The sequence below is a fragment of the Megascapheus bottae genome, chromosome 12 (genome assembly GCF_031878675.1).
Source record: "Megascapheus bottae isolate mThoBot1 chromosome 12, mThoBot2.hap1, whole genome shotgun sequence".
Classification (NCBI taxonomy): Eukaryota; Metazoa; Chordata; class Mammalia; order Rodentia; family Geomyidae; genus Megascapheus; species Megascapheus bottae.
Genome location: NC_143520.1, coordinates 16,525,005 through 16,809,821, shown reverse-complemented (window position 1 = coordinate 16,809,821; position 284,817 = coordinate 16,525,005). Strand labels below are relative to the sequence as shown.

Below are 284,817 nucleotides of genomic sequence, written 5' to 3'. Positions count from 1 at the left end.
AAAAAGTTCAGAAAATTCTCCTTTAAGGGAGATATTCAACAACCCCTTTTATTTGACCATGAACCTTACATAGTCAATTACTTACATTAATTCATAACTGGTAACTGACACTAGTATCAGTATTTCAGTAATTAGTTGACATAAACAGGTCTGTACTATCTCTCTGGCCCTGTTTTCAAGTGTATTTCCTATAATTTATTTATTTATTTATTTTACTGTTGTTTTACAGAACCATGATTCTTTCTGACACAGAGCCTTTACCTGAGTTGCTATTTCTGGCTAAGATAAAATCTCCCTACCTCCTACCTTTTCTCTTCCCTCAGATGTTAGATAAACTATTATTTCTGTGGGGAAGCTTGCAGTGATCTTTCCAGTTTAGCCTTGTCCCTTGTGTCAAGTATACACATATATACATGCAAACCTTGTCTATTACCCTTGCTGCGCAGAAGGCTGATAATCTCAGATATTTTAACAATGTTTGCTTCCCATTATGTCTTAGTAGTTAGCCCTGCATGTTACACAGTGGACAATCAATAATACTCTTGCAGGAATAAAGGATAGCATCCTACTATCAGCCTCTGTGAAGCTGATACTAAAACTTTCCTAGAGATGAATGAAAGAATACTAGGGTAGAAATAACTTGCATGAATCCAAGAGAAAGCCTAAGCTTTCATCAAAATAATGAGCTGAGCAACATGAATTATATGACCCTTTCCTATTAAAAAAGAAAGTATAAGCTGGTGCTTATGGTTCATGTCTGCAATCCTAGCTACTCAGGAGGGTGAGATCTGAGAACTGAGGGTCAAAAAGCTAGCTAGCAAAGACCAATGTGAGACTCATCTCAAATTAACCAGCAAAAAGTCAGACTGGGAGGCATGCTCAAGTGGAAGAATGCTAGTCTAAGGAGAAATGACCAAGTTAGAGGCAAAATGCCCAGAGTTCAAATCTCAGAGCTGGCAAGAAAAGAGAAGAAAAAAGAACGAGAGAATAGGGGAGAAAGGGAAGAAGAAAAAAAGTGGGGTGGAACGAGAAGAGAAGAGAGGAAAAAGGAGAAGGGAGGGGGAGGAAGGAAGGAGAAAGGAAGAGAAAAAAGAAAGGGAAGAGATGGAGAAGGGGAAAGAGGGAAGGGAGAAGAGAGAAGGAGGAAAGAGGAAAGGGGGAAACGAGAAGAGGGAAATGGAAAAAGGGGAGAGATGGAGGAAAAGAGAAAGGGGAAGGAAGAAAGGAAGGAAAACATTGGTGGGCAAACACTATGAGCAAAGGTATCAATGCAGGACATAGAAAACAGTCCACATGAGTAAGTGGAACTGATAGCGTGCCATATTTGAGCGAAAAAGCTAAGGAGAAAACCCAGAACCTGATTTTAAGACCTGGTACCAGCGCAAAAACAGGGCACATGGATGAGGTGTGGCTGCACAGGACCTCCTGGAGTGGTGGGCCACTGCCCAGGATGCCTGAGCTCTGGCTGCTTTCACCACAGAATACTTAGGGGATTCTGTGTAAGACACTGAAATTACAGGGTACCTTTCAAAAGCAGGTGGCGATGTAGAATTAAGCTTTAAAATAAGTTATTCACAAATATGACTGTAAAATAGCAAGGAATTAAGGATAGTCCCATGATGACAATCCTCTAGGAAAGGATTAATTACAAATAACAGAATATCTTCCCTGAGATACATTCACCAGAGTGAGTTATTTTTTTCCCTCTCCCTTACTGAAAGCAGAGGCGGGCAGCTTGAGGTTTAAGCACGTCTGAGCTCCCAGTGATCCAGGTTCTTCCTGATCATCACTAAAAGTCAATTCATAGGGTCACGGATGGATCATCACTATACCACTTGTGTGAAAACACTTCCCAAGTATTCATTTGTGTCTTGTTACAAAAGCGCAATGATAAGGCATGGCTGGAGAAGGATGACGTGATGCGCAATTACAGGGCCTGAATGGCTGGGGAGCTAGAGAGAAGTTGTAGGAGTTCTGTATGAAGATGAATGCAATACTCGGGGATTATTTATGGTTCACTAATTAGCATCCCATTCAGCATCAGGCTACCAAGGCTCAGCCTCAGTACTGGAAGTGCCCTGTACTTGGCATGGACAGAAATTGAGCCCTGCCACACCTCACAGTGTAGGTCAGTGACGCTACAGAATTACACCATGTCTCGGCTTCCAACCAAGAGACAGAAGCCAACCTACAAATGAGATTCACACTGTCTCCCCACGTCCCTACACTCTACTTGCCCTTCCACAGTAGTCCTTATCTGTTTTGCCTTTTTCATCCTGAGTCCAAGGTCTGGAGATATTTCCTCCATGAGTTTCCCTCTCTACTGAGTAGAAAGAAAACCCCTGGTTCAAATGGGATTCAGTTTTACAGAGAAATATTAGATGCCCTTTCAGTTTGGTCTGTTGTGCAGCAGAAAAGTGGCAAAAGAAATGGCTCCAATTTCATTATGCAAGCAAGCAGATATTAAAAACAAAATTAACAATTATCCTAAGTTAACAGTGACAGAGAGAGAGAGACAAACACCTTTAGATTCTAAATCTAATATGAATAACAGACTTATCATAAATCCCAAATGACGTCACCAAAGGAGGGTTCTCTGAAGTGTCAGTGTTTTACATCTCAGTTAATTCCTACTAAGATGCCAATGCTGACCAATTCATCTCTGAAATAAAAAAAAAAAAAGTCCTTCTCAAGTGCTCGTGCACATTTGCCTTTAAAGCAGAGAACCCAAGAACCTCCTGGTCATGTTCATGTTGCATTCCATGCAACTCCTGTATCTCATTACAGATTTAAAAAATTAATTTTTCTACTATTAATACAGTCCAGAAGTAAAAAAGGTCATAAATAGATTCACTCATCAAGGAAATCTGGATGGGGAGGGGTGGAGGGCAAATTTCAGAAGTGTGAAAGGATGACAAAAAAGGAAAGTGCTATTCATAAGGGCCCAAGATACATCATACTTCCTGGCAATTATTGACACATGTGGTACCACAGACACACTTTTAGAAAAAACCAGTTTTCACGGATTTTCCAAGAACTCATTCCTTATTACATATTCTCTGAAATTTGAATGTAACTCACTATCAATGGTCCATGATGGTTTAATTGAAAGCATAGGAAACAGTGTTTCTAGTATTTTCATGTACCATCAATAAAAGATGCTACCCCTCATCTTTCTGGGACCCTTTGGGGATATCATTTGATAAACCTATAATCTTAATATCCCCATGTTCTAACAGGACTAGGAACAATATATCCATTCTCTAATTTTACTGTGGTTGATATTTCTCTCCAAATATTTATTTTATGTTAATATAAGAAAAAGTACACAGAGCACATTACAATGAAAGAAATACAGTCAACACTGTTAGGATCCAAAATGATAAAATTTAGGTACGTTTTTACAGAATATCTACTGAAATGTTCTCGTTCAACTGAGGAGGCTGGAGGGGGTCTACATTTCTTTGGGACCTCCAGCTGGTCACCAGTGTAGCCAGGCAGTGAACCTGCCTACATGTTCCTGTTCTTTCTACTTTGTTAATCCACTCCTACCTGGCTTTGAGCATCAGCTTCCATGTGATATCTTGTAAAAGCAAGAGATAGTTAAAATAAGATTATAAATACACATATGTGTCTCAAAGCTCCAAGCTTTTGGTTACTGGGGAAAGGAGTGAGTGTTCTGTGTGTGTGTGTGTGTGTGTGTGTGTGTGTGTGTGTGTTTCATTTTTCCACAGCATCTTGCAACCAAAACAAAAGTAAATAGTGAAATAGCCAGCAGAGGGAGTCTTGATTTTGCTATTGCAAAGGGAGATGAAACATTTTCTAAGTTAACCATTATAAAATTATCAACACTATGGAGTTTTCACCTGCCATAATAAGCTTGTAATGAAGTTGATTATTTTTTAGTTCTTAACTAGTTGAAGTTTTAAGATAAATTGTTTCCATATAATGTTTAATAAGGATATATGTGTATATGTATCAACCCTCTCTATCCTCTTTCTGTCTCCACACACACACACACACACACAAATACCCTTTTATATATACAAATCCACATGCACATACCCTTCTATAGCCACACACACACATGCATGCACACACAGTTCCCTTTCTCGACACACCATAGATTTCACTCACAATATACATGCATACAAACAAATATATACATACATATGTATATCAGGTCACTAGGAATTTTCCCTGAGACTCAAGCTCAATGGCTTGTTTGTTTGTTTGTTTGTTTTTAACCATTTGTGTGTGTGTGTGTGTGTGTGTGTGTGTGTGTGTGTGTGTGTTTTCTTTTTTGGCACTGAGGATCAAACCTAGGACATTGCACTTGCTAGGCAAGAACTTTGTCCCTGAGTTACATCCGAGCCCTCAAGCTCCACGTTTTTCCTGAGATTTAGGAAGATGAGATCAACTTTTCTCCTCAAATATTGCTCCAAGTGCCAAAGATAATTTGCTGTCAAAACTGTAAATAATATTCCCAATATTTTCTTAAATATAACTGAACATATACATGTAAGTATACATGTCTGGTGAGGTGGCAATAATTGCTTTCTTACAATGTTGGTTTTGCCAAGTCTAACTCCATTTTTTAAAGTTTCCCTTTTGGAACTGTCTTAAAAATAAGCACTTTAATGCCTTACAGCAGTGGAAATCTTTATCCTTTCTCAGGATTTAGCATCTGAAATTACCAAAAGGTCTTGTTCCTTCTTCTGCCAAAAAGAGATGATTATTTTTAAGATTTGGCTCAGAGGGCTTGGGGCATAGCCAATAGAGTCGCCCTGCAGACTGCCCGGAGCAAAAGTCTAAGACTATTCTTCAGCCAGCTATTTTTAATTCCCCTTCTCTGCCAAGCATGGACCATGCGTTGAAGTTTACAAAATATCATGAGGCTCAGCGTCTGGAAGTTTACTCCAGGTGTCTGCAGTGGCTTGGGAGTCTGGTGTCTGCTCTAAGATCAGATTAGTGACCTCTAGATGACTAGATCACCATTTATAAGTTGTAGGTTACTCATACAGTAAAATGGAGAAGACATCAACCTAAGTGTCATTCTTTATAATTATTAAATTTTGAAAGCAAAATAAGAAGTGTATGGTTAAATGTAACCACGTCACAGGTGAGTTACACCCTATGTCCTTGAGACTAGAATGAGCTTGCAGCAAGGAAGCTAAGAAGGAAAAAGTGCTAAAGGCAGATGGGCACAAGAGGTGAGAATTGCCCCAGTGGTAGAATACAGGTAAGCAGAGAAAAGATCACGGCCTGCCTCGCTGTAGAGGAGGGACACACAGCATGTGTGCCTGGGCCATCCTGAGCAGCAACCTCCTGTGTGATGAGGGCAGGTTCTAGATTTTTGCCCTGCCTCTGTCATTTATTACCAAGAGCTCTGGGGAAGAAACTTCACTGGTCCATGTCAATTTTCCTTATCCAAAATAGCTTTGGCCACCAACCTTGTAGGGTTCTTAAGAGGATACAGGAGAATGTGCAATCAGTGCCAAACAAGATTGTAACTGATTTGGTTTTTATTGGTCTATGTGGAGGGCACTGGTTGGTGTAAGTCACCCACAAAAGCAAGTTGAAGCTGGATAAAGGTAATGTAAAAAAGTGGGCACTGGTGGCTCACACTTGTAATCCTATGGACTAAGGAGGCCGAGTTATGAAAATACTAGTTCAAAGCCAGCCCTGATAGAAAAGTCCCAGGAGATTCATCTCTCCAATTAACCACTCAAAAACCAGACTTGAAACTGTAGCTCAAAATGGTAGAGCAGCAGCCTTGAGCAAAGAAGCTGGCTCAGGGACAGTGCTGAGGTCCTGACTTCAAGACCCATGATAGACAAATAAATAAATAAATAAGAATGAAAAGGCCCCAAGTGGGTGGCTATACTTGGGTTGAGATCTAAGCCTTAACCCCAAATCCATTAATATTTCATATATAATTTATATACAAAAGCCTGAAGGTAATTTTATATATCTTAGGAATATAAATGTAGTTTTATATGTTTTGATCTGTCACCTGTGGTTACATACAGACATTTCAACTTGTGGATTCATGCTAATTCTCAACAAGCTCACAATTTGCAAAGATTTTCAATTTAGTCTTTGTAGAATAGGGATGCTTACTCAGTGTCTGCTAACTCTGTTCCTCCTCTGTGGTGAGTGCTGGGGTCCAGGGAGGAGCAAAAGCATCACTGCCATCCAGCCAGCCAGCCTTTTGATATTACCTTTTGTCTAGTGAAACAATGTCATTATGCCAGGTAAAACTTACCTCTTCCAAGTACACAACATGGGCAATCTCAGTTACTCAGTTCATAGAGACTCAAAGTTAGCAAGACCCCTTTTTAGCAAAAGCTGGGCATAGTAGATCCTACATGTGAGGTAGGAGAAGAGTGGTCCAAGGACAACCAAAGCAGAAACTCAAATCCCTATATGAAAAAGAACTAAAGCAAAAATTACTGAGGCCTGGCTAAGTGGTAGAGTTAGTGTCTAGGTCATAAATTCAAACCCTGTACATCAATAGAAAGAGTGCACAAGGTAGGAATGTACCACAGGATAAAAACAAAGCAACCGAGAGTCTCCAAGCCTCTAAAACACACGATCTCTACTAAGGCACAATTCTTCAAATCTCACTGTATTCATGAAAACCTTCCTCTAAATGACAGATTTCCTTAGTAAAGACACAAGTAAACTTGATAAAAATGGAAAGAGAAGAAAATCAAAGTTTATATCTGGATAAACAGCAAGAACAGCACACATATCATTCTACAACCACCATCAAATCCAGCAAATCAGTCACCTAAACCTAGGCCACTACCTTCTAGACTTCCATTACTCCACTTCAATACCTAGCTATCTGGCACAAGTGACAGAATACATCTATTCCAAAGTCAATTGAGGACATTCATTTGGTGCCGGATTTCCTGATTGTCATCACAATAAAATCCAAGCACAAGTGTTCACTAGTGCCTGACATACCAAAGGCAGTTGTACTGGAACTGCTGGTAATCCTCAGATCCACTTTCCCTCTACTCTTCTCCATAAAGAATCCTAATTCTGGTGGGTTGGACATGTCCTGAGCTCCAGGTGTGAATTTCCTGTTGTCTCTGGTATTAGAGCTGGCCACAGTGCATGATGCTGGCTAGTACGTTGTAGGCGGTGGCATTTGGCTAGTCCAGAATGCCACCTTAAGTTAAAATTGGGCCAAACAAACCAGGTAGCCCATAGCTTCCCTCTTTCTGTGCGAAGACCCCAGATGGGCAACTGGAGTCTTGCACTTACCTTTCCATACAAGGAAAGAGGTGCACACTAGGACACATAAAACAGGAAGCAAGAAAGAAATTGGTTTTCTAAGGACACCATGAAACTGTTATATAAGCTCCGGACCAATTGTTCTTGCAAAGTGAAACAAAAATTAAACCTTATCCATCTTTGGCCCACTGTCCTTTGACTTCTCTGGTTATAAGAAATTAAATTCTGTCTACAACTGGCAAAGTAGTTTTGAGATTTAAAGTTTTATTTAGAGATCTTTTCTCTGAAAGTATTAACATCTGATTGCAAACTAAGCAAAAATGACAAGCTCTGAAAACTACATAGTGAAGAAATCTTAAAAAAAATAAAATCCCAAGATTTTTTAAGGCTAAATTTGAAAAGTCAAGGAGCATAAGATATACACCCACAATGCTAAGAAGGAATAAGTATAAAAGTAGTAACGCTAGGCACCAGTGGTTCATACCTGTGATACTAGCTACTCAGTAGGATGAAATCTGAAGATCCCAGTTGAAATCCAGCCTAGGTCAGAAAGACCATAAGACTCTTATCTCCAATTGATCAGCAAAATTCTAGAAGGTGAGCTGTGGCTCAAGTGGTACATTGCTGGCCTAAGGAACAGCTCCCAAAACCCTGAGTCCAAGCCTCACTACCCCCCTTTCTTTCTCTCTCTACCCACTTCCACACCACATACACACACACACACACACACACACACACACACACACTCTATCTAGGAGGAAAAATAATGCCACAGCATAGTAGTGGATTGTCAAATTATCAAGTAACAAATTACAAAAGCATGCCCTGTGATTCTGAATTAAGACACAATACAGAGACATGTGCAGAGGAAGATCTTAGATGATTTTAGGCTACAGCCACAGCCAAAGCTGAAATGAGAAAACAGACAGCACTTGGGGAAAGAACAAAGAGGCCACACAGCTCACCAGGGGAGATGAAGGACAGAAGATAAGTGTTAAATGAAACTTGGGAGTTCTAGAAAGGAAAACAGCAGGCTAGAGTGGAGGCTTCACAGGATGCTGGGCAAGCCAAGAGACACCAGGCCCTGAAGCACAGCATGTGATCTGTATTTTTTTTTCTGGTACAAAATCATTTTAGGAAATCCAAAGCAATGTGTAGACTGTATGAAGAAGAGAGTTATAGCATAAAATTAGTCTTACATGAATGGGGAATTATATTTCATTATATTGAACACTTTCAAGAGGACATGAATCTTGAAACAGCATAAAATTATCATTTCCCCATCTCTGAAGATAATTCATGATCTACAGCATGTCTCATAAATGCAGCAAGCATAAGGTGTGCAAAAGTAATTGGAAATATAGTTGGTAAAACACTGTCAATATGACAGAGGCATGTAACATGTCTTGTCCAAAGTCAGTATATGAACATCTGGCCTTTGAACCTTTTTATGCTTTTTACAAAAGAATATGAAATTTGTGTTGTAATTATATCATACTTTAGGGCGGCTGAGTCTTTTGCTAACTCTCTAAAATGTTTTTTTGATGTAGTTGTAAATTATCTTACACACACACGCGCGTGCACGCACACGCACACGTGAGCGCATGTACACATGGGCTATTACAATTGCTTTCTACATAAAATGTGTCTATACTAGAACATATAGGAGTTGGTGGAGGAGCAGAGGAAGATGAAAGGATTCACCTAAGCTAAATTCAGTCTTGAATGGTAATCACAGACACCATAAGGCAGTTTAATTAACATATTAATTTCAGGAGGTAACACGTATCTAGGAGAAACACACAAATCACAAGACCTCAATTCTATTTCTGGCTTTGCCACTGACCTTCTGGTTGACCTTGCATAAGGCATTCATCACCCAAGAGACTCAGTCTTCTCATTTACAAAAAGCAAACAAGAAAAAGAGAGTGAAAGAGAAAGAGAGAGAGAGAAAGAGAGAGAGAGCGACCTACTAACTAGAATAAAAAATATTATTTGGTACAAGATTCATTCAGAGAGTTGAGAAAGAAATATGAAAAATTACCATCAATGAAATGAAATACTAATAGAATTAAAGAAAGTATTGAAAAAACATCTCCCATTCTGCTTCACGGAGTCTACCACAATAACTTGTTCCTCAAAACTTATTTTTAAAAAAAAATCAAGTTCCAGAAGTCTCCCAAGAGAATCTTGGGATCATTTCTATCGGAAGCAGACACCCTGGCTGTGAAGAAAATCACTCCCCTGAGCTACTGAGAACTTGCAGATACTCTTAGCCTTTCACATGGTTAGGATTTTGGATGGAAAATTACATCCCAAGAGCTACTCATTCAAGAAGGAGCAAGCCTCATGCCAAGATTGTGGGGAAAGTACCTGCATTCTGAAAAGGTGAGAAATGGATAGCTCCAATTAAAAAGAAACATTCTAAAATACTTATATTTGTAATCTTATTTTAAATTATCACACATGCAAAAACTTCAAGTATGAAAGCATTTCATATTTTGAAATCAAAGAAAAAATCAAAATCAAAATAAAGAATGAGACAAAATAAAGGATAAAGGATCAAAATAAAGGGTCTCTACAATATGGAAACAAGAGCTTTATCTTGTGTGATTGTTGTTCTTAATGCACTATGTTATTTGCCTTCTCTTATTTTTGCTCTTTGGTTAGTCCTATATTGTTACTGTATATTACTTTGTTATCTGGTATATTATATATATGTTTATTTGTTTATTTGAAATAGGAAAGGGAAAACAAGATGACTGGGAGGGGCTGTGGACAAAAATCACGAGAAGGGGTATCAGTGTATGAGAAGTAATGCACCTACTATCTGGTGAATGTAACTGTAACCCCTTTAGACATTACCCCGACAATAAAAAAAAGTAAAAAAATAAAACTTAGTCATGATGTGGCCAAGGCAGATGAATGTATTTTACTTAGACAATTTCAGTCCCTGAAATAGAAGGATAGTAAAGAGTCTCAGACCAATTGAATAAATGGATCTTTAGTGGGTTAAAATGCAGGAGAAAGAAATATTATCAAGAAGTTCAACAAATCAGAATGTACTAAGTTATATAGACAGTGGAAAGGGAGAACAGGAATTAGCAGTGTAAATTTTGACTTTTATAATTATTATGATGAAAATCTGACAAGAGATGTATTAAGAAAGCAAGAAAGGTCACAAGGATCTCTCCAATTGCCAACTTGGATCTGACATCAGTGCTAATCACAGTTTTCCAGAGTCATCTTTTTCTTCTTACAAGTCAGCTCTAGAAACTGTTTTCTGGCCAAATTTTATTCATATGAATTTCATCTAGATGAAAACAATAAGTGCTCTTTTCAATTGTTTTATATGCTAAAAATTTTAATAGTTTAAATGTTTTACTATAACCAGAAAGCCATATAATGTACTATGTGATATACAGAATTTTAGATACAAATACAACTAAGAGCTGATTGACTCAAAATTGTCAGCTGTTCCCAGATGGATAAATTGTAAAAACTAAGTATTTAACTGACTGACCCAAGGTCCCTCAGCTAATAAATGGGAAAATTGCATGCTTTTCATTAAACCAAAGAAATCACATGATGATAAAAAAAAGTTTCTCGGTCAATCTACATGGCAAAACTAACTGGGCAAAGAATTCAAATGTAAGGACATGGATTTTAATATATGGTAGCATATTTGTTTCATATTTCCACTTAGAAAGCCTAGATTGTTATTAATGCATTTCTAAATCCAATTCAAAAGAAAGATCTACACTTAGCAAAATATTTAAATTAAGCTTTCTTAAAGTGAGAAAATGTTTTCAAGAAAGCACACATGTGAGCAACATTAACATGTAGTATATAAATAAATAGGTGAAGAGACTAGAAAATCAATTGAAAAGCTAAAAATTTAACAAAAGAGAGATATACCTTAAAATTTTTTAAATTTTAATTGCTCAATCTGTTAAGTTTCAAGAAAATAAAAAACATGACCTCTGAGTTAATGAACTGCAGTAAGAGTTAATATTTAACTAATAAAAGTTGGACACAGAAATCAGTATTAGAGCTTCCAGTGTCACCCACTACTGAGAAAGCATATTGCCAAGAACATGTTTCAGATCTTTCTCTAGGAAGTTCAAAGCAGTGCATCTTCTTCAGTGTCTTACATGATATATTTACAGAAGTGGTATACTGCTCCATTTTATGGGTATATTTAGCCTTAAAAGCAAGACATACAGTAATATTTGCAAAAAAACTAATGAATATTTGTGCCCAGGAGATCGATTACATTAATAATTAAACAGAAAGACTTTTCCTTTCCATAGAGAAATTTAATGGAAAATTTTCTTGAACAAATAGAAAGAAGCTCAATGGAAACAAGTAGAATCTTGAGGTTTATGAACTGGTATCACATGTTTAAACTGTAGAACAATTATATAGTCCTTTCACAGAAAAGAGATACAGGCATTATAAATTATACATGAACAACAACAAATAGTCCCTAAGTAAATATATAAACTAGTAGATCTAGTGAACTAAAGGTAAAGAGGGTCTAAGACAAAAGGCAAACTTCAGGACAATTTAAAAATCACAAGGCTCTGAAACTGAGAACAAACTTTTAACATAGAGAGTTAAAAAAATCCAGATGAAATATTTCTTCGCAGTTCAATTCTAATAATATGCCCATGAAATGTACAGTGTTAGTTTCATTGAACTCTGGTCTTTCTTAAGAATATGGAAATATTAAATACAGTATCAAACACACAGACACTTAAGGGAAAAGGGGCAACAGAAAAAACTTTAGAAAATCAAAAGAAGACACATACCCTTTTCTGCAGAACTATTGGCGTTATTGCAGGCAGAGTGACTCTCCTTGCACTCAAATTCATTCTGTTCTTGCTACAAGGATCTCCTCACATAGATCATGGGTGAAATGAAAGAAATCTTTAACAGTTGTTCCTTGGAAATCTCAAGGCTCAGTGCAAAAGGAACAAGTAGGGAAGTAATAAATGACACCCAGCTTCTGTGATTCCAATCTACCCAAAGCCCAATTAAGGATGGCTGTGGGACAGGACAGAGCAGCAACCAATCAACGCCCGGGAAAAACACTGCCTTTGTCCTTGGAAACACATTCTGATACTTTTGTTTATGGTATTTAAAGAGCCAGATTAACAGACATTCTAGCTCACTTATTTTTTTTTCCAAAACAGTGTAATTCAATGCCATCTTTGTTGATGAGACATTTATGTGTTCACTGAGAATTTCAACATATGGCAGATAGAAAACTGTTTTCCCTGGTCTACTTAGCGTATATAAATATGTAAATGAGCTGAATTTACTTGTGCTATTCATAAAATTAATGAATCTCTCAGTTGGAACATATTAAATTAGTCACCAAAAAATAACTCTAAAGTTAGAATTGACATAAAATACAAATTTACATATTATAATAGAATATTGTTAATATACTAATATATTTCCTGTACTAAGCAACTAAAATGTTTATATTGTGGATCTTCTAGCCACCCTAGGGATAAGACACTGTTAAATATTACCTGTTAAATGATATTCTAACAAACTAAACGATCATTTTAAAGGACACTAAACTATAATATGTGAATACTAAACACATATTTTTTAAATCATTAATGTATGTAATTAAGCACACTTCATTCAAAGAATGTAAAATAGCCCCTGGTGAAAGCTATTGTAGAACTTTTATTATTTTATAGTTTTCTTCATAATAGCTCAAAACTTTAATAATTTTGAAAGTGAAAATATTGATCACCGACAAGAAACTTTTCAATAAAATCTAAATAAATTAAAAACAAAACAGTATTATCATGTTAAAAATAATCCATTTTTACAGTTGTAAAATCCTTCTGTATTGACACCTACTCAGTGCTCCCCCACTACCACCCACTGAATAACCCACCCACCATCCTCAACACAAGAGAAACTTCATGATCTCTAAATAATCATGTGTTCCTTGGGGTAACCAGGCAAGATGTGAGAGCCTACAGTACCTGCAAGCCAGCGTCTATTCATTGTCCAGACTGCTACTTAACTGCCTTACACTGGAGTATTTATTTTATTTATTTACAGTGCCAGGGCTTTAACTTCTTTTGAGGGTGTGTTAATAATGCAGCTTGAACATGCACTCTTTGTGTTTAATCAGACAAGATGGAAGATTTTCTGCTACCCACAAACACTTCCACTTCATTGTCCACTTCACTGCCTTACACTGGAGTATTTTATTTTCTGACAGTGCTAATGCTTGAACTTAAGGCTTGATATCTTGCTTACTCTTTTTTTTTTTCTCAAAGCTGGTGCTCTACCACTTGAACTACACAGCCACTTCCACAGATTGTTATGGAATAGTATTACACACTGCAAGGTAACCTTGCTTAATTTGATGAAAAGCATAAACCTTTAAGTCATGCAAAACCACATCTGGATCAAGACATTCCAATTTAATGACTACAATATTCACTCCCACATTGTATACTATATCACTTGATAACATTATTACAAACTGGCGTCTTCTAACATACATGTGCATTTACTTGTTTCACTAAGTTACTTACACACACACACACACACACACACACACACACACACACACACATTTTGAGGTACTTAATATGTGTAAAGTAGCATACTATTTACCATAGGACATTCAAAGTTAATCATTTTTAGCAAAGGACCTGACATATGGCCACAAATAAAGAACTAGTCAAAGTAGTGTAAAGTAGGATAGTAGAAGGTACACTCTAAGTACCAGACAACCCCTGTTCCAAGACCATGTTTCAAGCATCTTCATCCACTCCACCCCAATGGAAGTTTTCTGCAGCTCTCCAAAACATGTTCTGTATCTTCTCCTCTACTTTTAACATTCATAAAGTCACCAGCCCTGCTCCCAATTAACCTTTGATGGCCAAGTTATAAAATATACCTTTTCTCAAAGTCTCCTTTTTTTAAGTATCCTTCAAAGAGTTAACTTTTTATATTCATTTTATATTAGGATTGAAGGATAGTGAGAGACTGAGTGAGGAAGAGAGACAGACAGACATATACTGGCAGGCAGACAAGACAAATATATTCCGCACTAAGTGGTAGGAATTTACTAGGCACTGGTGTCTACTGCTTGCAATCCTAGCTATTCAAGAGGTAGAGATCTGAAGTTTAAAATTGAAAACCAGCCCAGGTAGTAAAATCATGATTAACCTGCAAATTAACCAAATTACCAGCAAAGCTGCAAGACTCGTTCAAGACTCGTTATTGCCATAAAAAAAGACTATTTTCAAGATTTTATGTTTTCTTTTTTTATAACAATCATTCAAATAAGGTATTATTTAATTACATTTAACAGACTAAAACCTTATCTGTCCATTCTCCATAATCAGTTTACTATTTAATGTAAACTGGATTATTCAAACTTCACCTACTGGGACCTATGTGTTCACTTTCATTTTGAGTAGTGGTTGATTTAGGGCAGGGACGTTTAGCTTTTAACCATTACCCTCTCAACTTATGGCTTCACGGTAAGTACAGCAGGAGCTATAAGGTAGAAGAATAAGTCCTATGGAAAAGTTCTTTTTTTCATATATTTTCATATATTTTTATTGTAATTAATAGAAGGGTTACATTATATTCACCAGATAGAAGGTGCATTAATTCACATACATTGATACCCTTTCTCATGTCTTGGTCCCCATTTCCCTCTTCCCCACCCCCATCTCTCGTCTTGTTTTCCCCCCTTCCCTATCCAATTTCAAATAACCAAACACAAATATATCCAATATATCAGATAACAAAGTGAGATACTGTAACAAAGTTCTACACATATATTTTAACTAACCAATCTCACAAAACTCACATTGCTCAGTTTTTCTACCTGTTTCCACATATGGTGTCCCTGTGCTACTCATTTGTTGTGTATCCAGGATCATTATCTTCCATGCGGACTTAGATTAAAGTCCACCCCACCAGGAAGCCCTCCTCCTTCTTACAATAACATATCATTCTTTGTCACATATTCTTTTTTTGTGTGGGGGGGGGAGTTGGTTATGGGCTTGTGGGGCTTGAACTCTGGGACTGGACATCGTCACTGTGATCTTCAGCTCAAGACTAGTGCTCTACCACTTGAGCCACAGGCCCATGTCCAGTTTTCTGTTGGTTAATTGGAGATGAGTCTCACAGAATTTGAAGCCCAGGCTGTCTTTCAATAATAATTCTCAGATCTCAGCCTCCTGAGAAGCTAGGATTACAGATGTGAGCCACTGGTGTCTGGCTGTCCTGCATCCTTTTAGGACCTGCATTTTCATTCCTCAGGTATTCACTTGTAATTAATCATTTCACAGACTCTAGTTTTTCTTCCCCAAAGGATGAATACCCTTAAGGGTAAGACCCTAGCTCGTATTTCCTGTGCTACTCCTGGGACATCTAACAGAGTACTCTCTTCATATGATCAGCATTCTGTTCATGCACAATTAATGCGGAACAACTAGTCACTCTAGTTACAGTAGACAGGCCACTTTTCTCATCTTAACTATTGTTATTAGCCTATGATTTATTCTGAACAAAAGTACACAGTCTTCTGCACAAGAACATTCGGATATTCTTTTGCTATCTGACACAGTTCATTTACTGGTCACTAGTATGACTACTAAGTCAATGTGTGGTCTTGAGAACACTGGGTTCAGATAATTCTCACATTGTTGCAGCAATTGATATACAGTAATCTCTAAAGTGTAAATTCAGAGCCTCCAGTCCTACCAGCTCACAAAACAGAAACTGTCATTTTTTTTCATAGAAATTACTGTTAAGCCAAGTATTGACAGGCATTATCAGACTAGAGTTGGTATTGAAAAATGTGCCTAATTGTTTCATACCTGAAGTTGTATCAGGGGCCATTATCATCACTTACCATGGAACTACTGTCCAAAAAAAAAAAAAAAGACATACACATAACTTACTTAAAACTAGGTGCTAATTGGGCCAGGAGTTTGGCCTAGTGGTTAAAGTGCTTGCCTAGCATGCACGAAGACCCGGGTTCGATTCCTCGGTACCACATATATAGAAAAAGCCGGAAGTGGTGCTGAGGCTCAAGTGGTAGAGTTCTAGCCTTGAGAAAGTCCAAGGACAGTGCTCAGGCCCTGAGCTCAAGCCCAGGACTGGCAAAAAAAAAAAAAGAGAAAAAGAAAAAAAAACTAGGTGCTAAGCGTTAGAATTAAAATAAATAATGTGTTAAACTCTAAAGAGAAGGAAGGAACTTAATTTCATCATGAGAAGTAAGCCAGGTTCCCCAAATAGATCAAGGACTCAAGGAGAAAAGTGATTACAGGCTGAAAACAAATATACAAAGGTGATTTTGGAAAAACATAGAAAGAGAAGCAGATGACAAAAGTCATTTTAATCTCATACTTGAGAGCAGAAATATTTGGTGAGATAAGGGTTTTTTATCATAGTAGGGAAACTGATTGATGCCTTTATTTCTATTAGTGTTCAACAAAAACAAAAACAAAAAGCTGGAGAGCCATCATAACCTGGAGAAGAGTATAATAAAGAAATATAAATTACCTGAGTAGGAAAAAGACAAACTTTTAGAGACTTTAGGGAGTTTGAATCCACAATATTATATTCCTATAGGCAAGCTTATTACATACAGTGTAAGTAATAAAACTAATGGCCATACAAATAAAAGTTTCTTATTTATAACAACCTGAAAAATTTTTTTAATTTTTTATTGTAATTAGTAAAAGGGTTAAATGATATTTGCCAGATAGAAGGTGCATTAATTCACATGTCTTGGTACCCATTACCCTCCCCCCAACCCCCCACCCGTCTTGGTTTTCCCCCCTTCCCTATCAAATTTCAAATAACCAAATACAAATAAATTCAATATATCAGATAACAAAGTGAGATACTGTAACAATATGAGATAACCAAGGGACAGTAAAGGAGATGAGAGACAACATAGTACATTAAGGACAAGAATCATTCATTATGTGGCTTTTGTTTCACTATCCTGGAGGTCCTTTCAATTAGCTTCATGCTATATGGCCTTATGTATCAAGATTTTGCTCTATTACAGATCTCTGCTAGTAGACCCCAAGGTTTCTACTGATTATGATGAATGAGGGAAACCATTGAGCCTAAGTTCCTTTGAGTCTGGCTTACTTCACTTAATATGATCTTTTCTAAGTCTTTCCATTTCCTAACAAATGAGGTGATGTCATTCTTTCTGACAGCAGCATAGAATTCCATTGTGTACAAATACCACAACTTGTTGATCCACTCATCAACTGAGGGACATCTGGGTTGGTTCCATATCTTTGCTATGGTGAATAGTGCTGCAATGAACATTGTTGTGCTAGTGGATTTAGTATGTCCTTGTTTCTGGATGGTTGGGTAAATGCCAAGTAGTGGAATTGCTGGGTCAAATGGGAGTTCTATGTTTAGCCTTTTGAGGCACTGCCACACTGCTTTCCATAGTGGTTGAATGAGTTTGCACTCCCACCAACAGTGTAGTAGTGATCCCTCCTGGCCACATCCCCTCCAGCATCTGTTGTTATTCGTTTTCCTGATCCTGGCCATTCTAACTGGAGTGAGGTGGAATCTTAGAGTTGTTTTGATTTGCATTTCTTTTATGACAAGAGATGTTGAGCATTTCTTCATGTGTCTATAGGCCATTTTTGTTTCTTCTTCAGAGAAGACTCTCTTTAAGTCTTTGGCTCATTTTTTAATGGGACGGTTGTTACTTTGGAGATTAGTTTTGGAGTGATTCAATTTTTTGAGTTGTTGATATATTTTAGATATGAGGCCTTTGTCCGAACAACTTGAAATTTTTATTTAAGGCTTTTCCTAAGGTCAACAGTCTGAAGCATTTAAGAAATTAGAACAAAAGGACAAATATGGCTCTCTTCAGGTCGCAAAGCTCAAAATGACATAAACAAAAGAAGAGGATAAAAACAATGAAAGAGCCATTTAGCAAAATAGGAGGTATCTCATTCTTTTCTGCTGTGCTGGAATTAAAGATAGGTACTTTGAAGCACAGCATGGTTGGAGTTCTAGTCCTCAGGAGACATAGTGAGTTCCAGATAAGCCTGGGTTGGAGAATGAGAGCCTGTCTCCCCTCTCAAAATAAACAAATAAAAATATAAGTAACAAATGATGCCATGCTCAGTGGCTCACGCCTGTAATCCTAGATCTGAGGATTGAGGTTCAACCAGCTCTGCCACAAAAGGAACTAAGACTCTTATCTCCAATTAACCTCAAGAAAATGGGAAGTGGGGCTTGGCTAGAGGGTAGTTCAGTAGCCTTGAGCTGAAGAGCTCAAGGACAGTGCCCAGGCCAAGTTCAAGCCTCATGATCCACAAAGATTTTATTAACATTGATTTTTTATTAAAGAATTTATTAGCATTGATTTTTACATCATATTTCAAATGACATGTTTAACAAACAAGTGTTCAAGAAGGGAATCTCTATATACAACCACTGGCACTTAGTTTTTAGAACATAACCAAAATTAGGCTAAGGGTTTGTATATCATGGATACATATTAATTTATGAAATAAAACATTATATCTATTGAGTCATAGGTTTTTTTTATGTCTATGTAGTTGTGTTTATATTTCCAATACCATATCCATAGCATTGGGTATGCAAATATTGAGTCCTCGCTCTTGTATTCTTTGGATCTAATAGCCATATATTAAGGATACTATGCGCCTTCTTTTCCTTGGGTCTTGACTTGTCTCACTCAATATGATTCTCTCTCGATTCATCCACTTCCCTGTAAATGCCATTATTTTATCTTGTCTGTTGGCTATGTAGAATTGCACTGTGTATACACATACCACATTTTCTGTATCCATTCATCTGCAGTAGGACATCTGGATTGTTTCCATCGCCTGGCTATTGTGAATAGTGCAGAGATGAACATAGCTGAGCAGATATCCTTATCATATCTTGGGTTATGATGTTCAGGATAGATGCCCAGAAGTGGTATGGTGGGATCATAGGGAAGGTCTATTTTCAGTTCTTTAAGAAACCTCCACACTGCTTTCCAGAGTGGCTGAACAAGTTTACAATCCCACCAGCAGTGCAGTAGGGTTCCTTTTGCTCCACCACCCTGCCAGCAACTGTCTTTGTCTGAGTTCAAAATTTTGGCCATTCTTGTTGGGGTAAGGTGGTATCTTAGAGTTTTTATTTGCATTTCCTTTATGATAATGGATGATGAGCATTTTCTCATATGCTTTTCTGCCATTTAATCTCTTCTTTTGATAAGTCTCTCTTTAGTTGCCTTGCCCATTTAGTGAATGGTTTCTTGGGTCTGGGGGATTAGTTTCTTGAGTTCCCTGTATATACTGGATATTAAGCACTTGTCAGATGTATGATTAGTAAATATCTTTTCCCATTTGGTTGGCTGTCTCTCTACTTTTGTGGCTATGCTTTTATCTGTGCAGAAACTTTTTATTTTTAGGTAGTCCCATTTATCGAGTATCTCTCCAATTTGTTGTGACCCTGGGATTCTGTTCAGGATATTTTTGCCTGTGCCTATGAGTTCCAGTGTCTCTACTACTCTATCATGTAGCAGTTTCAAGGTTTCAGGTCTGACATTGAGTCCTTTTATCCATTTTGAGTTAATGCTTGTGCATGGCGAGAGGCTAGGGTCAATTTTTAGTTTCCTGCATGTGGCTGCCCAGTTTTGCCAATACCAATAATTGAATACACTGTCTTTGTTCCACTGTATATCTTTGGCTCCTTTATCAAATACAAGTTGACTGTAGGTATGTGAATTTATTTCTGGGTCTTCTATTCTTTTCCACTGATCATTTGGTCTGTTTTTGTGCCAATATCAAGTGGTTTTTGTTATTATGACTCTATAGTAGGGTTTCAATTCTGGTATTGTAATACCACCAGCATTGCTCTTTTTTCCTAGAACTGTTTTGGCTATTCTAGGTCTTTTCTTTTTCCATATGAATCTTTGGATTATATCTTCTATTTCAGAAAAGAATGTCTTTGGGATTTTGATGGGGATTGCATTGAATTTGTATATCAATTTTGACAATACAGCCATTTTCACTATGTTGGTTCTCCCTAGCCATAAGCATGGGATGTCTTTCCATTTCCTAGTGTCCTCTTTAATTTCTTTCGTTAGGCTTTTATAGTTTTCATTAAATAATTCCTTTACATCTTTGGTTAAGTTAATTCCTAAGTATTTTATTCTTTTGGGGACTATTGCAAATGGGATCATTTTCTTGATTTGGCCTTCTGTTTGTGTATTGTTGGTGTACAAGAAGGCTACTGACTTCTGACTTCTGTATCCTGCCACTTTGCTAAAGTGGTTTATTAATTCTAGAAGTTTGGGAGTGGAGTCTGTTGGGTCACTCAAGTAGAGGATCATGTCATCTGCGAATAAGGATAGTTTGATTTCTTCTTTCCATATGTGGATCCCTTTGATGTCCTTTTCTTGCCTTATTGCTCTGGCTAAGGGTTCCAGCACTATATTGAAGAGAAGTGGAGAGAGTGGGCATTCCTGCCTAGTCCCTGATTTTATGTTTCTTTGAAAGAGTCAACAAAATAGACAGACCCCTGGCAAGATTAATCTAAAGAAGGACAGGGGAGACTCAAATAAAGTAGATTAGAGACAACACGGGAACAATCACAACTGATATCCAAGAAATTCAGTCTATAATGAATAAGTAGTACCAGGGCCTATATTCAAAGAAACCGGAAAATCTAGTAGAAATGGATGATTTCTTAAATAAATATAGGTTACCCACACTGAACAATGAAGAGGTAAACAAATTGAACAAACCAATATCTTATAATGAAATTGTGGAAGCAATCAGGGAAATGCCAAGACGTTTAAAGATGAAGTAACACCTATACTCTTGAAACTCTTCTGAGAAATAGAAGCAGAAGGAGCAATATCAAACTCATTTTATGAAGCTAATATTACTCTCATTCCCAAACCAGGGAAAGACCCAATAAAAGAAAACTACAGACCTATCTCTCTTATGAACACAGACACAAAAATTCCTCAATAAAATATTAGCCAACAGAATCCAGAAACAAATTTAAAAAATCATACACTATGATCAAGTAGGCTTCATCCCACAGATGCAAGGCTGGTTTAACATTCGCAAATCAATCAATGTAATACATCACATCAATAGAGCTAAGGATAAGAATCATATGATAATTTCTATGGACGCGGAGAAGGCATTTGACAAACTACAACATCCATTCATGTTGAAAGCACTAGAAAAAATAGGAATAAGAGGTACATTCCTTAAAATAATTAAAGCCATATAAGAAAAATCTACAGCCAGAATTATACTAAATTGTGAAAGACTGGAACCATTAACATTGATTTTTACATCATATTTCAAATGTCATGTTTAACAAACAAGTATTCAAGAAGGGATTCTCTATATACAATCACCGGCATATTTAGATTTTAGAACATAATTAAAATTAAGCTGAGGGTTTGTATGTCATAGATACATATAAATCTATAAAATATAACATGTCTATAGAGTATATAACCTATCATATATTTTTATGTCTATGTAATCATGTTTTGTGTCTCCAAGACCATGTCCATGACCTTGGGTACCCAAATATTGAATCATCGCTCTTACACTGTTTGGATCTAATATCCACATATCAAGGAGACCATGTGCCCTTTGTTCCTTTGGTCTTCATTTATCTCATTCAACATGATTCATTCTAATTTCACCCACTTCCCAGTGAACACCATTATTTTATATTGTCTGGTAGCCATGTAGAATTCTGGGGTGTGTGTGTATGTGTGTGTGTGTGTGTGTGTGTGTGTGTGTGTGTGTGTGTGTGTATCACATTTTTTTGTATCCATTCATCTGCAGTAGGGCATCTAGGTTGTTTCTATCACTTGGTTATTGTGAATAGTGCAGAGATGAACATGACAGAGCAGGTGTCTTTATCATATCCTGGGTTATGATGTTCAGGATAGATGCGCAGAGTGGCATGGTGGGATCACAGGGAAGGTCTATTTTCAGGTTTCTTTTTATTGTAATGTATAGAGAGGTCACAGTTACATGAGCCAGACAGAAGGTAGATCACTTCTCACACAATGACATTCCCTCTCATGTTTTTGTCCCCATTTCCCTTTTCCCATCCATTCCCAGTCATCTTGTTTTCCTCCTTTCCTGTGTTAATTATCTTCTCTTCTCTTGCCCTTGTTTAATCCCATATTGTTACAGTATCTGACTTTGTTACCTGGTATATTGCTTATATGTTTATTTATTTTCAGTCCCCTAAGAAACCTCCAAGCTGTCTTCCAGAGTGGCTTAACTAGTTTACATTCCCACCAGCAGTACAGTAGGGTTCCTTTTTATCCACAACCCTGCCAGCATTTGTCATTGTCTGAGTTCAGAATATTGGCCATTCTAATTGGGGAAAGGTGGTATCTTAGGATTGTTTTTATTTTCATTTCCTTTATGACCATAGAGGATAAGCATTTTCTCATTTCTTTTTCTGTCATTTTAAGTTCTTTGGATAAGTCTCTCATTAGTTTCCTTGCCCATTCAGTGATCGGTTTGTTGGGTTTGGGGGGATTACTTTCTTGAGTTCCCTGTAGATACCGGATATTAAGCCTTTGTCTGATGTATTATTGGTAAATATCTTTTCCCAGTTGGTTGGCTGTCTTTCTACTTTAGTAGCTATGCTTTATACGTGTAGAAACTTTTTATTTTTATGTAGTCCCATTTTTCAAGTCTCTCTCCAATTTGTTGTGACCCTGGACTCTGTTGAGGACATTTTTGCCTATGCCTATGAGTTCCATTGCCTCTCCTACTCTAGCATGTAGCAGTTTCAAGGTTTCAGGTCTCATATTGAGGCCTTTGATCTATTTTGAGTTAATGCTTCTGCATGGTGATAGAGTGGGATCCATTTTTAGTTTTCTGCATGTTACTGACCAGTTTAGCCAGTGCCAATAATTGAATAGGCTGTGTTTGTTCCACTGTATATCCCTGGTTCCTTTGTCAAAAATAAGTTGATTATAGGTATGTTGTTCTATTTCTGGATCTTCTGTTCTGTTCTATTGATCTTCTGGTCTATTTTTGTGCCAATACCATGCTGTTTTTGTTATTATGGCTCTATAGTAAAGTTTGAAGTCTGATACTATGATACCACCTGCATTGCTCTTTTTGCCTAGAATTGTTTTGGCTATTCTAGGTCTTCTCTTGTTCCATATGAACCTTTGTATTACACCTTCTATTTCAGAAAAGAATGTCTTTGGGATTTTGATGGGGATTACATTGAATTTTATATCAAGTTTGGCAATATGGCCATTTTCACTATATTGGTTTTCCCTACCCATGAGCATGGGGTGTCTTTTCATTTCCTGGTATCCTCTTTAATTTCTTTCATTAGGCTTTTATAGTTTTCATTAAATAATTCCCTTACATCTTTTTAAGTTAACTCCTAAATATTTTATTCTTTTGGATGATATTGCAAATGGGATCGTTTTCTTGATTTTGCCTTCTGTTTGTGTATTGTTGGCATATAGAAAGGCTACTGACTTTTGCAGGTTGATTTTGTATCCTGCAGCTTTGCTAAAGTGGTTTATTAGTTCCCAGAGTTTGTGGGTGAAGTTTATTGGGTCAATCAAGTATAGGATCATGACATCTGCAAATAGGGATAGTTTAATTTCTTCTTTCTCTGTGTGGATCCTTTTGATGTCCTTCTCTTGCCTTATTGCTCTGGCTAATGGTTTCAGTACTATATTGAAGAGAAGTGGAGAGAGTGGGCATCCTTGTTTAGTTCTTCATTTTAAGGTGAATGGCTCCAGTCTTTCTCCATTTAGTATGATACTGGCTATATGTGATACTGCCATATATGGCTTTAATTATTTTGAGGAATGTATCTCCTATGACTATTTTTTCTAGTTCTTTCAACATGATAATATGTTGTATTTTGTCAAATGCCTTCTCAGTGTCCAGAGAAATAATTTAGTTCTTAACCTTAGCTCTGTTTATATGATGTATTACATGAATTGATTTGTGAATGTTAAGCCAGCCTTCCATCTGTGGGGTGAAGCTTACTCGATCGTAGTATATAATTTTAAAAATTTGTTTCTGGACTCTGTTGGTTAGTATTTTATTGAGGAGCATTGTATCTGTGTTCATTAGAGAGATAGGTCTATAGTTCTCTTTTTTTTTTTTTTGCTGGGTCTTTCCCTGGTACTTTTAAGAAAATTAGAATTTCTTAAGAATTTCCAGAAAGCCAGTAGGATCATATTGATTAAAACATAAAATTATAGTCAGAACTTGCAATTACAGGAATGTCAATAAAATGTGACAGGTAGAGAAGTAATTTAGAAAAGGGAGGGAATAGGTAGGAAGAGTCCAGGATAAAGATCCTTAGCAAATACTCCAAAAACCAATGTGCCATTTATAAAGACTTAAATACACAGGAATACAGAATCTAAGATAACACAGCAGCAGCAGCAGCAGCAGCAGCAAAAGAAGAAGAAGAAGAAGAAGAAGAAGAAGAAGAAGAAGAAGAAGAAGAAGAAGAAGAAGAAGAAGGAACTCTTCCCTCATTCCCTGAAATAAAAGCCTAAATAGCTGGATGCCAGTGAGACTTATTTTCATGGGGTTTGAAATCTGGGCCTGGGCACTGTCCCTGAGCTCTTCAGCTCAAGGCTACCACCCTACCCCTTGACCCATAGTCCTACTTCCAGTGATTAATTGGAGATAAGTGTCTCAGATTCTTTAAGTGCCCTGGCTCGCTTTGAACCACAGTCCTCAGATCTCAGCCTTCTGAGTAGCTAGGACTGCAGGTGTGAGCCACCATGCCCAGCTCCTTTTTTCTGGTCCTGTGCCTTGAACTCAGGGCCTAAGCACTGTCCTTGGGTTTTTTTCTCAAATCTGTGCTGTACTACCTGAGCCTCAGCATTACTTTGGGCTTTTTTCTATGTATGTGGTACAGAGGAATCAAAATTGGGTCTTCATGCATGCTAGGCAAGTACTCTACCGCTAGGCCAAAAATCCCTCCCTGCCTGTGAGACTCTTCTCTCCAATTAACTACCAAAAAACCAGAAGTGGCTCTGTGGCTCAAGGTGTAGAGTGCTAGATTTGAGCTGAGGAGCTCAGGAACGATGCCCAGGCTCAGAGCTCAAGCCCCATGGCTGACAAGTATATATACATTTATATGAGTTATATTATATATTATAATATATATTACATAATGTATATCCTAAATAAAAAGACAGTAAGAGAATATAAAACATTGGATGATAGTATATAGTAGTTTCATTGGCAACATAAGTGACAGTCCTTAGAGAAATCACAACGTTTGGCAAATGAAGCACAAAGCTAAAAGGTAACAAAAAGTTTGGAAGTAAAAATATTTGCTTGTTAAAAAACAAACACTTTATATGGGAGAACCACTAAAAACAGAAAATGGTATCTAGAGACAAGTAAAGGAGATCTGGAAAAATGTAAGTTTAATCCTCACAGAAGTAAACCATCACAATGGAATAGAATAGATATACAAGATGAAATATAAGTAGAAATTTGTAATAAAGACATTAAAATGTCATATAGTACTGCCAGAAAAACTTAATAAGGTACTTCCTACCAAAGCTAACACTAGAACTTTTTGGACACCAAGTCAAAATGGTTCTTGTGGCTTATGAGAACAAAGAAAAAACAAGTGTGGTGACATTCGCCTGTAATCCAAGCTTTTTAGAAAGCAGAGTCAAGAAGATCCTGAATTTGAGGGAGGGCAAATATAAGACAACTCTTTTGAGTTCAATGATGGGATATTACTCAAGCAAGAGTCCCAGAATTCAATTCCCAACACTGAGAGAGAAAGAAAAAAAAGAGCTACAGAAAGTGATTCAGTCTTGTTTAATATTAGTGCAAAGCAACATACAACAACAGGGTTCTGGGAACCCAGTGCCTTCTAGTAACTTAATTGAACAATGCTCATGCAATGCTTGAAGAAAGCAATCATGACTAAGGTTTGAAACATAGACAAAGTAATTAATTATAAAAATCAGTAAATAAATATGCAAAATTTTACAAACACATCTTACTGTACGGAAATCTTCTTGAAGAATTTACTAGACCATAAACTGTCTTCTTCAAAAAGGTGGCTAGAAAGCCAGAGGCAGTGACTCATGTCTGTAATCCTAGCTACTCAGGAGGCTGAGCTCTGAGGATCACTACTAAAAGCTAGCCCAGGCACTAAAATCCATGGGACACTTATCTCCAATTAACCACCAGAAAACCCAAAGGGGCACTGTGGCCTAAGGGTTAGGGTGGTAGCCTAGAGCTGAAGAGCTCAGGCACAGTGCCTAGGCCCGCAAGCCCTGAGTTCAAGTCCCACAAGTGACAAGAAAAGAGGGCTAGAATAAACACTGAATAAAGTAGCAGATCAGAATACACACTGAACTTAATTATGGTACTAAATTCAATCAAATATATGATTGTGTTTAGATAATAAAATGTGAATAATATAGGTTATGACAATATGGAAATAATAAAACTTTATAAAAATGATGAAGGCTGGAGGAGAAAAAGCACAGTAGAGGGTGCAGTCTTCTGTAACTAAACTCAAGTCTTAATTAAAACTGATGAATTGCAGGAGAATTGTAGATGATTTATTATTATAATTTTAAATTTAGACAATTATTTGTTCACTTAGTATTTATATTACTATAATGTGCTTCTAGGCAAATAAAGAGAAGAATAGAAGAGCATGAGCTTTTTATTGAGCCTCAGGAAGAAATAAAATTTCTCAGAAAAAATGAGATTAAAATGATTCCTACATTTATAACTATACTCATAACTATAATGGAAAAATAAACTTTTCTAATGAAAACAAAGCAAACACAAAAACCAAAATACCTTCTACTTCTTTTTCAAATTCTATACACTGAAAAATATAAAATAGCAATAACACAAGCAAATGTTCCAAAGTTGAATTTCCATGGTGTCCCTAAATGATAGTCAAACCATTGATAAAGTCTGAAAGTATAAAGAATACGTGAAAAATGGAGTGTGAATAAAGTCATAATACTTAATGTATACATATGTTCAAATAGAACTGGAAAATTAACAATGAGGATTGGATGGATGAGGAAGGAGATAACACACCTCTGAACAGATGTATTGTAAATATAAATGGGCATATTAAGTTGAAAACCCCTTGTTCAACTATTGAAGATAATATTTAAGAAAAGAGAAAAAGAGACTGAACAAGGAATAAAATATTATAATGGTAAATAGTGCAATTCCTAAAAAAACAGAAAAATTATTACCCAGGCACAGTGGCTCACGCCTGTAATCCTAGCTACTCAGAAGGCTAAGATCTGAGAATCAAGATTCAAAGCCAGCCTGGGCACAAAAGGATCTGAGATCTTATTTCCAATTAGCCTCTAGAAAAGGGGAAATGAAGCAGTTGCTCAAGGATATGGCAGTAGACTTGAGCTGAAGAGCTTAGGGACAATGCCCAGGCCAGGGGATAGGGTAGTGCTAAAGAGTTCAAGCACAGCGCCCAACCCAAGTTCAAGCCCCAAGATGCACAAAAAATAAAGAAAAGAAAAATTATTAACAATGAAATATTATAGAACACATTTATAAACTAAACACCATATTAAAATATTAAAGTCAAATTATAACACATTATAAATAGACCATTATTCAATCCTTGTAAAGCACAGATCACAGGGGATTTGTCTATAAGTATAAAAGCATAAATAGCCAGGCACAGTGACTCACACCTGAAGTGGCATTGTGGCCCAAGGGGTAGGGCAGTAGACTTGAGCTGAAGAGCTCAGGGACAATGCCCAGACCAAGAATTCAAATCCCACAATGGGCAAAAAAAAGCATAAACAAGCTAATGCCATGAAATAGATTAATTGCTACATAGTAAGTTACACGGTAAAATCAATGAATATACATTCTCTTTAAGAAACTGATTTATTCCATATATTTTAATTGTAATTAATAGAAGGGTTACATTATATTTGCCAGATAGAAGGTGCATTATTTCACATACATTGATATGCTTTCTCATGTCTTGGTCCCCATTTCCCTCCCCTCACCCCCACCCTCCATCTTATTTTCCTCCCTTCCCTATCCAATTTCAAATAACCAAATACAAATATATCCAATATATCAGATAACAAAGTGAGATACTGTAACAATATGAGATAACCAAGGGACAGTAAAAGAGATGAGAGATAACACTACATTAAGGACAACAATCACTCATTATATGGCTTTTGTTTCTATATCCTAGAGGTCCTTTCATTTAGGCTCATACTATATGGCCTTATGTATCTAGGTTTTGCTCTATTGCAAATCTCTGCTAGGAGAGCCCAAGGTTTCTACTGGTTATGACAAATGAGGGAAACCATTGAGCCTATGTTCCTTTGAGTCTGGCTTACTTCACTTAATATGATTTTTTTCTAAGTCTTTCCATTTCCTAACAAATGGGGCGATGTCATTCTTTCTGACAGCAGCATAGAATTCCATTGTGTACAAATACCACATCTTGTTGATCCACTCATCAACTGAGGGACATTTGGGTTGGTTCCATATCTTTGCTATGGTAAACAGTGCTGCAATGAACATCGTTGGACTAGTGGATTTAGTATGTCCTTGTTTCTGGACAATTGGGTAAATACCTAGTAGTGGAATTGCTGGGTCAAAATTGATTTTAAATGATTTTTAAAATGCTTTTTACCTTTTAGGTAAGAAGGTTTTTTTCCAACTTCTACATGATTATTAAGGAATTTTGAGTTATTTCTACCAAGTAGTGGAATTGCTGGGTCATAGGGGAGCTCTATGTTTAGTCTTTTGAGGAACTGCCATACTGCTTTCCATAGTGGTTGAACGAGTTTGCACTCCCACCAACAGTGTAGTATTGATCCCTCATGTCCACATCCCCTCCAGCATCTGTTGTTATTAGATTTCTTGATCCTGGCCATTCTAACTGGAGTGAGGTGGAATCTTAGACTTGTTTTGATTTGCATTTCTTTTATGATAAGAGATGTCAAGCATTTCTTCATGTGTCTATAAGACATTTTGTTTCTTCTTCAGAGAAGACTCTCTTTAAGTCTTTGGACCACCTTTTAAAAGAAACTGATTTTTAAGTTTCATTTCATTTACATGCCCCTCAATGGATGAATGGAATAAGAAAATATGGCATATGTACATAATAGAATTTTACTCACCCATTAGAAATATTGTGCCAATTCTAAAGAAATAGAAAGACATGCAAAATATTATGTTAAGTGAAAAAAATCAAGGCCAGAGGGACAAGAATGCATATTTTCCCTTATATATGAAATCTAGATTTATATACATTTATAAGTAAATATGTTGGGTGGTATGAAAATGTACACAAATGTATTAACTGAAAAATATTAACTGAAATATTAAGCTAATATCATTCAGTTAATATTAACTGATTCAAGGGAGAACTCAACCAGTGTAACTTCTTAGGAAATCAAGGTCAATGTTCAGCAAAATGAAATACCAGGAAGCAGGTACAGGGGGTGGGGGATGGGTAATGGGAGAGGAGAGGACAAAAGAAGAGAAGGAGAGAATGTAAAAAGTCCAATGTATATCCAGTAAAAATTACAAACAGTGAAAGAAGGAGTGGTTTGGGAGGGATTAGTAAAAATTTTGAAAGGGTGACATAGACAAAGACATGTATTCATACTGTTTCGTTAAATTGTACAGCTAATTGTTTGAATCTTAAAATTTAAATAAATAATAAATCCTCATTTTTTTAAATCCTTAAATCCTCCCCTATCTCTCATGGATCCTTAGTCTTAATTGCACCTAATTCTTCCAGTTATTCTGTGGCTTTTGCTGTGATTAACCTGAGATTTCAGTCCAGACTTGTTTTAAAGGACTGGGGACAGATGATTCATTATACAGTGGAATTGTTGTATCCAAACTAAAAATATGCCATAAAGGAATTACTGTAAAATATATGTTGTGTAAGTCTGAAATCTTTGGATGTGAATATTACTTCAAGTGGATTATGATTCTCTGCTTTGTAATTTTGTAATAAATTTTCAATATAGAAAAATCATTTTCAGAAAAAATACAGTGAAATGAAAATTTACTGATAAAATCTAGGGTCAGAAAGCTATTTTTAACTCTTTGATTATACAATTTTTGAAGGTGAAATTACAAAATATTTTTATAATTTTAGTGCGTAGTTACATAATAACAAGTTTAATGAAAATACTGTTATACTTATTACTGCTAAAAACAGTTCTTTTAAAAAGCCACAGATTTTCTTTGAAAGAAATATCACATTCTGGGCCGGGAGTTTGGCCTGGTGGTTAAAGTGCTTGCCTAGCATGCCTGAAGACCCGGGTTCGATTCCTCGGTACCACATACATAGAAAAAAGCCAGAAGTGGTGCTGAGGCTCAAGTGGTAGACCTCTAGCCTTGAGAAAGTCCAAGGACAGTGCTCCGGCCCTGAGCTCAAGCCCAGGACTGGCAAAAAAAAAAAGAAATATCACATTCTAAAATTGTAAAAATAAAAAAGGCCAAAAGGAAGCATTCTGAAAATAACACACACCTTCCCTCTCTCTCTCTCTCTCTCTCTCTCTCTCTCTCTCTCTCTCTCTCTCTCTCTCTCTCTCTCTCTCTCATATACACACAAACACACACACATCATTATAGTATCTTGCTTTTTTTTCTTTTTTATTATAATGTATAAAGGGGTTCAGTTATATTTGGCAGAGACTAGGTGCATTACTTCTCACACATTGATACTCCTTCTCTTGATTTTGTCCCCATTTCCCTCCTTCACCCCCTCCCAATCATCTTGTAACAACACTTCTTATATTGTAATGCATACCTTACGAACACATGTACTAAACAAGAATGAAGATTAATGCATCCTAAAGAAAATAACATTGCATTAAAACTGACAAAGACAAAATGAAGAAAATAGCACAGAAAAAAGTAGGAATTAGAAGGTAATAAATTAAAGCAGAATTAAATGAATTAGAGTCCAAAAAAATAGAGAATCAACAAAACAAGGAGTTGGTTCTTTGAAAAAATTAACAAAATTGACAGACGCTTTGCAAATCTTAACAAAAAGGAAGGGAGCATATCCAAATAAAGAAAATCATGGACAAGAATGGAAATATGACAAAAATTACCAAGATTCAGAGTATCAAATCCTTATGCCAACAACTTGGAGAACTTGGAAGAGATGGAAGAATTTCTAGCCAAAATTAACATAACCAAACTGAACCAAGAAGACCTAAACCAACTAAACAGACCAATTTCAAGTACTGAAATAGAAATGGCATTTAGAGACTTCCCATCCAAGAAAAGCCCAGGACCTGAAGGATTTACAACTAAATTTTAAAAGGCCTTCAAAGGAGAGCACACACCAATATTCCAAACTATTCAATGAAATTGAAAGAGAATGATTTTTCCCAAACTCATTCTAAGAAACGGACAGGGATTTATCACAGAAAGAAAACTATAGACGCATTTCTTTGATGAACATTGATGGGAAACTTCTCAACAAAATATTAGCCAATTGTCTTCAACAATTCATAAAAAAATTATACACCATGATCAAACAGGATTCATCACAGGGATCCAAAGCTGGTTCAATATGCACAAGTCAATTAATACAATTCACATAAACAGGTGCAAGGACAAAAATCACATGATTGTCTCAATAGATGCAGAAAAGGCATTTGACAAGATCCAACATCCCTTTATAATAAAAGCTCTGGAGAAAGTAGGAATCCATGGAACATTCCTCACTATAATAAAGGCGGTATTTGACAAACCTACACTAGCATTATACTTAATAGCGAAAAGCTAAAGCAATTTCCTCTAAAATCAGGAACTAGATAAGTAAGCCAGCTCTCTCCATTCCTCTTTAATATAGTATTAGAATTCCTAGCCAGAGCAGTTAGACAAGAAACAAACATAAAGAAGACTCAAATAGGGAAAGAAGAAGTAAAATGTTCCCTCTTTACAGATGACAGGATTCTGTTTGTAAAGAACTCTAGAGACTCCACTCCCAAATTGCTTGAGCTGATTCAAAACTTTGTCAAAGTAGTAGGATATAAAATTAACCCTCAAAAATCAACTGCTTTCCAGTATGCCAACAATGAGAGGAGCAAGGCAGAAATTAGGAAAGCAACTACTTTTGCAATAGCCTCAAAGAAAATAAAGTACTTAGGATTAACTAAGAATGTAAAGGACTTTTATGATGAAAACTTTAAAAACCTGAAAAAGGAAATTAAACAGAACTGCGGTAATGGAAAAACCTCCTATGCGATTGGATTTAAGGAATTAACATAGTGAAAATAGCAATCTTGTCAAGGGATATCTACAAATACAATGCAATACCCATCAATATCCCAATGTCATTCTTCAAGGAAATACAAGAAGCAATCCAAAAATTCATATGGAATAATAAAAGACCCCATATAGCAAAAGCAATCCTTACCAGAAAGAACAGCACTGGAGGAATATCAATACCAAACTTGAGATTCTATTACAGAGCTACAGTAATCAAACCAGCTTAGTACTAGCACAAGAACAGGCCTGAGGATCACTGGAATACAACTAGAGACCCAGAAATCAACTCACAGACCTATGGCCACCTAATCTTTGATAATGGAGCAAAAAAAAAAAAAAAGGATTGAGGAAAGACAGCTTCTGCAACAAATGGTGCTGGCAGAATTGGTTAAGCACCTTCAGAAAACTAAACTTGCATCCTTCTAAGTCACCCTGCACCAGAATTAATTCCAAATGGATCAAAGACATTGAGGTAAAACAGATACCTTAAAAAAACTTATCAAGAAGTAATAGGAGATACACCAGATTTACTTAGCAGAGATCAAAACTTTCTTAATAAAGACCCCGAAACACAACAAATTCATGGAAGTTTGGACAAATGGGACTGCATGAAACTGCAGAGCACCAGAATGGCAAAGGATGTAGCTAGGAACTTCAATAGAAAGCCCACATAGTGGGAAAAGAACTTCACTAGCCATGCAACAGACAAGTGCCTCATATCTAAAATTTACCTACAGCGGGAAAAATTGAATCTCTCAAAAAGGAATCTTCAAAGAAACAACAATCCCATCAAAAGATGGGCCAAAGACTTAAAGAGAGTCTTCTCTGGAGAAGAAACAAGAATGGCCTATAGACACATGACGAAATGGTCAACATCTCTGGTCATAAAAGAAATGCAAATCAAAACAACTTTGAGATTCCACCTCACTCCAGTTAGAATGGTCATGATCAAGAAATCTAATAACAGTAAATGCTGGCAGGGATGTGGCCAGCATTACACGCCCACCTACATTGTTGGTGGGGGTATAAACTCATTCAACCACTATGGAAAGCAGTATGGCAGCTCCTCAAAAAACTAAATACAGAACTTCCCTATGAGTCAGCAATTCCACTCCTTGGCATTTACCCAAATGTCCAGAACCAAGGACATACTAAAGCCACCAGCACAATAATGTTCACTGCAGCATTATTTACCATAGCAAAGATATGGAACCAACCAAGAGGCCTCTCAGTAGATGAATGGATCAAGAAGACGTGGTACATCAAGATGTTGTTACATTTATAAAGATCCTATATTGTCTTTAAGGAATAGGTCATTTCAATGCCTTTCAAGTTTCTAAGTAAAGCAAATATCCAATAATAGCCAAGATAAATAGTTAAGGAGAGGTCTGTCCATGCTTTATATAATTAATAAAAATTGTAGTGATCTAAAGTATTTCTGAATAGTTACTGACAAGTAAGCGTTGTGAAAAGTATGTATGTATAGATGATGACTTGTAACAAAAAAATTAAAAATATGTAAAAGGTTGAAAAATTATTATTAGACTCTTTGAGTAAACAAGTATTTTTTCACCAATCACTACATACCAAACTAGAGCCCAACATTAGAAAACCAAAAAGAAATCACTAAGCAACTAATTTATAAACATAGTAGAAAATAACTCAAAATTCCTTAATGATCATGTAGAAGTTGGAAAAAAAAAACCTTCTTACCTAAAAGGAAAAAGCATTTTAAAAATCATTTAAAATCAATTTTGACCCAGCAATTCCACTACTAGGTATTTACCCAATTGTCCAGAAACAAGGACATACTAAATCCACAAGCCCAACGATGTTCATTGCAGCACTGTTTACCATAGCAAAGATATGGAACCAACCCAAATGTCCCTCAGTTGATGAGTGGATCAACAAGATGTGGTATTTGTACACAATGGAATTCTATGCTGCTGTCAGAAAGAATGACATCGCCCCATTTGTTAGGAAATGGAAAGACTTAGAAAAAAATCATATTAAGTGAAGTAAGCCAGACTCAAAGGAACATAGGCTCAATGGTTTCCCTCATTTGTCATAACCAGTAGAAACCTTGGGCTCTCCTAGCAGAGATTTGCAATAGAGCAAAACCTAGATACATAAGGCCATATAGTATGAGCCTAAATGAAAGGACCTCTAGGATATAGAAACAAAAGCCATATAATGAGTGATTGTTGTCCTTAATGTACTGTTATCTCTCATCTCTTTTACTGTCCCTTGGTTATCTCATATTGTTACAGTATCTCACTTTGTTATCTGATATATTGGATATATTTGTATTTGGTTATTTGAAATCGGATAGGGAAGGGGGGAAAACAAGATGGAGGGTGGGGGGGGGAGGGAAATGGGGACCAAGACATGAGAAAGCATATCAATGTATGAGAATTAATGCACCTCCTATCTGGCAAATATAATGTAACCCTTCTATTAATTACAATAAAAAATATATGAACAAAATTTTACAGGGAAAACTTCAGCTATAACAAACAAAATACAGTTTATAGACTAATGCATCTTAGCACTAAAAAAATCATTTAAATATAACATAAGCATATAGTACTAACAACCAAAACATGAAATTCAAATGCATAGTAAATTGACAAAATGTCTATGCAACATATTTAAGCAATAAATATAATCAGAATATATAAAGTATGCAAACACCATTGTTTAAATGCAAATGAGTATACGAACCTCTTACTGGTAAGGCTGGGAGTTTGGCCTACTGGTGGAGTGCTTGCCTAACATGCATGAAGACCCAAGTTCCATTCCTCTGTACCACATGCATAGAAAAAAGCCAGAAGTGGTGCTGTTGCTCAAGTGGTAGAGCTCTGGCCTTGAGAAAGTCCAAGGACAGTGCTCAGGCCCTGAGTTAAAGCCCCAGGATTGGCAAATGAACAAACAAACAAACAATGTTACCTTACTGATTAAAACTGACAACATGGCTGATGTCTTAGTATTATAAATTATATATAACAAGCTTCTGTACATCTATCAAGAAACTGCTACTCTCATTATAAAAGTTATGTATCTCTTTACAAGGAAAACTCTAAGTTGACAAATGGATTTCTGCATCTTCAGTTTTATTAATGGACAAGAATGGAGAAGATAAAGTATTATCAAACAGATCTCAACTCTATTTATGCTATCAATCCTAAGTGACATCATATTTTTAAGCCATTTCCTATGTCAAAAAGTGAGATGGCATAAAGAATTGCTATTAAAATCACATAATGCTTTCAGCCACAATAAGTAGTATATTTGATTTTAAATTTTTACTCGTATTCTTGACAGGTAAAGATTGAAAGCCAAATATTTCCTAATATCTGACCATATTTCTGAGTTATTAATAAGTTATAAGAATTCATAAAACCTAAACTCTCAAAGAATCAATAACTTGATGTATGAAAGGAGCTACGCAAACATTTCTCAGAAGTACAAAGGTGCTATATTGGGCCTATATATATTTATAGGAAGAAATTCTCAAATCCTGTGGCCAGGATGAAAATGCAAATCAAAAAAACATTGACAGTCCATATTAATCTACTAGCAAGTCTTTGAACTTCAACAAATGCTGAGGAAGAGGGGAAAAAAAGGAACCCCATTACACTGCTGCTGGAAATGTAAATTAATGCAACCACTGTGGAAGGTAGTATGGAGATTCCTCCAAAAGCTGAAAATGGACCTAATCTATGATCTAACAATATTATCTGAAATATTATGTCCTGATTCAACAAAGGCATTTAGACACTACAACACTATTCACAGTAGCCAAGTGATTGAAATACCCTTACAACTGATAACAGATGAATGAATCAACAAAATAAGATGTATATGTACGTGAGTATACATATTTAAGCATATACATATATGCACATATATGCTTATGTGTGTATAAATATGCATGTATGCAAGTGCACATATATACATGTATATAAACAATGAACTTTTATTCATGCATTAGGATGAATAATATATCATTTTCAGGCATATGAATGTACCTAGAAATAATCATATTGAGTAAAGTAAGTCAGGCTAGACAGACAAAGGTTATATATTTTCTCTCCTTAATTATGTGGAAATTAAGCCTCAAATATAAATTATATACGAAAAGTTGGGCAGGGCCTTATGAATATATACCTGATCAAATTCAATTAAGCCTAGTGAATGCAGGATGGGTTTTGATAGTGTAATCTGAATAATCAACAGCTCAATAGAATGAATGTTAGGTGACTGAAATATGTTCTCTCTGAGGAAGGTGGGTGTAAGGAGAGTTGGGGCGAGACAAATTGAGAGAAGGATTGTGATAGTCGTACTAATCTATGCAAGTGACAATGAAGCCAGGAAATTTGAGGATATGGATAAAGAAGAGATAGAGGGAGAGTGATGAGGGGATTGGCTTGAATAAGATGTATTGTAAACATACAAAGCCTTTGTGCAACTATTTGAAGATAATAAAAATTACAATAAGCATGAGTGCATTGTGTCCATTCCCTCACATATACCACCATATTTTCTGAGCACAGGTTATTCACGAGGTAGTTTGATCTTACATCACATACACATGTGACACAGTTCCTGCATAATGTCATTTCTTTATAGTAGATTACATTAGAGATGTAATCTACTTTGGGAGCCTAAAGAGAAATACCACATGGAGTTTCAGGGACTGGAAAAACCATGGCAATGGAAGAGGTTATGGAACTGGTTCTAAAAAGAAAAGAACTAAGCTGGAAACAGGTGGCACATGCCTGAAATCCTAGCTACTCAGGAGACTGAGATTTGAAGATCATAATTCAAAGCCAACCCAGAAAGGAAAGTCTGTCAGACTCTTATCTACAGTTAAGCACCAGAAAACTAGAAATGGCTGTGCCACAAAGTGAGAGAGTGCTAGCACAAAGCAAAAAGAACTCAAGCATATCTCCCAAGTTCATACCCCAAGGGGGTGGGGGAAAGAGGGGAGGGAACTGAACTGGTATAAATGTGAGCAGTGAGAATTCTGGTTAAGGAAACAGTGTGGGACAGACCTAAGAAGCAAGAGTAATGTGTCTGAATTACACTGAAGAAATGTGTAAAATGATGAGATAAAAAGCTGGAAAGATTCACCAGAGTGAAGCTTTCAGATAACTTGAAAATTAATCAAAGAAATCTGGTATTAACTGAAGACATGAGGGATCCAATGCAGATTTAAAAAGAATATGGCAAGACCAGACCAGCTCTTCTGGTTGATGAGGTTGGTAACTATTCATTACCCGAACACACAAAACAATATTGTGGATGTTCTTTTATAGACCTCTATCTTACAACAAATTCTATGCACCACTTGGTTATTTAATATCTGTTTGCTCCCATTTGCTTATATACTTTGGTCCTTGTCTAGGTACTGACCTTTGTATTTTCCATGTAACATATTAGCACACAAGCTACAACATAGAGAGCTTTCAGAAATGAACCAGCGTTACCTTGAGGAAGATCAGAGTCATGTCCAATAACCTTCATGCTAAAAACAGCCTAGCCATCACATTAAGAGCCAGAAGTCTATATTTAGGCTAAAGTATCTTGATCAAAATGATAGGCTCAGAGGAGCAAGGCATCTGAAGGGAAAAAATAGCCACATCGTTCCCTGCCTCCTGGGGATTATAATTTCCATTTTATAACAGTACAATTGATGATCAAAGATGTTAGAGGTTAATTCACTCAAAACCACAGGTTGACATAATGCTTGGCAAAATTTGCACCCAGAAGGGGAAAACAGAAGAGAAAAAATAATGGAACACATAATGTTCTCTTAGCCAAATAAAAGACTGTAGGCTTGAGATTAAATGAGCCTACCACATACAAATCAGTAATGATTTTGTTTTCTTTTATTAAAAACCAATTTTAAACATATAATAGTGAAACTTCATAATCCCAACATGAGAAAAACTACAAAGCTTCCCAAGAGAAGCTTTTTAAAAAATCAAATACACAGGCATCACATGGATACTTCTTAATCCACCAAACTGGACACTGGCTAACAATGGGCTTGTAATTTCAAAGTCCTGAGTGTGGAGCAATTTTAAATCCAGATTTCTATGCCCAGCCAAATCACTGCACAAAAATGAGGGCAAGTAAAGATGGTCTTTAAAAATGGATTCTCACTAAGGAAGATCATTTGTTTTTCAGAACTATGAAATCGATTTATCTGGAATACTGCAGTCTTCCAAAATTTTGAAAGCAATGCCATTACAGTATTTATAATTAATACAGGAATAGCTTCTGGTCTAGAAATTGACACAATGGTAATGTTATATTACTTATGTCATCATCGTTCATACTGTACACTACCAAAATAGCAGTGTGGCTAATAAAGAGAAAGATGGAAGGAAGGGGTCAGTTAGGCAGTCAATTAGCTTAAACTGCAACAAAGAATTCAAGGCAAAATACTTCACTCATTTTTATTTCCCCCTATTCAGACCCTGCTAAAGTTTGAGAAAAGAATATGACATTTAGTATTGTCTCCTAAAGCAAATTTCCTATCTAGACATCCAGACCACTTCTAGAGAAAATTGAACAGACATAAAATTTTTCTTACAGCATTGAGACATAACTCATAGGGTGTGAGATTATTGCAGTTGATGGTAGAAGGCTAGGAACATCAGAAAGACTTTTCCAAGTTAATGCTTGTCATGGCAATTTCTGCATTTCTTTTGGATCTACCCATTCATTCCCATCTTTGAACATGAGAAAAATGGTAGTCACCCAAGCACACAAGCCCAATGAGAGGTTCACAATTCAACAATTGTTAATAGGTCAATTTACAAAACTATTGGTAACTACATCTAAACCTACAGCCTCCTCTTTCTCTCACATGCTAACTTTTCTTCAGTGTGTTACTTGAATGGTTCATTTAATAGTTTTATAAGAAAATGAACAACAAGGCCCAGCCAAGACTGTGCAAGAAATGCAGTTTGCCAATGTCCCTCATTTTAACAGCAGCATCCTTATGTTCTCCCGTTAGACTCTCCTGAGCAGATTGAGTAGAACTACTGAATTAAACAAGGGCCAAAGAATTTCTCTACTCAAATCCACAGACCATCTGGACTGCTAAGCTGTTTCTGCCAGTGGTCACAGCAGAAACTTGAAAAAAGCAAATGTGGACATCATTATAGACTTGTATGTAGGTGGCAAGAGAAAAAAGTATTCTTAAGTGTAATTGTGAGAAATTATGCAGTTTTTGACCTCAAGTTCAAATATTGATGAGGTGTGACTACAAGAAAATGATAGTGATTTAACAAGTATACCAGAACATTAAAAATGCAGCAAAAAAGTGAAATTCAGGGCCCGGGAGTTTGGCCTAGCGGTTAAAGTGCTTGCCTAGCATGCACAAAGACCCGGGTTCGATTCCTCGGTATCCCACATACACAACCAAGCCGGAAGTGGCAGAGACGAGACACAACCAAGCCGGAAGTGACAGAGAGGAGACTGCAACAAGCGACAGAGACCGAAAGCAAGCAAGCGGAGCCCAACCGAGTGGTGGCCGGAGCGAGCGGGGCCGGAGCGAGCGGGGCCGGAGTGAGCGGGGCCAGAAAGAGAGAGAGAGAAGGGGGCAAAAAAAAAAAAAAAAAAAAAAAAGTGAAATTCATCACAAGTGACTGTCTTAGAAGTTATTCAGATAGATTTCATCATGTGCATGGCATTTCACATTGCCTTTAATTCATCTATATTTTTATTTTCAGCCACAATTTTTTACTCAACAGTTTATTAACAAAGTAAAGGCTGTTATTTTCTGGAAAAAATAAGGAAGAGTTGCAAGCTATTTTTTGTAACATGATTCTGCAATCAACACAATAGTTCTGAATGCCCAGCATGCTGTAAGAAAGATTATTTTTAAGAAAAAAAGGTGACTTTGATTTTTTATCCATAAGATATCTTTATTAGAATTCCTAATTTGGAAAAAAACAATCATTCCAGAAATTTCTTTCAGCTGGCATTCAGTGAGTTGTAGTTTGGGTTGTTCACTCAATTACAAGTCAAAACTGATAGGGTTATTTTGTTCTATTGTGTTTCCAAAATCTAGAGACATTAGGCCAAATACTATGATACTAAATGTAAGGAACTCCAGGAAAAGGAAACAAAAGCCATATAATGAATGACTATTGTTCTTAATGTACTATGTTATCTCTTTTGCCATCCCTTGGTTATTTCATATTGTTACAATATTTCACCTTGTTATCTGATATATTTTATATGTGCTTAATTGGTTATTGGAAATTGGATAGGAAAGGGGGGAATCAAGATAAGCAGGGGCGGGGGGAGGGAAATGGGGACCATGTCATGAGAAAGAGTATCAATGTTTGTGAAGTTATGCACCTTTTATCTGGTGAATACAATGTAACCCTTCTATTAATCACAATAAAAAATTGTGAACAAAAAAAAGAAATAAAATCATAGTTTTTTAAAGGAGAAAAAAAAAACCTGATAGGGTGAGTTGTGTATATTACAGTGCACAGGGATCTCCTGTAGCCAGCAAATAAATTTAGACATATTTTACAGGTGGTAAAAAAGTAAGATAATTATACTACTGTTATTTATATGGGTTTATAGTTATTAGAGTTTTTTTTACAAAAAAGTGAATTACTAGGATGTATTTAGTTCAAATTACAAGTATGATACTTGGTACTTTGAAAAAATTCTAGATAAAATTCAGTTCCACAGAAAATGTCACAAAGTTTTAACCATCTTATATCCTTATTCTAACAATGTCCCTGTCTTACTTGTTTTTAACACTGTAACAAAGTACTATTCCCAGGCTCTGATGGCTTATGATTGTAATCCGAGCTACTTGGCAGTCTGACACTGGAAGAATCTTGTTCTGAAGCCAGCTTAGACAGGAGAGTTTATGAGACCCTATCTCAAAAATAACTAGCAAAGAACAGAGCAAGGTCACCTTGGTAGACTGTCACTCTCACAGGTATAAGGTCCTGAGTTCAAACCTTAGTAACCACAAAAGAGCACCACAGAACTGTGGTTTACAAACAACAAAAATTTTATCTGGTCTATTTCCTTACAAATGGGGTGATGTCACTCTTTCTAATGGGAGTATGCAATTCCATTGTGTACCCCATTTTCTTGATCCATTCATATATACTGAGAAGTTTCTGGGGTGGTTCCATATCTTAGCTGCAATGAGCAGGGTTGTGCTGGTAGTTTTAGTATGGCCTTGTAAAAAAGTATACTAAGTGAAGGAAGCCTGACCCAAACAAACATAGATTCCATAGTTTTCCTCATTTGTAATAATTAGTATATGTCTAAGATAGTCCTAGAAGAGGATCGCAATAGTGCCATAGCTTTGTATATATGACCATACAAGATGATGTTAAGAGAAATGAACTCTAAGTATAGCAGTTCCTCAAAAGACTAAACATATAGCTTCCCTGTGACCCAGCAATTCCACTACTTGGCATTTACCCAATCAGCCAGAAACAAGGACATACTAAAGCCACTAGCACAACTATGTTCATTGCAGCACTATTCACCATAGCAAAGATATGGAGCCAACCCAGATGCCCCTCAGTAGATGATTGGATCAACAAGATTCGGTATTTATACACAATGGAATTCTATGATGACATCAGAAAGAATGACATCATCCCATTTGTAAGGAAATGGAAAGACTTGGAAAAAATCTTATTACGTGAACTAAGCCAGACACAAAGGAACATAGGCCCAATGGTTTCCCTCATTTGTAATAATTACTACAAACCTAGGACTCTCCTAGCAGAGAATTGCAATAGCTCAAAACCTAGATACATAAGGCCATATAGGATGAGGCTAAATGAAAGGATCTCCAGGGTATGGAAACAAGAGCTTTACCTTGAGTGATTGATGTTCTTAATGTACTATGTTATTTTTCTACACTTTTGTGCCCTTTGGTTAATCTCATATTGTTACAGTATCTGACTTTGTTACCTTGTATATTGTATATATGTTTACTTGAAATAGGAAAAAGAAGGGGGGGAAACAAGATGACTGGGAGGGGTGGGGAGAGGGAAATGGGGACAAAAATACAAGAAGGGTTATCAGTGTGTGAGAGGTAATGCACCTTCTATCTGGCAAATATAACTGTTACCCCTCTATATATTACAATAAAAAATTAAATAAAAAAGAGAAATGAACTCTAAGATGCTGAAACAAGAGATTTTTCTTAGTTGTGGAAGTTTTTAATGCATCTTTTTTGTTTCATTTTTTTCTTATTTTCCCTTTTGTTTAATCATCTGTTTTCACTGTAGTTGAATTTTGTCTTGTATATACATTTATCTGAATTGGGAAAGGGAACAGAAACAAGAAAATAATAAAGAAAAGGAAAAGGGCAAATGAATGTAGCAGTAATACTCACAATACAATATGCTGGACATGAACTTTACAGCTTAGGGGGTAGGGACTGAGGGAGAGGAAATGTGGAAGAAAAACAAGGAAGAGATAACTATGTTTGACAAGAAATATACTCATTACCTTACATATGTAACCATAACCCCTCTATACATCACCTGGACAATAAAATTAAATTGAAAAAAGTTTATCTCTGTCTGGAAGTTGAAACTCCAAAATGAAGGTACTTCCCATTAAGTTCAGGTAAAAGCCCTAATCTTTTTGCTATCAACATTTTACTGTGTCTTCCTATGGCAAAATGAGATCTCACTAGACCCCCAAAGTCCCTTTGCAGGGACACTAATCCCATTGCTTAGAAATCCACCTTTAATCTTCTTTGAGCTATTTCCTCACAAAGGTTTTGCCTTGTATTTTCATCATATTGGAAGATGGAAAACAAGTAAACTTAGGAGAATGAATTTAATCCATAACATTCCTTTTAACAAGCAATTTTTATATTTCTTCTTGAGAATACCAGGGTGTACCATCATGCAATAATCTTAGATCCTCATTACTTTCTTCATATATTCCTAGCTTCCCCTAGTTTAGACCTCAGTTTAATCCCTAGGATCGACTCAGCTTTCCACTCTTTATCAAAATATATTAAGACCAGTCACTAATGGAAAGCCGTAAGATTTGTTATTCCTAGAAATGAATTAGTGGTTCTAGAATTACTGAGAAGTAACAGTATCACTTAAATCAATGTAAACCAGACATTGACAATTTTGTTTCAGAATACTCTTACTTGGATATATCAGTCCTCTTATAAACCACTAAGTAAATCACATGACCTTTTGCTTCAATCACATAAAGCAATTTCAAAAGTATACAAAAGTGCAAACAACACTCAATTACATTCTTCATTGTTTCAAGAGAAAGTATCAGCACCACAATTTTTATTTAAAATGCTCTACTATTATACTAGTCCTACTCTTCCAATCCATACTTGCAAAATTGTCAAGGATTATTTTGGAAACAAATAAATTGCATGTGTAATGACATTTCAACATTTGCTGTAATCATAAATCTATTATGTAATTTGTTAACACAGCAACATTATTTGGCCTAATGAGTATCTATCAACCACACAAAATTGCTTATCATTCTAATATCAGGCTGATTGGAAATAATAATGCAAAGAAATTTCTCTGTGTATCTAATGAGGGGTTCCTCTCAAACTCAGAACTTAGATAAATTGGTAGTTGAAAGTTCTGTTTCACCATAAATCATTTTGGCAAAATGAAAAGATTTAGCTAGAGATGAAGAAAGAACAGACAGAAATACCACATACCATTTGCTTCTATTATCACCATAGGCCCTCCTACCATAATTTGTTAAGAAGTTTTGACAAAATGTGTGAGAAAAATGGAAAAAAAACCTTTAACACCAAGAAAGGAAAACACTTCTCCTCTTGCATCTTCTCAACAATATTTAATTTAGAATAATACTTAGTTTAGAACCACAGGCCTAGTCCTTACTAGTCCCTAATTACTTACTAGTCCTTATTTCTTCAATACAGAAGGCTGGCCAGATATAGTGGTACAAGTCTACAGTCCCAATTTCTTGGGAGACTGAGGCAAGAGAACTGAAAATAGCTGAGTGTCATCACAAAATCCTGTCTCCCAAAATACATACATGAATAAAATAAATAAGCAAAAATAGGTCAAGGACAAAGGCTTCTCTGCTTATCTCTAACTAGATTCTAACACAGTGTTCTCTTATGTGTAATTCTCAGAGAAGAAACCAAGGTAGACCTAGTGTCTTCCAATACCAAGGGCTGTCAGTCTGAAAAGGCAGTTTAGCTCACTATTTTTCCTCAGTAATTCTCTGGAACTATTTCCTGAACCTACTTCTTTCTCCAGTGCAGTACCTGTTCAAGGGATCAACACCTTCAGCAAAGTGTGCCACAGATTGCATTCTAGGCTGTGATCTCAGTGCAATATTTGGGACCCAACCCTGAATAAGACATCTCTGACTCGGAGGCTATACCTATTAGGGACCACAGGCTGACCTCAAGCACATGGCTAGTATCAGCCAGTAGCCATATTATATTCATGTAGCCTTTTATTTTATGGACTCTGCAGTTCTCTGCGTGGCAACCTACTCATAATCAGAGACTAAAAGAAAAGGATTATCACCTGAGATACTATAGAAACACTAACTCTCCTCTCTTGGTTTACTTTGTATGGAACAGAGCATTGGATTATAGAAGATTTTCTTCTACATGTTATAAGAGGTCTTAATTTATAAGAGTTCTTCTAAATAGCCACTTCCATTACCATTGTTTCTCTGCTGTTCTGCTTCCTTCCGTGCATTTCAGCTCTTGGTGCTATTACCTCGTTGATCTGGTAGTCTCTATATTTTAAATTTTCTCCAAGGTAAGCCTTGGAGAAATTGTTTTTAAAATATGATTACAAAGCCTGGCATAGTGGCTCATGTCTATAATCCTAGCCACTCAGGAGGCTAAGATTTGAGGATCATGGTTCAAAGCCAGCCCGGGCACTAAAGTCTGTGAAACTCTTATTTGCAATTAACCACTAGAAAACAGAAAGTGACATTGTGGCTCAAGGGATAGGGTCACAGCCTTGAGCTGAAGAACTCAGGGACAACACCCAGGCCCAGAGTTATAGCCACATGACCAACTGACAAGTAGGTAAGAACAAATCCTAAGTTACAAAAGGGTGTAAATCATTTAAATTATATAGCAGTTTTTCTTATCAGAAGGCATAAATCTTAAAACCCCTAATGGATGCCTGAAACTGAAGGCAATATAAAATCATATGCATACCATTTTTCCTACCTGTGAAAGGTAATTTATATATAGACAAAATGCAATATTAATAACTAATAACGAAATAGAAGATTTATAAAATACACTATAAAACAAGTATACCAATGAAATATGGTTCCAAAATAACTTAATTATACTCTACTCTCTTCTTTTCTTTGTGTTAGACAGTGTAAGGTGATGCAAGGTCTATTAAAGTGAACAACATAGATAGGCATAACATGAGAAACAAGTTTGCTAAGTCACTAATGGGTCTGGTAGTCTATATAGCATGGATCCATTGAGCAGAGATTTAGTTAACATTTCTCTAGGTTAAGACATTGTGGGATTTTATAAGGCTCTATTGAATAACACACAACCTAAGGCAAATGGGCTGCCTATTTCTGAAATCTTCCACTTAGTATTTTGAAATTAAAGTTGAAGGTACTTAAGTGAAAAATCAAAAAGTAAAAGTTTGGGTAAATAAGTATTACTGTATAATGGTCTATATTTTAATATATAGTAAGAAATTGCTTGGACAAAAAGGCAAAGTAAATGTACCTACCATATATACATATATATATGCATAGCTGTTATTAGTTACATTATAAATGGCCTCTAAGAGAAGAACTATAAATACAGTGAGGTGAGTCCCCAATAAGCCTAATTACTTCTACACTATCGTGAAACTACTAACCAAAACACAGGGTTTCCTATCATAATTTTGTGGCCTCTTTTTGAAATATGAATGGGTAGCTATAGTAAGTTTCTCCTTCAGAGAAATAAAGGACTACAAGAAATCAATGGAGAAAATAAACAGAAACAATAAAGGGGATAGAAGAAAATTTCAATGAAACTATGAAAATTGGATAGGGAAGGGGGGAAAACAAGATGAGGAGTGGGGGACAGGGGGAGGGAAATGGGGACCAAGACATGAGAAAGGGTATCAATGTATGTGAAGTAATGCACCTTCTATCTGGCAAATATAATGTAACCCTTCTATTAATTACAATAAAAATATATGGAAAAAATCTCTTGAAAAAATTAGCAGAAATAATATTATGAAACTAAAAATTTTAAAGAATATCTAGAAATAAAAAAGAGTTTTCCTGGATATTAAATATATAATTACTGCCACAAAAAACTTTATCAAAGTAAAAACAAAAATTGAGACTATATAATCCACACATTAGAATGGGAAGACAAAATAAAAGATAAAATGAAGGAAATGATAAGGAAAATAGATTAATTCAAGACAATCTATATCTAAGACTCCAAAGAGAAGAAAAACAAGATTTTAAAAAAATACAAGGAAAGAAGAAAGATAAATGAAACTAGTATCCAGATTTAAAGTTGACCTGAACAGCAACTATATATGTCTATATCTTAAAAGTCCCACACAAAAACATAGAACTTCAGTGATACAGACATTCCTACGAGAGGAAAATGAGATTACAAAGAAGAAACTCTTAAAACATGTGAGTAAAAAATAATACGGAAGTATTTTCCAAAAGGTAAAATTAGTAGAATTCTATGTTCAGCAAATCTATAAATGACTTGTTAGTTTAACATAGAGAGGCATTCTTTGATTGGTAAAAACTCAAAATAATCATGTTTCATTCCCACAGAGAAATACACTAACATAAAAAAAGAAATTTTTTTTCTTTTTTCACATATTTTTTATTGTGATTAATAGAAAGGTTACATTATATATCCTTTCTCGTGTCTTGATCCCCATTTCCCTCCCTCCACCCCCAGCCCTCATCTTGTTTTCCCCCCTTCCCTATCCGATTTTGTAAGAACTAGGAAATAAAGAACCCAATACTGAAAAGAAAAAAAGAGCTCCCAGAGGCTGGGAGTTTGGCCTAGTGATAGAGTGTTTGTCTAACAAGCAAGACGACCCAGGTTCAATTTCTTGGTACCACATACATAGAAAACTGAAAGTGGTGCTGTGGTTCAAGTGGTAGAGCTCTTCAGGTCCTGAGTTCAAGGGCCTGGACTGGCAAAAAGAAAAAGAAAAAAGAAAAAAAAAAAGAGCTCCTAGTATATAGGCAAAGCCAAATCCCAAAGTAGGATTCTTCTGATGACAGTTCTCAGAACCTATTCTTTCTAAACAGGAACGGAACAGAAGTATAATGTAAGTTCCAGGAAGACAGCCTGGAATAGAAAGACACTAGGACTATCTCCATACTCTCTAAGTCCAAGACTGGGGTGTGGCCACTTCCTTGGGTGGCATGAAAAATGTCTGATTAGAGATTCAGTAAAATGGAGTGAATAAAATCACAAGTTATCTATTAACTTCAGAAAAACAGAAAGTTTACATATACTTACACACACATAAAAATTTAAAAATTAAAAATTAAAAAATATGTCTGGGTGCCAGTAACTCAAGCCTGTACATCTAAGCAACATACTTCAGAATGCCGCCTAGGCAAGAAAGACTCTGACTTTTACTTGAACACCAAAAAGCCAGAACTGGAGCTGTGGCTTGAGTGGTAAACTGTTAGCCTTGAACACAAAAGCTCAGCAACCAGCAACCAGCAGCCAGGCTCTGAATTGAAGCCCTAGTACTAGCCCCAAAATTATACATAGATGTAGATATAGATACAGATTTAGATAGACAGAGAGGGAGTTACATATATATATGTATATATATGGAGAGAATATTTTATATATGGAATATATAATACATATTATTTATATATTATTTATATGCATTCCATATATAGTATATGCATTCCATATATAGTATATGCAATGATGTATTATGATTGTGTATATATATATATATATATGAGCCATATATATATATATGTGTTTGTTACTTATGCACTTGTACTGATGGAATTATATTAATGAAATTGCCTTAGTTATATAACCACAACGTTAGTAGTGGAGGAAAGGAAAAGAAGTTACAAAAAATTAAAAAAAATGAGGCTGGGTGTGGTGCTTCACACCTGTAATCCTAGCTACTCTGGATGGTGAGATGTAAAGATCGTGGTTCAAAGCTAGCCCGGGCACTTAAGTCCATGAGAATCTTAACTCCAATTAATCATCAGAAAACCGGAAGTGGTATTGAGGCTCAAAGGGTAAAGCAGTAACCTTGAGCTGAAGAGCTTAGGGAGAGTGCCTAGGCCTAGAGCTCATACCTTATGACTGATTAAAAAAAAATTGAATCTACAACTGCTACAAGAGAAAGTCTGTAGCCAATCTAAAATCATGTTTATACTCTGCCTATAGAAAAATTATTTTTCTATGACTGATAAATTATTTTTCTATGTCTATAATAAATTGTTTTTCTATGACTATATATAATGGGGATGTGAATTGGGATCCCCATAGTGACTGGAGAACAGTCAGGAGAAAGGACATGGGACAAGAATATGGAGACATATGCCATGGTATCAAGTTTTAATTTTTATTCAATGTGTCAGTCTAGAAATACAGTGCATCCTGAACAATATCAACCCCACGGATATACAATGCAATGGAATTTGCTGATATGATATTGAGTAAAGTACTCTTAAAGAGAAAAAAATACCTATTAAACCATTGGCAGTATTTACCTTGGGAGAGAATTTCTTCCAGGGAATAGGAAGATGAAAACACTTCCTTTCATTTTTCATTCATCTTGCAGACCATTTTCAAGTATGGATTATTTTGAGGAAAAATCATTTTATGCATAGTCATGACTATTTTTTATTGAGTTTAAAATTTTTCAATTTAACTTTTATTGCACAGGTGATATACAGAGAAGGTCAAGTAGTGAGTACACTTCCTTTTATTTTATTTTATTTATTCTTTTTGAGGTACAATGTGCATTTTAATACATCTATATGCAGTGTGAATGGTCAGATCAGGGTAACCGACATCTGTTGTTTTTTGGGTTTGTTTTGATTTTTTTATTGTAATTAATAAAGGGGTTACATGATATTTGCCAGATAGAAGGTGCGTTAATTCACATACATTGATACCCTTTCACATGTCTTAGTCCCCATTACCCTCCCCCCACCCCCATCTTGTTTTTACCCCTTCCCTATACACTTCCTTTTAAACAGTGACACCCCTCCCTCATTTTCTCCCATGTCCTCCCTACTCCGCTTCCCCCAAGTTGTGAAGGTCATGTCCAACATAGTGCCTAGTTGTGAAGGTCATGTCCAACATAGTGCCTAGTGAGTGCCATTGTTCTATTGGTACCTTTGTCGCACCGTGTCTGTTCCTCTTCCCTTCCTCACATCAGATAAACTTATATATAAGATAAAGGGTGCGGGAATAAAAATAGTGACAACAGGAAATAAACCAAAGTGGGAAAAAGAAAGAAAAAAGAAATAACTGAAAACAGTTCAATAAAAGTCTGGTTTCTATTTATTGGACTTGGTTTTGATAAACATCTTTTTTATATGGTCATATGCACATAGCAATTAGACTATTTTGATCCTCTTAATAATATCCCAGACTTACTCTAGTTATTACAAATGAGGAACCTGGCATAACTACTTTTATACTTAACCTTCATGCTACCATTTAAAATAAATGGATTTGTTTTTTATATTATTACAAATTTATTTGTACTTTCCTGTTAAACATGTTAAGTGTTTGCTGACTTCCTCAAAAACTATTCCACTTTAGCATCTGAATCAAATGTAAAGGTAAGTACCTTATCTCAGGTTCCTTTCATGCTTGCTTTTTGTATTTTTTTCTTGTAAAACTATTTAATCAGGAACTTTTAAATAATGTTTATTATGTAACACATGTACATAACAGTTTCTGGTATGTTAATGGAAATAGCCAAAATTAAGGTCAGAAAAGAACAGCCAATTTCTTATAAGCAATATGCAGATAAATATTTTATCGTAAATATATTGTACATGTTTTAGCTCATCCACTAAATATTTGCTTCGAGTTATCAAATCATTAGGAAATTTATAAAGGACATACCTATGATTATTAACTACCATACTCTCCAATAACAACCAAAAATTAGTTTCTACCAGGATTTTACAATAATGAAAAATAGTTGTATTTCTTAAATGTCAGTCACACTAATAGGTCCTTTTGCATTGCATTCATCCGAATCCAGCTCAACTTTCATATTGAGAAAAAGGAAATTGTGTATTAGATAAAGAAAACAGGAAAACAAATCCAGATGATCAATACCTTGATGATTCTGTAATAAACTAAATATTTATAAATAATTTATTTATAATTTTTGTTATTTATTTATAAATGATATTTACATAGTCTCCAATAGACATTAAGAATTTTCAGTTCATATTTGGTTATTTGAAATTGGATAGAGAATGGGGGAAAACAAGATGGGGGTGGGGGTCGGGGGAGGGAAATGGGGACCAAGACATATGAAAGGGTATCAATGTATCGGAATTAATGCACCATCTATCTGGCAAATATCATGTAACCCTTCTATTAATTACAATAAAAAATATGAAAAAAGAATTTTCAGTTCAGAAAGTTCATATTCTGCCTTTAATAAACTTTTTATTTTTATTTTATTTTATTTTATTTGCCAGTCCTGGGCTTGAGCTCAGGGCCTGAGCACTGTCCTTGGACTTTCTCAAGGCTAGAGCTCTACCACTTGAGCCTCAGCACCACTTCTGGCTTTTTTCTATGTATGTGGTACCAAGGAATCGAACCTGGATCTTCATGCATGCTAGGCAAACACTCTACCAATAGGCCAAACTCCCCACCCAATTATTTTTATTTTTTTATTAAATAAATTTTTATTGTGATTAATACAAGGGTTACATTATATTCACCAGATAGAAGGTGCATAACTTCACAAACATTGATACCCTTTGTCATGACAAGGTCCCCATTTCCCTCCCACCCTCCCCCGCTTATCTTGATTTCCCCCCTTCCCTATCCAATTTCAAACAACCAATTAAGCATATATAAAATATACCAGATAACAAGGTGAAATATTGTAACAATATGAGATAACCAAGGGATGGTAAAAGACATGAGTGATAACATAGTACCTTAAGGACAACATTCATTCAATATATGGCTTTTGTTTCCTTATCCTGGAGGTCCTTACATTTAGTGTAATACTATTTGGCCTAATGTTTCTAGATTTTGTTCTATTGTAAATCTCTGCTAGGAGAGCCCAAGGTCTCTCCTGATTATGACAAATGAGGGAGGCTATTGGGCCTATGTTCCTTTGAGAATGGCTTACTTCACTTAATATGATTTTTTCTAAGCTTTTCCATTTCCTTACAAATGGGGCGATGTCATTCTTTCTGGTAGCAGCATAGAATTCTATTGTGTACAACTCCCACATCTTGTTGATCCACTCATCAACTGAGGGACATCTGGGTTGGTTCCATATCTTTGCTATGGTAAACAGGGCTGCAATGAACATTGTTGTGCTAGTGGATTTAGTATGCCTTTGTTTCTGGACTGTTGGGTAAATATCAAGTAGTGGAATTGCTGGGTCATAGGGGAGCTCTATGTTTAGCCTTCTGAGGAACTGCCATACTGCTTTCCATAGTGGTTGAACGAGTTTGCACTCCCACCAACAGTGTAGGAATGATCCCTCCTGGCCAAATCCCCTCCAGCATCTGTTGTTATTAGATTTCTTGAACATGGCCATTCTAACTGGAGTGAGGTGGAATCTTAGAGCTGTTTTGATTTGCATTTCTTTTATGACCAGAGATGTCAAGCATTTCTTCATGTGTCTATAGGACATTTTGTTTCTTCTTCACAGAAGACTCTCTTTAAGTCTTTGGCTCATCTTTTAATGGGATGGTTTTTACTTTGGAGATTAGTTTTGGAGTGTTTCAATTTTTTGAGCTGTTGATATATTTGAGATATGAGGCCTTTGTCCACTGTATGGATCATGAAGATCTTCTCCCACTCTGTAGGCTTCCTAATTAATTTATTAGCTATGTCCTTTGCCATACAAAAGCTCTGCATTTTAATGCAGTCCCACTTATCCAGACTTTCTCTGATTTGTTGTGTTTCTTGGTCCTTATTGAGAAAGTTTCGACCTGTGCCAAGGAGGCCTAGTGTGTCTCCTATTCCTTCTTGTAAAGTTTTTCAGCGTGTCAGCTTTTACCTCCAGGTCTTTGATCCATTTGGAGTTAATTCTCGTGCAGGGTGACAAAGAAAGATTCAACTTTAGTTTTCTGCAGGTGTTTAACCAGTTCTGCCAGCACCATTGTTGAAGAGTCTGGCTTTCTTCCATTCTATTTTTTTAGCTTCCTTGTCAAAATTAGGTGGCCATAGGTCTGTGCCAAGGATCTGGGCTCAGGATATGTGAGATATAATCTTATTTTCTGTAGTCTTGTGATCCAATGGTTGAAAAAAGCAGACATTAAAAACTCAGATGGCACAGATGTTACAGACACTGTGAAAACACATACAATAGCCACCATGAAGCCAAGAGGAGAATATGATCCCACTTTCCCTTAGGATACCAGGACATATCCTTTAGGAAAGGTGACAATTCATCCTGGGATAGCAAGTTATATCCCAGAGAGAAGGTAAGAAGCAGAGGTTAGGTGAGACAGCAAATGAAAAGAAAGTAGTCTGGAGTCAGTTCATGGAGGACTCTAAGCAATAGAGCTATGGCTCCACTGTATAGGCAGTAGGAAGCCATTCAAGAATTAATGAAAAAGAAATGTCATGCTAAGTTATAGGCCTGTTGAAAGAGTACTGTAATGGTAACTTAAAAAAGAAAATCTTATGATCTGGGAAAGTAGCTGATGACAGTTGACACTACTGCCACAGTGCAGAAATAGTATCATGAGCTTCATGGAAACAAGCTCAGAGGGAAATGTAAACAAGGCTATATTCTGTACTTGACCCTAAATATGAACTTCCAATTTCTAATATACTGTAGGTGTTCCACTCTATACAAGTTCAAGTCTCTTAATTCAAATTGTTAAATATTGCTAAAAAGAATATAGTGTGATATTTTTCAATTAAATACAAAACTGATATTAGTTATGTTACAGTAAAACTTTATTTCATCTTCCTATATTTAGGAACTTGATTTGTACTCCCAATGAAACCTGAGCAATTCTGAACCCTAATGTAAGAGGTTCTTACTCCTTTTCTTGTCATTAAATGCAATTTTTTTTAAAGCGGAGAATGGCCAAAAACAAACTCCTGAATAAAATGTTTCCCTGTAGTCTAAGTTTATCTTAGAATTCTAGGATTCTCACAAAGTTATGCTGTCCTTCATGAGGACTTGTGTACATTTAGTCTAGGAAGATAAAAATAGCCAAAGGGTTAGAATGGCTAGAGCAAGAAACTGATAAATACACACAGATATCATTTTTTATAATAAGTTGTTCTTCAACTTAGGACTTCTCAGCATCTTATTTGTATACTTCAAATCAGACTCAAAGAAACATGAAACTCTAAAATTACCTTGAACTTCCTCAGTGTAATTCTTTTTTATCCTTGACAACAGGGGGAATTGTCATAGTGCAAGTTCTGAGTAAAGAATTTTGATTCATTTGTTGTTAAAAAAAACCTTGATAAATCATATTCTTAGATATAGTCTTTAATTCTCCAAATCATTTACAAAACCTTCATTTATTTAATTTAACATTAAAGAATGGGAGTATTAGCTGGGAACAGGTGGCTCACAACTGTAATACTACATACTCAGAAGGCTGAGATCTGAGGATCACAGTTCAAAGTCAGGCCAGGCACCAAAGTTGGTAGTATTTAATGTCAAATATACTCTTTATAATTTTCAGAATAAGAAAAAAAAGAGAAGAGCTGGATAATGCAAAATAAAGAAGTAAAAAAGATTAATTTTATGTTTGGAAATAAGAATCTGGAGGTAAACTTGGAGAAACAATCTGTGCTCTAGTTTTAAGAACTGATGTCTGAGCTGGGAGTGTAGCCTAGTGGTAGAGTATTTGCCTAGCATGCACAAAACCCTGGGTTTGATTCCTCAGTACCACATATTCAGAAAAAGCTGGAAGTGGTGCTGTGACTCAAGTGGCAGTTTGCCTTGAGCAAAAAGAGGACAAGGACAATGCCCAGGCCCTGAGTTCAAGCCCCAGAAATTGTCAAAAAACAAAAAACAAACCTGATGTCTTAGCAAAAAAAAAAAAAAAAAAAAGATGCTACCAAGAAAAATGCAAAGAAGATCTTGTAAAATGAGCCAAGGAATATTTAGAAAAGGGGAGGAGATGTACTAGGAGGAGATGACTTGCACTAATAAATTTAACTACCAAGAAGGCATGAATCAAGCTGTTGTTTCTTTTCTTCATCACCACATAGAACACACTTGCCATTTACAAAGATTCTCTAGAACTTTCTCTTCCATTGTTAGATGATGAGAAAGCACCTACGCAAAGCCAACTAAAGAGAGACATTAAACCAATGAAGTCACAGACAACAAGAAGGAATTCAGAGAGTATTTTCCACATAGTAATCGATGAATACAGGGATTATTTCCAGGGTTCTAATTTAGGTTTTGTTTGTCATCAATCGAATTTTGAGTATTATTCCTTCCATAGGAGAATGTATTCAGCCTTCCCAACTTACAATTTTTGGGGTCATTGCCCATATACATTGATGGGTATTATATGTGTATCATTATTGTCCCCAATGTTGCTTACTATTGTTGAATGTTAAAACATAATTCACTGGAATAGAACTTTTTAAAATGGTTAAATAATACCCAATGATTAGGCTGGGTAGTCTTGAAATAAATTCTGTTTGAGATCCTCTTTCAGATTAGAAATGTTCTTTTAGACATGGAAAGAGTTCTTTAGGTGTCAGCATGGCTAGACTGAGAGCAGTCACTTATCTAGGGATTCTTTAGTTCTGCACCGTGTCATTGAAAGGACACAAGGCATCCATGGGTGGCTAGATTTGTCCTTGAGACCACAGTTGCTTCCCTCATATCTAATGCCTTGGTACATCTTTTGCCTGAAAAAGGTTCTTAATCAGAGAACCTATACATGGTTCCCCCAGCATGGAGTATTTTAGAATAGTCATTTAGGACTCAGGTCAGGAAGCTAAGGGTTGCCACACATAGCTTTCCAATAATCGGGAAATGAAAACTGCTAGGCTCTCAAATCTTCAGACCTGCAAGTATTACATCATCACTTCTACTGAATTTTATTGATCAAATAAATCAGGAGATTCTCAATGGGAGGTGTAGCATAGAATTCAAAGACAAATTTAACCCACCATAGCCCAATATGGGACCTGACCCCGATAGTGACCCTCCTTATTTGGTCTCCTATTTCATAGTAGAAACTGCAGAGATAAAGAAGAAGAATCTCGTCCAGAAAGTTCAATGTTACAAGAAGAATTTAAAAAGAAAGTTTTCCTATTCTGCTCAATTTAGGTCAAGTTGATTCATTCTTTTTGTAACAACAACAACAAAACAGCTGATATAGGCATATATGGGAAAGTGTTACATAAAAAGAATGCTATACTACAAAGAAAATATTTCTATATGCAGAAAGTATAGAAGAAAAGAAAGGAATGATGTAATATAGAGTCTCATTAATATGTATTTTCAGTTCCCAGAAAAAAACACTACAAAATAGTATTCCACTATAATCTGTAGGAGATATTGCCAATTGCAATTTCAGACTTAACCAGTCTTTTGGTATATCAGAATCTTAACTCTCACAACTAAAAAAAAAATTTGAAACTCAACCTAGAAGAGATGCTACCTAGAATATTTACACATAAAACTATGTGAAAACAAGAACCCAGAATTACATGCATGTCTAAAATACTTCTTGCATATATCTCCTAAGAAGTTCACTGTTCATTATACAGTAAATCAACTGTTTCAACCAATGCTATTGTTCTAATAATCTAAATGAAATTAATTCATACCTTAATCTAGAACAATTCTGCTAAAACAAGAGCTCCCTAGGCTCCAGTTATCAAAGAATGCCTTCTCTCTAGACAAAAGCATATTGAAACAGCGCCCCCCTGTGTCCTTTACTTTGATGGCACAATCATAGAACAATGACAAACCTCATAAACAATGAGAGTATTTTAATTCCAGGGGTAGCCCAGTTTAAAACCTCAGGAACAACTAACCAGTTTTAAGTTGTCATAAACAGTTAGAAAAGTGTTGTCCTTAGAAAATATTATATAACCACAAATACATATAAAGTATGTACATGTATAAGTAACACCTCCTACTATACCCGTGGGAGATTGTCCAATCCTTCCTCCAAAGGGGAAATGTTGTTCTTCAAAAACTTGCAATGAAATTATACTAGGGTTTCTGCAAAAGTGGTCCACAGGAAAGATGTATCAAAACAATAAGACTCTTCTTTCCGCAGCCTCTTAAATTTGTCTTAGACTATAGAGATAGATTCTCTTGAGTTGCAAACAAGGAACCTGCACTTCTTACCCAAAACTCTGAATATGATGTGACCACAGAGGTCTGAGAATTGATATTTTGTAGCATCCCATAGAAAACAACTTTTCTATGAAAGATGATTAGATTAATAAGAAAAGTACTAATTTATAACATGGAATTCAAGTCAGTCTCTAAGTACTACAGAATTATGTTTAATTCTATGTCTCAAAATAGTATTATCAGGCTGTTGCCTAGTGGTAAAGTGCCTGCCTAGCATGGATGAAGCCCTAGGTTCAATTCCTTGGTACCACATACACAGAAAAAGCCAGAAGTGGTGCTGTGGCTCAGATGTGGCACTTGCCTTGAGAAAACCCAAGGACAGTGCCCAGGCCCTGAGTTTAAGCCACAGGATTGGGGGAAAAAAGAAAAAGAAAACAGAAACAGTATTATCTGTACTCATTCATACATTTATTTTAATCATGTATATTTGACTGCCTTAATAGTGACCATGTACTACTCAGATCCAACACCAAATCTCTACTCTCTCTGCCAGTATCCTTGAGTCCACCAATAGGGAAAACAAGAGTTGTGAAAATGCATTTTTTCCACATGTTTCAAATAGTTGTTCTTTACACCATTGAGCAACATATTGTTTGGTTTTTTTGCCAGTCCTGGGATTGAGCTCAGGGCCTGAGCACTGTCCTTGGGCTTTTTCAAGGCTAGAGCTCTATCCCTTGAGCCTCAGCACCACTTCTGGCTTTTTTCTATGTATGTGGTACCAAGGAATCGAACCCAGGTCTTCGTGCATGCTAGGCAAGCACTCTACTACTAGGCCTAACTCCTGGCCCTAGAGCAACATTTTACTGGCTTAAAGCTCAATTAGCTTTCAGACAAGGATGTGTCCATGAAAATTAATACCCCAGAACACAGCTAATTTTTTTCATAGAGAATGTACCCATTCTTAAAATAATCCAGTTTTCCAGTATAATTCTGAAACTCATTCAAATTCCTATAAAATAAAAGTTAAAAATTTCTGACATCTCCCCAAACAATATTTTTTAGAAAAACTGTCAAACTCAGTGTTAGTGGCTCATGCCTATATTTCCATCAATTTGGGAGAATAAAACCTAGAAGATAAAGGTTCAAAGCCAGCTGAGGTAGAAAAGCCTGTGAAACTTCATCTCTAATTAACCAGCAAAACAATAGACTGGAGGCTAAAGTGATAAAGCAAGAAAGCTAAGCCATACCAAGACCTGGATTTCAAGCCCCAGTAATAGTACAAAAATTTTTAATAATAGCAATAATAATTTTTCATACCTCTTTACAGCAGTATACTAATACCAAAGGGAAAAGCACTATGAAGGTAGAGAAAGACTATAAAATAAATAGAATATAAAGTATGTTGTATGTATTTTATTTCTAATAGAATTCTACTTACCACTATTATGATAATTATTCATGACTAAAACTGAAATTTGAAAATTGGATTGAAATTTTATTTCTGCAAGCATTATCTGTATGATTTATTTCTTGATCAACTTTGACTACCTTGTTTTCCCATCTACAAAACTGTAGTAACACCAAGGTTTCTATATAGTACATTCACACATTAGGCAGAAAAAATGGCAATACATCTGAAAATTGTGTCATGACTAATATAAAAGCAAATATACATAGCTAATTAATCAGAGCAGAAGAAAAGAGGTCACAGTACTTTAAACTATACACAGACCCTCACAATATAGGTAGGATGTGTTCATTTATGCCAAAGGAACAAAAAATACTTTTAGAACCTAGTTTTGTATAATGTACAATAATTTTATATATCTACAAATAAACTCATAAAGTCTAGGCCAGTACTTGGCTACATCTGAAACTGTTCCAAACTCATCAGTCGGGTTATACATATTAGAAGGATTTCTCAGCAAGGTTTACCTCAAAAATTCTAATTGCTACACCATTCCTAGAAGGAGCCTAACCTCCTGTTTAAAAATCTTTCTTGTTCATCTTTGATTTTTTTTTATTTTAAAAGGAAGCAAAGGCCAAACATTGATAACTCATACTTTAAATCCTAGCTCCTAAGGAGGCTGAGAGCTGAAGAGCAATGTCAGCCCATCCAGACAAAGCTGAGAGACTTTTACTTCCAATTAACTAGAAAAGAAAAAAGGAAAGAAAAAGAGAAGGGAGGAAGGGAGGGAGGGAAAAGGAGGTGGAGGAGGACTAGGAGGAGTTGGGGGGGGGTGTGGGAGAGAAAAAGGCGAAGGAGAAGGACATGAAGATGTGGCTCATGGTAGAGTAGCAAGTCTTGGGTAAAATAACTAAAGAAGGGCACCATGAGGCCCTGAGTACAAGCTTCAGTACAGTAGCACACTAAAAAAGAAAAGATGCAAAGAAAGGAAGCAGAGAAGATCGAGACTTCTGCAAATTCCTGAATTTCTGCAGTCTGAGTTTATAGTCTGTCACTGCTATTTCCTAATGATATAATTTCAAACACTTAAAATTACCTCTCTTTGTACACTTGAATGAAGACAGTGCAAAACTGAAAGAGATAGCCATAACAATGAAATAATGAAATTGTATGAAACCCTTACCATGCCAAATTAAGGGTCAAATTTGAGCTTTAAATAGTTATGCAGTCAAATTTCTACAGGAATGTTTGCTAATTAATTTCTCTAACAATTATACATGAACTTATTCTTTCATGTAGAACATGAGAAAGATTTTACTGATCATAAGCAAAACATGCTCATTATCATTTAAAATGTCCATAATCATTTACAAAGAGAAGATGGACATCTATCAGACATTTTGGAAATAAATCATACTTGGTGTGAGTGTTAACAGACATTAGATTCATTCAGCAGTTTATAGAGGACCCTAGTATGTAACAGGCAGGACATTAGAAGCTAGAAACCATATTAATGTCAAATGCAAGGATGGCTTCTGCTGACCACATAAAGCTCACTCAATCAGAAACAGTGGTAAAATGAACAAACTATAAAAGAAATACAACTGACCTAATCAGGGAACCTAAAGCCATTCCAATGAGGGAAGGGATTTTTTTCCCTTGAAGCACCATAAACATGCTTTGAAACGATATACTTAAACACAGGAGAACAATGATGCAGGTAAACATTTCTTTCATGTAAAGTCCTGACCATTCCCTAGTTAAGAAAAATAAAATTACACTAAAAAAACTAAAAAGTTTTTATAAGTTTAGTGTGTTCCAAATGAAATGCTTGGAACAGTTTCACATAATTATACCTACCATCAGGAAGAATGATATTGCACCATTCATTAGGAAATGGAATGACTTGGAAAAAATTATATATTAAACACAGTAAGCCAGGCTCAAAAATGCATTACAACAACAACAACAACAAATAGCTACATTCTTAAAATACTAGTTGTTCATTTTTTTTTAAGTTGTGGTAATAGGAGTATAGTACCTGTGGGTGTACCAACTTTGTATTGTACTTTGGCAATGAACTCATATGGTGCAAAATGTATGAAGATATATTATACAAAATATCTGCACACATTTACACATAATGTACCTGTTATGATAGTAATTTTCTTCAGTGAAGAAATAATGTATAAATTATGATGTTTATATGTATAGTGAAATTTTAGTTTCACAAATATGGGTTAATCAAAGTTGTCAAGGGCAAACAGTAGGTTGTAGATTTATATACATACAATGTATTTCACATAAATATGAAAACTTATTACATAGCACTACCAGGCATTACCAGGTGTTACAAAGGTATAAAACCAGGACAGGAATATATATACATATATGTATATATATGCAAATGTTAAGTTAGTGTTCCCCTTATACTAGAAAGAAAGGAAAAAAAGCAAAACAAATCAAAGGAATGTTAAAAAGCAACCATGTGCATATTTTTTTTTCTAAAACGAAAAATACCTTCATCTTCATATGTTGGAAATTTTTTCATGGTTTGAAAAAATTATTCCTGCAAGCTCCTACATGAATAAAATTTTTAATGGGCTAATGAAAAGAAACCAGACTGGAAGGTCATAAACAGTATGGTACTATTTTTTATGCAATATTCACAATTGGCAAATCCATAGAGACCTAATGCAGATTAATGGCTGTCAGTGGCTGACATTGGGTGGAGATGGGAGTGACTGTTTAATAGGCACAGGGTTTTTTTTTATAAAGTGATGAAAATGTTTTGAAACTAGAGAAACGTTGATGGCATACCATTGTGAATGAGCTAAATGGCAGTGAACTGAACACTAACATGGCTAATTTTATATCCTGTGAAATTTCCCTCTTTAACAACAACAAAAATCCTTTTAAAACTTTAAGAACTTATTATACTTCAAGGAATAAAAGACAACTGACAGCTAGAGTAATCAGTGAGGCGACTCAAGCTAGTTATGAAAGAGATGATTTGGTCTGAAATACAGCAACAGTGAAGAAGTTATGAAAAGTGGAAAAATACCAGAGTTGTCTTCTCAAAGAGACTCAGTAAACCACTAACCAAGGGAAGAGAGGAAGAATGTGAAGCTGACAATAAGCTAAGATTTGTGATTTTCTGACATCGGTGGAGAATATTCCTTTCCCACTGAAGGGTAACAGATGAGAAAGAGCAAATTCCCCAGGAAAAGCATTAAGTTGGTTGACAAATACTGGATTTGATATGTCTATAGGTTGTATGAATGAAGATACTGAGTAGGTAGTGAACAATAAAACTTGAACCTCAAATGACAGTATCATAGCTGCGACTATACAGGCAGATGAGATCATCCAGTAAAATGAAAATAATTTTAAGGTGAAGCCTAAAAGAACACAAACACTAAAATCCTACAACAAAAACCTAGAAGGAAAAAAATTCAAGTGTTTTAGGAAGGAATGAGTAGTCAAACTGTCTCAAATTCCTGAGAACTCAAACTAAGGACTGAGAAGTAGGTCTTGAGGCATAAAGTTGTCTTCAGAAAATTCAGTGAGAGAAATGTCCTGTTGAGACATAAGAAAATGTAACAGAATATATTCTTCAATAGCTACTAGTCTCTATATTAATGACACAGGTACCAATATATGTCAGAGAAAGAACTTCATCTAGAGAGAAAATGAGAAGAGAAATATGATACACATTTCTAAACTCAGGGTTACAAAGAAATCTCACAGATCCACAAACTACACTATGGTTTCTCAAATCCATCCACCAGAATCACCTAAAATGGAAAAATGTAATGCCCCAATCCTAGCTATACTAGGGCACACAACTCCTCACTTTGCCACTGCTCAGCCTCACATATTCATCCCCACTCAGAAATACGGAAGTGTCTTTCCCTAGGAAGCTTCAAAATGCATAGCTGACAGAGAGCAAATACTCCTGAGCTACTATATGAAGTGTGAACATTTTTCCATTTCATTTTTCTTAAAAGTATATCTTTCACCTTCAGAATGTCACCATCATGAAACTTGGTGGATAAGTGAAAGATAGAGACTTTATGTCTCCTTTTCTTACTTCTCAGCTAGAATGGCATAACTTATGAAGTATTCTCAGTTGGGAAATTGACCCAAATTCTTTCAAATGTTTAGTCATTTTTTCTTAGAACCTCTCCCATATCTTTCCCAAGGTGCCGACATGGTTTTGTAAAGGAGCCCTTATGCTTTTGGGGACAAAGGCAGGTTCAGCCTCAATGAGGTCATTAAAACAAAACATCAAGTTCCCAGTGCCCTAAGATTCCAAGCCAATGACCTACAGACTGTTCCAGCTGATCTTAATTTTCTTGGCAGGGCACAGTCAGAGTACTGTAATGTAATGCAAAATGTCTCTAAAGAGAAACCAGATACTGGCCAGCGTCTTGCCAATACACAGTTAAATAATACCAAAGTAGCCCTTTCTTCTAAATACTGTGCTTCCTACCAGATGTCACCCTTCCCAAGAATGAAAGTAATCTTCCACTGTGAATGTGGGCCAACTGAAAGCTTTAGTAGACTCTGCCCCATAAAGCATGAGTGCTTTTTAAATGGCATTCATGTGCCATTTAAAAGCCTGAAAATGCTTGCAAGAAGACCAGAGACAAAGAATGGAATTTATTCTGAGCAAGGGTAATCTAAATTTAGAATGTGCTTATAGTGGTAACACAATAGACAAATGTTGATTCTGTCTAGGAGCTCCTTCAGTATTTGACAATACCAGGCACCCTTCCAGAACATAAACCAAATTTCACTTTCTAAGCTTCTTTGCAATTTTAGTGTCATTCATATTAAACTATGATTGTGTTCCTAGACAAACTTCTCTGTTCCTTCCCAATTTATATATTCAATCTTTAAAAAAATATATTCATTCATCAAAATTTTATTCAGGTGCTGTTAAGTGCTTGCCTTTGTTTACTAGCTAGATACTGATTAAAATATAACTTAACAAAATAAAGTTCCTGCCTTTATAGCTTGTGTTCCAGCGGGAAAAGGCAGAGCATAAGCACATGTATGTACAAATATACTAGATGGCAATTGCTAAAAGGAAGGTGGGTAACCATTAGAGTGTGGATTCAGAATGCCTGCCAAAGGCCCAAGTGTGAAAGCTTGGTCCCAACTCTGTCATGCCATTGGGAAAGGAAGAAACTCTCAGAAGTAGGACTTAGTGGAAGGAAGTTAGGTGCCTGGGAGAGTGTGCTTGAAGGATACTGAAATCCCAACACCTTCACCTCTATTGTTTCCCATACAATAGAAGGTAAAGAGCTATGCCCTACTTTGGTGCTCCCCCTCACCATATAGTGCCTTTCCACAGGTCCAAAACACATGGGGCAACATAACCATGGACTAAGTTCTCCTGAACTATGAGCTAAAATAACCTTCTGCTCTTTTAAGTTGAAGATCTCAGCCATTTTGTTATAGTAATAAAAGCTGACCTAATAGAGTAAAGAAGTAATACAGGATGTGTGAAGAAAGATAATGTTAACCTTTGGATTCTCATGTGAGCTAAAATCATCTTTAATTATGAACCAACTATAAACTAATAAGGATCTCCTATAGCAGAATAAAAGATCAAATCGATAACTATCCTAACTTGAAAAAGTCTTGGTACCTGATAAGAGTCATTCATGTTCTCGATTGCAGAATACTTCACCAACAAATCTTTTCCATGAATAACTTTCTCCTCTTTGAGTTAAATGTAATTTGGTCTAAGTAACATAATTTTAAAAAAACTCTGAGAAAATGTTTATTATATATATACCTTCTCCAAATCAAACACACTCATATAGCTTTGCATGATCCTTTTCTACCTTTTTTTTCTCCTAAATGTGTTTCTCATTGTATTAGGTATATTTGCATTAAAAAGTTTAAGGCTTCAGATTGAGTTCACCCAATTTGAGATGAATGTCAACAATATATTAAAAAAGTAAAGTCATCACTCTCAAATCAAACTAATCAGAAAATTGAACTTTACAAATTCATACCAGCATATTATTCAAGAAAAAAAACACTAGACACACTAATCACAATTTTAAAAGAAAAATTTCTTATATTGTAATGAAACCAAATAGTACACTTCTTAAAAAATCAGCCCACTATCTAGTATATGATTTTTTTAAGAAGCAAAGCTTATGAAAATATTTTATATTAAGAAGATCTTGACAGAACACCGACAGGTTCTCAGCAAGGTATGTTGTAGGACAGAGTGCATCTAGAAACCAGATCCCTTATGTCTATGTGAGTACCCTCCCCTTGGAACATCTTCATGTATGTTTAAGGGACATGTGTCTCCCCATTTCCATGTGATGTACTTTGGCATAAATCATTCATCAGTGCCATTAATACTTAATAATTAAAGCATCTTCTAGTATCTTCACTTTGGTCTGAGAGACAAAAGCCCATGTGATATTCCATTTAAAGTTCTTGAGTGAATTTTATGAATATACAGAAAACAAAGAAAGCACAGCATCTCACTGATCTATAGTGGCTTGCAATTATATATAAAAGTAATCCCTTGGTTATCTCATATTGTTACAGTATCTCACTTTGTTATCTGATATATTGCATATATTTGTATTTGGTTATTTGAAATTGGATAGGGAAGGGGGAAAAACAAAATGGGGGGGGGGAGGGAAACGGGGACCAAGACATGAGAAAGGGTATCAATATATGTGAATTAATGCACCTTCTATCTGGCAAATATAATGTAACCCTTCTATTAATTACAATAAAAATATATGAAAAAAAGTAATGCACAAAATCACAAATGTCTTCACTAGCTTTATTGCACATAGTCAAATTTTCTTGTGTTAATGAAAGCAAAATATTCCACTGGTAATACAGGAGCTGAACATGTAATTTTTCTTTTGAAGACAGAATATTTTATAGAAGTAGAAATATTTTAACTATTTAATGAAGACCATTGATTAGAAGAAATATATCAAAATAAATTGATTTAATAAACCTAGTTTCAATTTTAAATTTAGCTTCAGTAACTACTTACTTATCAATTATTTCAGCAAAAGATCCTAACAACATGAATCCAAGATTAACCACTTGATGCAAAAATAATTTTATGGGGGCCGGGAGTTTGGCCTAGTAGTACAGTGTTTGCCTAGCATGCACAAAGGCCTGTGCTGGAAAAAAAGCTGGAAGTGGTGCTGTGGCTCAAATAGTAGAGCTCTAGCCTTGAGAAAAGTCCAAGGACAGTGCTCAGGCCCTAAGTTCAAGCCCAATGACTGGCAAAAAAAAAAAATAATTCATGCCAAGTAAATAATAGAATTTATTTTGGCAAGCATAGTGGAAAAGGTAAACTGATGAAAGTGATGGGGGAAAAGAAAGGAAGGAAGGAGGGGCCGGGAGTTTGGCCTAGTGGTAGAGTGCTTGCCTAGCATGCACGAAGACCCAGGTTCGATTCCTCGGTACCACATACTTAGAAAAAAGCCAGAAGTGGTGCTGAGGCTCAAGTGGTAGAGCTCTAGCCTTGAGAAAATCCAAGGACAGTGCTCAGGCCCTGAGCTCAAGCCCAGGACTGGCAAAAAAAAAAAGAAAGGAAGGAAGGAAAACAGGCAGATAAATAAAAAACAGCAGAGAGACAAGCTACTTAGGTAAACTGGTCAAAAAGGCTATCTTGATGGGTTAATCTTAAACTGATGCCCAAAAAATAAGGAGAGAAGGATTAGCCATGTAAATAAAGAGCCAGGAAAGCATTTCTGAATACAGTCAAGCCAATGGCTTGAGGCAGAAAGAAGTTTGCTATGTTCACTTCGGTAGGACTGTGGCTTGAACATAATGAACAAAGAATAGAATGTAAATGAGGTTTAAGAAGTAAACTATGCCAAACCACATGCAGACTTGTAGGCCAAAATAAGAAATGCAGACTTTATTATAAAGTTATCAGTGAGATGATGTGATCTGTTATTCTACAAGTTTAGCTAATAATAAGTGATATGCCATATACGGTGTATAGCCCATGTTATATTAATGTGGAAACCAGATCATCTAAAGTTTCTTCGTGTATGACAAGTATGGCTTAAATTAGGATGTGGCAGCAGTTGACTAATTAACTGGACCAGAAAATTGTGTCCTTTGTTTTTGTCTTGAACAACCATATGATGGTTTCAGAATGAAGAAAATAGAATTTAGAGAACACAGTTGTTGTGACCATTCCACACCCTTGAAGCCAAACTCAAACTAATGCATATTATCTCTTAGACCTATGCCAGCATCAAATGTTTTCATTTGTATGGCAAAGTATCTTATCTTTGTAACAGCTGAGGATCAAGTTCAAAACCAGCCCAGACATATAAATCTGAGAACCTCTTATCTCCTGCTAACCAGCAAAAAGCTAGAAGCGACAGTGTGGCTTAAGATGTACAGCCCCATCCTTGTATGAAAAAAAAAAAACTGAGCAAGAGTTCAGGCCATGAGTTCAAATCCCAATGCCAGTACAAATTTTAAAAGTTTACATTTAATCTCACCTTTTCTGCTCTAAGTTTGACCTCCCATTCCAAACTCCCAGATGGATCATATTCTTACTAGGCAAACTTTGACTGTGATACAACCTTTTTAATTTAACTTGACACTGTTCTTGTTATCCTCATACAGACTGTTCTAGTGTTCCTAGCCCCACAGCACTTTAAATGCATTTTTTGTCAAATGAAATCTAGTAACGTTATGTGAAATTATTCATGGTGGCTGAGAAGAAACTTCCAGAGCCAGAGAGGCCAAAGATAACTTTGACTTGTCTATCTGTTGCTTGGGAGGTACTAGGCCTTCTACAGCCCTATCATTTATTTGGGGAACAAACAGAATAACCACCAATTTGTCAATCATCTTTTGGAATATAAGCATTTTATTAAGCATCTAAAACCTCCTGTTGGTGTTTATTTTCTCTGTGACTTTGAAATTTCAGTGTTTAGGGCAAAAAGAAGGAAAGAAGGTTTCTTTCCCTTTGTCAATTCTCCCATTTTTCTTGTAAATTAATTCTGAATCTTCCTGTTTATTTCTTATCCAGGCAAAGGCTTGTGGTCACTTCCTCAGGTCTTCTTTGAGTTGTCTTTTAACCTGTTAAGACTACAATTCTGAAGCCTAGATCTTCATCCACATACATACAGTCATGCACCTTGAATTCATTACTATTCCTCATAAGTAGTGTCTATAAAAAACTGTAAAAAATCTTTTCTAGTACAAGATCCACATTATATTGAACTAGGGATGACATCATTCTTCCTGCTCTGGATAGAACATAATATATTCCCATAGGGAGGACAAAGCAGAAGGTAGTCTTTCAAAAAGTAAACAATAAAACCTAAATTGAAGATAAAAATTAGACTGCAAATATTCTCTGCAAACTAACTAAGCTTCAAGCTGGAAATAAAAACTTAACAAATACAAGATCTGCTAGAGGATTTCATCTTTAAAACAGGGAGAGACTATTGTCCTCTGCTTAAAATGAAGATTAGCTTAGTATGAGCTGGAGAGGACCCTGAGTTGGTATCTCTGATTATCAAGGACTAAGGGACACAAATGTGTCTACACTTTGTCTGATCTAAAATGTACACTCATGACAATGCCTAACATTGACCATCATGGAAATGTGGCATCTATAAACACTACTGTCTAATAAATACACTCTATGGAAATCAAATGAATTGAGACAAAGGAATGGACACTGTTTACTTGACAGACTACCAAGTAAACCAATCAGTAAGTCAACATAGATCATACCTGAAAGCAATTGGTTTTAGTGCCTGCTTACCTTGTTTTTGTTTTATATCATCCCCTATTCCATGGCACTAAGCTATCTATTATTCTGTCCTGTCTTCTTATGCCATACCTTCTGAAACTGTAGCCCACACAGAACTTAGGTCCAGACACCCCCCCGACACACACACACTTGCTGAATGAGCAGGGATTCTCTCTTCCTTTTGCTATAATTGGGTGAGAGCAGGATACACTGAAATAATCTCTCTTTCTCTCTCCAGACACAAACTCCAATCAGTAGTTACTCAATAATGAATTACTAATAAGAGGAAGATTTAGAGACAGCCATTAGCAAGCAATAATGCAGAGAAATGACAGAGCATGAGGCGGATTTGCAAGGAAATTCAGAGAGTATTCAGTGTACTTATGGGAGGACAAATGAGAGAAAGGAGAAAATGGTTGCTTTGATTATTGCTGACCTTCTAGTTCTCCACTTCAGTATCTCATGAAATTGGTGATCTTTTGGCCTTCAAATACAAAAACAGTACCTTACAGGCTATAGTTAGTTCACTTGAGGTTCTATTTTCTCTAACAATCAATACATGGCTAAAACACCAACTAAAGTCCATGTGTAATTTCCCTACCTTTTCTCAACTAAATAACTTTGTTCACAGTTTTGCAAGATCAGATTAACTGAGTCTGAAAGTGGTAGGAAATAAAATAGCACAGATTTTGTACATGTGACATAGATAAAGACACACAGGAAGTCAAATTCCCCTGTCCTTTCTCAAAGGTCATCACTCAATGGGTTTTGCAAGACCACGTATTCTACGGAAGGTGTTTTAGTGATGACACTTCAAGAAACACTGCTCTACAGTTGATTTTCACAAAGCTACAGAGATGTGTATTTCCTTAAATGCTTCTCCAAAAAGGAGGGTATTCATCGAGTACTGGCATTAAAAAGTAATAAATTGCTTCTACCATTACAGATTTGTTTGAAATACTAATAGAAACAAGTACTGCTTCTTTTATTCTCTCTTCATATATATTTGTGTTTCATGACACATCAAATGAGATTTTGTAAAATAGCTTAGAGGGCTAGAATAAAATTTATGATGCTGTTTCCATCTGAGAATGAATTCAAGCTTCCGAAGAGCTAATTTGCAGACTTTTGAAACACAACCAGTTGTAATTTGAACATTTCATGTGCCATTCCAACAGAGAAAATTTGATTATAGATGAGTTTAGATGAAACCAAGAAATTGTTATTTTTGCAAGGGAATAATGGCATTTGGGTTATATTTTTTAAATGGGTTTCTCAGAAATGAATATAAAGCTAGGTAGAACTGCCATGACAGGATAACTGAAATTTATTCTGAACTATTGTGAAAAGGAAAATAAAAATTTAAGACTAGATAAAGTAAATGAGGTAAATCTTGATAATTGCTGTGTCTGGAGAAGTGAGAGTACAAGAAGTAGAGCTGTTCTCTATTTGTGTGCATATGAGAGAAATGAGCAAGTGACAGTTTAGTAAATGTAGCAGCCACACAAGAGTCATTTTGGGTTATTCTTACAGGTTCAGCACATAAAATTGGAATTTTAAATGTATCAGAAAGAACAGAGACCAATTTATCTCTTGAAAATCCCTGAAACAATAAAAGAAAGTAGAAAACTAATTTCTTAATTATTTTCAAATATACAATGAAAGCTTACTTCGGAAAAAAAAAAAACAGACTTGAAGTGGTATTAAAAAGGGTGAACTGGGCTGGGAATTTGGCCTAGTGGTAGAGTGCTTGACTAGCATGCATGAAGACCGGGGTTCGATTCCTTGGTACTACATACATAGAAAGAAAAAATAAATAAATAACCAGGCACAGTGACTCACACCTATAACCTTAGCTACTCAGGAGGCTGAGTATGATCTGAGGATCATGGTTCAAAGACAGTCAGGGAACAAAATTCAATGAGACTCATCTCCAATTAATCACCAGAAAACCAAAGTGGTGCTATGGTTCAAGAGTAGGCAATAGCTTTGAGCTGAAGAGCGTAGGGACAATGCCCAAACCCAGAGTTCAAGTCCCACAAATGACCAAAAAAAAAAGTGTCTGTGTGTGGGGGGGGGGAAATAAACTACATAGAGATAAGATATTCTCATTGTTTTTCTTTATTTAAAATGTAAGTATGGAAAAATCACTTCAAAATTTTTAAGTCTTAAAATGTGGGTGACATAGCCTGGCTTGTGTCTGTAATCCTAGCCACTCAAAAGGCTGAGATCTGAGAAGCAAGGCTTCAAGTCAGCTCAGGTAGGAAAGTCTGTGAGAATCTCCAACTAACCAACAGAAAACTGAAAGTGGCATTATAGCTATAAGGGTAGAGCACTAGCCTTGAGTGAAGGAAGTCAGGTACAGCACCCAGGCCCTGAGTTCAAGTCCAGGACCAAACACACACACACACACACACACACACACACACACACACACACACACACACACACACACACACACGTAGGTGACAGACTTCCTAGTATTCTCGGGAAACAAAATGCAATAGACGGTATACTGTATATAAAAGTTGGTTATTAATAACACAAATAAATACTAGTAAATAACCAGTTATTTGACAGATCTTTCATATCAACTTTCAGAAAGAAAAATGCGAAGACAAAATACAAAGAATTATGCTTCAAGAAGCAGTAGAAAACAAGAGAAAAGGTTTAGGATCTTAGAGAATATTAAGAAATGATATTTATCACCCATGCTATTCATGTTATGGATAGTTTTAACAATCCATGCTGATGTGTGCTTATTACTTATATTATTTTACAATCATTGTTTTCTGGGAAATTATGTCTTCCTAAAATGAAACTGTTGAATCTTTGAAAAACATAGATTTCTGGTGCTAATTGTGTTACTCTTAGCTGCCTACCATTTCCTAGGCCCAGTTACATATTTGTGAAAAACACATCCCTCCAAACTCAGAGTTTTTCATAAGTTTAATCTTCAAAATGCACCATGACTATATTCTACCCATTTACAAGTCACATAAACTGCCAGTGATTAACTCTTATCCCAATTTGTCTTCAGTAATAGGTGTTTAGGGCTTACTACTAAATTACATACCAAATTTAATCAGAAATTTTTAAAAGAGGTCAAATTCATAATGTAAGTTATCTTAATATATAGCAACACATATAACTGAATTGTTTCTATATTTATATATGCATAGATATATGTGTAGTATATAACTGATCATTGCTGAATTATCAATTTGCATGCTATTAGCAAACCCAAAGAAATTTTAGGGGTAGAGTTTGATGTATTGAGCATTTCAAAAATAGAGACAGATTTTTCATTCTGTCATTTTAAAGTAATAACACTGAAAGCCCATAACATTATATAGTTTGGGACTTTTACATACAAAACAAGCTAAAGCATTCCCTATTTGTGACTTAGAAGTACTTTACCAGTGGTGCACCATATAGGATCTCAAATTCTGTTATAGAGTGCCAAAAAGAGATTTCTGACTGAAATTTTCAATGCTTCTCCTTTGGAGACTCTCAGATTTTCTTGGCATTCATACATATATAAGAACAATGATTCACTTTTCCTTTGGGGAAGAAGGAATTTCTAAAATGTCTGAAATTGTGAAACAAATTAAAGACAATATAAAGCACAGAAACATCTTCATGTAATGATTCAAAAATAAGTTAACATTCAGTAGAAGAACGCAAGAAAATACTATCATTGACATCATCTCAACCCAAGCTAGAGAGAAATGGGCCAGAAATAGCATCATGTAAAAAGGATATGTGTGTCACAAAGACACTGAGCCTGGGGAAATCACTGACACCGTCAGATATTCTCAAAACCTCTCTCATTGCAAAGAACTGAGCATGTCCAAAGGAATCAAAATCAGTTCTGCTTGCAAAGTCTAGGTGTGGGAAAAGGATATTTAAGGCAAAAAGGAACCTTCCCTCTCTACAATTTTGAGATGTTCTCTTCACAGGGAATACTAGTCCAGCCCTTGGGCCTAGAAATAGATGGGCAGGAAGTGCCTTTGAAAGGCAGACAGTACTGTGGATTTGGCCCCTAGAATTCGAGCCAGAGCTAACTACTCAAAAAAAAAAGAGAAAGAAAGAAAGAAAGAAAGAAAGAAAGAAAGAAAGAAAGAAAGAAAGAAGGAAAAAAGAAAAGAAAAGAAAAAGCACAGCTGGCTATGTGAGTGCAGTAGTCTGAGCTTCCGAACATAGGACACTCAAAAGAGCAGGGCAACTACTGGACTCAATATCACTGTATCATCTTTTCTCTATTTTCTAATCTGCTAAGCCTAACTTGAAAAACATGTCCACTATGTCTTATTGTTTGACTCTCCTCCCCCACACAAAACACCTTAACTCTGAGACCTCACCATCTATCTTTCTTTCTCCTCACTGTACTAACCTGAACATACCAATACTTCTTTCCTCCTCATACTGGGGTTGGAACTTTGCTCAGCTTCACTGTTCAGCTGGTGCTCTCCTACTTGAACCATGCCTCTAATTATGACTCTTCCTTCTTTGCTAGCTATATTTTGGAGATGGAGTCTTACAGATGTTTCTACTCAGCTTAGTCATGAGTTAAGATCCTCCAGCTCTCATGTTCATTCCATGCCTAGGCCCCTATCTTTCTACTCTTCTTTTTCTGTTCAACTCCAACTCCAACCTCAACCTCAAATCAAAGTTCAGATTTGTTAAATGATGGGTTTTGTGTGAGTTATGAGTACCAAGGTGTACAATGCCTGGCCTGGTGAGGGAAATGTAACAATCCTTCCATTAGTGACTAAACTCCTCCAACTGAATATTATATCATCATCAGACATTTTGTTTCCTACTTTGGTCGTCAGGGACAACCTGAATCAACTTTTGTCACCAACATAGCACTAGGTCAAATCTATATCACCCCAGTATCCTGAACTGAAAGACAAACTCTGAAGGAAATTGGATATTCAAATAAGCCTTTTTGGTTTTTTGAGATCTGACTTCAAACTTATCCATGATAGTAGAACCTCCAGAAGAATCTCCTTTTTATCTATCCACAACCAAATTATAGTCAATTATATGTCAAATCCCCAATTCTCCAAAGAATGTACTTATATCCAATGTCGTACTCCAATTATTGTCCTATTTTATTGAGCATATATCTACTGCCAAGGGTATTTGCACAACTTCCAAATGTATAGGCCCACATCACTGAAGCAATTAAAGGTTAATAAAGGTATAGTGGGGGGCAGTGACTTCTGCCTTCTCCCCTCTCTGCTCCTTCCCTCACTATGAGAACATAGCTGCCTCCATTATTACCTCTACCGCCTAAGAACAAGTGCAGTTTGTCAAGTGAAGCTTTTCTTTGTTTTGCCAACTGGAAATAGATTACAAGATATGAATTCCTCTAGGATTCACAGATCTCTTATCTCAAAACATGCAATCATCATGTATTAACTTTGCATTGTTTACCTATTATTTTTAATTTGTCCTTGTCAATTTCAAACTAAAAGCTACATTTCAGAGGAGAAAAAAAAAGTCATTTTCAAAATTTTATCTTCTAACCAGGTACTGGTGGCTCATGCCTATTTGCTTAGCTACTTAGAAGACAGAAATCTAAAGATAGTGGTTCAAAGCCAGCCGTTCAGATAAGTCCGTGAGACTCCTATCTCCCTCATATTAATCCTCAAAAGCCAGAAGTAGAGCTGTGGCTCCAGTGGTAGAGCTTTGAGCAAAAAACTATGGGACAATGCCCCAGGATTGGCATATGTGCGTACATGTCTTCTAGTTGTAAAAAATCATAAGCCTTCTGTAGTCAGAGTTCTTGAAGTATGGAACTTTGTAAAATGAAGAGGATTTAAATCTGGCTCTAAATTCCATTCCATTTTGCCATTTCCTTCCTCATTGATTTGTCTTTGGCAAATGAGGTTGGTATTGTTGTAATGACTAAGATGAAAGAAGGTATTAAAGAAATAGCCAAACCCCATTTCACCTTCTCAAACACTGCCCACCGCCTTCCAATTAAAATTGGAACTTAGAATGGATAATCTACCATCCCATGTAGCTCTCCAACCCACCCAAGCACTACACTTTTGATCTATTCACTCTGGTAAATCAATAAACTAAGAAATGACTTTTATCCTCCCCTTACGCAGTTGAGAAAGCTGAGAACCTAAAAGACAACCAAAAGACATTCTGTAGGGAATAGATTATAGGGAATAATCTTTGTTAAATATTTTGTTTGTATTAAAAATAAACACACATACCTGTTTTTTCTTAGAATTTGACTTGGGAAACAAGCCTGCTGACAACACTGATGTAAATGGAGAACAGCATAACTCAGGAAAAGGATTTGGAATAGATGGCAGTTCCAGAACATCAAGATCTTTCTTTTTTCTCCTACACCAAGAGAACATAGAATGTAATTTACATAAAACAGAATGTAAAATGTAATTGCTGTCAAGGATGAAAAAGTGTTGCTAAAGCCCAACATGTACTATCCCATGACAGCGATGATATTATAGAAAGTGTGCAGAAGAGGTCTGCAATGCACTTTCTGTAGAGCAAAATACAATGTGCTAATTGATACACATACGTGTAATATTTCTTTCCTTTTTTGCCTTTAAAAATGCCACAAAGATTCTTCATTTTTCTGCCCACTGGTGAATTTTCCTGAAGCAGCAATATAGAGCATATGATTATTAGAGTAAAAATTATTCTAAGGACTGAAGAGGTTGCCACTGTTACATTTAGTGGACTGATCTATGGTATTTTCCTGAACACTTCTGAAAGTTATGATTTATTAATTATAGCTGTGATTTGTCTCACTTTGAATTTCATTCACAATGTTGCCCACACACAGTCTGTTGATTTTTCCAAGTTCTTATAGAAACTAAACTGCAAGGCAGTATTTCTGAAAAGGTGAGTTAGTTGATTTTGCTAGTATAAATGCCCTCTAGTCCACTGCAGAGGAATTTTAACTTCACCGTGGTCACAACATTTTCAAAATCTGAAAGGAAAAGGTATGGATATTAAAGCATATATATTTTTTATGTTATTTGGGTATTGTAGACATTTTCTTAAAGGCACTGGGCATTGGATGCTGTAGAGATTGGAAACTAAAGCCTTTTCTTTACTGTTGAACAGTAAAGACTGTTCAAATGTCAATCCATGCTTTGCTGTACTAGGGTCGCTGTTGAGACTATGTGGGAGATGAGCTCATTCTTGCTCTGATTTTTTTAATCTATATAATAAAAATACTGTTTATTTAAAAAACCCGAAAAGGTATAGGGCCATCAAAGCAGCAGCAACAGCAGCAGCAGCAGCACGGGGAAGTAAGTTTGGAGTTTGACCATCTATGCACAGGGATGGACAGAGACCCAAGACAGGGGAGATCTCAATGAAACGGTGACGCTATTTATAAGGCGCTGTGAGATCGCAATGTCCTGCCTTTGCTCTAGGAGCCAGCTCACAGGAGATTGTCTTCAAAGACTTTCACAAACTTGGCCCAGCTCTGGGCACAAGGCGCACCCCCCCCCCCCAACCCCCAGGACCGCCTCCTCACCTCCTAGCCAGCCTCCAACCCCAAACACTCCTCCGAGCCTTCCAGGGCTGCCTGCCTACCTGTCTGCGGCAGAGCCGGGGGTCCCGTCCGGAGAGGGCAGGATCGCCCGCGCGGGCAGCCACGCAGCGGGCGCCGGGTCCTGGGCGTCGCCCGTCCCCTGGACAGCTCCGCGCACCTGGGCGGCCAGCGGCGAGTCCTGGGCGGCCGCCCTGCCTGCGGCGCTCTGCCCATCTTGCAACGAAGTGGTCATGGTCGCCAACGCGGGGTCTCGGGCGTCATAGGCAACCTGGCGAAAGGAGAGAGGGTCGAAGGGGATCGGCAGGCGAGGAGCTAGGGGGCGGCTTGGGCAGCCCAAGCACCCTGCAGGTGCGGTGGCCTGTCCGTCTGCGCTCCTGCCCGGGGCGGCTAGGACGCGCCGCGCAGCGGTGTGCTAGGCGGCGGGGGAGGGGAGGGGACGGAGGAGGAGGGGGAGGAGGGTGCGGAGAGGGGAGGAGCGGCGGGTGGGAGGGGGCTGCGGGCGGGCAGGCGCTGCTCGGAGGGGGCGGGGAGGGCGCGCGAGGGGCGGGGAGGGCGCCTGGCCCGCCCAGCTCTTGGCCCCAGGCTCGCAGGGGCGCAGGAGTCGATTTCTGGTGGTTTTTGCTGGGGCTTCGGCTGTGGTCTCCTGGGCCCTGCACTCCTACCTCCCCAGGTGGGCGCAGGAAAGCCCGGCAGAGCCCGGATCTGGGCCCAGCGCCGCGGGAGACCGAAAGAGCGCCAGTGCTGGCCTAGCCAGCATGATCGCCGGCCATGGGGGATCTGAGCAAGGCTTACTCTTACACCCTTCAGTTCCTGCTGGGCCATCTCAGATCACCTTAGGCCTTTGCTGGGCCGCCATGACAGGCCCCACCATACCGGAGTGCCAGGGGGTCCGTGGGGCTATCCCCACCCAGCCCTTCTCCAAGTACCTCTTACCTACACTGGACTGCCCAGCGTGTGCTGAGTGAGCAATGGGAGCAGGGGGTCCTAACATGACGGACAATGACAGATTTGGAGAATTCTCAGTAGAGCACACGTAAACCTGAAAGTGTCTGGAGTTTGAAAGATGATTAATATTCGTTTAATGAGAGCAGTTTCCACTTGATGAATTCCTGTTCTACCATGTCCCATCCTCTCCAGTGCTTCGACCATGAGATATTTGCCTAATTTTAAACATTGGAAACGGGGGCCCAAAGCTCCTACTGCCTTGTTTAACATAACACTAGTAACATTGCAGTCAAGATCTCAATCCAGAAGCTTCCAGATCAAAATCCCAGATTGTTTGAAATAGTACCCGGAGTCCAGCCTCTGAGATGCTGCAGCCCTATTCTGAAAAGTAGGGAGATCGGGTTTCTGCTCTTACTGTAGTTATTGCAGTCCCCATGTATGCATTTCCAAGTATCTGACACATTCTTTGTCCTTTAGTCAAATTGGGTAACATCTGCCCCTGGCATCTGTTTCCTCAGGTTTTGTTAACCTTCCCAACCTCTGCCCTGGGAAAGGTAAACATTACCTCTCCATGAAGCCAGCAACTTTGTCCCCCACCAGAGTTACAAACCAATCACTGCTCAAAGCTAGGTGACCCTAGCTTCAAAGAGTTACTGGGTTAGGAAGAGTACCTGGGTTACTTCATGAAAGAAGAAAGACTTTGAGTCAAAGAATTTAAGCAATCCAACTTCTTCATTTGTCTAATGTTAAAATTAGGTCCAAACAAACAGCAGAAGTGGCCTGGGTCACAGGGAGGTTGTGATCTACAAGATGCTGTATATATGCGATGGACAAAACAAGCCAAGCCAATGGGTTTCTGAGGAATAAAACATGTATGTGTGCCTGTGGGTGTTTGGGGGGTGGGTATGAGTGAGGTACTGGGGCTTAAAAGCAGGACCTGGGAACTGTGACTTAGCTTTTCCTCTCAAGGCTGGTGCTGTGCTCCCAGAGTCACAACTCTACATTGGGATTTTTGTTGCTTAACTGGAGAAAAAAGTCTTAGGGAATTTCTTGCCTATTCTGGCTTTGGCCCAGAATCATATATCTCAGCCTCTGGAGTAGCTAGGATTATAGGTGTGACTCTTCAGCGCTTGGCTTACAGCTCACATTTTTTTTTTGAAGACTTGTGCCAGGCAAATTCCTCACTCAGTCCAATTCTACAAATTCTGGTCTAGATTCTTTCTATGTGTGGGTTTTAAAAGGCTCATGTAAAAGCATTGAAATATATGGAGATCATTCCAGTAAAATATAAATGATGCATATGTTTGCAGATAGGTTTGAGCTGAAGAAGCAAAGAAAAAATTAACTTTAGACATTATCATCTTAATTTTATTCAGAACTCTTTTGCAACCAGTTTTCCTCTCAAAACAATTAATAGCAGTTGGATATTCAATAGAAGAGCTAATCAATAACTGAAGTTTGTTTTCTCTACACTCCCAACAACTCTCTCTCTCTGATATATATACACAGATATATGTACTCTCTTCTCTCTCTTTTCTCTCTCCTCTCAGAGTCTCTCTTTCTTTCTCTCTGTCTCTCTGTCTCTGTCTCTCTCTCTCTCTTACACACACACATGCATGCACACACACACACGCATGCACACACACACACACACACACACACACACTCCTAAAGGCTTTATCTTTCTGCTAGAGAAAAGAATATATGAAATTATATACACACACATGTGTGGGTTCATGTATGTGTGTGAATAGGATCACTAGAAATATCTCCAGGCAGTGTATCCTGCTACACTTCCCAGGTAAATTTCTTAACCTGGGGGAAAACTGTCAATTGTGTCTTTTCTCTTCAGGCATTCTATATTTGGTAAGAACCCAGGAAGTATCCATTTGCAGGCCCACACTCCTGCTCCAATCCAGTGGGTAGAATGTGTGGTACCTGCGGTTACCATTACCAGGGAGCAACAGGTGGTTGAACATGAGAATCTAAATATTTTGTCTTCTAGATCAGCCTTAATTATTGAATGTATTCCCAAATGAATTTCAAGAAAATATGCCAAAAATTATAAGAATTAATTTTTTCCATCAGTTTTGGTGCTTGAACTCAGGGCCTGGGCACTGTCCCTGAGTTTTTTTGCTCAAGGCTAGCACTCGACCAATTTCTGGCATAGGTCTACCTCTAGTTTTCAAAAAGAGCCTCACAGACTTGCCTGTCTTGGCTGACTTCAAACTCTGAGCCTCAAATCTCAGCCTCCTTAGTAGCTAGGATTACAGGCATAAACCAACAACCACCAATTTCCAGCTTATAACTAAATACTTTGGTGCCAATCCTGAGGCTTGAACCCAGAACAAGGATGCTACCTGAGCTTTTTTTGCTCATGGCTAGACCTCTACCTTTTGAACTACAATTCCACTATTGGCTTTTTTGGTGACTAACTGGAAAGAGTCTCATGCACATTCCTGCTCAGGCTTGCTTCAAACCAAATTTGAACAACAAACATACTAGATTTATAAGAAATTACTGTAAATTAGATTATACAGTATAAAATGATTTTAAAAATACTTTCAAAGACCGGGGGTTTGGCCTAGTGGTAGAGTGCTTGCCTTGCATGCATGAAGATCTGGGTTCGATTCCTCAGTACCACATACATAGGGAAAAAAAAAGCCGGAAATGGTGCCGAGGCTCAAGTGGTAGAGCTCTAGCTTTGAGAAAGTCCAAGGACAGTGCTCAGGCCCTGAACTCAAGCCCAGGACTGGCAAAAACAAATACTTTCAGATCTAAACAGATATTTTTCTCTACCATGGAAGTTAATAAGGGATAACTTTAGATTCTTACTCTCCCACTCTCCATTTAACAGAGGATGCTAGAACAAGAAGTCTGATACGTTGGTGCCAAAAAGTTTGAAGTGTATGTCAATATTTTATAGTTTTCAAATTTCTTTTCTTAAATGTATGTATGTCTAAGGTTTTTTTTTTTTTTTTGGTTATTCATAGGATTTGAACTCTGGGTCTGGGTGTTGTCCCTGAGGTCTTCAGCTTAAGGCTATTGCCCTACCCTTGAGCCACAGTGCCACTTTCAGCTTTCTGCTGTTAATTGGAGAGAAGAATCATCTCACAGACATTAGTGCCAGAGCTGGCTTTGGACCACAGTCCTCAGATCTTAGCCTCCTGAGTAGCCAGGATTACAGGTGTGAGCTACCACACCCAGCTGTCTACCCCATCTTTGGATGTTATTGTTATTTCTTTTGATGGAATTGATCTTTTCTATTTACAGAATATGTTTCTATTCATATATTGCTGTTTAGTTTTGTTTTCCTTTTGCTTTTTTGTTTCCTTTGTTGGCCACTTTATTTATTGTATTTTGTTGTTGGGGTGATGTAGAGATGGGGTTACAGTTACATTCGTCAGGTAGTGAGTATATTAGATCTTGAACATTGATGCCCCTTCCCATGTTTTTCTCACACTTTCCCCCTCCAATCATCTTGTTTTTCATCTTCCCTACCCTATTTAAAATAAACAAATTGATGTCTATAAAATATACCAGGTACCAAAGTCTGGCTAGATTTCTTTTTCTGATATGTTATCATTATATCACCGTATAAACTATGTTGACCTTGAATTTGCAATCCTCCTGCCTCACTCTACAGAGAGCTGGGATTGCAGAGGTTACCAGAGGTTAATGGGAGACAGCACAAGGACATCAGGCTACTGTTCTTAGTAGTTTGTTTTTATTGTTCTTTAGTAATGCCATAGGTATTCTACATCTGCAAACCCAGACAGTTTTTGTTCTCTACCTCTACTCTGGATGGCACTTTATTTCCTTAATTCTGCTAGTTAGAGCCTACATTATAATATTGAATGGAATTAACCAGAACAGATACTTTGGTCTCTTGTTTGTAGTCTTAGGAAGACAATATTCAATGTTTCAGCCACGAGTATGATGTTAGCTGTTGGTTTTTCATAAATGTCCTTTATCAAATTGAGAAAGTTCACTTTTATTTTGGGTTGTGGAGCATTTTAATTGAAGATGTGGTGAATTTTGCAAGATGCCTTTTTTGCTACCTTTTATATTTTAAAGGTGTCTTTTGGCTTTAGAATTATTGACTGACATCACTTTCTTCCAGCACTTAATCATATCCTTCCACTGCTTCACTGTTTGTGTTGAGAAGTCTAATGTTAGTCTAACTCTCATTTGTTTTGAAAATGATGTCTCCTCTGCCAGGCTGCTTGTAAATTCTACTTTTTCTTGTATTTTAACAGTTTTACTGAGATTTAACTAGTGACGATTATTATTATTGTTATTACTCCTGCAGTTCATAAGTGTTCCTAAGCTGTGATGCAATATTTTCCTCAGTTTACAAGTTTTCAGTGTTCTCTTTTCTATAGTGCTTCTTTCCTCTCTCTCTCTCTCTCTCTCTCTCTCTCTCTCTCTCTCTCTCTCTCTCTCTCTCTCTCTCTCTCTCTCTCTCTCTTTGTGGGTCATGGGGTTTGAACTCTGGGTCTGGGCGCTGTCCCTGAGCAGTTCAGCTCAAAGCTACTGTCCTATCCCTGGAGCCACAGCGCCACTTCCTCCCTTTCTCTCTTTGTTCCCTAAATTATCCCTTTACCAATCACCTACGCCTTAGATCTTACCACTGTGCCTCCACCTCCTCAGGTGCAGTTTCTACATTTTTAATGCTTTTTTGTAGGTTCTATCTGGTCTCATTTTTCCAGTGGAATCTACAATATGAATAAACTTATTTATTGGTACACAATTTAGGTTATCCTATATTTAGTTTTTAAGGACGTGTTGACACTCTCAATTTTCAGTCTCAGGCTTTGAAATTATGAGCATTAAATAGAAAATGTCGATATATTAAAAGCTTGAAGCCATTGTAAGTTCTTTTCTAAAATTTGAAAGATTTTATGCGGGTTAAGTAGTCTCATTGGCCATTTTATTATTAATTAATTTTTTCCCTGCCTGTCTGACACCAATTTACCAAATAATTTTAAGAACTGTCTGGAGATGTAGGATGCTTATTGCTTCTGCCTGCTTCACAGAGATATAAATAGTCTGGAGTAAAAGCTAAACTCTAGTTTTATCTACTTGCTGTGGCCAACCTGTGCAGACCTTATTTTAAAATAATACAATCCCTTGAAGATCCTACTAATTATTTTCTACTAAGTATTCCTTCCTAATGAATAGTCATTTAAATAATCCTGGAACCAAGTAAAAATGAAACTTCTAGGAGCAATAATTGGGTTGACGGGCTATAAACTATCTGTACTTTTTCCATCTCCCTCCTAACATTCTCTCTGATTCATATAAAAATTAGAATGCTTAGAAGTTCCTAAAACTCCCAAGTGAGCTCCTTAATTCTTTGTTTCAGCAAGTTGGTAAGTAGCTTGCTTTTACTGCTCTTATTTTGTGGGACAAAGAAATCTGAGGTTCCAGAACTATCAATCTGACACTATATGAGGTACTCTCGACTAGAAAGCCTCTCTCTCTCTCTCTCTCTCTCTCTCTCTCTCTCTCTCTCTCTCTCTCTCTCTCTCTCTCTCTCTCTCTCTCTCTCTCAAGTTGAAAAGGAAAACCACAATAGTTCAATAGGGTATGAGCCTCCTCCAATTAGAAGCACAAGTTGTATAACTTGTGCTGAATACATACTGAATGACTCTCAGTACACCTGTGTATGCCTGATTTCACTAGATCAAAACTTTGCTTGCTCTTACACCTGTGAGTCCCAATGGCTGTCAGTGACATTAGTATGGAAGTGTGGAGTACAACCATTTGACCTTGCCACTTAATTCTTTGCAGTGGTTGAGTAGAGTTCCCTTCTCATTTTTATAACTTAAATATGAGATACAAATGGGTATCTCTTTTTCTTTCTTTCTTTCTTTCTTTCTTTCTTTCTTTCTTTCTTCTTCTTTCTTTCTTTCTTCCTTTTGGATTAGTCATGGGGCTTGAACTCTGGGCCTGGGCATTGTCCCTGAGCCCCTCAGCTCAAAGCTACTATCCTACCCCTTAAGCCACAGGGCCACTTTGGTTTTCTGGTGGTTAATTGAAGTGTTTCAGACGTTAGTGCTCGGGGTTGTCTTTGAACGGTGATCCTCAGATCTCAGCCTCTTGAGTAGCTAGGATTACAAGCATGAGCCACTGCACCTGATGGCATCTCTTATTTTACATAACAAGTCTCTGAGTCTAAGACTAGTCTGTAAAAGAATGTTTTTAAAGAACTAATGATTAGATATTTTGGCAGCCTTGGGTTTGAATTCAGGGCCTCCTTGGACTTTAGTTTGCTCAAGGCTAGCATTTTGCCACTTGAGCCACAATGCCACTTCCACCTTTTTCTATGGTTGTGGTACGTGGAATCAACCTAGGGCTTTGTGCAAGCTAGGCGAGCACTCTACCACTAGGCCAAGCTCCCACCCCAATTAGATATTTTTATTTATTTTATTTTTTATTCCAAAAATCTTTTGATATACACTGTAACATACTATTACAGATATTTTTAAAGGCAAAAAAGAACGTATAGTATAGTGGCAAGGTAAAATAGAAATGAATCCTCAAGGAACATTCAACAAGAATTGGACATCTCAGGCAACAAACAGCAGTTTTTAGGGTTCAGCCAGTACTCTACTGTTACCATGACTTGCCCTTGGGGCCTTGCAATCTGGCCTGGTTTTCTTGCTTACAGTTGGTAGTCTACTACTTGTGCCATGCCTCTATAGTTAATTGGCTTTTTTGCTAGTTAATTGGAGATTGAGCCACAGACTTGTTTCCCTCAACTGGCCTCAACTGCAATTCCCCAGATCTCAGATTCCTCAGTAGGCATGTAATGTCTTTATAACCATTTTAGAACCAGTATTTTACTCTTGTGTTAGATGTAAGGGCTCAGATAGTCTGTGTAAAGAAATGTTTATTATATTTCTTTTCCCCTACAGATTCTTTTGAATTCCTGTGCTAAGGATCCTAGATATTCACCCCCAAGGAAAACACAATACACATGCAAAGATATAATATTTTCCCATATGTGTTTTTGCTGTATTCTGTTCATAGCAAGAACACATCTCTAAATATTACATTCTATGGATGAATAATTTCCCAGCCTTTAGATTATTTTCCTTTCCTTATCCTCAACTTTGACCTTGACTTCTTCCATTGTATTATTCTATTTTTTTTATCCATCCAGCTTTCATAGCTTGAATTCAACAAATGTTTGAAACTATTTCCTTCCCTTTGTGATTCCATATGCAGCAAGTAAGACCAGTTGGGAAGGGTCCACTTGATATTTACATTTTCGGCAGAATTAAAGGTAATATTCTGGTTTCATATATCAGTTTCAAAGATGTCATAGTTACGATTCATGTCTGCAAAGTATCAATTCCAGTTCAAATTTCTGAGTGCAAAATACCAGACAAGTCTGGGCTGAGATGTTAGTTTTGGGACTGTTAGTTTTGGCCAGGATTATACGTTTCCTGTTCATTATACTTTATCTGAAAGTGCCTCCTTCACCATTGACATTGGATATGTCCAAATGAAGGGGCATTCTTCTGTCTCAGGTACTTGGACACAATTTTGCTAGCTATCTGCCAGTGCAATCAATCATAGCGTGCAGAAGTCTTTTTCAACCTTTTTTCTCTTCTGTAGAAGAGAAAAAAAGTTTAAAATAGATGGGAGGGGGAGTGTTGCCTAGTGTTAAAGTACTTACCTAGCATGCATGAAGTCCTGGATTCAACTTCTCCATACCACATACACAGAAAAAGCTGGAAATGGTGCTGTGGCTCAAGTGGCAGAGCACTAGCCTTGATAAAAAGTGTCCAAGGACAGTACCCAGACCTTGAGTTCAAGCCACATGGCTGGCAAAAAAAAAAAAAAGTTAGATTTTTTTTTTATTGTCACAAAGCTTGTAGAATGACTGTGGAATGTACCTTCCAGAATTCTAATATCCATGTCCTTCCCATTATATCACTGATTCATTGCACAAAGTAGTACCTAGCTCAAGATACCGGATAAATTTTCTTAGAAAAGGTATATTTTTGAGCAAGACTTTGTGCCTAGAAACAAAGTACACGATAATAACCAGCTTGAAGGAGCAAGATATTTATTGCATACAGTATTGAGGAAATAATTAACAGTAAAGTTCAACCTTAGTGTATCAGCTAGAAGTTATAGGATGATGTGCAATAAATCCAGGAAAGTTTGATAGAGCTTTAAACATTCAAGCGTTGGACAGGAGTAGGAACCTGCCTCTATATGAATTAGAAGCAAATTTTAAGATTTTAAAAGATGGCTTAAAACACGATTCCTACCATGATTTGAGATGATGATTCAAGTTAACACCACTCAACTGGAACAATGATACTAACTGAAGAGTGATGGAGTTGTGTGTGTGGTGTTGATGAAGATCTGGTAGCCGTAAGAAAGGAGAGATAAACACGGAAAGGAAGCATTAACAGAAATGGAAGAGTTCCACTGAAGTTCCACCAGGAAGTTTGGCTATTGGTATTGTGTACTAACCTTTCATTGCTGCCAAGACTATCCAGAGGTAGATGAGCAACAGGTAGTTGGAATATATACCTGTATTTGGAAGTCTCAGCTACTGAAACTTCCTTGGGATACTTCGGAAAAGAAACGTAACTGAAGTCTTGGACAAAGTGAAAATATGAAAAGTAAAGACTTGAACAAACTTCAGGCAGGAATATTTAGGAGCATAGCGAGGGAGAAGAAGACTCAAAGTAGACAGAGAAGGTGGAGTTGGAAAAATACATAATGAATACTTTCCTGAAGAGATTATAATGTACTCACTACCTGTAATCCCAGCCATTCAGGAGGTGAAGGCTTCCTGAATCTAACTGTAACCCCTCTGTACATTTCTATTTTACCTTACAACTATACTATACGTTCTTCTTTCTTCATCTTTAAAAATATCTGTACCAATATGTTATAGTGTATGTCAATAGAATTTTTGAATAAAAAATGCTTCTCAAGGCTACCGTTCTGCCATAACTTTTTCACTCTTTTCATACTACTACTTACAGAAAATAATAATAATAAAAAGAATGTCCAAACACAACAGAAAAAATTTAAGCATAAAAAGGCTGGAATCTGGAGAACAAAATATAACACAAGGCAAATCCTGGAACAGAAGAATACAGTAAATGAAATGAAAAGGCAAAAGATTTATACGGTCTGAAGAGAAACCAGAATATATAAACCAAGACATGTGAAAGGGTATCAATATATGTGAATTAATGCACCTTCTATTTGGCAAATATCATGTAACCCTTTTATTAATTACAATAAAAAAATAAAAAAATGAAATGAAAAGTGTGCTAAAGGGAATCAGTAACAGAACTAAACAGATAGAGGAGACAATCTATGAATTGAAAAACAGATACATTGAAAATACACAGTAAGAAGAGGGAAAAAAGTAGAAAAGACTGAGAATTAGATTCGTGGGATGATATGAAGAGAGTGAAAGAGTTATGGTGTTAGGGGCACATAGAAAGATGTTGATCAGAGAAAACAGTTTCCTTGAGACTGCAGTAAATTACATATAACAGCAAAATACAGAATGGAAATTATGTGCTCCCATAACAAGCTTGATAATTGCACAAGATTTAGCTAGTTAGCTAGATATATAACAATTCTATAATATATATGTACTTTCAAAGTACCATGTTGTACACAATAAAAAATACAGTATTTCCAATACTGGAATAATTAACCAATTAAATTAACTAATCAATTGAAAAGTAATAACAGAGAAGAATGTATCATTGCCATTTCCTGCATGCTGTATGGTTTTCTTCCTCAATTGTTGCCTTTTTGTTCTACCACTTGAGCCATGCATCCAAAGCTTTGTTATTTTCATTTTTTTTCCAGGTACAATCCTATGTTTTTGCCTGCAGCTGGCCTGAGACTATGATTCAATTGCTGTTTGTCTCCCACATACGTGTGTTACCAATGTACTCAAACATATGGCTTGTTGGCTTTTGTCTGCTTGTATTTTCCTTCTGGAACTTCCACAATTCTTCTAATGTTCTCCTTGATGATGTCCCATATGTCTCTTAGGCCTTCATGTTCCTCCACTCTTTTTCTAATGCTGTACCTCTTAATCAGTAATTTCAGATTACCTGTTACCGAGCATGCCAATTATCTTCTGTAGTTCATGAGGTCTGCAGTCAAGTTTTTTCTTCCATTATTTTAATTTTTAGCTCTGTAATTTTTGTTCACTTCTTGTTTTTGGTTCCTGTCTGTCCGTTAACACTCTCCATTTGCTCATGCTTGGTTTTCTTTCTGATTTTGTTTAGCTATCTGTCTTCTCTGGTGGTCCATGGAATGTCTTCAAATTCTTTGTTAGATAATACAACTACTTCTGCTTCTATCAAGTACTCTGAATATTTATTTTTTGTTATTTCATCAATCAAATGATTTAACATAAGCTTCAAATATTTTTTTGCCAGTCCTGGTGACTGAACTCAGGGCTTGAGCACTGTCCTTGGGTTTTCTTCAAGGCTAGTGCTCTGCCACTTGAGCCACAGAACCACTTTGGGCTTTTTTTCTGTGTATGTGGTACCGAGGAATCAAACCTGGGTCTTCTTGCATGCTAGACAAGCACTCTACCACTAGGCCAAACTCCCAGCCTGGCTTGCAATAGTTTAAATGGTAGGCTATCTACTGAACATCTTTCAGTTATCTAATGGCAGAATTGACTGTGAACAATTGAAGTGGTATTGTAATTCCAGCATCACTAGTCATTATTTTCATATAGGCCCCACAGTGCCACAGTGCCTCATCTTAGTTTTTACCACTGAAGGAGCCAAAGTATGTAGGGTACTGGCTTATTTCAACTTTCTTTACCATTTTCTGAAAGCAGACATCCTAGGTCTCCTATTTCTGATTATTCTAATCATCATGGTTCTTTAAACCATGTTGCTGGGAAACAAGCTGGAAAGAAAGATCAAAAGATTAATTATAAACCTTTAATTTGTGTGTGCGTGTGTGCACGTGTCTTACTTTTTTTAATATTTTTATTGTAATTAATAAAAGGGTTACATGATATTTGCCAGATAGATGGTGCATTAATTTACATACATTGATACCCTTTCACATGTCTTGATCCCCATTACCTCCACCTCACCCCCCACATCTTGGTTTTCCCCCCTTGCCTATCCAATTTCAAATAACCAAATACAAATAAATTCAATATATCAGATAACAAAGTGAGATACTGTAACAATATGAGATAACCAAGGGACAGCAAAAGAGATGAGAGATAACATAGTACATTAAGGACAAAAATCATTCATTATATGGCTTTTGTTTCAATATCCTGGAGGTCCTTTCAATTAGCTTCATACTATATGGCCTTACGTATCAAGGTTTTGCTCTATTGCAAATCTCTGCTAGGAGAGCACAAGGTATCTACTGATTATGACAAATGAGGGAAACCATTGAGCCTAAGTTCCTTTGAGTCTGGCTTACTTCACTTATATGATTTTTTTCTAAGTCTTTCCATTTCCTAACAAATGGGGTGATGTCATTCTTTCTGACAGCAGCACAGAATTCCATTGTGTACAAATACCACATCTTGTTGATCCACTCATCAACTGAGGGACATTTAGGTTGGTTCTATATCTTTGCTATGGTGAATAATGCTGCAATGAACATTGTTGTGCTAGTGGATGTAGTATGCCCTAGTTTCTGGATGGTTGGGTAAATGCCAAGTAGTGGAATTGCTGGGTCATAGGGGAGCTCTATGTTTAGCCTTTTGAGGAACTGCCATACTGCTTTCCATAGTGGTTGAATGAGTTTGCACTCCAACCAACAGTGCACTAGTGATCCCTCCTGGCCACATCCCCTCCAGCATCTGTTGTTATTAGTCTTCTTGATCCTGGCCATTCTAACTGGAGTGAGGTGGAATCTTAGCATTGTTTTGATTTGCATTTCTTTTGTGACCACAGATGTTGAGCATTTCTTCATGTGTCTATAGGCCATTTTTGTTTCTTCTTCAGAGAAGACTCTGCTTAAGTCTTTGGCCCATCTTTTAATGGGATGGTTGTTACTTTGGAGATTAGTTTTGGAGTGATTCAATTTTTTGAGCTGTTGATATATTTTAGATATGAGGCCTTTATCCATTGTATGGTTGGTGAAGATCTTCTCCCACTCTGTAGGCTTTCTAGTTAATTTGCTAGCTATGTCCTATGCCATACAGAAGCTCTGCAGTTTAATGCAGCCCAACTTATCCAGCCTTTCTCTGATTTGTTGTGATTCTTGGTCCTTATTAAGAAAGTTTTGACCTGTGCCAAGGAGGCCTAGTGTATCTCCTATTCCTTCTTGTAAAGTTTTCAGTGTGTCAACTTTTACCTCCAGGTCTTTGATCCATTTGGAGTTAATTCTAGTGCAGGGTGACAAAGAAGGATCCAACTTTAGTTTTGTGCAGGTGCTTAACCAGTTCTGCCAGCACAACTTGTTGAAGAGGCTATCTTTCTTCCATTCTATTTTTTTTGGCTCCCTTGTCAAAGATTAGGTGGCCATAGGTCTGTGGTTTAATATCTGGGTCCTCAGTTCTATTCCATTGCTCCTCAGGCCTGTTCTTGTGCCAGTACCAAGCTGTTTTGATAATTATAGCTCTGTAATAGAGTCTAAAGTTTGGTATTGAAATTCCTCCTGCGCTGTTCTTTCTGCTAAGAAGTGTTTTTGCTGTACGGGGTCTTTTATTATTCCATATGAAATTTTGGATTGCCTCTTCTATTTCTTTAAAGAATGACATTGGGATATTGATGGGTATTGCATTGAATTTGTAGATAGCCTTTGCGTGCCTTATTTTTGCATTTGAAACAGAGTCTTAACAGATTGATTACATCCTTCTCCAGTCATCCTGGCTAGATATTCTGGTGGCCCCACATACCTCTTCTTTTCATGTGTGCAAGTAAGTTCCCAGTGGTAAAGGTTCCCTTTTCAGAAATTTGTAATTTCTTTGTCCAGTGTCTATTGTCAGTACTGAAGATTCTCTGGCACTCCAAAATGTGATGAGCCATCTTCTGTTCTCAGACTCCTTCCTGTTAGAATCCACAGTGTGCTGGTGGCCTGTCAATGGTCCAAGTCAGTAAGAACCAGAAACCAGTTTCTCTGTCAGCCCCCCAATGTTGAGGCCTTGAATACACAATCCAGTTTCTCTTTTCTTCCTCAAGGAGAAGCAAGATACTGGACTTTTCCTTTAGAGCAAAAGCTTATATCTTATGGAGGGTATAGTATATATGAAATGAAATAAATTTTGTTCTTATGGTATTAACAGTAAGGGACATACAATTGATTTAAGTTTCCTGTCACTGAAATCAAATAACCTGAGATAATTATATACAATGATGTAGTTTATTTTGATCCACAGGCTGAAGGGGTTAGCTAAATGATATGAGGGCATGGATGATCAAAACTGCCTACCTATACTCAGGGAAAACAAAAAGGGGAAAAATAGAGTCAGAGCAGCTCAGTTCTCTTGGGGAGCCTGATCCAGTAACCCATGTCCTTCCCCTTCCCCTTGCACCCCACTTCCTACAGTTTCAATCATTTTCCAATAGCATTAATCTAATCACAAAGATTTTTACACACACATTAGAATTCAGAGAACAATCTCCAATTTAAGGAGATCCCAAAATAGTCACCCCCCAGAGAGAGAGAGAGAGAGAGAGAGAGAGAGAGAGAGAGAGAGAGAGAGAGAGAGAGAGAGAGCCTGAAAGGGGTTGTAATCAGCAGCATCAGGTACCAAAATCAAATACAGTGACAACAGGGGATAAACCATAGAGGGAAAAAAGTGAAGAAAAAAAATAAATAACTTCACATATTACATTGAAAACAACAGCCACAAAGAAAAACCTCTTGTTTCTTATCCATTTCTAACCTCAGAAATACTGAGTGATGTATGTGTAGTTTCAAGGCTATTTTACATGTCGAGGAAAGGCTCTGGAATATGAGGTTGGCAATTGACATATCTTTGCAATTGAATTTCTTTCTATTGTGTCATTTGGCCTTTGTCTGAAGAACAAATAGTAACATGGCAATTGAATTTCTCTTCAATTGAAAATTTCAAGAGCATCTGCCTTGATGAATGAAAATATATTTGTGTTTTTCAATGAGTTTCAGGTGCTCCAGGTGCATGCTCATGTACTTGTCCACAGGCAACCTTGGTCCGCAGGGGATAACAGCCCCCACACCCAAGGTGGAGCATTCCATTGTGGCCCCCAGGAGACCATAACCCATTTTTTTTCATGCTACAAAAATAGGTCTTTATTCTTAGGAAAATATAGTCAGAGCTAGCTTCCTTATGCTATACATAAAATATTAAAATCAGAGGCTGTACAGATAGTACAGAGTTTTTAAACTGATCTCCAAACAAGCACAAACCCACTACTTTGAAGGAAAAAAAATCAAAAACACCTAGTAATTTGAGGTTTTTGGCTAATGATAGTACTTCACACATCTAATCCAAATCAAAAGGCCTGCAGACACTTTTCAGTGAGATGAAAGGAATAAAATAAATATAAACCCTATGGACAAAGGTAAAAAAATTAAATAAACAGCTATTTTTTAATGAAAATTCTAGTCAGGTACAAGCTTTTGTTTCTCAATGCCAGACTTCTACATGTTTATCAGACTACTGCTAATATTAAAAACCTATCTTTGACCCAGAGTGTTAGTAATAATACTGATTTGTATTTGCAAAAAAAAAAAAAAAGTTGTTTTACCAACTGGATGCTTCTGGTCCAGAAAAATACTTTAGGTCCAATACCTTTCGAAGGCAGACTGTGGTGTTAATGTAATCAATGCCTTAAGAACTTTTAAAAAGTGACAGACCTCAAAAGTCCATCTACTCATTTGCCCAGTTAAAAATTATGAGCAAAGGTTTATAATCATCATCTTAGGTAATGGCATACCCCGTTGAGTGGAATGGTTACTGAAAAAACTACTACACCTTGTAGATCACCCAAGTCTATTTAAGTATTGTTTTATGAATTACTCATTAACTGTATACCCACTGGGGAGAAAAATTATAGTGGGTATTCTCGGGAAGTTGTAAGAATCTGAGCAATCACTTACTCTAGGGGTTAATTTCCCTTCAATGCAAGAAGTCCTTCTATTTCTCTCCATAAAGTAAAAATTGTTGTATTTTGTATTAATATGGCAATATTTTGCTGTTTTCTGATTAAGTGTTGGCATTACCCATTTTTTAAATATTTGCTTCCTTGTTAAGCCTTATGTGAGCCTATCCCAAATCCAGTCCCTATCACAACCTTCAATCCTGAGGGAAGGTCTCGCTGTTTCTCAGTAAACAGTCCTCACCTGTTGATGATTGAAGGAAAAAAAAAGAAAGCGAAAGGTAAGAGATAAGTAGAAATACCATAAATTTAGCCATTTTAGCTTCATATCTGGTACAATTTGCCTGTTAATATTAGGTGTACTTTATAGTACATTTAAAAAGTGTGATAAATGATGGTTAAATTTTATAAGATATATATTACATAGGTGTGTATATATTTCATTCTTTCATACCTTCCCCATATATTTGTATATTTTGAGGAGAAAACATGCTTGTGTAGTATACACCAATATGTATTTGCTTTGTTTTGACATTGTTCTGAAATAATACATTTATCATGCGATAAGTGATCCATTGATTCATTATTTACTTATTATCTGTGTGCTGTGTGTCAACACCAGAATATGATTAGATATCAGAGAACCCCTCTTTGAATAATCTTATAGAAAATATGGGGAATGGCCAAAAAAGCAAGTTGTTTCAGTGAACTTCTACAAAAGCATTTGCTGTGGTCTTCACATGTCATGTCTGTGCCCCTCTCAAGACTTATTGAAATCTTATTCCCATAACAATGGTGTTAGAAAGTGATGCATGTGGTTAATAATTAGGTCATAAGAGTGCAAATCTCAGGAATGGGATTTTTGTCCTTAAAAAGCCCCTTACTGCTACAAACAAGGTATTGTCTATGAATCATGATGTAGACCCTCACCAGATACTAAGTCATTCTGCTAGTTGATTTACCTCCCTAATAAGGTGAAATGAATTTTTGTTGTTTGTAGTCATGCACCATGAGGTAGTTTTTCTGTAACTGCCTGAACAAACTAATAAGAAAGTACTAAAGAGCTCTAGTCAGTAAAAGAATCTAGACTTAGTTTGAATCTAAACCAGAAAAGTCTTTTTAGAGAAGATTATCATGAAGCTAAAGACAGGATGAAAATTCATCAGGCAAATTACACAGGGTAAGATACTACAGAAAGAAGAGGATTTCATATGAACACCTGTACAGGTAGTTCAGTATGGGTAGAGCAGTGATTGTGCTGTACCAGAAGGATATTGTATGGAGGAAGGTGAGGATTAAAACTGGACAGGAGAGTAAGGACAGGATCTTGCAGTGTTAAATGCTCCACTTGGAAATTTTCATGACATTCTAAATAATAAGAGTAATTTTATGACACTTTACTAATGCTTCCTATGGGCTCTTCATTTTTGCAAACTTATCTCAGTTTTCACAACCACCATATGGTCTAGATTCTGTTATTACTCCCAGTATCATAGACATAAAACAAAGGCACAAGGAATAAAGAACCTTGCCAAAGTTGCATAGTTAGATGGGAACAGCTGGTCTCCTAAAAGCAATGGGAAATAGCATGATATAATGCTTGTTTTGCAAAAATCAATCTGGCTCAAGTATGAAGAAAGAATTTGAGAAGACATTGCAATCCAAGTGAAATAGGCTGGATGCCTGGATAAAGGGGAAAAAAAGAAATAATGATACTAAGGTTAAGACTTACTAAGGGGTAGAGAATTTCTGAAGCAAAAATGGGCTTTTCCAAACAGACCTTCCGTCCCTGGTTTTAGGGCAAAGATAACCAAATACATATGCTTCTCTGAAGAGTTCTTATAACATTACCTTAAATATGCAATGTGAAATAAAATTCTGAGAAATCATAAAAAGAAGATACATTGAGGAACAAATAGATAAGAGTGTCTACACAGCATGACTATCACTTAGAGGTTTACATAATAGAGCCTTCAAAATGGTATGTATTTCTCAGTAAGTTTACAGTTCTAGATCAGTCTTGACTGGTAAATAAGTAATGGTCACTGAAGTAGTTCCTTTAACAGATGTGTTGCATTTATGTAAGTCACTGATGAAATCAACCTATAACTTCCTTCCTTTTAAATACAGGAGATTTTTCTTTTTGGCATACATATTCATAAAGCTCAGAAATTAAACTAAATATAGAGATATTCATGAATAAATGCAATCTCATGTGTAAAATGTTAATACAAGTCAGATTAAAATAATATTTTATTGAAGTTTTGCGAATGATCCAAACTGGATAACAGAAAATAATATTTAAAATAGAGTGGATTAGAGACATACAGATACTTTATGAAAAAGAAAGTAAACTAATGATGTCCATCACCATTTCATACATGAATCTTTACGTTATATATCTTATATATTATCCATAAGGCTTTCCCTAATAATTAGATTATCCACATTTGGTGGGGTTTTGCTTTACTTTGTGTTTGTAAAATCTAAGTTCCTTTCCTATTTGGGAAGAATTTTGTTGTGTAAATATGTTGAGGCAAAGCCCTTACAAAGAAGTTGAAAGAATGCTCATTCCTTCCTGTCATCTCAAGAGCTTCAAGCCTCTTGGGCTAAATTCAGGACTGGCAAACAGGCTGACATGAAGGATCATTGACTTTGGGGACCTCGGAAATGTCAAGAGCAGAAAGTAAGGTGTTGATCTGGAGGTAACAGTTTGGTCAAGTAGTCAATGGCAGTGTGCATGCCAGTAACAGAGGCAGCAATGAGGATCCATTGATGTTTCTCCCAGTGACACTCCATCAGATCTAAGCTCATTCCTTAGAAGCTCTTTATTGGGGTGTCACTAAGAATAACACCAATGGATCCTCAAATGAACTTAGATACATAACCTGTTATTCAGGCTCAAATTCAATCCCATTTCTGAGCTTTAGCACTCATGTAGACTCTCTGAGATAACTGTCATCTATTCTTCCAATAACATCCTTTTCTGGTTAGTAGAAGCAAAATCCAAAGTCATCTATCAAGATACAGTGTACTCATAAATTGGTAGTGTTGAGTGTGTATGGTATACAACTACAAGTCAAGACTAAAGGAACAAAAGGGGCATGGTATCCTTAATATGTGGCTATTAGATCCAAACAGAAAGAGCGAGGACTCAATATTTGTGTACCCAATGCTATGGGCATGGCACTGGAAATATAAACACAACTACATAGACATAAAAACTTATGACTCTATACATATAATGTTTTATTATGTAGATTAATATGTATCTATGACATACAAACCCTCAGCATAATTTTAATTATGTTCTAAAATCTAAGTGCCAGTGATTGTATATGGCGATTCCCTTCTTGAATACTTGTTTGTTAAATACGTCATTTTAAACATGATGTAAAAATCAATGTTAATAAATTCAGGGAAGTGGATGAATCTAGAGGAAATCATGTTGAGTGAGACAAGTCAAAACCAAAGGAACAAAAGGCGCATAGTATCCTTAATATGTGGCTATTAGATCCAAACAGTACAAAAGAGAGGACTCAATCTTTGCATACCCAATGCTACGGACATATTATTGGAAATATAAATGTAACTACATAGATATAAAAACCTATGACTCTATAGACATAATGTTTTATTTCATAAATTACTATGTATCTATGATATACAAACCCTTAGCCTAATTTTGATTATGTTCTAAAAATTAAGTGCCAGTGATTGTATATAGAGATTCCCTATTGAATACTCATTTGTTAAACATGTCATTTGAAATATGAGGTAAAAATCAATGTTAATAAAGTCTTTAATAAAAAAGTCAGAAAAAATTCTTTAAAAAAATTTTTAAAAGAATAAAAATACAATTTTAGAGGCCCACAAAGTTATTTGCCATAGCCTTTTAAAGTACATCCAAACAAAAAAAATTAAAAGAATTTGTTTTTAAAAAAGAGGGGCCGGGTGGAAGTAAGCCAGACTCAAAGGAACTTAGGCTCAATGGTTTCCCTCATTTGGCATAATCAGTAGAAACCTTGGGCTCTACTAGCAGAGATCTGCAATAGAGCAAAATCTTGATACATAAGGCCATATAGTATGAAGCTAATTGAAAGGACCTCCAGGATATTGAAACAAAAGCCATATAACGAATGATTGTTGTCCTTAATGTACTATGTTGTCTCTCATCTCCTTGGCTGTCCCTTGGTTATCTCATATTGTTACAGTATCTCACTTTGTTATCTGATATATTGAATTTATTTGTATTTGGTTATTTGAAATTGGATAGGCAAGGGGGGAAAACCAAGACGGGTGGGGGTGTGGGGGGGAGGGTAATGGGTACCAAGACATGTGAAAGGGTATCAATGTATGTGAATTAATGCACCTTCTATCTGGCAAATATCATGTAACCCTTTTACTAATTACAATAAAAAAAAAAGAGGGGCCGGGAGTTTGGCCTATTGGCAGGGTGCTTGCCTAGCATACACAAAGGCCCAGGTTAAATTCCTCAGTACACATACATAGAAAAAAGCCAGTAGTTGCTGCTGAGGCTCAAGTGGTAGAGCTCTAGCCTTGAGAAAGTCCAAGGATAGTGCTCAGGCCCTGAGCTCAAGCCCAAGACTGGAAAAAATAAAATAAAATACATCCAAACATAGCCACATGATATAATTGGACACGGTTCCACTGTGGATGTATGTGGAAATCACAGATGTTTCACTGGTTGTGACCCTCTCCATGTGTATCCATATACATTATGGGCATTTTATAAGGATTATGCTGTAAATTAACTCCAGTATATCATTTTCAAAATAAGAACAGAATTTTCTAAATGTCATTTTCTCTTTATGTAGACATGTATACTGTTTAGAATTTAAATGATAACTTAGCACAATCAGATGAACTTCAAGTGAAATCAGATTTTCCCCATACTACCTTTGTGTTCTGCCTATTAAAATGTTGCATATTCTAAATGTTTGTTTACTAGTCTCACATAAATTTAGTAAAGGCAATAGGCTATTACATAATTTTGGTCTTTTGGGTTTTATAACACCCACAAAAGTTATTTAGATCTACTTATTTAGTTATATTCCAATATGTAATAAAAGCTCAATAAACAACAGATTATTGTGTTTTCTAAATATGGAATGCATTGAATCAAGGAATGATGGTAGCATCTGAGAAGCAAACACTTGCTAGAGATGACCTGCACACTGGCTCTTAGTTCCCAGCTGCCAGCTTTCTTGAACTAGCTTGGGTTTGTCTTTATAAGGAAGCCAAACACTTAAGGTGAATGATCTTGAAGCTATGTAGTCTTGCTTAGTAAGTATAAGAAGGATATAAATAAATTTTGCCTTACACAATATTTCTTACTGGGAAATTGTGGAAACAAAACTTGCACATAGAATCATGGTTATAAATGTGTTGTTAGAGGGATCATAAATGAATCCTAAATAATCTACAGAAATGTCTTGGGTAACATGGAAATAATAAACCTCTCTTGTGCTTTTAGAATTATTAATTTTGCGTCTTCTGAGTAATCACTGAGTAATATCATAAGGCCATTCTTCCAATCCAGTATCATGGTAGGAGAAATATTTAGTGTATGCATTGAATTCTTCAAGGCATAATGTTGATCTGTGTGCAAAGGCCTTCAGCTTCTATCTTTCTTTGTTTCATACCATGTTTCTTGACTTTTTAAAATATTTTTATTGTAATTAATAAAAGGGTTACATGATATTTGCCAGATAGGAGGTGCATTAATTCACATACATTGATACCCTTGCACATGTCTTGGTACCCATTACCCTCCCCCGCACCCACGACCCACCCCCGTCTTGGTTTTCCCCCCTTGCCTATCCAATTTCAAATAACCAAATACAAATAAATTCAATATATCAGATAACAAAGTGAGATACTGTAACAATATGAGATAACCAAGGGACAGCAAAAGAGATGAGAGATAACATAGTACATTAAGGACAAAAATCATTCGTTATATGGCTTTTGTTTCAATATCCTGGAGGTCCTTTCAATTAGCTTCATACTATATGGCCTTACGTATCAAGGTTTTGCTCTATTGCAAATCTCTGCTAGGAGAGCACAAGGTTTCTACTGACTATGACAAATGAGGGAAACCACTGAGTCTAAGTTCCTTTGAGTCTGGCTTACTTCACTTAATATGATTTTTTCTGTCTTTCCATTTCCTAACAAATGGGGCGATGTCGTTTTTTCTGACAGCAGCATAGAATTCCATTGTGTACAAATACCACATCTTGTTGATCCACTCATCAACTGAGGGACATCTAGGTTGGTTCCATATCTTTGCTATGGTGAATAATGCTGCAATGAACATTGTTGTGCTAGTGGATGTAGTATGCCCTAGTTTCTGGATGGTTGGGTAAATGCCAAGTAGTGGAATTGCTGGGTCATAGGGGAGTTCTATGTTTAGCCTTTTGAGGCACTGCCACACTGCTTTCCATAGTGGTTGAATGAGTTTGCACTCCAACCAACAGTGCACTAGTGCAGAAGGCTGGCCACATCCCCTCCAGCATCTGTTGTTATTAGTCTTCTTGATCCTGGCCATTCTAACTGGAGTGAGGTGGAATCTTAGCATTGTTTTGATTTGCATTTCTTTTATGACCACAGATGTTGAGCATTTCTTCATGTGTCTATACGCCATTTTTGCTTCTTCTTCAGAGAAGTCTCTCTTTAAGTCTTTGGCCCATCTTTTAATGGGATGGTTGTTACTTTGGAGATTAGTTTTGGAGTGATTCAATTTTTTGAACTGTTGATATATTTTAGATATGAGGCCTTTGTCTGTTGTATGGTTAGTGAAGATCTTCTCCCACTCTGTAGGCTTTCTAGTTAATTTGCTAGCTATGTCCTATGCCATACAAAAGCTCTGCAGTTTAATGCAGCCCCACTTATCCAGCCTTTCTCTGATTTGTTGTGATTCTTGGTCCTTATTAAGAAAGTTTTGACCTGTGCCAAGGAGGTCTAGTGTATCTCCTATTCCTTCTTGTAAAGTTTTCAGTGTGTCAACTTTTACCTCCAGGTCTTTGATCCATTTGGAGTTAATTCTAGTGCAGGGTGACAAAGAAGGATCCAACTTTAGTTTTGTGCAGGTGCTTAACCAGTTCTGCCAGCACAACTTGTTGAAGAGGCTATCTTTCTTCCATTCTATTTTTTTGGCTCCCTTGTCAAAGATTAGGTGGCCATAGGTCTGTGGTTTAATATCTGGGTCCTCAGTTCTATTCCATTGCTCCTCAGGCCTGTTCTTGTGCCAGTACCAAGCTGTTTTGATAATTATAGCTCTGTAATAGAGTCTAAAGTTTGGTATTGAAATTCCTCCTGCGCTGTTCTTTCTGCTAAGAAGTGTTTTTGCTGTACAGGGTCTTTTATTATTCCATATGAAATTTTGGATTGCCTCTTCTATTTCTTTAAAGAATGACATTGGGATATTGATGGGTATTGCATTGAATTTGTAGATAGCCCCTGCATGCCTTATTTTTGCATTTGAAACAGAGTCTTATCAGATTGATTACATCCTCCTCCAGTCATCCTGGCTAGATATTCTGGTGGCCCCACATACCTCTTCTTTTCATGTGTGCAAGTAAGTTCCCAGTGGTAAAGGTTCCCTTTTCAGAAATTTGTAATTTCTTTGTCCAGTGTCTATTGTCAGTACTGAAGATTCTCTGGCACTCCAAAATGTGATGAGCCATCTTCTGTTCTTTTAAGAAATATATTTTAAGATTATATGGGAAAACTGCATATTTAGATTTCTTCTCTCAATGCAGATTATTTTGAAAATAAGGATACATATATTTATATGAATATTGAAACCTATCAGCATTCTACAGTCAGTGTCTACAATGGGAAACTGAACGCTGAACTGTAAATCGCCTAAAATGACTTCATTGGGAAAAAAAACTCTTAGTAAGAAACAAAAGCCATATAATGAGTGATTGTTGTCTTTAATGTACTATATTATCTCTCATCTTTTTTGCTGTCCCTTGGTTACCTCATATTGTTATAATACTTCAGCTTGTTATCTGATAAATTTTATATGTGCTTAATTGGTTATTTGAAATTGAATAGGGAAGGGGGAAATCAAGATGAGTGGGGGAGGGGAGGGGGAGAGGGAAATGGGGACCATGTCATGAGAAAGGGTATCAATGTTTGTGAAGTAATTCACCTTCTATCTGGTGAATATAATGTAACCCTTCTATTAATTACAATAAAACTCTTAGTAAAATGTGTAGTGATTATGATTATAGAAATTTAAATACTTGGACTTAATTTTTATAAGAATATTATTGGCTGAGTGCCAGTGGTTCATGTTTGTAATTAGCTACTCAGGAGGCTGAGATCTGAAAATCCTGCCAGACCAGGCAAGAAAATCCATGAGATTCTTAATCTACAATAAACTACCAAAAAGCCACTAGTGACACAATGGCTCAAGAGGTAGAGCACTAGCTCTGAGCACAAAAGTTTTATTCAGAAACAATTCTCAGGCCCTGAGATCAAGCCACAGATCTGGCATACACACACACACACACACACACACACACACACACACACACACACACACACTCTCTCTCTCTCTCTCTCTCTCTCTCTCTCTCTCTCTCTCTCTCTCTCTCTCTCACACACACACATATTCTCTTATGAGAAACATTAAAGATGAAGTAAGAATTTCCTGTGGGCAGGGGGTTAGAGGGAGACTGGAAATGTCAGAATGTGGTGGGGATAAGGTGTATTTTCTGCCATACTTTGATGAGCACTGTTAAATGAAGGCCTAAACATTTGTACCTTACACCTTGAAAAAACATTACTGAAGCAGTCATTTATGACTGGCTGACATGTACTAACGTATCAACTAGAAAAATAGCTTTCTGCGGTGGAATGTATCAGATTCTGTTGTGTTACCTGGTATTTTCAAAGGCCAGAGAAGAAATCAAATTAAATATCTTGTCTTAAATTAGAAAAAGTAAAAGGTTGAATTAGTACATGTATATATTAAGCTGAAATATCTTTAAAGAAATGATCCACGTAAGGAAAAATGTATCTCTATTTGAATCACTTTAAAAAAGTATCAATAATACAAAATGAATCTATAATCTCTTTAGATTGTGGCTAAATCCTTTGCTAGTGATTCCCAACAGGACTGGAAGAAATAAGTACTGTTTTCTTAAGAGACTGAACTACATAAACTGATGAAGACTGTAAGTAAGTATTTTTTAAAGAGCAATCAATTTTTCCACAAGATGTGTATTTGTACTGAATAAATCTATAGTCACTTAAAGCATCCTCTCTGTGGGCAGCAGAGAATTTGAACAGAAGACAAAGATGATTAGATGTCAGAGACACTAAACCATGATCATTTCACTTTTTTGGGAAATTAAACAAAGATCTATTTAAGAACTGGAACTGTGTTAATATTACGTTCCTTCCTTCCTTCCTTCTCTTCTTCCTTCCATCCTTTTTTTTGTGCTGATATTGGATTTTGAACTCAGGCTGGGCACTGTCCATCAGCTTTTTAACTCAAGGTTGGTAGTCTACCACTAGAGTCATGTATCCACTTCCAATTCTTTGATGGTTTATTAGAGCTAAGTCTAACAGACTTCTCTGCTTGGACTGGCTTCAAAATGTGATCATCAGATTTGAGCCTCCTGATTAGATAAAATTACAAGAGTGAGCCATAGATATCCAGCTTAAATTTGACATGAAATATACTGCAAATTGAAGATAGTATTCCAGAAGTTTGTTATCAATTTGTTTTCTCACTAGGGTGATTAATTTCTGTATACATACCCACATATGTGTACAGATCCCACATAAACCAACTGTCAGTGAAAGCTAATGACAAATCCTTCAGATTATTGAGTTCTATTCATAGAGATGGGAAAGGATGATCTGCTTGCTTCTTTCATTTATTTTTTTTGTATTTGTGACACACCTTTCAAAAGAATGTAAGAGGAAAAGTTATACTGTATGTCTATATTCATTTTTTTGTGTATAAAATATTACAGCTTGACATAGACTCAATGGTTTCCCTCATTTGTCATAATCAGTAGAACCCTTAGGCTCCCCTAGCAGAGATTTACAATAGAACAAAACCTAGATATATAAGGCCATATAGTATGACACTAAATGAAAGGACCTCCAGGATATAGAAACAAAAGCCATATAATGAGTGATTGTTGTCCTTAATGTACTATGTTATCTCTCATTTCTTTTGCTGTCCCTTGGTTATCTCATATTGTTACATTATTTCACCTGGTTATCTGATATATTGTATATATGCATATTTGGTTATTTGAAGTTGGATAGAAAAGGGAGGAAAACTAGATCAGGAGTGGGACTGGGGGTAAGGAAAGGGGGACCAAACATGAGAAAGGGTATCAATGTATGTGAAGTAATGCACCTTCTGTCTGGCAAATATCATTTAACCCTTCTATTAATTACAATAAAAATATATGAAAAAAGTATTACAGCTTGAACGCAGGTTCTTGATACATGATAGCATGGTATTTTACCACTTGAGCCATGATTCTAACTCTGCTTTTGACTTATTTTAGAGACTGAGTCTACTTGAAGTTTTCTGCATAGGTTGGCCTTGAACCTTGATTTTCTATAAGTTAGCCTTCAAAGTAGCTTGGCTTACACTGAGCTGCTTATCTTGGCTTACATTGAGCTCTGTATTCCCATTTTAATAACATTTAATGTTACCACGTTCCAGTTTGTTGGTTTTGTTTAAACTATAGATGGTATAACCCTGCTGTACATATTATCTAGTGCTTTTCTAGTGCTATTTCTGCTTTTCTAGCTTTTAACTTTGCTATGCTTTTAAGCAGTTCACATTTATAATTAGTTCAGGGAGCAAAATGTTCCATGAATGTTTATCTTTTGTCTTTCATTGAACAACCAGTGTGTCCCTTCAGTTTCATTTATAATTAAAAATTCTTGCTACATGTACATTTTTCATTTTGATTTTTGTTTTGTGATGGATCCTTAGGAATGAGAGAACTGTACCAAACAGGATGAATATTAGTACATTTAAATACTGACAAATTGTTTTCTAAAAGAAATGCACCAATTTGTGCTTAACAATATCAAACAGAGCAGTTTTCTACAAAAGAAATGTTGCTTTATCATTTTTCAACATTTATTTTTTTTAATTCTACCCTCTCTTTTTTCACTGAGTGTATGAACTCTGCAAACAAGAAACTTTTAAGTTAGTTGGGAGGATTAAGGACTCATTTTATTCAGTAGCCATTGCTACATTCACTTGATGAAATGTTATGCAGGAATAAGTAAGGAAAACATGAATGCTCTGTAGTATTGTAAAACACTGAGGATTTTGTTCAGATGAAAAGGGAAACTTAAAGATTTGGCTTGTCCAGTTATGTTTCCAAACCCATGCCATCTGAGACGACTGTGCATACTCAGTCTTGTCCCATGCCAAATACTTTCTTACAACACAGTCTGTTTCCCAGAGTAATTCACATTTATTTTTCCAAGAAAACTGCTTGCCACCTAACTACTTCTAGCTACCCAACAAAGTTCAGAAGAAATGGACTGAATGAGAGGACCTTTCATTTTACTACAGAAGCATAAAAAGCTATCTGGAATCATTGTGAAACAATTTTGTACTTTTTTTTGGCCAGTCCTGGGGCCTGAACTCAGGGCTTGGGCACTCTCCTTGGACATTTTTTGCTCAAGGCTAGTGCTCTGCCACCTGAGCTACAGCACCACTTCTGGCTTTTTCTGAGTATGCGGTACTGAGGAATCGAACCCAGGGCTTAATGCATGCTAGGTGAGCACTCTACCACTAGGCTATGCTCCCGGCCCATTGTGAAACATTTTATCAGACTAGATTATGCATCAAATTCTCTTTAGGGAACTCATCTACCTATTCCTTTTGTTGTGAATCATATAATTTGGGGAATACTTTAAAAATAGGTACCAAACTCATGTATATACTTACAAAAAATGAACTTTGGCACTAGGTTGATTACAATTCCCAATTTCTACTTACTGTGAGATTTTACATATTACTTAAGCTTTGACAACTTACATGTTTATTCAATGGGAGTAAGAATAGTAATGGTAACTGGACTGATAGTAATAATAATAGTAGCATGTCTGTTGCTAAGGATTAAATTATCGCATCATGGTGGCAGGGGCCACCTAACAAAGCATGAAATAAATGATGCATTTTGCTGTTGCATGTGGGACATTTGACTTCCCTTTCTGCACAGGCACTAAAAGCCCAAGTCATCATTGCTGGCTGTTGATCATCACTTATCTTCCTTGTGTTACAGTTGCTTCATTCAAAATATAACACAGAAAATAAAGCTTTATCAAAGCTTCTGATGTTGCATAGAAAGTATGGAGCATTTTTTAAAGTATTATCTTGCTACTCTTCACAGTAGATTTATGAAGTTGCTACCAGTATTCAGAGGCAGTAACAGGTGCTAAGTGCTAGAATGAGAACTTGAAAGTCATCCTGCTTGTCAGAATATGTATAGTGAATCAGCTAAACATGGGCAATACCCATTATCATCTCAGATCATAAAAATAATGAACAATGGCCAGGAGCATGGCCTAGTGGTAGAGTGCTTGCCTAGCATGCACAAAGCCTTGGATTCAATGCCTTGGTACCACATATACAGAAAAAGCTGGAAGTGGTACTGTGCCTCAAGTGGTAGAGAGCTAGCCTTGAGAACAACCAAGGACAGTACTCAGGCCCTGAGTTCAAGCCCCAGGACTAGCAAAATAATAATAATAATGAACAATATTAAAAGCATCTCTACACTTCTCTGTGTTTTATGCGCATATCGACATATTTATTAACTTGGTTACATCTATTCCAAATTTCAAGGATAATAAGTACAAATTCTACTTCATAGTGGATAATAGCCCCTTATTCTTCATCTAGTGAAGAATAAGGAAACTAAGGAAGTCTTTCTCTTTTTTTGCCAGTATGGGGCTTGAACTCAGGGCCTGAGCACTGTCCTTGGACTTTTCTCAAGGCTGGGACTCTAACACTTGAGCCACATCACCACTTCCAGCTTTTTGCTATATATGTGGTACCGAGGAATTGAACAGGGGTCTTTGCACATGCTAGGCAAGCACTCTACTACTAGGCCCAACTCCCGGCCCCAAGAAGTCTTTCTTTGAATCACTCTTCCAATTCTTTACCTAAAGAAATTTGAACCTGAATTCCATCTATTTTTTCCTCATCAAAAATGAAACATGCACACACTTCTTTCTGGAATGTCTGCTAAAATTTGAGTCTTAGGTTAGCATCACAGGACTCCTTGCGCTTGCATTTCATGTCCATGAGGAAAATCTGTCCATGGGTTTGCATGATGATCAGCAACTGAGAAGAAAGGCCAAATGGAAGCAGAAAGCCAGCTGACTGCCCAGAGAAGGTAGGCTTGTTTCAATCACATCTCAGAATTTACAAGTGTAAAGAAAGGAAATGTGTGACAAATAGGTTCATGGTCAACTAGCAGGTTTTTTTTCCTAGGGCCTGCTTGGTCCTAGATGATTTTACAGCTATCAGTTATGAAAGAGTGAAACAAGTCATATTAGTTGCATCTTATAGATGAGGACACTGAGCCTAGGCAGGAGTGTGCTAGAATAACAGATATTAATAATCAACAAATAAAACAGAATTCTGATCTCCACATCTCCTACTCTTCTCTATGTCATACTGTCAATGAACCCATCAATCCCAGTTCCTCAACCTGTAAAATAAGCACAAATCTATTACTAGAATAATATAAAAGAAATTACCATAAATTGATAAACAAAAAGTAAGAATGTTGAAAGGGGTGCCAGTGATCAAGATGCACTATATTTGAAAGTTAAAGGTAAATTCTTTGTACAATTACTAAAAGATAATTACTGAAATTATTTTAAGAAGAGTAAATCAAGACGTGAGACATTTTGCATACCAATTCTTTGCCTTCTTTGCTTTTTCTATTCAAAAACTCATTTTTTGATTATACATTCTAGCTTTGCACAGCATCTGTCAGATGTCTTGTCTCTGTTATGAAGTATGAAGTGAAATAAAGTATAATGACTCATGATAAATTAATCTTATTTATATAAACAAATTTCCAGACTCAAAATATTCCTATAAGTAAACTGCGTTCCAAAAAAGACATTTAAATTACTGGTGATGGTAACCAGATCTGTGACCCATCCATACTGCTTTCAACATTGTTCTATTAAGAGTATGCACTGATTTTGCTTGAAGAACTTTATGAAGATGAGGACATTTTGACAATAGAATGTGTGACTGATGTACATTATATAGATTTTTCCCCCAAAATGCTGACTTGTCATTAGCCTGGATTGGCTCAGGAAGGTTCTGCCTAGAGGCAGGACTGTGGACTCATTAACCTTCCAGAGCTACAACTCTGCCAATCTCAATTCTCACCACAGTTTCAATCAGATATCAGCTGCCTCCAGTTTCATTCTTGTTGGCTCAGAGGGGCTGAATGCTCTTGCAATTTTCCATATCACAGGAGGAACAAAGCATCTTCAATATGTGTCTATTGCAGAGCATGAAGCAATGTGCATAGCTGCTCTTTCCTTACTGAAAATCTCAGCACAACATGTATCAATAGATAAGTGCCTCTGGAAAACTGGAAAGTACCATATGCCATATCTTGATTTATTTTTTATTACTTCTCTTTCACTACAGATGAATGCATAGCTGTGGCACTCTCAGGAGACCTAGGAGTTGACTTTGGTCCCAAGGATGCCTTCGCTACTTTTGCACTTTCCCTCACATTATTTCTCAAGGCTTGAGGGAATTTAAATGTGACTTACTTGGCAATGACAAGTCCCTCTCCCCTCGGAGCCGCCTGAATGAGATCATTTACACAAGTCACTTCATTATAGCTTGTTCTGTTTCTTCATAGAGAAAGAGAATCATTTAAATAGAATATAGTTTATGAGGAGGAATGGGATGTTTCTGCCCCTCCCCGCCTCTCTGGAAAATGTCTACTTAAGAAAAAATTGCCATTACTGAATTCATAGTACTAATGTGATGATTCATCAAAATGTATGTTTTGTGGAAAAGATAAAGTATTTATTTACATATTCTGATTCTTACTAACACAAATAACTTCTGAGTTGCGGAATTGAGAAGTTAAGTGACTTCAGGTCTCTTGGGATGTTGGTGACTTTATCAGGATAAACTAGAATCCAGATCCCTGGAGTCCTGGCCTAGTGTGACTCCAGACCCCACACATTCCTGAATAAAACTGACCTAGCAAAAGCAATAAAATTTCTTCTCTACTACACTAAACTATCACTAAAATATCATGAAATAGAATTTTTAAAGACCTAGAATTTGTAAGTACACATAATTACTATGTTATTTGCAGTTCTTTTCTTGTTTTTGTTTTGTTTGCGGTTCTTATAATGTCTATTCTTAATGAAACTATGGTTGCTTGTTCCCTGGTGGAAATCTACAAAAAGTAGAAACTGGCAATAACCAAACCAAGCTTAAAACCCATTGTAAACACAGATTTCAGAAACGGAACCAGTTATTTACCACCATAATAAAGGCCTGAATATGAGAAGGGGATGCCTAGCATTTACACAATGAGCAACATATGGATGTCTGGTAAAGTGCTTAACTGATTAAGACACACTTAATTGATTAATATGATATACATTAGAAGCAGAATGAGAACTATGGAGTTGATGCCTGAGTAAATGTTCTAGGTTTTTGTTCATTAGTTTGTGACCTTGGGAAACTGTGCCACAGTTTCCTCATCTGTAAGACAGGGGTAATAATAATGTTTATTATTAGTATATATTAGATGACATAATAATTAGAAGAACACGAGGAAAGGGAAAAGCTACTTTTGCTATCATGGCATAATAAGGATAGAATGAGAGGGAAACTAAGATAGATTCAATTTCTGCCCCTGTGGACAATAAAGTGCAAATGAGAAAATAGTCATTAAATACATTCTTGCATAAATAACCTAAACTGTAACTATGTTGTTTGCAAAGAAAAGATGTAATGAGTAATATAACAGATCTAAAGATCTTTATAAATATTCATAAGCATTTCTTCTGCCATTGCAACAAAGGCACAGCACACAATACTACTCCACATCCTGGATATTGAGTCTGAAACCTTTGTTATTTCTGAAGTAAATTATGCCCTTTCAAGAACATGGAAAATAGAAATTCATTTCAAGCCATGAAGTTGGGTAGGCATTCTTGGAATAATTCCCATTCTTCGAAGAAGTTTTTATAATCATTTGGAGTTTCAGGAAAGGATTCCTACTTATATCTGGCTACCCAAATTCATATTTACATTTTGGGAACAAATCTCTCTCATTCCCCAGGACCTTTGTCCTGATAACAAGTATGTCTGGGAAGAAACAAAAAGACCAACTTCCAGTGTTTATGGAAGATGGGCTTAGTTGTTACTCACATTATACAACAGATGGCATTGACAGACTGATGGTTAAGAGAAGAAAATCTACATCTCCTTTTGGCCAACCACCATTGTACAGCATCCTATCATAATTACATATTAATTCCTTCTAAACCCTCTCTCAGCCTTCTGGAACTAAACATATTTGGATAATATGCAAAAATATATTAATCCAATATAGGTATAACATTGTTCTACTTATATTTTTTTGTGTGTGTTTGAGTGAGTGTGTGCCTTTGTGTGTGCTAACCTAGTCCTTTTTTACTTTACCCATGGTTCAGATGGCACCTGGCATATTAACCAAGGGTCAGTTTCAGACCACAAGTCAATTTCAGACCACTTGTGATCACGCTCATAGCTAAAAACACAGGCATGTACTTTTATGAGCACTTCATTAATTAAAATGAACACTTGATGATTTTTTACTCAGGCTAGACTGAACCACAAACTTCCAAATCACTTACTAAGGAGCAACAGGAGTGAGCCATTGCACTCAGCTATAGTCAGTATTTTTTTTCCATATATTTTTATTGTAATTAATAGAAGGGTCACATGATATTTGCCAGATAGAAGGTGCATTAATTCACATACATTGATACCATTTCACATGTCTTGGTCCCCATTTCCCTCCCCCCTACCCCCACCCCTAATCTTGCTTTCCCCCCATCCCTATCCAATTTTAAATAACCAAATACAAATATATCCCATATATCAGGTAACAAAGTGAGATACTGTAACAATATGAGATAACCAAAGGACAGCAAAAGAGATGACAGATAACATAGTACCTTAAGGACAACAATCATTCATTATATGGCTTATGTTTCTATATCCTAGAGATCCTTTCATTTAGTGTCATACTATATGGCCTTACGTATCAAGGTTTTCCTCATTGCAAATCTCTGCTAGAAGAGCCCAAGGTTTCTACTGACTAGGACAAATGAGGGAAACCATTGAGCCTAAGTTCCTTTGAGTCTGGCTTACTTCACTTAATATGATTTTTTTCTAAGTCTTTCCATTTCCTAACAAATGGGACGATGTCGTTCTTTCTGACAGCAGCATAGAATTCCATTGTGTACAAATACCACATCTTGTTGATCCACTCATCAACTGAGGGGCATCTGGGTTGGTTCCATATATTTGCTATGGTAAATAGTGCTGCAATGAACAGTGTTGTGCTAGTGGATTTAGTATGTCCCATTCATAACTGAGGGAACAATAAAAACATTCCATTCGAGGGAAAAGCTGCAACATTATGTAGCAACATTACAGAAAATTCTCAAAGATGTCCTACACATAGAAAACCAACACAAATGTAATACAGAGAAAGACATGGCACCTAATACTCATAACATCTAAGTACCACAAAACCTATCAAGACACAGGCCCTAATGAAAGCTTGTAAAAATGGCAGAAACTAATAAATATTTCTCAATCCTGACTCTCAATATCAATGGACTTAACTCTCCAATTAAACGACATAGATTATCTAGTTGGATCAAAAAGCAAGATTCATCATTCTGCTGTATTCAAGAGACACATCTTACCCAAAAAAAGAAACCTTTTTTGAAAGTGAGAGGTTAGAATAAACTCTATCAAGCTAACGGCCCCCATAAACAGGCTGGTATAGTCAGTATTTCTAAAGAGAGCTTACAGGGAAGACAGATAATCTATTTGTCATCTAAACCTGTTAAAATGTAATTTGTTGTCACAGGCAATACCAAATTGAAAGCTTTGGTCAGTCTACTTTTTTAAAATGACTCAGATAATTATTAACAATAATAAGTCACATTTGATTAACGTAAGTCAAACTGCTATTACATAGTTAGTGGAATTCAAGTACAATACAAACATAGTTGTGCTGGTGCTTTGATTTTTGTGTGTGGTCTGGTTATATAGTCCAGGTTTGCCTGGAACTTGTGATGCTCCAAATTCAGCTTCCTAGTTTTGCAATTACAGATATGCAGCACCACTCTTGGGTTAAAAATAACCTTTATATACATGGAAATAAAGCATTACTTCTTTTATTTCAGTATTTGCTTTATTGAAAAAGTTAAAACTGAAGATACGTATCTCTGAGGTATGACTATACTCTAAACAGATGTAGATACAGATTTGTAATACATATTTAAAGAAAGGTAGGCTTGTTCTGAAGACAACTTCGCTAGACTCCTGAAGCATTTTCTTTAAAGAACACTAACAAAGAATCTTTTAGTAGTCAAAACTATAGCTTTGATTTCTTTTTTTTTTAATTTTCAAAATAAGAAAACAAAACTTTAGGGTTCTACAAATCAAGAGTATAGCAAAGGTGAGCCCAAATTCCCAGATTCTTTTTTTCTCATATATTTTTATTGTAATTAATGGAAGGGTTACATTATATTCACCAGATAGAAGGTACATTACTTCACAAATATTGATACCCTTTTAATATCATGGTCCCCATTTCCCTCCCCATCCCCCCACACATCTGATTTCCCCCCTACCCTCTCCTATTTCAAATAACCAATTAAGCATATATAAAATATATCAGATAAGAAGGTAAAATACTGTAAACAATATGAGACAACCAAGGGACAGTAAAAGAGATGAGAGATAACAGTGCGTTAAGGAAAACAATCACTCATTATATGGCTTTTGTTTCTTTATCCTAGAGGTCCTTACATTTAGCCTCATACTATATGGCCTTATTTATCTAGATTTTGTTCTATTGTGAATCTCTGCTAGGAGAACCCAAGGTTTCTACTGATTATGTCAGATGAGGGAAACCATTGAGCCTACGTTCCTTTGAGTCTGGCTTACTTTACTTAATATGATTTTTTCTAACTCTTTCCATTTCTTTACAAATGGGGCAATATCATTTTTTCTGACAGCAGCATAGAATTCCATTGTGTATAAATACCACATCTTGTTGATCCACTCATCAACTGGGGGGCATCTGTTTTGGTTCCATATCTTTGCTATGGTTAATAGTGCTGCAATGAACATTGTTGTGCTAGTGGATTTAGTATGTCCTTGTTTCTGGATGATTGGGTAAATGCCAAGTAGTGGAATTGCTGGGTTAGGGGAGCTCTATATTTACTCTTTTGAGAAACTGCCATACTGCTTTCCATAGTGGTTGAATGAGTTTGCACTCCAACAGTGTAGTAGTGATCCCTCCTGGCCACATCCCCTCCAGTATCTGTTGTTATTAGATTTCTTGATCCTGGCCATTCTAACTGGAGTGAGGTGGAATCTTAGGGTTGTTTTGATTTGCATTTCTTTTATAATAAGAGATGTTGAGCATTTCTTCATGTGTCTATAGGCCATTCTTATTTCTTCTTCAGAGAAGTCTCTCTTTAAGTCTTTGGCCCATCTTTTAATGGGATGGTTGTTACTTTGGAGATTAGTTTTGGAGTGTTTCAATTTTTTGAGCTGTTGATATATTTTAGATATGAGGCCTTTGTCTGTTGTATGGTTAGTGAAGATCTTCTCCCACTCTGTAGGCTTTCTAGTTAATTTGCTAGCTAAGTCCTATGCCATACAGAAGCTCTGCAGTTTAATGCAGCCCCACTTATCCAGCCTTTCTCTGATTTGTTGTGTTTCTTGGTCATTACTGAGAAAGTTTCAACCTGTGCCAAGGAGGCCTAGAGTATCGCCAATTTCTTCTTGTAAAGTTTTCAGTGTATTGGCTTTTACCTCAATGTCTTTGATCCATTTGGAGTTAATTCTCGTGCAGGGTGACAAAGAAGGATCCAACTTTAGTTTTCTGCAGGTACTTAACCAGTTCTTTCAGCACCACTTGTTGAAGAAGCTGTCTTTCTTCCATTCTATTTTTTTGGCTCCCTTATTGAAGATTAGGTGACCACGGTTCTGTGGGTTAATGTCTGGGTCCTCAGCTCTATTCCATTGCTCCTCAGGCCTATTCTTGTGCCAGTACCAAGCTGTTTCAGTCACTATAGCTCTATAATAGTCTAAAGTTTGGTATTGAAATTCCTCCTGCACTGTGCTAAGAAGAGTTTTTGCTATACGGGGTCTTTTATTATTCCATGTGAAATTTTGGATTGCCTCTTCTATTTCTTTAAAGAATGACATTGAGATATTGCTGAGTATTGCATTGAATTTGTAAATAGCCCTAGGAAAGATTGCCATTTTCAAGAAGTTGATTCTTCCAATCCAGGAGCATGTGAGGTTTTTCTGTTTCCTCAGTTCTGCTTTAATTTCCTTTTTCAGGGTTTTAAAGTTTTCATTAAAAAAAGCCCAAATTCCAAGGTTCTTAAAAATGATTTAGTTTATCTTTGACACTGTGCTGATTAACTTTTTTTAAACACATTTTTAGAAATCTCTTCTAAATGACAGAGATAGACAAAAGACTATCTTGTTTTCCTCTCTTATATTAATAAACATATTCTTTATGGTAGGTGAATAACAAAGTTGGGACTCATCTGGAAAACACCTGAACACTTGTCATAGAAGCCAGCAGAGGCTGGCTGTGGTTACACAGGGAAAGTTACACAGGGACTATTTAAAATAACCACAACGGGTTGGTACTTGAGGGCATTAAAAATAGGCAACCTTAAAAGACACTGCAGCTGAAGGACAAGATAAAAAGGAAATTAACATTGAAAAATATTTGTATAACTAAATTATTGCTATTAACTAAGTCTACCCATGAGCTTGGTTATTTTTATTGACTGCTGGCAATAGGATACCACATAAATATTTGAAATGTGTTGGCTGTAAAGTCTATTCTGAGTTGAAGAATGATTCGCATCCAAGCAGTGACAATTTACACTATGAAGCTTCTTTAATATTTTAAGCTGAATATCAGTTTTATATCATTTAATGGAACTTCACACACACACACATAGAAGGGGAAGAAAGTGAATCTGGAAACTACCTAGCAACTGTTAATACAAAAAAGTAGACAAATCCATTACTTGGGATGTTGACATAACTATGATTTGGACTGTCACTGTTTTGCACTTCATGCAATTCCTAGTAAGTATTAAGCACTGAAATATACCCAAGAAATTGAGATATTACTCAGCCTTAATTTAACACATTGAATAATGTAGTATTTTCTTATTTTAATTAAAGACTATTTACAATGCTGATCTCCAAATTTTCTGAGTTGGAAAGTATATCCCAGATTACAAACTTTGGCTTCATACTTTACTCCTTTTGGTTTTGCCTTTGTTTTTCCATCAAGAACACAAAGAGTTCATGACTCTGCCTCTCTTTTCTTTATGCTCTTGCAACATGATTGCCATGACTCTAGGCCAGATACCCATTGCTGTACTTGGATTTTAACACACTTAAAAAAATCCTACACTTCTGATTTCAGCTTTTGTCCAATTCCAGTGAAGAGTTTCAACTGATCCTTGTGTTATTTTGGTGATCACAAATTTCAAAAGCTTACAGTACAAATATTAAATTCATAGCCTATACTGTCTAAACATATGGTTTTTAAACTTTCATACATTATTCATTTTTTGCCAGTCGTGGGCCTTGAACTCAGGGCCTGAGCACTGTCCTTGGACTTTCTCAAGGCCAGAGCTCTACCACTTGAGCAACAGCTCAAAGCTTCTAGCTTTTTTCTATGTATATGGTACCAAGGAATCAAACCCAAGTCTTTGTGCTACCTAGACAAGTACTCTACCACTAGGCCAAACTCTCGGCCCCTAAATTATTCATTTTTACTTAACTAATTCATTTTAATAATGCATATCCCTGAATCTACTATATATCAGCAATAAGTTACTTATATCCTGGCTTCTCTAATTCACATTCTCCTTTCCTCTTCCTCCCAAGGAACCCATTTTCCTACAATGGTGTTTATTATGTCTCACCTGAAAAGCATTTGTAGTATTTTTTTTGTCACTACTAGGGCTTGAACTCAGGGCCTGGGCACTGTCTTTAACTTTATCAAGCCTGGCACTCTACCACCTGAGCCACAGTACTTCTGGCTTTTTCTCTGTATGTGATACCAAGGACTCAAATTTAGGCATGCTAGAAAAGCACTCTACCATTAGGCCAATCTCCTGGCCCCTGTCATACATTGTTGAGCACATAAATAATAAACCAATTAATTTCACCAGAAGGCCACCATACTATACTTTTCTTACTTTTATTCTGTCACTTGTGTTAATATGTTTTCCTTCACTTTTGGTTGTTCAGATTCATTAGTGGTGTTTCCTGTGACTATGGATTGATTACTTTTCTCTTTTGTATGATGTTATATTGGGCCAATATCCAAATATATAAATATCTACTTCTCAATTACATTGTTATTTTTCCTGAATTTTTTGCTATTGCTCAAGTGTCCACAGGCTACAACAAACAGTTTTGAACATATATTCTAGAAAAGTTAACTAGTTTCTCTTAGATGCAGGTAGAGAGTGAAATGGTTGTTTTCATCAATAGTCCTGATAAGAGTTGGATAACATTGAGGAAAGTTAGTAAAGGAACAATCAGGGCATAATGAAAAAATGTGATAAATGGCAATGAAGATAGACTTAACTAGTCTTCTGAATTTTTGACAATAGAATGAAATGCTCTAGCTTATAGTCTTGTTTTGCCTCTTCCAACAGGTAAAACTGAGCTATTCTTCATGTGTATTTTATAGTCATATTAACTTTCCCATCTAGTTACTACTGATATAATTTAGAGCATACTATATGAGTATATACTACAACTAATTTGATTCTACAATATCTTCTTATTCTCTTTTATTATGTCTAATAGTTTTAAAAATTGATCTCAATTTAATACACTTACATGTACAATGCATCTTGAGAAAAAGACCACAATACCTAAGATAGTTCTGAAGAGAGCAAAAAATGCTGACTTTCTTTCAAGATATACAAGTTTATTTCAAGCCTTCAATAATTAAGGCAGTGGAATATTAGTGACCAATGAAAAAGAAAATCAAGAGTCACAGCCAGACTTATTTAGGGATCATCAACTATGATGAAGGTGATGTTGTATCACAAAAAACAAAAAAGGGCAAGGCAATTTAATCTTAGAGCTGCAAAATCTGATGAGTAAAAAATGGATAACTATCTCACACCAAAGGGAAAAATTCAGCTTCACATATATTGAGAACTTGAGTTTAGGTAAGAAAACCTAAAACAATCAGAATATAAATATGAATATCCCTTTGTGACTTCAGAGAATTGTGTGCAACAAAACATCTTAACCATAAAGGAATATACTTTTTATTTTATATGAAATTACTTTAATTAAGCTTTGTTTAAAATTACACAAGAAACTGTAACCATGAAGAAAAACTCACAGTATATGAACTTCCAATGCTTCCATCCACAGAAGGCCAAATCACCATTCCCCTTTGCATCCTTTTTCAATAGCAGTGGGTAATAAAAGTAGGGCCTTACACTTCCAAGGCAAATGCATTACTACTACACATGCCTGCAGTCTTTTGTTGGGCTATTTCTGAGGTAAGGTGTGGCTTCCTTTATTCTTTTTATTGCAAACCCAATTGTCAAGATAATGACAGTAATGTATCCATGGGGAATAAGTCCTATGATTGAATCACCCCCCCTAATCAAAGTCTATATCCTTTTGTTTGGTTTGTTTTTTAGTCAAGGTCTCCCAAAGTAGCCCAAACTGGCTTGGATATTGTGATGTTTCTGCCTCCATCTCAGGTTAAAGACAAGGACCAGTTCTGATCTTTTAGTACTGTTACAATTAAATTTATCATATAAAACCAACAGCAACTGGTCTTGTCATCATGATTTTTTTCCCTTTAAAACAACTGCACATGTTCTCATGTCAAAGTAGATAATATAACCAGCTTGCAATTTGGTGACTGGGTAATCAGTTGAGACCACTTGCCAAGGTAGTTTTAATCTATGAGATTGTCAATGAAAAGAAAAAAGACTTTGACTTTTTGATTGATTGTTCAAGAACTTAATAATTAGAATAAGAAAGCAAAAAATGCCAGGTGCTGTGAATCACACCTGTAATTCCAGCTACTCAGGAGGCTGATATCTGAGGATCGTAACTTGGCACTAAAGTCCATGAGACTCTTATCTTCAATTAACCAGCAGAAAACCAGAAGTGGCACTGTGGCTGAAGAGGTAAGTTGGTGGCCTTGAGCTTAAGAGCTCAGGGACAACATTCAGGCCCAGAGTTCAAGTCCCATGACTGACCAAACAAAGAGAAAAAGAAAAGAAAGAAAAATATATAAGAAGCCACACATCTCTGTCTTCAAGTCTAACATCCGTCTGGGCCTGAGCCTTTTGCATGTAATGGATGATCAATACTCTCTTAAAAGTTAACTGACATATTTATTTTCCTCTTCTTCCTCTTCCATCTTGAAGAGGGTCAGAATTTTGAGTTCATGTGCTTAAAAGATGGAAACATAACTCCCTTCAAATTTTCTAACATTGAGATGCCTTGCTTGTTATCTCTAATGGACCCAAACATTTGTATCCAATGAAATGGGAATCTCCTTTTCCATTCATGTGTGGAAAATCAACTTTCCTTCCATTTCTACATGTACTGCATGTGCAGCTAGACCCTTTAAGAGTGACTCAACCATTTACTTACTGATGATTATGAGTAATTTTGAATATGAAGAACAGTATGCTAAAATATATTATGGTAGTAATATAGTATAGTGATCAACATACCCACCAGTTGAATTTTTTCAAATTGTAATTGTGACAGCACAGAAGATAATGAAAAAATCGGCACAGATGTCAAAATATCTTATGTATATTGTTTCCTATGGATTGAAGTTACTTAAAACCCAAAACATGTCACCCAAAGGCTTTCCCCCTATGAACTCTTCAAAGAACATATTTCCTGATTCTTTATATGAGAGGAATTATCTTGCAGTGAGGTCTGTTTTCCATGATGCCATTTTGATGTTTTTGATTTAGCCTCCACTCTTTTACTTCTTTTACAGATGTTGCTTCTTTCCACTTTTGGGAAACGTTCAATGAAATGATAGTGTTGATGGATTTAACAAAGTAAAGCAGGATGCCCAGTTAAATGTGAACCACAGATGAGAAAAAAATTAAAAATGTGTCCCAATATTTCATGGTTATACTTAAAGGACAAATTAATCATTTAATTTTAATTTTTTATCTTCCAGTACTGGGGCTTGAACTTGGGTTGCAGACATTCTCTCTTGTTTTATCAAAGTTGGCACTCTAATACTTGAGCCACTGCTCCATTTCTGTTTTATTTGGTTAATTGGACTTAAGATTTGTATGGACTTTGCCCAGGCTGGCTTCAAACCACAATTGTTATATGTCAGTTTCCTGAGTAGCTAGGATAACATGAATAAAATTCCAATACCTGGCTGAAAATTTAAATTTAACTGGATATCTTATATTTTTCCTGGAAATCTTATGTAACAGACAAGGCTGAAGTGCTTCTCAGGAGACTTCAAATGACTGGGGATGTCATGATTTTCCAAGTCTGAATACACAGGGAAAGGGAGAGAAAATATTTATGTTCACAAATAGGAAATTCTTTTATCAGGTATAGAGCTGGATGGTATTTATATTGGTTTTACTAAAGAGTCTGAGGACTTAAGGGAAAACAAAATATTTGTGAACTAAAACAAATTGAACAAATTTATAATGAGGTTAATATCATAGTTATAATTGAGGCTAATGCCATGCTTACATGAGCATAACAAGTATGCTTCACCTACTATCACATCAGCTCTCTACAACCAAATACGAAGTTATAGAGCAGGAGATGAGGGACTTCTGTTGATCCTGGATGAGCTGGCTCATGTTTGGGGATCAGCCTATGAGATGACCATGGCTACCTTCTTCTGTTTCTGCTTCTCCTTTTCATAGAAACTCAACTAATCCAGGAATGTCTCTCTCAGAGCAATACTTCAACACATTGAAAGCTAGTGGGAACATGTACATTAATAAGAGTTAAACAACTGAGTTCTCTGTTAATCTTCCACAAGGAAAGGATAGGAGGAAAAAGTTATTTGGGAATCGTTGCTTGTTTTGAAAACTAGGATTGCTTATACACATAGCATCATTTTCTTCTTCAGCAAAAGTAACTTTTGTGATTTGCAAATGAAACTCTCCTTTAGAATGAATCCATTCCAACAGCTGTATATCAATCACTGCATTGTTTCAGGGGTGGCAAAATGCTCATTAAAGAGGTTTTTAGGAATAAGCACGTGGTAGCATCTTTTCTTGCTATAAGCAATAAAAAAATCCATATAAAGACCGTGCGGTTATTAAACATGGACATTTTCAAGGAAGTGGTGACTTTGAGACAGGATTGAGACTGAAGATTCAGAACAAGGAAATGATTCTAATGTCCTTTGAAATCTAGCACCATTTTCTTCACCATTATTTGTTATGCTTACATATAGGAAAGATCACCAGCAATGCAATCCCATGTGGGATTCTGAGACTTACATGGGTTTCCCATCTTTATGAAGTAGCAATCTTTTCATGCATTTTTTTTTGCCAGTCCTGGGCTTGGGCTCAGAGCTTGAGCACTGTCCTTGGACTTTCTCAAGGCTAGCACAGTACCACTTGAGCCTCAGCATCACTTGTGGCTTTTTTCTATGTATGTGGTACCGAGGAATCAAACCTGGGTCTTTGTGCATGCTAGACAAGCACTCTACCACTAGGCCAAACTCCCAGCCCTCATGCAATTTTTTGTATACCTTTTTGGGTCCAATAATAAAAAAAAAATCAAGTTCAAGCCCTAAAGCACCCAATATGATCAAATAATATCAAAGAATGAAACTATAGTTCATCTTGACCTTAATTGTAACCTCTAATTTCAAGTCCCTTTAATCAAGTTAGTGTATTTATTTTCTTCACATCTAGAGTGCAGAAAATAAGCTGGCATTAGAAAAAATTTATATTAATTGAAATTTTTCATAGATTCAAGCATGATCAACATGAGGTCTCAGAAAAAAATGGTTTGATTTCAAGGAGTTGGCCACAGGAATGCTGTGGCTAGTATATGGTGGTCAAAGCTGGACTGGCAGGACAAGCAGGGATGAAAAGTGACAAACAGTGAGCGGCTCATCAGGAAAACAGGGGAGTATAAGTTCTGCTCTGTAACAGTATTAAATATCGGTTCATTGAAAAAATCATTCTAAGTACACTTAAAACTCATTTAATCATTATATTTGCCCATTGAGATAAGTATAGTTATTCTAACTTATCTGAAGAAAAAATGAGGCAGAGAGAAAATTTGTCCACCATCCCATACTTTACAATTTGCAGATCTGAGATTTGAACCCAAGCTTTTTTGGGCAGTACTGGGGTTTGAAGTCAGGGCTTTTCTGTTCTACCCATAAGCTATGGTCCAGCCTTCAACCTAAGTATTTGATTCCAGTTAGTAATGTGTATTTGAGAGAAAATAAGAGGATGGCTACATGAATATGGTAGATTTTTACGTGCAAAAACTACAACTCTTCTTTCTATATTAGGAAAAACTCACACACAAAAAGGTCCAATATATTGTTGAAATATATTGTGTGCAAATATATCTATTTAAGGACTCAGTAGAAATACTGTATACAAATACACCTATTTGAAGATTCAGTAAAAATAATATTAAAACAATCCTCTTTTTAATAAAGCATGATGCTAAGGACAAATGTCTTATGTGGGCTCCGTATCATTACTTTCCCTTGCTTAATCACTTGAAGATATGAAGGGTGAAAATGGAAGCTACTTGTTACACTGTTCTCAGATGGTTAGATACCACATGGATTAGAAAGGAATGTATGTATCAATGACTCATGTGATCAGTAAAACATTTAAACTATTTTAGTATACTACAATCTAATACATGACAAATATGATTTCAGATAGTACTTTCAAAAAATAAAATACTGCAAATAGTTGACTTCTCCTGTAACTCTCAATTGTCTTCCTTTCTTGGTCCTCACAGTTAATTACCAATGAATATGTAAAAATGCTCTTTTTACCACATACACAGCTATAATATATAGTAGGATGTAGCACAGAGGCTAGCACTCTACCACCTGAGCCACAGCATTACCATTGGCTTTTTGGAGAGTAGCTAGTTGGAGATAAGGAGTTTCACAGATTTTTCTTGTTCGGGCGGGGTTCAAACGTTGACTCTCAGATGTTTGCCTCCTGAGTAGCTAGGATCACAGGAATGATGCACATCACCCAGGAGACCATATTCAAAAAGTGAAGGGGGGAGGGAAAGATGATTGGGAGAGTGTGGGAGGAGGAAAATGGGGACAAAAACATGAGAAGGGGTATCAGTGTATGAGAAGTAATTCACTTACTACCTGACGAATGTAACTGTAACCCCTCTATACATCACCTCAACAATAAAAAAAAATTAAAGAAAAACCAAAAACAAAAATCAGTTGATTAAGTTGGGTACCAGTGACTCACACCTGTAATCCTAGCTATGCAGGAGGTTGAGATGATTTGAAGACAGCCTGGGCAGGAAAGTCCTTGAGATTCTTATCTCCAATTATTCTCCTTTCTCCTGCCCTCCCCCCAACAAAAGAAGTGGATCTATGGCTCGAATTGTACAACCCCAGCCTTGAGTAAAAAAGTAGTGGGACAGTGCCAAGTCTCTTCAAGTCCCAGGACTGGGACAAAAATAAATAAATAGCAATCACCCAATTTTGTGACATATCTTTTTACCTTTATAGTTCTTACAATGGGTAAATTTTGTATCATACAATATGTAAATTTATCATCTCTCTTTTATGACTGTTTCCTTTACATTTCAACTTTTCACATTCTGAAGTGAAGTCTGAAACAATGGAATATAGTCATCTAAATTTATTATTATATTTATAATATAATAATTTATAAAGAATCCAGTTTTCTTTCAAGTGGATAACCAAGTATACAAACACAATTTTTCAAAGCTTTTTTCATTTTTCCACTGGCTTACAATGTTTTTTTTTCCAGGCAAAACAGCATGGAGCATTTTACAATATCAGTGTCAGAAGTGATGAAAGCTTTTAGTAAATGTTTAGTTCCTGGGGTTTAGAATCAGAATGCTACACTAAAATGTACACCGAAGAGACATGTGATACCAGCACCAGGAGATAGAGGCAAGAGGATAGTGAGTGTGAGGCTAGAGCAAGACTTTGTCTTCAAGAAACAAAACAAAGCCAGGAATTTGGCCTAGTGGTAGAGTGCTTGCCTAGCATGCACAAAGATTCAGGTTCGATTCCTTGGTACCACATACATAGAAAAAGCCAGAAGTGGTGTTGTGGCTCAAATGGTAGAGCTTTAGCCTTGAGAAATCCCAAGGACAGTGCTCAGGAACTGAGTTCAAGCCTCAGGAATGGCAAAAGAAGAAGAAGAAGAAGGAGAAGAAGAAGAAGAAGGAGGAGGAGGAGGAGGAGGAGGAGGAGGAGGAGGAGGAGGAGGAGGAGGAGGAGGAGCAGCAGCAGCAAAACAAGACAAAAATGAACACTAAGTATTCCTGATACTACCATGTCTTAACTGGTTGATAGAAATGTGTTCAACATGTGAGAAATAAAACAATACTGAATGACACAAATTACACTTAAAAAGGACCCAAATATATAACTTGCTTTTATTAAACAGTATCAGCACACTTTTCAAAAAGGCAAATATTTCAATAGCTTTAGGGAAGACCAACTCCATGTCATAAAAATTTATGAAGTAGGCACAGGACATCAATAAGCTCTAGATTCCAGAATAGTTATAAGCCAATCAATTAGGCACTATTTTATTACCTTTGTTAGCTTTCAAAGTATATATTCTTATTTAGAATATTAGCATCTGTACTACGCAGTGACTATGATTTTACTTGAAAAACACCAGGATTTAGGAAACTTCAAATACTCTTTAAAGTTCTGCAAAATGGACACATCAACCTCCTCCTTCTCTTCATATCCAATGTGAACATAACTGTCATATCAACATGTTTGCAGAAATTTTTTAAGGCTTCTGGCACATAAAAAATGTAATATCGGTGTGACAATGTTATAATTATATACAGAAATATTTAAAACTTTTTGTGTACAATGTAAGCTATAAAGGTTAAAAAATCAAGGGTTCTATATCAATAAAGTACTCAAATTTTTTTCCTTTAGATTTGACATTCATTTGTAATAAAAGGATGTGCAATATAAGTCTCATATTAAGTGGCTCATCAAAATGAAAATAATTGAACTGAATATATTTATTTGATATTAATAGTTTTCTTGATCATTCTTCTTGATCAAACAGGCTTAAATATAACTTAAAACATTTGCAACTAAACTATAACACTGAGGCAGTGAATGCCAGACCTGTGTCTGCCCATTTATGTACTGTACAACTCTATAAATCTTCATTTAAGTTTTTTTAAGCAAACAGTATTATAGACATTGTGTCAATAGGAAAAATCAATAAAGCATAATTATTTCTCATTTGAAAAAGATGAATGTCATTTACACTGTATTTCCAAGTTCTACAGCAGCATCTTTAGCTCTTAAGACAAAAAAAAAGAGAGAGCCCCAAAACAGCATTATAAATTATAAATTCTAGTAACTCTTCTTTTGGCATTAAAATCCAAAGCAGAAATGCTTATACTTTAAGAGATAATATATTAGTGTAAATCTGAATATACATTTGTCAACATTCTCCATGGGAAGGAAATTGGTCTGTAACGTGTACGTGTCAAAGTGCAGTGTGACAGAGAAACATCTAAGAGCTTTCCTGGGCATCAGAGGATAGGGAACGGCTCAGTCCTGACCTTCCATTCACAGATATTGTGTTTGATGGAACAGTAACCTAGGGAAGAACAGACACATTTTACCTCAGTAGATTTAAATTGGGACAGCTGTCTACTTTTCAACAATTACCATGATTTAACTTCTGCTTTACTGTAAATGCTAACATCCAGTATTTATTATTTGATAATTTACAAATAATCAAGAATAAATGTTGTTCAACCTACCATAAAATGAGAAAAGAAAGCGTTGTTATTTCCACAACAAACCAGTTAAATAATCCATTAACACATCTTATTCTTCATAAAATTACCAAATCAACATAAAGGACAAGAGCACAAACAGACTGTAGGCCAAGCTGTTGAAGAACATTTTTAGTTAGATTAATTCTGCCTTCCAAAAAGTGCTTTGGAAAAAAAATATATTTAAAAGCAGCTTTCAGAAAGCAGTAAATTTTTAAAACAATTTCTGCATTAATGTTATAATTTCACTTGACATTCCCCTCTCAGTGACCCCTTTTTATTTTAAAGAAAACCTCAAAAGCAACAATGACCAAAAATGATGTTCAAGAGGGACTCTAAATAGTGCATCTGTACATTTTAATTATTAAACAAAAATGAAATAAAAATGTTTTAGGGAACAAAACTCTAAGAGCAAAGGAGGATACTCTTAGGAGAGGAACACAAAGACACAATACCTACATATGCCTCTGATCATATAAAATAATATTTATCTAAATGAATTCCAGGAAATGGATTTCTTTTCCCTCTGTGCTGTTTCCATTTCCTGTTCTGTCCTGTTCATTTATCGCTCTTTAATGGGGTAAAGGGGTGGTACAGAAATGGAGGGAAAAGGATAAACTACAATAGCAGTGGTCATCATTATATACTATATTGAAAATGAACTATATAGGGGCCGGGAGTTTGGCCTAGTGGTTGAGTGCTTGCCTAGCATGCACAAAGACCTGGGTTCTATTCCTCGGTACCACATACATAGAAAAAAGCCAGAAGTGGTGCTAAGGCCCAGTGGTAGAGCTCTAGCCTTGAGAAAGTCCAAGGACAGGGCTCAGGCCCTGAGCTCAAGCCCAGGACTGGCAAAAAAAAAAAAAGAAAAAAAAGAAAGAAAGAAAATGAACTATATAACTTTTGGGTGAGGGTGGGAGGAAAAACTGGGTGTCATAAACAAATGTATACCAGGCACTAGTACATACCTTACACATTACAGCTCACACCTGTAATCTTAGCCACTTAGGAGGTTGAGATCTGAGAATCGAGGTTCAAAACCAGCTTGGACATGAAAGTCTATGAGGCACTTATCTCCAATTAACCACCAGAAAACTGATGTGGTGCTGTGACTCAAGTGGTAGAGTGCTAGCCTTGAGCTGAAGTGCTCAGGAACACCTAGGCCCATTGTTCAAGTCCCATGACTGACAAAAAAATATATTCGTTACCTGACTTATGTATAACTGTAACCTCTCTGTAGGTTGTTTTAGGGAAAAGCTTTTGGATTATTATTGGACTGTTTTACATTTATAAACAAGCACTTTCGTAGTTTTACAAAATGAGAACTAAAGCACAAACTACCACAGAGTCTATGAGTGAAGCAAATTTGTGAGAAGAAAGAGGCAACTGGAAAGCACTAGGTTGGATATACTTTTCTTGTACTTCATTTCTGGTTTTGTAGTAAATAAAAATTTGGTCATCTATACCTGATTATGAGTTTTCATGTGAGCCTTATGAGATTAGGCAAGGGAGATGGCTGACATTACACACCTGACAAAAAATATCCAAGAAAGAAAGTTGCTCTCATAGGAAGAAGAATGTACCTGCTCTCTGTTTTGTATTCAGGTTCTCCATTTTCCAAGTATGGCAAAGGTAATGACTTTTCATTCTGATATTGGTTCTCAAGGGAAAGTATGTGTATAACTCATGCCAAAAATGTGATTCCTATAAATCTTTGTAAAACAAAAGTACTAAAAGCTGCCAAAATTTTTATGGCACCGTAGGTTGACAATAATGGTTAGTTAAAATCTTATTATCTTCGTCAAATAAAACTTTCCATATCAAACATATTTTTAAATATGAAGCTAGACTTATAAATGCTTTATTTGAAGATTACATAGTAGTTGAGTGTGGGTAGGGTATGGGAAAACCCTCCAGAAACATATTTTTAAAAGTCATGTGTGTTCATGAATACAATTACACTACAGCAATTACCTAAGTTGTTTTAAGGTGAATTAACCATTACAATAAACATTAATTGCATTGGTATAAGCTAGATCTGTAAGTCAAGTTGGTAAATGAAATTAAGTTGAAGGTTTAGGTACCAAAATGGAGTTAAAAACAAAGCCAATTTTGTGATATACAATCTAAACTGTCAAAATCACTGGGTATTTTATTAGGGAATATAATGTTGTCCTCTTTTGCTGTCCCTTGGTTATTTCATATTGTTACAATATTTCCTGGTTATCTGATATATTGTGTATATGCATATTTGTTTATTTGAAATAGGATAGGGAAGGGGGAAAACAAGGCCAAGCTGGAGGCTCAAGCAGTAGGAAACTAACTTAAATGGCTATGTGACTTTGAGATTTTGAGTTCAAACTTGTGCTGGTAAAGCACTGGCAAAACAAAACAAAACAAAACTTTATTTCTTATCCCCAGCATTGCTAATATCTTGGTCTATTTTGGTCCAGATCATTCTTTGGAAAAGAGCTGGCTTCCTTACATATTGTGGCATATTTAGTAACCTCCTGGCCTCTATCTAATGGACATAGTGGAAACAATTTAAGCAGATAAAAATATCTGCAAATGGGGGCTGGGAGTTTGGCCTGCCACGTTCAGCAGTATTTTGCCAATTTTATTGTAATAGAATGGTCTATTCTGTGAATAAGATTCTATTCACAGGGTTATATATATTTGGAGCTACTATAAATAGCAGTCCATGAACATTTTAATATGTAAATTCTGATACACAAAAGCACATTTTGTGTGTGTGCTTGTCCTGGGGCTTGAACACAGGGAGTAAGTTTTTTTGCTCAAAGCTGGTGCTCTACCCCTTGAATCACATATCCACTTCCAGCTTTGTAGTGGTTAATTAGAGACAAGAGTCACATAGAAGCCAGCATCGATGGCTCATGCCTGTAATTCTAGCTACTTAGGAGACTGAGATCTATGTGGATCACGGTTCAAAGCCAGCTGGGGCACAAAAATCCATGAGATTCTAATCTCTAATTAACCACCAAAAAACCGGAAGTCGTGTTATGGCTCTAGGGATAGGGTGGTAGCCTTGAGCTGCAGAGCTCAGAGAGAGCACCCAAGTTCAGAGTTCAAGTCCTATGACTACCAAAAAAAAAAAATTCAAAGCATGACACTCTATGGACTCGGGACTATCAATAGCTTCCTACTCCGTATACAAAAAATTATATACTCAATCTAATCTTAAATAACAAGTTTTAAATAGAATACCACTTGAGGAAAATCATGTAGGGCTTCCTTCTGTATTGATTCATATCAAGCTCACTCTGGAAGCAATGAGAATTTCAGTGAGGAAGACTGGCAAATCAGGTCTAATAACAATAGCAGGTATAGAGCTGCTGGTTCAAGTACACAATGTTCCTGTTCTATAAGGCCTTTCCAATTTAATGCACACTATTCTCTGAGTAGTTCATGGAAACTGACTAGTATTTTCAGTGCCATAGCACAACAGCATGGTAATCAAATTCTGTGAAGTGATTATTGTGGGGTGGATGTACCACTGCTTTTCAGACCCAGGACATGTATAAAGGAGAGTTTTGTTATGATCACTTTTACAGTCACTGTGTCTGTAAAATGTTTTGGTTTGTGTGTGCTTAAAATGACATGCCAAATTTGTTAACTGAGAAAACTTTAGATTGGTAGTGACTGGTTGGAAACTCATGCTTAATTTAAAAGCTGGAGATAGAAAAAAATTCAAAAAGCATTAATGAAAAAAGGAATATGAAGTATGCCCAATATGGGCATATTTACATCTTAAAAATGAAACCATGTCCAAGACTAGTCAAATATCAATTTCATAATTTAAAACTATACCAGATTTTTATGATGCCTGGAACCTAAATGTAGAGCCTGCAAGACTACACGATTCAAATCTAATCCACTGAATTGCTCCTCCCAATTTCCTTTGGCCCTGAATCCAGGCAATGTTTTACCTTGACTAAGTCTGTGCAGACAGTAGCACCAAAGTCTCCGGGAGAAGCATGCCTGTTACTCACTCCCATCAGCACAGGGAGGCCACTGGCTTGAGAAGTGCAGCTTGGAAAACGGTGATATATTTGGAAGGCCTAGGCATGTCTTTCCCCTTTTTTTCTACCTTGCAACCTTCTTACTTCTTCACAGATTTAATGTCTCTTGAACTCAATGTTTTGTTCAACAAGTTTCTTAACACTTCTTTAAATAGCTTCTCAAATGATTAGAGAAGGAATTCATGAGAGGACATTTCTAGGGAGTGAAATAATGAGTACATTTTCATTTTGTAACGTGGTGCTTTTTAATAGGACAAGAAGGAATAAGGGAGGAGTCTAAAGCACTACAACCTGGAAAAGGGGAAGTGTTAAAGCTGTTCAAAATCACCTCTCTGGAGTAACAACTGCTACATCATTGTGATGGGGCATCATTAGGACTTGAGATTCTATGTTAGGATTCATCATCATTCTCTATATTATTTTATACTTAAAAAAAAATCGAAGCTACAAAATTTTCCCTAAAGGCCCACGTATGATAGTAGTTACTTTGGTGACTGAAGGAACTATGACTAAAAAACCTCCAAATTCCTGATACCAAAACTCCATCATTTCTGTATTCCTAAGGAATTTTCAAAGGAATCCTTCTTATGGGATAGCATTTTATTTAAAAAAAAAATTAAGAGCACAGGGCACTTGCCATATATGGACTCATAGTAACTATATATACATATATATAGGAATATAGCTATACTGTTATGTAGTTATATATGTAATTATATACATATAACTATAGTTATACAGTTATAAAATACTGAACCAAAGTCATGCTCTGCATTGGGCCCATGTTGTAGAAAACAGACCTAACATTTTTAAGTATGGGTGGGACTCTGGACTTTTTCAGTTTGTATCTTCAAATTGACCCCTAACATAAAAGAATATCTTGTGGCAGGTTTCCTATTCAGATTTAAAAGCTGCAAAAAAAGTTCCCTAAGTGTTAGTTTGACAGCATCACAAATAAACCTACTGTCACCCATCTGATAATGGAAACTTACTCTTTTCAGCTTGGCAGCAGCCTCTCCAGAACGGATTGCAGTCAGCAAGCTCTGTCGGATTTGTTCTGGGTCAGAGCTTTGGAATGTTAAAGAACTTTGTCTCTTAAGGGTGAATGAAGGGCAGTCAGCTGGAGTTGATACTTGAGAATTAGGCTCACTGTATATAGAGTTATTTTGCTATTAAAAAAATGCAATATATCAATTTAAATTCCAAGAGAAGAGGCCATTTTTTCAAAAAAACATTTTTGTCATTAGTAATTCCTCAAGAATCACCATTTGGCACATTGGTGAATTAGACACAACTCTGCTATTTGCCAGTCATCATCTCTGTTGCTACAACCAAGTTGGAGGATAAGGGATTCTCCTTTTCTCTTAATTCAGGAAGAGAAATAGAACCTCTCCAACTCATGAATGCATTTTTATTGTACTTAAGTCAAATAAGTGATTTTTATGAATACACAGTTAGGTAGAAGAGCTAAATAAGTAAACAAAAATTTTACAAACTAAAGAATTACCAACTTGCATGGTTTCAAGACAGTAGGTTTGGAAATAACTTTAATGTATAGAGCAATCAAGTTCTGACATCTTCAAATTAATTCAACCCAATATATTTTCTAATAAAGGACTATATTAATTCTGCTACATACAATAGTTCAATGGGAGGTACCAAGAATTATTTATTCTTGATTTTTCTCATGAGGCTAAAAATTAACATGAAGAACTTATGAAATTTTTAAATTAGATCAGTGTAACATCTCTCTCTCCTCCCCTCCCCCCTTCTCTCTAGGTGTGTATTTATTTATGTACTAATACTAAAACTTGAACTGATGGCTTGAGTGCAGTCCCTTCAGCTTTCTCCACTCAAGGATGGTATCCTATCACTTGATCCACAGTTCCATGTGCCTTTTTGGTGTAATTGGAGATAAGAGTCTTAGGGATTTTGCTGTCTAGCAAATTTCAAATTTCAGCCTCCCGAGTGACTCGTACTGGACAAATTCAAGCAAATTTCTTAAAGATTATTTAATGACTGATCTACCTGACAAATGTTGTTATGTCAATCTTAAATGGGCTAAGAATGTAGCTAAGTGGTATAGTACTTGCCCAGCATGGGCAAATCCTATGATGAATGTCCAGTTCAATCCCAGAATTGTAAAAAAGAAAAAAAAAAAAAACAAGTCTTTTGCAAATTGCCCAATATCTATCTTTATTCAAAAAAAAGAGCTTACCAGAATTCAAGCATTGACTTAAAAACTGTGTCATCTAAATCAAGCTTCCATTATTTAGGAATGGTAATTCATTTTCAGAAAAACATTTAGCTTGGCTCTGGTGGCTCATGCTTGTATTCCTAGCAACTCAAGAATGATCTGAAGATCAAAACCAGCTCAGGCAAGAAAGTCTGTGAGATTCTTATCTACAACAAACTATTCAGAGAAAGCTAGAAGTGGTGCTGTGGCTTAAGTGGTAGAGCTCCAGCCATGAGTAAAATGAAGCTAAGGGACAGTGCCCAGGCATTGGGTTTAAGCTTCAGGGCCAGCAAAAGAAAAAAAAAGTAAGAAGGAAAGAAGAAAGGAGGGAGGGAGGGACAGAAGGAAGGAAAGAAATGCAGGCTTTATGGGGGGGAGCATTGTGCCTAGCATGTACAAAGTCCTGTGTACAATTCCTTGATACCACATACACAGAAAAGCAGAAATGGTGCTGTGGCTCAAATGGTACAGCACTAGTCTTGAGAAAGCCCAAGCATAATGCCCAGGTTCTGATGCAAGCCCACGGACTGACAGAAAGAAAGAAAGAAAGGAAGAAATAAATAAATAAATAAATTCAGGCTTTATTCCTAAGTAAAAAAAAATCCATCTTATATATCACTTCCCAATGCTCTATCAAAGTAATAAACATAAAAGTTGAAAATATGAAGAATAGGGGCCAGGAGTTTGGGTTAATGGTAGAGTGCTTGCCTAGCATGCACAAAGACCTGGGTTCAATTCCTCGGTACCACATACATAGAAAAAAGCCAGAAGTGGTGCTGAGGTTCAAGTGGCAGAGCTCTAGCCTGAGAAAGTCCAAGGATAGTGTCAGGCCCTGACCTCAAGCCCAGGACTGGCAAAAAAAAAAAAATGAAGAAATGTCGGGTGCAATAGCACATGCTGTAATCCTACCAGGAAGCTGAGATCTGAGGATCAAGGTTCAAAGCCAGCCCAGGCACAAAAAGACCTGAGACTCTTCTTTCATATATTTTTATTATAATTAATAAAAGGGTTACATTATATTCACCAGATAGAAAGTTTGTTACTTCACAAACACTGATACCCTTTCTCATGTCTTGGTCCCCAGACCCGAGACTCATTTCCAATTAACCTCTAGAAAATGGGAAGTGGGCATGGCTCAAGAGTAGGGAAGAAGCCTTGAGCTGAAGAGCTCAGGGCCAATGACCAGGAGTTTGGCAGTAGCTTTGTGCTGAAGAGCTCAGGGACAGCGCCCAGTCTGAATTCAAGCCCTATGACCCATAAAAAAAATATAGAAGGGTATTAACTTGGAAGCATGATTCATATTATCTTACTCTGGGAGTGGTGATAATGCAGACATATTTCTGAAACCATCAGGCCAATATGAACCTATTCTTCAAAAAATCAAAGTAGAAATATATACAAAGTATTTCTTTAAAAATTGCCTGTGGGTTTCATCCTCTCCTTTGATTATATTAATCTACACCTGGTAAAATACACCACTTGGCTGACAAAACACCAAATGCACAGTTTACTTTCTGCAGATTTGAGATAGTGGATGAATGGTGCTGTAGTCAGCATACACTTAATTGGAAAAATGATGCTAAAATGAACAGATTGGAAGATTGAGAAAATTATATTTTAATAATACAGGTTAGCTACATTTAAAAGTGGTAAACTTAGGTTGAATGTACATTATGGAAGATGCATGCCTGAAAAAAATAATGTTGAAGATCTAGTCTTTGATACCATTAACATATCCTGTGACTGAAACTGCTTATGAGATACTATAACAATGGAAGAAAAAAAGTAAACCAAAACAATCCAGATTTTAAGAACTATTGCTCATTTCTTTGTAATATAAACTCGTAGAGTTAAGCTACACTCAAGCATTTCAACATTCTCAGTATTTACATTTTAACCTGATTGTACTGTAAATCTAAATCTTTGCATTTTAAGAAAGGTAATAATTACCTTATCATTCCCATTAGGTTGTGGAATGTCTGTATTTATGGAAGTCTTCCTGTCTTCTCCATCAGTTGGAGACTGAGCAAACATCTTCTCCTTGGAGGTTTCAGGACGTGTCTTACTGAAAGACTGGGACCTTTTCACTACAGCCAGGGCAAATGGTGAAGGCGCGGAACTTGAGTATGGCCGTGGGGCACCAAAAGTTTTCAAAGTCTTCAGATTCAAAGATTGTGACTGACCAGCAGGAAGAGACACAGGTTTGGGAGCTATGGGAGGTGGAGAAGTTTCAGCAGGAAGCATCACTGGTTTAGGAGCTGTGGGAGGTGGAGAGCGACCTGCAGGCTTCTGGCTGCTGACATCACTATCTGTTTTTGTAAAATGGAGCTCTGGAGCAGAGGGAGTTGTTTTACGGCAGGCAGAAAGCATCAGTTCTGTTGGAGGCGGTTCATCCCTTTCCATCTCTTTACTTGTTAGTTCTTTGATGCTGGGGGTAGGAATAGGGACAGTATGCATACTCTTAGCAGCTGCAGAAGTGACATAATGACCGGATGCTCTCTTCTGCATTTGCAAGAAAAATGAACTTGGTTTGGCTTGGGGATTTGAAACCCGAGATTTAAACTTTGACTCCAATATATTGTTTATATCTTCCAAATTTGGTGCAAAAGCAGTTGTGCATGCATCTCTGGCTGTTCTAGGAGGTTTCAGAGGACTGGTTATGGCACTCTCTGGTGAGCTCACTGCTCTGTGTAATAGATTCTTTGTTCCCAAGTTAAGTTGTGGCTTGAGGTCCAGTGGAGGCTTCTTTGAGCCCTCGGGAACAACAAGGTCTTCTGTTTGCATGGAAGTTTCTTTCACATGCTCATAAGTGGGCTTTTGTCCAAAAGCATGTGTCTTTTGGTCATCTTTACATTCTACGGTTTCCAATTCCCAGTCTTTCAATATGTCCAGGGATTTGGGAGGCACAATTTTATAAGTAGTCATTCCAATTTTGGGTATATACTCTCTTGTAATTTCATTGGAAGGTTTCGGCTTGGGATTATAGTCTGGTCTATACAGTGGGAAATTCTTTGGGTGAGAAGCAGTTGAATTTTTATCACTTGCATCAGTAGGAGACAAAAGATGATCCCTCTCATGAGCATACACTGAATTTTTTATGGCAAGTCCATCTTCTGAATGTATTAGAGTGCTCTGACTCTTATAGCTTTTTGAGGTATCCAGAGAATCTTGTAGAGTTGGGAAACAGTGTTGAGTTGATTTGTTGGTATTTGAAGTTTGTATACTTTGATCATCTTTGAAGTCAGACAAATTATGATCTTCATGACTCTCATATAAATTGTTGCAGGAAGAGGCTGTCTGAATTGCTGCATCTTGCATTTTTGTCTTCTCTACAACAGGTTGACTCAGTGCTTGCTCTGGTACTGATGTTGCTGCTAGGTGATTTTCCTTGGAACTCTGAGTACTATTAATGGCTGTGTCTGGACCTATATTTTTTTCTCCACCTTCTACATTGACTTCTGTTCTTTTCACAGTGTTTGTCATATTATCTTCTAATTTATTGCAGTTAATGGTTTCATTTTGAAAAAAGATAAATGAAAGATGAATATTGTCACACTTATAGAAAAAGTAGAAAAACTCAAGATTTCAATTTCTGCTTTTCCCAACCCATTAATTGGATGATTGAATGCTACAGGTAATTTTCAACTCATTATTACTCATGTAGGACAGTACAGAACCCATTAAAGTAGTATTATAGCCTCATGTTGACATTAACAAGCCGTATTCAATTTTGCTCAGATTTTGTGTAAAAGGGTAAAATATGTGTTTTAAATTGCAAACAATTTGTACAACTCACTTAGGAGAGGGCACTGCCTAAATCAGATATAAAAGGCACCTATGTTTCTTGTAAGACTTCATATTTCCATTATTTTTGGTAAGTAAAAAATTTACAAACTCAGAAATAGTATTTCTCCCTTTCTTTTCTGTGTAGACTGTCTCTATAGTCCCTATTATATTTAGGTTTCATGCCTCCTAACACTAAAACTATCTCAGCAAATATTGTTGGTTTTAATGAGGGAAGACACCTGAATATATGAATTCGATTTAAAGTAAAAGCAATCTAAATGCATTGTTTTGTTAAATCGGTGACCTTGCTAAAGACCCTGTTGAGGACTTTTGTCTTCAGCCATGAGATGGGTGATTTTGTTTGTTTGGTTGTTTTTTGTTGTTGTTTGGGTTTTTGTTTTTGTCTTTTTTTGCCAGTCCTAGGTATGAGCTCAGGGCTGAGCACTGTTTTTGGACTTTCTCAAGGCTAGAGCTCTACTGCTTGAGCCTCAGCATCACTTCCAGCTTTTTTCTATGGATGTGGTACCAAAGAATTGAACCCGGGTCTTTGTACAGGCTAAGCAAGCACTCTACCACTAGGCCAAACTCCCAGCCCAGAAATGGGTGATTTTAAGTACAAGAAGACAATAATGTTGGTTTTGATTTTTTCCCAGTGGGAAAAAAAGACTATCTTATTCTTCCAGCGTCAGTGGCCAAACAAAGGAATACCCCTCTTCTTTATGACTTTTTCCTCTAAATGATTAATATTATTTTCCAATATCTGCATTAATAAAACGACACCTTCTTGTGAACAAGATGGCAAAGAAGTAAAATTTGAAAATGTATGAGTTACGGCCTTTTGTTTCTACAAGTCTTTAGTATGACAGACCAATATAAATTGGATTATTGGCATTCATAATCCATTTCCTTACTTGAATTACTTGAATTTTCTACAGTGAATTTAAAAGACCAATTCAATCCTGTGTATATATTTTAAATAATACTCTATTACTTAAATACTAAATACTCTAATACTCATTTGGTATTACGAGGATTTTATATGAAGTTTTTTCTTTGATTCAAAACTCTCCAAACTTTAAAATCCTGAAAAGGGAAATTAAAGCAGAACTGAGGAAATGGAAAAACCTCCCATTCTCCTGGATTGGAGGAATTAACATCATGAAAATGGAAATCTTGCCAAGGGCTATCTACAAATTCAATGCAATACTCAGCAATATCTCAATGTCATTCTTTAATGAAATAGAAGAGGCAATCCAAAATTTCATATGGAATAATAAAAGACCCTGTATAGCAAAAACAATTCTTAGCAGAAGGAACAGCGCAGGAGGAATTTCAATACCAAATTTTAGACTCTATTACAGAGATACAGTAACCAAAACAGCTTGGTACTTGCACAAGAACAGGCCTGAGGACTAATGGAATAGAACTGAAGACCCAGAAATCAACCCACAGACCTATGGCCACCTAATCTTTGATAAGGTAGCCAAAAAAATAGAATGGAAGAAAGATAATCTCTTCAACAAATGGTGCTGGCAAAACTGGTTAAGTACCTGCAGAAAACTAAAGTTGGATCCTTCTATGTCACCCTGCACCAGGATTACTTCCAAATGAAGCAAAGATCTCTAGGTAAAAGCAGATCCCCTAAAAACTTTACAAGAAAGAATAGGAGATACACTAGGTCTCCTTGGCACAGGTCAAAACTATCTTAATAAGGACCCAGAAACACAACAAATCAAAGAAAATTTGGATGTGGGACTGCATTAAACTGCAGAGCTTCTGTATGGCAAAGGACTTAGCTAGCAAACTAAATAGAAAGCCCACAGAGTAGAAGATCTTCACTAACCACACAACAGACAAAGGCCTCGTATCTAAAATATATCAACAGCTCAAAAAATTGAATCACTCTAAAACTAATCTCCAAAGAAACAACCATCCCATCAAAAGATGGGCCAACGGGAGTTTGGCCTAGTGGTAGAGTGCTTGCCTAGCATGCACGAAGACCTGGGTTCGATTCCTTGGTACCACATACATAGAAAAAAGCCAGAAGTGGTGCTGTGGCTCAAGTGGTAGAACCCTAGCCTTGAGAAAATCCAGGGACAGTGCTCAGGCCCTGAGCCCAAGCCCAGGACTGGCAAAAAAAAAAAAAAAAAAAAAAAAAAAAAAAAAAAGATGGGCCAAACACTTAAAGAGAGTCTTCTCTGGAGCAGAAACAAGAATGGCCTATAGACACATGAAGAAATGCTCAACATCTCTGGCCAAAAAAAAAAAAAAAACCCCCCCCAAAAAAAACCACGCAAATCAAAACAACGCTGAGATTCCACCTCACTCCAGTTAGAATGGCCATTATCAAGAACTCTAATAACAGATGCTGGCAGGGATATGGTCAAGAGGCATAACTACTACACTGTTGGTGAAAGTGTAAACTTGTTCCACCTATATGGAAAGCAGTATGGCAGTTCCTCAAAAGACTAAACAAAGAGCTCACCTATGACCCAGCAATTCCACTACTTGGCATTTATCCAATCGTCCAGAAACAAGGACATACTAAATCCACTAGCACAACTATGTTCATTGCAGCAGTATTTACCATAGTAAAGATATGGAACCAACCCAGATGTCCCTCAGTTGATGAGTGGATCAACAAGATGTGGTATTGATACACAATGGAATTCTATGTTCTGTCACCACATTTGTAAGGAATTAAAAAGACTTGGATAAAATCATATTAAATGAAGTAAGCCACACTCAAAGGAACATAGGCTCATTGGTTTTCCTCAGTTGTCATAATTAGTATAATCCTTGGACTCTTCTAGCAGAGATTTAAAATAATGCAAAACCTAGATACATAAGGCCATATAAGACGAGGCTAAATGAAAGGACCTCCAGGATTTAGAAATAAGAGTCATATAATGTGTGATTGTTGTTAATGTACTATGTTATTTCTCATCTCATCTGTTGTCCCTTGGTTATCTCATATAGTTATAGTATCTTACCTTGTTATCTGATGTATGATATATATGTTTATTTGTTTATTTTGAGATAGGATAGGAAAGGGAAGAAAACAAGATAAGGGGAAGGAGAGGGGGGACAGAAATGGGGACAAAAACATGAGAAAGGGTAGCAGTGTTTGTGAGGTAAATACACCTTCTATCTGGCCAATATAATGTAACCCTTCTATTAATTACAATAAAAAATTAGGCAACCAAACTATTACATTTCAGTTCTTCTATGGATCCAACATGGTTTGAAATAAAATGAGAAAAATCTTATGTAAAAAAAAAAACTGTCCAGCTGAAGAGTCAGAGGTGTTGAATATTTAGCTGCTAGTAGTGAAGTAGCAAAACAAATATAGTACAATTTAATAGAAATAAATAGGTGAAGTAGATGGAAAATGATATTCTACACAAAGACACAGGCCAATGGAGCGTACAGCATAAATTACATCATCAAGAAAAGAAGGTGCTGTCCTGATATGTTCATCAAAAGTACTAATCCGTGGTAATTATGGACACATAATCCGGCCAACAATTTAATCCCAAACATAGGAAGTTGACTGTGGAATAAAATAGTCTTGCAATAGTGAATTAGAGATAAAAGAGAAAAAGAAAATGGGTACCAATACATGTGAAAGGGTATCAATGTATGTGAATTAATGTACCTTCTATCTGGCAAATATCATGTATCCCTTTTACTAATTACAATTTAAAAAATGCAAAAAAAAAGAGAAAAAGAATGAGAAGGGAAAGGAAGGGGAAAAGATCACAAATAGATGTTCAGAGTATTCAACTTGAAGATCCAAAATTTCACTTCAATATCCTCAAGATTAAATAATGGCATTAGAATTAGTATAGAGGATAGCTAAGAGTAGCCTTTGGAGTGATATTTCAAGTCTTAGGTCCACAATTTACTATTTATAAGACTTAATATCTTTGTGGCTCAGACATCTGTAAAGTGGGACTAATAATAACAGATCCCATAACATTAAATAATGCAGCAGCCATTGAGTGAATATACAAGATTAAATGAATTAAGATGTGTAAAGAACACATCCTTTGCTACATCATACAGTGTATTAACAAAAATGTTGGTTTTTAGTATTTCTGTACTCACCAATCTCTTGGTTTGAGCTAAAGCCAGCTACAGGGTCTTCATTACTTGTATCATGTGCAGGATTATGTTGCTCTCTGGAAGAGATGATGTTGTGTTAATAGGGATACTATGCAAAGATAAACACATTATGAAAAAAACATGCAATGATTTCTAAAGACAGATTGGCCAAAATATCCTTTTCTATGTTAGCCAAATACTTGAAATTTAATAGCAAAAAAATCCCACGACAGAACTGAGAGGAAATGCTGCTAGGAAACATGAGCTTTCATACAGTTGACATATTACAAGAAAAGCTATGAGGAGCTTGGTAAAATAGGCTTTTCCAAAATAGCACCTTTTTTGTTATTACTGGCTATTTGTGTTTAAAGAAAATGGAAATTAAGAACACACTTCAGCGTTACATCTATCAAAATCAGCCAAATAAATCAAGATGTTGACTGACCTTACTGATTTGTCTTCTGATGACAGACCAGCTTAAGTTGGAGAAAATCTCATGCAAATTATGGTAAACCTCTGATGACAATGGTTTATTTTGCTTGGCTGATTTTATGTTTATTCATGGTGCTGTATGTCTCACCTAAGTGGACTAGAGAAAATTTCCATTCTTGGGTTCAAATGGAAAGTGCATTCTCTACATCATAAAGCTGGCTGGGAAACAATGGAGATTTAACTTCATTTTCTGATATGCAGATTTGTCTTTCTATGCCAGTCAGTAAAAATATTTTTGGTGCATTTGTTGAATACTGGAAACCAAATGTATCATTTAGTTTATGTATCAAATTCATCATATGCTAGGTAAAAAAAATAACTGTATAAACTAAAACTTTAACTACATTTTATGGGTTATGGAACACAGGGAAATAAGAACTCCTGAATTTGCTTTTTATGAACACAATTACATACAAATACATATTTCATAAATAAACACTTCTATAAGGATGAGAAGGGGATAGAATCTAAGCAAAAGTCCAACTATGTTGAAAATATCAGATCCACATAACAAAAAGAATAGTGTTAACTAAACTGCCAGCAACAGTTCTAGCATAAATTACTTACTGCCCATCTGTATTTCTAGATTCTTGAGCATTTTCCTTGGAGTTTTCGGAGGCCTGTCCACTACTGATGCCAAAGGCTGAGTTAGGCTCATTTTTCGACGTATTTACTGTAATAGTGGATGGGAAAGGAACAGTGGGTAACCTCAGGGAAGTATTTTCAGTCTGAGCTTCAGGCACTTCATTCAGTTCTTCCTTCTCATCTATCTCTTCAAGGCTATAATCAGAGCTTATTCCAGCTACAAGAAAATATAGATATAATTTAATTTACCTCACTCAGTTAACAGTTTTAGGGTATTTATTTGGTATCATATTTAGCTTCAGTTTTTAAAATTATGATTCCTAATAATAGTGAAATACTTTACCAATGGTAAACAAACATGTTTGCATACACCCAAGTTATTTCAGAACAACAGAATTATAAAAAAATAATGTGCTATTAATTTACATTTTATTCAGGAAATGTTACTGAATATTGTAAACTTCAAATGACTTAATTTAGAAATATAACATTCAATAAAATGGTTTTATAGTCAGGTAATTACAATGCAAATGAAGTAAAAAATAAGTGAACTTAAATATGTAATCTAAAAGGACATGAGATTTTTCATATCATCTACAATGACATCTAAAATCATTTAACTAAATGGTTATCAAAACTGCTTGAGCCTCTAGAAGAGTTTCTGATACAAATGCACTATTTGAAAGCTGTCAAAGCCAAATCTCTGAAGGGTGGGGTCAGCAATTTTTAAGGTTATTAAGTGGTTACAACATGTGGCCAGAGTTAATGTCTAATATCTAAATGCTTTATGTGTGTGTGTGCACGTGCACTGGTGCTAGGGCTTGAAATCAGGGCCTGGGTACTGCCCATAAATTTTGTGCTCAGGGCTAATGCTCTACCACTTGGCCACAGCTCAAGTTATTTGGAGATAAACATCTCATGGACTTTCTTGCCAAGGCTGGCTTTAAAACATGATCCTAGAATTACAGGCATGAGTCACTGGTACCTAGCCACAATTTACTTTTAATAAAACAAAAGAACAAGTATTAAAAAATGTGAATCATAATTCTAATGCAGTATTGATTTTTCATTTTTTTAAACAGGTTATTATTGCAATGCCCCCGCTGGCCTTAATCTTAATTTTCCTATTACAGCTCTCTAGGGCTGTGATCACAGGCGTTTTGCCCATCCATCTTGATTCTCATAAGCAGCTTCCTTTAACACTATTTTCCTGTATAGTATTGGAAAGCATACACAAGCAGATATACATATTTATGTTCCTTTTTAATTTTATTAATTTGTCTCCTATAAATGAAAACACCCAGTGTTTTGTTCTAGTTTTTTCTACATTTACTGTATCTTAAATATCATCCTGTATTAAAGAAGGCATGTGTATTTTCTTCTTTTTTTAAACAATTATATTAGTATTTGCTGAACAAAAATGCTCTCTGTATTTCTTTGTAGTACCAACAACAACAGCACTAAGTAAAGTAAGATACTGTAAGTAGTTAATATCCACACTTACTGTCAAGAAGTGCATATTTAAAAATTATTCAAAAATCAGTTCAAAATATAATTAGTGAAAAATTGTACACATCTCTTATTTTATCTGGAGATAGTACATACACATTTACTCAAAGACATAATTAAAATTATTTGAAATTTAAAAACAAAATCAATGAAAACAAATGTAAATGTCTAAATTTTCAAAAATGGTTTTCTAAAACTGTCATTTTTTGACCAATGAAAATTTTAAAGCTTAACATTTCATATTTTCAGACACTTTCTATATCTACTTTCTGGTGAACATCAAGATTGGGAAATGCCTGGCAAATACTATTTCTTTGCTAAAATATAATAAAGGAATCCTATTTGAATATATTACATTTTCTAGGTTTTTTATTCATTCAAGTGATGCTTACTGTGTCAGAATATTGTATTTGCTGATATAGTGTTCATTCAGCAATGGAAATTTACTGAGTTTTCTTTCAGTAAAATCCATCACTTTTGAAACATAGTTTTTTTTGGGGGGAGGGGGGAAGGGGGGGTCATGGTGCTTGAACTGGGCCTGGGCACTGTCCCTGAGACCTTCACCTCAAGGCTCACCCTACCCTTGAGCCAAGCCCTACTTCCCATTTTCTTTTTTTTCATATATTTTTATTGTAATTAAGAGAAATGTTACATTATATTCATCAGATAGAGGTGCATTACTTCACAAACATTGATACCCACTTCCCATTTTCTAGAGGTTAATTGGAGATAAGAGTCTCAGGTTCTTTTGTGCCCAGGCTGGCTTTGTACTTTGATCCTCAGATCTCAGCCTCCCGAGTGGCTAGGATTACAGGCGTGAGCCACCGAACCTGGCTGAAGCATAGTTTTTTTGAATTATGACAGGGTATGCAATTCTGTAACTACCTCCAACAACAAAACATAGAAAATTACATCCATCACATAAATCCTCCACATTTCTTTATAATCAATCTCTAGCTCAGCTTATCCCTTCTAGAAATGATTATCCCCAGTTTCATGTTTGCAAAAATGTCATGAATAAAAGCACACAATATCTAGACACTTGAGGCTGGCTTGCCATATGGGTCTCTGTTCATTTTTGTGGCTAAGCTGCAACAACATTTAGATAGCCAAAGACAGACATTTCAATTATTTCCCATTGGGGCAATTACAATTATCAACTCTGTAACATGATCACAGGATTTTATGGAAACTTAACCATGGAGGCTATACTGGAGTTTATACAGAATAAGAGTAACCAAAGTGTTGTTAAATAATTAATGTGTGCAGATATGTTTTCCTATATATTATAGATATTTATGAAAAATGATAAAGTTCAAACACATCCCTCATGAAAGTAGAAAGCCAAATTCAAGAGAAGGTAAAATCCTTCAGAAACATTAATTAATCTTACATCTTGTCATATTCATTGAGAGAGTTGGGAAAAATTGAAACCTCCCAATCTAGATAAAATTTCAAGTGAAGAGGAAGAATACTATTTTTATGAAATATTTTTTACAAAAAAAGGCTTATTTAACAAGTAACCAAATCTTAATATGCATAAACCAATGCCCAGGCAGGAAAGGTCCAACCACATACATGTTAAAGATGCCACTGCACCCTCAGGTGTTCCCGGACCCTCGGAGAGAGAGGTTTCATCGGTCAGTTTGGGCAGAGTGCACTGTTCATGACTGAGGAGCTCAGGGCCAAGGGAGGCTTCTGCCAAACAAAGAGACTCTGTAGAAATAGCACCTAGAAAAGTTAAAGCAAGCCGAGACCAAGAAGCATTTTGGAAGAAATTAGATTTGTTAGCTACTATTATCTGTGCAAGAAGCATGAAGGGAATGAGGGAGGGAGCTGGGATCGACAATGAGCATCAAGCAAAGTTTGACTAACCTATTTATCTTTTTCTAAAACCTCAGAATCCTTTCATTTTACTCAATATTTTAAGTATTAGCATCATTCAATAACTTTCCTTTTGGAGTAAATTGGTATCATTGATAACGTTTAGAGAAAAATCCCCATATATGCTAAATAAGAATTCTTATAGGAGTTAAAATTCCAAATTTTTAAAGGCCATATAAAATTCAAGATTCAAGGATAGGGATGGGGACAGGGATTACAGCTCAATGGTGAAATTGTTTGCCTAGTAGCTGAGAGACCCAGGGAGTTCATTCCCAGTCATATATAAACAAAACAAAACAAAGGTTCATTTGATTCTTAACTGTCTTGAGTTGTAAACGTAAATGTTAAAACTGATAGGAAAATAAAGTTGTATCAAATAATTTTCATACTTATTTAATCATCCTTACTTGCAAGTATTAGCTCTGATATAGTTTTCCATATCTCTAGTTTGTCACATTCGTTTAAGTCTAATATTAAGCAAAAGAAAAACCCTATTCTTCTAAAATATGTCAGTGGTACTGAAACACTGGACATGGTGTTATCCCAAATTATTTTTTATTAGAATTGTATTTGGGAAGAATACACATTGAGAGTTATAAAACAGAAGTGTTTTCATTGTAACACATTCTTATTATTAGAGTAGGATGCATTGTATATTAAACATACTTACACATAATATTCTTCTAAATACACCAAGCTACATTCCTAATTATGTTATGTTATTACTCATGGAAAGGAAAGTAATAAATATTAACCCGCCTTTTCCTAAAAATAGCAGGAGATCAAGTAGGGAAAACACCCAAAGTACAACTCCAAAACTGAGACTTTCCAATTTACCAGTTTTATCCTCTAATCTCTAGTTCAAGGGAAGGGGAAATAGAAAAAGATAATACATTTCTTGACAAATTTGGGAAATAAGAACAAACCACTAGTTATCTCTTTCATATACAGGACATGTTAGCCAGCTAAATTTCTCAATTGTCTTAGAAGTTTTATTCCCAATAATCATAGAATCTAGAGTAAGGAACTCATACCTGGGCTGTTCAGCACCTCAGGAGATTTTGATTCTAAAGCACCATCTGGGGAAACTTCATCCACTGACTTGAAGGCTAAGAGAAAGAAGCAAGGCAACTGATACACAAGTCACACTTGCATATGAAATACTTCTTAACACAGGTACCTTGTATGTAATTCTGAGAGATGAATCATATACAACCTTACTACATAGTCCTTTTGCCTCCAGCTGTGAAAGGACTAAGTTTCATTTAATTACCATTCTTACATGTAGCCAATTCTTATATGGCGGTATCTTTATGAGAAATTTTTACACTTTAAAACCTGCTCATTGCAAGGTAATGAAGCTGTTCAATTTTGTCATTTTATTATATATTTCAGATTTATTTTAAAAAAGCAGTTAAGTGAGAATAATCAGGACAATTTTCAAAAGACTACATGTCATTATTTAATATAAAGACATGAGCAATACAAATGTATCCAGTAGGACAAAATGAAATGCAAATATAATGGTAGTGGGAAAAGTCTCATTACCAGTCGTGTGGTCATTTTCATCACTGTAATGCAGGGTTATTTTGGAGGGTGGAGATGGTGCTCTCCGTTTCATCCTCTTCAAAGAGGAATTCCCTGTGGATGTGTGACTGAGCTGCAGTGAGCCGGTCCTCACTATGCTTGCTTCATGGGGATTCTGTAGGAAACAAAATGACCAAACAAAATCCCATGTTTAGAAATTAACTTATAGAAATTAGGGCTCCTCAGCATAGATTGAAACTTCCCAAATAAAGACACAGAATCACAACAAATCAAGGAAAGGCAGGATAAATAGGATCGCATCAAACTGAAGAGTTTCTGAATGTCAAAGGACATAGCTATCAATATAACAGAAAGCCCACAGAATGGAAGATTTTTTACTACTTATGCATCACACTAGCTATGCATATGAAAAATATACTTCAAGGTCAAAAAATTACCACCCCTCAACAATAAATTTGTAGTGAAACAACACCCAACTAATGAATGGGGGAAAGACTTAAGAGCCTTCTCAGAAGCAGTAAGAATGACCAATAAACACACAGCAAAATTTTCACCAGGGATGAAAATCAAAATGACTTTGAGATTTCACTTCACCCCAGTTGGAATGACCATTATCAAGAAAACTAACAATAACAAATGCTAACAAGAATATGGCCAAAAGGGAACTCTCCTACAATGTTGATGGGAATATAAACTTGTTTAACCACTCTGGAAAGCAAAATGGAGGGAAGTTCCTCAAAAGAATGAACATAGAGCTTCTCTATGACCCAGCAATTCCACTTATAGGAATTTATTCTATAGACCACAAAAAAGCCACACTAGAGCTACCGGCACAAGCATGTTTATTACAGCATTGTTTAGGAAAGACAAGATATGGAATCACCCAGATAGCTCAAAGTAGACATATGGATCAAGAAAATGTGGTATACATACACAATGGAATTCTACTCATCCATTAGGATGAATTATATTATACACATTTATAAGGAAATGTAAAGACCTGGAAAAATATCATAAGCAAAGCAAGCTATGCTCAAAGAAACATAGGTTGCATGGTGTACCCCATTTGAGATAGGTAGAAATGTGCCTATAAATTTACAAGTAAACACACTGGATGGTAAGAAAAAATGCACTGGGACATGAAAAATCATAGATCTTCAGACATTCACATAGTGAGACTAAATGATGATATTCTCTGGAGAGCATTACAGAGGCTCTGTAGCTATGTACATATGAGTGTACAAAAAATATTTAGTAAAATGAACTCCAAGAAATGGAAACAAGTGGGTGTTTTTCTTTATTGCTCTTTTTTCTTTTCCTTTTGTATTATTTTCCAGTTTATCAATCTTTCGGAAGGTAATGTGAAGGGAGCACAGAAAAAGTGGAACAAAGGTTAAACAACCTTTGTTGTTTAACTAGACACTATGTGGGTGGGGAAGAGAGGGAAAAGCTGGGAAAGAGGGAGTAAAGTGGTGACATTGTTCATAAAGAAAAGCACTCATTATCTGACTTATGTAACTGAATTCCTTTACATTACCTTTACAATAACAATGAAAGATAAATAAATTAACTTAGAACATTATCTAACAAAATGGAATACAAGAATGATTCATTTAAAAATTGTACAGCAAGTGTCACCAGGAACAGAATGCTGGGGCAGGAATGAAAAGAAATGTAAAATACATATGCTCCAGAAATACAGGCTAGGATGGAAGACTGGTATGCATTGGAGCTTCTAAGCAAAACAAACTTTCACAGAAAAACTGCAAGACATAATTTAACTTAAAGTAAGGGCTAAAAATGGGAAAACGTTTAGTTTATTAATAGCTGGTTTGATTAATCTATCTCCTTTTCAGTAACCAACATGTCAGAGAAGAACATTTTGAGAATCTTCATTTCTAGACAAAGGAGGTCTTTTGAGGTCACCATACACAAAGCTAGTCTCGCAGCAGGTGACTGTCACCAGAACCTAGGACAATCCTGCTCCAGCAGGCTGTCTGATGTCTCCTGGCCTATTGCCATACCATCTCTGCTCTTGTCGTTTACAATTAAGAGATTTGCACATAGTTTGTTTCTTCAGTTTTTTATTTCCTATTTGAGTCCCTCTAATTATCTTTCCTCAACCCTGGTTCCTATTCAAGTCAGCAGTGACCTTGACCAAAAATAGATCAGTGGTCACTTCCCAGAACTCTTTAGTTGGTCTATTAGCAGCACTAAACCCAGTTGATTGCCTTTCTAAAATGCTTTTTCTTACTTCCAGACAACTACACTCCTTACTTTCCACATAAGCTAAAAATACTTGGTTATCTTTGTATTTTGCTTTTCAACTCCTTACCAACACTAGTGTAACTTTGAGCTCACTTCTGAAACATATTCTCATTAGTACCTATGCTCACTCTCCTGGTAATCTCATCTCTCCTCTTGTTTTTAAGTAGTACTTCTATGGTGGTGAATTTAAATTATTGTATCTATGCTAGACTTTCTGACATTTACTTAATGTTTAAGACCACTTCAAGCTAGCATGTGTAAAACTGAGTTCTTGGCAATCTCATTTTCCCTTCAGCCTTCCACTTTACACCCTGTGTTAGCAAAAAGCATTAATCCTTTAAAAGGCATCTAGCAGCCAGTTGAAGGTGGTGGTGCACATCTATAACCTCACTGTTTAGGAGACTGAAGTGAATTCAAGACCAATGTGGGCTCTATAGCGAGATCTCTTTGTAAAGCTACATAAGAAAATTCAAAACCAAATAAATAAATACTAAATTTTTAAAAAACTTTAAAAATTTCAAAAATAAACACATGCACACAAAAATATCTAGCATCAGCCTGGCTTCTACTGCATTGCTTCCCTACCAGCCTTTCTCAAGACAGCAGCAAAAAGAACCCTGTTAAGATGGAATCACATTATGTTATTGTCCTTGTAACTGATGATGTAGCCCTGAGATCTTACTGACCACCTCCTTCTCTAAAGACAGAGTGGATTACTTCAGCCACACCTTCTGCCTGGAGATTCCCCACTTCAAGATGCTTAGCCTCATGTTCCCAAGCCAGGAATTTTCTCACTTCTGACAATTCAGTGTTTCACTCTTTTATTTCTCATATGTCACTTTTTCTTTTCTTTCTTCAATTCTTATATCTTTATTATCTTGAGGTAGTTGCACAGAGAATATAATTAAGTCGACATGTCAGTTTATGAGTACAATGAATCTTGATCAATGGCATCCCTTTTGTCATTCTGCCCATCTCTCACAACTCCAATCACACCTCTCCTCAATTTTCCTATCAATATCTTTTCAATGACAGCATTCTTGACTATCAACAGTTTCTATCTTCTTCCCAGTTCTATTTTTATGATGTCACCCAATGGCTTACTAATGTATTAAGGTTGGCTTGGTTACTTGTTTTTTTGTTTGTTCCATTAGAACTGATATAAAAGTAGGACTCTGTTCCTATTTTTTTTCACTGCTGTATTTCCAGAACAATGTTTGGCTTGTATGAGTGTCTCAATAATTATTCAGTCACTGAATGAAAAAAATTATCTATTGCCTTCTTCATTGGTAAAGCTACATATTGGCATACAGTGCTTGGGTCAGTCTCTTATTACAAGAGAACAAAACCACATTTAACAGACATGAACTATAAGACTGAGAGCATAGCCTAGTGGTAGAGTGCTCGCCTAGCATACATGAAGCCCTTGGTTCGATTCCTCAGTACCATATACATAGAAAAAAGCCAGAAGTGGTGCTGTGGCTCAAATGGCAGAGTGGTAGCCTTGAGCAAAAGGGTCCAAGGACAGTGCCTAGGCCCTGAGTTCAAGCTCCAGGACAGGCCAAAAGAAAAAGAATGTAAACTAATTCATAAGAAATGCTTGGCCTCTATGCTTGATACACATCAAGGAAAATTTGATGAGTTTACTGTTTCATAATGTTCTAATATTTCTACCAGTGGGAAAAACAGCTTTCTTTTATATTTGCGTAGTTGTTGTCACTGCCAATCATGTGAGGTATTAAAAAGGAAGGTAAATCACCTCATGAGGACAGAAGCATGGTCAGGTCTGCAATAGCAGGTGCCAGCCTACAAAAGTGTCTGGAACCATTTCTCTAAACAAAAAGGTAGTGCAAAGTAGCACTGGGTTTAAGTAGGCAGGAATCAACACATCAAACTTCTATGCTAGTTGGTAAAAACGACTTCAATACCATATACCCCTTACTGCCACTTTTTTCACCTGGTCAGACTTACAGAAGGAAAAGAGCTAAAACCTACACTTAAACCTAGTTTTTGATTCAGTGTTACTAAATATTATGATCACTCTCTAGGATGACATAAAGATACCACCTTAATGTACTTTTGAAAGAATTTGAAAAAGAACATCCTTCTTTTGGGCAGAGAAAGAAAGGGCTCACAAGCTGGAAGGTAGCATACTATGAAAGTATCAAACAAATGGGCTTTGGAGTTAACACCAATAGTTGAACCAGGAAGCATTCACTTCATGTCTCAGTAACCCTCAGTGTCCTCATCCGCGAAAGGTAACTATACACATGTCAGAAAGAGAATGGGATTCATGAATGAGAGCACATATGTAAAATGGAATGGTATTCAATATGTAGTTTGTGTACCAACATTTGTTGACATTACTGTTTATTTTGAAGTATGTGAAAGTGTTCTGACCAAAAATTATAGTTCCTGAGGTTAGTATGAAAATAAATGAAGTTATATACTTAAGTTTTTCTTCCCACTTTGATGACAGAGATACAGTCCTACTGGGATCACGCTCACCATAATCAATCCAACGGTTGCTCAATGTCCAGAGATTAGCACTTAGTCCACTGTATAAACCAACTTTACTACATCTAAAAAATGTCAATCTGTTAAATCACCATAGGTCACTTCATAGTGTCACAAAGGACTTAAATATTTAACACTGTGTCAAGCCTGCATGATGAGCACATATATGTGTATCGCAGTATTTGAAGTATTTCACATACAACTATCATGCATAGAAAAGTTATAACCTCAGGGACTATTAAGAAGACTACAACCCCTGACAATAAAAATGTAATAAGAAAGACTAAAAATGTCTAAAAGAACACAGACCTAGATTTTGCCATCAAGATACATTCCCTTTGGTAGAATTTCAAGTAAATTTTTATTTTAAAAGAGGCTGAAGAAAAAAAATAAAAAAGGTTGAAGTTAAGTTGTTTTTCAGTCTGGAGGCTTTTACAAAATGGGAAGGCAGGTTGTTGCTTACTAGGAGAAACTGTTTGGTTAATCATTAGACTTACTCAATTATTTACTTTAGTTAAAGCCCCTGATAAGTCTGTGTGGCGTTAGCAAACACTGCACTGTAACAGGAATGCACATCACTAAGCTTTATGGTCTGTGACAAGAGAAATACTATAAGGAAAAACATACTATCCTATAAAAGAACCAGAGTAGGTTGAAAATCTTCCAAGAGACATAATCTCTGAAAATGCTCAGATCAGAACTCACTAGTCTGAATGGAAATATATTCAGCTGAACAAAAAATATAATTACACAATCTTCAATCAATACATGTACTGAGAACTAGTTCTATACTAGTTATTAGATCACATATTAATCACTGTCAAATTATAATTTGTTAGTCATTGAAATCAATGCAACTTAGAGAGAAGTGTTTTATTAGGACCTTGTAGATTATTTGTAATGTGATTTGGTTTCACCTAGAAAGAGGTAAGGTTAGTGAATAGAACCTAAGCAGTTGCTTAAAGTTATTTTTAAAAAATCTAATTTCATTAGAGATTCCTTCCTTGAACAATTGTTTGTTAAACTTGTCATTTAAAATATGATGTAAACATAAGCCATATAATTTTAAAAAATCTAATTTCTTTTGTTAAAGATAGATTTACAATATCCAACTCCCCAACTGACCACTGTCAATAAATACTATGAAATAGTATTAAATAGTATTAAATAGCACTGGAATTATGGATGATAAGGCCATAACTAAAGGTAGGGTTTATTATGTGTAACGTGTGTGTGTGTGTGTGTGTGTGTGTGTGTGTGTGTGTGTGTGTGTGCGCTTGGCCTGAGGCTTGAACTCTGGGTCTGGGCTCTCTCCCTGAGCTTTTGCGCTCAAGGCTAGTGTTCTACTATGTAAGCCACAGCTCCATGTCTGGCTTTTTCTTAGTAGTTAATTGATGTAAACGTTTTACATATTTTTCTGCGTAGGTTATCTTTGAACTGCAATCTTCAGATCTCAGCCACCTGAGTAGCTAGGGTTATGTGAGCCCACTGCACCTAGTATGTTTAACAATTGAGAGAAGCATTCTGAAATAATGTATGTCATCTATTATCCTCCAGTTCAGAAGTTTATTATCTTGAGCACATTTTCATTAAACATTTGAATCTTTTGTCTTTGTAGTAATACTTATTTACTTGTACTTATTCTTTAGTGACAATCAGGAATTGAGGGAGAAAGATGTCACTCAATGTTTTATGCTGCTATTATAAATTTTAGGTTTCAAAAATCCTCAGACGAGGAATATACCTCACATGTGGTAACCACGAAGCCAAGATCCTCATAGCAAAGCTCTTTCATGTGTAAAACCCAATTAAAAAGATAACAAGATAAATAATTCTACACACTAGAACTGGAAGAGACTTTGGAAAATGTTGACTTATTTCTACAGAGAAGGAAACCAAGCCATGGAAAAAGATCAATGAAGATGGAAAAAATGAACAACAATAACAACAGCAAGAAAAAACATCAAAGACAAATGTGCTAGAACTACTGCAAATTCATGGAGAATATAAACCTGACTAGGCAGAAGCTGCCAAAGCATACTTGCTTTCACAGTCCTTCTCTTAGCAAAAGGGGAAAAATTACAACTTTTATCCCTGTTTTATACACTTGAAAAGCATGCTTCTCTTCTTGTGGTAAGCTATGCCATACTTTAAGGTAACAACCAGTTCTTATTACTGGTAATCCTTTGTTTTTCACATTTTTAACACCTAAAGATGAAGGCCTTGCCCAGTAGTAAGTTGTGTGTTTTAGATTTAGGGGGTAAAAAAGAACCAGAACAAAGCAGAGCTTAAGAAAAGATAAGGGATGGTGGAAATACGGTTAGTACTGATCCATTGTGATTAGGATAGAAGTGTTTCTAGAGACAGGTTAGACAGCTATGAAAATGCCTACCATTTAAGTGAGTTTGGGATCCATACCTGTGTGAAGAAGCAATGAAAAGAATAACCCAGGACCACTGCAATTCATATCAAAAAGAGAACCACAGATGTATTCCAGGCTTTTCCCTAAACACTTTTTAACGATGCCTCCAGGCAAGAAGCTGCTTCTTTCTACCTTGGTTTCTATAAACACGTGCTGAGTAGAGGAGAAAAACAAGACCTCTCACAGATCACACACACAACACAAAGGGAGACTTCATCCAATGGGATGAGCAAGTTGGCTCGGGAGCTCTCACACACTCTTGATTTTCAAAGCTTTGTTGGGAGCTTGTTCTTTTTCTTTACTTTTAAGTTGGGAACAAAACTGGTCAAAATCTGAACTTCTGATACACAAGGATTTTGAGTGGATTAAATGAATAATATTCTTAGAACACTGGAATATTAATTTCCAAATATGTACTCATCCACCAAAGCAAAAGTGAATCTCATGAGCACCACAATGATCAAGTATACATTATATCCAGAAAGGATTAAATATGGTACTGTGATAGAACATTTGTCTGCTGAATGAAACTAGTCATATTTTCTATATCTAACTGCAAATGTCATGGAACCAACTGTTCCTAAGCCATTCAGAATTATGCGTGTGGTTCACTCTGTATATAATAAATGAGACAGTATATATAAAATGTTATGAAATAACATGGATTTATAAAGAAAACTAAAAAGAGTTATATTTCTAAAAGATCATAGATACTTGATTACAACACAGGAGTAAAATCACTAGGCTTAAAATTTATTATGTAAAATACACCCTTACTGAACGACAATATGATATCTGTTTGTAAATGATAGAATGGAGGAAAATGATAAAATTGGGTAAAAGTAAATGGGAAACATTCCTAAAATTTAAGTGATCTATTGTAAAAGTAATACTTTTCACTTGCATAACATTACATGGCAAAAGTCTCAATTTCTCAATTTTTGAGTGTATGTCTATAGAAAATTGCAAAATATGATCCATTGAAATGTCCAGCAAAGTTGCTCTTCCTGTGTTTCCAGTCAGTCACAAGCCAACATACCAAAGTAATGGCAAAGCACATAGCAGCCAGGGTATTCACATTAGTAAAAGCAGAAAATCAAACCAAATATGACCAATGAAAAATTCTTCACTGGTTCTATGATTTTTCTGGCTTAAGATTGCTCAGAATTTATTAACGCTTTAATTCTCTTTCAACTGCTAAAACAGGCTTATAACTTTACAACTTGGAAGAGAGGTGGGGGAAGGTGGGAGAAAAACACAGAAAGGGGTAACGATGTAGTAATGTACTAACTACCTTACAAATGTAACTATAATCCTTCTATACATTACCCTGATAATATTTTTTAAAAAAACAGGGTTATAAATCTAATCTATATGTAAAACTGATATTCTTTCATTAAATGAGTTCAAATGCATCAGACACAGTACAGAACCTAGACTACTGTTAGAATCCCACAATTCCATATTACTTTTAAGTCAATGTTATTGTATTTCTGACTTCTGGTTTCAAAACTGTATATAATGATACAAATTTTATGTAGGAATACATGTAATACTGTTCCTATAAATAACATCATGAGCCAAGTACCATATATTTTGATGTACAAAAACAATTGAAACATACATACACATACACACATGCATACATGCATGCACACACACATATATATTCAGGAAAGAAATGCCAAACAAGTTCTAATTTGAATGTTTTCTTTTCCTAATGAATATAATCATAAAAGGTATTACATTCACCTTTGTAGAGGAAACGAAGGAGGATGGAAAATGTATGGAATATAGTACAGAAAACTTTAGGGACACAAAAAGGACACTGACTCATTGACAGTGAAATATATCAGCTGCAAATTCTATCATATATACATATATAAATATTCTGTGAACTCTTTTATTTAGAAGGAGAAAATGTTGGATGAGAAATATTCCAGTAAAAGTTAGAATATACTGTTTTGTTAATGATATTTAGTGAGTTCTCTTTGGAATCTAAAACATCAGTTGTCAACATTAGCTTAAAAATGCAACATTTAGTAATGAGAAGAATTTCAGTGTATGGTCAAAAATCTTAATTCCAAATGTCTTAATTTACTAATATTGAGAAATGTCCTACAAATATGAGATCAAATACTAACCATAGTCAGACAAAATTATAAAAGAGAAGTGTCAAAAAATTTCCATAAGATACAGAAAAACTGACTTTTCAGTCAGTTTGACTTACGGTTAACACAACAGTTGTTATTTAACATCAAAAAGAATAAAGTTGGGGGAGGGAAATGGGTACCAAGACATGTGAAAGGGTATCAATGTATGTGAATTAATGCACCTTCTATCTGGCAAATATCATGTAACCCTTTTACTAATTACAATAAAATAAAATAAAAAAAAGAATAAAGTTGCAAATCTTATATCACTTTGTCTGAATTCCTAATATGCATAATTGTAGCTCTATTTTCTGTCACTTAGCTCATACAAATATGGATTTTCTTTCATAATGTAAGTATTTCTGATATTTGTTCTTTTAACACAATATTGGGGAGGGCAGAATAATTAGAAAGTACTTGTGTTAAACAGCGCACTCTTGTGGTTAATTTTGCGGTTAATTTTGCATTAAAATTAAAAGAATAAAAGTTCATCAGAAAATCTTTTGCATGTTCATCAAATTGTTTACCAAAAATATTCATCATCAGAGAAAATTGAAATAGAGCTTAATTATGAGTGTTGTTCTTAATGTGCTATGTTTTCTTTTCTCCTCTGCTCTGTTGCTCTTTGGTGAATCTCATATTGTTACTGACTTTGCTACCTGGTATATTTTATATATATATATATATATGTGTGTGTGTGTGTGTGTGTGTGTGTGTGTGTGTGTATTTGAATTAGGAGGGGAAAAGACTAGGGGAGGGGTCGGAGGGACATAGGGACAAAAACATGAAAAGGGGTATCAATGTGGTGAATATAACTACAACCCCTCTACACATTAAAATAAAATTTAAAAATCACACTGTAATTATGTAATTGTATGCAGTCTTTAAAATGGCACAGCTCTTTTACAGTGATAAACAACAAAGAGTACATGCAGCACATAAACATCTGTGGAAAGAGGTTTTGTGAAGATTAGCTTGAAAACATTGTTTCTGGAAGTATATACCTCTATGCAGAAGAATTTGGTTTGTGGGAATAAGAAAGAAAATTAGTCTATCCATCTGATACATTGCATTAAATAAATATAATATAGTATATGAATATACTACCAATACAATAGTGTACATACACACTAAAAATAAAAAAGGTGCAAATGAACAAAAAAGGTTAAGAGAAAACTATATATGACTCTACACTGAAATCTTAAGTAAAGTCTTCATTACAGAAATAGGCTGATTTGGAATATAGGAATAAAGAGGGGGGTCTTTCTCTATTCTGACTGGCAAAAAGGGAGAATTCACATATGCAGGATAAAGTCTAATCTACTTAAGTATCCTGAAAATGGAGAATTAAGGGTTAAAATTATGAGAATTAAGAGTTAAAATTATAATCTGAAGAGGAACCTGAGACTCAAGAACTCATAGCTGACAAAAGTTACTGAACTTGGAAGTGATAATTAAGAAATATAAATGTGCCAGCTTGCCTCCCTGAGAGCATTCTGGAGACAAGTTAAACACTGGTTCTCTTCTTAACACTGCACCATGGATTTCTGTAGGATGATATCAGCAAAGAGAAAAGAGAAATCATGAAGAGAGACTAAATAAAGGACTGGTCTCTAGTTAGGTGTGAGAAGAAGAAGAAATAAACACCAAAGATAATCTTGAGCTTTAAGTACGGGAGGAGAAAGTTAATTAGCAAGGCTTAGTTACTCAATTTAAAAAATTATCTTATCATAAGTTAAAAGAATTTAATGATAAAATTGCCTTATTCATATATCAGATACTATGGTCAAATTCACCCAACTATTTTCTTTCTTAAAAGTATTAGTTTTGTTAGGAGGGGGAATAATATTCATTTATTATTGACTTCTACAACAAACATTTTTACAAAAATGAAAGTTCATCCTCTCCTTATTGGTCAGATGTGTTGTGCTCAGTGAAATCAAAGCTTGTCTTTGACAAAAGTGGAGTTTTGGAGATATCTTTGCCTGATATTCAGGAAGATGTCTTGATAAAGGGTTGGTTTTCACTATGCTGACTTCTATGTAATGATAGGTCAATACATAGCCCTGAGTTGAAACTACAATGAGAAGAATATTAAGAATGGAAACCATCCAACTAGTGTATTATAAAAATTTTAATGTTGAAATACCAAGTTAATGTAACAATAAGTCTGAAAGCTAGAAATCCAAAATAAAAGTTTCCACAGGGCCATGTTCTCATAAAGGAGAACAATGTCTTACCTTCCCTAATTTCTTCTGGTGGTGCCTGTATTGATTGTTAGGATGTGCAGAGAAAATCAAGCTGTGCCTTGGTCACCACAGAGCTCTGGATCTCCAATGCTTGATAATCATCTTCTTAGAAGGAAACTTATTAGATTTGAAGCCCTCATAAAAAAAACCAAGTGATCATATCTCTAAGCTTAACTATCCCTACAAAAGAGTATTTATAAGTAAGGCCCTATTTATATGTATTAGAAATGAAGATCTAGCCATCTCTCTTATAGATACATTGGTTAAATCATTATAGCAGAAAAGCATCAGCACATGAACTCTACACTCTTAAAGAGTGAAAGGAATACAGATAAGACTATGGATTTCAGTATCTTTAGTGTAGGAAATATACAAAGAAAGTAGTAGCAAGATAATTTTTTTAAAAATCGCCGGTAGGGTGGCTCATGACTGTAATTCTAGTTCCTTAGGAGGCTGAGATCTGAGGATCAAGGATCAAAGCCAGCCCGGGCACAAAAGAACCTGAGACTCTTATCTCCAATTAACTTCTAGAAAACGGGAAGTAGGGCTTTGCTCAAGGGTAGGGTGGTAGCCTTGAGCTGAAAAGGTCAGGGACAATGCCCAGGCTGAGTTCAAGTCCTACAACCCACACAAAAAAACTGAAAATGATTAAGTTCTGAGAACAGTAGTACTGAATGTTGGTGGCTCATGCCTAGTAATTCTATCTACTCAGGAGGCTGAGATCTGAGGATTGTGGTTTGAAGTCAGTCCTCACAGGAAGAAACTTCATAAAATACTAATATCCAGTTAACCAGCAAAAATGAGAAGTGGAGTGGCTCAAGTGCTAGTGTACCAATTTTCAGTGAGATATCTAAGAGACAGTTCCTAGACCCTGAGTTCAAGACCTAGTACTGGGATAGAAAAAATAAATAATTAAAATGAAAAGATCAAGGAATAGAACAAAATTAATGTCAAAGCATATCATCCATGGCTAAAAATTAAGGAAATAAATACTGTGATGCCCAGGATGTCATGAATTTGTGTGTGTGTGTGTGTGTGTGTGTGTGTGTGTGTGTGTGTGTGTAACATAACCACAGAATAATTATTAAAAATTCTGTAATGAATAAATAAGCAGTGATTCTTTAGCTTCTCTAGGGAGAAACAAATAATTCTGAGTCTTGCTGAACAACACATCAAAGAACTATCCAGATGTCCAGATCAAAAGAAAGAAATAATTAGAAAATTGCATAATGATGTGCAGCTTGCCAAAGGCAAAATCCAAAAAAAATTGCTTAACACAGAGGTACCAAGTTGTCATAGGGCTGAGGGTAAGAATCAAAAGAAATAGCTTTCAGTGAGATCACTGCAGTCCAACCCAAAATTGGAAGAGGGAGACTGTTAGAATGACAACCTAGACCTTTTCCAGAATCAAGTGAAAAGGAAGGTTACCACATGGACTGAATGAGGAAAGCTAAAAGATTTGCAAACAGAGACTAAGATTGTTTCCTCCTATACAAAGAGACACTTTGGTAGCTACTTGTAAGTATAATCATTTATAGTATTATTGTAATTAAAAATAGAAAATAATTCTGAAAATGCTATGTTATTTTCTATGAACTAATTTAAAGGGTCTATACCACAAAATAAAGTCTCTGGAACCTGACTTTGCCTCTGCTTTCTTTTTTTTTTTTTTTTTTTGCCAGTCCTGGGCTTGAGCTCAGGGCCTGAGCACTGTCCTTGGACTTTCTCAAGGTTATAGCTCTACCACTTGAGCCTTAGCACCACTTCCAGCTTTTTTCTATGTATGCGCTACCAAGGAATCGAACCCGGGTCTTCATGCATGCTAGGCAAGCACTTTAACCACTAGGCCAAACTCCCGGCCTGCCTCTGCTTTCTTTGTTTAGTTTCAGTCTGCTTCTTGCTCATGCCCGGGAATGCTATAGTCTGCATTTAGAATCTCTGACCCATGTAATGCACACCCACTTGAACTAATACTGAATTAAATTATTGATGCAGGGTCAAGACTACCCAACACCCAAGCAGATACCCCATAATACTTTGTAAGGAAAGGATTTCATCATTAGAAAATACAGTTCTCCCTTATGAGATACTCTGTGTGTGTGTGTGTGTGTGAGAGAGAGAAAGAGAGAGAGAGAGAGAGAGAGAGAGAGAGAGAGAGAGAGAGAGAGAGAGAGAGACAGAGAGAGAGAGAGAGAGAGAGAGAGAGAGAGAGAGAGGTTTAATTTAAGGCCTGGGTGCTGTCCCTGGGCTTTTCTGATTAAGGCTAAAGTTCAACCACTTGAGTCACAGTGCCACTTGTGGCTTTAGTGCAAATCTCATAGACTTTTCTGCATGGACTGCCTTTGAACCACAATCCTCGTATCTAAATCTCTTGATTAGCTAGGATTACAAGCATATGCTACCTGTTCATTTATGAATTATAGGCATATGCTACCTCAGTTCATTTATGAATTTATATCACAAACTGAATGTTCATGGCGTTAAAAATTAATAGCAATACAAAGACATTTAGTAGCTAGTTTTCTAAGCAACATCTAAGGTTACATTTTTTTAAAAAAATCCTTTTAACTTTTTGAGTAGTAGCCTTTATATTTGAAAAAGGCACTGAGATTTGAACTCCGGACAATGTCCATTCTAGATAGGCATTTTACCCCTTGAGCCATGCTTTCTAGCCCAGTACTACTTGTTAGTTTCCAGAAATGGCCTTATCTTTGAGGACCAAATGTGGATTGAAATCCACCTAGTGATGCCTCTCCTGAGATTACTGGTATTAAAGTAGAATATAAGTACACACACATATGATAATTAATATGATATTTAAAACTGTACTTTCTTTAAATAAAGAAATCACACTGATATATGTATGTGTGTGTTTGTATGTATAGATAGATGGATATGTATTCGGCAAGTGGGAAGAGTTGATTTACTTGAGCATTAAATTCAATAAACTTTCAAGAGGGAAATAAAACCTTCTGATTAAATATAAGAAAATCACATTGTGTCTCAAATTTTGCTCTCACTGTCCTCTCTGGTAGGAAGCAATAGAATAAATGAACTCATACTTTGTCATATTTACTTAAATCTCATGTGTATTTCACATGCATGAAAGCAAGAATGTGCAAATATTTTAGACAAGAAGACTAGTTCACAAGTAGCTCTCCCATGGAAAAACAATGTTGAGGGAATTTTGGGATTAAAGTGATGTAATAATAAAAAAATTTTGAGAGAATGATGACCTAAAACAATCCTTTACATAGGAGATTATACATGTAACCGAGTAATATCTTATCTCATAGTTCATTTTTTAAAACTTTTCAGAGAGAATCACAATCAATTCATGAAGACAGAAGCAATTAGAAACCCAGGAACACAGCACAAAGAAAGAATTATGTTGCCAATTTTTTAAAAATTATTTGATTAATTTTTTAAAAAATTCACCAGATAGTAGTTGCATTACTTCTCTACACTAATACCCCTTTCTCATGTTTTTGTCCCCATATTCCTCTCCTATACCTCTCAACCATCTTGTTTTTCTCCCTTCCCTTTCCTATTTCAAATACACAAATAAACATATATGCAATAAAGCAGGTAACAAAAAAATCCTTAAAAAACCCACCAAAAACCCAAAACCAAACCCACTGATGTTGTTCATCAGTTTTTCTTTGTATATTTTTTCTTGTACTGCTCTTATAGTATATTAAAGGTAAAAGCTAAGACACACCTCCTACTGTGGTGACAATGACATGTCTTTCTTCATTTGTAAAATAGACATCTGCAATGAGACTCTGGTCAGCTAATATAGTGCCTAACACTTTGATAATGGCTTAAGAAGAAATTTTTCCCCATATGTGAATCAGAGAGCAGATGGGAAAAAAGAATGAATGAATAAAGATACTTTTTGAGACTTGCAAAAAATTACTTGAGCACTAAGTATTTTTTCACTAATGTTGGCATCAAGCAGGAGCGCCTGGGTAGACTTTAGTAAATCAATATTGTCTATGGATCATTTATTTGCTTGAATCAGAAATCTACTGCAAACTGACATTATTCATCTGTGAATGGCAAAACTAGAAGGAATTTTGCACAGTCCCAGTCTTATAATGGCTACACCTTACTTCATCTAATAACTGTTACTAATTTACTTAGGAGCTTATGTGGAAAATGACAAGTTGGTGAAAGGGGAAAAAGAATCAGGGTCATCCTAAAAATACCGATTAAATTAATGTACCTTCTCCGTTTCATCAAAGCTTGTAGTTTTCATCATACATGAAGTTGGCCCCTCCTGGATATGTGCCAGGTCCTGGGGTGCACTCTGGGAGACTGGCATGGGAGGCAGTGGAGCTCGTCTCTTCTTGGGTGCATCAGATGGCAGGGTGTTTGAAACATAGGTTTTGGAAATGGTATTAGACCTCGTAAAAGATGGGCGGTGCTTATTTATGAGTGGTGTGGCTGGAGCACTGGCAGTCTAATGCAGAATTAAAAGGTAATGTCATTATGTGATTTTAAGATAAAACACAGCTACAATTTTTAAAAAATATTTGAAGTCAAAATACTATATTAAAATACTTACTTGCTCTCTCTTTTTCTTACTGCGCTGAAAAAAGCTGAAAAACCCTTTATTTTCTTTCTCCTTCATGATGTCTAAGTTTTGTGGCATTTGGCAGGACTCTGGAAAAGAAGAAATGCAAATTACTTTTGCTCACAGGATAGCTTATTCACTTATTTGGTATTATCCTTTCCCTTTAAAAATCTTATCTAATGATAGCATTTACTAGTCTGCAAAGAACTGTATATTTCTCACTCAATCCTCAGAGCAACCAGCTGTTATCATTTCTATTTCATAGCAGAGGGACCTGAAGCTTGAAAGGGACAAAATACCAGGTATCTGTCGTCCATATCAGTAATCTTAGTTACTCAGGAGCCTGAAATTTAAAGGACCACAGTTTGAGGCCAGCCAGGGCAGAAGAGTTTATAAATCCTATCTCCAAAGTAAGCAGCAAAAAGCCAGAGAGAGTGGAGGTGTGGCTCCAGTTGCAGAACATCAATCTAGGAAGCAACAAGATTTTTGAGTTCAAACTACAAGACTGACAGGTAGTGTAAACTAAAAGGGATTATAATGACCAATCCAGCACTGTTGAGCCCCCACATCCCAGTATGTTCCGCATTCCATTTTCCACTAAATGCTACTGCTGGAAAATGGTTGTTTTTCTGTTGGTTTCCAGAACATCAAAAGGGGCAACATTGATCAAGATACATGTATTCATAAACTACTTTGTTAAATGGCAACTTGTTTTCACAACAACTTTAAAATAAGTAAATAAATAATACAAAGCTATATATATATATACATATATATAATATGATGAATTAGAAACAAGTAGCCATGTGAGAGAAAAACTGTCCATGTCTGCTGCAGTCATAATTCACAGGAACAGGAAACATCTTGAGATGTTTAACGTGCTAAAAATAATTCCATATATGAAACCAGATCACTTAGGATTAATTATATTCGATTTAATACTAAAACAACCCAGTCTCATTCTTAGCCTGTGGGTCACACTAGATAATAGGTCCATGAGTTTAAGAAATGGTAAACAAAAAGGGGAAAAAAAAACACATACACTTTCATTTTGCCTTTCTGATGGCATACTATCTAGGTGGACAAAGAGTAAATCAGAAAAAGGTTGCTTTGAGAGATATATCTTAGCTAATAATTAATGAAAGGTTTGAAATAGACCACTACTCTTTTTCTCAACCCCTAATTAAGAGGCAGACAATAAATACAGACATTCACTTTTTTTAAATTTCATTTCCTTCCTTCCTCCCTTCCTCCCTCCTTCTCTTCCTCTCTCCCTCCTTTCTTCCTTCCCTCCCTCCCTCCCTCCCTTGCTTCCTTCCTTCCTTCCTTCCTCCCTTATCTCCCTTCCTTCCTTCTGTTCTTTCTTTTTTTCTTGACCCAATACAGCACCATCCAGCTCTAAATCCTGACCAGGACTCTAGATCTAAAGTAACCTATAGTCACTTCATCAGAATAAGAGAGAACAATAACATAGGAGTGATACATCAGCAAGATTCCTAATGAGAGAAGCCGTAAGACAATCAACAAGTTTAATCAAAATATAAATTGTACATTCAAAAATTGAAGAAAAGAAGGAATTTCCAAATACGATTTCTATAAAGGAATGCGACATTTTCATATGGGAATCACAATATAGTTTCAATGGCACTAAAGACAAAGCAATCCACGCCAAAACTTTAGCTAAAGAAGGAATGAACAGTAAATGCATTTTTACTTTATTTAAAACAATGTAGGATTACTGTAGCAAAGAAAAGCAGTTAGCACCAATACATGTATTAATGCAATATGCTTGCTTCAAAAACATATTAAAGACAAATCCACAGTTCACAAATTAAACTTAAATCTAATAATTTAAATATTAAATTAGTAGCATGAAGTTGCACAAGCTCAATAAAACTCAGACTACCCTGATTAGGGGCTACTTTGAAATTAGTTTTTTTTTTCCACACGCCCAATTTGTTTATTAGGCTATTCTTGTGAAGGATGAATCATAAATTTATTATCCTGGGGCTGATCTTTTTTTTCATTAGGGTTACCGTGTCAGAGGTAAAGAAGTGGAAGTAGTGGTATTATGAGCCCATTACTTTCTTCAGGAACCAGATGAACACAGGTTTGAATAATTTACAAGAAGATATAAATGCAATCAGTAGTAGAATTAAAATTAATATTTGTGTAAAGTATATTCATAAGACCCATAACTTTCCCTTTTATATTGGTACTTTATTTCAAGATATAATACCCTATCAATTAAATGGATACAATTGAATTTATTCAAAACAAGTGGAAGATTCATACAGCATCACCATGCAATAAATCGTATCAGCCCAGGATAATCTTTTTTCTTTTTAATTGTTTTCATTTTCATATATTAGCACAGTATAATCTTATAAGCACAGTATTTCAAACAATGGACTAAAGGCACCTAGTCAGCCTGTCTTCACTTACAGCAGTCACTTCAAGTGAGAGTTGGGTACAACACACACACAGTGGGAAACTTAAGCTTACTGTTAAATTTGTACCTTCCTGTTTCCAGAATATAAACGTGAGTCCATGCAAAGTTCTAACCCTTCAAATAATAGCCAATCCAATAAAAACAAAGAAATGAGGACATTGACAGCATTTGGGTTGAACTGGTAGATGAGATCCTGGTACTAACAAAAGAGCTTTCTTCAGTTTGCTATTCCACACTCTTATAGTTCTGTTCACATTTAATTCTCTAGAAAAAAACAATACTTCTATGGCTTGAAGGAATATTAGAAATCAGTGCAGTCAACAGCCTTAACAACAAGGCCAGAAATATTAAGAAATTTGCTTAGGGTCATGTTTGGTAGGGAGCAGGGAGGTTAGGAACAAGGCCAATTACAAGAAACAGAAATGTTGTTTCTGGAAGAAACCTAAGACTACCTTTTGCAATTTCTTTAGTAATAATATAGAGATAGAATGCAAGATCCATACAGATAAAGCCATTTTCCCCATCAGCTTGCCAAATTCGCTTGACAGCAGTGTGGGTATGAGAATTGACAAGCCAACTTTCTGATTCTTGGCCAGTATACACTTTAAGATCATAAGAAATTTTAACTGCTTTAATTATTCTGGTCTTTATGGTAGCCTTGGAATTCCAACAAACATACTAATATGTTTGTGGGGTGGTTTCTTGGAATTGAGAGTATCAGGACGTTTTTGGAAAGCTTAAAATAATAATGAAAGAGAATTCCAATAAAACATAATGCATAGTTTATTAAGGCTTTTTAAAGTATGTATTATTAGAGAAATCAATTACCTGAATCTATACATTTTAATGGAGAAATACATTCAGAGCTTATTTATTGGTGATTTTTTCATATACTTTTATTGTTATTAATAGAAGGGTTACATTATATTCACCAGATAGAAGGTGCAGTACTTCACAAACATTGATACCCTTTCCCATGTCTTGGTCCCCATTTCCTCCCCCCACCCCTGCCCCTCATTTTGTTTTCCCCTTCCCTATCTGATTTCAAATAACCAAATAAGCATATATACAATATATCAGATAACAATGTGAAATATTGTAACTATATGAGATACAGCAAAAGAGATGAGAGATAACATAGTACATTAAGGACAACAATCACTCAATATGGCTTTTGTTTCTATATCCCGGTGTTCCTTTCATTTAGTGTCATACTATATGGCCTTATGGATCTAGGTTTTGCTCTATTGTAAATCTCTGCTAGGAGAGCCCAAGGTTTCTACTGAGCACTTTTAAATGAAGTTTTATTCCAAGAAAGTAATGCACACACATTTAAAAACAAAAGAAGAAACATAAAAAGTCACTCATTGCCAGGAGACCCAAAGTTAAACACTATTAAATCTTTCACGTATTTCCTTTCAGAAATTCTAGTCAAAAGGTTTTTAATATTGTATTACATGTATACATGCTTTAAAAGCTAAGTTTAATGCACTCATTCCCGCATTATCATGAAATATTCACGAACAACTAAATGATGTCAAAAGTCCTCTGATTAATATATAGTTATTTCAGTGAGTAATTGTCCAGTGATAATTATCTGTGATCCCTCCACCTTAGCATTTGTACCAAATAAAGAACCAAGAAGAATCACTTATTTGGCCTACAGCTGTCTTGTTTATTACACACACACAAACACACACACACACACACACACACACATTGTTTTTGCTGTTGCTGAAACAAGGACTTGTGATATAGCCCTGGATGGACTTGAACTCATAATCTTCCCATCTCACCCCCTAGAATGATGAGATTACAAGTATATGCCCTTATGTCAAGCTCTAGGATGATATAATTTTCAACTATTTATTAAAATGAAATGATTTTTATTAAATTTACAAATCAAAGAAAAAAATCTACAAATATCTTTCTAAGTCAAGATCTCTTACAGAATGTTAGTGATGTTAAAACAATAGGTAAAATTAGAAGCTTGTTTTCAATTTGCTCCAGTTTATGTTATAAAGCTTTCTAATAATTTACATATCTTACCTTGTAAAGATGACTTACTGAAGGCAGAAACAGAAGTAGCTACAGCAAGAGGAAGTAAAAAAAGGGTAAATTGACTATAAAGATGATGCTTGTTCTTTTATAAAGAAACATCACTGAATTGAAAAGGATGAACTTGCATTACATAATGCCACTTGGATACAACCTGTGAACAGCTCTCCAGGAGCTGGCGGCGGGGGGGGGGGGGGGGGGGGGGGGAAGTCCTGGGCTTGAGCTCAGGGCCCGAGCACTGTCCTTGGACTTTCTCAAGGCTAGAGCTCTACCACTTGAGCCTCAGCACCACTTCCAGCTTTTTTCTTAGCATGTGGTACCGAGGAATCGAACCCGGGTCTTTATGCATGCTAGGCAAGCACTCTACCACTAGGCCAAACTCCTGGCCCTTCTTCATTAAACTTTTATTCTCCAGTAATAAAAAGACTCATATTGAATAGTAAAAACTCAATTCTGTTAAACATCATAGAAATGCACCTGAATTACATCCTAATTTTGTATAGCTTAATTTTTGGAATTAGACTCATACAATTTACAAGCCAATTTATTTAGGTAGGAAACTTGGCAGGAAACTCCTAAATTTGTATAATATGTATATAGCATGTAATATGTAAAAAAAAAACCTCATGCTTGATAACAGTATCAGTGAATGTACATTTTGTTTTTTGTTTAAACAATGCTGGGCATAATGGCACATGGTGTGTTCCAAGCTATTTAGGATGCCAAGACAGGAAGATCTCTTAAGTTCCAAAGCTGAACACCAGGTTAGATGACAATATAACAAGATCCCTCATATCCAAAAGAAAAGATCAATTACAGGTAGCAAAATATCAAATACTAATTCATGATAGATAAAAAAAAAACAAGTTTCCTTCCAGATTCAGTAACTAAAATCAAATTACAGTTCATATTTCCCTTGATTTATTTTTATCTACATTTACTTTTTCTTCATATTTTCAATAATATTTATGTGCTCTTATCTATGTATATCACTTGCTATTATGAATTTGAGAAAACCCATTTATAAATACAATGCACACACCTATACACATACCCACTCTATCAAATAGACAAAACATAAAATGTAACTCACCTTTGCTGACATCCATGGCATATAATTCTCTTAGTCCCAGGTCATTAAGAGATTTTGTCAGATCTAGGGGCTCCTGAGATTGATGGTCTTTCAACAGCAGTGTATGTAATGGATCAAACTCACATTTGTCACATATGATAGGAAGAAGTTCTTGAAGAGGTGCATGTGGTCCAACTCTCACTATGGTCTTCTGTGTTTTCTTAAAGTTGATCACTACCCTCACAGTTTTCTAGAAGAAGGATTAAAGCCACAGTTGCATCACTGTGCTGTGTAAGCTTCATATGAGCACTGATCAATTGCTTCATGAGTACCCTAGGGTGTCATGTATTCATTGAAACAAATTTTCTACAGTTATATCCACAGGCATGAGTCAAACTACAATCATATATACAGAAAATTTCTTAAATATTTGTTTCCTGAATTCACAACCATTGATATTCAAATAGTATGTAGATTTAAACTCCAAAATGAATTAAAAGCCTCATATTCAATACTTCCACTGCTTTTACTTTTTAAAAGTATTTGCTTTAAAATAAACAAACACACACAAAACTTGAATGTTTTGTCAAAGGCCTCAATGAATAAACAGCTATTTTGGAAAAATCACTAAGATTGTTTTATTCTATGATAAATGATAAATGATAAAGAGCTTAGCATTTTGTCATAGAAAAATCATCAAAATAGAAACATTAGCCATAGTATTACCAAACTGTTTTGATTAATTTAAATATAACATAAAAGTACTAAAGTTTCCTTATTTAAATATCAAATATTAATAATGCCAAAAATTACCAGGAAACTTTTACACATCTCATATTTTGATGTAATTGAATTAGATCCTGTATATAAGCAAAATATATCAAGAAAAGTTCACAGTTGCAGATTCTCAAAGACAATCATAAAACTAAGACTCCATGTATAATTAAGGGGATTATCTACATGTCACAGCGAAAGTAAAACTACTTCCATCTGCATAAATAGGGTGGATGTGCAATAAATACAAAGTCTGACAGAAGGAAACTCAGTGTCTTTATATTTAATATTCAATCATATGTAACAACAAATGTTGTACTACAAAATCCCCATCAATATTTTTATGGAGAGCTTCATAAGATGAAAAAAATGTGAGAATACATGTATCCAAGTCATACATGTGTGTGTGCTATCCACTTAATACACAAAATTTTATGTATTTTCCCGAGTGAAAAAACAATGGTGTTCACAATGAAAGAACAGTTCTTGAAAATCACAAACATGTACATCGTTGAGTGGTACAGTGGCCACTTATCAAATGGACAAAACCCAAAGTATTAGTTGAACTATCACATTTTTATTGGAAGAATCTAAACAATTCCTTCAAATTGCTTTTAAAGCATGAGCCTAAAATACTGTACTTACTTTGTTTTTCAAAACAATTTATTGCATCATATTTGGTACCTTATGTTTGACAACAAAAAAGAAATTACATATGTAAGTGCAAGAAAAACAAGCTGGTCTGTTAATGGGAAAAAAAAGTCTTGGACAAAATACTGCACATTCTTAATTGTTAGCATCAGATACAATTATATTGATCATTTGCTATGTAAAGTAGCTCCCCAATTTTAGTTGATACAAGACAAAATTGTCTAAGCAAAGATGATGATTATAGACAGAGAAAATTTGGCCAGAAAGTCCAACTTTAGTTCATGTACAATGAGCTGCAGGATCAAAAATAAACTTATAAAGTTAGTCATTAGAAATCAAAATCTATTATAGAATCCTTACCTCTGGTATTAGAGGTGTCGGTTTTTTCTTATCCAAATTTTTTGGCTTTAAAATGACCTTCTCTACCTCCAATATTCCTATCGGTGTGTTTGGCTTAAATTTAATGTGATTCTTGTCAGCTGACAGCAGATCAATTGTGTAGCTTGAAGGATTTAAGTGATACTGTGCACAGAGGAATATCAACAAGTCCATCATAGGTTTACTGAAAGACAAGAATAATAATGAAAACAAGGGATCATAAAAGAATCATATTAATTGCTAAACATACTGCCTTGAAACATTCTGCTGTCCTTATTTTTCATAGATAAAGCAAGACAAGGAAACCACATTTCTAAGAACAGCTTAAAGTTTAACTACAGGTGGCATAGGTGGTTCATGCCTCCAATCCTAGCTACTCAGGAGGTTGAAATCTGAGTATCACAGTTCTAACCCAGCAAGGTTGGTGGAAGGGTGTGTGTGGGGTGGGCAATGGAGACACTTTTATCTACAATTAACCACTAAAACCATGAAATGTAGTTGTGGCTTAAGTACCTTCTAGAATAAAGCCTCAGGACTGGCAAACATCATGCAAACACACACACACACACACACACACACACACACACACACACACACGCACACGCACTCCTGCTAATCATCATCATCATCTAATTACAAGATAATCAGCTATCTAGCTTTTTCAACTTCAATTGGTGAATGTAAATAATATCTATTTTATTTTTATTTCCAACACTGAACCCCCTTTTTCAAACAGGGTCTTTCCATGTTGTCAAAGAACTTGCTGTATGGAGGTAGAAACTGTGTACATCAGGCTGGCCTTGTACTCTTCATCCTCTTGCCTCAGCTGTCAAAGTGCTGGGATTACAAGTGTGCTCCACTGATTCTCCAGAGAATATGAGCCTAGCTACTGGCTTTTAGGAACTTGAGAAGGACACAAGACTAGAAAATGATGCTCATATTAAATGTTGTACACCTGTGTGCACACAGCATCTCATTCCATCCTTCCAAGTTCACCTTTTAATTTGTAGCCTCTGTGACAGAAGTCATCTCCCAGCTAGGTGGGAAAGGACAGGCTATGTGTGACTCGAAGATCCCATGTGTTCAACCTTGTCTCATCCTCATATTCTGTGGTTACTAGTTACTAAGTCATCCCAAGATTCATGCAGTAACAAAATGGTATATTTTGTTTTCTGCTTTCTGTTGTTGATATATATTTTTTTTGGTCACTCAGTACTGGGATTTCAATTTAGTGCCTCATATCCACTAGGCAAACACTCTACTATTTAAGCTAAACCCACTGCCCCCCCCCCCTTTTTTTACAGTTATTTTACAGATAGTATCTAGTTGTTTTTATCCAGCACCAGCTTTCCACGGTATTTACTCTTCCTTTCTCTGCCTTTCAAAGATTTAAGATAACATAAGTATGTCACTGAAGTGGTAGATGTCTTAATGATGCCTCACTTCTCTCCTCATTTACATCTGAGCAGTATCTTTTAGCACATACATCAGAAAGCTGATTTTTCTTGCTTTAAAAAAAAAGACTAAACCCGACATCCATTCATGTTGAAAGCAATAGGAAAAAAAGGAATAAGAGGTACATTCCTTAAAATAATTAAAGCCATATATGACAAACCTACAGCCAGTATTATACTAAATGGTGAAAGACTGGAACCATTTACCTTAAAATCAGGAATTAGACAGGGAGGCCCACTCTCTCTACTTCTCTTCAATATAGTGCTGGACTGCTTAGCCAGAGCAATAAGGCAAGAAAAGGACATCAAAGGGATCCACATAGGGAAAGAAGAAATTAAACCATCCCTATTCGCAGAGGACATGATCCTCTACTTGAGTGACCTGATAAGCTCTACTCCCAAACTCCTAGAATTAATAAACCACTTTAGCAAAGTGGCAGGATACAAAATTAACCTTCAGAAGTCAGTAGCCTTCTTGTATACCAACAATACACAAACAGAAGGCCAAATCAAGAAAATGATCCCATTCAACATAGACCCCAAAAGAATAAAATACTTAGGAATTAACTTAACCAAAGATGTAAAGGAATTATTTAATGAAAACTATAAAAGCCTAATGAAAGAAATTAAAGAGGACACTAGGAAATGGAAAGACATCCCATGCTCATGGCTAGGGAGAACAAACATAGTGAAAATGGATGGCTATACTGCCAAAATTGACATACAATTTCACTGCAATCCCCATGAAAATCCCAAAGAAATTCCTTACTGAAATAGAAGATACAATCCAAAGGCTCATATGGAACAAGAAAAGACCTAGAATAGCCAAAACAATTCTAGGCAAAAAGAGCAATGCTGGTGGTATTACAATACCAGACTTCAAACTCTACTATAGAGCCATAATAACAAAAACAGCATGGTATTGGCACAAAGATAGACCAGAAGATCAATGGAACAGAATAGAAGATCCAGAAATACAACCGTATACCTATAATCAACTTGTATCTGACAAAGGAGCCAAAGATACACAGTGGAACAAACACAGCCTATTCAATTATTGGTGCTGGCAAAACTGGGCAGCCACATGCTGAAAACTAAAAATTGACCCTAGCCTTTTGCCATGCACAAGCATTAACTCAGAGTGGATCAAAGACCTCAATGTCAGACCGGAAACTGTGAAACTGCTACATGACAGAGTAGGAGAGACACTGGAACTCATAGGCACAGGCAAAAGATTCCTGAACAGAATCCCAGGGTCACAACAGATTGGAGAGAGATTCGATAAATGGGACTACCTAAAAATAAAAAGTTTCTGCACAGATAAAAGCATAGCCACAAAAGTAGAGAGACAGCCAACCAACTGGGAAAAAAATATTTACCAATAATACATCTGACAAATGCTGAATATCCTGTATCTACAGGGAACTCAAGAAACTAAATCCACCCACATCTAACCCAACAAACCATTCACTAAATGGGCAAGGGAAATAAACAGAGAGTTATCAAAAGAAGAGATTAAAATGGCAGAAAAGCATATGAGAAAATGCTCATCATCCATGGTCATAAAGGAAATGCAAATAAAAACAACCCTAAGATACCACCTTATACCAACAAGAATGGCTAAGATTTTTTTTTTTTGCATTCTCATGCCATAAGTTTTTGTTTCTTCTGGGATACCTTTTTCTTCTAAGCAACTTCCTCTTCTGGTATAGGAACACTTTGCCCGTTTTCAGTAAGGATCATCTCAATGTGGCACAGGGAGCTCATGTATGGGTTGATCCTACCATGGGCTCTGTAAGTTCAGTGGTGCATCTTGGGTGCTTTGTTCAATGACCAGGTTGTCTACATCTAAACCCTTCTGTTCAGCATTACTCTCTGCATTCTTAAGCATGTGCAGCAGAAACTCAGCACTCTTTTTGGGCCACCGACCCTGTGTTCAACCCCACTGTTAGCATGGGCACACCTGCCAACTTCAAACACTGCTTCTTTAAAGTCTTTCAGATACTTTGTAGCTTTTTGGATATGCATACCCTTGATGGCCTGGGCTATTTCTCCGGTGTTCTTTTTTTTTTCATATATTTTTTATTGTAATTAATAGAAGGGTTACATGATATTTGCTAGACAGAAGGCGCATTAATTCACAGACATTGATACCCTTCCACCTGTCTTTGACCCCATTTCACTCCCCCCCACTCCCACCCCTCATCTTGTTTTCCCCCCTTCCCTATCCAAGTTCAAATAACCAAATACAAATATATCCAGTATATCAGGTAACAAAGTGAGATACTGTAACAATATGAGATAACCAAGGGACAGCAAAAGAGATGAGAGATAACATAGTACCTTAAGGACTACAATCATTCATTATATGGCTTTTGTTTCTATATCCTAGAGGTCCTTTCAATTAGCGTCATACTATATGGGCTTTTGTATCAAGGTTTTGCTCTATTGCAAATCTCTGCTAGAAGAGCCCAAGGTTTCTACTGATTATGACAAATGAGGGAAACCATTGAGCCTAAGTTCCTTTGAGTCTGGCTTACTTTACTGAATATGATCTTTTCTAAGTCTTTCTATTTCCTAACAAATGGGGTGATGTCATTCTTTCTGAAAGCAGCATAGAATTCCATTGTGTACAAATAACACATCTTGTTGATCCACTCATCAACTGAGGGACATCTAGGTTGGTTCCATATCTTTGCTATGGTAAATAGTGCTGCAATGAACATTGTTGTTGTGCTGGTGGATTTAGTATGTCCTTGTTTCTGGATAATTGGGTAAATGCCAAGTAGTGGAATTGCTGGGTCATAGGGGAGTTCTATGTTTAGTCTTTTGAGGAACTGCCATACTGCTTTCCATAGTGGTTGAATGAGTTTGCACTCCCACCAACAGTGCAGTAGTGATCCCTCCTGGCCATATCCCCTCCAGCATCTGTTGTTATTAGTTTTCTTGATCCTGGCCATTCTAACTGGAGTGAGGTGGAATCTTAGAGTTGTTTTGATTTGCATTTCTTTTATGACCAGAGATGTTGAGCATTTCTTCATGTGTCTATAGGCCATTCTCTTGAGAGAATACTCTCTTTAAGTCTTTGGCCCATCTTTTAATGGGATGGTTATTACTTTGGAGATTAGTTTTGGAGTGATTCAATTTTTTGAGCTGTTGATATATTTCAGATATGAGGCCTTTGTCCATTGTATGGTTCGTGAAAATCTTCTCCCACTCTGTAGGTTTCCTAATTAATTTACTAGTTGTGTCCTTTGAAGAATGGCTAAGATTTTAACTCAGACAATGACAGATGCTGGCGGGGTTGTGGAGAAAAAGGAAGCCTGCTGCACTGCTGGTGGCATTGTAAGCTAGTTCAGCCACTCTGACAAGCAGTGTGGAGGCTTCTTAAAGAACTAAAAATTGACCTTCCCTATGATCGCACCATACCACTTCTGGGCATCTACCCTGAACATCATAACATAGCTCAGCTATGTTCATTTCTTAACTATTCACAAAAGCCAGGTGATGGAAACAATCTAGATTCTCTACTGCAGATGAATGGATACAGAAAATGTGGTATATATATACAATGGAATTCTACATAGCCAACAGACAAGATAAAATAATGGCATTTGCAAGGAAGTGGATGAATCTAGAACAAATCATGTTGAGTGAAACAAGTCAAGACCAAAGTAACAAAAGGTGCATGATATCCTTAATATATGGCTATTAGATCCAAATAGTACAAGAGCAAGGACTCAATATTTGCATACCCAGTGCTACGGACATGGTACTGGAAATATAAAAACAACCACATAGTCATAAAAAGTTAGGTGTCTTTCGACATAATGTTTTTTTACATAGATTATTATGTATCTATGACATACATACAATCCCTCAGCCTAATTTTGATTATGTTACAAAATCTATGTGCCAGTGATTGTATATAGAGATTTCCTTTTTGAATACTTGTTTGTTAAACACGTCACTTGAAATATGATGTAAAAATCAATGTTAATAAATTCTTTAATAAAAAAAAGACTAAACCACTCAATTAAAAAAATAAAATATTGTGGGGCTCAGTGGCTCACACCTGTAATCCAAGCGACTCAGGAGGCTGAGATGTGAGGATCAAGATTCAAAGCCAGCCCTGGTAAGAGTATGAAAGGACCTGAGACTCTTTTTTTTCTCTTGAAATAATAAAGTATATTAACTTTCCTTTATTTACTTTTTTGATATTTTTTATTGTAGTTAATAAAAGGGTTACATGATATTTGCCAGACAGAAGGTGCATTAATTCACATACATTGATACCTTTTCACATGTCTTGATCCCCATTACCCTCCCCCCCCACCCTCCTTCTTGTTTTCCCCCTTCCCTATCCAATTTCAAATAACAAAATACAAATATATCCAATATATCAGACAACAAAGTGAGATGCTGTAACATGAGATAACCAAGGGACAGCAAAAGAGATGAGAGATAACATAGTACCTTAAGGACAACAATCATTCATTATATGGCTTTTGTTTCTATATCCTAGAGGTCCTTTCAATTAGCTTCATACTATATGGCCTTATGTATCAAGGTTTTGCTCTATTGCAAATCTCTACTAGTAGAGCCCAAGGTTTCTACTGATTATGACAAATGAGGGAAACCATTGAGCCTAAGTTCCTTTGAGTCTGGCTTACTTCACTGAGACTCTTATCTCTAATTAACCTCTAGAAAATGGGAAGTGGGCTTGGCTCAAGGGTAGGGTGTTAGCCTTGAGCTGAAGAGCTCAGGGACAACACCCAGGCCCAGGGGTAGTATGGTAGCCTTGAGCTGAAGAGCTCAAGGAGAGTCTAGGCCGAGTACAAGCCTCATGACCCACAAAAAAATAAAAATAAAAATAAAATATTATCTTTACTTTTTGGTCCTTATAGTTAATCTCATGTTGTTACTGTATCTGATTTTGTTACCTAGTAAATTGCATGTATTTTTTTTGTTTATTTGTAATAGGGAAGGGAGGGAAAACAAGATGATTGGGAAGGGGTGGAGGGAGGAAAACAGGGATAAAAACATGAGAAGGGGTATCAATGTGTGAGAAGTAATACATCTACTACCTGACTAATGTAACTGTAACTCCTCTCTGCATTATCTCAACAATAAAATTTTAAAAAAGAAATGAAAAAATAAAATGAAAAGTTATCTAGGCACCAGTGGGTCACTCAAGAGGCTGAGCTCTGAGGATCACGGTTCAAAGCCAGCATCGGCAAGAAAACTCTGTGAGACTCTTACCTCCAATAAATTACCATCCAAAGCCAGAAGTACAGCTGTGATTCAAGTGGTAAAGTGCTAGCCATGAACAAAAGAAACTCAGGGACAATTCCTCAATGTAATAAAGGCTGTGTATGAGAAACCCACTGCTAGTATTACACTTAATGGTGAAAATCTAAAGCCATTCCCTCTAAAATCAGGAATGAGACAAGGATGCCCACTCTCTCCACTACTCTTTAACATAGTACTAGAATTCCTACCCATGCAATAAGGCAAGAAGCAAGCATAAAGGGGATCCAAGTAGGGAATAAGGAAGTAAAACTTTCCCTCTTTGCAGATAACATGATTCTGTATTTAAAGAATCCCATAGATTCTACTCCCAAGCTCCTTGAGCTGATTCAAAACTTTGGAAGAGTAGCAGGCTATAAAATTAACCCTCAAAATTCAACTGCCTTCCTTTACGCCAACAGTGAGAGGAACGAGGCAATAATCAGGAAAGCAACTCTTTTCACAATAGCCTCAAAGAAAATAAAGTACCTAGGAATTAGCTTAACTAAGAATGTAAAGGACCTTTTTGTTGAGAACTTTAAAACCCTAAAAAAGGAAATTAAAGCAGAACTAAGGAAATGGAAAAACCTCCCATGCTCCTGCATTGGAAGAATCAACATTGTGAAAATGACAATCTTGCCAAGGGCTATCTACCAATTCAATGCAATACCCATCAATATCCCAATGTCATTCTTTAAAGAAATAGAAGAGCCAATCCAAAATTTCATATGGAATAATAAAAGACCCCGTATAGCAAAAACACTTCTTAGCAGAAAGAACAGCGCAGGAGGAACTTCAATTCCAAACTTTAGACTCTATTACAGAGCTATAATTATCAAAACAGCTTGGTACTGGCACAAGAACAGGCCTGAAGACCAATGGAATAGAACTAAGGACCCAGACATTAAACCACAGACCTATGGCCATCTAATCTTTGACAAGGGAGCCAAAAAAATAAAATGGAAGAAAGACAGCCTCTTCAACAAGTTGTGCTGGCAGAACTGGTTAAGCACCTGCACAAAACTAAAGTTGGATCCTTCTTTGTCACCCTGCACTAGAATTAACTCCAAATGGATCAAAGACCTGGAGGTAAAAGTTGACACACTGAAAACTTTACAAGAAGGAATAGGAGATACACTAGGTCTCCTTGGCCCAGGTCGAAACTTCCTTAATAAGGACCAAGAATCACAACAAATCAGAGAAAGGCTGGATAAGCGGGAGTGCATTAAACTGCAGAGCTTTTGTATGGCAAAGGACATAGCTAGTAAATTAATTAGGAAGCCTACAGAGTGGGAGAAGATCTTCACCAACCATACAACAGACAAAGGCCTCATATCTAAAATACATCAACAACTCAAAAAATTCAATCACTCCAAAACTAATCTCCAAAGTAACAACCATCCCATTAAAAAATGGGCCAAAGACTTAAAGAGAGTCTTCTCTGCAGAAGAAACAAAAATGGCCTATAGACACATGAAGAAATGCTCCACATCTCTGGTCATAAAAGAAATGCAAATTAAAACAACTCTAAGATTCCACCTCACTCCAATTAGAATGGCCAGGATCAGGAAAACGAATAATAACAGATGCTGGAGGGGATGTGGCCAGGAGGGATCACTACTACACTGTTGGTGGGAGTGTAAACTCGTTCAACCATTATGGAAAGCAGTATGGCAGTGCCTCAAAAGGCTAAACATAGAGCTCCCCTATGACCCAGCAATTCCACTACTTGGCATTTACCCAACCATCCAGAATCTAGGGCATACTAAATCCACTAGCACAACAATGTTCACTGCAGCATTATTCACCATAGCAAAGATATGGAACCAACCTAGATGTCCCTCAGTTGATGAGCGGATCAACAAGTTGTGGTATTTGTACACAATGGAATTCTATGCTGCTTTCAGAAAGAATGACATCATCCCATTTGTTAGGAAATAGAAAGACTTAGAAAAGATCATATTCGGTAAAGTAAGCCAGACTCAAAGGAACTTAGGCTCAATGGTTTCCCTCATTTGTCATAATCAGTAGAAACCTTGGGCTCTACTAGCAGAGATCTGCAATAGAGCAAAACCTTGGTACATAAGGACATATAGTATGAAGCTAATTGAAAGGACCTCCAGGATATTGAAACAAAAGCCATATAACGAATGATTGTTGTCCTTAATGTACTATGTTATCCCTCATCTCCTTTGCTGTCCCTTGGGTACCTCGTATTGTTACAGTATCTCACTTTGTTATCTGATATATTGAATTTATTTGTATTTGGTTATCTGAAACTTGATAGGGAAGGGGGGAAAACCAAGACAGGGGGTGGGGGGTGGGGGGGGAGGGTGATGGGCACCAAGACATGTGAAAGGGTATCAATGTATGTGAATTAATGCACCTTCTATCTGGCAAATATCATGTAACCCTTTTATTAATTACAATAAAAATATATATAAAAAAAGGAAACTCAGGGACAATGATTAGGCACTGAGTTTAAGCCTCTGGATTAGAAAAATACTACATATATATATATTACAGTAAATAAATAAAGCCATTCCTTAGAATGCTTCATTCCTCCAAATCCATTCCTCACATATTTGATGCAGATGCTTAGAAACTTTACATGCTTCTCTAGAGCTATATATGTCTACCCAAGTTCTAGCTTTGCACAGTACATTTTAAATTTCATCCAGCAACTGACATATAATAACTGATGAAAGTTTACATTTTGGTAGTTATATTTCCCTCTATAAGAGAAATCTGCTGCAAGCATACTAATTCTAGATTTGCAAATTTTGCCTTCCTCAGTAGTAAATAGAGAAGAACTAGATAATATCCAGGGAAATATAGTATAATAAAATACAAATGGAAAGACTGTGCCAATCAAATGGGCACCTGTCTGATGCTGTCTCTGTGTAAATGATGATGTACAGTGATCATATATCATCATCTCCCATGGAAACATAAAGTAAAAAGGAAGAAAAATAAAAAGGTTAGAGCTAAGAACTCAATATTTTTAATTTCTAAACACACAGACATTAAGAATCTCTACTAGAAATGTAAATTCATTATAATTTTGTCTTTTAGTTTCTTTTATCTCCATTTTTGAGCCACCATGTTTCATCTTTTTATATACAAACATATAAATATTTAAGGAAAAAGCCTATTTTATAAAAGAACAATTTATTCTTACTATAGCCATTTAATATGTCATTTTGTATTTCTGTCAAATACTATTTTTAATTTAATAAGTGGTAGTGGGTATGTATTCATTAAAATATTAAAATAGCTTATTACCCCAAGTTGGTTATCTGTACTACATACATGATATCAGATTTCATGGGGCAAGGTAGCACAGTGAATTTAACTTCATTGTGACCTTTGAACTTAACACTACCAAAAGGTCTTCTAGTAAAAAGACCTCTTTTAAAGTTAACTGAAAATTGAAAGTTCCTTATTGTATAATCCTAGGTTCAGTTCTATATGATAATTTGCAAATCCAATTTTGTACTAAAACTGCTTTTTTTTCTCAAGTAATTGCAACAGACCATAGGCACAAATATACCAGTATATGCACAATTTTGTGCACACATATGCACATCTGTACACACACACACACACATATGCACGTGTATACTTAATACTGCACATGAAAACAGCATTCCAGAACTCTAGGATAAGAACTGGTCTGTCAATGAGTGATGCTGGGGAAGTTGACTAGCTATCTGACAAAATTCAAAATTTATGTATCTACCTTTTTCTTTATATCAAATTAAACTATACATAGACCAGGTAACAAAGTTGTAATTCTGGGATAAGAGAAATAAAAGAAATGTATATTTTATCGAATGCTTTCTGCAGTCATTAAATAATGCCCTAGATCTGTGCTGCCCAATAGACTGAGCAAAATGAACTCATGAACTGGATTCTCTAACTGTAGTTTAAATTCACTCATATTCAACAAGTGGCTGCCTTACTATACAGAGAAGCTTCTGCACTTTTTTGTTTGTTTTTGTGCCAATACTGGGGCTTAAGCTCAGGGTCTGAGCACTGTCCTTGGGCTTTCTTGGGGACAGAGCTCTACCACTTGAGTCACATCACCACTTCTGGCTTTTCCTGTATATGTGGTACTAAGGAATTGAACCTAGGGCTTCATCCATGTGAGGCAAGCACTCTACTACTAGATCACACTCACAGCCTAGCACATGATTCTTTAAATATGATTATGAACAGATGTATCAGAAACTTGGTTGACATGCAAGTTCTCAAGCCACAACCTACCCAGGACCACTGAATCTGAATAACAGGACTAGCATGGCCATTTGTGCTTGGTAGGGCATTCTGATACATGCTGAAATTGGCAAAACACATAGATCTGGGGAGAAAGAAAGAAACAAGCAAGGTACACAGACTACCAAATAGGGATATATGCAGTAGTGAGAAATATGTAAAGAATTCAGGGAATGTTCCAATGGAGAAAATGGCATTGCATCGGCAATTTGGAAGAAGCCTTGCACATGTAAACTCTGCTGAGTGTGCTAAGACCCTGCGGCAGACCTGTGCCTGTAGGCCGGAAAACAATTCCAGCTGTTAAGAGGAAAAGAATTCAGCATAAAATCAGAATGATGATTGAAATGGCATTTCAAGAGAAAACCTAAGATATTTTAAAAAGATTATATTCCAAGTGTTGAATTCACAAAGTAGTCATGGGGTGATTGCAAAAATTCAGGTGGGAAGCCTGGTATGGTTTCCAGGCCTATAATTCTAGCATTTTAGGAGATTAGGGCAGGAAGATGAAGTTTGAGAACAGACTGGGTCTTGCTAGGAGAGCCTGACTCAAGAAAAAAAAAAAAGAGGGAGTGGTATTGCAGGTCAGGGAGTCAACTGCAGACACATTTTATTGCAAGGTGATAAGATTGAAATCAACACAGAAAAGGAAAGATATACTAGAGGAAAGACAGGCCAGACTGCAGGACATTAAAAAATGGCAGAGTTTCTGAAAGGACCTTAGGGGATGCCTAAATTACAGCCTTAAATGGTATGCTATGTGATGTGCTTCCTAACTTTTCCGTAATGCCTCACAAATGATCAGGATAGGAGTGTTAAGTAAAGAAAGAGAACTTTGATTTAAACAAACAACAAAAAGCTGGAATCTAGAATCTAGAAGTAATTAAAACAAAGTAATTCCTTAATCAGAAGGCCTCTTGAGCATTTACAGGATCACAAAGGGAACTCAACATTCCACAGGAAGTCAGATCAATCTTATTTAGACCTTCTGGAGCACAGTGACCTCAAGGTGTTAGCTGGAATCTAGTCATCCTTAACACTGAACGAACTCCACTGTAGCAGGGCCACATCTTAGCAACCTTTATTTTCAGGACCTAAAATAATGGCAGACAAATAGGAAGGCCTCCCAACAACTAATTCCAGAGAGATTTAGAGGAGCCAGTGGTGATTTCTCAGACATCTGACAAACACTCCATAACTGGGATCTCTATACAATACCTGATGCATGGAAAACAAAACGAGATCACTGCCCTTTAAGAAAGTAAACATTGGGAAAATATCTTTTTGAAAAAATTAACATATTTGCTTAACAGGTTTGTTGTACATAAAGCTATGCCATTACACAAAGGAGAGACATCAGGATTAAGTAGGATGGTATCTTTTCTAAACAAAAGCTCAAACCAGTTGACCTGAGCTAGTCAAATAAAGCCTCAGCATTAGATAATAATACAGAATTTATCCCAACCATGTATCTGAAGGCTGAGAATACCACCAACCTAGCTCCACTACAAAGAAGCAATAACACTGTAAATGGAGGATGGTGCTAACTCTGAAGCAGCTCTCATCCACAATGGCTGTTGGGGGGATTAACTGATCATAATATGCACCCATAGGAAATGAAATCACTTCTTGTATATGATTGTTCAAGATTGTCTTCCTGGAAGTCAAAATACTTCTGCCAAAGCCATTTTGGTTGGAGGATAATTACCCCCAATAAGAGTTGGCTAACAAGTTCAACTATGAAGACATGAGGACAGCAGAAATACTAATGACAAAAAGTGGCCAAAGGCTGTGTGAACATGACTATCACTCAGAGAAGCTTGCACCATCCTTTCCCTCCGTGTTAACACATTATTTGAATGCTAGTTTATGATATTACTTCAATTGTCTTGTAATCTTATTTACAGACATTTGTGTCTCTTATGATATAATGACTTCCTGAAAGACAGATATTTCTTAAGCGATCTTAAAAGTTTCTTCCTTGACATGATGAAATCCCTGTGAAATCTCCCACTTCCTTTTAGAAGTTAGTAACAATTTTCTGTATTATGCTTCTTTCTAGTTTCTCATTTGTGCTAGCAAAAAAATACAGAAACTACTCTCTCTGGATGAAGGGAAGAGCTGAGGTTTGAAAAACCATATGATCAGAATCTGCACCATGAGGATTTGTTGAGTAGTCAGAACCAAAATTTCCAGAGTCCAACTTAGGCTCAATGGTTTCCCTCATTTGTCATAATCAGTAGAAACCTTGAGCTCTACTAGCAGAGATCTGCAATAGAGCAAAACCTTGATACATAAGGCCATATAGTATGAAGCTAATTAAAAGGACCTCCAGTATATTGAATCAAAAGCCATATAATGAATGATTGTTGTCCTTAATGTACTATGTTATCTCTCATCTCCTTTGCTGTCCCTTGGGTACCTCATATTGTTACAGTATCTCACTTTGTTATCTGATATATTGAATTTATTTGTATTTGGTTATTTGAAATTTGATAGGGAAGGGGAAAAAACCAAGACATGTAGGGGTGGGATGGGGGGGAGGGTAAAGGGTACCAAGACATGTGAAAGGGTATCAATGTATGTGAATTGATGCACCCTCTATCTGGCAAATATCATGTAACCCTTTTATTAATTACAATAAAGAATAAAAAAAGAAAGAAATTTCCAGGCTGGGAGTTTGGCCTACTGGTTAAGGTGCTTGCCTAGCATGCATGAAGACCCGGGTTTGATTCCTTGGTACCACATACATAGAAAAAAGCCGGAAGTGGTGCTAAGGCTCAAGTGGTAGAGCTCTAGCCTTGAGAAAGTCCAAGGACAGTGCTCAGGCCCTGAGCTCAAGCCCAGGACTGGCAAAAAAAAAAAAAAAAAAAGAAATTTCCAGAGTCCACAGTCCAGCATCACTTCAGCTGTACTGTAGCCCCATAGTACCTCAAAGTACTCTCATGTCAGGATGGCTGGTTTAGAACAGGTTCTCTGCTATGTGCTGCAATTTTACTTAATCACTGATGATGTCTCTAGATACTCTCTCCATCCTCTGTTGATCCTTTCTACAAGGACACATTCTATCGGTCATCTTGTCCTTCTTTTGTTACTTATTAAATATTACTCATATTCTGTGTTTTAAAGATACCTACTGGGTATCAAAAGGAAAATAAAATACAGTTCAGGAATGTGTATAAATATTACCACAGTGACTTTCCAAACCCCGCAACGTGTTTAAACAAGGCCACTTACCTAGGGTGTCTGTATAATTTCTTATCTAATCTGGGGCAGCTGAAAGTCTGAGAGGGTGTTTGTAGTGGCTAAAAAGTGGTAACAAGATCTGTCTGAGGAAATAGGCCCAAATATGACAAGTTCTTATTAGGCATAAATAGATTCTAGGATGAATGTATGAATAAAATTCTTCTCTCGTTGTGATTCTTCAAATCAGCCCCTGTACCTAGTACAATATTTTATATGATACTTTATAGATTCATTATAAAAATAAATTGATGTCTTAGTAAATCCGAAAAGCTGAGTCAATTGAATTGTTTCTCTATCTTACAACTTTATGCCAGCAACCCAATTAGACTTTCAAATACTACTGTGGAAAATTTTAGAGCATCTCCATTGTTCCTGACAATTATCCAAGTTTGGTTCATCCACCTGTGAGCTCAGAATGAGCTTACAGATGAAGTAATGCTCCCTAACTTCTCAGGTGTGCAAACGGACCACATCCAGTCCATAAAGAAAATCAAATTTCAAAGCTGAGAATGCTTACTGATTGGTGTCAAAGAAAACATGGCAAAAAGTAACAAAAAATGGAGACTTGACGATCTTTCACAATACAGTACTAAATTTATCAAGTTTTTGTTTCAAATACTAAAAAGAGATTAAAAGACAATTCCTGAAAAGTTACTATTTTACACTGGACTCTACTTGGTTGTTTATCTTGAGTATTTTATTCAGGGATGATTAAAGTAATTTCCTTTAAAAGATCTTTGATTGGGCCAGGAGTTTGGCCTAGGGGTAGAGTGCTTGGTTAGTATGCATGAAGTCCTGGGTTCGATTCCTCAGTATCACATACATAGAAAAAAGCCAGAAGTGGTGCTGAGGCTCAAGTGCTAGAGCTCTAGCCTTGAGAAAACCCAAAGACAGTGCTCATGCCCTGAGCTCAAGCCCAGGACTCCCCCCCCCCAAAAAAGGAGCTGTGATTTAGGATCATTTATATACTAACCATACATTCACAAGTCTTACACACACACAGACACACACAGACACACACAGACACACATGCACATACACACACACACACACACACACACACACACATACACACACACACACCAAAAGAGAAAACCACTACAAATGCATCTTGCTGTAACTGAGAGAATTTGAATATAAACTAAGGATAAAGTGAAATTTTTTTCCAGAAGAGTTGAACATCTTTAACTGAACAAAAATAGATTGTACATCCAGGAGTGGTGGCTCCTTCCTGTAATTCCAGCTGCTTGTTAATGCAGGAGTATCATGGACTCAAAGTGTGCCCAGGCAAAAGTTAGCAAGATCCTGTCTGAAAACCAAAATAAAAACAACAACAGGCCAGGAGTTTGGCCTAGCGGTTCAATGCTTGCCTAGCATGCACGAAGACCTGGATTCAATTCCTTGGTACCATATTCATAGAAAAAAGTCAGAAGTGATACTGAGGCTCAAGTGGTAGAGCTCTAGCCTTGAGAAAGCCCAAGGACAGCGCTCAGGCCCTGAGGTCAAGCTCAGGACTGGCAAAACAAAACAAAACAAACAAACAAACAAACAAAAAACCCAACAACAAAACTTGTGCATGGCTCAAATGATAGAGTGCTTGCCTGTATCCTGAGGCATGGGTTCAACAGCCAGTTGAGGGATGGGAATGTAAAAGTTGCATAGTATAGCCAACATAAAGTCATGCTAGTACTAAAACAACAGTATATACACATGTATACTTTCATGTGCATGTGAATATATCAGAACCACCCTGTTAATAGTGTCAGAAGTCTGCTTAATAAGGACTGTGTTTAAAAATGTTTGAATTCAGCTGTATGTTCCAATGTTCTAAGATACTCAGCTCTTCCACTTACAGGTATAAAATATTAATACTGAATGAAAAGGATCATGTTATGAGGTATTTATACTTGGGAAAAAAAGGGAACACATGTGAGCCTCTGCCACCCCTTGCCTAACACAGCCAACACAGGGGCCACTATGTTGCTACAGAGCCTAGCTTATAAGATACTTTTGTCCTAAAATTTAAGGTCTTAAGCAGAGTCCCAATGCTTTAACACTTTCGAGGCTAACTTTTCATTTTTTGTCTTAAGTGGTTACAGCTACATATGGTTCAAAACAAAAAGTTAAGAATTCTTGCAGTATTTAATCTAGAGACATGAGGCCAAATAGTATGACACTAAATGTAAGGAGCTCCAGGATAAGGAAACAAAAGCCATATATAATGAGTGACTGTTGTCCTTAATGTACTATGTTATCGCTCATCTCTTTTGCCATCCCTTGGTTATCTCATATTGTTATAATATTTCACCTTGTTATCTGATATATTTTATTTGTGCTTAATTGGTTGTTTGAAATTGGATAGGGAAGGGGGGAAATCAAGATGAGCAGGAGGAGGGTGGGAGGGAAATGGGGACCAAGACATGAAAAAGGGTATCAATGTATGTGAAATAATGCACCTTCTATTTGGTGAATATAATGTAACCCTTCTATTAATCACAATAAAAAAAAGAATTCTTGTAGTATGAAATGTGGCTTATTTCATGCTACAGATTTTTGGCAATGTTTTCTTAATTATTCTATTTTTACAAGTAGTTGTGTATCTTTACACCTTTCAATAAATGTGAACTTGAATTATTTTCAAGATCCCTACAGCTGTTAACTGATTTACCAAAATTGAACCCACATTGTCATTTTGACAATCTGCTTGTTTCCAGCAGGTGGCGGTATGCTCCATGTAAAATGGAACTCAGGGACACCCCACTTGGTGCCAATCACTGCGGGTGGCACAGGTTATATGTAAAATGTCTCAGAGGCATTTCATGAAAAAAGCCCAGAGAAGCACATAGTAAGTCAAGAAGCTGAATATATAATTTAGTTGGAACTTTAAGCCCCTTGTGAACAAACTCCCTTTTGTGATGAGCGTACTCTCCCTGCCCCCTGGGTTATAAATGCTGTAATTTTCCTTCCTGCCTCTTCCTGCCTCTTGTAGCACAATGTGCCAGAATACTTTCCCTATTGGCTAAGAGAAAGGATTCATTTCATTCTTCTATGCTACTTTCTAAATTTAACACTTTGCTTTAATGATATAGCCAAGAGGGAGAAAATTTTTTTAAAAAGAGGAAAAGGAAACCAAACCAAAACTTGTCCCAATTCTAGGAACTCATGCCTATAATCCTAGCTTATTCAGGAGGCTGAGATTGTGTCACTGTTTGAGGCCTGCCAGAGGAGTAAGTCCTCACAGACTCCATATTCAAATAAAAAGAAAGAAAGAATGAGAGAGGGGGGGAGAGAGGGAGAGAGAAAGGAAGGCGAGCAGAGGACAGGAAGGGATAAGTTATAGCTCAAATGGTAGTAGTTTGAGTTCAAAATTCAATAACAAAGAAGGAAAAAAGAAAACTATAACTTTTTTAAAGATAGTATTTACATCAAGCAGATCTATCAGGACCTAAAATGATACTCTATTGTACCCATATATTATGCAATGATACAATATGTCTCTAACAGTCTAGGCTACAAATACATTTTCATTGAAAGTCAATTCATCCTACTGAGCATGGTGGCACACACCTGTAATCCCAGAACTGGCAGAGGAACAAGAAATGCAGAGGCAATCAGAAAGAACATTGCTCCATTTGTAAGGAAATGGAAAGACTTAGAAAAAAATCATGTTAAATGAAGTAAGCCAGACTCAAAGGAACATGGGCCCAATGGTTTTCCTCATTTGTCATAATTAGTATAAATCTTAGACTCTCCTAGCAGAGGTTTACAATAGGGAAAAACCTAGATACATACAGCCATATAGGATGAGGCTAAATGAAAGAACCTCCAAGATATAGAAACAAGAGCCATAAAAGTGTGTCTGTTGTTCTTAATGCACTATGTTATTTCTCATCTCTTATGTTGTCCCTTGGTTATCTCATATTGTTACAGTATCTTACCTGGTTATCTGATATATTGTATATATGTTTATTGGTTTATTTGAAACAGGATAGGGAAGGAGGAAAACAAGTAGAGAGGAGGAGGTTGTGAAGGGAAATGGGGACAAAAACATGAGAAGGTATAGCAAAGATTGTTAAGTAATGCATCTTCTATCTGGCAAATATAATGTAACTCTTCTATTAATTACAATAAAATATTAAAAATAAAAAGAAATTTAAAAAAAGAAATGCAGAGGCAGAAGGATTGGGAATTCATGGCCAGAAAGAGCTTATAATGAGACCCTGCCTAAATAACCAAAGGTTAACTTTTCCCAGGTAGTTGCTAAACTTTCTGAGTACAGCATCAAAGCACAATATAACAGCAATATTTTTTATTTATTTTTATTTTAATGTATAGAGGGGTTACAGTTATATTTGCCAGAAAGAGAGTACATTACTTCTCACATATTGATATCCCTTCTTATGTTTTTGTCCCTCTCCTCACTCCCTTCCCTCATTTTTCCCCTCCTATTTCAAATAAACAGGTGAACATCTATATAATATACCAGGTAACAAAGTGAGATACAGTAGCAATATGAGATTAACCAGAAGGCAACATCAAGAGAAGAGAGAGAAACATAATACATAAAGAGTAACAGTCATTTATAATTAAGCTCTTGTTTCCATGTCCTGGAGGTCCATTAATTTGGCCTCATCCTATATGGCCTTATGTATCTAGGGTTTCAGTTGTTACAATCATCTGCTAGGAGAGTTTTGGATGTGCATTAATTATTACAGATGAGGGAAACCATTGAGCCTATATTCCTCTGGGTCTGGCTTACTTCACTTAATATGATTTTTTTCCAAGTCTTTCAATTTCCTGCCACATCTTGTTGATCCAATCATCAACTGAGGGGCATCTCAACTGAGGGACATCTGGGTTGGTTCCATCTCTCCGCTATGGTAAATAGTGAACAGCAATATTTTTCAATGATAAGTTAATAAAGCAAAGAGTTGCTGGTATAAAATTTTGGGAGGCAAGGAAGTGACTACCAACCTAAGTCAAGATAACAAAGTTTTAGTTTTCTCTGTGTCCACCTACTGCTGCTTGCAACCTTACTGTGTTCCCTAATCTGAATAAGCTGAAAATCAATGTACACAATAGGCACTATTCTGAAGAAAATACGGTATTCTCATATTTCCAAAAACTGACCATTCTAAGCACACCTCTGCATGAGCCCAAAAGATAAGAGACAACTCTCTAAGTTGAGAATGCCAGTTTTTAGGGGAAGAATATTTCTGAAAAGTGATGCATGAATGTTTTCTAAACTGAAACTATTTCCCACAGGAAATATATAATTAATGCAATTGAAATCAATAAGACATGAGGTACATTAAGACAATTTTTTTCTTCTTTTAATTTATTTTTATTGTAATTAATAGAAGTGTTACATTATATTCACCAGATAGAAGGTGTGTTACTTCACAAACATTGATACCCTTTCTCATGACATTGTCCCTATTTCCCTCCCCCTTCCCCCTGCTCTTTTTGATTTCCCAGATGGTCTTACAAATATATCTTGGAAATGTTTGAGCCGTAGATTTATCAGGAAAAAATGCATGTAAACTTATTTAAAATTGGTTTCCTTAAGCTGAATACAGGTAACTCATAATAAATCAGAAGGCTGAGATCCAAAGATTACACCTCAAAACTAGCCAGAAATGAAACCTCTCTGAGGCTCTGTCTCCCAAATAATCATAAAAAAAGCAATGATAGAGTACCAGCAAAGAAGCATGCAGTCCTAAGTTTAAACAAAACCACCGACAAAAATAATAAACATCCAAATAAACAGCATAAACAGCTTCCCTATTATTCCATCAAATTTTAGCATTACTTCACAGAATTTTTATTTCTTTTATATATATTTATCTTTGTCATAATAAGGTCCCACATGTCTTTAGCTAACATTTTTCAAATATACAATTTTAATTACAATATTTCTTGTTACTACTATGCAACACAATTGTAAACATCAGAGGCTGCAACTATTAGGACAGTCTTACACTCTTAGGATTTCCCAAATCACACTCCCAAGAATCTAAAATGATATGCCGATGATATCCTAAAATATCTAGAATCACATTCCCAAAGGTATCCCCCAAATCATATGGCAATAACATGCAGAATCACACAATTACTTTAAATCATAGCTTTATCTTGTGTGATTGTTGTTCTTAATGTACTATGTAATTACTCTTCTCTTCTTTTGCCCTTTGGTTAGTCTCATATTGTTTCTGTATCTGACTTTGTTACCTGGTATAATGTATATATGGTTATTTGTTTATTTGAACAAGGAAAGGGAAGGAGGGAAACAAGATGATTGGGAAGGGGTGGAGGGAGGGAAATGGGGACAAAAACATGAGAAGGGGTATCAATGTGTGAGAAGTAGTGCACCTACTACCTGGTGAATATAACTGTAACCCCTCTATACATTACCCTGACAACAATAAAATAAAATAAAATAAATCATAAACACTTAGCATTAAAATGATCATGTAATTACATCTATTAAAAATCACATCTATAAATTATTACTGGATGATAAAACTATGAAAGACGATGTTCCTTGATCAAACCCTGTAACAAAAGCATACAAATTCTATTCTCATAAAAACTCTCTAGCCAGGAGCATGACCTATTGGTTGAGTGCATGCCAAGCATACATGAAGCCCTGGTTTCCATTCCTCCATACAATATACACGAAAAAAAAAAACCAGACATGGTGGTGTGGCTCATATGGTAGAGCCTTGAGAAAGCCCAAGGACAGTGCCCAGGCCCTGAGTTCAAGTCCCAGGACTGGCAAAACAACAACAACAAAAACAACTCTCCAGAACATTCCCAATTATTGCCCTACCTGGGACAGAGGGGAGGAGACACCTTTAATGGGTAAAATCAGAAGAATTTAGAAGCCAGAGGAACTGGTTGTTTCCTTTATGTAAGAAGTATCATTTGAATTTTATAATGTGACTAGAGCAAAGGAAGGTGATAAGTTTCTCCAGGCAGGAATGTTTATCAAAGTACAGATATGGGGGTTGGAGAAGGAAAACAGGGCAGTATCTATAGAGCAAGCCTAAGATATAGAAATGTGATTACTTAATTACGGAGATGAAAAGAACATTTCTTTCTCTACCCTTGGTCATTTGGGTCATTTTTATCCCTGTAGTCTTTTATTTTTAATTTTATTGTCAGGATAATGTATACAGAAGTTACAGTTACATTCATTATGTAGTAGATGCATTACTTCTCACACATCGATAACCCTTCTCAATTTTTTCCCCATTTCCTTTTTCCACCCCCTCCCAGTCATCTTGTTTTCCCCCCTTCCCTTACCTATTTCAAGCAAACAAATAAACATATATACAATATACGTGGTAACAAAGTCAAATGCAGTAACAACATGAGATTAACCATAAGGGCAAAAATGTAATGAATGCTATGATATGGAAATAAGGTTTATCTTGTGTGACTGATGTACTTAATGTACTATGTTATTGCCCTGTAGTCTTTTATCAAAGCTAGTGGCACAAACTGAGACAATTGGTCTCAGTTAATCAATTAGTCTGTGGATGTATCATACACCAAGAGAGTAAGTGTGAAAGAAATAAGCACCCAATACAGAACGGAGGAAAAGAGTGAAAACATTGCTCAGTGGTAGTCTCCTCGTATTCCCCAGGCCTTATGTTCAATCTCCAGCGTCTTCCTCCTCCTTCTCACCAAATAGAGGAAACCAATACATACCAACCACTGATAGTATTTCATTAAATCCTAGTAACATATGATGTGTTATTTAATACTAAAATCTCAGGCATAATATATTTTCATTGATAAAACAATGAAGCAATTCAACAATAGTACCTGGCCCAGAAACAAAATGTTAACTTAATCTACAGGAACTAGTAGGTCACAAAAGGAAGAAATGATGGATGAGAAATGAGGTATATTTAAAGAATACAATATAGTAAAGAAAATGCCAATATAGAAGCAAGTAGATAAACACAAAGATAATCACAGATTAAAGAAGGAATGTGAAGCACAGACTTAGTCAAAAAAAGAATGAAGAAAGTAGTTGTTAAACCAAAAATCTCAATGATGGACTACTATCCTATCATTCTCCATAGGCAGGACTTATGGATGTTGGTTTCCATATAATCAGCACATGGAAATACTTAAAGGTTATTGTGATGGGTAGAGAGAACTCTGCTATCAACATCACTAATATTTTAAAAATTAAATGAATCAAAGGCTGGCTAATAGGAAACAGAAAGGACAACAACAAAAAGTGATGGCTGGTATATATCCAGACCAACGTTCTAGGACACAATGTGATGAAAATAATTTCAGGGAGGAACTAGGAAAATGGATTGACTCTGTGTGTGTGTGTGTGTGTGTGTGTGTGTGTGTGTGTGTGTGTGTGTGTGTGTGTGTGTGTGTGTGTGTGTGTGTGTGTGTGTGTGTGTGTGTGTTTTAATTCACTGAGAGAGGGTCTCATGAAGGTTTTACCCCAGATTGTTTTGAACAGTTATCTGCCCAAGTAGCTGGGATTACACGTAAGTGTCAGTATTCCCAGTGATTCTGTTTCTTGAATCCTGGGAAAACAAAGGGAATTACTCTATATTACCCTCACTCACCCTCATTTCTATATAGATTTTAGAACCTGAAAACAATGACATGATTTCAAGTGTGTGGAGGTGAGGGCCATTATCACTAACTCTGAACATGCTTCTCCTACTCACAAGAGTCAACAGGCAGGTGAAGGCCCCTCTATAGAAGACTCCATGGACGTTCACAAGTTCCATAATCTCCGAAACAGATTGAACCTATTACCTCTTAAACTATTTCCAATACAAACACATGGCAACATTTACCCAAACTTAAAGGAAATTTAACACACAGTAGCACTATTGAGTACTATTTACTCAAACCAAGTGTCTATTTTCATTTGTGTTTTAATGTACCATATGATTTTGGTAAGCCTTAAAATTAAGGTTACCTTGAATAAAAATTTTCTAGCCAAATCAGATTATATAAGAATCTAATCCTTTTTTTGCTTACCCATTCTTCTGTTAAGACATGCACATACTATACTAAGATCAAAACAGCTCCATTACTACAACATGCACAGTGAGCAGTTGAAGGTAAAAGGTGGAAAAAGATCAAGTATACAATTGAGGTAACTTTCCATTTCAAAATGAAGTGGAAAATTACCTTTGGCTGTATTCCAGTTCTCAAACTTTTATAGAGATATTTAAAACTATCAGTCTTCAAAATCTTTGCTGGGTTAAAGTTTGACTTTACATTTCCACTTAACTCATCCACATTTTAAACAAATTGAAGCAATGAATTAAAAATTGTACTAATTTATAGATAAATGTGCACTTCTTCCAGTTCAAAGTTGCAGCATGAAGTTGGAAGGATATTTGGAAAGTGGGAAGGACAGATCATGGGCTTTGTAACCTTGACCTTCAAATTTACTGCAAGCCATGACCATGGAAAGGTATTAAGTAAATAACAGGATATAAAATAATTTCAAATCCTAAATCATTCAAATGGATTGTTGAAATGTGTAGTATTGGTATAAAAACATTGGCAGGAAGTAAACTGTGCTCATTTAGAATTTGCTTTTCTAAAAACAAAAATAGATAAATGAACTGAATAGGGAATTTGGTCAAAGAAAAAAAATCCCCATCACATGAGATGCCACAGAGTTTCAATGGTGGGAACCAGAAAGGAGGTGCTGCTACTCAGGCCACTCCAGCTTACCTTCCATGAACTGTTGTTGATTTGATAATATCCCCGGGCAGAACCACAAGAAGTTCAACGTCTTTATCAGTGCTGCTTTCATTCTGTTCCATGGTGGGTTCTGCAGGAGCATCAGCTGAAGAGACATCCACGCATTTGTTCTCAGAAGGAGGAAGTGGTGCCCTGGCTTTTGGTTTTCTCCTAAAGTATAAATGAAACACAGAAAATATTTATTTTAAAAAATGGACTCTAATATGATCATAAATTCCAAAAATGTATCTGGACTTTCACATCCAGAGGTGGGAAAAATGCACAGAAAGGTTAACTGCTCACTAGTTTACTATCCTGGGGATGGTGGGTTTACAGAAACAATCCTCTCTTCCTTTTCCAATCAGCACCCGGTTTGGATCTGAACACTATGCCTATGGAACTTGATAGCAAAAAGAGGTGTGAGAAAGACACTTTATTTTGCCTAAATCCAGTTCAGTAAGTGTGCTCACTAATGTATATAAATGGAAAATATCTTTTATGCTCAAATTCTATCTCAGCAGTCCAAACTAAAGGCTGAGGAAAGAGAATTTCTTAAGCTTAGCAGTTAAAGACCAGCCTGGGCAGCACAGGGAGACTGTCTCAACACAACAAAAAGGAATTATCCTAAGACTTCCCACATAGACTTACACACCCTCACAATTAAGTCTGAAGGAATGGGCAGGTTTAGGGATATACCTAAGGTCACTCAGCTAAGCAGAGTCTCTCTGTGCTAAGGCTAGCACTTGACCACTTGATCCACAGCTCCACTTCTGGCTTTTTCTGAGTAGTTTATTGGAGATGAGAGTCTCCTGTCCAGGCTGGCTTTGAACTTGATCCTTAGATCTTAGCCTCATGAGTTGCTAGGATTATAGGTGGGAGTCAATGGTGCCTGGCTACAAAGTATTTCTTGTAAAATATTTACATGAAAACATCAAGGGATAGACAAAGTCTTTCGGACCAAGGATACAACAAATGGTTCTTAAGTATGACACCAAAGACACAATTCATCAAAGATTTAAGTTTTGTTCTGAGAGACAACCTGTTAAGAGCATGAAAGAGACCTGGAGACCAGGTCTGCAAAAAAAATGATTTACAAGCCATATCCAATACACAAAGACATATCCATAACATTCAGAGAACCCTCTAAACAGTAAGGCAATAATATAAATAGATATTCAAATGAACACAAATAGTAATGTTCGGTGTCATTCATTAAGGAGAATACAAATAAAAGCTATGATGATCTAGATGCCTGTGGCTCACTCCTCTAATCCTTGCTACTCAGAACCTGATATCTGAATGTCTTGGTTTGAAGGAAGTCCAGGTAAGGAAGTGTGTGACCCAGCAATCCCACTCCTTGGCATTTACCCAAATGTCCAGAAACAAGGACATACTAAAGCCACTAGTATAACGATGTTCACTGCAGCACTATTTACCACAGCTAAGATATGGAACCAACCCAGATGCCCCTCTGTAGATGAATGGATCAAGAAGACATAGTACTTATACACAATGGAGTTCTATATTGCCATCAGAAAGAATATCATCGTTCCAGTCATAAAGAAATGGAAAAACTTGGAAAAAAACCATATTAAGTGAAGTAAGCCAGACTAAAAAGGAACATAGGCTCAATGGTTTCCCTCATTTGTAATAATTAGTATGCACCTAGGACTCTCCTCGCAGAGGATTACAATAGCTCAAAAGCTACATATACATGGTCACATAGAATGAGGCTAAGGGAAATGAACTCTAGGGTATGGAAACAAGAGGTTTTTCTTTGTGATTATTGTTCTTAATGTACTATGTACAGTTATTTCTTTTCTTTATTTCTCCTTATGGTTAATCCCATGTGGTTACTGTATCTGACTTTGTTACCTGGTATACTGTATATGTGTTATTTGTTTATTTGAAATAGGGAAGGGAAGGGGGAAACAAGATGATTGGAAGAGGTTGGGAAAGGGAAATGGGGACAAAAACATGAAGTAATGCATCCCCTACCTGACAAATGTAACTGCAACCCCTCTATACATTACTCCAACAATAAGATATAATTTTAAAAACAAGAGACTCTTAACTCTAATTAACAACTAAAAACCCAGAAGTAGAATTATGGCTCAAGTGCCAGCCTTGAGCAGAGAAAGCAAAGGGACAGAATCCAGAATTCATTCAAGCCCCAGCACATGCACGCACACCCTTCCACATACGCATGTAGATGCACACATACACACAACCAGATATATTTTCACAAAAGATTACCTTCCACATTTTCCCCTCCAAATTTATCAGAGTCATTCTTAATCTCTTTCTACAATTCTCTTTGGAAAATATTTTTCAAATGTCATCTACGAAAGAAAGCTAATCTTTCTATTTCTCTTTGAGGTACTGTGACTTAGGTTCATGAATTTGATGAGATAACTTTGATTTTTTATGCACTTCACAACACTTAACAACTACATTGACCAACAACCATTTGTCCCACTGAATACAAAAACTCAGAAATCAACACTTCTAAGCAAAACAAAAAAACAAACATGTGACATGAATTTTATATGAATACAATTATTTTTCTTGCTGATGTTTAAAAGTGATAGTATTGTTTTCTAGAGTTTTGGTTTAGGAGAAGAAAGTGCTTTGTCTCAAATAAGACAATTGCAGTTGCACAAGATTTGAGTACTCCTTTTAACTTCCATATATATTTTCAAAAAAAGCAAAAACTTTCAACAAATAAGTCACCAGAGGTAGGGATAAAGCTCAGTCTCAGAGCACTTGCCTGGTGGACATGATACTGTGGGTAGATCTGCAGCACAATAGACTAAACAAGTTATACAACCAACCTACACCTATATCTGCATTACTGGAATATTTATGAGATAACTGACAATACAGTGAAGCTTTAAAAACAGATCATGTGTTTTGTGAAAAGTTCAAAACAGTTCAGGAAAAATAACTTTTAAACTGTATGTAACCAGAAATTTTCGCAGCCAAAGATCTCATACCACTGCATGAAATATTACCTTTTTTGACAAGATTTAATAAGTAATAGGAAGAAATGTAAATATTTCATTTGAAGTTATACTAGAATATAGGTATATTATAAATTTTGAATGTATAATGTGTTAAGCAATTCGATTCTTTATCTTTGCATTTTCCTTAGTCCACTTTTCAGTTATTTGTTTTTTTAAAGAGCATATACTTAATGGGAGTAAATAGGATGCATGCTTCCTTATTACAGATATTATTGCGTAATGCCTACTTATAGTCCCCATCATCTGACCTCATATCCTACATGAACAAATGATTTGTCTTGGTAACCCTCACTATGTGAGCTTAACAGCAATTAACCAGTGACAGAAACTTACTATTATGTTATTGTTTCCAAATCAATATCTTATAAGATTATACTTTTTGTGGAGTTGACATGTGAAATTTAAACATAGAAGATGTGTATGTGAACAAAATTTTAAGATGCAAGACTTATGTACTCACTTTTATGGGAAATAAATTTTGATGATAAATTAGATTTCTACTAGTGGTTTATTAGAAACAAAATAAAAGCTGCACTGATTTTATTGACTGTCCTTCCTTGATTTTACATTGGTTTATATGAGTAAGAAAACCTACAATTTGAACATTGAGAAGCTCTAAGGAAAAATATATCCACTGCTTCATACTACATGCATTAGAATCTCACAGTTTCCAAGTAAAAATAAGAACTTTAAAAAATAATCCACTATGTTTAATAACTAATAATAACTTAAGGAAAAAAATACTATTTTCAGAGCAGCTGCTTAGGAAATGTTAAATTATACTGAAAATTTTGCAAATAATATATATATATACATATATACTCACAGCTCTGCCAGAAGGTCTCTCTGAAGCCTTGCCACTCTGGTTTTTTCCTTTTAGAGAAACTAGACCCACTGTCCTGCTCAGTAAGACTACTGTTTATCATTACGTGTAAGAGCCAGGCACTTCCTACCTCGAACAAATATTCAAAAGGAGAAATTTATGTGTCTTAACCATCCTGGGAATGATCACATAACATTTCCACACATGCCTTTTCTGAAGAGTATGTGTTTCATGTGGTAATTTCAAAAAACAAACAAACAAACAAACACCTCCATCAAGTAATTATAAAATTGGAGGATTCCGTATTTTTGTCTCCTTTAAAAGCTATAAATGCTTTCAGATTTGCAACATATATAAAATATGTTTAAACACTTGATTTTAGTATTAAGAAGGACATTGGTATAATAGTAAAGAAAAACTTTGAAATTACTTATGACAGTTCAGTAAAATTGAGATGCATGAAGAAAGCTGGGGGCCCAATCAACAATATTGGAGCTATTACTATATGGAAGGTTGCAAGTGCAATTCACAGAAGGAATGGCAACCCAGAGGATGGGGAGAGTGACTGGCTCCTTCCTGGGTAGAATTTCCAAGGCAAAGGCAGAAAAAGAGATCTTCAAAGAAAAGGGAATTGCAAGGGAGGTCACATAAGCCATGCAGAGAATCCCAGACCTTAAACTCCAGAGATGATTTATAATCAGTAAAATGGGGCAGTGATTGATCTTTCTGCATCTAGAAATACTATGATAACATGGAAGGAACTGATTGAAGGATTAAAACTAGAGACAATTAGATCAGTTAAACTATCCTGTATGACTTAGGCTAAATTTCTTTGTCCTCACACTATTTTAGCTCTTCAAATATAAAATGTAGATCAAATAATGCCCATGAGGGCCAGGAGTTTGGCCTAGTGGCAGAGTGCTTGCCTAGCATGCACAAAGACCGGGGTTCAATTCCTTGGTGCCACATACTGAGAAGAAACCTGGAAGTGGTGCTGTGGCTCACGTGGTAGAGCTCTAGCCTTGAGAAAGTCCAAGGAAAGTACTCAGGTTCTGAGTTCAAGGACCAGGACTGGCAAAAATAAAAATAAAAATAAAAGCATTAGTTATTAAAAAAAAAAACAAATAATGCCCATGAAAGGGATTTATTGAGTTACTATTAAGCCCAATTGGTATGCCCATACCATATAGAAACTATTCTAATACCCCAAAGAAGAATGTAAGAAGTTGTTGCAGTTATCATTTTATAAGAATTAATTCCATACAATTCTGTCCTTTAATGAAAAAGGTCTATTACAGAGCTATAGTAAACCAGCTTGGTACTGGCCCAAGAACAGGACTGAGGACCAATGGAATAGAACTGAAGACCCAGAAATCAACCTGCAAAACTATTGTCACCTAATCTTTGATAAGGGAGCCAAAAAAATAGAATGGAAGAAAGACAGCCTCTTCAACAAGTTGTGCTGGCAGAATTGGTCAAGCACCTGCAGAAAACTAAACTTGGATCCCTCTATGTCACCCTGCACTAGAATTAATTCAAATTGAATCAAAGACCTTGAGGTAAAGCAGATACCCTGAAAACTTTACAAGAAGGAATAGGAGATACACTAGGTTTCCTTGGCACAGGTCAAAACTTTTTTAATAAAGACACAGAAACACAACAAAGTAAAGGACAAATGGGACTGCATTAAACTACAGAGCTTCTGTATGGCAGAGGACATAGCTAGCAAGTTAAATACAAAGCCCACAGATGGGAGAAGATCTTCACTAGCCATAAAACAGACAAGGGTCTCATATCTAAAATATATCAACAGCTCAAAAAATGGAATCTCTCCAAAACTAATCTTCAAAGAAACAACCAACCCAAAGACTTAAAGAGAGATGTCCCTGAAGAGGAAATAAAAATGGCCTATGGACACATGAAGAAATGTTCGCCATCTCTGGTCATAAAAGAAATGCAAATCAAAACAACTTTGAGATTCCACCTCACTCCAGTTAGAATGGCCAGAATCAAGAAATCTAATAACAACAGATGCTGGAGGGGATGTGGCCAGGAGGGATCACTACTACACTGTTGGTGGGAGTGCAAACTCGTTTAACCACTATGGAAAGCAATATGGTTGTTCCTCAAAAGACTAAACACAGATCTCCCCCTATGACCCAGCAATTCTACTACTTGGCATTTACCCAAATGTCCAGAAACAAGGACATACAAAGCCACTAGGGCAATTATGTTCATTGCAGCACTATTTACCATAGCAAAGATATGGAATCAACCAAGCTGCCCCTCATTAGATGACTGGATCAAGAAGATGTGGTTCTTATATACTATGTTATTTGTCGTCTCTTTTTTTGCCTTTATGTCTAGTCACATATTGTTACTGTATCTGTCTTTGTCACCAGATAATTGTATATACTTTTTTGTTTTTTTGAAATAGGAAAGGGAAGGGGGAAACAAGATGATTGGGAGGGGTGGGGAAGGGAAATGGGGACAAAAACATGAGAAAGGGTATCAATGTGTGAGAAATAATGAACCTACTACCTGATGAATGTAACTGTAACCCCTCTATACATTATCCCAAAAAATTAAAAGAAAAGAAGAAAGAAAAAAGTCTACAGTTGTAAACATTATTGGTCAACTTAAATATAAGTGCTATTTTTAAAGTGAATTTTTAGTCAATATCATGGAAAAGTCCTGAGATTTTTTTCCATAAAAGTTTTTTTTTTCTAGGCCAACTTTAATGCGATTTCCTCTTGAAAAATGATGAATAATTAAGCTGGGTGTGGTGATGCATACCTATAATTTCAGTGCTTGGGAGGCCAAAAAAATTTCCAGTTCTAGGCAAGGTGGGATACAAAGGAAGACACTGACTGAAAAAAAAAATTAAACACTAGTTGAAAACCTAATTTTAATTTCCTTGGTTCTCAGGGTGCTGGGTTATGAACTGTATAAGATGTAGACATTATTACCAGTATAAAACATAGACAAGAGCTGTAGTGTTCTTGTTTATTTAACAAACACCCCACTTGTGAGTGTATGTGTGTGTGTGTGTATGTGTGTGTGTGCGCGCACACATGCATGTGTATTTTCAGCTCTGTGCCTTATTTAGAAGCTAAATGATGTTTGCTATGGGCGGTGCCACCAGAGTATTGGATGGGCAAAGTAGAAATCCAAAAGGCAGTGAAAGCAACAAGCAAGAGGAGCTGCTGTATTTTTATGGAGACATAATATATCACCCTGTGAGGTCTCTGGGTAAGAAGAAAATATAATTCCCAGTCACTGATTTGTTTTCAACATAGTCAAAGTCAAACAGACACCCTTTGATACCTTGCTGGTGTTGTGCTTATTTTCCTGGGGCGTTTCCTTACTCTCTGGAAATTTTAAACACACACACACACACACACACACACACACACACACACACACTCCTAAATTTCACCAACAGTGAGTAATATGGTTTCCTGAACATTCTGAATTTCAAAACTGTGGTATTTTAATTGCAAATAAATTTTCACTACTTGAAGTTCAAGGGCAGAAAAGTAAGATTCAATGCAACAGATCACAATAAATATCTCAATGAGACAACCTTAGATCTATTTAGGAGTGATTTAAGCTATTTTACCATCTTTGTAACCAGAATGTGTTAGGTGCCTCTCATTCACCTCCCAAAAGTAATACAAAAATATATCCTCCCCTATTATTTTATGTGAATACTTAAGAGACTTTGGGACCCTTTTGCAAAAGGTTGCTAAAAGTAATTTTTTTTTTACTAAGGAGTTAGTATAACATTTTCATTGTTGCTATAATTTTAGAGAAAGGAATGCTTTGGCCTTTCATCATCTTAGGTATTTCAGGCACAATAGGCATTTTTAAAGGGCTCCTTAAGAACTGTTGTTTGTTGTTTCTCACAATATCCCCAACGTCTGATTCTCTGATTACTTGGAAGAGACTGCACTATAAGTTAAGTATATGGAGACCTTAAAGACAACTAGAGGAAAGATTGAAACCAGTGCATTCTGACAATCAAACCTGCACTCTCTTATTCACTAAACCAAAAGGGAAGTTTAATTCCAAAAGTGTTCCACCTTGCTTACTTACAAGGGGCTTGGCAGTGAGAAGTACTCCAAACAAAATAAAACAATAAAAGCATAAAGAAACCCACAAAGAGATCTGTTCTCATTAATCTCAAGCCCACAGCTAGGTATTCCAATATGTGAATTACTTTAATACGTTTTCCCTTCCCTTCCCTTTCTTTATATGTCTAAGATGATGCAGAAGCAGAGGAAAAAAGAGGAACCAGGGACTTAGGTAGACACCCCCCCCCTTATGTTTTCTGCCATCATCCTGGGGCTTGAAGTAAGAGCCTGGACACTATCCTTGGGCTTTCTCAAGGCTAGCACTCTGCCACTTTGCCACAGCATCACTTCCAGCTTTTTCTGTGTATGTGGTATAGAGGAATTGAACCCAGGGGGGTTGTGCATGCTAAGCAGGCACTCTACCACTAGGCTATGCTCCTGGCCACTTAGGCACCCTTATCAGTGAGCACAACTCCAGAGAGAGACAGAGACAGAGACAGAGACAGAGAGACAGAGAGACAGACAGAAAGACAGAGAGACAGAGAAGAAAGATGTATTTCTAAGGTTTAAAGCACTTTTGCTTAGGACAACACTTCTAATCCTCAAGTCTTTTTACGTTTTACCTTTATGCATCTAATTTTAAATCTCTACAAATACACAAGTGTGAAAAATTACAACAGCTAACTTGACTCCTGTAGCTTGATTGTAGTTAATTCTCAGTATTAGGAAAGCTTAAGAAAATGTCTGACCTTTATATTGATTATTGGTTTAAATTTTGTAAGTTTCAATTACTCCGTTAATTACTAATGCATTTAACATTAAAATTTTCTAGTCCTTTACTTCTAAACCCATACATGTTAAAAAAAAATGACTGAGAAATAACTGAAATAACCAAAAAGAATTATAAACTGATCAAGAAAGCATAACTTTATACACAGAACAATAAAGATAAAAACCAGCTGTTTTTTTTTTATTATTTTGGAAGCCATGACACACAGCAGAGAAGGCTGAGTAGTGGCTATCATTGTTTGGGGAAGGTGGAGATGAAAGGGTCTGCAGAATGAGCTTGGGTCTGGAAAGGGGTTACCTACAGTTACAGGACACCGAATCTTTGCCATGAGCCAGAGTATCAAAAGCTCTGAAGGGGATAAAATGATGAATTTTATGTTACATGCAGCTTACTATAATTTTTTAAACCTACATAAACATTGAACATTGTTATTATGTACAAGTAAGATCTATCCTCAAAACTTATGATTCATAACACTGGAATAAAAAATAATATCACTGACATATTACATATTAAATGACTTTATACAAAACCTCAATGTTTGAAATGTTAAAAAGAATCAATCATAAGTATATTTTTAATCTCCTGAAAAACTGAAATGGTTATATTTAATATATAACCATATAGTATCAATAGGTAGAACATAAAACCTTCCAATATTTTCATTTTATATATATGTGCATATATTATATGTACATATATACTTATATGCATATATATAATGTACATATAAAATGCATGCTCACATATGTGTATACATGGAAATTTACACATTCATATTTGATTATAATGACTAAATTGGTTTTGGAATTCCATAGTAATAATAAATGCTGAAATTCCTCTAGCCTTTTAGAAAGTCAGGACTTTGCCTGTATATTTGTGAAGTGAAGGCCAGGAATTTGGTCTAGTGGTAGAATAATTGCCTAGCATGCACAAAGCCTTGGTTTGATTCCCTGGTTACCACATACACAGAAAGAGCCAGAAGTCGTACCACAATCACAGAAATAGCCAGAAGTGGGACTGTTACTCAAGTGGTAGAGCACTAGCCTTGAGAAAGCTCAAGGACAATGCATAGGCCCTGAGTTCAAGCCCCAGGACTGACATAAAAAATGTAAATGAGCAAATATCTTCCATCCAGTAACAGTGGTAAGGCCTTCAGACATTTTAATACTGTAAGCAAGAGATGACAGTAAAGTTACAACTCTGATGTTCTCAACCCTTTCTGAAGTTCCTGAACCACTTCATGAGAAGGTGCCCAGGCAGAAGTACCAGACACAATTGGACTATAATTGTCATCTCAGGCTTCCTTTTTTCTCCTCATGTAATGGTGAGGAGAAGTTTCAGTGTTTATAACCACTAGCTCTAACATTCACATTCACATTGTTGTTGTCAAAAAGATATTAGTTCTTTAAAAGAGTCATAACTTCACAGTTCTCAGCACATAAGGCACTCAATAAATCCTTGTTAGGAATATATATAATGTATTTATGCATATACATATATGATAGACTTTTCATAGGACTATGGCTTGAATGTTTCCTTCAAAATGTATGCATTGAAATATAATCCTCAAAGTATGGTGTTAGAAGGTAGGACCTACTGGAAATTATATAGGATAAAGCCTATGACAAAAAGAGCTTAAGTCCATGAGTTCTGTTCCTGTTCTCCTTCTACCCTGTGAGAAGACAGCCAAATTCTGTCACCTTCATCTTGGCTCTGATCTTTATAAATTATGCAGTTTATATTGCCTTAGCCAGAAGACAGTATCAAAGAAAGGTACAGTGGACATTCATAAGAAACTTTTATAGAACCATAGAGTTGAACAGTGATTTCAGGTTTTTATTCTTTTCTTTTCCTTTTTTGAGAAAAACAATAGATAAAACCTTTCATGATAAGCCAGGACGATGACTATGGGGAGTCAACACAGGAAGTTACAGCAAACATTTCATGTGAGTAGGAGGTCCATGACTACTGTTAGTTGCTATGGGAACAAGCAAACTTTGTACACACATATTGCAGTTCTGGCATTGTACAGGATAACAGGATAGGAAACACGCGCGCGCGCACACACACACACACACACACACACACACACACACACACACACACGAAAACCCTACCTGAAATGTAACCAAAACAGAAAAGTACAAAATGTGAGGGTCAGTGATGGAATGCCTGCCTAGCAAGAGCTAGGTCCTGAGTCCTAAGTTCAGATTCCAGTACCAAAATGAGAGCGGGAGGGTGGTTGTAATAAGCATGACCAGATAATCTTCAACCAAGGCATTATTTACTTGCCTACCCTTAACTTGGATTGTTCTACACATGCTGGACAGGTCACATACTTGTGAATGCTTCCAAAACAGCCAGCTATTTTTTAGCTTACTATTATTTGAGTGTTGATTCATTCCCTCTCTCCCTCTCTCCCTCTCCCTCTCCCTCTCCCTCTCCCTCTCCCTCTCCCTCTCTCTCTCTCTCTCTCTTTCTCTCTGCCTCTCTCTGTCTCTCTCTTATCGCCTTCTTTTACTTTTTCTCAAATGTAAGAGAATAAACAGATGAAAGAGATAAACATGTAACCATCATGAAAAAAATTGCAACATAAATGTCCATTGTAGTTACACAGGAACAAAGAGTCTCATTCAATTGTTCCATTTGCCAAACAAACAGAAAAGCCTTTAAGAAGATAAGAAAATGAAAAGACTACACAAAGAACTCCCCAAGTACAAGCCTTACTTACATAAGAGTCTCTCCTACTGAAGGGAAGGCTTTCCAGGGCTCTCTACCTTGCTGTAGAAGCTGATGAAACCTTGAATAGTTTAAGGCACTTAATCCCAAGCAGAACCCACATCTAGATTGTTTTTGCATGGGAAAAACATGTTGTGAATATACACGGATTTCATTCTCTGAACTGAACTTTGAAGAAGTATTCTGTCAAATATTTTCTTAGAGATATCATGGACTCAACAGTCCTAAAGTTATATATTTTCTTTTTCTAGCATTTCTGCTGTGATGATTGTATGAAGAGTTCTCAAACCTTGCTCTTCTTGCTGCAAAACACAACTTCTCACAAAAGTTTAGCTGGGTACTCAGAAGGCTGAGATCTTAGGATCGTGAAAACTTTTATCTTCCTGTAATCATCAAAGAAAAAAAAAATAGACTGTCAGCCTTGAACCAAAAAGTGCAGTGACAGTGCCCAGGCCCTGTGTTCAAGTCCTAGTACTAGCAGACTCTAACTGCATACATTCATCAAACATTTAGTTTCAGTTTTTTACTGCAAAATTATCAACTGGCACTAATTACAAAAAAAAAAAATCCTACCACTTACATATCTTTCTACTTATTTAGAGAAGCAACTGTGGGTGGGGGGAGGGACTCTCATAAAAGCCAAGAAAAGTTGACATTTTAATAAGGGCTAGGTGTGACGATAGGCCTGGAAATGTGGTCATGGAAACAAAGCAAAGTGTTATCCCACAGCTATGATTGTTTAGTGATGTGGCTTTACCAACTTTCTTCCTGTGTGCTTTCATAAATGACAGAGGCCAAAGCCTTAAGCACTTCTCTTCCTAGGCTCTCCTGCACCTTAGGGCTCTGCTAATTAGATATACAGGCAGGAGATGAGGAAGGAAGTGAGCTCAGCAGCATCCCTGGCCTTTGCTGCTATTCTGTTGCTCATTGCTAATCAAACGATTGTAAAAGCAAAGCCTGTGCTACTTTGTGTTGTTTTCCAGAGATGCATTCAACATTGGCACATACACAAGATGGCTTCCAAGCCACCATTTATGATGCTGTCTTTGTGATTCCTGTGTCATAACTACATTCTGGAAGTAGATTCTCCTGCCTCTGATAGTAACAGAGGTAGCACATTCTGGCTGGTTAGACATGAGACAACAACAGATGTGAAGGCCCTATTGTCCCAAATTACCAACTCTTTTATAAGCATCACATTTATTTTATTAAACTCCTTTATGTATAAAACTGGGCATGGTGCCACACATCTAAACTATATGAGAAGTGAGGCTTGGTGGACTGAGCTCCCAGAAGAACCAAGGCCAAAAAAAAAAACCAAACAAACAAAAAACCTGTGTGACTTCAGTGAGGGAGCTGGATACAATGCAGTAGCACACTGATTATACAGAAAAGGAGAAGCATGAAATAGGCAGACTGTGTGTGGGACATGCAAACAGGGAGACAAGGAGATACCTCAAAAGTAACAAGTAAAAGCAAAAAGCAGTACTAGAGGCTGAAAGTGTGACGTGGTCCTACAGCATTTGCCTTACAAGCTCAGGATCTTGAAATCAAATTCCAGCATTGCCAAAACAAACAAAACAAGACAAGAAAACACTAGGGATTCTATTACTATGTAACCTTGAACAAACTAATAAAACTTCTCTCTTTCCTCAACTTTCAAATTGACCAGTGCCAATCATATAGTATTTATATTGAACTATGAATGTAAAATACCTTTAAATTTCATAAAGAAAAAAAAATCCTTTGCTCTTTCAGGTCATTTTAAAGTGTTTTATTTTTGTTTTGTTTTGGCTCAATAGACACTTCTAGCATTAAACATTTATAATAACATTATTTATATTTTGCATTGAGAGAGAACACTTTTGAGCATAATTCTCCCTACAGACATTGTTCCTCAAATTCACTTAGACTAAAATAAATTCTTTGGAAGATTAAGTGACCTACTCAACTTCATCCAGGGATTAATTCCTTTCTCTGGCTCACTATGTCCAGGACACCCTCCTTGCAGTAGACATTCCATTGGTTGACACACCCCAGATTCCCACTCAAACATTCCTACCCCCAAATTTCATTCCACATCCAACTGGGGATCACTAAGAACAGTGAAAGGAAAAAAAATCCGTAAGTTTATCTTCTTCCTAGCAAGGTGCAGAAACAGTTAATTTTATCCTAACGGATCAGACCTGCCAATAAAATATGGAATTTATATAACTGGAGCATCCAACTTATTATCTCCTTCTTGGAAGAATTTCACATTATTTAAATTGTAAAATAAATGAATTTCTTTTCACTGAAACACACCTCTGCTACATGACAGCAGTTTATAAACTCTTTTAATGGTAAGTTTTAGGTTTCTCCTGAAAAAAAAAAAAGAGAAAAAAAAACATTTAAAATAAAGAGGACTTAGGATTGGGAGTTTGGCCTCATGGTAGAGTGCTTGCCTAATTTTAATTAGGAACTCCTCCCCTAATCATATGGATTTCCATTTATAAGAACAAGATCATATATCCTTAAATAATCTAGCATGAATTTGCAGAAAATAATACAGAGCTTTCTTTGTTAATAAGCCAAGAATTATATAACTTCTTAGCAGTGAAAAACACTGAAAACAATGAAAAAACAGAGTGAAAAACTCAAACCTGAAAACCTAAGGGGGAAAGGGTGATCCATAGATGTCTCATCTATATGTTTCCTGGTGACCATAGAATCTATTTTTATTGTTTTATTATTCCTAGTGTTATTACAAAGTTTGGCTTGAATTATATGAACTGTAAGTCACTTTATAGATGTAAAACTGTATTTGTTTAAAACTTATGCATCATTTTTGAAGAGAATAACCTTGAGTAAGAGAGACATGCTATTCCTAGGAAAAATATTTTCCTACACCTACAAATTCACTACCTTTGTATTATTGCAAGAGGACACGGGATGTCACAAAAATCAGGTGAGGAGAAATGTAAACACACCCCTGAAGGATTTGTTCATACCATATTTAAGATTCTGACATGTCAATGACCCTTCACTAGGCACAAGATGGTCCGGCAATTTCATGCCATTTGGTAGATTCCACTGGTAAGCCAAGTGCACACTTCTGAACTATGCAGTAAGAAGGGATGGAAGAAAAAAGAACAAAACTAACCTGGGCTCTGTGCATACAACACAAATATTAGACACTCCAGGAATGACAAGGCCATCTGTCCAGCCCCACCGCCACCCTTTGTCTTCAGACTCTGGATGCCCCGGTGTTTTCCTCTTAAGTCAACACCATTTGTATTCAGAAGCAAAAGACATTGTTAAGCTTACAAATCCCTTCCCCACCCAACAAGTACTAGTGTTTGAGGTTTAGTATTGTTAGAAATGAATATGAATTTTTAAACCTTTTAAATCAATGCCAGCAGCAGGAACCAATGAAAACAACATTCAATTGTGAGAAATACTTATCACAGTAGCCAGTTTTCACTTAGCTCATTTCCTTCACAGATTCTTCTCATCTCTGCATCTAGGGAAAGTAGATTCTACACCTCAAGTAATCAAATATGCTTATCTTTAATAGAAAACTACCTTACCCAAAATGCCTCTTTAAAGTCACTTATTTCTAATAAAAATTCTAAAAGGAGATTCTTTAAAATTAATTTAAAAAGCAATCCAGAAGGCTAAAAGACATACACTAAAACTTCTACACAGAAGAGAAATATGTTTATATATGAAGACAGTGAGAAAAGAGAGGTATTACAGGACAAAATAATACATTTTTGCTTTGATAAACATATATATGTATGTGTGCATATATATAATAATTTCCTCAAAGCTTAATAAGTCAAGAAGAACTGAGTGACATTAGTTTCCATATCATTTCCATGTATGTATTATATTGTATTAAGCCTATTACTACAAATGTTTTCTGACCTTTCTTACCGCCCAAATAGCTAGACTGGCTGATTTCCACTGACCAGTAACATTCTCTTCAAAAGTATAAGTAGTATCTGCATCACAGTCCCATATGGGCTTTAAATTGTTGTAATGCTTATTTAAAAAAAATCATATAGAACATCTACAATACTTAAATTTTTTTTACTATTTTCTTGAGATAAACAAATACACATTAAAAAGCTAGGAACAATACGTGCCTAAACTTAAGAGAAAGCCCTGCCAAGCAAATAATGACAATTTTAAAAGGGAACACATGAACACATCTTAAAAGCTAGGCATAGTGACTCATGCCTCTAATCCTAGTTACTTAGGAGGTGGAGACTGGGAGAATATGGTTCAAGATCAGGACAGACAAAAAGACAGATCCCGACGCAGCAAATGAGTTGGACATGGTGGTAGGCATAGAGAGAGAGGAGAGGATGGTATCTGAAGATGGCCTGGGAAAAAAAAAGGAAAGCCCCTGTCTAAAGCTGGAAAGGCTAGTGGTGTTGCTCAAATGGTAGAACACAGCCCTACCAAGAATAAAGCCCTGAGTTTAAAGCCCACTACTACCTAGGTACATAAAATGTTATTTCAAAGGAATATATAAATTTATAGGAAATGTGAAGTTTTTCTTTTAAACCATATGAAATGTTTGTTGTTATTTTTTTTAATATGTAGTGACACCAAACATTAAAAACAGAAGTTTGTCTGCCTTAAAATCAAGACCAATCATTCCTAAGAGGACATCCCATGAAGGGTGGTTCCTCTTAACACTGGGCCTACCAATGGTGACATAAATGCCACCACCTAGTCAAAACTAAATCAACTTGAATATAGATCCTTTCTATATAAGGATTTAAGAAAAGCAAAAATATCTCAAGGAAACTCCTTGTAAAAAACCCAAAATATGTAATATTCAGTAAAGCAATTGATGTGGTTTCTTCAGAAAGTTGGACCTCACACTGAAGAGATCACTCAAGGACTGGCTGTCCCCGGTAGGGAAGGGGCAGTTGATAAGAAAAGACAATGCAGAAGCAGATTTTTCAGGGACTTCTGGAAAGACTAAGAGATTTAGGGAAAAGAAAACATGACCTCTCCAAATAAACAGGTATAGCCAGAAAAGCCCAAGACTTTAAACTCAGACACAAGATCTTTGTATTGATTGCACTTTTAGGAATCAAATGCTAAAATTGTTGCCACTGTATTTTGAGTAGGGGGATGCCTAAAATCAAGGGGGCAAATACTTCCTAAGATGGCTGATAGTTGAGGGAGATGGTATGAGTTCATCCAAAGATGAGAGAAGCTGAAATAGGACCTCAGGAAGAAAAAGGAAGGAAGGTGGGGGGGGGGGTCTCTGTGGCCCCTCAATGCTCTATCGTCAGAAAACTCAGTCTTTGCTCTGTCTAACAAGCAGAAAACCTTAAGCAGGGAACTCTATGAACATTGTATTTAAAAAGCCATGAAAACATGAAGCGGAAGTAGGGCATGAGTAGGTGTTGCCTACTGGTGCATTCAAACCCAATTTGGGAACTGTTCTTAGACTTCCTAAAAGCTGGAAATGAGCCAGACACACCATTGAGAACACATGCTGTGCTCTGGCTGTGGTCCCAGGGTCTGTTTCTGCCCAGTTGTCTAGCCTAGACTAGGGACTTCTCTGGTTCCAGCCACAACCTCTTTGTGGGAGCAGCTCTTTTCACAGGACAGATCCTGAAGAAGGATTTGGGCCTTTACGTAAGGTGAAGGCTTTAGTTTTCATTGGATGTGATTTGTAAAAAAATTAAAATTGTAGCCGGGCACATACCTGAAATCCTAGCTACTCAGGAGGCTCGGATTTGAGAATAGCGGTTCAAAGCCAGCCTGGGCACTACAAAGCCCGTGAGTCTCTTATCTCCAATTAATCACTAGAAAACCATAAGTGGTGCTGTGGTTCAAGGGTGGGGTAGTAGCCTTGGGCTGAAGCATTCAGGGACAGTGCCCAAGCACCGAGTTCAAGTCCCACTTCTCAAAGCTAAAAATTGCTATTTAAATTAAGATTACAAATCGTCTTCTTAAAATAAGAGGGAAAAATTACCACAATCTAAAGATTTAGCAGTCTCATGGATAGTAAGCTTGGTCAAAAACAAAGTAAGATCCATAACTTTGGAAGAAGTTAGAAAAGTAACTTTTACATTATACATTTTAAATTTAAGCTATTGCATTCTTCCCTGTCAGTAAATGTTCTGTTAGTAATGCCATATATCTTTTTAAAGGGTTAAAAGAATCATAAATAGCTCAGCAAACAAAAGTGGCATTGCTAATAATCATTATCTAACATAAAGACATAATATTATTTTTCCATCGACACTAAACAAGGTTCTCTACTACCTATCACTTTCCTAAAATAATCATGGCGCTAATTTAATCATAAATGTACACTGCACACACATGGGGACAGTTAAGGTGCTTCTCTGGTTCTATCACTTTCTCATTTTAAATATTTTCTTTCTTTTTACTGTTTATGCTAAGTCCTAATGTTGGTATTATGAGATACCACAGAAAGAGTGTGTATGACCTTCCTTTCTGGCTTTGCCTTGTGCTATCGCTGTCCTTAAAAGACCTTTCTCTCTTTCCTGTGACTAAAAGACTGTTTTCTGTCTCTTCATTAGACTCTTATCATTTGCATTCTTTAGGTATAGTGAGCTGTTACTTCCACCTGAAAGCCTTTGTTACTTCTGACTTGGTGAGAGGTGTCTTTTCATAGTATATTGTTCTGTCTGCTATTGCTTAACCATTATTGTTGGGGTGTCGGCTCTGGGACAGAATACAAGTACATAAAGGGCTTTAACAACAAGTGCACAGGCAGGAAAACTAGCTGGGAAACTGTTGGGAGTAATTCAAACTGGCAATGTCCAAACTTATATGACTGCACGAATTTATCAGTCAAGTCTAAAAAGTGACTCAGTAAACTCATAAATTATGTGCCCTGATGTATTCATGGGCATCTTAAAATTCATGGACACCTTAAAAAAGTAAAAATTTATAGAACTTGAGCATATGGATGGGATGGGGGAAAATGGGAGGGAATGATCAGGATGCACTGTATTCATAATCTGAATTACGGAAATGAAACTCCTTTTTGTACAACTTATTGAAATATATGTTTTTTGAAATAGTCTGACCATTTTACTTTTAGGGGTCCTGTTTCTTGCAAAAAGCTTGTGCCAAAGTAGTAATTTGGAGTTCATTCATGTGCTTATTTTCACTGAACTCAATATGGACCTCATTGGTATATATGTATAGTTTACCATCAGGCAGATTAACTTAATTAGCTGAATTAATTTAATAAGTAAAGTGATATGGAAAAACAGTAAATTCATGAAACTAGTAAGAGGATATATGCTGAGACAATTACTTTGTGAAGCTAGCAGGGTAGCCCACAGTACAGGGCAATCACACTCTCTTTTCATTCTCCAAGGCTTAACTAGCAAACTTGGACTCTGACCCACACTCTGAATGATGTCCAGGAGCCTGCCTCCATTTCAAATGTCAATAGAACTTCACTTCCACTCAAGATTACATGGTAGTGAAAGTTGTACTATTTTCTTTCTTTTGCCACTCAATTTTCGTCCATTGTTTTCTTTGCCGATTCTACTGGTCAGAAAGGACAGGACATGGTCAAAGGTAGTGAAGAGGGGGAAAAGGCAGATTGTCTTTTATATTAGTTTTTAATTAATAAACCATTTTAGGGAAATTTTAGTTTTATATAAAATTGATGAGAAAGACAAAGAACATTACATTCTTCAAACTCTCCCAGTCTCCTCTATTAAGTTGATATTCTCATCACTCATTACACAAGAAATGAGTGAGAATTCATGTCTTATTTGGTCTCCAAATCATTCCAATAGTTAAATGACACAACTTCCTATACTTTTACTTGGGTTGCAAAAAGTGTTTTCTCTTGATTTACTTTTGTGTTAAGTAATCTATCTATCTATCTATCTATCTATCTATCTATCTATCTATCTATCTATCTACCTACCTACCTATCTTTCTTACCTATCTGTAGCCCGCATATCAGGGACAGAAAATAGATGTTACATGTCTTACGTAATGTCAGTAATAAATCATCAGGTAAGGCTTTATTTTATCATTAACACATATGTTTGCTATAGGATTTGTGTACATACTGTGTTTTATTGTTTGCTCAATATTTGTTTCTAGATCTTTGAGTTTGGGCTTCCTATTATCTTTTTAGAAGAGCTAAGCAAAAGGACCAGATTTTGGTTTGTGACTCTACAGCACAGAATTACATACAGATAGGCTCTGTGTCTTTAACTATGGAGGAAAACTTACCTATGTCACTTTCATAAAGAATATGTCAAAGTCTGAGCTTGCTTTTGCCATATTAGTATCCTTACTTATTTTAATCAACAGCCATGGTGAGATAAGGTTATTGTTTTTAATGTTCAGAATAAAATGGACATTAAAAACCTATATCCTAGCCGGGCACCATTGCCTCATGCCTGTAATCCTAACTACACAGGAGGATCTGAGGATTATGGTTCCAAACCAGCCTTGCCTGGAAAGTCCATGAGACTCTTATCTTCAATAAACTACTCAGAAAAAGCCAGAAATAACACTGTGGCTCAAGTGGTAGAATGCTAGCTATCAGCACAAAGAGGCTTAAAGAGACCAGGCCCTGAGTTTAAGCCCCAGAAATGGTAGGAAGAAAAAAAAAAGTTTATCCTCATAAGGAATGTTTATTATAGTGTTGAGAAGTAATAACAGAGAAAAAAATAACTATTCCATGCAGGAATCCACAAATTCTGACCTTTACCTCCCACTCCCCCAGACACACAGGAAGACATTAAGATATCAGCTGGTTTGAGCAGTGCTCAGAATGAATGGCCAACCAAGAAGTTACACACCTAGGACTAGTTCAGAGGGTTGTAAGCCTCTCTTATCTTGTAGTCATCAGAGCATAAATGAGATAAAAGGTTAATAAAATCGGTAGGAATTTACTTACAGAATATGCATATTTCAGGAGTTTAGGAAACGTACTTTTTTAAAATATATTTTTATTGTAATTAATAAAAGGGTTACATGATATTTGCCAGATAGAAGGTGCATTAATTCACATACATTGATACCCTTTCACATGTCTTGGTACCCACTACCCTCCCCCCACCCCGGAAACGTACTTTTTATTCCCATTGCTGGTACTGGGGTTTCAACTAAGGGCCTTGTCACTGTCCCTTAGGTTTCTCACTCAGCCACTTGAGCTATAGAACCACTGACAGTAAGGGTCCTAGCTTTGAACCATTATACTCAGATCTTGGCCTCCTGAGTAGCTAGGATTACAGGCATGGGCCACCACCGTTCAGCTAGGACAAGTATGGATTGACAATTACTGTGCTGTATGAAACCAAGTTTGATACCTGGTTATGCCACTTGAAAACTATAGAATCTTAAGTATAACAGTTTTCCTCTGATTAATTAATACAATCTAGAAGTCATTTTCTGCTAACTAAACAACTGAATTCAGCAATAATCATAGTTAGGTAACAAGAGAGACAATTCTACAACTACAGTCAAGAGGATGACTTTTTATTTCATGGAATGTCCTGGCAAATCCTTTGTAGAAATGTCCTTACTGATGCCAGGCACAGTAGTTGATGCCCGTAGTCCTAGCTACTCAGGAGGCAGAGATCTGAGGATCCCAGCACTAAAGTCCATGAGACACTTATCTACAATTCACCACTAGAAAATGGGAAGTGGGGCTGTTGCTCAGGGGGTAGAGTGGTAGCTTTGATATGAAGAGCTCAGGAACAATGGCCAAGACCAGAGTTCAAGCCCCACCACCACCAAAAACAAAAGAAAAGAAAAAGAAATGTGCTTACTGTGCAAACTCAAACTTTCTACCTTCCTCTATATGTCTTCAAGTTATGATGAAAACTATAATATAATGATTTAAAGGTTGAATAATGAATTATGTCAAGCTGATGTTTGATCTCTGAGATTTTGGAGTTATCAGGAGAGGGTACTTTCTTGATAATATTTTTCTCATAAAGCAAAAGCATAGTTGACCCTCTTATTCAATTAATTCAATATTAATTAAAATTTCCTTAAATTGCTAATTTTTCTGTACCAAAAGTAACATCTGCTGTTTTATTTTTCCTTTGATAGAAGATTTTATCATGTAGCCCAGTTTGTAGCCTAGAACTCACTGCCTGCTGAGAGCTAAGATTACAGAAACATACTCCACTTTGTCATTACACAGCTAGTATCACTATAAATTAATATTCCTAAAAACACTTGCTACCTATTATAGCATGTTTTGTTTTCTTTTTGTTAAATATTTAAGAGGCCCTGATTGCTTTTATCCTCCTTCTAAATTTTTAAATTATATATATGTATGTATATATATATATATATATAATTATATTTTATTGTCAGGGTGATATATAGAGGGGTTAAAATCATTAATTCATATAATTAATTTAGACTTCTATGTGAATTGTTTCCTTCTTATTTTCTTGTGTGTCTGCTGTGGTACACATCATGAATTGAATTTCTTAGTTATATTCATTTTTTTACTTTAATAACAAAAATCATACACATTTATTTGCTTCTAAGTGTAGCTGATGACTAAAATATAATTGTCTTCTTACAATCTGCTTTGTATTTTGATTTCTTCTTCGCTATCCTAAAGGTTTAGGGAAATTTTATCATTATTTCCAAGTTGTTGAATTTACCTTTCTTTGAATTTTATTTGAAATGGTATCACTGGATGAAATAATGTCTCTGTACATTTCATATTTGTTGAAAAAAAGCTAGCTCTTTCTTCTACCTTGCTGTACATTAATTTTACAAGTTTCTTAAATATATTAAGCATATTTTAACTTGGTCTTGTACCTTATAGTCTCTTCTAACTTGTCAAATATTATTCTTAATGCTGTGTCCTTGCCAGAAGATACAGCAGCTAAGAGATGCACTCATAAACATAGGTCTCAAGGTAAGGAATTTTGAATCCAGTTCTAATGGCTTCCTTAGTTCTTTCTTTCAGTCATCTCTGCTGCTCCAGTCTCTCGCTCCTATTCTAAACCATAACTTCTAGCATCAACCCTGTTTTTGAAGTCTAACAGCTAATATATTAGGATAAAATGTCACAATCAGTAAAGCTTAAGGAAGGAAGGTGTTAATGTCCGCTGAGAAAAATACTAAAACTTTGTATTACCTCCTTTAGCTACACTGACCACGTATTGCTTCCTTCTTACCTTTTCTGCAGTTTTCTGAAGTAGAGTGTAATTTTAATTAGACTTGTTAAGAATGTAAGTACATTGAAAAAAATAGTACATTGTTGCGTTTTTCAAAAAAAAACTTAGGTTTTTCTTTCAAATATATAGTGCAAAGGTCCATACTCTCTCTCTGTATCAGTGCATTTGAAAATACATTATCAGTAACAAAATTGTTTAAGCCAGAAAGAGCTGGTTTATTGCCCCATTGAGCCTTAGAAAGAACAATGTTTCTTTTGATAGCCAAACAATGTGATATTCTCTATAACTGGCACTAAATAGTCTCAATGTATGGTAGAATGGCAGTAGGCCAACACTTAGAACTTTAATATCAAGAGATACTATCCCCAAAATATTCTCATACAGGAAGTAGCTGAAATATTCCCATTTTTATCTACCATGATAGTGTGCTGGCTTCTGAGATAAATTATATCATTTAAATTAGATCCTAATAACACTGACAGTTGAATTTTCAAGGATTAAACTTTCACCAGTCCATTTCCAAACATTTGTAGAAATCATGGAATAGAAAGAGAAATGCAGCTTACATATTTAACTGTTAAAGTTATATTTACTACAATTCATACAAGACATTTTAAATTTATCCAGATACAAAGGAAATGGTCAGTACTAAGCTTCAGAGCTGATTAATTTCAGTTTCTCATTAGCAAGATCCCTGTTTCTGAGGTTACCCTAAGGGTCGCTATGTCCATCTTTAAAATCAAGAGAATAATATTTTTTAAAAAATCATTTTTGTAGGGGGGCCAGGAGTTTGGCCTAGTGGTTAAAGTGCTTGTCTAGCATGCATGAAGACCGGGGATCGAATCCTCAGTACCACATATAGAAAAAAGCCGGAAGTGGTGCTGAGGCTCAAGTGGTAGAGCTCTAAGCCTTGAGAAAGTCCAAGGACAGTGCTCAGGCCCTGAGCTCAAGCCCAGGACTGGCAAAAAAAAAATCATTTTTGTGGTCAAAACTTGTATAGAATTCGTTACTTAAGATAAATGAGAAAACACAAATGTAGTATTGGTCTTTCAAAACTTATTATTTGGTGTCACAGTACTGAGATAATCCAATGACAAAAGTATTTAGTCACTTAGTATTTTTTATTTTTAATTTGCCAGTCCTGAGGCTTGAACTCAGGGTCTGGGTACTGTCCTTGTACACTTTTGCTCAAAGCTAGTGCTCTGCCACGTGAGCCACAGAGTGACTTCCAGCTTTTTCAGTGCATGTGATATTGAGGAACTGAACCCAGGGTTTCATGCATGCTAGGCAAGCACTCTACCAGTAGGCCATGCTCCCAGCTCAGCAAATACTTTAAATTAGTAAGTACTTTAAATGTTTGGTTCTAATGAATATAAATTGCAACAGCAATAGCAAAAAAAATAGCCCTAATAAATTTTTTAGTCTGAAATCTCACATTGATAAATTTAGGACAGAACTGTACTGATTAACCTTTAACACAGAAGAACAGTATATTCTTAGACTGTTATATAATTGTATTTTAATATTATATAATGATAAATATTATATATGCTGCATTACATATGAATAATAAATATTATTATTTGTATATAACACTTGTTAAATACAAATAGAACATCTTCATGAATCAAAATCATTCAATAATGTATGCTTATACAATCATTCATATTAAACACAACACAAACTTTATAGTTCTCCAAAAGAAAGCTCTAAATTCTTATTGGTGAATCTCACTCAAGTCCCCTAAAGGGAACTCAGACATCTGCTTCACATGAGAGCTTCAAAATGAAAACTCTGGTATAAGAAAAAAAATATTTTAAACAAAATGCCAAAAATAGGAAGAAATATGAAAATCATATGCCTTACTGCAAGCATCAGATTGTCAGAAAGTTCTTTTGACTTTCAGTAAGGAATGTTTAACTTGCAGTGGCATGTTACTCAGTGGAGAAAAAAAACACAAATGAAAAATTAGTCAACTAAGAAAATGGTAGCCAAAGGTTATGTAATAGATTCAACCCACTTAGAAGAAAATCCCAAGGAAACAGGAAAGCTACTCTGTAGAAGTGTGTGTCACATGATACATGCTCTTGATCTACAAACTCACTTAAAACTGAAGTTCAATAAAGGAGTCAGACTCTGAATATGAGGAAAATTAGGACATATCTCATCCCAATTATTTCACATGTCTTCTTTTTTATAATTGTAAAAATATAACAAATTAAAAACTCTTTCAATTTCACTAGGAATAAAAGGTAAGTGGTAGAGCTAGGTGCATTGGCATACACCAGCCTATAATCCCAGTGCTTAGGAAGCTAAGGATGTATGATCTCAAGCAAGCCTAAACTTCTTACAAAGACCCTGACTCAAAAATATAAAAACAGAGGCTGGGAGTTTGGCCTAGTGGTAGAGTGCTTGCCTAACATGCACAAAGACCCAGGTTTGATTCCTCGGTATTACAAACATAGAAAAAAAGCCAGAAGTGGTGCCGCAGCTCAAGTGGTAGAGCTCCAGCCTTGAGAAAGTCCAAGGACAGTGCTCAGGCCCTGAGTTCAAGCTCTAGAACTGGCAAAATAGATAGAGATAGATAGATAGATAGATAGATAGATAGATAGATAGATAGATAGACAGACAGACCGACAGACAGACAGACAGATAGAATCTAACACATATGACACTCTAGATTCAATGAAATATATGTCTCATAATTGACCCTCAGCATGTCTGACCTGTGTTCTACATCTGATTACATTTTCCAAACCCAAATCTAAACATGTGCACTGATCTCTTTGTTTTCTTGATTCTAGGACTACTGATTTTAAAAACATGTATTCTTACTTCCAGAAGAAACAGTTTCATTTTTTTAAATTCCTGTGTAAAAGACATCAATGCTGAAGTCAACAAGAGATAAGGAAGAAACAGGCACACCCAAAATGCACATCCAGGTTTCTGTCAAGTTAAAATGAAGAATCAACCAAGAACCTGAGTAACAGCAATGGTTCAGAGAGGAGAAAAAATTATTTGTCTTCTCTAGGTAAAACTATAGAATAGGGCAAACTAAATTCAAAATCCTTTGTGGTGGCAGTTTTGCTGAGGTTAATAGTTCATATAGATCTGATATGTCCAGACATGTTCTTTCATTCTAAAACTAAGATACTGCCTACAGCCAGTATGCCCATAATCCTAGCAACTAAGGAGGCTGAAACGGTGAGGTTCGCAGCTTAAAGCCAGCCTGGAAAAGAAAGTCCCTGAGGCTCTCTATCTCCAATTAAACACCAAAAATCCAGAAGTGGAGTTGTTACTTTAGTATAAGAGCACTAGTATAAGCAGGAAAAAAAACTAAGGGACAGGGCTCAGAGCCAGAGTTCAAGTCCCAATACCAGCACAAACCAACAATAATTTAAAAGTAAAATTTAATTAAAAATAAAAATAAATAATCTAAAATACCTGTAGCATATTCTTGATTTCTCATGACCCCTCCCTACTTGCTTAGATCCTGAACTGTTGAAGCCATGACAATCCATTTCAAACTCTAAGGGAAAAAAAAATTATTCTCTGGCATCACAACCAACTAAAGGAACTGTGAAATTCACACTGTTTTTACCAATATCCATTACCACACATAAATAAACAAAACCAAGTTATTTCTGAGACTTGCATGATGTAAGAAACTAGATCAGTCAAGAACATCTGAATATCTGTTGTATAGACATTTGAATATTTCAATGTCTGCTATACAGACAATTGAGTATATAGAAGTTTTTCAATGTCATTCTTCTACCAAATATATTTTAATTGAGACAACTCACAAAATTCAGTTAACTGGCCTACTGTGTACTTGTTATTAGTATTTTCTACAGTAAAGTAAAGGAGGATTACAGTGTATCTGTCTTCCTAAGGTTTTGTAATCTCTTTGGGTTGTAATCTACGCAGTCTGTACTCAGTTCACATTGGTTGTTTTACAAGTAAAACTGGAATAAATCATTAAAGGTAACTTTCAGCTGCAGATGCAGCTCAGAGATTGGGTGCTTTTCTAGCATGCTCAGGGCACTGAGCAAAACAAGAAAAAGAAAGACAGACAAACAGACAGGCAGACAGACAGAAGACAGACAGAGAAAAAGATGGAGAAAGAGAGATTTCATTTACACACACTCAAAAAAAAAAGTCCACAAGTGAACACATGGTATTCATGGCATCATAGATGCAATGATAAACTAGAAATTGAAGTAAAGTAGATGCAATGATAAACTAGAAATTGAAGTAAATGAGAATGATTGCAGATGGAGCCTCCAGCTGTAACTCTAGTATCACCTCCCTTTTCCCTACTAAATTTCTCCAGTAGTAAAAGAAGTCTCTTAGTACTCATCTCTGTTACATAAAAATTAAATGTATGTTAATGTCACAGTATAATGCCTTTCATATAATAAGATTTCAATTAACTGTTAGTAGACTTTTTAAAATGTGATCTTGATCTCTTTTAATATAGAATGGACAAAAATAGCTTATGTAAGCATTGGGCAGTTAAAATTAAACAGAAATAAACTCAATTGGGGCTTGCTTATTTACTTGAGGAGTTTCCTAGTAAAGCCCTTCAAATACATTACTTTCTCAGATTTCAGCACATAAGGCTAAACAATTAAATATTCACATTGCAAAACCATGAATTAAAAAAATAGTTTGGGAACTAGGTAACATAAACTTCTAATTATGGTTCAAGAAGGTTTGACATCAAAGGGTTCATGCAAGTAGAGATGCTGCAACAATTGCCTTAATACACATTTTTCTATGGGTGGTGACAGTTTAAATCTATGCGGGAGGGTTGTTTTTGTTTTTCTGTTTGTTCTTTTGTGATTCTGGTATGAATGCTTGATTTCAGGGCCTGAGTGCACTGATTCTTAGCTTTTTCACTTAAGGCTAGATATCTATTTAAGCCACAGCCTCACTTCTGACATTTTGGTGATTAATTAGAGGTAAGAGTTTCAGGGAATTTCTGGTCAAGTCTGGCTTTGAACTGTGATCCTTAAATCTCAGCATCCTAAGTAGCTAAAAATTGCAGGTGTTAACCCCAGTGCCTAGCTTCTGTGTGGAGAGATAGATACCCATTTTTTTTTTTTTTGCCAGTCCTGGGCTTGAGCTCAGGGCCTGAGCACTGTCCTTGGACTTTCTCAAGGCTAGAGCTCTACCACTTGAGCCTCAGCACCACTTCCGGCTTTTTTCTATGTATGTGGTACTGAGGAATCGAACCCGGGTCTTCATGCATGTTGGCAAGCACTTTAACCACTAGGCCAAACTTCCGACCCCTAGATACCCATTTTAAGTAAAAAGAAAACATTGTTTTAAAAAGTCATTGTTTAGTGATACATAAAGAATTTATAATTATGTATTTAGTTAAACTAGTGGATAAACAAAAAAATGTATGCTTTGAAAACCTTCATAGGAACAAACAAATTATACAAATTCAGAATTTATAGGGAAACATCAGAGACCCCTGGCATTCATGGGTACCTAGCTTTAAAGAGATCTTGAAAAAAAATGCATGCCTGCTCAGGATGCAAAGTTCATTGTACTTCAGCATAATGCTCAACAATCTGCTAGAGCTATGCTGCCTTTCAAGGAATCTAAAATGTTCCCTTACCACTTAAGCATATTACATGCACTTTTTGGCATGGAAGGATTTTCATAACATTTACCTTGCCTTTGAGCACTTTTGCTTTGGGGCGGGGACAGACTTTCACAAAATTAAGGGAGGGAAGCCTACAGGAGATACAAAGATTGAAACACAACTGACAACATGGGACTGGCTGAGAGTTTATACACATCAACTGAGCTGTGCAATGCACACAAAGGCATTTGAAGTTAGTATTTATGAAGTTCTATGTATCTTTGTATTTGTCAAAACTTCATGTGATAAGTCTGCAAAGAGTTGGCTCAAACCTATCATTCTGGCTAGTGAACAGGCTGAAGGCTGAGGGTCATGGATCAAGCCAGCCCATGAAGGTAACAAGAATGTGGGACTCTGATTTCCAATTAATTGGAAAAAAGTTGGAAATGGAAGTGTGGCTCCTGTGGTAAAGCAGCACTCAAGAGCACAAGGCCCTAGTTTAAGCCCCAGTACTAGCATGCGCATGTGTGAGCGCACACACAGACATACACAATCATAAATAAAAAATAAATGAATCTATAAATAATGTGATTTACTATAATTTATCATCAGACATAAAAAGATATCCTATTATATAACTCACCCTCATCATCCACATGGAAGACTGGGTGCTGTTTATTTCTGCTTGCCTGTCTGTAGAGGTGGTAGCCCTCTGAAGCAAAAAGTGGTAAAAAGTGATGAGCCAATTATTCCGTGAAATGTCTCTGTCCCTCTTAAAATAAGGAGTGGACAGAATAACAAAGTAAACACAAACTGTCCAATTTCAACTCCAGTATTTGATATTCAACATCAAAAGTTGATTAGACTGATGAAACTCCTTGTATAATTTATGAAAAATAAAAATAAAATAAAATATGTGGATGGAAAAGCTGGAAATTTCAGTAATAATTTTAATGTGGTCAAGTGTTTAGGATATCTTTGGGGCAAAAATGTCAAGCAAGGAAAAGGAAAGGAATATAGATTTTAGGGTTCTGCTGCCATGAGCAACTTTACAGCTCCCCTCCACACACACACCCACACATTGTATAATGTATTACAACTTTTTAAGTGGGGAAGGGAACAAGGGTTTTGAAAAGCATAACAATATTCCTAATAGGCCAATTATAAGAAAATAGTAAGTTTTTATTCAGACCTATAGCTGCATGTCAAAATCAAAGACAGAAGAAATATTATCACTTTGAACATACTGAAATAATATATAATTTGATGGAGCACAGTCATAAGACTCACAGTATAAATTACCTAAGAGATATTGTTTTAGCTTCTCAGGTTATTTTTTAATCTGATAAGCAGGAGAAAATATAGTAGTAGCCATAATACAAGATTGTCATTAAGACAAAATACTGTAATACATTTGACATGCTATTGGTCAAGAATAGAGTCTAAAACACAGGAAGTACTTAATAAATTTTTCACTGGATTAATAAATCATCTAAGAATTTCTAGCTTGAATTTTTTTTCTATGCATGGATTGGGGTGGATATGCTTTGTAGTCCTGAGAATTGAACTCAGGGTCTCAACCATGCCCAGTAAGTGCCTTCCACTTAACCACAGGCCATCAAACCTTTGCATAATACAGAATAAAAGTAATGCGGTATACTTCCTGCTGAGCTTTTCCCTCAACAAAGCCTAAAGTCTCCAGAAGAAAAAAGATACTTCATAAAAAGTCAAATAGTTATAGACATTAAAAAAACAAACAGAATTTCCACATATCATATAGAGAATAAACAAGCAGACACACAATTATCTCAGTGTATGTTTTCTTTCTCAATTTAAAGTCAACTACTGAAACACTAGAAAAGTGAATAAATTCCCCATTTTCTGAAACCTTCTATCAAGCTCTCTGGACTTTATCTATGTCACAAAGAGATACAGTGGGATGTGCATACTTTCCAAATTCTCAAGGAATGTAGAGCAGAGATAAAGAACCATAAATACCGACATGATAACCTGGAGCTATCTCCATTACTCAACCACAATTCAGGAAAGTGCATGAGCCTCAGCTGCCTTCTCTGTAGGAAGCAACACAACATGAAGCCCACGGAATAGTAGGAGGATTTGACAAGCTAACGCATATGAAAGTGCTGTTATAGTAGTGGTATTAAAAAATACCAAGTTAAGCAATTTGGGAAGGATAGGTACTACTGGGAGGGAGACAGCTAATAAACAAAGGGGCATGAAGATGAATATGGTCAAAGTAGATAGTTTGCACATATAAATACAGAACAATGAAACCTGCTGACATTGCATTAGAAAGTAGGGAGAGAGAGAGAAGAGAGAATAACGAAATAAGATGAAATAGAATATATTACATATACATAGGTGCTCACTAGTAACTTGGTTGTAATTCTAGCTACTCAGAAGGCCAAGGTCCCAAAGATGGCAGTTTGAAGCCAATCTGGGTGGGGAAAACCTTCAAGGCTCCATCTCCAAAATAATTAGCACTGTGTTGAGCTAGAGACCTGGCACAAGTAGTAGAGTGAAAGCCAAACAAGCAAGCCTAACAAGTACCAGGCCCTAAGTTCATATGGTAACGTTAAGAGCAGGGGGAATTAAAAAAATGTCAAAGATACTGATACATTTTCAAGGAATTTCCAAACAAAGAATTACTATCCTTAACTTACTAATGGCCCATGAATTATTTCTCCTCAAACCACACTTCACATAGCTTCGAGGAAGAAAGGACTGAGAAGAAAAAAGGCAACTATTTGGAAACATGAATTCTTCCATTCTACCCTCCTTTGTAGAAAGTATTTTTAAAATTTTTCTTGGACAATTATTGACCCCCCCACCATGAAAAAAAAATGTGAGTAAACAAGCCTGTAGATTTTTAAAAAAGTATAAGATAACACATCTTCTGGCATAGATGTAGCTGAAATACCATAAAACCAAAGGGGAGGAAATAGGTAATTGGGAAAGCTTTAAGAAGGTAAAATTTGGAATTTGGGATTACAAACAATGTGGATTTAATTTCTGTAGCTAGGGAATGGGACCGGTAGAACTCCACACTTAAGGAGAAATGGGCAACGGCAAAGAAGCATATCTCTCTAGAATTGAGAAGCTACAGTTTACATTCCACATCTGAAAAGAATGAGGGTGGAGAAGGTTAGAGGAAGAAAGAAGTCCTGAAAGGAAAGCTTGGCCCAGGCATCCAAGCATTCCTGATACCTTCTTTTTTTTTTTTTACCACTTTTTTTTTTATTGTAATTAGTAAAAGGGTTACATGATATTTGCCAGATAGAAGGTGCATTAATTCACATACATTGATACCCTTTCACATGTCTTGGTACCCATTACCCTCCCCCCCACACCCCCCACCCGTCTTGGTTTCCCCCCCTTCCCTATCAAATTTCAAATAACCAAATACAAATAAATTCAATATATCAGATAACAAAGTGAGATACTGTAACAATATGAGATACCCAAGGGACAGCAAAGGAGATGAGAGACAACATAGTACATTAAGGACAACAATCATTCGTTATATGGCTTTTGTTTCACTATCCTGGAGGTCCTTTCAATACCTTCTAAAAAGTGTATCGTTTATTATGCAACCAGTACAGGCAGCAAATAAGTGGTGGTTTGATTTGTTATTTTTCTTGGTGATAGTACTATACCTTCAACTCAGGACCTTTCCTTTCCTCAGCAGACATTCTACCATAGATCCATGCCTCCAGCCTTTTTTTTTTTTAGAGCTAGTTATCTTTGAGGTATTTACTTCCTGTGTGGGCATATGCCAGGACTGACAACTAAAGGTATTATGTAACAGCCTCACCTACTGAGGTGGAATTTTCTTCCTGGAACTAGGCAAGAACTTCAATCCTCTAAATCAGCAGTACTCTAAATCTAAATTTCCCAAGTCGCTAGAATTAAGGACTTTTGGAAAGGACAGCAAGTGAACTTCACATGAATAGACCTCTATTTGGCCATAATTACTTAAAAGAAAATAAAGGGTAGAGGATAGCAAAATGGCTCTTGGTAGAATTTTTTTTAAAGAGGTTATGTAGTAAGACTCTATAGACATGAACATTTTTTTATCCTGTTAGTATAAAATTTTAAATTCATTCACAACTATTGGTAGGCTGAGTAAGATTGGGATAAGAGGAGCTAAATAATGCAATGCTAGTGGTTAAAATAACCTCAGAGTTTCCGTTTCTGAGATGTTGCAGCCTGCTGGGAGGTCGAAGTAGGAACAGAGGTAGTTGCACCATGCTCTCAGGCCCCACAAACAAAAGCACCCGGGCCTGTTTACACACAAGCTAAAAGACTGGTGTGATGTCCCAGTGGTAGAGTACATGCCAAAGCAAGAAGGAGATCCAGATTTTGATCCAAAGTATCACCAAAAAGAACCAACTTCAAACTGTAGATTCAATAGTATAAATAGTATTTACACTAAAATAAGAATTATCGATGGATGAACTAATAACTAAGATCTCAAGATAACTATGGTGGTAAGTATGGGAAGTCAGGTATGTATGGAGTCAAGTTGTGGGTAGCCCTCGGATTCATGGCAGGCTCACAGCTCATTTGAGGCAACAGAATTAAGATCCAGAGGAAATGATTAGTGTAAGTTTGAGACTCCAAGACAAGGTAAGGGAAATGAAGTTCAGGATAAAAATCAGTGACACATACTGAAACCCCCACAAGCTCAGAAAGGAAGACCTTAGCCCTGGGCAAATGAATATCAGAAGTAAGAGAGTTTCCTTAGCCAGAATGACCCAAGGCCACACCCAGTGTAGAAGAGGTTTTGCTGAATTAACTAGTCTACTTTTGAAACCAGAGTTGAAAATCTTCAACACAAGAAAGAAGAATAGAACTCATACTAAAACTGTTATTATAAACATGAATTTGTACCCCAAATGTTCTGAATTCTAAAGCTAAATTGCTTTATCTTTGTATTTTAGAGCATATTATAAAAGGTAAAGATAATGTATCCAATAAAACATGACAATGAAAGAGAGCAGAGGAAAGAATTGAAGGAAGAGAAGAAGGAAGAGAGAAAAGGAAGAAAGGAAGGAAAGGAGAGAGGGAGAAAAGCAGGAAGTGATAGAGGGAGGGAAGAAAGAGGGGGAAGGAAGGAGAGAAGGGAAAGGAGAAGAAGATGAGGAGCAGAAATAGAAGAAAGAGGAGGAAGAGGAGGAGGAAGAAAAAGATGAAGAGAAGGAAGGAGGAGAAGAGAAGGAAGAAAAAAATATTTTAGTCCAGTGATCTTTGGGAAATTTATGCATGTGGGTCTGTCTTCACCTATAACCTCATCTGCCTCTCCCCAGCCACCATGTTCTACTCACATTAAAAACCTCCTTGGGCCGGGATTTTGGCCTAGTGGTAGAATGCTTGTCTAGCATGCACGAAGACCCAGATTCAATTCCTTGATGCCACATACATAGAAGAAAGCTGGAAGTGGTGCTGAGGCTCAAGTGGTAGAGCTCTGGCCTTGAGAAAGTCCAAGGACTGTGCTTAGGCCCTGAGCTCAAGCCCAGGACTGGCCAAAAAAAAAAAAAAAAAAAAAAACACCCAAAAAACAAAAAACAACAATCCCTATCATTCAGGGCATTCCTTTACTAGCTGGACGGGTCCCACTATTCCCTTCATAGCCCTTGTAAGACCCGCCCCCCCCAGTGCCTCCAAGGCACAGCTAAGGACTAACTGCATTCCTACCACATTCTACATATCTTCCTGGAGAACCTTGAGTACTTCCTGATCAGCTCAAGAGTTTCCACTTCCTAGAAGCCTTAGTCCCCAAAAGGCACCCTTGCCTGCTTCATTATTGGCCGAACTGTATGTCACATCACATCCTTTGACTCTTTTTACACCAATTATAAACCTTTCATGAATCACATTTAACCCTTATTCATCTAGTATGTGGGATCCCCTGGGTTCAATTCCTAGTACCAACAACATAGACAAAACTAAAAACTAAACAAACCTTGTTTACCATTTTCATACCCAATGCTTAACTCAATTCTGGCTAAAGTAATTTTCCAGTATACTGAAAAACATTTTTCTAGTTTCCCAATGACTGATAAGTTTGAATCATTTGCTTGCTTACATTTATTAGTCATTTACTATTTACCACTTGGATGAAGACAATTTTTATTTAGCTTGCATATTCTTTATGAATAGAAGTTGTAAAACTTGGGGAATATGACAGACATGCTTTTATTCCAGTGTAATGTGGAATTCTAATAACTTCGTCCCACACATATCCTTGAGAAGGAATTCAGATCATTGTATCTGCTCACTTAAAAGGTGCTAATTCTGAACAAGACTAAAGTATTTATCCCGACCACTATATATCAAGACCTTTTATGACCTTCTTGGAATTATCAGTTATCAGAACTCATCAAAACCTGTAACATCCCTTACTTTGCAGATCTTTCCATTCTCCTTGGCACCATCACTGGTATTTTCACAATGTTCATTACTTCAGAATTCTCTTATTAGAATGTTCTTTAATTTGCTTAGGACACAGAATAATTCTTGGCAGCCTCCTCACTATGAGAATTACTATTTCAAAACCTATGCTTTGATAGCTACACTCAATAATAGTTTCTTAGAATCAGAATCACTGGAGTGTTTTTTGAATTTGAACCTGGACAGATTAGGGAAAATGAGGAATGGTCATCTTATAGCAGATGTAGAGTATAGTCCTTCAGGTACTTCTCTTAAGATTAAGGGAACAAAAGTCACTTTAGGGGAAATGAAGCAGAACAACTTAAAGAAACTGAGGCCTGATGAAGGCAACTCAGAAATATGTTATTTAGAAACATAGAAGTGCCATCTGTGCTTCAGAGACAACAGGATGCATTCCTTCCTGGGGGATGCATTCCTTATCCCATCCCCCAAATTAACACATTAACACATTAACAAATTAACACATTTCCTAAGGAAATTCCTAAGCATTTTCCTAAGAAAAAGGTTTCCCCAATTTTTATTTTATTTTATTTTTGCCAGTTCTGGGGCTTAAACTCAAGGTCTGAGTACTGTCCTTGGGTTTTCTCAAGGCTAGAGGTCTACAGCCACAGCACCACCTCTGGCTTTTGTCTCCCTGTGAGAGCACCCACACTCTGTTAGAATGTGCCCTGGCCCTTCTAATTTGTCTGCTTTTTTGTCTGTCTGGTTGCGTTTTTGTTTACTTAATAAAGCTCTGCAAAGTTTTCTTATCATCATTCCTTGTCTAGAAAGTCTTACTCTGATCAAATTCAAGGATCCTTAGTATAGAGTTCCCACATTTAAAGGGAAGGTTTACAAAACCTCGCCTCTGTCTGGTGAAAAATTCACCTTCATACTTCCTTATGAAATTATGGAGTAGGGCACAGAAAGAGTAATTTTATTCAAGCGCCTAGTCGATATTGAACCACACTTCAAAATGCCAGAAGTGTAAAGGTGCTTGGCTGAAGACAGCATATTAGAGATATCTAGCTCTCAAGATGATTTGTTTCTAACGTAAGGTGACCATGAAAGATACCTACCTAATGGTCAAATGCCGTGGTCTGTAACAGAAGAAGAGCCTGCTATGGTGGAATACTTTCCTGAGTGGGGAAATCCACTATAGTAGAAATACCAACTTCTCAAAAATTAATATGGAAATGAAATTCAATGGAGCAAATCTCATTTCCAATTCTAAACTCAACTTGGAATAACACATGCCTGTGAACTGCCAAGAGAATTTTGAAATAGAATGTTGATCATTATGACCTAACCCTATCAGATCATTAAAACATCCCACAATGCATCTCAACAGAGCAAGGTGGAAAGCCCAGTAATGACCATAAGAAAAATTGTTTCATATAAGATAAATCTGTTATTTCAAGTCAATCAAAAAGATCAACTACTCAAGAGATAACACTAAGATACTACTTCAAATTAGACTCTCAAGCCAAAAAGATGAATAGTAAGCTTCCTTTCATTTTTGGAAAGTACTTAATAACAAATTAATAAGTGAATATTTTAAGACAAAGTGCTAGCATTTTGAAAGCAATGACAAAGGTAAATACATCAAAATATCTAAAAATGCTAACTAAATAAAAATGGATTAACATTAAAACATGGATTAACAGTCTAGCTACTTAGAAGGATAAGATTTGAGAATCATGGTTCTTAGAAGGATAAGATTTGAGGATCATGGTTTGAAGTCAGCTCAGGAGAAAAGTCCCTGTGAGAGTCTTATCTCCAACTAAAACCAGAGGTGGAGCTGTATGTCAATGTAAGAGAACATTTGCCATGAGCAAAAGAACTCAGCAACAGCACCCAGGCCCTGAGTTCAAACCCCAGGACTGATAGAAAAAAAAATTATGGATGCAAAACCTGGATGATAGAACATAAAATATGAAGGATCAATAAGCTGTACATATGAAGAAATTTTACAAACAAGAGAAACATGCACACATTAAAAAAGTTGTAGGATAAGAGCTTCTCAATCATCAAGAAGGATCTAAAAACCCAAATTAAATAAAACATTTCCCCTTAGATTGGGAATCATCAAGATAGGAAAATATAGAAAGTGATATTTCTAAATAAAACCAAAAAATACGCAGGCACTGGTGGTATATGCCTATAAATCCTAGCCCAGTTTAAAGTCAGCACAAGTAAGGAATCTTTGAGACCCCTTACCTCAAATTAACTACCAAAAAACTGGAAATGATGCTGCGGCTCAAAGTGGTAGAACATTAGCCTTGAGCAAAATAGCCCAGAGAGAGCACCTAGGTCCTAGGCCCCATGACTATTAAAAAAGAAAGAAGTAAGGAAGAAAGAAAAAAGAAGAAGAAAAAAGAAGAAAAAGAAGAAGAAAGACAGACAGACACAAAGAAAACTTAAGAAATGTATTTATAACATCTAGTAGAAAAGCAAATAAATGTTTCAAAAGTTGGTATATTTCAGTGAGTATAACCTTCAGACAAAATTTTATTTTGAATTTCATTTAAATACATCCTTACTTAAAAATCTGAAGGACTTTCTAGGACTTTTGTTATTGCAGAGGAAGACTAAAAAGCAACAGCTGTTTTTGTCTCCTTTTTTTTAGGCTTTGTGAATTATAAATCTGTCTCTCTTCAGAACAGTTTGGTGCAGAGGACAAAATGCTGTTATTTTCATAGAATATACAAATATTGTCAGAAAACTCAAATGCCTGATAGATCTTTAAAATTACCTCGCTCTCTGAAAATAGCAATGTACCATATTTTTGAACTGTTTAAATAACAGTCCATTTGAATGAGAGTGACTGCATTTATTAGAACACACATTAGTTTTTTTTAAAAAAGGCAACAATCTTAAGTTAGCTAGAGTGTGACTGATCATATCTCCCTTCTCCATAACTAAGATTTTTCATCATTTTTCAATCTATGACCAGCAGTATTTTGGAAAGAATGTCTTAAATGAAAAAGAACAGCTGTCTGGTTTATCATCAAAATAATAACCTGTCTTCCTTCAGAAATAGTGATGACAATTTTTAATTAGATCTACTCATGTGGAAATTAGTCTAAGCTGACAGGAAGATGGTTCCACAGAGCTCTATTCAGAAGGAACACCTTCCTGTAGTTGTCACACTGTTCTCCATACCCAAGAGACTCTGTGCTGTCAAGAGAAAGAAATGCATCAAAAATTGAGAAAGGAAATTCATAACCCATTCAAACAAGATCACATTCTTTTGAGACATGTATCTCAAGAAAAGTCAGTGAGGGCTCTGACTGCTATTTGTAGTATGGAGGGGGCTACTTCTCATTTACAGATGTGAATATTTAGTGACTTAATGGGAGACCATGTAGTCTCCAGCATATATACAAGGGTTAGAGAGTGAGGTAGACATATGAAAACACAAAATTATATCTGTCCTCTTAAATGAAAGGGATTGTCTTTTCTAGACTCAGAAATATATATGGTCTCTTCATCAGGAACCATTGCCAATAATTAAGTCCGTTGAAGAACATATCTAGTTAGTATTTTCTTTCCTAGAGGAAAAACAAAGTTTTTAAATGCACCTTACTATCTCCACATCTTACTGGGTAGAGACTTTTCTAACAAATGCTAAGAGCTGGAAAACCTGCTTCCAGAAAATCACATTCCATGAATTAATGAGTTACAAAACAGCCTTATTTAAATTTAGGAAACAAAGATCCCAAGCCAAGTATCAACTAACTGACTGAATAGAAACTGAGTGGGCAGCTAACCCAGTCTTTCTGAACTTCATATGGCTGATGTTCAAAAACTTGAATAACTTACCTTTGCTCAAGGAAAATCTTGTCTGGTGAGTGTTTATTGTGTCAACATTTCATGGTGTACATATAAATACTTCCAATTAACCCTAATCATCAAGCCAAGGAAACAATATGCTATCCCCATTTCCAGGTTGGGGAAAAAAAAAACAAACAACAGAAATACCACAAGGATAGATAACTTCTCTATTCCCAGAAGATTAGCTTCTTTGGATTGTCACTTTATATAGATAAGTCACTAGTTTAAGGCAAAAAAAAAGTGTGGCTTTTAGAGCCTATGTATGAGTCAAGAATGATCTCCACCGTCCCCTGAAGTTAAACTGACAGCTCAGCCTTGCTGAGACAGATACCCTGGCAGCTCTGGACAGAAAGGATCAGGCCAAAGCTAACAACTTCTTGCTGCTATAGCAATGATCCCCAGGACTCCTGGGTTATAGAAAATTCCCTTCAGGAATTTTTCCTTTGGCATTTTTCCATCCTGCTTCTATCCAGTCGCTTTTAGTGAGATAGCATTCTCAAGACCGGCCACCAAAATTCCCAGAAAGGTTAAGTAACTGGATACTGGCCTGACAAAGAGAAATCAGAGCTAACTTGCTGGAGTCCGGTGAGCCTCCAGGGTGAATATGAGGAAGCACATATTCATTCACATGTTCAATATCCGTGTAAATGTTCGGAAAAATGTTAAGACACCTTTGGGACCATCCAAAGTACAAAAATAAAACACTTGAAACTGGATAGTAACTGAAGATTTGGATTTTCCTTATTTCAAAACAGACTGAGTACTGTTTATATTCCCTTGGTAGTTGTACAAAGATGTATATTTTGAATAAAATATATTCTTTCTCATAAGATGCATATTTTTAATAAAAGATGCTGGAGTGAAGCTGTGGCTCAAGAGATAGGGCAGTAGCCTTGAGTTGAAGAGCTCAGGAACAGTGCCCAAGCCCAGAGTTCAAAGCAACCATGATCGATAAAAAAAAAAAAGTAAAATAAAAGATGCATATTTTTTAAAAGCTCATTTTTGATTTCCATGTACTATATAGTATATTTTTCAATATAATTACCTACTAGCACCTAATTTACTTTCAGATATAGTTAGCTTTCAATTAGTACTTATTTATACAAATAAATGATTCGTTAACTGCAACAGGAAGGTTTCTTGTTCTTCTAATGAGTTAGCTATTATAATCTTCAACTAGTCCTAGTTTTTTTTTTTCTCTCTCTCTCTCTCATATCCCTGTCTGTAGGCCCGAGAATTTCCTAGCTTCTTTCCTATTCATCTAGACCTTAGAAAAGAAGGGGAATCAAGCTATTGGAATGAAGATCTGCTTATCTGGCTCAGACATGCATGTCTCCTTCATTCTCTCTTGGTCTCTCTGTGTCTATCTCTGTCTCCCACTCTGTCTGCCTCCCTATTCTGGGGGAAGTGGGGGGATCTTACTAGGTAGTCCAGGCTGGACTCCTGAGCTATCTGTCTCAGAGTTTTATATTATTTCTTCTTCTTCTTCTTCTTCTTCTTCTTCTTCTTCTTCTTCTTCTTCTTCCTCTTCCTCTTCCTCTTCCTCCTCCTCCTCCTCCTCCTCCTCCTCCTCCTCCTCTTCTTCTTCTTCTTCTTCTTCTTCTTCTTCTTCTTCTTCTTCTTCTTCTTCTTCTTTTTCTTCTTCTTCTTCTTCCTCCTCCTCCTCCTCCTCCTCCTCCTCCTCCTCCTCCCATTTGCTCCAGTTGCTCATTCAAAACTCTTGACAACAGTTTCTAAACCCCTACCTGTGAGATTATAAGTAAGAGATCTTCAAAGAAGAGTGTAGCTACCAGTGAGATCGACTCACAGATGCTAGGCAAATATGCCTGTCCTTTCTGGCTTTCCCTGATACAAATACAGTTTCAAGATTAGTTTAAGTTAACAACAGGGGCCAGGAGTTTAGCCTAGTGGTAGATTGCTTACCTAGCATGCATTAAGACCCGGGTTCTATTTCTCGGTACCACATACATAGAAAAGCCAGAAGTGGTGCTGTGGCTCATGTGGTAGAGTTCTAGCCTTGAGAAAGCCCAAGAACAGAACTCAGGCCCTGAGCTAAAAGCCCAGGACTGGCAAAAAAAAAAAATTAACAACAACAAAAAGCCAAACTTTAACTCAAGAGAAGATGGAATATTTCTGTTTCATGTCAAGGTTAGCAATATATATTATTTAGTGAAAGCTTTGCCTTCCCTGTGGATATTTTTATACTTTGCATTTTAGCCAATAAATTGTTAAACAAGAAAAAAAAGTGTAGAATCAATAACTAGGTATCATTATACTAGAAATTCTCATTACACTGTCAGTGAACTGGAAAAGCCGCAGCTTAAACAACCTGAGGTGAAGGCTCTCCTTCTCCTTCCAGGTATTGAAAGATGAGCCTGAAGTCACCCTGGAAAACACCAGGTGTTAGGGACACTATAGTTCTTATCAATATCTAAAGTCAGCTTCTAGATAGACTTCATTTTACAACATTTGTGGTAAAGTGGATGAGACCTCAATTTCTTGTTTAGAGAGGTAAAAGATCTGTCTTTAAAGAAATTTCTCATCAGTGTGATAATTTATGAGTATGATGATTCAAGTTCTCAGAGAAGAATAATGATGTTATTTTGTATGACTTTACAATACAAAATTTCAGGCATCGCTTTTCAGTATTACAAAATCAAAAAAGATACCGTTAGGATTACTCCCACCTTACCAATGAGAAAGTGAAATCATCAAAAGAAAGGCATTTCTCAATGCTAAAAGAAGGAAACAATTCAAATTGCAACCTAACAGGACCTTAGGGGTCATTTTTCTCCTTCACACTTGACATTAAGATCAACATAAGGAATGGGATGGGTACAGTCCTTGAATCTGGCTTGGGACCTTTTTTTTCCCGTTGGGTATACTAATACGTGAACTCTGGGCCTCATGGTAAGTACGCAGCCATCTTACCACTTGAGCCATGCATGGATCCTTTAGCTTTCCATGTTTCATTTGTTTGCCTTTTTTTCAAGTAGGATCTGAGGTCTTTGCCCAGCTAGTCTCAGACCATAATCTTCTTACCTTCACTTCCCAAGCAGGTGAGATTACAGGGATACCGCACCACAACACTGAGGATTTAGAAACCTTCCATCTAACCCCTCCTCCACTTCCTAGGACAGGCAAATGAGAACAAGGCATTCTTGGCCTCTCTTAGGTTTGAGTTAGATTGGTAATAATATTGGCATCATAATTAGGGCTCCTATCTAATAATGTACATGATATTTAAATTTTTAACAACCATGAGGAAAGTCTGATTTATGCTGGTGTCATTTTCAGCATTTTGTCTTATTGTTCTCTTCCACCATGGAGAAAATAAGAGGCTAGAGGAAGAAGAAAAGTACCTAGGCCAGTAAGTGACAGAGCAGAGATTCAGATCTTGTCTCCAAGCTCACTGGGCAGTAGCTGTCTGCCAAGCGCTGCCTGGCTTCTGGCTGGACCAGTTTTATCTGAAACCAAAGCCAATGCTCTTAAATGCCAGAGAGCCAAGAGGGCTCACTGCACCAGGCAACTGTAAGGTAGGCTACAGAGTAAAATGAAGTATACCAGCTTACTTAACATGCTCTTTAGAATGCTAAAATACCTGCCTGGATCTTACCACTTCTTGAAGGCATATTTTAAAGATGAATTGGAGCTTAGAATTTTATTTTATTTTAGGACAATGTTGCATACTAATTTGTTGCCTAAACATTCTTGGAAAAAATAAAACAGGCAAAAATTTTTGTACTATAATATTTTAGTCGTGTACCCACTGTGAAAAATACAGGGAAGCAAAGCAGTAGAAAGAACATTCACATTTATTTTTCTTTACTAGATGCTTAATTGACAATTTAGTTTCTTTCTTAGTGGTTTTACTGTGTGTGTGTGTGTGTGTGTGTGTGTGTGTGTATAGAGTATATATAGTATATGTATACACACATATATATGTATATGCCTATACATACACACACACACACACACACACACACACAAACACACATATGGAAAGAGAAAGAGAGACAGAGACAGAGACAGAGACAGAGAGACAGAGAGAGAGCGAAAGAGAGAGAAGGTCCTGAAGTCATGAATCAAAATAGTAAGGCAGGATGTGACATAAACAAGAATTCTTGGACACTAATTAATCACAAAATCATATAGCTAATGGCAACTCTTTCACTATAAAAAATTATAAACTATTCTATAACTGAAAGATTTCTATCATTATCCAAATAAAAATATTTAGGCTTTAAGACAGAATATAGTACATATGCCCTACCCAATAACTCCCTGGAATGGAATAACATTTCCCTCTCAGTTCGTAAGATAGAAACAGTATTATTCAGAATTTTCACTTATATTGATAATAAAATTTACTTTTTTTTCTTTTAAAAATAGTACTAGTGGGACCGAGAATTTGGCCTAATGGTAGAGTGCTTGCCTAGCATGCATGAAGACCCGGGTTCAATTCCTGGAGACCACATCCATAGAAAAAAGCTGGAAGTGGTTCTGTGACTCAAGTGATAAAGCTCTAGTCTTGAGAAAGCCCAAGGACAGTGCTCAGGCCCTGAGTTCAAGCCAGGACTGGAAAAAAACAAATAAACAAAAAATAGTACTGGAAGTGATGCGCCAGTGGTTCACATATGTAATCCTAGCTACTCAAAAGGCTGAGATCTGAGGATCAAGGTAGCCCAGGTGTCAAAGCCTTATCCATCAAAAGCCAAAAGTGGAGCTATGGCTCATGTGTTCTAGTGCTAGCCTTGAACATAAAATCTCAGGAACAGCACCCAGGCCCTGAATTCATGCCCTAGATGAGCACAAAAACAAACAAGCAAAGCAAGACCATTGCAGGGAATAGAATGCTAATGCTAAAAGAGAATCTCAAAAGAGATGGGAGGAGGGAAGAAGGAGAGGGAGAAGGAGAGGGATAGACAGGGCCAGGAGCGTGGCTTAGTGGTCGAGTGCTTGCCTAGCATGCATGAAACCCTGGGTTTGATTTCCCATACCATGTACACAGAAAGAGTTGGAAATGGCATTATGGTTCGAGTGGCAGAGTGGTAGCCTTGAGTAAAAAGTGTCCAAGGACAGTGCTCAGGCCCTGAATTCAAGTCCTAGGAAGAGAGAAAGAGAGGGGGAGGGGAATGTTATATAAGAGTAATAGAAAATGGGAAACAATTTACTAGCCATCTACAATGGCTCAGTTCCTGAATGGCAACACGACTGGGATAGGATGTTTACTTGTCACCAAAATTGTATTAGAGAATGAACACTATTGCATAAAAAGAACTGCCTCTCTGATCAATGCATAAGCACTTTAGAGAGTTTTAAAATATTGAAGTGAGATGACTTAAGTGTCAGAACTCTTAAAAAAAATCCTTCCTGATGGGAAATCGTTTTTGTTTCTTTTGCCCAGTGTGGAACTTGAACTCAGGGCCTAAACATGACACTGTCCCTGAGCCACAGCTCCATTTCCATTTATGTGTGTGTGTGTGTGTGTGTGTGTGTGTGTGTGTGTGTGTGTGTGTGATTAATTGGAGATAAACATCTCATGAGCTTTTCTGCCTGGGCTGGCTTTGAACCATGATCCTCAGATCTCAGCCTCATATACAGCTAGGATTACAGGCATAAGCCAATAGTACCTGGTGGGAATTCTTTTGAAATACCCAATAAAGACTGCTAAGTGGTAAATGAAAATCAAAGACAGAATGAAAACATTTTCACTATATTGCTTACTCCCTGCCTACAAACCTATATACACATTTACCACAGAACAGCATTTCTTTATGTTACAAAGTGATTTCTTTAATGCTATTGATTTACAGTACTTTCATGTTCAAATGCTGGTTGTATTCCAGAACCTTGGTCTCTCTTATCTGAGTTTTAAGGTGATTATTTTTAAAGAATTTTAAAAATACAAAGGTCCAAAGTCTTTAATTTTTAAATTTCCCATTAATATCACTTTTATCTTATATTGTTTTAATAATGAAACAACATACAAAAAAGAATGAAGTTACCAAAAATCATTGAAAATATTTATTCAGTGCCTTATAGAACTTCAACTGATTCAAGCTCATACAATTTGCTTAATGTTCTAAAATTGTCACATAAAAATGAAAATCCCTAAATGTGGCACCTCAAGTATGCATATGGACCTTGATTTAATTTTAAAACTTTAAACTTTCCTAAATACTCCCAAAGCTATAGTTTTATAACCATGAAACTATATTTGTGCTGGAAATAGGTATTTCCAGGCATTAATTTCAGGATTCCATTTTCTTAGCATCATGAGTTAATTTCCTATAGATATCCACACATAGATAAGATCATAAACAGAAGGTAGGAGTCCCTCTTGTATATTGCTCCTTTGGAAATACATTGTATCTTCAGGATGACATACAGTAAACTAAACCAAATGAAAGACAGATGTAGGTCCAGATAAAAATTTGTCCCAATTAAAATACCAGGGGGAAATGAGTACATTTCCTCTCTCTGATCACTTGAGTTAAATATTTGTATTCAAAGTTACAAACTCACTTTCCCAGAAAGAAATGAAGTATACAGACAACAACGTATCAGAATAAAATGTCATAAGAGACAAGGAAAATTTTACCATCTGATATTCTTCTCTAACACTTTCAGATTTGTTCTCTGCAAATAGAATCACACTGTTCTCCAAGGATGAAGAATACCATACCTTTTGTAGAGGCAAGAGAACAGCCTACACCCTCTCTATAGTAGGCCACATTGCTCAGGTGGTTTACAAGCAATAAATGAGAGCTACTGCAGACCAGGACACACAGAGGTCATTCTATTCCAGATGACCTTCTCTCTCTAATTCTATTAAAGCAATGAGACAGCAAGTAGAAATAGGCATGAAAGAACAAGAGAAAGAACAGGTTGCTCCTCCCTCTGACACTCCACTTTCAAAGAAGAAAATAAATGAAATGGTTCCTATAATTATCTTGCCTATTGTTGACTCCATTGGCTTACAAACTAGGAGACCAAGGAGGCAACATAATAGTCATTTTCACATATGGTAGCTTGAGTTCCTGTTCTTTCACACATCTGAGCTGACACACAACTACTACAGCTGATACAACATTGGCTCCTGCTACCATGGCTCCCTTGGGCCATGGAATACTTTCTGCTTCTTCTCTGGAAACGAGAAGATGTATGTATTTACACAGTGGCAGATGAGAGAGATGATGTCCTCAAGGATCAGAGCTAAACATGTCACCTAGGTTTGCCTCTGCTTTCTTAGAAATATAACTTATAAGTCTGATGTTCAGCCATAAAGCAAAATGATATATTCAAAATTAGCAAATACACCAACAGATACAACACTTAGTGTTAATCTCTTAAGTTAAATGATATTGATAATGTAGTAGTAATTTCAAGAACACCATCATATTGACAAATTCTGATTTGTTGGACATTTTAATTTAATTAAAGGAAAACTACACACTACACCAAAAACAAAATCATTATTATTGTCTTATAGGCACAGCCATATTTTGGACACAAACTATTATAATTCAGGTTTTGTTGGGGGTTTTTTTGTTTTTGTTTTGTCACTTGTGGGACATGAACTCTGAGCCTGGGTGCTGTCCCTGAGCTCTTCAGCTTAAGGTCAGCACCACTTCTAGTTTTCTGGTAGCTAATTGGACATAAGAGACTCATTGATTTTCTTGCCAGGCTGGTCTTGAATGGCAATACTAAAAAAAAAAAAATAGTGACACCCTATCTGAAAAATAATCTACAGTGAAAAAGACTACAGTGATAACTCAAGTGGTGAACATATCTGCCTAGCAAACACAGGCACAAACCTCAGTACAGCCAAAAGAAAAAGGAACAAATTACTCAAGTTCTATAGTGTAATGTGCTCTTTTCCCTACAAATTTCCTGACTGCCATCTCCCTTAGTGGACATTACCATGGAAAAACATAGAAGTACTAGCTTTTAGTGAGGCTGAGTTGAAGATCCCATTTTAAAGCCAGACAGTGTAGCAAAGTCCACCTACCTTTTATCTCTAACCACCAGAAACCCCAAAGTGGAGCTGTGGCTCACGTGGTAGAACACTAGTCTTGTGCAACAAAAGCTCAAGGACAGCAAGAAGGCCCTGAGTTCAAGGCTTCTCTGGGTTATATAAAAAGACCATGTCTCAAAGTTGGGAAAAAACAAACTAAACAGACAAGAATTAGAAACCCAAATACTTCAATTTATTGCCTGCCTGCCTATAAGCCATGGCGATTTTGCTTTCTGTAAAGAGATGCATAATGACATTTATTTAAACTGTATTAAAAGCTACAAAGTAGCCACACACTCTCTCTTCTCCTCCCTTTATATTCTTCCTTGTCCTGATATGATCACTGCAATTAAAGCACATCAACAAAACCCTTCAATATGTAAGCCTATGGCTTATTTTTAAAGTATATAAACATTTCAAAAAGATTTAAGTTTATAAATAGCACCAGGAATATAAAGTCTTTGCAAAGCTAAAACTAACATCCCACTCTCACATTTTTCTAAAGACTATAGCCAGTTCCTCAAGAATCTCCTCCCAGGAACTCATTCCTCAGATATGAAGTTTGTGTTGAAAACTGGAGACATTTGGCCTTTTATAAATAGACATGGGAAACTTTATTCTCCCATACTTTTAGTTTGTTTTTACTATAACAGATGGGAAAAAAATTAGCGAAACTCATAAAAATTCATCCATAATTATCATGTTAGTGATGTCTAGCTTAAAGACATGAAATATCTTTCAAAACAACATCCTAGACAATATAAAGACTGTTTGACTTAACTTTTAAAATAGACGCAAAAAACAAGATAGGATTCCTTCCTCCTTTGTCCCATTTCTTTCTAAACATATATATGCATATATATAATTTATCTTTATATATCAGTGTCTTATAAGACATGTTTTACAAATGTTTCTCTGGATTGCCTCTAGATTCTCTTATTTATAAATGGTAATATTAAAAAAAAGTTGTTAGTGTGCTAAGTATTTTCTTTACTTGAAAATCAATCACTGTACCATTCTATAAAATCTCTTATAAGATACAGTTTTGGTATGGAAACAAATACAGATCACTTAGTTCCAATGGATATTTAAGTTTGATTCTTAGAAGTCTTCTATGATAAAAATAAATCAATTAAAATCACTATTCACTTATGTGTTTTACAGTTAGGTCAAAAGGTCAGATCTTTATAGAGTCAGAGAGCAAATAACTTGGCTTTGTAGATCACATGGTCTTCATCTGGACTACAATAATGGGGAAGCAACTGTAGAGAGTATACAAATGCAGGGATGTGACTGTTTGGTGTAATTTACATCTTCAAAAACATGGGTAAAGGATATTATCCAAAAAATTAATATCAAGATAATTAATATCCATAATAGAGAATACCTAAAACTCAACAACAGCAACAACAAAGGAACCTTCAAACATCCAGATTAAAAATGGTACAAGGGACATGAACAGACAATTCTCCAAAGAAAGTACAACTCATGTAAAGATATTTTAAATCAATAATCATTAGGGACCTGCCAGTCTATCCCAGGATGAGAGACACCACCTAATACTCGATGGAATGACTTCTGTAGGGGAGGCAGAAACAAGAAATTAGTTGAAAAGGTATGGGAAAACTGGAGCCCTTATGTGCTGTTGGTGGGAACAGAAAATGACACTGTTACTGTAGAAATTAATGTGAAGGTTTCTTTAAAAATTTAAAGTAGCCAGGCTCCAGTGGTTCACACCCATAACCCTAGCTACTCAGGAGGCTGAGATCTAAGGATCCCTGTTCAAAGCCAGCCTGGGCATAAAAGTCCATGAGACCCTTATCTCCAAGTAACCACCGGATAACCATAAATGGTGTTGTTGCTCAAAGGGTAGAGTCCAGGGACAGTGCCTAGGACCAGAGGTTAAGCCCCATAACCAAACCAAAAAAAAATTAAAATAGAGGCAGGAATAGTAGCACACACACCTCTAATACCAGGACTTGGGCAGCTGAGCCAAGAGAATTTTGAGTTTGAGTCCAGCCAGGCTGGACTACATAGAAATACCCTGTCTTTAAATAAAAAATAATTAATTAATTAATTAAATGAATGAAATATTAATTCTACTTACAACTAAACCTTCCTCCTTCAAATTGAAGTCTTTAAAAGACAGGTATACACTGGTAGAAATATTATTCATAATAATTAAAATGTACACATAACACAAATATCCATCTATGAATGAATCATTAAGAAAAGTATTACTCATATATAAATAAGTGTAAATCAGCAATAAAAAAAGAAGCAAAGTCAGTCAAATATCATGATACAAGCCTGCCATCCTATCACTAAAGAAGCTGAGATAGGAGATCTCCAGTTCAAGGCCTCTCTGGGCTATATAATGAAACCCTGACTCAAAGTTGGGAAGAAAAAAAAAATGATCAAAACACTAATACATGCTCCGACAGGGACAATAAGACATTTTGCCATGTGAAATAGGCCAGTCCAAAAGAAATAAAAACTATGATCCTGCATATATGAAATAACTAGAATGATCAAAATCCTAGAATGTCAAGCAGCAAGAGTAGTTACAGGACCAGGGAAGAGGGGAAAGAGAAAGTTACCTTTGAATGTACAGGCAGCTTCAGTTTACTAGATGAGAAAAATGGAGATAAATAATGATGGCTGAACAACAATATGAATATGCTTAATTCTACTGAATTACACATTTCAAAATGGTTATGATAGTACATTTTAGGCTATGTGTATTTCGTACGACTAAAATCAAGGAAGCCACACACCTATGGCTCATGCCTGTAATCATGAATACTCAAGAGGCTGAGATCAGAAGATCATATCCAAGCCAGCCCCAGAAGAAAAGTCCATGAGACTCGTATTTCCAATAAATGACTCAGAAAGTGGCACTGTGGCTCAACTGGAAGAATGTTAACTTTGAGCATAGTCTCAGGGAAAGTGCTCAAGCCCAGAACCATGAATGAATGAATGAATGGATTCACGGAAAAGCCAAGCAATGGCTCACATTTGCAATCCTAGCTACTGAGGAGGCTGCCCAGGTAGGAAAGTCTGTGACATTTTTATGTCCAATTAATCAGTAAAAGTCTAGAAGTAGAGCTGTGGCTCAAGTAGTAGAGAGCCCATCTTTTTTGAAAAAGCTAAAGTACAGTGTCCAAGCCCTAAGTTCAAGCTCCTAGTATCAGCACACTTACATATGAAAGAGAAAAGTAACTAGTGGACAGTTAGGCTTTTTTTTTTTGGTCAGTCCTGGACCTTGAACTCAGGGTCTGAGCATTGCCCTTGGGCTTTCTCAAGGCTAGAGCTCTACCACTTGAGCCACAGCACCATTTCTGGCTTTTTTCTATGTCTGTGGTACAGAGGAACCCAACCCGGGTCTTTGTGCATGCTAGGCAAGCACTCCACCACTAGGCCAAATTCCTGGCTGGGGTTAGACTTTTTAACTGGAGAACTGGAATTATGCCAGTTTGCTAACTGATAATGTAGGATACTTCTTAAACTCTAAGCATAAATATAATGTTGAGATGGCATTAAAGCGCTGTTTCTGCTTCGCATATTTCCTTTTTGTCTGGTTACAGATACTTTATTTAGTAAAGTACTCAAGTTTGGAAGTCAATGTCCCAGTACCTAAAAACAAATACTACACATAAATAGGGCTTGTGAGTTTTTAACATATCAACTCAATAAAAATGTCTTAGTAACATATAAGCTAGCATTACTACATAAATATACCTTGCATTTCAATAAAAAGATAAGGTCATAGAACTTCTATTTGGTTTCCCTTTAACTCAGTCAGAAGAAATTAGGTTTTGAAGGACAAGTCTACCATTGTTTGACTAAACAATTTCATTTTTCCTATTAGGTAATAGAAGTTCAACTTTTTAAATTATGATATAAATAAATTCGATAATTGTCTAATAGCAAAAATAATAGCAGACTGTCATGTGACAAAAGAAGGCTATCAATTTATTGTAAGTTTATAGGTATAATTTATTAGGAGTAATTTCTTTAATATACTCAATATACTGAGTTTGAAGGCATAGCTCAATTCACATCTCATTTTAAGTGTACAAGTTTTATGTTTACTTTTTAAAAATATGAACATAATTCTATAAATTATGATAATGCACTCATATACTATTTTAAGTATTTTTTAACTTTTTGAGACAGTCTGGTTAAATAGACAGGCTGGCCTCTAAATCCAGTGAATGGTAAAATTAGACATGTGTCACCACATAAAACTTCCAAAGTTTTAAATGATAAGCTATTCCAAACTAGAAAGGTGAGACAATACTTAAAGCACTACTTTGGAGAATCATAGTAAGATGCACACACAAGAAAGAAATATCCAAATTGTAAATACGTAATAAAATCTCTGATGCATGCTTGTAATCTTATCATACATCTAACTTAAAATTTCTCATTAACCACTTAGCATAGGAATTAGAAACTTTTCAGTCAAAAGAGGTTGCTTGAAGTGAGCACTGTCATTTTCAGGGTAGCTGCCATTTTGAATGAAGCTATTTTATTAAGCCATGTCCTATTGTGAGAATTTCTTTCCTAGGGGCTGGAGACCTGGCTCAAACAGTAGAATTCCAGCAGAGTAAGAACTGTTTTTTTCTGATGAGTACCTGATTCGCTCTTGTGTCCAGGCTGATTGTTTGGATAAACTTTTAATCCCTTTCAAACTAGCCAATCCTGCAAGATTGTGAAGCTAAATTCTGACTAATCAGAACAATGGACAGTAATTAGATAGGAATAAAATTTGGATGGACTGCCCACTCATGGTGTTTGCTTACTTGGTTTCCTGACAGTAGCATTCCCTTCTGCAGAAGTAAAATCTTCCTTTTGAGTTGGATGGTCTCATCCCTACGTGACAATCCAACATCTCAAGACATTTCCAAAATTAGTATAATCCATACTATCAAATACATAGCTAGAAAAAAAGCACAAAGTTGAGATCTGAGCTAGAGTCCTGTGAACTCTCTGAACCTCAGTTTTAGCATTATAAAATAAAGTAAAAACATTTCCTCAAAAGAGGTCATGGCAAATTTTCTAAAAATAATAATACAATGAAGAACATATATGGAATCTAAACATATAATAAAGCTGAGCACCCTAAAAATAAAGCCTAGCAGCCTTCATCCCACATACAACATCATCTCTGTTTCAACTGCTGACTGGTGACAGTACAGTGGCTCACAAATACAATTGTATATTTAAAAAAAAAAACTTGATTGGCAATTTAAGATAGCCACACCTTGTCTCAGGCTATCCAATTAAAACAAAATGAGTAGGCGTGAGAGTAGAGGATTAAAGATCCTCAGGTGATTGTCATGTTGCAACCTATGCAATGTATCCAATAAAATGTCCTAGAACTGGTGGCTCAGGTATGTAATCCTAGCTACTCAGGAGACTGAGATCTGAGGATTATGTTTCGAAGCTAGCCCCAGCAAGAAAGTCTATGAGACTCTTATCTTTAATTAACTACCAAAAAGTTGAAAGTGGTGCTGTGGCTCAACAGGTAGAGTTCTATCCTTTAGCATAAAAAGCTTATAGACAGTGAGTGGCTATGAGTTCAAGCCACAGGACCAGCCAAAAAAAAGTCTCTGTAGAAAGCTTCAGAAACAAGCACCCAAATAAAGCCATATGAAGGTAGCTGCAAGGTATTTTTCTTAACAATTCTTAAGCCTTCAATTAATGCCATTGCTCCAAGCTGCAAAATTATGAAGTGAGCTTTGTTATTTTCCTGGCCCATTATAGATTTGTTCCATAATCAAAGAACTAAGATCCCAAATGCAAGGTCGAGTAAGCTTTTGACATTTACTTTTCAAAGTATATTTTTTTTTTAAAAAAAAAAAGCGTATCTGGGAAAGTAAAGTACACAAGAACTACCACATATTTCTAAAGATAAGGTGCTCTAAAGTTAAGGTCAGCAATCTTGTTTTCTTCCCTAAGTGATTAATGCTCTCTCACTAAATACAGTACTATTAGAACTTGGTTTACTTCGCTTTATTAGACTAAGTACTTTCTTATCCATAAGACCCCAAGTGAATGCCTGAGCTTTACAGAATAGAACAATGCTTATGTTTTACTATATACACATGCTTAAGATAAAGTTTAATGTAAAGGATTAACAACAATAACAAAACAATCAAACAGAATATACCTAACAAAAGCTAAATGATTTCTTTCAATGTGACTTTCAAAATTCTTTGCACTTCCAAGGCAAGCAAGCACTTTATAGCTTAGTGTGTGTGTGTGCGTGTGTGTGTGTGTGTGTGTGTATGTATTTGAATTGCTGTCATCATGACTCTTATGCTTTAAAGCCATTGTTACATAACTAAAGGGTTTCTTAAACCCAAAGCTCCAGTACACTGAGTCAGTGATCTGATAATGGAGATGACTAGTAAGTGACTGATGCGTAAGTTGCATATACATCACCATATATTGGACAAAGAGAGGATTTTCACATCTAAGGCTGGATGGGACAGGATGGATGGGGATGGGTCAGAATAGCCTTGAGATTTCATCATGCTACTCAGAATGGGATGTAATTTAACATTTACAAATTATTTCTGGAATGTTCCCTCTAGTATTTTCATGTCACTGTTGGCCACAGGTAACTGAAACAACAGTGAAGCTTCTCATAAAAGGGGTTACTATCATTGGATAGCTAATCTGCAAGAGAAAAGGAAATCATTTCTGCTTAACTACCATTTTTGACTCCAAAGCTTTGCAACTACCTAGTGTCTCCATTAATGTTGCTTTCTCCAAAACAAGAACCACAAACCTACCTATGTAGCATTTCTACTTCATATGAAAAAATATGAAATATGCATGATTTCTCACATTTTTCAGGAAACACAGTCCTTCTGCCTCCATTTACTAAATTGGATTACAAGAATGTATTACCAGGTCTAGCTCCAGAAAATTATTTTGATCAGTTAAATTAAGTAGAGCTTCATTAAGAAAATGATTAAGGAAATGATTTCAGCAGGTTTAGAAAACTCTAGCCAATAATATAAAATTTACAAAATAACACATAAAAGGCAACAAAAACAATTGACTACAGCTTAATCTCCTAGGAAACTGGCTACAGCCTAAGTTGTTGGTTGTCTACAGCTTTATCAGAAGGCTTCAGGGACTTCTGAATTATTGTTATTGAATTCTATATTAGTATGGTCTGTTGGGCCCAAAGCAGAAGCTTGTCTAAATCAATGCCATCTCACCATTCTATTTAATAATATAAACTCACCTTCCTGGGAGACTGAAGTCAAAAGAAGCTGAATTTAAGGCTAGCCTGAGACACATAATGTCACTTTGACCTCTAGCATGTTTTCCCTGGGGGAGGAGGGCTGACTTTATTATCAAAGAAAACTGAAACTATGACAATGACAATTCAATGGCTTTGGAAGTCTCAACTCATTTCAAATGCCAGCAACTAAGTCTGTGAGATTCACAACAAATAGACAGTGGATACTGTTGTCTGATGTTAAGAAAAGGAACTAATCTAGCCAGTAAAGGAGTAAGACAGCAAAACAGAAACCAAGATAAGAAACCTTGGAAGTGACTACTGGATCAGACCCCTTGAGGGCAAGGACTTTTGCAGCTACAATAAATGACACCAGCTATACTTACTGACATTAAATCAACCACAACTTCTGGGTAGTGAGGCTGCTATTAAAAAGTAAGCCAACACCATCTTTCCCAGGTAATTCACAGGAACAGAAACCGACGATGCTAAATGAGTTAGATGTGTGAATGAACTGCAATTATTTTAACAAACCATTCTATCCAGACTACAATTCTTGTTTTGAGTGTTTCAAAGTGAAAGCAAGAGCAGAGAGGCCAAAATAATCACTTGTCCTAAAATAATGGTTTTTCCCTATGTGATAATTTGCAACAGAAATAATGCCAGTAGGATGGAAGATATGAATTTATTTTACTTCAGGTTTACAGGCTGACAGCAGATATCTGTTTGGCTGCTGGTGAGGGCTTCATGTTGGTATCATATTATGGTAAACTACCATTGTGACTAAAGCATAAGGGAAATGGGAACCAAAAGGGTAAGCAAAGAAGGTGAGCCATGCTCACTTTACAAGGATACACTGTTGTCTATAACCAGCCCACTTCCACTAGGAAAGCATTAATCCCTTTTAGGGTTCTAATTGCCTTGTAAAGGGATCACATCCAACTATCACTGATTCATAAGGCACCAGTCTTCCAGCACATAAAGCTTTGGAAGACAAACCATAGCACAAAAGATTCAACCCAAGTGATCTGTTAAAATGTAGATTTTGAGAGCTGGATAAAGTCACTGTAGCACTAGAGACACAAAAGATCATGAGTTTCAGGGCAAGTTAGGGCCAAATTTTGAGATAAGCTTGTTACAAAAAACATTTTTAAATAATACCATGGTCAAGAAAAATTTTAAAAGCAACTAATGCCATAGAGTTGCCTTTAGCATTTACAACTAACCTTTATGGAGATGTCACACAGAATCTCTCTCATCTTTACATTCTCATTTATAAAATACAAAGTTGTACTAAATTCCTTTAAAATGACCAGTTAGGGCTAATATAAACCTTTGAAAATTACAGAGGATAAGGGACTTCTTTTGAAGAGTAACATGCAAAGATAAAAACTAAACTAGACCTTACTGGCTGTTAGAATTATGAGTCATGATATAATTACTTTTATAGTAAGAAATTTACCTCCAAAACCTAACAATTATAACACATTAAGATCACTCCCTGTCATCTCGCAAATACTCTTATCTAGGATAAATCTTTACACGACTCATGCCTCTTTAACATTTTAAGTTTTAAAAGATGGAACACTGAATGTTCCACAAACATATACATATGTGTGGCTCCATTTAGAGATCTCACTTTTATCCACTGACTATCAATGTGTTCTATAATCATAGATCTTAATTCAGTGCATTTACTTAAATCATAGATCCTGACGTGGAACCTTATGGAAGTGAGTATCTAAATACTGAAAAAGCTAAGAAACACCACCACCACCACCAAAGGAACAAGGTTAACAAGGGGGAGAGAAGGAGGTAAAGATAGCAATTTGAAGAAAAAAATGAAAGAATCACCCCCTTATACACATTACACTAAACCTCTTTTTACATTAGTCATGTTGCTCTGGGACTTTTCCACACTTCCTCTAGACAGCTGCCAATGTTCGCATGGCCTCCAATGAATAAGCATGCTGTGGCTTGGTTCAAAGGAAACGTCTGTCAGGTTCCAGGGAAAAATGACTTCTTCACTGTCCAGTAAGGAAAAGTGTACAATTCTTATTCGCTAGACACAAAGTCAACTTTTCCTTAACATTTCTACTTCTGGGATATTCGTGTATTTTTCAGAGCATTTCTGTGGAAAGAAACTGAGCTGGGGGAACACTGGGAGGAAGAGGGGCGTTAAACGACAGCAGTGAGACCTCTCACTTCAGAAGGAGCTCAGAGGTTACACCTGAACTAGTCTCCGGAACCAAAGTTAGTTTCAACTCTTCATCTCCTGCAGAACTACCTGTTCTCATTACTATTTACCCAAACGCTTTGCAGGGTGACTTATTAGCATATTTGGCAGGCAGGCATACTTCATTTAATATTAACTCACCAAGTGACGGCCCCTTCCCCTCCAAACTCTCCTTTATCACAGGATTAAAAAAAAAGAAAAGTACGGTTGTGTGCAGCCCCGACGTTGCTTTGGGATTTATTTGGCATCAGCAACTGGCCACAGACACACACACCCCCAATCACAGGCGAGCACTCTGCCGGCTCCCGGAACTGTCATGAGGGCTGACAGCTGGCGTGTCCCAGAGCCCTCCACCCGCTTTCAGAAAGAAAGCCCCTTCCCTAGAGTCACCTTCACCTTGCTGGCCTGCCCGCAGGCCCCGATCTTTGACCAAGAAAACTTTTGTTTTTTAATCCCTTCTCAGAATTCACTTACAGGTATCGTCCCCCGTGCTCCAGAGCCCCAACAAGGGGCCCTTTGTGGCAAATCTGGTTCCTGGACTCCTCTCCCAGTTCTTGGCATTCAGCTGTCCGTCGTCAACCCAAGGCAGCCCCAATAGGAAAGCAATCACCAGATTGCCCCCCCCCGCCCCGCCCCGAGGGGCCTCCCCAGCCGGGAGAAGGCCGGCCACGGGGAGTCAGGCCATGGACCTGGCATGGAGGAGGCAGCCAGGTAAGACCGCCGCGGTCTCCTGGCCCGAGGCCTCCCTGCCCTCGTTTTCCCTGGCGAGCGGCGGCGCGGTGCTCCAGACTTACCCGGGCGCGGCGGCGAGCGGCGTGGGCCCCGAGGGGGCGTCGTGCTCGCGGGGGGATCGGCCGTCCATCGCCCTGCGGGGCGCTGCGCGGGCTCCAGCTCCGAGGCGGCGCGTCACTGCTGGGGTGGGAGAGGCCGGCTGGTCAGGGCGGGACGTGCGCCTTCCCAGGCCCGACAGGGTCTGGACGCGCGTCAAGAGTCCGCCCGACCCACTACTGCCTGGAGCGGGCCCGCCTCCCGGGTGCGCCTCCACCTGCGGGGCCGGGCGGGATGGCCCCAGGTTCTCCCCGGGCTGTGGCGGGAGGCGGCGCTGCAAGCCCCCGCCCCGTGGGGGTCATTGGGTAGCCATTTGGCGCCTCTCTGGGAGGGACCGGCACAGCCCGGACTCGAAGTGGAGGTGGAGAAGGCGGAGGAGGAGAAGGAGGAGCGGGGCCGGGCGCACCAGCGACCCGCCGCCACGCCGGCTGCGCAGCCCGGGCTCCTCCGGCAGCGTTTACACAAACAAGACGCCCTGGGAAAACTTTTCGCAAAGACAAGTTGAGAAGTCGAATCTCGCTTTTCCCACCCAGAGATCCTACTTGCTTTTCCAAAGAAGACAGTGGCTCGCCTGTTCACCCTCGCAGCCTCCTCGCCCACTCTCCCCGCCTGCCCCGCTAGCAGCTTGTCTCTCAAGCCGGGACTTGAATGGAAGAGAAAGCGGCCGCCTCTCCTCCCTGGGGCTCGGCCCAGCGCCTCCCCCGCCCCGGGCCCGCAGGCGGGAAGCCGGGCGCCGCGGGGCCAGTCTCCTAGCCGGCTCGCTCCGCTGGCTCACTGGTTGGCTGGCTCGCTCACCATTTCGCTCCCTCACTCACCCTGCCCCATGTCCCAGCCCGGAGCCCGGGAACTCGCTGCCGCCTCCACCAACGGGCCGCCCAGAAATGAGCTGGAGGTGGGCGGCATCGGAGCGAGCGAGGCAGCGAGCCGGAGAGAGGAACGGGGCGGGAGGGTGCACGAAGCGAGTAGGAATTTCCTTCCCCCGGGGCTTCGGCTTTTGGGGGCACGGTTGGACGGGCTGAGCGCAGAGGAAGCGCCCACGCGGGGAGTTCCCATTCCCACCGCTAGGGCGTCACCTGGGGAAGCCTGCGGTGCCTTCGCCCTGACAGGTGGGCCGAGGGCTGGGAACCTGCCAGGGAGCACAGGAGGAAGTTCCCAGAACTAGCCGGACAAGGCCTGCAGCTTGCCCTACCTGTGGCCTGACCTTCCACATCCAGGACATTTTTTTTTAACTTGACCTCTGCTGGTGCTGTTCTGTAAATGCACACCCGTGGTGCCATGATCTTCCCCCACACACACCTCTTTTTTTAATGGGTGGCAGGTTTAAGCTTGTCCTGGCTTATTTTTGTTAAGCCTGCAAACAGCTGTGACGGTGAAAGGACTAGACAATTACTATATCTGATGACAATCACCAAACCAGCAGAAAATGGGATGGTAGATTTTACTCACTTCGTGGAAATTTCACAGGAATAAAGAAATCGAATCGAATAAACACCCCAGTGAGCTTGTTTGTATACTTCAGTACTGATGTATATGCTCTTTAGGGAGTTCTCTCACCTGCTGAGCAGGTACAGTGGCATATCTCCTATATATTCTGATAATCCTAGAATATTTGAGGTCCTACTAGTGGGCCTAATGGCTTGCTTACAGAAAACAATATGAGATTAAGAAATTAGCTGGAAGCGGCAAGTAACAATTTACAGTATCCTCTTGACATTACCTTGATAGTGCTTTAGACATTTTGATTAATAATACCAAAATAATTTGTTTCACTAGCTCTTCATGTTAGACTTTAAACAATATTTCAAGCAGTTTTAACCATCATTTCTAGTGCCAAATGACCAGATATTACGGTTGCTTAAATAGCTAAATAAATCATTAGCAGTGAAACTTCTTAAAATTTGTGACTTCCAGTCCAAGGATCAAGTTTAATACAATTGTGTTCAACCCTAACTTATGACATACTAATAACATTATAGACTCCATTAGGATAATCTTAAAACATTTTTTCAATACTATGGGCATTTCCATGTCTATTTCCATATTTATTTTTCCTGTTTTCTTATTTCCAGGCATGGAAATACCGAAGAGTCACATGAAAGCCAAAGCTTCCTCTCCATACAGCCTTCACTGCTGTCACAATAATGGATGTATACTAAGATGGACTCGAAGATGTGCACTAAATACTAAGGTGGCACAGCTGGAAGAATCCCGGAGTACTAAATAAACTGTTATTCTGTAGAGTCACACACCAATAGACCTGCATAGGCAAGAAGTAAACTGACTTTACTCATAAATACTATTCAATATCATTTAGAACCAAGACTAGTGTTCTGCATTTTTGGTACTAGATTTGCTTTAGATTGCTGAGCGGGTAGCATACTAACAAAATCATAGTCACCATTGCTGCAAAACCATTTCACATATCAGCGGGAAACTACTATTACTTCCTGATCTTTCTTTCTTGTTAAACAGAGCTATTTCAAAATTGTCCATATTATCCAGATGTTGCCCAGCATTCTTGTTTGGAAATCTCCCCTCCCCTGACTTCATCCAATCATCTTTTTAAGGCATCTTGGAAAGGTTTTACAGTCTACATTGGTAAGCAGAGCTCAGCTCTTTCTTCTGAACTCCCAGTGGATCATTCTGTGGCCAAAGGCCTCAGTAAACTTCATTTCAGTTATTAATTTACAAGACAGCAGAGTTAAAGGAATTTGTACTTAAAACAACATGTCCTATCATTTGTCTTCTGAAAGGATAGTCCCCAACACAAGGGGACTCTGCACGTATTTGGGGAATGAAGAAACTGAGATACCTTAAGGATGCCACTTAGAAGAATTCTGACAGGAACAGAAATCAACAGAACAGAAAAGATTATTTTCCCTTGAAGGGAGTGTCAGATCATTAAAAATGGGACAGACACGGGGGCCGGGAGTTTGGCCTACTGGTAGAGTGCCTGCCTAGCTTGCAGGAAGACCCGGGTTGGATGCCTTGGTACCACGTACACAGGAAAAAGCCGGAAATGGTGCTGAGGCTCAAGTGGTAGAGCTCTAGCCTTGAGAAATCCCAAGGACAGAGCTCAGTCCCTGAGCTCAAACCCAGGACTGGCAAAAAAAAAAAAAAAGGGACAGACAGAAGGTGAGTTTTTCCTTTTAGGTTGAAAAGACTTATTTTCTACATAGTTTTCTGGTGAGTAAACATGAGGAAAAAATTACCAGGTAGAAGAAAGGTCCAATTTGTTTATCTCCTTGGATGATAATATAGGTTGGAGATTCCTGTTATAGAATATTAAAAGGAAATAAATGTGCATACTTTACTGGTCAATGAACACTTTCTTGAAAAAAATTATGGTTGTCTAAGTATTTTGTCTAAAATATTTGGAATGAACTATTTGCATAATTTGAATTTTTAAACCTTAATATTAAAAAATAAAAGTCTACTTTAAGGATATTTTTATTCAGCTATAAGAGCCACCAAAAAAGAAGATTTTAAAATGTAAAGTTGCACCAGAAAGCCAGAAGTTAGGCTATGCTTCAAATGGTAGACTGCTATCCTTGAGCATGAGAGCTCCAGATCAGCTTTCCCTGTGTGAGACAGAGAATAAACAGATCACAGACATATTAGTGAACAATGAACAAAATGTATTAGTCTATATGGAACTTGCATTCTGATAGAGGAAATGTGCAAATAAAATAAAATGTAGAATATGAAATATAGAAAAAAAATGAAAAATGGCATTAGAGATATTCCTATACACTTCATTTTTGACTATTATAAGAAAGTGCTTATTTTATGCCTTCCTAGATTGTAGACACATGCTGTTTTACACAGTGAGGTCAAATACATTGCATAATTATGTTGTTTTAATAAGGGTCATAAGTCAGACTCTGACTTACACAAAACTAACCTCAGATAAACATGTATTTAATTAATGTCTCTATATAAGATTTAAATTGAAGAAAATCAGGAATAGAAAATCAAGTTCATAGATACATGCATAATAATTTAATACTTTATTGCCTATAGTACTTTTTCAATTTAGAGAGTATTCTTGTATGTATTAAAACAGAAAGAAACATGTGAAAGGGTATCAATGTATGTGAATTAATGCACCTTCTATTTGGCAAATATCATGTAACCCTTTTATTAATTACAATAAAAATATATAAAAAAAAGCTCAAAAAATAAAATAAAAATAAAACAGAAAGAATTAGGATAAATGTTCCAAGAAAGAGCTGTATGCCAAAGTACTAAGAATCTTTTTCTGCAACTGCCAAGAATTCTGGGCCAGGTAACACAGGCCCTTTGATACCTTTGGTATTATCTTATTTTATCTATAATCTTACTTCTATGCCTTTGGTTCCAAAAGGTACAATCATCCACTAGGGAAACATAATGTTTGTTGATAAATATGTATTGAAATTATATAGCTGTTTTTATATAGAAGTAGCTATTTGTGTAAAACTATTTTGATTTTATTTCATTGGAAAATGTTTCCTCTTTGTGCTGTAGACAGAAATAGGTGATAGGAAAAACTGGTAACAGGGTTGGGGTGTGTGTGTATGTGTATGTGTATGTGTGTGATGCGTGTGATGCCAGTCCTGGGTCTTGTTCTTAGGTTGTGGGTGTTGCCTCTGAGCTAACTTTCTCAAGGTTAGAGCTCTACCATTTGAGCCACAGTTCAACTTCTGGCTTCTTGGTGGTTAGATATGAGTCTCGCAGACTTGGACTGACTTCAAACAATGAGTCTCAGATTTCAACCTCATAAGTAGGATAACAGGTGTTATCCTTGGCATTTGGCTTTAAAACAATGCTTGAGCTTGGGCTGGGAGTTTGGCCTAGTGGTAGAGTGCTTGCCTAGTATGTACGAATACCTGGGTTCGATTCCTCGGTACCACCTACATAGCAAAAAAAGCCGGAAGTGGTGCTGAGGCTCAAGTGGTAGAGTGCCTTGAGAAAGTCCAAGGACATTGCTCAAGCCCTGAGCCCAAGCCCAGGACTGGCAAAAAAAAAATGCATGAATGATTGTCATGCTTAGTGTACATGCTTAGTACAATATCTATATGCATGTCCTTTAAATACAAACTGATAACATTAGTGAAGGGTTTGGTTTTTTTTGCCAGTCTTGAGGCTTGAACTCAGGACCTGGGCTCTATCTCTCAGCAGCCCCTCTGTGCTCTCTAGCACTCTACCACTTGAGGCATAGCACTACTTCCAGCTTTTTCTGTTGATGTGATATTGAGGAATAGAACTCAGGGCTTCATACATGCTAGGCAAGCACTCTACCACTAAGCCATATTCCCAGCCCCCAAATTAGTTTTTGTCCATTTAAATTAATTAAGCATTTAAGGCAATTAAAACAGATAAAGAAACTTATTCATATAATTTTTAAAAAATAATAAAATGCCTTTTCAGAAAAAAAATAATTTTTAAAAAAGCAATGATAATGGGCTTTTTTCTTCTCAACTATATTTTTATAACATAATTGAGTATTCAGGATAGTTTAACAGATTTAGTTTTAAGACTGTTTAACGGAAGAAAAGCCATATTTGGTTATTAAATTCCAAAAACGTATTTTTCCTGTATAAAATTAAATACATCAAATTATAGGAATACTATTTTAAAGGGAAATGTTAAATTATGCTGTTCATGTTTCTGTATTTAAGATTATAAACATATAATAATCAACTACTACAGAAATTAAATATACCTAAATAGATGTAAATTAATGAATTTTTAACTCATCCTATTTCATACCTTGCAAAGCAGAAAATCATCATTGATTGCAGGCTCATGAATTAAAATCAATTTTAACAAAAGAACCATTTATTGAATGTCTGCCATATATCAAGAGCACTGCCTTGGCCTTTCAGAGATTCACAGTCCACTGTGCTCACACATGCCATGCTATGGCTCCCTGGTCAGTTATCATCCAAAGGAAATTTGCCAGTAATCCCTGTAGAACCCTCTACTACTCTTTCAAAAGTAAAGTTCACACACTCAGAAATTCCTAATCACAAAAGGAAATGATATTTTTGTTTTAATATGTTGTGCCTCTTTTAAATAACATGGCATTTCTATATTATCAAATGCAATCTGAGGAAGAATATTAACATGCATTCATTCTTGCACATAGGCGAGACTTGGAAAAATACGCCTGGGCCTATATACATAGAAAACATTTAGTATTGTATGTAGGAGGATTAAGTTTTTAGTGTCCTTCTAAACTTCAAGTGCAGATTCTGATAGCCTCAACACCAAGTTGTCTCAAATCTACATTCTTCTCTCTTCTTGCCAACATCATTTTCTCTGTTAAACAATCCTGCTGCTCATCAGCAATACTTTTTTTCCTACCTACTGCAAGTGAGTAAATTCTTTTGTTATATTAAAGTATCAGCTCCCATAAAAGTGCTCTGTTAATTTAAAATTTAAACTCTAGCTGAGTGCTGGTGGCTCATACTGTAATCCTAGCTACTTAAAAGGCTGAGATCTGAAGGCCATGGTTCAAAGCCAGCCCTGTCATGAAAGTTTATGAGACTCTTATCCTGAAATAAGCATGGGAGGTGGGGGGGGCAGTGAGACGGGGGGGAGAGAGAGCATCTAAATTATAGCTGTGGCTCAAGTGGTCAAATACCAGCCTTGAGTAAAAAGCTAAAGGATAGTAACCAGTACAGAGTTCGAGCCCCAATCCTGGGGAGGAGGGAGGAGGGAAGGAAAGAAGGAAAGAAAGGAGGGAGGAAGGAAAGAAGGAAGGAGGAAGAAGGAAGAAAGGAAAGAAGGAAGGATGAAAGGAAAGAGGGGAGGAAGGGGAGAACAAACAAATTTTATTTCATTTGATACCATTTACTACATTTTGGTGTTCACTGTTTTGCAAGTAACTATTAAATTCTAGTTATAGAAAGAAGCCTCATTTCTTTATAAGTTCTTTTTAATAAATAAGTACTGTTATTTTGAAATGATTTTATTATGGCATACTCTTTTAATGCATATAGACTGTAGTATCCCATATGTGTCCCCAGATTTGGGCATATTTTCTTAAATATTCCATCAGCATTTGTATTACCTCTTTTCATACATGTTAAAGGAGCTTTGTAAACTCTTTATCTATGTCTATCTCAAAATGTGTAGCTTTGACACAGGCCACCACTGATGAGGCTTTCCAGACCTAACACCTAACAAGTCTCAGCACATTCATTCTTGGCAAGGCCTGTACCCTTCTCCTCTGCCTTTTCTCCAGGGAGGCTGAGCATTGTGTGTGGCTAAGTATCACAGTGGTTAAGAGCTCAGGCACTGGAGCCAGATAGATTTGGGTTAACATCCCTGGCTCTGCTACTTAACTTTCTGGGTGACATTAAGAAAGTTACTGTTCTTGGCAGAGAATAAGTATTCTGTGAGGGTAGAATAACTAGTAAGGCCTTTGAGGCTCTTCATAAAGTAATGTTACAACTAAGAGTGTGTTGTATGTTAGTTAAAACTTAGTTTGTTAAGCAGAAGTCTCTGTGCTCCAAGCTGAGAGCTTTTGTACTAATGACCTTGAGCAAATCACTCAATGGTGGAATGTGCATTTCCTTTACTTTCCAGCTAGCCTGAGCAGGAAAGTCTGTGAGACACTTTTCTCTACTTAACCACCATAGTGCTGAAAGTAGTGTTGTTGCTCAAATGGTTGAGCACCAGCTTTAAGACAAAATATAATACCCAAAACATGGGAGTGGGTAACAATTTTCAATAAGAAATGTACTCATTTCCTTACATATGCAACTGTAATCCCTCTGTACATCACCTTGACAATAAAATTAAATTAAAAAATAACAATGCCAGTACCTGGTACTATTACCTGGTATTGTTACCTGGGCAGAACCCAGGCCCTGAGTTCAAACCCCAGTATCGTTACACACACACACACACACACACACACACACACACACACACACACACACACACACACACACATCCTTTCCTTACCTTTATAATAATTTGGGATAGCCTGTGATCTGTGTGTTATAGCTTCCCCATATGTTGAGAAATCGACTTGGTTGTTTTTAAATCTATTGAATTCACGGCCAAGATAACTAATAATACAGATGTCATATCATGCAAAATTAAGAAGCATTAGGGAACGGGTGGGTAAGGAAAGGATGGGTGAGACTATTGAAGAGGTGACATTGGTCAGATATATTGTGTTCATAAATTGCTTTGTTAACTGGAACCTCCTTTGTACTACTTATAATCATAAAAAAGATGTTATATCACCTATTACCTTGCAATGATAGATATTCTTTTTTATTTACTGTATTTTATTGTGGGGATAATGTATGGGTGTTAGTTACATTCTTCAGGTAATGGGTACATTACTTCTCGAACCTTGATACTCCTTCTCTTGTTTTTGTCCCCCTTTCCTCCCCCCATCCCCTCCCAATCATTTTGTTTTCTCTCTTCCCTTCCTTATTCCAAATAAAAAAATAAATGTGGGGCTGGGAGTTTGGCCTAGTGGTAGAGTGCTTGCCTAGCAAGCAAGAAGACCTGGGTTCAATTCCTGTGTGGAACATACTTAGAAAAAAGCTGGAAGTGGTGCTGTGGTTCAAGTGGTAGAGCTCTAGCCTTGAGAAAACCCAAGGACAGTGCTCAGGCCCTGAGTTCAAGCCCCAGGATTGGCAAAAAAAAAATGTACACACAGTATACCAGGTACCAGTCAGATACAGTAACCACATGAGATTAACAATAGTGGGGGGAAAAGGAGAAAAGAAATAACTTCATGTAGTACGTTAAGAACAACAATCACAGAGATAAATCTCTTGTATCTATAACCTAGAGTTCATTTCATTTAGTCTCATCCTCTATGACCATATCCTTATTTTACCATTCTAAAAATGGAATTAAATGACTAGCCCAAACTATTAGTAGTAAAGTAGCAAAACTGATATCAAAAGCTTATTTGTATTCTTACTATTAATTTTTACTTTTGATGTTTTAGTAACATAGTTACCCTACTGCAAATTTGGCCTGAATTCTAGGTCAACTTCAAAAAGCACTGGCTACCTAAACCTGCCCTGTTCAAAGGATCCACTGCAGTCTGGGGGAAGTCAGTTATGGTGGTATCCAATTTCTTCCAAGGAATATGATGGTAATGGAGGAAAAGCATAGAGAAGAAAATTTCAGGGGTAATTAGAACTTCAGATGCATTCTAGAGTGGCTATTCAGGGCCTTCAAAATCTCCTTGAGTATTCGGAACAAAGGTATTTTAAAATGTGAAGCTTTGTTACTAATACATGTGCTACTACTATAGGAAAATAGAACTACCCAAGACTCTGAAAATTATAGAGAACAGTATGTTCAATCAGATCCCTCTGTGTTAATATCAAGGTCTATCCCGATAGAGCTTTGCAGAGGAACTAATTATACTGTATACTTCCTTCCACTTGCAAGAAAAAAAATCTAGGAACATCAAAGGCAGCTTGCAAAAACATATTTGGAATACATATAGCCTGAAAGAGCATGTTACCCAAAGTTCACATACTATATAGACATTACTGCTTTTGCACATTCAGGTATGAGCTTAAGATATTTAACAACAATCACTATTTTAAGAATTTTTACCCTGATGACTGTGGTGGAAATGGAAGGAAAATAGAATGAAACAGAAAGGACCCTGTTACACACTTTCTGAAAAATGCATGAATGAATAAATTTCAGGCATTTTTAAAAGATTGTTGAGTAAAAAGAAAACAATAATACCTATCTCATAAGGTCCTTAAGAAATTAAATGATATAACACTGTGAATACACTTGACTAAAGATCTAGCACATCAAGGGCACCTAGAATTCTAGCTCAGGGTATAACCTTACAAATAACAGGGTACTAGCAAATGCTTTGTGGATCGGTGCAGACTCAAGTATTTTCTTCTCAGCTTGTATTAGTTATCAGTGTCCATAGACACATAAGGAAGCTAGTAGATAAATGATGTTTAGATGAGAAAGGAAACTTGATTGTTTAATTATACTTTTAGGTGACTGAATGTTTATAGAAGGTACTGTATATGTTTTAGGAATAGTAATGTATTTTCAAAATCTTTATGATTTTATTCCCATGAAGTAGATGACTTTGGTCTGAAAGGAATAACTATTCTACAGAGATCTGGAAAATGCATTAAGTAAATAAATATTACTATAGCAAAACCATGAAATTGGCATTAATATGTTCTTTATTGGAAATTTTACTAGAATTTTAACCTCTGATTTGAGATCACACAGGAACTCTTGGTGACAACCAGCAACCTTTTATTTGAAACAGTACTAAAATGTAATTTTGTATCTGACAAATGTAAGGGACCTTTCCTTTTGTATGCTTTAATTTGGGCCTAGAATTGCTCATCACTTCAGGCACAATTCTCATACCTGTTATAAATTTTAAAACCTGTCAGTGCCCTAGAACATGCTGAGCTATAGCTAAAACCTTGTCATTTCCTTCTGATTCTTCCTGAAATACCTCACTTTTTTGTTTAACAATAACAGATAAAGTTGAGGATTTTAAGAAATTTAAGAAATTTCTAATAAATCTTTAGATCTCTAGTAAAAATCTCTGTGTACTTTAGTACTAGGTAAAGGTCAAAGCTTAGAATTATATAATTTGTAGTGACTTTTTACTGCTATGTATTTCTTGGTTAGAGTGGAAAGAAAGTACTGTGTGTGTGTGTGTGTGTGTGTGTGTGTGTGACTGATGATTGAATATAGAACCTTACACATTCTGGGCAAGCATGGCATTACTTGAGCAGCACCCTTGACTGTTTTGTTGCAATTGTTTCTCAGATAGGATCTCTGTACTACTTTTATCTCAGGTGGCCTTGAACTCAAGGTCCTCTAGCCTCTCCTTGCCAAATGGTGGGAATTGGAAGCATTCACTACCACACAAGGCCAAAGTACTGCTTAAATTGACTTACAATAGAAATTGATTTTTTTGTAGTGTTTTGAAACTCCTGCTTTTTGTACTTTCATTTCTGCATCTCTGCATCTCTGCATTTCAGGGTCTCTTTTGTTCCATGTTCACTGTTTTGCCTCTCTTCTTTGGATCACCAGTTGTTGCTCCCTATGCAAACTAGTCTGAAAATGACCCTCAGAGGGCACAAAAACACCTATATATTAGAAACTAAGCCAAGTGAACCCTGCACAGATTTTTCTCTCTGGACATTTTCATGAGCTAAAGGCTAAGACATGCACAAACATTCATATATTAGTTTCAAACTCAATTTGTTCATACACTGGTGATTCCTGGAGAGAAAAATATTAGGGGAATAAAAAGAAAATTCATTTTCTTAAAAGCATTATTCCTTGGATGGCACTGCCTCATCATATTTGAAAACTTGGAAATGTAATGGAGACTTTCCCTTTCTTTCTTTGTTTCTTTGTTTCTTTCCTTCCTTCCTTCCCTCCTTCCTTCTTTCCTTCCTTTCTTTCTTACTTGAGCCACATCTCCACTTCTGGTTTTCTGGTGGTTTATTGGAGATAAGAGTCTCATGGACTTTCATGCCTGGGCTGGCTTTGAACCTTGATCCTCACATCTCAGCCTCTTTAGTAGGTAGGATTATAGGATTGTAGGATTATAGCAGCCCAGCTGGACAATTTTCATTTATGTATGTGAGTTTAATTAATTTGATGAGCTGTGATGTTTCTTTAGCAGAACTGAAGATTAAATTCAAGACCTATGTCTCCAGCTCCTTTTGCCTTGGTTATTTTCAAGGTAGGGTCTCATTTTTTAAGCACAAGTGGTCTTGGTCTGCTTGTACTTCCCCTTGTCACTCAGGATGATAGGTATGTGCCAGTATGCCCAGTCATTGGTTGAGATGGAGTCTCTTGAATTTTTATGCCTAGGCTGACCGGGAATCACAATTTTCTGATCTCTACTGCTCAAGCAGCTAGGATCACAGACTTGAGCAACTAAATAGGACATGCTATGACACCTTGAAGGAATTCTCATTTGTCCTGTGTGGCCTGCTCTGTACTCACAGAGAACTATAGTCTGAAAGAGACTCAAGGCTCAGCACATAAAAGAGCTGCATGTGAAACCAGACAATGTTGGTGCAGCTGAACATAGCACATGTATTATGAGATGTAAGAGACAGGACAGCCAGCACTAGAGAGAAAATTCATAATTACTGTCACAGAAGTACATTTGAACATTATAACTAAAGTAAGCGCCAATAGCTTATTCTTAATAAACACAAGATTAGGTAGTGTAACTATTGTTATACTACAATAGTAGTTATACTACCTTACTAGAAGATGTTATGGATTTTTCTATATGAATAATAATATCTAATGCATCAAGTAAAGAAGGTTAGTAAAAATAATAGAAGAAGATCAAAAAAGCCAAATGAGGGCTTGGAGTTTGGCCTAGTGGTAAGACTGCTTGTCTAGCATGCATGAAGACCCGGGTTCAATTCCTCAGTACCACATATAGAAAAAAGCCAGAAATGGTGCTGTGGTTCAAGTGCTTGAGCTCTAGCCTTGAGAAAGCCCAAGAACATTGCTGAGGCCCTGAGTTCAAGTCCCAGGACTGGCAAAAAAATGCCAAATGAGAATGCAAGGTCCTGAGTTCAAACCCCATATAGGCATATGCTCACACACACCCAAATACAGACATAGATTGTGCATCCATGTGATTGAAAAACATGCAGGAGACACATTCGAGTGTTTTATAACATTTTGTCGTACTAGAACAAATGAGGTAGTTATGTACTTAAGAAAGCAAAGGTGTGCAAAGATTATATTTACTCAATAGTTAATAAATAGGCAGCCACTATAACTCTAAAGACTCCAGATAAAGATAAAAATAAAGTCAAGTTACTTACAAAGTCAGGCAGCTGTTTATGAGCTTCCATTTACTTCTCTATCTCTTCTAACTTAACCAGTGCTCTCCATCAAAATATTTTTGGTATATGATATGTCACATGAAAATGAATCATAGTCCTGCGACTGCTGATTCCTACCTGCAAATTTATGATTACTAGTCTTAAACATAATTATAAACAATCATGATTCAAAACTAGAAAATCATACAAGGGAGACAGGCCAATTCTGATATGTATCATGTGTAACCAAGACAACCACTCTTGTTTACCTATGAATTAAGTAAATGCTTACTCCACAAAGTTTAACACAACGAAAGCCTAGCCCTGGTTTAACTTTAGGTATCATTTGTGATAATTATCTCCTCCATAGTAATTATCCACATTGTTTAGTTATTACCTAATTTTTTTACAGGAATAAAATTGGAATTCTATTCAGCCAAAAACACACTAGCCTACTCTTATGTATTCATATGGTTTATATGCAGTACACATACTTACCTGCAATTTTCACACTCTTTTTTGTGGTTTAAGCTCAATTCTGCAGTCAGTATTTTAAAAAACAAACTACAAGAGTGAGACAGAGTGCCTTACAGGTTCACTGTTTTCCTACATCTGAACCAGCTGACCATGTGATTGTAACTGTTGTGTATAATTATAAATGAAGCAGCAACTCAGTGGAATGAATCAACCAGTGACACCAGGAATTCATCTTTCAGACAAGGCTTAAATATCTCAGCTTTTGTAAATATGGTAATTATTGCATGATTTTAGTTTTAAAAAGTATACATACAAAATGGGCCTAATAGGAACAGGAACTGCTAATTTTTAAAAATGAAGTTAAGCAATTATGAATTCTCTGTTCCTTCTCCAAAATTCCATACCAAGGCCCAGGTATCTTAGAAATATTCTAAGATATTGAAAGGTAAATCAACTTTTCTATCAAGAAAAAAATCAACCCTTCTTCATATTTTGCTCTTTTTGGTTCCCTCTGTTAGCTTCTGGCCAATTTCCTCTAGTTATGTGTTGCAGAGAAGGGCAAGGGCAGAGAGATAGAGGCCTGGAATTTATTCTCTATTAAACTATAAAAGAGTTCACATACTGTCCAATGATATTTTTTTTGCCAGTCCTGGGCTTAAGCTCAGGGCCTGAGCATTGCCCTTGGACTTTCTCAAGGGTAGAGCTCTACCACTTGAGCCTCAGCACCATTTCCAGCTTTTTTCTATGTATGTGGTACCAAGGAATTGAACCTGGGTCTTCATGCATGCTAGGCAAGCACTTTAACCACTAGGCAAAACTCTCGGCCCCTCCAATAATATTTTTGTAATTTATTTTTCCATTTCTGGGGCTCAAACTCTGTGTGCTGTCCCTGAGTTCCTTTTGCTCAAGGCTAGTGCTCTACCACTTGAGCTAGAGTGACTTTTCTCACTTTCTGGAGAGTCTCAGAGTTTCCTTCCCAGGTTGGATTTGAACCTTGATCCTCAGATCCCAGCCTCCTGAGTAGCTAAGATTAGTGGCGTGAGTGCTGGGCACCCAGTACTTTTTTTTAATGTAAAGGAGAAGTTTGGTTGTACTCAGTGCACATATACACTGAGGATGTATCTCAGTGCTGAAGCACTTGTCTAAGTATGCAAGGCCCTGGGTTCAATCACCAGTACTGTGGGGATATGGGAAATGATGATCAGGATTTTATTAGCGTGTTTCCTTTTTAAATGGCATTATGCAAGTCTCTAGCATATTTCCTTCTCTCTTTTCTCAATCCTCTTTCTACAAAGTTGACAGTCATAGTTTAAATCTGCAGAGTTATACTTCTGAAGTGTTCAAGATACAAGTGATTTCCTGGTGAATGTTTACAATCTTATTTGAAGACGTGAATTTTTTACCTGATTATGAAATAGCAAATATCCACAGGGTAATTTGGAACAATTGACTTGTGCTTTTGGTTGTCAGATATTGCCAGATGAATTGTCTCAATATTATAGTAGATTATTTAAGATAGAATAAATAGGACTGAAAAGTAGATTCCTCCTTAAAACTTAAATATACAAAAATTTTAACAGCCATACTTTTAGATATTGGGTATTTTTCATTTTACTTTTCTTATACAATAGCATTCATCTTGTTTTATATCCTGTGCATTGCACATACCACGCTTGTCTAGACATATACTTACTATATACTGCATACTTGCCTGAAGGCAGACATTGTGCTTTAATTCACTTTGTATAACCAATATGAATTGCAAAAACATTATACTTCTTTAATTTTTATGACCCACTTTGAATTCTTGCCAACCTTCCCCAACCCACATGGAGAGAATCCAGCATGAATCAGTCATTGGCTTAACCTTGGAACACAGCTCTCATTAACTAGAACACATGGTCTTAAGCATAAAAAGAATTAGTGAAGAACTTGTCCTTGGTTTCTTTGATCAAGGGCTTTGCTACATTGCTTTTGCTAGGGCTAGTTTTGTTACAGAGGATGATTGCCTCTCATTGTGAGTTAGGGAACAGACCCTTAGTTTCACCATCATGTCAGCAAACCTGGTATATGATCCGCTGACAATACTGTGTTCTCTGGTATAACATTTGTCAATAAACGTTGGCCTCCTGGTTGGTACTATTGAAACACGCCTTCAAAGAGTTTGAGCCACTTGGCCATTTCAATTCAAAGTACCAACACCTATGCCTTTCCCTTTCTCAAATGACTCCATTTAATTGTGCTATCAACATGACCTTCCAGAACTAAATAATGGCATTTTTTCCTTGTCTACCTCTAGACTGTGCTGACAATCAAAAAGCCTAGAAATATTCCATGCAAGAAAGAAAGTGAAAGTAGATTTAAGTTTTTGGCTGATGAGTCCTTGTCAGATGAAGATGTGATTTATTTATTAACAATGGTGAAGATGAAGCTCAGTGTTAAAGCAACTTGCATACTACGTATAACAATAATAATCATCATCACCATCATCATCCTCTACTTGGATATATATATATATATATTTTGTCAGTTGGGGTTTTGAACTCAGGACCTGAGCACTGTTCCTCAGCTTTTGTCTCAATGCTAGCACTCTGCCACTTTAAGCAGTACCACTTCTGGTTTTCTGGTGATTAATTGGAGATATGTCTCACAGACTTGACTGGCTTCAAACCCAGATCCTCAGATCTTAGCCTCCTGAGTGGCACCAGCAATTTGCAGATACATTTTATCTGTAGCACTTTTACCAGTGTATTGAAATCAGGCTCTGAAATTTCTAGACGAGTAGTCTACCATTTGCATCACCCCACTGCCTCTTGGCCTACTTTACTTTTATTTTCACTGCTTTATTTTTACACTTACTGCTTTTATTTTTCTTATAGGGCCTTTCACTCTCTTCTACAGATCCCGGACTTAGACTGGGATTCTACTATGTTCACCACCATACTTGGATTATATGTTCAATCTTAAAATTTTAGTATATTTGAGTTTTGCATTTGCATTTATTCTTACCCACTTTCTTGACGTCACATAATAGGTTTTCTTTCTTTAGTTTTTGTTGTTTTGGTGGTAGTGTGATTTGAACTTGTACTTACTGAGCTTGTGTACTTGGCTGATGTACTTCATTTGAGTTATACCTCTATTATCTGCCATTTGCTGATTTGTTTGGAGATGAAATCTCTCAGATATTTCTGCCTAAGCTGGCCTTGAATTGTCATCCTCTATATCTCAGTCTTCTGAGTAGTTAAAATTACAGACATAAGTTACTCTTGCCAGAATAGCATATGTTTTAAATAGTTCTAAAATTTACATTTTCTCCTGACTCTTTTTGCCAGTCCTGGGCTTGAACCCAGGGCCTGAGCACTGTCCTTGGGCTTTCTCAAGGCTAGAGCTCTACCACTTGAGCAGCAACACCACTTCCAGCTTTTTTCTATGTATGTGGTACTGAGGAATCAAACTTGGGTCTTCGTCCATGCTAGACAAGCACTCTACCACTAGGGCAAACTCCAGCCCCTCTCCTGACTTTTTATCTTCATCTACACTAAGGCTTCTCTTAAATTCTTAAATTATAAAAGTTCATAAATTGAAATCTGTGTTCATTAATGCTTTCCTATTAATCCCATTGCAAAGAAAAAAACATTTATTTTAATAGTAATACTAGTAATGATAATAAGTCATTATATGCTGGTACTGAGGTTTAAACTCAGAGCTTAGTGTTCTTCCTTGACCTTTCCTCTCAAGGCTGGGACTTTTCCACTTGAGCCACAACTCTATTTCTGGTTTTTCTTGCCAGTCAATTACAGGTAAGAGTCTCACAAATATTTCTGCCAGGTCTGGCATGACCTCAACCTCCTAAGTCATCAATTTTTTTTGAAGTAGTTTATTACCAAAATATATTGCAAGCTTTCTCTCTTGAAAATGGATATAACTGATGATGACAGCTATGACTAAAGATGTAGTGTCTTCATTTCTCCCACAATAGGAGATAAACAAATATTTTTGATAACAACTTAACTTTTCTTTTTTTTTTACCAGTCCTGGGCTTGAGCTCAGGGCCTGAGCACTGTCCTTGGACTTTCTCAAGGTTAGAGCTCTACCACTTGAGCCTCAGCACCACTTCCGGCTTTTTTCTATGTATGTGGTACCGGGGGATCGAACCCGGGTCTTCATGCATGCTAGGCAAGCACTTTAACCACTAGGCCAAACTCCCGGTCCCAACAACTTAACTTTTCTAACAGAATACAGGTTCTTAGTATATTATTGTTACCATAACAACACAATGAAGCTCCACATATAATGTATATTATACCTACATACTTGTATAGTGGGCACTTTCCTGACTCAATGAATGTTCCATAAGATCAGAGGTTCTATGTACTTTTCACATTGTTCTATCTCCAGTTCTATATTTTGTTAAATGAATGAAATCATGTAAATGTTGTGATTTTTTTAAAGCATATAATTAGACTGTCTGAGGCAAATTCACTCTAAAAGTTTTTGCTTTCATGAAACCTATAACCTAATTCTCATTCTTAGAGGAAAAGAAAGAACCAGCTGTCTGATCTCCCCTAAGCAGATTTTTTGGTTTTGAAAGCAAGTGTGTTCTCCGGGACTAGAAACTGTTACACATCTGCAACAGAAATACGGTATTTGGCACATTTCACCAATGTATCTTTGTAATTGTTTAGTCATCTCCAGATTCTGCAATGCAACAGCACATACCTGTGATTCCTCAATCTCCATTTCTTCCAAAGAGCAGAACACAATACCTGTTCTTAAGAGTGAGAGGATAGACCAAGTGTTCCTTCAAGAAAGTCTGTGACTAAATCTATGTACTGGATGGGGAGAAATAGCAAAGTGAGAGCTTACATTTTTCAGGCTAACGAAGTGGTTAAAGAAACTTTCTAGAAGCAGATTATAGATAAAAATGAAATTCTCCAAAGGAAAATGACTAGAAATACTTATACAAAGTCTGAGAACTGGTAATCATATGGTACTATGTCCTTATCATTGAGCCTAGGATAGTCCTGCCTTTATGCAAGTTCCTTGGCCAGAAATTTCCAGAAGCTGCTAAGTGAGCAAGGGACTTTCTATCCACTGGCCTGTTCCAGAAGAAAAGGCTCTAGGATCTGAGGTACACAAAAATCAGATTACATTTCAGTGCCAAGACAGAGGGGCCGGGAGTCAACCCAGGATTGAAAGACATCATACTTGTGGGTTCCTGGTGCCTTCACACAGGCCTCTGTATCCCCACAGGCCATGTTGAAGAGAGAGAAATATAAAACCCTGAACTGTGACTTGCTAAGACTGAATCACTTAAAAGTGATACATGGAATAGCAAGATTACTCTACCACCCTTCTGCCATGTCACTGGGGATGGGAGCCCCATAGGGATTAGAATGACTCAGATTTCGTTCCATTCATCTGGAAGAACCACCAAGTAAAATGTGTTTGTTCTTGACAGGGCAGACAAAGGCTAATCAACTACTACTTGTTTCATTTTGGGGGAAAAAAAGGAGTGAGCGACTCAGACTCAATTGTCAGTCTTGCAACTGTTTCCATTCCCACACTCTCTGCCTATCTCCTTCCAACTTTTCTTTAAGTGAATGTAACAGGACTTGGCTAAGAATGCAACGGTAGCCCTCAGAAGTTTTTGGTTAACTTTTTCAGTTTTGGATTTATTGGGTTTTTTGTTATTGTTGTTGTTGGGTTTGGTTGTTAAGAAAACATATTCTACCAGCTGTCTGCCAGAAAGTGGGGGAGGACCCACAAAGACAAAATAACATTTTGTATATGAATCATTACTTGTTCCTTTCCATTTTAAACTTCTCCTAAAGATACTTTGTGGTTGTGGTAGTCCCCTACTGATCCCTCTTTTATGTCGGAGACGTTCTCTCCCTCCCTGAATTCTTAGCCTTAAGAATGTGCCTGCATAGTTCCTTGCCCTAAGGTCACTAAGCAACTCATGCCTGCTTGTATTGATATGTAAACATCCTACCACCTGACCTCCTACCCTGAGTGGTGTCCCAACCCCCTCCTGCCTCGCCTGAAGAGGCATATAAACCCCTGTGTGAAAGATAAAATTCGCAGCTTGATCAGAACGCTTGTCTTGCTGCCTTCTTCGAGTGTCCTGTCCCTTTCATTCCTCCCTCTAGGTTCTTGGCCCTAGTTGATATCCCGCCGGATGGGACAAATGGTGCCCAATGTGGGGCTCAAGTGCCTGCCAGACTGAGGAATGCTGTCTTCCAGGAAAACTTGGATCCAAGTGATTGTGTGACCAGCTTGGAGTGGCCCGCCCGAGACATCTCGGTCAACGCTGAGTGGAGACGATGAAAGGTAAGTGACTGACCATGGGACAGGCATCATCGTCACAGGAATTGTTCATAGGCTCTCAAGACACGAAGAACTTGGGTTAAAAAGAATGAAGTACAGCGAGGAGGTACTGCGACAGGCCCCCTCCTATCCCCTTCTAAGTGCCCATCTGTTATATTAGATATGCCCCATGCTGATGATTTTCATAGAGACCCAAAGATTAAAAGGATGGCATCTACTGCCGCTTCTGATAATAAAACAAGTCATTTAAGAGGCTGCGCATTACCGTAATTCAGAACGGCCACCAATCCTTAAAAACCCTCCGCCCTATAACCGAGATTGGCCCCCAAATTCTCATCTTTCTTCTCATGCCCTGGCTCTCCAAGAGCCCGATCCCCCTGTGCCTGATTTATCGGCCTTGCAGCGATCACTCCAACATAGACGGGAACATATTCAACTCCTTAAAGAGTTGCGTTCCCTCGATTCAGAACTCTGCCATCTTGCTTTGGAAAAATCACCCAGACCACCCAAACAAAATATTCATATAGCAATCCTGAAACAGTGGTTTTCCTTTAACAACCTTTTTTGTAAAAGATGTCCAGGTGAAAAGCAAAGGCCTCCGGAGGTAAGTATGGGCCAACCCCCTGTCTGTTTTGTTTTGTTTTTATAAAAAAATAAAATAAATAAAAAGTGCACTGTGGGCCTAATACAGAGGCCTGGGTGGTCAAGGGATGCCTTGACCCCCTCTGAGTTTCTTGTCGATAATAGGGCATGCCTGAGAGTCCCACCAGCAAGACATGTCTAAATCTAAAAATAGCTGTTTGGTGAAAACATTCATCTGAGCTCATGTTTTTGTGTTAAGTATATCTGATTGAGTCCAATTTTCTTGTTATATGTCAATGTCTGATTTTGTTTCAGACTTAAACGTCTCTGTTTCTCTGTCTTGCTCATGTTACATATTTTTCCTTGTCCAGTTTTGTCTTTAAAATTGGTACCAGTTCTAAATATGGATCCTTATGGTTTTTCTGTGTGTACTCAAGCACACATTCTTGTTATCTATTTGGATATTTCTGGGAAGTAAAAGTTTTGGCCCCACTCAGGCCTGGTATGGCCCCTCCCAATAGGCTGCAGCTGAGGTGAGCCGAGGCCAGACAAAGCAGCTGCAGGCTTAGTTTCCTTTTTCCTACAATCTGCTGAAGTGACAGTCTGGAGACAGTTGGTGGCAGGACACAGACTTGTCTTAGTTCTCCTAGGTTTAAGACTCCCACCCAATTTTCTTCTGCAAAAAGTAACATGTCTGATATCAGAAACAAGCTCTGGAAGAATAAATTTCAGCTAAGGTGCCTTGTTAGAAAGCTTTGTTTTAAAAACAACAACAACAACAAAACACCTTGATACTAAAATGAATGGCCGATATTAATTTTGCGCGCTTCAAGATCTTTGAGTATGAATGTGTGTGCGAATGGGTGTGAGTGAACATGTTCAAGGTTAAATTGTAGCATGCTGTATAAAACAATGGTTGAGCTCATTTGAAACACAAAGGCAATTGGGTAAATCTAAGTCTAAACTTCAAGAAAATTATTAGGTTTGAATGTTTCCTATGTCTCAAAGGATTATTGCATTGTTTTAAAGAAAACTGGTAGAAAGTATTTTTCTAAAGATCCTAAAATCTGCATTTTAAAAATCTGGTATTGCAATGCATACAGTTTTTACATTGTAAACATTGTATCCTGTTTAGCACAGAGGTATTAGGGAATTTGGGATTTATTACCTTAAGTTAAAGTTTGGAGACATGTATTTGAGATTTAAATGTAAATTTGTTTATTAATGTCAGAAACTTTGCCTGTCTGTCTTTTCTTGCAGATTGACACTAGAAATCTGATGGTAAAATGTGGATAATGTGTTTAAAGATTTATCTCCATGCAATTGGGTATATTTTTAAAAAGGGAAGGAAACTAAGTCCAGACTTTTGGTGCACTGATGTCTGTAGTTCTTGCATTAGGGAAAAACTTATTTGAGTTTAAACTGTTGTTGGAGTTCTAGGTAATAATCTAAACTGCAGGATAAAACAAAAAGCCTCTTTTAGAAGGCAAAGGGCGTTCCTTGAGCCCAAGGAGACCTGGAGAAAAAGGGAGTGCTTGAGCCTTAAGAGGCCTGAAGGCAAGGGAGTGCCTTGAGCCCTTAAAGGTTCTTCAAATGCAAATAAAGGCTAAAGTGTTAATTGTTTAAGCAAATATCAGTAAAAGTTTTAAAGAACATTGGAAATGGGTTTCTGAACAGAATTTGAAAGTGAAGTTGTCCTAAATGTATGTTTCAAGAAAGAGACAAAGGAAAATTAGGACTACCAAAGTGATTGCTTAATTGCTAGTTACCTTATAGCAACTTCCAGCTGGCCCATGGAGAAGGACAACAATCCTTATTCAGATGTAACTTTGGCTTTTACCAGGTTCTAGGTAAGCTCATGCTCAGAGACTATTTCTGTGTTGACCACCTTGTTGCTTTAATTGGAGTAATGTGGCCTTTTGTAGGACTCACTGATCTGAAAACTGCAGTTTTGAGCCAACCCCAGGCAAAGCAAAGTCCCTGTGAGACTGTGGTGTCTAATCTGGCATCAGAGTGCTATTGAGACAGAGTTGCTTTGGAGCTCCAAGTGGCAGAGTGCTAGCCTTGAGCTGGAGAGTTGAGGGACAGTGCCCAGGCCCCAAGTTCAAGTCCAGCAACCAACAAAGTGAAATGCCAATGGGATTCGTGTTTGGCCATTCCATATTAATCAGAGCCGGGAGGTCATAGAATAGTTTGTGAGCATGCCTTACTAATGCCCATGCCTTTCAACTGGGCAGGAACTTGTCAATCATCTGTGAAGTAAGCTAAACTATTGTAGCCAAAGAAGGTTTGTGCAGTTGTTAATCCTGGCAACCCCTTGGTAAAATAGGCTAAGCTTTTTAAGGTCCCTGGTCAAGTACAGAAACAACGCCTCTGAGTCAGCTTGAAGAAGTTATAGAAGATGAATCTTCGCCCATCAGCTCCCCTTAAGATGAAGGGACCAGAGTCATTTTTTGGAAAGTGAGACAGGATAAATTAGAGGTAGAGGAAAGAGTAGTAACAGATGTGCAAGAGTGGCAATGGCTACAGGTTCAAGCCTTCTATACCTGTCTAAATCTGTTACTATTCACTGAAGTGAGGCCTAGGTTAAGCTTCTTTAAACAGTTTGCGCAGAAATTTGCAGGCACCCCAGCAGGAGGTGTGATATTCCATTGGAGTTCCTGAGAGATGAAGCTGCTGCCACATATTCTGTCCTGCCTGATTCCACCACCACCCCACAGCCGTTTTGTGAGATTACTGGAACTAAAAACTCTTGGTGATCAGACATTCTGTGCTAAACTCAAAGTCTCCTAGGTGGTTACAGCCATTAGACATGGGAGATGCTAAATGGGTATGAGGACTATGGGGCCCCCAGAGGAACCGTAATCCCCACCCGAGGGATACGCACCTGCAGTTGACAGGTGTAGGCATCTGTGTGAGGTGCAGCTAAGACTGCAAGGAGACGGCCTAAAACGGCCATCAGTTTCGGGGTCTCCTGTGCCCGATAGCACGGAGGTTGGCATCTATGGCCTCCTTTCTAGGGATCAGGGCCTCTTTCCCCTCTCAGATTAATGCCTACCATGATATTGCCTAAATCCTCGCCCCTCACTTATTTTAAGGTTTAGGGATGATATGTTGGAGACATTCTCCCTCTCCCTGAATTCTTAGCCTTAAGAATGTGCCTGCATAGTTCCTTGCCCTAAGGTCACTAAGCAACTCATGCCTGCTTGTATTGATATGTGAACATCCTACCACCTAACCTCCTACCCTGAGCGGTGTCCCAACCCCCTCCTGCCTCTCCTGAAGAGGCATATAAACCCCTGTGTGAAAAATAAAATTCGCAGCTTGATCAGGATGCTTGTCTTGCTGCCTTCTTTGTGTGTCCTGTCCCTTTCATTCCTCCCTCTAGGTTTTTGGCCCTAGTTGACGTCCCGCCAAAAGGGACACTTTTTTCTTTTCTGTTTTTTGTTTTTGTTTTTTAATGTATGTGGCACTGGGGCTACACTTGGTTTTTTCACTGAACACTGGTTCTCTACTGCATGAGCAACAGCTCTATTTCTAGCTTCTTGTTGGTTAATTGAAGATAAGAATTTCATTAATTTTTCTGGTCAGGCTGTTTTTGAACACAGTCCTCAGATCTCAGCCTTCTAGGATTATAGGCACAACCTGGTGGCACTCTACTTCCTTTCTGACTGCTTACATATGGCATCTATAAGCATGTAACTGAGCCTGACTTATGAAATGGTAATAACCCTGGGCTGGGAATGTGGCCTGGTGTAAGAGTGCTTGCCCAGCAGGCACAAAGCCCTAGGTTTGATTCCAGACCGAAAAAGTTAGAAGTGGCACTGTGGCTCTAGTGGTAGAGTGATGTCTTTGAGGACAAAGAAGCCCATGGACAGTGCCCAGGCCTCAAGTTCAAGCCTCAGGACAGAAGAAGGAGTAATAGGAAGAAGTGGAGAAGGAGGAGGAAAAGTAGAAAGAGGAGGAGGAGAAGATGATGATGATCAAAATGATAACCTCTGTACATTATTTTGGTTTGTTTATTTTTATTTTTTTCATATTTTTATTGTAATTAATAGAAGGGTTACATTATATTCACCAGATATTCTTTTTACATTTTTATTATGTTTCATAATTGGGGTGATATATGGAGGTGCTACAGTTACATTCATCAGGAAGTCGGTACATTACTTCTTTTTTTTTTTTGGTACATTACTTCTTGAACATTGATACACCTTCCCATCTTTTTCTCCCAATTTCCTTTCCTCTCCCCCTTAACAAGAGCATTGAGACAAAATGAATGAGATGTATTACATTTAATTCTAATTAACTAAACAAAATAAAGAAAAAAGAGATGATTTGTATAACACCATAAACCTCTATGTCCTACTTTGGCATTTGTAGAAAAGTATACCTAATGAATGCAGAAAACATTCACTGTGTGAGTCAATAAACACATTTTTTATTTATACAGATGATTTTTGGCACTATATCTTTTTTCATATATTTTTATTGTGATTAATAGAAGGGTTACATTATATTTGCCAGATAGGAGGTGCATTAATTCATATACATTGATACCCTTTCACAAGTCTTGGTCCCCATTACCCTCCCCCTCACCACCCCATCTTGGTTTTCCCCCCTTCCCTATCCAATTTCAAAAAACCAAATACAAATATATCCAATATATCAGATAACAAAGTGAGATACTGTAACAATATGAGATAACTTAGCTAAGTTATAACTAGAATATCCTTTAACAACACTTGTTAGTGATAATTTAGCTCTCTTATGAGCCCAGGCCAATTCTATCTTCTTTAAGCAATCTTCCTAAAACCCATGCCCCATGCGTGAACAGCAACAAATCCTTTTCTTCCTATTACTCATAGAACCTTTCATTTTATTCTGTCTCTTGCTGGCTATTGACCTTATTTTCATTTCTCATTCCTGATAGAAAGGCATACATACATACATATACACATACACACATGTGCATACTCACCTATACTCATACATTCTCTTTGTTTGCCTAAGTACCTATAAGGATTTGTACATAGTAACTGTTAAAAAATATTTGAGAAAGAATGACGAAAATGTAGTAATTGCATTTGTAAATGGTGGAAGAAAACTTCTGGTTCAATAAAATAACAGTTAAGTTTAAAGATGCAAAGAGCAATTTAGCATTTGTAAAACTTTCACAATCACAGTTTCCTTTGAAAGGAGGTCAGGCAGCATTTGTGGACAGAGAATGAAAAGGAGGTATCAAAAAACATTTGATTTGGGGCCGGGAGTTTGGCCTAGTGGTTAAAGTGCTTGCCTAGCATGCATGAAGACCTGGGTTCGATTCCTCTGTACCACATACATAGAAAAAAGCCAGAAGTGGTGCTGAGGCTCAAGTGGTAGAGCTCTAGCCTTGAGAAAGTCCAAGGACAGGGCTCAGGCCCTGAGCTCAAGCCCAGCACTGGCAAAAAAAAAAAAAAAAAAAAAAAAAAAAAAAGAAAACATTTGATTTATCGGGACAAGGTGCTAATTGGCAATTTGCAATTGGCTGTATGTAGCTTGTCTGTGGTGATTGGCTGAAATTTGACTGTTGTGACTGGCTGACTTTCAGTTAACGTACTGCTAAGTTATGGTTTTAGGTTTATTTACCCAGGAAGGTTTAACTCCCTACATAATGACTTCAGATATGGAGTCATCCTCAGTCCAAATTTGTTTTAATTTAGCATTGACATGTAATAAATTTCCCCTATAAGAAATGAACTAGGGCCGAGAGCATAGCTTAGTGGTAGAGTGCTTGCCTAGCATCCACAAAACCCTGGGTTCAATTCCTCAGTACCACATACTCAGAAAAAGCCAGAAGTGGATCTCCAGGATATGGATGTGTGATAGTTGTTCTTAATGTACTATATTATTTCTCTTCTCTTTTGTTGCCCTTTGGTTAATCTCGTATTGTTACTGTATCTGACTTTGTTACATGGCATATTGTATATACATTTATTTGTTCATTTGAAATAGGAAAGGAAAGGGAGGGAAAACAAGATGATTGGGAAGGGGCAGGGGGAGGGAAATGGGGACAAAAACATGAGAAGAGGTATCAATGTGTGAGAAGTAATGCACCTACTATCTGGCGAATATAACTGTAACCCCTCTATACATTACAATAAAAGATCAGTAAAAGATAAATAATGGATTAAAAATCCTACTAATTTTTTTTTTAAAAGAAAAAGCCACTAGTGCTGTGGCTCTGGTGGCAGGATGGTAGCCTTGAGCAAAGCATGTGCAAAGACACTGCCCAGGCCCTGAGTTCAGTTCCCCAAGACTGGCAAGAAAGAAGGAAAGAAAGAGAGAGAGAGAAAGAAAGAAAGAGAAAGAAAGAAAGAAAAAGAAAGAAAGAAAACTGAACTGGTGATTGACTTACTATAATATACTTCATGAACTATAATGATTCACATTATATGAACACATGCTCTTGATATCTGGATGCTAGTTTGAGAAAGCCTTCATAAGAAGCTTAGAGTAGTCTAACTTGTGACATCTTAGAGACTCTTAGCTAGCTAATAATCATTTTTACATGGCTGAGACTTATTAAAAAGAAAAAAAATAGTAAAAAAAAAAAACAGGTGAAAATTAAATGAAGATAGACTTCAGTAGCCAAGAAGAAAAACTTTTTTTCAGTGTAGCCACACCAGTTCGTATATTATATATGGCTGTCTTCATGCTTCATGCGAGTCAAGGAGTTGTAACAGAACTAGAGAGTGCTCTAAGTTCAAGATCGCTGCTATCTGGATCTCATCTCAAAATGTTTGTACAAACTTCATTATACCTTATCAAATGTTCTCCTTTATCATGTACAATGTCTATATCTTACATAACTCTCCCAAACATGTTGAGTATTTAGTATATACATTTCTGGAAGAATGATAATAAATCAGTTCACTGGTACAGATTCTATTATTCCAGAAATTCTACTTGGCATGGGTCACTTCGTTTCATAAAGGACAATGAATTCTAGATATGAGTATAGGCAATAAATGAATAGGATGCAAAACTCTCATTTTCTCAGCCTTCTTTGAACAATAATTTATTGCTGATTGTCCTCTAGAGAATAAATAAAAACATCATCTGTTTATAACCATTATTTGTTTACCTTTTTGACAGTACTTCTTACCTTTGACTCTTCATAATTATGAACATTCCAAACATGTTTTAAAAAATCTTTTAAAAGCAATGTGACAGTAGGGTTTCTTTCTCTCTTCTAATGTAGTGCATTGTGTGTGCTCTGTGGATGAAGTGGGCAGAGAAGTATAACTTTGAGTGAAAGATGAATGGTATGGACAAGAAAAGAAAGAACATCTTGTTTCCCCCTTCCCTTTCCTATTTCAAATAAACAAATAAACGTATATGCAATATACCAGATAACAAGGTAAACTACAAGATGGGGGGGAGGGAAATGGGGACAAAAACATGAGAAGGGGTATCAATGTGTGTGAAGTAATGTACCTTCTATCTGGTGAATATAATGTAACCCTTCTGTTAATTACACTAAAAAGACTTAAAAAAAAAGAAAGAACAGTAACAAGGAACTTCAGAGAGGCAATACATTTTTTTTGCACATTTACATTCTATCATTCTATATATTTTCTCATGGTCAACACACTGGTTCAAGTGATTTAAATGATCCCACCATTTAAAGAGAAAAGTCTCTGCAATAATTTTAAACCATGTTGTTATCTTAGTTTCACCACTGGCTGCTTTCTTCATAACTTCTTCTAGTTCTTTCTTTAATACATAACAGTAGCTTTTAATCTCATTGGGATCTGGATTCAAAGTTACATTTTTTCTCAAAAAAAGAAAATAATCAATTTCATGTTCACCCCAGGTACCATCAGATTGTGCTTTGTAGTGAATTCTTGTTAGATAATTAACTTCTTCTGGATGAACCTCTTCGAAGGGAATTCCTAATTCAGCTTTTAGATGCCTCTGGGCTGCTTGTCTCACACCAATTGCATCATTTTCTTCAAGTTCATTGGGATTACTTAACAGATGACTACAACAGCTATTGGTAAAACAACATGAGCAATATATCCAGTTCTTTTCAGACTCTTAAAGCAGTTATGAGAGGTTAACAGTACTTATTTTGTGAAAGGTATTTCTCAGTTCTTTATGAATGCCTCCTGGAAAGGTAATTTTAACATCTGATCTTTGCTGTAGCAGTAGCTTATTTTCAGTGTTAAATAAGAAGACTCTGAAAGCTCGATTCAAAAATCCTTTCTCAATATTTTCATTCAGGTGGCAATTCTTCTTAGTGTCAATCCCAATTTTCTTGTCATTTTCATCAATAAAAATACACATTTCTGCCAGGAGCTGGGCCTACTGCTCAACAAGATGGTTGGTATTTATTTCAGGCATTATTGCAAAATGTCTGCAGAGTCCTAGAACATTTGTCCACCATGCCAGTGAGCGAGGCCATCAGTCCCCCAGGGCTCCAGGGCCACCTCGCCTGCTCCTTGGTGATCCTGGGCCTACTGAATGGACACCGGGCTGCGGCAGCCCACCCCCTCGTTATGGGCCAGGCCCCTGCCCCGACCCCACCACTGCCCGCTCTGGCCCTCGCCCCGTGCCCTCACCCCAAACCCCTACCTCTGGCCAAAGATGCTCAATACATCTCCTTTTTAATAAAGAAGCTGTCCCCCAACTATTCTTGCCTGCTTGCTGTTTCAAAGGAAACAATGATTTGATGTCACAGTAAAAATCAGAAAAAAAGAAAATGGACCATAAACAAACCTTGTTTTTCTTTTTATTTATACTCTTTGTGAATGTAACAGAGCAAGACTGCACCAAGGAATCTGTGAATTAGAAAACAGGTTGCTGTTCAAACTCAGAATTTTCTGCATGATTGAGAAAGATTTTTTAGGGCATTATGAAGCATGCAAGAATTCCCCTATTATTTTAATGACTTTTAGCTTCTCTGAAGTGGTTCTTTACAAATTCCTCCAAATGAAGGATATTAAATGTGAAATTAGGAAGCAGTAATTTTATGTGAAACAGTCAAAACGTTTATGTGCATATGTGTGTGAAGGTGGAATCAGTGGTCAGAGGACATAATAGTAGACAGCTATAAAGCCAGAAGACTCAGGGAATAGGATACTTTGATATGAACCCCAGGACAAATGCCATCCTTCATGAAAGGCCCAATATTTGGTAAGGATAATTGCCCTTTATTAAATATGGTAGCAACCCCCACCCTCCCAAAAATACCCATGAAATCAGATTCACAGGCTGCTTTCAACTCACTTTGAGGAATATTCCTTCATCTACTCACCTCATTATGAACCTAGAAACATCAAAAACAGCACAATGACTTGCTCTGTCATCTCAAAACCACAAATATAATTTCCTTTCTTGTTCCTATTTCCTCTTTCTAATATTCTGGGCAGAAATAAGAAAAAAAGATATATAATCAAATACATTCTGTAAGCCACCTTTGCTTTTATTTGTTTTCTTTCTTTTAAACCCCTAAAATAAAACACAAATCCCATCAGTCTACAAATAGTCCCTAAGTCAGATGTAATAGGAACTCCTCATGTTCAAATATATATATATATATGCTAATGTGAAATGATCTTATATTTTTTATGTCTGAAATCTGAAAATGTGTCAACCTATTTGTCCTAATTTTTCTTTCTATCATTAGATTCTCTGGCCTCTGGTGTGAATTGTCATGCTTGTATTAACAAAAGCAACAGCAAAAACAACCACCCAATTTTGCTGACCCACCTTCATTAATATAGTAGTAACCCCAGCCCTTTAAATTATTGCTCATATTTTTTCTAGAAATTCTTGTGTTCAGGGTATAATTGCTTACTCTGAGCTTGTGAATAGGCATACCTTACTCAATTCTAGTTCTTTAGTAAATTCGGTTGTCTTCAAAGTAATTGAAGGCAAAGAGCCCTTCACTACTTCAGCCTCAGGGTCTGCACAATAAGCACACATCTCCCCAGATCAGACAGGGTGATCACAGGTGTGTGCTAAGTCTCCAAGATGCCAGGGAGGTGACTGCACCTCAGCTGTCCATACCCTAAAGTCAGAAGATGTACCACATTGATTGCTACCAGGCCTCTTTTAATCTCTGTGTTTTTTTCACACTCCTTCAGCATTTGTTTGCAAATCCAACCTGAGGATTCACAGAAGCCAGCTCCTGGGATCAGCTTAATTAGCTCTACAGGCATGTCTGGGCATCTTTGAGTTCCACCATGAACTTAAATTGGTACCTTCCATTACCCTTTGAAAGAAGAATTATGTCTTGACATCTGGATTTAGTTTTAAATGTTTCCTCTGCACTCATCACCTAGTTCCTAACCCTATGAGTAGATTTCAGACTATCAAACAACCACCCACTACACCATCCAAGAAATTAAAAGACAGATCATGTTGGCATTATTTGGCAGTAGCTGAATTTCAATTTATGTTTGAATTTTTGACAAATAATGTAAAATGTCTCAAAAATATATTATTATTTTTTAGTATTTGGATTAGTCAAAGACTAGTTAAGTATTCCAAGTGATAGCTTAATATTTTCCAGAAAAATTATTCAAACCTTTGTGATGTAGCAAAAAAAATGGATCAGATATTCTTTCAATGTCATCCAATGTCATCTAAAAGGTAACTCAGTAAGAGATTGTCCCTTTTATTTGATTTAGTACTTATTAGTGATTAAATCACAGACTGAGAAGTTGTACATTAACTCATAAGTTTTTGTTGGGTAGACATGAAAGGGATTTGAGATTATTATGTGATTTCCATTGAGGGTGTTAATTAGTCTTCTATCTAACCTAGAATTTTTATTCCAATATGTTTTCTCTAGTGCTTTTTCATGTGCTCTTGAAACCTATACTTTTCTACTAATTTCTTTACTGACAAGTTAAATAAATGTTTGATGCAGAATTAGTATACATAGACATATATGTATATCATACACGCCTAGACATATTAGATATATGTCTATATAATATATTATATAAACATGTACATTATGTAATAAATGCATATATAAGCATTTATCATATCTATTGGCATAGACATCTATAGATGCCTACATACATGTATATATACATACATATATACATATATGTGTGTATATATATATATATATATATATATATATATATATATATATATATATATATATAGAGAGAGAGAGAGAGAGAGAGAGAGAGAGAGAGAGAGAGAGAGACATATGCCATGCTATGCTTTCACAATTTGGAAGTTATCACATTGAAGTAGCTGAAGAGATCTCCAGGAGGGACAAAGACGCTATGTTATACAGAAACATCTGTCAAGCTCTTGACTCTCAGGCCATTCTCTCCTTAGGTCCTGAATGAATCTCAAAACACACTAAAACTTTGCCTTTGCCCAATCTCTGTTACTCGGGGTTTCTTTTATTTTGATTTCTGGTTCTGTGATTGGGTTTTGTTTGTTTGTGTGTTTTTGGTGGAAGAGCTTATCAATCCATCCGTGTCTCATCTTATGGTAAGGGTCATATTTCTTTTTTTTTCATATTTCTTTTAACAGAAAAATACAAAAGATTATTAGGTAACTCTGTTGGTTAGCTTTCCATTACTGTAACAAAATTACTTGAGACAAACAGCTTATGAGAATGAAAGATTACTCTGGTTTGTGATTGTAGAGCTTTTGATCAATGATTGCTTTGAGAATGTTCCTTTGGGCAGAACTCCATGGTATAGAGCAAAGCTGTTCACCTCATGACACCTAGGAAGTTGACAACACAACACACAGAGAGAAAACAGCTGGAGTTCCTTCAAAGAAGACTCAGTACATCTCCTTTGATCTAATTTCCCTGTACCAGGGCCAACTTGTTTAAGGTTATACCACTTACTGACAGTGCCTTCAGCTCAGGATCAACTTTCTAACACTAGGGTTCTTCCAAACCACCAAAGTATGAAAACATGAAACTATTTTCAATGAGTTAAGAGAATATCCTATCTGTCTACCTGGTCTATCAGGTAAGAGATTAATAGAAAAAATCGCCCTCCTCCTCTCTCTCTCTTTCTCTCTCTGTGTGTGATTTTATTTTTAAAGGATTTTTGTTTGTTAATTTTTTTAAATTTATTGTTGTTGTTGCATGGCTTCTGTAATGCCACAAGAGTGATTTATTCACCATGGAAAAGAGAAACATCCTTTATAATCAAGAGTCATACAGTTTTGCTTTTTTTATACTACTACCTTCCAAAAGAAATTACAGAGATATCTGTGTGTTTGTATTAGTAAAATGTTCTTGCTGTTCATTGATTGTGAGAGATATTAAAATATTTGTTACAAAGTCTCTTAAAATAAGAGCTCCATTCTTAACTTCTTTTTAAGGTAAACAAGATGAATCTAAACTTCTGAGAACTACCAAAAAGTACACTGAAATTCTAAAAGCTTAAGAGATTGTCTTGGAAGGAGAAGTTTTTCTTACAGAAATTTGCACACCAGACTTTCTAAGCAAGAATCATCTTCATAAAATCAATGCACGTCTACAAATTTTTAGCTTTAGTAAACAGTAATATGTCTTTTCTATATAGGAAAGATGAATGTGTCACTTATTTGTTGATTTTTTTAAATTTGAGGTTTAGATTGGCTTTCTCGTAAGATACTAAAACTGGATTCCTAAACTTATCTTACTTTATCAGCTTTCATTATTCCCAAGTAATGGATATTTAAGAAAAAGTAGCAATCATATGTTTTATTACATTGTATTATAATTTGAGCAGAATTAAAAATGCTTATTATCTTCTGTATCAGATTACAGAAAATTACCTACTGTGTCCATTTATATATAATTTCTAAGAGCTTTACTTATCTTTAAGACTTAGAACTAATATTAAATCCAATGAATTATTAGTTGGATGTCTTTTTTTTTATTTTGATTGTGGGGTCCGAACTCTGGTCCTGGGTGCTATCCCTGAGAATTTCCATTCAAGACTAGCACCTCTGCCCCTATGAGCCACAGTACCACTTCAAGTTTTCTGGTGGTGAATTAGAGATGAGTCTCACAGACTTTCCTGCCCTGACTGGCTTCCAATCTCGATCCTCATATCTCAGCCTCCTGAGTAGCTAGGATTATAGTAATGAGCCACTGGCACCTCGCAATTTCTGTTACTTTTTAAAAGAACAAGTGATGTACAAGAAGAGGGTGCTGGTGGCTCCTTCATGTAAACCACCTGTTTGGAAAGCAGAGAGCCAAAGGCTTTTCAAGCTCATCTGGGCTGAAAATTTCCCTAACCCTTTCTTAATCTATAGTGACATATGCCTATGCCTGACATGGCAACTATGTGTGAGGTTGAGATTGGGAAGGTAGAATTCCAAGGACAGCCTAGGCAGATAAAAAAAAAAGTCTGCTACCATGTCTCTATGGAGAGAAACTGGGTTCAGTTCAATGCATCTGCCATCCCACAATGTAAGAATGTTTAAAAGGAAGCAGATCAAAGTCCAGGTGCACATGGGTTAGAAGTGAGACTCTATCCCAAAAATAGCCTGTGAAAAACAGGGCTGGAAGTATGGGTGGGCAGTATTTCAGCAGTTTGGGGGAGTGTGTTTTAATGGACAAAAGCATAGAGAGAATAGCTCTATCTTAATGGAAAATTTCTGTTTCAAACTATGAAAGAAGGTAGTAAAAATAAGTCTGGACGAATCCAGAAAGGCTTAGAAATACCTGAAAATTTTAAGTCTGAGAATAGGTGTTGTAAGGCATTAAATTTTTAACAGCTGTGGATAAGTCTGATGGAGGTATCCATGAGATATTTTTAAAGTAGGAGTTTGTGAATGACTCTCTGAAAATGTTACTATCATGCACATCTACAGTTTGGCTTATGCTTTGTCAACATTCCAAAGTCTGAGAAGCTTCTTTCTGCTCCTAACAAGACATATTAAGAGTCAGTTTTCTGTACAATCTTTCAGATGATAGGGATTTTATGTTTTACTTTAAGTATTTGTTATTGTTTTTGTGATTGGTTCATACTACTACATAGACAGGGCTAGCCTTATGATCCTTCTGGTTCTGCTTCCTGAGCGCTGGGATTATATAACTTCCCACCTTATTAGTTCTTGATGATTTGTGCTGTGATGATTTCTTTATGTCCATTAAAAAAATCAGGGGAAGGCCCAAGGCCAACAAATCAATTGCTAAATGGTCAAGGGAAATATATAGAGACTTATCCAAAGAAGTTAAAATGGCAGAAAAGCATATGAGAAAATGCTCATCATCCATGGTCATAAAGGAAATGCAAATAAAAACAACCCTAAGATACCACCTTACCCCAACAAGAATGGCCAAAATTTTGAAATCAGACAATGACAGATGCTGGTGAGGTTGTGGAGAAAAAGGAACCCTATTGCACTGCTGGTGGGATTTTAAGCTAGTTCAGCCACTCTGGAAAGCAGTGTGGAGGTTTCTTAAAGAACTGAAAATTGACCTTCCCTACAATCCTGCCATACCACACCTGGGTATCTATCCTGAACATCATAACCCAAGATATGATAAGGACATCTGCTCAGCTATGTTTATCTCTGCACTATTCACAATAGTCAGGTGATGGAAACAATCCAGATGCACTAATGCAGATGAATGGATACAGAAAATGTGGCATGCATATATATATATATATATATATATATATATATATATATATATATATTGGAATTCTACATAGCCAACAGACAAGATAAAATAATGGCATTTGCAGGGAAGTGCATGAATCTCTAGTGAATCATGTTGAGTGAGACAAGTCAAGACCAAAGGAACAAAGGGCGTATGGTATTATCCTTAATATGTGGCTATTAGATCCAAATAGTACAAAAGCGAGGCCACAATATTTGCATACCCAATGCTATGGACATGGTACAGGAAATATAAACACAACTACATAGACATAAAGAGTCTATGACTCTATAGACACAATGTTTTATTACATAGATTAATATATATCTATGATATACAAACCTTCAGCCTAATTTTGATTATGTTCTAAAATCTAAGTGCCAGTGGTTTTATATGGAGATTCCCTTCTTGAATACTTGTTTGTTAAATATGCCATTTGAAATATCATGTAAAAATCAATGTTAATAAAAACATATGAAAAAAGGGAAAAAATTTGGGGGAAGGAATGTTGGGCACAGAACTGAGGATGCTTAGTCCTAGGTAAGTATTCCACCACTGAGCCATATTCCAGCCTTCTCTCTTTGAATCACAGGTAAACAGTCAAAATCATTCACCATCTTGGGTATCTCAGACATTTTCTTAAATAACCAACTGCCTACTGCCAACTTTTGGTTTTACCTTCTTGTGATCAGAGTCTAAAATGGAAAAAATATTATCTTTAATACACACATCACTTGTTGAGCTTGTACTATGTCTCAAAATCAGGACCTTCAGCTCTTGCTGTTCATAGCTGGTGCTGTACCCCTTGAGCCATGCCTCTAAGTCAGATTCTCTCTCTTCCTTTCTTTCTTTCTTTCTTTCTTTCTTTCTTTCTTTCTTTCTTTCTTTCTTTCTTTCTTCCTTTCTTCTTTCTTTCTACTGTTACCAGGCCTGGTGCTTGAACTCAGGGCCTGAGCACTCTCCTTGGGCTTTTTTCTCAAGGTTAGCACTCTACCACTTGAGCCATATCACTACTTTTGGCATTCTATGTATGTGGTACTGAGGAATCAAACCCGAGACTTCGTGCGTGCTAGGCAAGCATTCTACTACTAGGCCTCAAACTCCGGACTCTTACTCAGCTTTTTTAAAAAAATAAAAATTTTTATTGTAATTAATAGAATGGTTACATTATATTTGCCAGATAGAAGATACATTTCTTTTGTTCATATATTTTTATTGTAATTAATAGAAGGATTACATTATATTTGCCAGATAGAAGGTGCATTAATTCCCATACACTGATACCCTTTCTCATGTCTTGGTCCCCATTTCCCTCCCCCTCAACCCCCACCCCTCATCTTGTTTTCCCCCCTTCCCTATCCAATTTCAAATAACCAAATACAAATATATCCAATAAATCAGATAACAAAGTAAGATACTGTAACAAAAAAAATCATTGCTACCCTTCTCATGTTTTTGTCCCCATTTCCCTTCCCCATCCCCTCCTCTCACCTTGTTTTCCCCCCTTCCGTATCCTATTTCAAATAAACAAATAAACATATATACAATATATCAGATAGCAAGTTAAGATGAGAGATAACATAGAACATTAAGAATAACAGTCACATCTTATATGGCTCTTGTTTCTATATCTTGGAAGTCCTTTCATTTAGCCTCATTCTATATGGCCTCATTTTGTCCTATTGTAAACCTCTGCTAGAAGAGTCCAAGGTTAATACTAATTATGACAAATGAGAGAAACCATTCTATGTTCCTTTAATTCTGGCTTACTTCACTTAATAAGATTTTTTTTCTAAGTCTTTCCATTTCCTTACAGATGGGGCAATTTTGTTCTTTCTGATAGCAGCATAGAATTCCATTGTATAAATACCACATCTTGTTGATCCAATCATCAACTGAAGGGCATTTAGATTGGTTCCATATCTTTGGTATGTTAAATATTTGCTGCAATGAACATCATTGTGTATAGTGGACTTAGTTTGCCCTTGTTTCTGGATGA

The 284,817-nt window shown here is 36.6% G+C and overlaps 2 protein-coding genes and 1 pseudogene across 4 annotated transcripts in view; all 3 read right to left on the bottom strand.

The window, feature by feature from the left end:
- Grb14 (growth factor receptor bound protein 14) overlaps positions 1 to 76,297 on the bottom strand; it is a 125,656-nt gene extending 49,359 nt beyond the window's left edge. For 2 of the 3 annotated variants that reach the window (XM_090342726.1, XM_090342727.1), the window contains exons 1-2: positions 75,931 to 76,297; positions 74,574 to 74,706 (exon numbers count right to left, since the gene is read on the bottom strand). In XM_090342726.1, the coding sequence (XP_090198852.1) occupies positions 74,574 to 74,706; positions 75,931 to 76,121 (324 nt within the window). In that variant the 5' untranslated portion in view covers positions 76,122 to 76,297. Of the gene's footprint in view, positions 1 to 12,062; positions 12,242 to 74,573; positions 74,707 to 75,930 lie in introns of those variants that run through there. The other variant, XM_090342728.1, reaches the window with a different exon arrangement.
- Positions 76,298 to 121,916: 45,619 nt separating this feature from the next.
- Cobll1 (cordon-bleu WH2 repeat protein like 1) lies at positions 121,917 to 248,777 on the bottom strand. The gene is made up of 17 exons (XM_090342483.1): positions 248,768 to 248,777; positions 248,273 to 248,436; positions 247,919 to 248,226; positions 191,079 to 191,258; positions 167,059 to 167,260; positions 165,295 to 165,523; positions 164,193 to 164,231; positions 159,683 to 159,780; positions 159,341 to 159,577; positions 143,504 to 143,657; positions 142,990 to 143,064; positions 141,650 to 141,802; positions 138,545 to 138,779; positions 137,489 to 137,562; positions 131,543 to 133,083; positions 128,349 to 128,525; positions 121,917 to 123,135 (listed from the first exon to the last, which is right to left on the bottom strand). Exons 1-17 carry the CDS (start codon positions 248,775 to 248,777, stop codon positions 123,049 to 123,051), a joined length of 3,963 nt encoding a protein of 1,320 aa, XP_090198609.1. The 3' UTR covers positions 121,917 to 123,048.
- A 19,111-nt stretch (positions 248,778 to 267,888) lies between these two features.
- Positions 267,889 to 276,598, bottom strand: LOC150056279 (isopentenyl-diphosphate Delta-isomerase 1-like; annotated as a pseudogene).
- Between the last annotated feature and the right edge of the window lie 8,219 nt (positions 276,599 to 284,817).

Excerpts from the sequence above, each read along its gene's own strand:
- Cobll1 (XM_090342483.1), bottom strand. Across the intron at positions 143,658-159,340 it reads GCTTTGATGAAACGGAGAAG|AATCCCCATGAAGCAAGCAT; the intron begins GTACATTAATTT and ends TGTTTCCTACAG. Across the intron at positions 141,803-142,989 it reads TGAGGTGCTGAACAGCCCAG|GTGCTATTTCTACAGAGTCT; the intron begins GTATGAGTTCCT and ends TAACTTTTCTAG.